General features: G+C 38.2%; 4 protein-coding genes across 7 annotated transcripts; 2 read left to right on the top strand and 2 right to left on the bottom strand.

The window, feature by feature from the left end:
* Positions 1–7,602: 7,602 nt before the first annotated feature.
* LOC133992795 (receptor activity-modifying protein 1-like) lies at positions 7,603–12,279 on the top strand. The gene is made up of 4 exons (XM_062431544.1): positions 7,603–7,794; positions 8,716–8,761; positions 9,422–9,560; positions 10,793–12,279. Exons 2-4 carry the CDS (start codon positions 8,716–8,718, stop codon positions 11,049–11,051), a joined length of 444 nt encoding a protein of 147 aa, XP_062287528.1. The 5' UTR covers positions 7,603–7,794; the 3' UTR covers positions 11,052–12,279.
* A 5,540-nt stretch (positions 12,280–17,819) lies between these two features.
* slc4a3 (solute carrier family 4 member 3) lies at positions 17,820–59,655 on the bottom strand. Its single transcript, XM_062431330.1, has 22 exons — positions 59,602–59,655; positions 50,385–50,553; positions 49,143–49,393; positions 48,788–48,966; positions 47,314–47,540; positions 36,147–36,292; positions 35,246–35,426; positions 34,845–34,980; positions 28,912–29,080; positions 28,010–28,115; positions 27,276–27,460; positions 26,547–26,769; positions 25,302–25,517; positions 25,061–25,209; positions 24,644–24,838; positions 24,343–24,522; positions 23,125–23,214; positions 22,844–23,010; positions 22,468–22,721; positions 21,475–21,644; positions 20,016–20,189; positions 17,820–17,897 (listed from the first exon to the last, which is right to left on the bottom strand). Exons 1-22 carry the CDS (start codon positions 59,653–59,655, stop codon positions 17,820–17,822), a joined length of 3,699 nt encoding a protein of 1,232 aa, XP_062287314.1.
* Positions 59,656–93,546: 33,891 nt separating this feature from the next.
* Positions 93,547–135,853, top strand: LOC133992930 (collagen alpha-2(V) chain-like). The gene is made up of 54 exons (XM_062431729.1): positions 93,547–93,781; positions 112,246–112,467; positions 112,952–112,974; positions 113,078–113,110; positions 113,221–113,253; positions 113,631–113,684; positions 114,716–114,808; positions 115,371–115,439; positions 116,958–117,002; positions 117,118–117,171; positions 117,336–117,389; positions 118,255–118,308; positions 118,442–118,495; positions 118,743–118,796; positions 118,952–118,996; positions 120,553–120,606; positions 120,801–120,845; positions 121,137–121,190; positions 121,446–121,544; positions 121,738–121,782; positions 121,868–121,966; positions 122,064–122,117; positions 122,240–122,347; positions 122,940–122,993; positions 123,166–123,264; positions 123,390–123,443; positions 123,573–123,671; positions 123,754–123,807; positions 124,023–124,076; positions 124,169–124,222; positions 124,385–124,438; positions 124,969–125,013; positions 125,100–125,198; positions 126,631–126,738; positions 127,021–127,074; positions 127,295–127,348; positions 127,652–127,705; positions 127,839–127,892; positions 128,047–128,154; positions 128,352–128,405; positions 128,604–128,657; positions 129,320–129,481; positions 129,949–130,056; positions 130,278–130,385; positions 130,481–130,534; positions 130,618–130,725; positions 131,039–131,092; positions 131,247–131,354; positions 131,773–131,826; positions 131,980–132,087; positions 132,369–132,678; positions 133,086–133,267; positions 133,566–133,808; positions 134,855–135,853. The coding sequence occupies exons 1-54, from the start codon at positions 93,691–93,693 to the stop codon at positions 134,999–135,001; spliced, it is 4,488 nt and encodes a 1,495-aa protein (XP_062287713.1). The 5' UTR covers positions 93,547–93,690; the 3' UTR covers positions 135,002–135,853.
* Positions 135,854–136,755: 902 nt separating this feature from the next.
* Positions 136,756–220,035, bottom strand: LOC133992905 (PTB domain-containing engulfment adapter protein 1). Of its 4 annotated transcripts, XM_062431700.1 has the most exons (13): positions 219,915–220,035; positions 185,755–185,839; positions 162,414–162,493; positions 151,333–151,394; positions 146,922–146,993; positions 143,662–143,760; positions 143,361–143,498; positions 143,044–143,160; positions 141,811–141,897; positions 140,855–141,085; positions 140,544–140,673; positions 140,261–140,355; positions 136,756–137,623 (listed from the first exon to the last, which is right to left on the bottom strand). In XM_062431700.1, the coding sequence occupies exons 3-13, from the start codon at positions 162,439–162,441 to the stop codon at positions 137,552–137,554; spliced, it is 1,131 nt and encodes a 376-aa protein (XP_062287684.1). In that variant the 5' UTR covers positions 162,442–162,493; positions 185,755–185,839; positions 219,915–220,035; the 3' UTR covers positions 136,756–137,551. The 4 variants fall into 4 exon arrangements, with proteins under 4 accessions (XP_062287684.1, XP_062287681.1, XP_062287682.1 ...); XM_062431697.1 differs by lacking the exon at positions 140,855–141,085; XM_062431698.1 differs by lacking the exons at positions 140,855–141,085; positions 185,755–185,839; positions 219,915–220,035 and adding an exon at positions 167,198–167,207.
* Positions 220,036–272,250: the final 52,215 nt, after the last annotated feature.

Below are 272,250 nucleotides of genomic sequence, written 5' to 3'. Positions count from 1 at the left end.
ATTACCATTAATGCATAATTACATTACATTCAATGTCCTGTGATTAACAGAGAGAAAGAAGGGGAACTGTACTTTTGTTATTCTTTCAGTGCGGTGCCAAGCTGAAATGAAATACACATATAGAACTGACTCAGCACCTTGCACACTCACTTATAACATAATGTTTTAAGTCAAAGCAAACCGTAGAAAACCAGATCTTTCCTGGGGAATATTAAAGTTAGTGCTGAGTGTCTGTGATGTGGCTCCTTTATTTGTTGCATGTCAGCTGGCACTCAATTAAAGGTGAAGCCAGGGGGGCCAACATCACGCTCTGTTTCTGTGTAGCTCTATTATATTACCTATAGTGGTGATAGTTGGCGTAATGTGCCGTGTTACCAAATGCACCTGGAGAACACAAGCCTGGTTGTCCTTCAGCACCAAACAAGTGACTGTTGACTTATCCCCCGTGGAGATAGGACAGTTATGACATGGAGCTGACCTCATTGTGGTGTCAGTTTTCCCCGCTTTAATGTTTCAGATCACCTTTGGCTTTCTTTGACTTTTTAATTCATTCCACAATAAGACTATTTTTCATTTTCAAAGAATATAGCTAAATGGTGTATTTACCTTGGATTATAGGAGGAATGTCATTGTTTCTTTGAACCATATAACCTTCCAAGCCAGCAAAACTTCTGGTTTGCCTCACAGCATGTTATCCTTCTGTGTTTTTAAATTTACACAAAAAATAAAGGATAAAAATGTGGTTGCTGGGTTGATTTACAAAGTGCTTCACACTAGAGAAATCCTCAAACCTCTGGATTGCCAACCATATCTCTGGTTTGTTCCACAGTTCAAAGACTTCTAGTACTGCACTCAATTATGTTTGGATGAACTATGGAGAGCTGTGTGGGCAGAATTAATAACAAAGGACATCATGTTCCTACATAGCTAACTAGCCACCTAGCTACATCCATGAAAAGTTGTGTCTGAAAAATGGCAACCAGCTAAGAGCAAAAATGATACAGAAACCAGGTTAATCTGAGAATTCTCATCAAATAGGAAGTGTTAAATTGTGTTCACTTGTGTTAGGCCTCTGCAGTGCATAATGTTGTACAAATATGTGGATTGTACAAAAAGTTAAAGTGTAGTTAAATAGTTAAAGTACGATACAACTTGTTTAGACTTCTAGAGAAACCCCCTATAACCAACTATGTACAGTAGTTACTTAATTGTTGCTGGAGATCTATCTAAACCAAAGATTCCTGGCACAACAAATCAACCTAAGCTTATACAACACTCTAGATGAGACTGTGTATAATTGGAAATAATTAGAAAATCACACGCAGCTACTGATAATGGTGCTAAGTCAGGGCCCTGGAGGTACTACCTTGTACTATTAACCTTGTGTTTTTAAAAGGTGTCATTCTTAATATAATTAATGTGTTAAACTGGTCGAAACAACCTCCGTTTGAAAGTTATTGTGCATGTGTTAGAGCCAGATGGCAGTGGTCCACAAGGTGATGCAATTTGAAAGAAAGAGTTGTCAAAACCTGAAGGAGGCTGTCAGGACACCAAGAACGTTTAATATCAAGAAGGAACGCTGCAGGTTTAGCTCACAGTTCAAACTCTGCTTTCCCCTCCTGGCATCTCCTGATGTTGCCAGATTTCCACAAAGGTTACCCATAGGGGCCCAAACTCCAGAGCACCCACAGAAAACAGGTTACTGCAGAAAGCTGACCATAACCACGTTATTAACTGCAAGTTAGGTAAATGTCTAGGCAAATGAACAAAGTGACACAACATTTTAATTCAGATTGGTTATAAGGCTGACAGAGCAGCTATTTTGGTCTTGAGTTCATTTTATAATGGAAATCATAATGTAATCAGTCATTTTGTTTTTGTATTCGTTCATACTGTGTGTCTCCGGGAATTTGCGAGGAAACACCGGATGATTACAAGTTATATTAATATTTAATATTTCACTTCGCCCCATTAATTTGAACATAAAAGTTAGGATTATAGGATTTTACTGTCATGCCTAATGAGGAACACAAGAGCATGAATGATGATTACGTAGTGGCAGATGATGTAATGATGGACTAACACGAAGTCATATGATAAAGCGCATGTTGCACCTCCTGGAAACTTCTCGCCCATTACGTGTGAAAGATATTTCCTCATCTTTGACTGATCTTAGGATGCATGCTAGGGTTTCCAGCCCTGCAGTGCAACTCCAGCGTGATGTCAGCGTGCCTCGCTGTATAACACGCTGCGACTTTGCTGGTCTGGAAGCATGAAGTAATGTCTGTCAGGGCCATCTATCCTCACTTGGCCTAATTCTGCCACTTGCATAAGGTTCCTGTTCTTTAAAAAAATGTTGCTACAAGACCAACGGGGAAAAAAGAAATGCTTGTGATGGTTTCAACTATTTTTGGAGTCAACTTTTTTTCACGAGATGAGTTCCTGACAAAATAAACTGAAGTTTGTCATTTCCTAGCATTAAAAAATGTAACATAAAATGCTAGCTGAAAAACACTTTTATGTTAGTGAATCATCACTGGAATAAAAATAAAGCACATTGTGAGCTTCATATAACAGTATGAATTCAGAGCTTTGGTTATTAAGTTTTGGTTTTGGTTAAAGTAACCAGCTGTAGAAATTTCAAGATTTCTTACTTTGGTATTATCAGAAAGACTTTGTGGCAGACAATAATGCACGCCATTACTTTGCACTGTGATTTCATTTCTTGCTTTCTGGCCCAAACTCCAATATGGACGAAAAATTCCAACTGACTGGCATTTAAAGGCACTTAAATTTTCCCTCCCACCCACTCATGTACGCAGCTGCACGGTGATTGAAGACACTCGTTCATGTGAACAACTGGAGCCCAAAAAGGCTGCTAAGGCATTCTCCTCATTACATGTACGTATAATAGATATTAGTTTGTTTAACTATTAAAAAATAATTAAAATGTTATCACCAGTTGAAATTGGTGAGAGTGGTTTGACCAAAATCAGCCAGTAATGTTGAACATCCTTCTGGTTTGCAGACGGCATGAATTACATAATGCGTTTTTAAGTGCCTTGCTCTCCACTTCTCTCTAGACTGGACTATGCAAGACAGACACAGATCTGATGGCGTGACTATAAAATCATTCAGTGATCAGCTTCAGTAATATACATATATTCCATCACCATTCTTTCACTAAGACTGCAAACTTCCTCCCTTAACTTTACAACTGATTACAGATCATCCATGCACTTGACTGGTGTTAAAATGATGATTATTATGCAGTGAAAGCAGGTAAGTTGTAGCTCGGTTACAGATCTGAATCCCACTTGTTCAGAGACTCAAATAGATGAGATATAGTTTGTTTTACTTCATTCATTCGTCTATTTAGTTTGATTTCATTATACATTTAAGCTACATTTTCAAATTATTTCAAAACATGCATTTAGCTTTTCTTCCCAAAACACACTCCTGTTTGTTGGACATCGCTAATGTGCAAATTACACACTCATTAAACTAACCACTGGCACAGACCAAGGATGCACCTGTAAACCCATATAATACTGTGTATAATTTATAAAGTATTCATTCTAAATAAAAAGAGTCTTTTATACATCATATTACGGTATATTTCTCTATGTTCTTGTCTAACCCACTGTCTGGGTGATCGTATCCCACCCATACTGTAGAATATGAAATGTCACATCTCCTCATGTACAACATGTAACAACTGTGTGGAAACAGACTGAAGTGTATATTCTAGACAATGATTTATGTGTTTTTTCCTCTTTCTCCTTTCTAAGACAAATATCACGTTTACAGCACATGTACTGTACACCTCATTCCTCTCCTGTTCCTACCTGAGGAAATCTTTTCCATTACTGTATATGAGAGACACTGTCCAAACAGCATGTGCATTCCCTTTCATGGGCTCAGAGCCTTTACCAAACCTATCTGCTGTGCACTCTGTTTGCTCTTTGGCTTGTACTATTATGCCTTCAATTTAGGGAAATGGAAATGTTTTCTTATGACCACTCCTCAACATTTCTCTGCTCATGAATGCATTATGATTATATTGTGGGTACGCGTTGCTCAGCAACTTCAAATGAATGGGCAATAGCTGAACAATGTTGGAGCGTTTAATTTTACACTTAAGCGGAACAAGCTGATAGTACAGTGCTGAGAGATATTTTAACTGGACTCCTGAAAGATTCATCTTTCAAAGAGTCATTTAGTCAAGACAAATGGAATACCACAGAAAGGTGGTCAAATTTTCCACACTCAGTCATTTTCCTCAGTCATCAGTATAGTCATGGGAGAGGAATGAAAAAGAGGCCTATATAATTGGAGGGATTCTGATATCCAGCACTTAACAAGAGACTTGCAAGGTTACAAGATTATTTTTTAAATGTCTTGGAATACTTGTCAATAAAGTAGCATTAGGATTAGCACAAAAGACTTTCACATGTTCTTACTGTAATTTTTTTGTTTGGATGAAAAGCAGTTGAAAGCCTTTTCGTTTGAATGTGTGTTTCGACAACCTTAAAGGACAGTGAAAGAAAAAGAAAAAAAACCTAAATGAATGGGATGTTTGTTCTTCAGAATACATTTGATGACACATATGTTTTAAGAAAAACAGTCTGCAGTGTTATTTGGGAGTTTGTGGAAGCAGGCTCAACAGCAGATGTATGGAAGCAGATTATCATGTAATTACTCCAGAGAGATAGCGAAAAGCAGAGGGGAGAGAAAACCAAACAGTGCTGCAGCAAGTCCAACAGCTCTGTCTGTCCTCATTCCTCTGAAACAGGGGCTGTACAAGCAGAGCATGGGGACTGCATTTGTATTCAATGGTTATTTTACCAATTATGTGGTTTAGCTTCACAGTCATGCATGTGAATACCTGGATATCCTCTGCGGTGCTATAATAATAGCAGATGATTTTACTTGTCTAACTTACTTTGTTTACACAAAGCTTCAAAAAATTGAAAATTCTTTAAATAAAAATATTTAGATTTAAAGATGTACTAATCAATATTTTAACTTAAATATATAATCAATGTGTAATCTGTGACAAACCCACAGAGAAATGCCAGTTCCTCAACTCTACAAAATGTTGCAGCCTTTTTTTGGCTCATTGTTTTAGTGTTACAGCTCAGATCTTTACTGTTGGGTTCAGTCTCAGCGTTCAGTCTCATTAACCTTGTTTCCAGCTGCAGTAGGCATCTGTTTTTAGGAAGAAAAAGGCTATTTCAAAAAGCTCACATTATCATACTTTCACCAAACAGAACTAGCTGGTGGACTTAGTGAAGCATTTGGCTGCTATAGATCAAGATTTTTCCACATAGGACTTGGTGGAGACCAAAAAAGAGGTAAAAGAGAGGTAATACTTGACTTATATATGTCATAAGGACAGAAACACAACTGCAAATTAGTGCTAATTTCACTTTGTGTTTTAAGTTTGCCATGTAAATGTTACTGTGTTCTGCAGAGTTGCCAGGATTGGGTGTTTTCTGAATAAAAGTGCACTATTATGATAAACAGTGAAGGAGTGGGATATGGGGGATACTCGCCCTGATGATCTGGCAACACTTTTATTGCATATGTGTCATTAAGACATGAACATTGGTTATATGTTAAATTAGCCACAGCTTGTCCAACTCATTTTTGACTGTCAGGCATCATTTATTTATGAAAATCCTGTCAGCTGCAGCCTGACACAGACAGGTGAGCTCTGATGTCACAGTGAAAGATCTAACCATATGTTCAGGAGTGAAAAATAATAAGAATATAAGTTTTTGAGATTGTTTGAAGACAGGTTTGCGCATCACTGTGCCTCTGTCATGAAACTCTTGAGTTGTGTCGCCCAAATCTTCAAACTGAAAGAAGGTCAGAATCTCAGGTGAGGTTTGAAATAGTTACAGAGCAGCAGGTTTCTATACAGTACATGTATTTTACTGTAAAGTCTATTGTGACAGTCAGGACTTTTCAGGACTTGTTTTTATTTAATCATTAGTTTCATACTCACTCTACTCGTAGCTCTTCTCTTCTGCGACTTCCTCATTTTCGTACATCTTTGTTTCACTTCAATATTTTATACAGACGGCCCAAAATGTGAAATTTACTACCATTATATTTTGTGAAAAGAGCCTTGAAATCACTTTTATTATCCAACCAATATTTTCCTTTTGGACTACCTATTTAGTCTGAGTCCAGTGAATGTATTTTCATATTCATATGGTGGCTAAGTAAATGGTAAATTGACTGTAATTATAGATAGTGCTTTTCTAGTCGTTAGGAGCACTCAAAGCGCTTTAACACCACATGTCACATTCACCCATTCATACACTGATGACAGGAGTTACCACGCAGAGTGCCAACCTGCTCATCAGGAAGAAACTAACTATTCACACACATTCATACACCGTTGGCACAGCAACGGGAGCAGTTTGGGGTTTAGTATCTTGCCCAAGGACACATCTACATGTGGACTGGAGGAGCCGGGAATCGAACCGCCAATCTTCCTCCTGAGCCACAGCTGCCCGTGTGGCTGCTATTTTTTGGTTTTTTTACTGTTTGTGTTTATCATTGTTTTTATTGGAGGGCTATACCTGCATGAATTCTTGTAATGTAATTGTGTGTTTGTGATCCTTGTTTGTTTGGACAATGCCATTCTGCAAGCCCCTTCAGGGTTTTTCGGCAATTCTCCTTCACATTATTCTGTACTCATCATTACTGTGTTTCTTTTTTTATGTGTGTAAATGAATAAACAAACAAACAAACAAACAAGCAGTCTTTAACACATCTCTTTTATATTCATTTTGGTCTCAGATTTATAGTTGAGTAGTCTCTCAGTAAAATAGGAAGTAAAAATCTTGATACAAGACCAGTTTCAGGCATGTCAGCAAACGGATATTCAGAAAAGATTTTGCAGAGTCAGGCTTTTTATGTGTACACGTGCTTATGAAAGTGAAAAAAAATGATAGAGAGCAAATGCACATGCACAATTATTTTGGCTGTCCAACAAAAAAAAGTCCCTAACAAAGTTCAAACCAGTAAAAATTATGAAATAATAACAAAAAAAAGTGTTATGTGTGTAGCTAGGCGATACCCATGAGATGCTTCCCACAGTCCGGGGGAGTTTCACTGCAGAAAGACAGATAAACACTCGAGAAGAAAGTGCTAAACGTGGACTGAAACATTCAAGTTTTGGTTTGTTTCCTCCAGGAGCTCTGCTTTTTCCTCACAGTCCACGGACAAAAAGCTCAGGTGAGGTGAGGTCAAACTGTGAATTGCTTCTCTGTGTGGATGTTTGTTTTTCTTTTTGGGTGTGATAACAGACTGACCAACTCTTAATAGTATTTTCCTGCTTTTTTCACTGTGAATGCTGGGATATCAGTCCACCCACTGATCTCTCAGGAATAAGATTCACCACATAGTATAACAAATGATTTAGATATATGTGTGAGATATTATCAAGCTGGCTCTTGTTGACATTGAGGCCTCTGGGTTCAAGTGTCTCTGAGGGGTTCTGTGTGTGGAACATATTTGGGTAGCATGGGAAAAGCCAGGCTCAGTCTGGGAAAGGAAGCAGGCTGTCCATTGCTGTTGCGCAATCCAATTAGCTCAGAGTTGCATCGATAAGAAACTGGACCAGATCACCACAGAGGCTATTTGTGACCAGTGGTGCATCTGTTAGTTGGCTGGTAAGCAATTTGAAGCATCAGCACAGGTTTTACTCCAGGGCTTTTACCAGGGATCTACAGGGAGGACAACATATTTTTTTTAAGCAACAACATACAAATTAAGGTACAGTATGTGCTTAATGAGCTTTTTTAAATATCTTCCCAACTGCATAGCATAACTGTTATATTTATGAAATCAATAACTGCGTCTTTGGTTTCATTAGGCAATTTAAATGTGTCTATTTCATTCATTTTAATCAGACGTTCAATATTTGACCTTCCATGTGAACAAACTTGTTAACGTCACTGCATTTGTGGAATATTTCTTTCATACAGTAAGAGATTATATGTGTTCAATTTTTTTTTTTTTAAAGCCTCTTCTTGTTACAGTACATTCCCTGGTAACATCTGTTTTCAGCGTATGCCTCCCATGAGATAAATTCAATAATTTGTGGGAATGTGCAGGAAGCAGATGGCCATCATGTCTGTGTCATACAGAGCTTATACTGTAGTTTCTTCTTTTCAAACTGTGTGATAATCGTACCTGAGTTCAAATTGTTAAAAAGTGATACTTTGGGAAATAACAGAGCTTTTATAAACTTGTATATCAGGAAATTCTTGTTAAAGAGATCATGCCTTGCTGTTGTGATTTGGTTTAATGCGTTTAATTAAAGTACTGTGTTGCATTATCAGTCAAGCGTGTGGGAGGAAGTGAAGAAAATTGGTTTAACCAGCTGGGCAAAGTGTAACTGTGTCAGATATCACAAACTGAGACAACAAATATTGTTGAGAAATAAGTTTACTTCCTCATAAGAAGCAGATCATTTACTTTACTTTGGAGATTTCTATGTAAAAAACACTCACATTGAATTCGTCTTCATTAGGGAAGTTAATGCTGAAAGATATTTGTATGTGTGAATCATTTAAAGATGTTAATAATTGAAGATGCAGTCATGCTTCACATTGATGGTAAGTTAAACAATATTTATAACAGTATAAAACAAAGAGCATTCATTAATTAGGACCGTGATTGTTTATGTCATAGATGGTGTCCACTTCATACTTGCTGGCATTTATCTTCTTCTGGACAGGTAAGCCAGAATCTTCACATTCAGCTCTCTAGCAGCAGATGTTCAGTGGTAACACACCGATTTAAAGATTCCCAAAGCTGACAGCAACATAGTTAATTAATGGGATAGGAGTGTATTTACCATACTAACTTGGAGAGGTAGTTGAGGGTAGGTAAACCCGTTATGCACGTTGAACTAATAACTGAAGTAAATGTAATAGTCAGACAGATTCTGAAGATTTCAGGTCAGATTTCTGGCAATTTCCAAATGACAGTAAAAGAGAAATAATAATAGGCAATCCTATACTTTCTTCCATTGAGATTGCTAATGTAGACACATAATTTTCTTACATTGTCAGATGTTTCCACTTAGTGTGAATGTGCTCTCATTCAGTCAGTAAGGGATCTTCACTCTCCTAGACCACACCGCCTCTGCAGTTTGGCTTTAAAGAACTTTCTCCATTCTCTTCTAAATTACAAAGCTGCGTAGCACATTATACTTATCCTTTGTTGTAAAATCCACAGAAACACTGAGCAATGATATAGTGTCTAATGGAGGTGAATTTGAGCTTTGTCATATTTGTTAAGGATTAATTTGTTCATTGGTAAAGTATTTACTACCTGTGTCTGTGATGTTAGGTGTGACTGTGACTCTCACTTACGCTAAGTGTTTGTTTTCCAGGGTTATCGGCACAATTTATTGTTCCACCATGTGACAAGGACAAGTTTGATAGCGATGTTCGCATTTGCCTGTCAGTCTTCAACAACAGCATGAAGACAAGTAACTATCACGACATATGCCCCTGGCCGACAGTTAAACGGTGGGTTTTAGTTTATTTTTGTCATCTTTAAGAGAATGTAGGGTTCTGTTACTAATACAATAGGAATTATTTGAGTGGACAACTGCTCAACATAAAGGTACATCCCCTGAATATTGAATTGTGTATGTGATTAGCAGACACGTATCAATTTAAATGCATATTCTCAAAGCCACCCATGAGTCTGTGTTATTAGTTGCTATCTGAGCCTTGGCATGCATGTGTTGCCAGAAGCTTCCCAATGAGCACAAAACTGCAGAGCTCAGTGAGTGAAAAAAACAAGAAGGCACTTTTTATAGCCTTTTCAAAAAAGATATATGACCTTTAGTCATGGGAAAGTCAGATCCTTCCCCGTTTCCTGGCTGCATTTGCTCAAGGTTTCATCTAATTAGTCATCTTTTAATGAAAAAACTTCTAGACTGTTGCTCGTGGGTTCATATTCCAGACAGCAGTTGTTTGTGGAGACTTTAGCTCATGGTACCTACTGTAGACTCCCTCTTTAATTATGGCTGTAATAATCCATATTTTACTGTTAACATGGTTTGGGGCTGTGCTCCCACAGAGCTCAAATGGTGTGTTAGGGTGGAGTATCCATCATCACAAGGAGCCCATCTTGTTGATCAGGCTTCCAGCTGTCAGGCTCAATTGACTCTCTGTGGATGTTTTCCACACTAAAAATCTTGTAGTGACAACTGCTGGTGAGATTTATGCTGGTTTAGTGAGGCTATGGTCGCTTCCCCGAATCAAAACAGTGAAATGTAAGCTGCCTCCCAAACATCAGCGGTGATTTCTCTATTTATAAAACACTCGGAGTCGCCAAAGTCAGATGTTTTTCGCAGATGTCACTTTGCATTATCTGAGAAGTGCCGAGTTTAAATGTGTCAGTTGCCTCTTCCTGAGTTGCCAAATGCACAGTTACCATGTGGGTCTTTAAAGGACCATGACGGCCTTTTTTTTTTTGTTTGTTTGGGTTTTTTTGCCAGTTCACTTCAAATAACACATACAATACAGTACATTGTTTATGCTTTTATTCTTTTTCCTTCTAGAAATTGTTTTCCATTAATTTTCTGTATGAAATTGGCTACAAGTGCAGATTAATGTCAAATGTTTGCTCTGCTTGAGTAAGGACTAATGTACAGTACACATTTGGCTCATACTACTTGATGCAGATTTAGTCAAACATAATTGCTAGACTTATTTAACTTTGTCCTCTGCCTTGCTTTCCTCCTCCGTAGCATCTACAATGATCTGAAGCATTGTGTGGATGACTCAGCAATAGCAACTTTGTGCAGGGGTTGCAAATTTCTGGTAGACGAAATCTTCCTGGAGGTCCATAAGGAATACTTTTTGCTCTGTGGACAGGTCCACGACCCCCCAATCACCACTCTTATTATGCTTATAGCACCTGGTATCATTGCCACATTCTTCTTGCCCCTACTGTGCCTTAAACTCACCACCTGGAACAAAGAGATGCCCTGCTCTGTGGGGCTCTGATGTGCTGCTGACAAAGGAAAATTGCAGTATTTTTTAATGGTATTTTTCTGTTTTATGCACGTGTAGGTCCCATGTGTTTTGGTGCTCAGAGCGTAACACACAATCACTGCGGTTATGTAGATAAAAGAAGAAAAACTGAAGAACAAAATAAGTACAATTTGGTTTCCCAGTGGAGGGCTGGGGGGACAACTGTTAACATTTTCACTTTGATTGGGCAACTATACTTATTTGAACCAGAGTGCAAAGACAATGAGCTAAATCAAGTTAGAGGAAAGAGGAAAATTAGCACATAGTTGGACCAAACTTATCCCAACATATAAAGAGCAACAGTGAGTATAATCCCTAAAGTCGAACAGAACATTTTTAAAATGATATTTATGTTTGAGTTGAATCATTATATACATGAAACTTAAGAACATGTTTAGGAAATAAGAAATGAGTCTGTTTAGCTGGCCCTTAAGTAGAATCCTATGCTATAGCTAATCCATGGGGCTGATCTCTGTTTTGACTTTAAGTAGAACCTAAAGACGAGCGTATGAAAGGATTTATGTGAAAGTGAAGTTTACACTGCTTGCTCTGATACAGTATATATGTTGTTTTGTTGTAGTCTGTTTCCAGAATCATCAGTAAGGTTGGCCTGATCCATATTTAGAACAATTATGAGGATAAGACCAAGGTTGAAAAACACTGCAACTGTCCTTGCTGTTGTTTTATACATCAGCATGCATTAAGCATATCATGTACCTACAAACATATCTTTGCTTGATTATGTCAAAGAAAGTAAGGGGGGAAATTCTCAATGGCATTTTCCCTGTGGGTTATATTATATTATATACGATTATATTTGTCACTGTTTCTGAACTTCACAAAAAGCTTAAATCTTCTTAATCTTATCTCTCGACAATTAAAATTGAAATATGTATGTATACTTTGCCGTACAGAAACAGCAGCTGCAGTCATTTTGAGTTTATTGAAGAGTACATTTTATTTGATTGTCTAAATACTTGGCTGTGAATGTCTGAACTTTATGGAACTCTTTGTTTTATGATATAGTAGATCTCACCCATCTGGCACCAAAATAGAGGAAAACAAAACCTTCACAATGATAAACCTCACTGTCTCACACTGACTTGTCATACTTGAATTATGTGTATTGTATTTTCAATGTTTGTAATCTGACAAAAATGGCGATTCTGTTTGTATTTGAAACACATAATAAATATTTATTTCAGACAAAAAATAATGCTTTACAGTTGTTTGAAAACCTCTTTACAGCAATAGCAAGACGAACCTGCTATTCAAGTATCCACACAACCTATGTGTCAGTCTGAAAAGTACTGCATTTCATCATTTATCATCAGTTTATTATACATAAAAGGATAGTTGTGCAGACCCTGTGAAGACCAGCTGTGTGTCATTAAAACAATGTAAAGTTTCCTCAGACAACATTTTCAATTTCAACATTGAATCCAGTGAATCCATATAAAGTGAAACTGATGCTAGTACTCAGTACACTGAGAATCGACACGGCAATCTGCAGTACTGTGATGTACTGATTGTGGCTTTCTCCACCTGTCCACCGAGGCAGAGAGTCAAAGTAAATGAGAGGGTGGTGAAGAGAGTCAAGCATCTAGAAATCTAAAGAAACCTCTCTAGATGCAGCTTTAACAGTGCTTTGCGATAAATACTGAAGCTTTATGGAAGCAGTGGCTTTAAATGAGTACTATGTATGTAGAAATCAGGTGTTTCTGTGATGATCATCACTGTCACACCACTGAAATAAAACCATTTTGTTAAGAGATCGTGTCCCTGATTATAAACACAATCCAGGCGGCATTATAATTCTGTCAAGAAAAAAAAAGAAAAAAGATAGTATTTTATTTACATCGTAGGAGATCATTGACAAGGTGTAACGATGAAGACCAAAATAAGGAAACTAATCCTACTGAGGAGCTAATCCTTTGGTATGCAGTGCAATTAAAGAAAAATTAATGGCATTCCTATAATATCCAAAAGATACTATCAACAAGGATCCTGTTGCTTTTGTAAGAACATATGCATGGGCAACCTCTGTTATAATAGGTACGTTTTATGATTGAATTGAAAATGTAATTGTTGAACATAATACATTATTCCATATGCTAGACTCCAAGACCGCTAGACGCCTTTACTAAAACCAATAATGTTGAATTAAAAGAGGTTCAAAAACAACAGAGCCACGTCTTAGATTTGGGTGGGTGGTCTGCCTTGCAACCATGGTGGTATAAGGCGACGAAGTGTGGTGAACTAAGATCATTGACATGGCAGAACTTTTTGAGGGTCAAAACAAAACAAAAACTATTTTTCTTTTCATCTTGCGTGTTTCAACATCTATCGTCCAGACAGGACAGAGTGGCAGCACCACACCTTTTATTATCTTAAATAATACCCATAATTCATTTTTTCCCCCTTGTGTAAATACTGAAAGGATGTTGTGCTAAGTATGCGTTCACCGGTTCTGTCTTGGCTATAGCCTACGCAGACACACACACACACACACACACACACACACACACACACACACACACACACACACACACACACGCACAGACACACACACACACACACACACACACACACATGCGCACGCACGCACACACACACCAGTTCTTGTCAAAACAAGAGCACGTGGACATGTTGAACAGTCTAACAGTCTTGTATTCTCAGACAACACAGTACATACACCCGTGTGCCTCTTTTACCACTACTGGTCAACCAGCACAAAAATACATAACTCCAATAGATTCAAATGGCAGATGCCTACTGACAGCTGCTTTGGCTAAGAGATATTTGTCCAAAAAAAAAAGAAAAGAATACTGACTTCAGTCCTTAAAGTTAGGCAATTTGTTCACAGCTTGATCTACATCATGACAAAATATTTTGGACCAGGCAAATAGTTTGTGTGCAGGCATGACTTTTTTATCTAATGTTTGTTTCTTACAGCATTGCCCTCTAAGTGTTGTGTGCATGATTAACTATTCACTTCAGCCGGTTAGGTATGGAAGTTAATTCATGACAAAACTATTCATCAATCACAAAACAAATTCAAGCTTTAATCAAGCTCATAATCAAAAAAAGAGAGCTTGCATGGATGTATATTTATATGCTTAGAAATAGATTTAAAATCTGCTCTTACCCATCTCAAGCCAATTTAACTAAATCTGAGATCTTAAGAACGTCCAACCACTTGCCAACATTCTTTTCTGTGACAGGCTTTGATAAAATGTGCTCCCATCCAGCAATTAAGATTATAATGTAAGTCTTTTAATTGGATTATGTTCCAGGTCAATTCCAATTCTGCTCTTCTTTCAATTGAAGTTTACATTATAAGGAATATAAACTGCCAAAACACAGAGCATGTGACTTTGAAGACAGTGAGCAGAGGAAGTCTTAGTGTTGGTGACATTTGACACACAAAGTAAATATTTGTAGATGGAAAAATGGGCCAAATGACTATGTGTCACATTAAAAAGGTCACTAGTAACATTATTAATGTAAAAATGATCACCCAACACTGCAGTTTTCTTCATTTATATGGACCATTTTAGCATCTTTTAGTGGACTGTTTTGGTTTAATTGTCCATAACTTTTTTTTGGTCAAATGTGAGATTAAAACTCAGCTTGTTGTGGAGTCTAAAAAAAAGTGTAATACTGCTTTAAATGTGTTAGTGGTTGCTCAGTAGCTTTGCAGGTAATGAACTTCCATAAATTATGATCAGCCCTGCTACCTCTGCCAAGAAAAATCATGACCCTGAAAACACAGGCAGCCAAACATTTACATTCAATAATGTCATGAACACGGTGTTCCTAATAAGCAAGCGCACTTATCAGCCATTTCAATCTAAGCTTAAAACCTGACAACAAACACCTGGTCGGAAAGGTCCATTAACAGTGAAGCCCATTTATAATTAAACTGCTATAGAGTGCTAATGTAAAGCACATTCAGTGACTCATTAACTTGGGAGACTGTAGAATTGAACATAGACTACAGCAGGTGAATGCTTCACATCAAAGTGTGGCTTTAAGTTGAGGCCAAAAGAAAATAACAGAGCAAAAAATGATTGATTTACAGTTAGAATTCCATGTCACCTCTCTAAACACACTGTTCTCTTCACTTGACCTCATTTACTCCATTGTACAACACAAAAAAGGGGACTGGACTGCAAGCCATATGCTTTTACATTGCAAGTGTTGGATTGCCTTGAACGCTTTATGTACACAAAAGTCTCAACAAACTAAAGGCTGGGAAGCAATATTTACAGATCGAAGGTCAGTTTCCCCTGAGACAGAATTCTTGCATGGCTTGTAATGTAGGACACAGTTATGTAAATTAGACACTCATTCTTATGGTTAACCTTTATGCACTTTGGAGTTTTTTTCAGTAGATTGCATGACTGCAGCTATAAAATTAAATGGTGAATACACGAACACATGAATTTTAACTCTAAAGTTATATTTGACAAGTATTTACAGAAACCTCTTGAGCCACACAGCGTCTCTGTACTGATTACACCATGAATGTATTATCATAGCAGGAAAGAAAGGTATAATAATAGAAGGTAGGATTTTAGACACTATTTCCTCTGAACATGTCATATTTATTGACTAAATATTGGATTTGGCAACAGTGACAGTGTGCATAAACTTTTATCCACTTTGAATGAGTTAATCCTTCATATCTACTGTAGCACCTTTCAGAGTATGGAGTTTGGAAATATCTTCCACACAAATACTCTTATCATCTTATTGTCCTCGAATGTGATCAGAGAGTTCAGTCCTTTGTGTACTGCAGAGATACCATTAGAACAACAGTGGACTATTACATGCATGTGAACAAGTTCAAGCACATCTGCTGATATCTGATCTTTGCTCGCCAGTTTTCAAAACATTATCTTGAAAAAAACACGTCACAGAACATCCCAGACATGTCAGGTGAACATTTCACTTTCTTGCCTTTTTTTCTCATTCCTTCACTACATCAGGCTGAAATCTGACATCCAGACAACACTCATTAAATTCTCTGTTTATCAGAGTGTGGCTGTCGTGAAATCACAGTGATTTCTTTATATTTACTGTAAATACGAGCTTCATACAGTTCTGTTTGTTTCTATTATCTTGGAATAATTGAATACCTGTGTAATTTCAGTGTACAGTAGCTCTAAAAACTGGTGTTTCTGTGTTGCAGAAGTAAGGTTCCTGAATGTGTCATTACTAAATGGTAATTAAAATTCTATAGTGGGCTCTCAATATAGGAGGTGAAAACTAAATCTCTTGGTATTTCAAAACAACTCTGAAAACAGATGGTACATTATAATTCCTAGCTCTGCAGTCTTACTGTACAATGCATCATTCATACATTCTGCCAACACTCAACTGCTCCCCAGCGTTTTCAGTGCTTGTGTGTTTGCTTAGTTTCAGTACTTGTGTGTTTGCTTAGTTTTTATGCTTTTCCAGTCAAGTGTGTTATTATTTTTTTCACGGCATCTGTGAAAAGTGCAACACGTTATAGAAATCTTGCAGAGAAGATGAAAAAAATAAATGGATAACTGAGAATTAGTCATTGTGTAGTTAGAGAGTGTGAAGTACCTAATACACATACAGTATATATATATTTTTTTCAATGTTAAACCAGCTGTTTATGCTATTTAGAGTCTTAACAACACTGATAATCAAGCATGGCAATAAGTCCAAAGGTCACATAATAAGTAGACAAAAGTTGAAAAATAAGGTTTAGACCTTGTTAGTTATTTCCTTACACATCCAAGTCACAATAATGGGGTCAGTGGACTGGTATGTTGGGTATATACACCTAACAAAACATGGTAACACCCCTTGAAGGGGCTCACACAGTCTCTAGATTTTGGCTTCAATGAGAGATTATATTTAGAGTGGAGGATTTGTGCCAGGGAGCTCAGTTGGCAGTGACAAAACTTCCCAGTCAAGGTGCTCATTACTAAAAGTCTGCATATAAAGGAAAACGACTACTTAACTCCTTGTTTGCACATCATTGCAATCTATAGGTAATGGCAGTAGTATAAAGGAAAAAGGCAGCCAAACTACATAGGCAGTTAAATCAATTTTGGTTGGCTATCCTGCACCACCACTTGGATTTAGGGTCAATTCACATGGCCATACAGTATAAAATGTGGTTCACATAAACAGGACACAACATAGTGATTTCTCTACAGAGGTAAGATCAATGAAGGGTGAAAAACATTATAATGAATTTTGATGAATTAACAGAAATTAAAGCAAATTGACCCTATTTCCTACATTCATCCCCCAAATCAGCCTGAATCAACAAGCCTGCTGTAGTCTCAGAGGTCACCATCATCATTGCACTTATGCCCCAAACCTGTAGAACAGTTAAAGGGATAGATAGGATAAAAAGTTGAATAAAGTGTTCATGTGAGTTTTGCTAGATTTGCATTGTCCATGTCACATATTATTTGCTGGCGTCTGACAGAATAACTTCTTCAGGGAGGTTAACACAACACCACCATCACACAGATCTAACATTAGGTGTGCTCTTTTAGAAAACTGGAATAAACAAAGGTAAGAAGTGATTATCCAGCTATAGCTTTTGTATATTTTACAAACAGCATTACTGTAGCTCCTCTTGCTTTGTCACTACTACTCAGAGACACTGAGGTTTCCAAAGAGGTTTGCTCTGAATGGTCAGAGCTAGAGGATGGAGAAAGTCTTATTGGCTGTGGGTCCGACGTGAATTTATACAAGCATGTGAATCTCGTTGTACTCGTCTCGTCCATCTTCATCAAAGTTGGGAGAATCTTCGTCGCAATCCAGCTGTGAATAGACACATCATCCTCAGTCATTCTCTTTCAAGGGTTGCTTAAAGGTTAAAACTGGATAGTTCCGGGTGCTTTCACACCTAACCTGGTTGGTACGGTTCAAACAAATGTGTGATATGTGATTATAATAGTGCAGTAATTGAACGTCGTTGATCCATAATCAACCCACACAGTTCAGCACATATGTGGCATGGGTTGACTGCTAATTATGTGTATCATTGGAGACAAAGTAAACAAACTACTGTAGCTACAAGTCATGGACAGACAGAATGTTCCTAACAGAGATTTTGAAGAGCCACAACCAAACCAGAAATTAACAGGTCCGAAGTGACATTTGCAGGTATGTTTATGTGCTGTTTAGCTATCTAACTGCTAACTGACATTAGTGGTGCACTTTTCCCCAGTGAATGTTTGTTTGGTGCTTCAAGTTTTGATGATGTGGCTTTTTTTCCACTCACTACCATATTTAAAGGAAGAAGGTATCTTGCCTCAAATTGCATATTCATTTAATAATTGACTATTAAATTTAGATTTAAATAGATTTTATTGAAAGATTGGACATTGTTAATGTCAGTTTTATTTTAAACCATGGGCAATAGTTCCTTGCTTTAAATGTTTTAATACAGAATAATGGAAACCTAAGTTATATTTGTTTCCCTTAAAAAAAGAGAGATCAGATCCGTGACTCAAAACCATGATACGATCTGAACTGTGAGTTTTGTGAACTGTTGCACCTCTAGATTGATAGATAGATTAATTCATAAGTTTACCAACAACTGAATCCAGCTGCTGATTGTGGGATATAAAGTGAGTGATCTCTTGATTTGCATATTGCATATTGTTATGAAACACAACAGGTTACAACAGCAACATGTATGCCCTTCATTACACAGTACAGGGCTTATAACATCAAAGAGGGAAAATACTTTAATCAAAGATGTGTTGAACGTGTGTCCTATTTCATTAATTTTAGCATTTCACCCATAATAAGGGGGTGATTGAAATATGGTGACCACATTGTAACTGTTCAACTGTAATATTACTGCACTCTTTCTAATTGTACATGTTTATCACTACTTGTGATATAGGAAGTTCATTTGCAGTCTTTACTAATAATAATCACAATTGTTTCTTTGTCAGATCTTTGTGACACCAGAGAAGCAAGAAATACATTAATATGAATGTCTAAAATAATAACATGCTGAATGACTTCATGTCAGTGTCTGGGTTCGTGTAGCACTGATAATGCAGGATGACATTATCAAAAGTGTCATTTGTAAAAAGTCAATACAAAACAAACCAGAACTAAAGGTCAACAATGAAGTATGTTATTCTTAGTCTGGACCAAATTAACCAAACTACAGGTATGAAAGCACCCTTTACTATAAAATAGTTTTGATTCCTATGAAAAATCATGTTTGGTATAAAAAAGAATAACAATTTTAAAAGTACATATATGATTCATATGGTTAATGCAGGGGTGAAGGTAGAGGGGAGAGGAATCTGGCATTGTAGAGGGATAACTACTTAATTTTGTTTGAGGCAATGCTACAATGCCTCGGGTTCATGAGACCTTAGGAACAAAGAACAAAGCTGTTTATCCAAGCTCCTGAAGAAGCTGACATTTTGCAAATGGAGTGTTTTAATCTGACAGTGATGACATGTATGGGTTTAGTATATCTAACCAAGAAAACAGGAGGTTGGGATGGGCTGTGAATCATTTTATGCCTACAGCACAGAGCAAAAATAAATATTTCTATACCAATTTTATGGGTTTAGGGTATCTAACCAAGAAAAAACATGAGGTTGGGTTGGGCTGTGTATAGTTTTCTGGCTAGAGCACAATGCAAAAATAAATATTTCTGTATCATTGGAAAATATTTGAATGAGAAAGCTGTCCACAATCACAGAGAGAAAATCATCAGGAATTTCAGAGGAGAAGTTAATTTGTAGGATTTCTTTAAGAGATGTTAGCATTAGGCAGAAACAAAAACATGCCAACATCCATCCAATGTTAAATTTGTTGTAAAATAAGTACCCCGAGGCTATGTGGGATCAGATGATTGTGGCACAGATTCAAACATGCCGGGATGGCCTCAGCTAGCAAACCTACCGCCTGGAGCTCACGCTCCTCAAAAATCCGGGAGAGTATGACTCGGCGCAGCGGCACGGTCATGATGAGAACGAAGGGGAATGCCAGGGAGGCCTCAGTAGACTTCACTACCCACAGAGCCACGATGCACCCCAGCTGGATGATGGTGAACATGTTCATACGCCAAGTCTTCACCTGAAGAAACACACATGTGGTGGGTCATGGGTAGAAGAACCAATAGAGCATAGACCACAGTACAGACAGACACAGATACTCAAAACAGGTAAAGACACATTATCCTGTTCACTCCCCTGCAGAAAGAATATCTTACATGTTTTTGGCTCCATCTAGTGGATAATTATTTGTGTCCAACATGCAATTGGGACTGTCCCTTTTTTCAACTCAATATTCTCAGTTGTAGGGACTTTTAGGGACTATTTTAGGTCTTAGTCCGCTTGATGAATAGCTACGCTGGATGTGTTTGGTGAATGTAGTGCTGAAGTATACAAAAAAAAGCTTTTTTCTCTTTTTGTCCATCTTTAGACACAAACATGTTGGTTGTTCAAGTCTAGTTTTGGTTGTGTTTGGGGCTGTTGCCAGTTTATTTTTTCATATTCCCATTTTTGAGTGCTCGGTTTTATTTATTACTTTGGCATCGGCCGCCCTTAAGACTCGCAGCTTGAAATTGCAGTCTATTTGCAACACAGAAACCCACTTTTTCCAATCTGTTTCTTCTGTTAATCCATTTTTTCCCATCAACTTTGCTGATTTCATGTTTCCACATTGTGACCCTGTGGTGGTCTGATAATAAAATTAGCCTTTTATCCAAGAAGTGTTGCTGGAAGTTTTGACCTTTTCAGACATTTTAACTTCTTTGTGCACCTTGAAAGCGGGTGAGGTTGTGCTGTAAATCCCTACTCGTCTACTCCACATTGCAACCCCAAACTCAACCTCAAGCAGTGGGTTGTAAATATTACGTTACTGAGTATGTTTATATGTAGTGTCCCAGTTGTTTATTCTAGTCCTATCCTGGTTTTCATCGTAATGGTGATATGATGTTTACATGGAACATTGACATGTAACCTGATTATTAATAACTATGCAGTGTTTACAACAGTGTTCTATATTGGGGGTGGGCCACTTTACTTGAAACTGAGACCATCTTTACTAACAACTTGTATTTCATACAGAAAATGCCATTTATTTAATGAGTGTGGTAGTTATACTGTCATCTGGAGAGACAAGAGGTGTCAGAATCTGGATGGCTTATCACCTTGCTCATTATATATATATCCCTTTCATTATTCAGGTTTCTAATAATTTGTGTCAGTGAAGGTAAATCTTCAACATCCCAGATACTCGGTCATTTCTGTATTGAGTGAAGTGACTCAATGACAAAGGATTGACCCAGTTTGGTTCCTCTCTGCTATGTTTTGTTTCTCCATCATACCATTAATAACTTCTTTTTGTGTTATGTTACCTTGGTGACATAGATGTGGTCAGGGTGGTGCTTAGCAGGCGTGACCATCAGTGTGATGCGCTCATATAGCTGGATGCCTGTTAAAGAGGTGACCCCCATGTACAAGAAGATGCCAAAGAGCACAGCCAGAGGGATGAGGCGGAGAACATCTGTCATCACTATGGACATACCTGATAGATAGAGATGGCATAAAGGTGTGATATAGTTATTTTTTTAGATTGAATTACTCTTCTAGTTACATTGCGCACATGCATAAGTATTTACAACTGTGGAGAGAATTATTGGTTAAACCAGGGAACATCATGCCATTGATTTGAAACACATTCGCTGTTGAGCTGCGTCGTTTGAAACACAATTTGGACTAATCCAAAAAGTCTTAATCCTACATCAAACAGGATTCCAATCAAACAAAAACTCAACAATCATGACTCATTATGGCTGTATAACCACACTGGATCAAACTGTATTTCACACTTCTTTGGGAACACTGATCCGGAGAACCGATTCATGCGTCATGAGTGTCTAGACATGCTGGACGTACAGTCTGCCACTCTGTACCTATGAGCTCAGGTTTCTTGTGCTTTTCAAGAAACTTATTTGCCTGGAAATTCCAGCACTGTAATGACGCTGCAGAAAAATATAACCCTAACTGCCCCAAAACGAAATAAGAAGAATCGTTCAGGGATTGATCGGTAGGTCAGATTCCGTTTTTCCAGCTCATTTCAGATGCCTGTTGAGTGTTCATGTGATTTATTTAATTTTGAGAAACATTAACTATAAATCAGACTGCAGACATGTGGTAGAATGCATACATTTTGCATTTGTACAGTACACACGACATAAATGTAGTATAATAATGAATCTTGATGTGGTTTTGAATGAGAAAACATGTCATGTGTCTAGATAGAACAACATTTCTCATGGACTTTAAAAGAAACATTCCTTCGAAAAGCCTCCAACACACCCAGCCAAATATTCCCTCTTTTTTCTTACCAACAAGCACAGCCACAAGAAGCCCGGTCAGCCTCTGCTCTTTCACCTCCTGGATCAATGGCTTTTCTCCAGGCGCTGTGGCTTTGCTCATGACAGTGAGGGCGTTGACATGAGTGACGGAGCGCACAGTCGCCGCAGTGAGCCACGGCAGGCCGAAAAGTGGACAGATGGCTCCCAGAATGACAATGAGCAGCAGATCCAAGTGGAAGCCTGAGCCTTTCACCAGGCGACGCTCCTTCTTACTGACAATCAATCTGAGAAATTGAAGGAAGAGAGGGAGATGTTGAAAAGCTGGAAATTCAGTGAAGTATGTTTAAATTTGTAAAATGGAAACTTTACAGAGCGTTACCACATTAGATGACCCCACTCTACTTACGAAGTGATCTGAGTTTCCATGAAAATCAGGATGAACACAAGAAGGGCGGGTACAATAGATGCTGCCATCATCCAGGGGGGAAAAGGCTGTTTGTCACCAAAGGGATTGATGAACCAACCTCTCTTGTCAGGGGATGTTACTGAAAAGCCTGACGGCACGTTGAGTTTCTGGAAGTAGATAAGGCAGGACATGAGCATGTTGAATGAGGAATGATTCTAATGTTGGAGCTGTAAACTGTACACAACTGTTGCTGTGACTGAAGTGATTAACACTCTAGTTACCTGTGTGTATGTGTCAGTAATGGAGTAATCCAACAACACTGAAACTAAGATTGAGATGGGGATGCCAAAGTCACCAATAATTCTTCTAGCCTGTAGGAGAAAAAAACATAAATCCAATTAAGTTGTCATTCAGCCAGCGATGAATCAATCTATGCTACCCAACACCACTCTCCTCTTCAATCAGGTCACAGGTGGATGGATCAATATTTTCCATTTCAATTCCATTTATTTCTGTTTATGTGAATGTGTGAATACAATATTGACATGCCCACTCAAAGTGTTTTTGCTATTTAGTGTCCCTGAATGGTTATTGACAGCCTTAAGAGAAGCAGCATGAACAAAACTAATTTTCAAGATATTCAGCAGAGTACTGTATGTCTTGTGTCTGCATGTCATCAGGGTTTATAGGTGCTACTGCTGGCATAAACATGGTACTACTACTTCTAGGGTGTTTTTGTTTTATTTTGGAGAAATGGTGCAGAATGGTCTATTAGTAAAAATAATATAAACAATAAGTAGACTTACAAAGCCTGTAGATAACTGGTATAGAAAGATATATGGTAGCAAACAGATAGATCATAGTGAACTTTATAATGCCAAATGGGAATTTGCAGTGGGATAAGTTTGAACCATGGAAACATTTCAGTTTATCTGTTTTTATTCCTGGACCATGCAGAAGGCTATACACACCAGAAAAAACCTGACATTTACTGTGAATGTTAGAAACGTGGAAATTCTGTCAAACTTTGGACCTTTGCTAAGCCACATCTTGAGATCATCTAAATATAGACAGCATCCACAGAGGGAGGGAAAATACACAACACTAACATAAAAAGAAAAGTATAAGGAGTATTGGCAATGCACAACAACTGTGTTGATTTTTGAAACTGAAATTGAATTTCAAGGCACCCTGTGTTGATTTTGACCACTCATATAACAATAGAGAAATGTATGTGCGTGTCCCCATTTTACAGCTCAACAATTGGTGGCAGGAGCACAGCCATGCTCCAGATAAGTAAGTGAAGAAGAAGACTGCTGGATTATGTAAGCATGGATGTAAGAAAATAGGTTTCATATAAAAATCAGCTTTGCAAGTGTTGAATGACAAATTAAATGTTATCAAGACAATTATTATGTAATACACCCCCACTCTCTACTGGGAACCTTTAAATGCCAACATGAGAACCTGACTTTTTGAATATATTTTGGAAAGATTACCTTGCCACCTAAAAATCGACTGTTTCGGAACTTCCTGAGGAAGAAGGCAACAAAGAATGTGCCCATCATGAGGACCAGAGACAGAAGAGCAGTGTTGGGCTGGTTGATGGCATCATGAGCCATAGGAGCTGGGGTATTGGAATCGTGGTATGTTGCCATCAGTGGATGTTCCTTAAACACCTGGAAACAAGAAGAGTCTCAATTCATTCTTCGTGGATTGGCTGTAGGGGCTTTCTGCATTTAGGGAAGGTCCACATTCTTGTGCAGCACAGTGTGTTGTGCGATATCTATGAATAGTTACCTTGATGAGCTTAGAGAAAGTCTCATAGATGAAGATTAGGGAGATCATGAAAGCAAAAATCTCCTGAGTGAAGGGCGAGATGTAGCGAACAAGGAAGCTGCCCTCTGCTGCCACAATTGCCAGGACTATGAAGATGAGCCAGAAACCAATCCACACTCGACCAGTGAGGTACTCAAAATTGTGGGCCTGACAAAACTGTATGAAAAGACACACAGACATTATAAAATCTAAATTGTAATCATATGACACTTTCATTTCTCATTATATTTAACTGAGGTGGTAAATATTTTCTGGCAATATTTAGTTTCACATTAACGTTTTTTAGGGATTATGTTATGTCTTCAAATATAAAACTGGGTTTATGTGTAGCAGCTGCTATATGTATATTACATGTATATGATTTATTTGCTTTACTACCTTGTAGAAGGCTTCTTCAAACACCAGTAAGGGTCCTGAGAAGCCTATAATGAGAAGAGGCTGACCAGCAAATAGCGAAAATATAACTCCAAGAGTTGCAGTTGAAATAATAAGCTCGGTCACTCCCATCATGCCCTCAGTTTTCTCTCCTGTATGCAAAAACACATGACAAAAATAAGAGAATAAGTATCAAATTGACAAGAATCCAAATGTCTCCATTTCTTTCACAATTTGAACCTACCAAGCAGGCCACCGAAGGTTATAGTGGGCGACAGTGCCGCAAAATAGATGAAGATGACGGCAGCGACGCACTGCATGTCCACCGAATCTTTCAAGTCGCTGACATAGTGTGGGTAACGGCGGCGGATGTCGTGGATCAGGCCTCCAAAGGGGATCCCAGAACGCGTTAATGGGTCCACCTCCTGGTCTCCTTCCTCCTCCTCTTCTGGACTCACATCTAAGAGGTTTATTACAGACTCCATTACATCGAAGAAACTTCAACTACTTATATTCAAAGTACTAAAAACAAAAATTCAACAATAGGCATTAAAGGCACAATCTGAGATTAAAATATAAAGTCATCACCAAAGTCTAAAATGTAAGATTACGACTCACTATCACCATTTAAATAAAAACAATGACAATATTGTCTAACAAGCATTTTCTGTGCACAGTCTTATATAGCTTATTAAACTGTGCAGCAGAGTTCCATTGTTGTCCTTAAATATTAAAACCACATCAATGAGCCTCATGGTTGCTCTGGGTGACATGTTCCTTCATTGACTCTATTTTGAGTCAAACCCACATTCACTATCTTGACTAGCAAATGAAATGTGTATTAAATACACAGAGAAGCCCAGCAGTCAAGCTGTGTTACATTACTATTGTATTGTTGGGTTCAGTCTTTCCATGAAGTTTGTTCATAATTGCCATCCTTAATCTTTAAGCCACTGCTGACTTTGGTGCCCCCTATTGGCAATGTGGCAGCCAGCAATGCACACCTTTCTAAAAAAAAATCAGACTTTTTAATTTATCATTGCAATATAATAATAATATCAAACTCTTTGTTATTCATGTGAATATACGTATATTGTAAAACATTATTGGATGGACCTTTAAACAGATTGATAACTTTTTAAAAGCAAGCATCTAATCAGTTGTTTTCTGTTCACTGAAAATGTTTTTATCATATATTTGAAAAAAAAGATTAAAACATTTTTTTCCCTAACACATAATCTAAAAAAATTCTAACAATCCAACCAACTCACCCCTTCTTGAACCAGTGTTTTGTTCACTGACAGTATTGTGTAACTTACTGAAAGGTGAAACAGTAATGTTTTTAACAGGGCAAATGCAAGTAATGGGCCATTGCCATCTAGCACTGCTCGACTAACGTCGGTTTGCTGACTCAGAAATGTGGCCTTCAAACCAAGTAACCGGAGATTTGGCTAAGAAAAAAAAAGCTCTTTAGGACTTGACTCAGTACCTTTGTTGTCCATGTGCTCCAACGCGAATACAGACTGGCGCTTTTTAAGATCTCTTTCCTTCCTCTTGCGCATCATCTGCTTCTGGAAGTCAGCCACTGTCTTCAGGAGGTCTTTGCCTTCTATATCTGAGGGTGGTATGACGATGCTGTAGTCCAAGAATTCATTGATACCATTCAGGAGGTCCTGTCTGTCGTCAGCAAAGTAGGCCACCTCGTGGAAGTTCTACAGCAAAATGCAACTGAATGTCAGCACCAGAATGTTGATGAAAGGCCAATCGAGCTAAACAGAAGTATATATATATATACAGTATATAGAAGAAGGGAGAGGTGCTATATTCTGAATGCCAGTGTTATTAGTGATTAGAACGTTCCTTCCAACAATTATTCAACTTCACAGGCCACCAGGCAGAGTCTAGATGATTACCTTGTAAAAAATATCAGTGGCAGAGCACAATTGAGATATATGACACTTTCCAATAATAATTTTCTGAGCTGTCCTCTTTGGAAGAACAAATCTCTTTTAAATCCAGGACTCAGTGAAAACTTGTAATAAAACTAACATGATGTTGGATGTCCATATACAATATGGCTGACAAGAATAAATTCCTTTTTTAAAGTGGACTTACTTTAAAAGGTTTTTGTAGAACATTACATAATTTGTTTGTTTTTTATTATTTGTTTTGTGACTAAAACCTTTGGTAATCTAATATGTGGAATATTCATATCTACCTTGTCAGACATGAGAGTGGAGAAGGACCGTCCGATCTCATGATAGTCCACATTGGACTGACTGGGACCGAGCAGGACGAAAAGAAAGCGAACAGGGACGGGGATCTCCAGCACTGACTCAAGAAGCACTGCCTCATTCAGCCTAACAAAGGCCATGGCTGGCTGCTCCAGGAACTCAACATTGCCTGATAGGAACAGACAAAAAAACACAACATGTCGATTTATTTGTGACTTCTCATATCTTCACATTAGGGATGACTTAAAAAAAAAAAATCTAACTGCCAATAGTGCATTTATTAAGTGTTTATTATCAAACATCTTAACAGAAATGAATCTACTGCTGTTTGAATTCTTCGGTTGTGTTAATCGGCTGTTAAGGCAAGTATCAAGACATCCTAAGGCTTTATGGTAAAAGTTTCAAGGTCCACAGGGAGCACAGCAAAGCAGCTGCAGAAGTGTTGACTTTACATTAACAACACCGTAACACTACATAATATAGCAAAGCCAAAAGCTGATCAGAATACACAGTAGTAGGTACCATTGTTGGTCAGTATAAAATGACTGTGATCTCATATTGATGTAATTCAATTATTTGATTTCTATGATTGAGGCCAAGCCAAGTGGATAACTTACAACAAGCAGATCGCTATCTTCTTTAGTACTTTATAAAAACTTAAAAGAAAAGAAAATAACTTATCTAAGTAATCTACTTTGTCAAAAATCCCATAGCTTACCAACTAAAACAATGACAGCTTCAGCATCTTTGGGAATCTTGGCGAGCAGTTTCATAGATCTGGCTGCAGCTGGATGGCTCTCAGGAGGCAAAGGGTGGAGAGATTTCTTGGAGGAAGAACAGTACACAGATTATCCACATTATTGTCCCGAATAACATGATGTGACACCATAATGTTGCATGGGGCCAATAATACAGAGCTATTGTGAGAATGGCAATGTATGTACTGTATGAACTATGAACTATAATGCTCTATGCAATTCATTTTAAATCGCACAGATGACTGGTTCTTTATGTTTGTACCGATTTTTTTTAATAGGCTGTTTTAAATTTGCCAACATTTTACGCTATGGGGAACATTAAGTTTTCACAGTTAATGCATCAAGAAGTTTTAACTAAAAGCACCTGTAAGTTGACTAAGAACATAATTTAACACATGTGGTACAGCGAGACTTGGTTTCTCCAACTTCAAGAACTACCTACATGACTTCTGACCTCATGGAGGAGCGTTTCAAAGAACAATGCAATAGCCACAAGCCTCACATCAGGAATTTAGTGTAATCATGATTAAATCTATGCTTACTGGTGATTCTTAGAACTTAATGCAAACCATAAACTAGAACAAGACAGCTCAACATTTCTTTTATCTCTGTCCATTTAGATAGCTGAGTTCAATTATCCTGGTGGATTTATGTCACAAGTGTTTAATCACTTCATCTGGCTTTGGTGAATTGTGCTGTCTGTCTGCACTGTTTCAACTATATAACAGTCTAGCATCACCCAGATCTCGTATCTCTTAGATCTCCACCTCTCAAAACTGACATAAAAAGTAAAGGGAATGTGTAAAAGAGAACTAGAAAGAGAAGAAAAATACAAGAAACTTACAAACAGGCTGACAAACACATCTTGTTTAGGGTCATAAACTGGCGGCCCTTTGTTATCATTGTGTTCATCTGGCTCTTCAGCTACCAGTGGCAGACTGGTGTCCTGGACGTGGTTGTGATTGAAGCTGCCATGCAGACTGCTAGATGAGTGGTGGCGATGAAAACGAGGTTTCAGATCACTTGGATGGCTGTGAAAGATAAGATAAACAAAACAAAAAATCAGTCTGATAAGTATCCATAGCCACGCTAGCTGCTTTGTGAGGATGTATGAGCTGGGGAAGTCATTACATTATGTTTACAGATTATAAACCAAAGAATTAGACAAATTGAAATTTAAACTGATGACAAAGCTACAGAAAATGTCAAGGATTCACTTTATGAATTTCTGTACCAGCTTTAATTGAATATTTTGAACTGTTTGTGACACTGGATGAAAAGTCAAGGGTTTATCAACTTCATTAGGATTCATCCTCTATGAATCCAAGTACCAAACTTCTAAGCAATCTCTCTAATAGTTACAGAGACATTTCAGTCTGGACCAAAGTGTTGGACCAACTGCCACTGCCAACCATCGAGCACTGGCAGTACCGGCAGGGTGGTCCTGTTATGTTCTAATAAATTCTACAATTCCAACATTCGGTCTCGCTTTGTCTGTACGGTATTTATGAAATAAATCAAAAAAACAGCTTTGCAGACCACACTTTAGCTTCAACCATTTAAGGAAAAACACAAACCATCCCAGCAGCATGGTGGAAAGTTTAATTCGGGTAGCTTCATGCAACATCACAACATTGTAGTTTGATTTTAGCTAATGTTGGAAATGGGTAAAATTAATCTGTAATGTGAATTGTTTTTCGTGGAATTGACTCAGTTGACCCAGTTCCCTTCAGCTGTTTACTATTTTGGTTTAGTCTCTCAGGCTAATGTTCCCAGCAAAAAGCTCTAAAAACCCACTCTACACTACTTGCCAAGCATCAACCAGCAACACAAAGCATTAGAGACAAATTGGTGAACACAGTGGAGCATTTAGCAGCAAAAGATCCATATATTGCTTCACAAGTTGTTGGAAACCAAAACAGAACTAAGAGACTTAAATAAATCAATGTAGCTTTAATTAAAGGTAATTAAAATCACATCTCATGCAAATGGAGTTTGCTCTGCTGTCATGGAGTTGGTTCATGTTCTCGTAAACGCTGAATTAATTTTCTCTAACTTCCTCAACAAGAACATATATCTGACCTGTTATCTCATATCCAGCCTGAGCATGATGGAAAGTATGATTATAGAATGATAATAGTGCAGTTTTCACTTCTAAAAAAATAAACAATTAAAATACTTCAATAAAGTGGGATGCCAGATGATTTAAAATTCTAGAAATGCAACACATAGCTGTGATAATTGCTTACCTAAGCCACCTTTCATTTGGCATGTTGGAGAGCTTTTCTTCATGCTGTGGCAATGCAGCTCATAAATTCAGAATATTTGTCAGCAAAATCACTCCAATTCTAAACCACTTTCCAGGTCGAGCTAATTAAAAAGCTGTAACGAGGAAATCTGGGTTGACACATTAACTTTTAAAAATGTGATGTACTAATGTGATAAGTACATCAACAAAACAGCCAGAGACTAAGCTGCGTAGCCTTATTATCAGTACTTTTGTGCACAGATGAGTTTAAGCACATTTCACTCCCTCTTAAAGTGAAGTATTTAGTATCTGACACCAGCCAAGTTTTTTAAAACAGCTTCATTACATCACTGCTTAGTACAATGGTGACATCACCTCACTCATTAGGCCCACATGGTCCAATAAGACGGCACACAAATTGGACACAACAGCACCCTGAGACAAAAGAAGGAGGTGTGACACTGAAGTGAATTGTACTCAAGATGTTTCCTGTGGATCTTTTAAGTGGTCTGAGAAAGCAATGAGCTAAATTCTAGCAGCATCTGAATGTGTTTCTTTTCACATCATAAATCTGATATCTCAGACTCGTGATGACTCTAATGACAGTGTTTTTGTCCCTGTGGAAGCAGCCAGTGACTTGCTGGGAATTTATGTGGAAAGGGTGTGAAAGACAGAGTGACCGCATAATAAGCTCAGCTGGCCGGCTTACTTTGTGTTTGTGCATACAAAATCCGTCCTGTCCGCATTACTTTTTTGTGAAACGCAGCAAATTTAGTCAACATAATGTAGTGATATCCAATTATTTGCTATGATTTACTGGCCTAACCCAAACGTTTGACAACATCAGCCATGAAACTATTACTGATCAAACCTAGGCTGTACCATAATGACTTGATAGAGGGGGGAGCTGGACACAGAAGGCTGGGTCGGTGGCTTAGGAGAGTACACAGAGACACAAGGAACAAGTGTGCAGATATGCAAAATTGGACATTGACTCCAAATTTATAAAAATCTGTAAGGAAGTTCCTCAAGGGTCTGTTTTAGGGCCACTGGTGTTGTCTCTATACACAATATTTGTTGCTCTATAAATAATCTAAATAACTAATTGTACATAGTTGTATGCAGGTAATGCAATTTGTAAACAGAAGATTCTTCTGAGTCATTGAAGATATCTAATGTACAAGCTGATTTTCCAGGCCTTACAATGTCTATGGTTCTAAATGCAAACAGCAAAAACAAAAACGTAGATGTGCACTTCCCAACATATATGGTCTATGGTGGATACTAAATGCTTTCAAATGACATGTTCAGAGATTTACAAAAAACTCAAACAAAAGGTAGACTACATTTGCAGACACAAAACAATATGTATCTTGTTCAGAAGACTCAAGACTTCATAATACTCAAATTAAAAACAGAGCTTGGTTAAAAAAAGAAGGTGTTAAATACTTTGCTTCACTCAGATGGAATAAACTGCAGCAGGACTTGGATCACCTAATTTCCTTAGCACAGTTTATGATATTGCCCCATTGACTATTCCTGTAATGGTTAGATCTGAGTCATGTGTAGATCTTTAAGGTTAACTAGGCCTTTACAATTTCAATTTCAACATTTTTATGTTTCAATGTTTGACAGGGCGCACATATAAAGGAGAGTGAACTGCTCTCATTGGACCAGCCTTTAAAAGTAAAGGTTAAATAAATGCATGCAACTCTTAGGGACAGCTGTGGCTCAGTAGGGTTGGTCCAATCCCCTCCTCCTGCCTGTATGTCAAAGTATCCTTGGGAAACATACTAAACATGAAATGTCTCCCAATGGTCAGGCCAGCAACCGTATGGTATCTTGCTGCCATCAGTGTGTGTGTGTGTGTGTGTGTGTGTGTGTGTGTGTGTGTGTGTGTGAAGCCATGACAAAAGTACTATATAAATGCAGCCATTTACCATTTGCCATTTATGGCAGCATACTTACATCTATAGCTGTGAGCATGATGGCATTTATTGTATTTTTGCATGGCTTATCCTTCCTCTGGTAATTCAATTTGACAGCCAACATGCAGTAATCATGTTTTGTTCATTATGTAACACCGAAAAATCTATAATGCACTATGCACTATGCCATTGGCTCTATGTGTTAGGTCAGTTTAGATGACATGTCAATGCAAGTGTTAATCAATAAGTGAGGGACATGTTAGGGGGCTAGAGATTGTATCAGGGTATCATCACATAAAATGATGTAACTATCCTTTGGTACTTTATGAGCACACCCAGCTTGGAGAAAGGGGCTCAGCATTAACTGAAGTTTTCTAGTGAGAATACCTTTTTAAATAGAGATAGTGACACCTAAAAGCAAGTTGTGGTGTCCGGTGATAAGCATCCGCTATTTAAACCTACTCACATACGCTTCCACTTCACACCCAATAATTTCCAACATCATCGACCTGGATAGAGACAGTCCATATCTGACAGACAAAGAATCACATTCTCGTCAGTTAACAGTGAGTCAAAAATACTGTATCCACATTAAAGGGAGATGTGCTTAAAGGATAAGGCTGGTAATATTGTATATTAGTGTTATTGTTGATAAATCCCATGGAAAAACTAAACAAACTCTTACTCAATCTTTCAACACTTTCCAGCTTCCATCAAATGTCTGGCACTCAGCTGCAAGCCTATTGGTTTCTACTGAACATGAAGGAACCCTTCCTGTTAGCCTGCTTAGATATACATAAACCACAAAGCACCACATTTCAGAGGGCAAAATAATATGTGACCCCATTAGAAACAGTGAACATCTGGCTTGAAGTTGGCCAAACAGTTCAAACAGTCATCTTTTTATGTGAAATGCCAGTTTTAAGCCTGTTTTTATATGAAACCCAACATTTAAGAAGCATACTGTCCTTTTTGTTCTCAGTGTGTTGCACTGAGCATTAGATTGAAACATCCACTCTTTTGTGTGTGAAATAGATGAAAGCCTGGCACGTGGTAGGATTGCGAAGGCAGAGGTCTTAAGAAGACATAAATCAAAGGACCACAATGGCTCACACAATGCAGCATCATTTTTTTATCTAATGGGTGAGGTTTTAAAACCCAGTGCAGCTACAGTGCAGTCTTGACATTTGCAGCTTAGTCAACCACGGGGAAGTACACCCAGTGATGAGCCAAGTGTTGTTAAATGTCACATTCTGGAAATTCCCTGCTCAGTTCCCTCGAGTTAGCCTTTTTGTAACAACTTTCAGTGCAATAGAAAGATTAATAAGGATGAAGAGGAGAGGGTTTTGGATTCTATTTTTCATGCTTATTATAATAAACATATTATACCTACAATTAATAATTCAAATATAGCTGCATGCCCACCAACAAACACTGATATATCTGTTTATACATGGATAAAGAAACAACTCCATTTAAAATAAGACTGTTGTTCATCAGGTCTCATGAAGTACTGTAGCAATAGTAAAGTTAGTCATCAACTTTGGGATTCATTGGGACTGGCATGTTTGAGCTCTGCTGCCTGGGTAACTAACACCACGGGCAAAGCAGACAGGTAGGAGTTTTTCTTCAAGCTTACAGATCAAATACATAAAAAGAATCACATTCTCGTCAGTTAACAGTGAGTCAAAAATACTGTATCCACATTAAAGGGACAGGTGCTTAAAGGATAAGGCTGGTAATATTGTATATTAGTGTTATTGTTGATAAATCCCATGGAAATACTAAACAAACTCTTACTCAATCTTTCAACACTTTCCAGCTTCCATCAAATGTCTGGCACTCAGCTGCAAGCTCATTGGTTTCTACTGAACATGAACATTTTTTAAAAAGAATCCTGATTGTGTGGTTTAATTGTTTTTTAATGCCTCAAACAGCTGGGCTCTCTTCAGTTTTTAGTAAACATTCAAAAAGGGCATTTATAACAGACTATTTTTAGCTGGATTTGGAGTATTTCCAACAGCATGGAAGTAAGTGGGATACCCAAAGCAATCTACAGTATGCATGTTCATGTTAATGAAGGCCCATGTATTCAGTGTGATGGTGTGACTTATTGATGTGTTTTAACTAGTTTTCAGACAACAATGGAGGTCTATGGCAGGGATAAATGAGATAAACAAGACTACGGCTGCACTGATAGTACTTCATGATCAATTCATTTTTGGTTTTGGTGTTTTCACCAGGATTAGCTGACAATAGGAAAAATATAACAAGCGCAGAGTTATATTTTTACAAACCAGTAGCAAGACTTTCCATGATAATATATTTTATCAGAAACGTAGTAAATCTTTCCAGTGTAACTAATTCTCCACTCTGCCTATAAAACAGGGTTTCTAATAAATACTGTAGCAGAGAGCTTGTTGCCAGTATTAGTGTATGTTGTACACAAGGGTCAAAATGTGTCAATATGCTGTTTTTTAATAATATTGACATAAATACACATTTGGTTGTTTTAGTAGGGAGTCAGAGTTGGTCAGTGTTGATCAGATGATACAGATGTTCTGTTTGAGGGTATAACATCAAATAAGATGTATTTGAAGTGTTTGCCTGGTTGCTGACCTGTGTTTTAGAAGCAGAGCCCGGAGTACACAGGGTCTGTCCTCAGCTCTTATCTGATCAGAGATGATCATCGTCTCCACCACTAGATGGGCAATGCCAGGCAGAGAGTTCTGCTCAAGGTCCAGAAGGATGGCACCTGAGAAATTAAGGTACAGAAAGACAAGGAGTGAAATGAAAGTTATGACTGGGCTATGTGAAAAGTATCCACATTCTGTGCTTGGCTGAATGTTAATCATGATAATTTTTTTCAAGCCAACATATTACTGGGAAATCATTGGAATATTGCCCAACCAGATTTGACCAACAAAGATGAAAAGTTTAGTTTCCTTTTAAATGTCATGTTTATCCTTGTGGTTTTTAATTCAGATGCAGATTGCTGTACACATGCAGGAGCCTTTTACCTTGTGTGATGGTGCGGCGAAGTTCCAGCAAGCTGCGGAAAGACAGTGATGCCACATGAGGTTTACCCCAGCGATCTGTTTCCTCCTCCACATCCTCCTCAAACTTGATCCAGCGAGCCCGCTCCTTCCAACGCATTTCATGGTCTTTCTCCACAATCAGCTCATTCAGCTCCACAAACAACTGTTGATGAAGTTAAGCAGATATGTAAGCTCAAAAACCCCAGATACATGGATTTACAAGATTGATGTGGAAGAAGTTTAACAACTAAGTATTGGTAACACATGGTGACTCAATGGGTATAAATCAGCATCTAGCAAAAAAAAAAAGTTGTTAATACTACATGATCAAGTTTCTGGAACATTTTGAAGGACCATATAATAATAATAAAGGGATCTCAGGACAACACATTATACCAGTTATGTTTTTGAGACATGATGTGAAACATAAAGCTAATGTTTGTAGTGTAGTCTGGTTTGGTCTGGTGAGTAGCCAATTCAGTAAAGAGGAATGTAATGAAGACTAGAGGTTTGAATTTTGAGAGATATGTTCTCACATTTAAAGCTAAACTATCAATCATGTTACATTCATAATGGATCAATTGTGCATAATGTCATGTGAAAGATGTCGCTTGGAGTGATAAATCCACAAAAAGTTATCTTCCAGCCCTGTGGGTACTATCAGCACTATGGAGTGCTTTAGTGTTGTTCAGCTCACAATTTTTGTTTAAATATTTGGTATACTACTGTGATACCTGCCCACAGAAAATGGCAAATAGACAAAGTAAGGAATTACCTGATGAACGTACAATAAAGTTCCTCTGTGTGTGCTTGATGTGTAAATGGAAACTATTCAGTGTAATGGATGTGGGAACAAAGTACTGTTGGTAGTTTTACTGCATACCTCATGAGTCTTCTTATCTGCTGCTCTCTTCTTCTTCTTCAGGCTGGATAGTGGTGTAGAACTGTTGCTGGCACGGGCCATCTGACATCGGGATGACTTCTTCACCAGGTGGCGTCTCACCCCGGGGTTGTCCTCAAATCTGTGACCTGAAGAGCCACACGTATTTTAAGTTAAAAATCAACAGGTCAACATTTCCAGGTCATGATGTCTAGATATTAGTAGGCCAATTTGATGAGTAATTTAGACACCAACATAACAAGGTGCATTTTGAAAGCAATAACAGTTTTTTAGGACTGTGAACAAGTAAAACATCCTCTCTGAGTCACAAAATGTGCTGCATTATGGCGAGTTTTGAAATCAAATGTATATTTCTGTTTACGTTTCCAGCTGACAGAAGCATATCCAGTAATAGTGGATTTGCCCACAGACTTTGGCAGAAGTGAGTATAATATTCATAATGTGTAATCACCTGAAAATAAGGATGAGCCCTTTAAGGAGCTGCTCCTCTTTCATGGAGCCTGCTATGTTTCCCTGTCATGTTTCTACGGTGGCCCAGATCTGACAAACCAAACACTGACTCTAGAGAAGGCTGGGGGTGTTTTTTTTTGCATGTTTCACAGCCACTGTAGTTTGTCTACATGCTTGGATGGGTTAGGGGAGAGGGTATTCAGTTGGTTGGTTGGTATTTAATCTGCAACCTCACCACTAGATGCCACTAGATCCTATTAACTGCACCTTTAATTTGGATAAAGGAACTAGTAAAAGCAAAGTAAAAAGTGTAACACCTGTGTAGAAATCATTAGTTGATGCAGCAAGGTGCTAACACAGAGTATTCTGGCAGAAAAACAACAACAAACAAACAACTGAAATAAATGGCAGCATTGTTTAGATCTAAGATAAAAATGATGGGTAGGCATTTAAGTTATACATGGATAAACTGGGCATGGTATGGTTAAGGTAAATATCTGTGGGCAGTTTAGAAACTGACATGTTTGGAAATGTTGACCAGTCAGACTGGCAAATAGCTGAGTAACAATTCTTCCTTATAATACATTGTCTTTTTGTCAATCTTCCACATGAGTAGTCTGAGGTCACGAAGGTGGAGGTGAGAGAGTGTGTGTGGGCACAAATGTGTGCATGTGTGCATACACTGCAGCTTATTCTGTTGCCTTCCTCAGGGAAACAGAGAAGTGGAAAGCAGAGAACATTTTAGGTAGTGTTTCATTTTTTAGATTCTCCCAAAGGAAAAGCTCTTAGAGTTGTACTTGTATGAACTGCTCCATTTGATTTGGACAAGATGGTTTTTCTCACTATTGAGCACAGCAAGGACAGGGCAAACTCTTGGTGAAAGGATAAGCGTTATGTAGGATTTTATTCCTCCTACTACTCTTCTTGTGATAGTGTGACTTTTTTAAGAAGCTTGTCTACACAGAAATCAAATTTTATCAGTCATCATTTTCACGGATATCTGATGAAATACTTTAATGTTGATGAGAAGGCACAACACAAAGCATTCGTGTTTGAAATACCAAAATACTTTACTTGAACCAAGTCTGTTGTGGTTCAGCGAGGAGTCCCCATAGAGCTCTGTACTTCTGTATTTCAGTTAATGGTAACCTTAATGTCTTGTCTGACTTAATACGATGAAACCTAACCTAAGTATGATGACTTTTATTGTTATAAACAAACAAAACTTCAAAAAACTTGAATATCTAAAGAGGTTTCTGAGGCAATAACTTTTTTTTAACTAATATCAGCATCTATAGTTAGCCAAAAGTAATTGTCATGCATAAACTGGGCAGTTGTCAGTTCTCCTTGGCTAACATGCCTGTACACTTACTGCAAAAGCCACATCTAAGTATTCTCAGATCATATCATGGATATAAGGAATACAGATCAATATATAATTAAATGTGGCACATTGAGATGGAAGACAAACCTCTTAGGGTCTTCTCTGTAATGAGAGTCGTTACTGGTCTTGATTGTTAATTTGGGTCAATGATAAGACACACATGCTCTTCAAAGGAAACATGTCAGCTCTAGGGCATCCACTTCTTATCTCATTTTGATAATACTGATGAATGTGCACTTTTGAAATGCCAAGAATGATTCACATAATTCCCTCAGTATCAAATATCCTAAGGCAACTTGCTTTCCTGTTACCATAGTGTCAACATGTCTGATTTTCAGTTTCTTTCTGCTCTTTGCTGGAGTGAAATGCAGTTGTACAAACCTGATTTGCAACATTTGTAACCAATAAATCTCAAATCTAGCTTCATTTTAGTCCAAAACAAAAGGGACTAAAGCATTTTTTAAACTATAGTGACATTTTCTTTGACCTATTCTGTTACTGAAATCCACACGAGCCTAAGCCCACAAATCATAATTTATGTCATTCTGTGAAATGTCTTACTGTGATAATAGGACTGGGCTTGTGTACAAAATGAGGTGGAATCTGGCTTTATTAGGAAGAAAAGACTGAGATACCCAATTTCGACATTATATGGAGCCTTAATGTTTGAGGCATAGACAAATTGAAAATCTTAATATAACCTATTATGCTAAATATATGCCTGCGTACGCAATATAGAAAAAGTAGTCACAATCTTTCTAAATATTAGTACTGAGGCAACATAATGTAATTATTAGTGGAAAATAAAGGACATTTTGTCAGTCCCATGTGCATCCGCCATTGAAAAGTCATTATGATTCAAAGCTTACTTACTGAATATTTCCACTGTTGGTTCTGTCATTATTCTATTATTGGTGTGACAAAGTCATGCGAAGATATAGCTAACAGACACCAAAAGCAGGCTTTACAGTTTCTAAAAATAACGTAAATGGAACTTACACAGATAAACACAGTCTTGTGGCTCTGTGTGGCAAAGTGCTACTTTGTGCTATATGCTAATATCAGCATGCTAACATGCTTAAAATGACAAAATTGATATGCTGATGTTAAGTGTGATATTCATATCTTAGTTTAGCTTGTAAGGATGCTTTACTTTGCACTATACAAAGCAACACTGAGGTTGATGGGAATGTCTGGCACTGCATGTCAGACAGGCATTACCTCAAGAAAAAATTTGACGTTTTGGAGCTGTGAGATCATGCCATTTGCTGCCCAAGTGCAAAAAAATATTTCAACTCATTCATTACAAAATGAATTTACAACATCTAGTAGATGTGGTACTGTTTGATACTGCATGCTGACCACCCTAATCTATCCTCTATGTACAGGAACCTAGCTTTATCACAGAACTACTGTGCCATGTTTAAAATCCAAATAGGGACAAAAATAGCAGAAACACACACACAGTTTGTCAATGAAATGTCTTTCCGCTCTAGCTGTGGCTGAGCCCAAAGCCAAATGGGTGCCACTGGATCAATACGAAAGCAGGAAATAACAGCAGTGGAGCACCGTGTCAATTCACTCAATACTGTCGACAACTTAGTTCTCTGTGTGGCCATGACTGTACCATATATTGCCATTAATCAAGCTAGCACCGAGCTACATAATCAATGGAAACAAGTAAACTCCCATCCATCAGTTCTCCATGTAAAAACAGAATAAAATGCTCTTCCATGTGAATATGCCTTTGTGTTGTTACGATTGAATCCGGACCTAAGATGCTTTGACGTAACTTTCACTACTCTCAAATGTGAATGATTTAAAACTCTTCAGTGAATGGACAGAAATGAACTTCTACCCAGTATGAGTACAGGTGAATCTCCATAGAAACACAACTACAAACTACTTACGAACAGGCTCGATTGGAGCCTCCAGTTGGGTGTGGATTGACTCGAGCAAGTCATAATCATCAAAGTCCAAGACAAACTCTTCAAAGTCCTCCAAGCCCTCCGCATTGGACACTGAGTGGTGATGCTCATGTTGGGGTTGTCTTGGGTTGCCAAAGCCTTTTTGGAAACTGCACCGACGATCTGGTCCAGGGTGGTCAATGCAATGCTTTTTATCAGAGGTCCCATGCCCCTGGTTCTCCTGTTCCTCTATATCTGTCATCTCCACAGTCGGTACCTCCTCCTATCCTCCTCTCTCCAAGCAAACTCACTGCTCATCCAGGGCTCCCGACTCTTGAACGCTGTGCTTGCCCTGGGTCACTGTTCAGAAGAGCCAGGGTCTTCACAGAGACCACCAGTCTACCTCTTTTCTGTTGGTGGTGAAAAAGGACCTATGCCCAAACTAAACCTGCTTGGTTTTTGGAAACCAGTTCCAAAGTGGCACCTGAAATCCAATGTCTTTGACAGACATGTGCATGAGGCAACCAAGAATAGAAATAATTTGTGGTCAGAGTCTAACTTCTGAATAAGAAACTACATGAAGCAAAAACCAAGCACAAAAAAGAAAAATCAAGGATATTTTCAGATAATTTGTCAGTCAAAATATTGTCCTTCCATCCCAAAAATGGGAACAAGATCCTCAATGTTACAAAAGCTTTTTTGCCTAAAATGTAAACAAAATGTAACTATGTCAACTACAGGCGGGTAGAAGCACCCCTGATGAATCCACAGTCAAAGAGGTGCAAAAATGAAGCAACATTCACTTAAGCCACAAATAAACAAAGAAATATTGACAACTGATGGTCTACTTTGTTGGATCTGTCTGTCAGCTGAATGAAAGTGCCGCCCTTTTTTAATGATGTCCACAGCTCATTGATCTTTGTGGTTGTTGGGAAAGCTAGATGTAGTGCATCAGAGAAGAGTTGATGCCTTTTGTTTCCACTGTGCCACCATCACTTTGCAACCTGCTGATGTGTAGGGTAAAGGTCAAGTTCCATAGGGTGATGCCTCCACTGAATTGCGTTAAACTAAAACTAGAAATACACTGTGTGGTTGTATGACTCTGCCTATCAGTCAAGTTGCTGTTCATCCATGTCTGTCCAGACAAGGGTATTTTCCTTGTCTTCACATGCTTGACCAATAAAGTTGATGCTGATAGAACACAACAATTGTAGCCATGGCAGTAGTCAAAGCTTCAGATATAAATGTTGCTGTAAAGAAGCTACAAATTCTAAAATGGGGATGTTTCACACACATCTTCAATCTGGCAGCACACAAAAACCGTACAATTACCACAGTTTCACCCAAGTTTAGTGTCACCAATTCAGTATCGGACCAAGTGTGAAATAAAGTCACAATTTCACCTTCTGTTCAAAAGTTTGGGCTTTGAATAACGGCCACCAAAGTGTTTTTGCAGAACATTATGACATCACAGAGAAGTTGACCTCTGACCTTTTGGACATAAAATGTCATCAGGACATCATTTTTTCCTATTAGATAATTGTATGAAACTTTGTCATTTTATGAGGTCACCTTGACCTTTGACCACCAAATTCTAATAAGTTCATCCTTGAGTCCAAACGGATGTTTGTGCCAGATGAAATTCCCTCCAGGTGATCCTGAGATATGTTCACAAGACTGATACAGACTCGTCCGGACAGACAGACACCTCTGGCCACAACTGTCGCCAGCACATAGGCATTAAAAACACTCTTATACTGCACAGAAATACTACTACTAAACCTGACTGATACAAACAATGGAATAACACCTAAGAATCAGCACTGGCTCTCTGTTTAGTGAGACATCAAGATGCTAATTATCAGAGTGAGCTGCTGTTGTTTCTGTCCCTGAGTCTCCATGGAAACCATGTGTCCCCTGAGGTGTTATGGTCTGACTCGTCTACAACAGATGCACCAATGTGAGCTAAACAGGACCCTCTCTAAAATGTGTTTGTCCGCATTTGTATGCATGCTTATTTGTGTCTGTACATATGCCATAAGCGTTTGTTGGAAAACAAGGAGGCCATTTTCATTATTGCTTAATGTCTTGTTAATATGAAAAGACAGTTTATTTGACCTCACATTGTAAATGACTCTACAGTGTAGCTGCTTAAACTAATGTTATACTGATTTCACACAGCAGATGCTTTTATGTCGCACAATGTTTGTTCGACCCGTGGTGGACCCATTGATATGAAAAAGCTGTTACAAATTAATTGCGTAGATTTGTACAGATTTATTGTTCTGAGCATTTTGTTCAATTTGTTTATTACCTTTGAACATACACTAGTAAAGCAATTTCTGATGCTCATGCATAGCACTAATTATTAACTAACTATTAAAGCATTTCAATAACAAGACCATACCATTTGTACAGTATACACAAAACAGTTTTTTTGGTTTGTCAGTTGAATGAGGGTCATGTATGGTCCCCTAAGGTTTGCTTCATATGATGAGGTGAAAGCAGGCTTTTTGGATGTCACTGAGGTGGCTTTGGATGTAGCTGTGGTAAGCTTGAGTTGACCATCGGTCAATAATTCTGTAAGCCCAGCCTGCAGACACAGGGATGAAAGAAATTAACAAAATGCATGAGGTAAACAAGATTGAGAGGGATCAGGCACTTGGGGAAATATAACTTCACCCTTAGCGAGGGCTGAATCGGCATGTGGTGTAAGGGTGGCATTGGGTGGTGAACCCTGAAAAGTGGGAGGGTTGGAACAGCTGACTGGAGGAGGGTTGTAGTAGAGTTGTAGTAGAGTTGTAAACGTTTGGCTTTATTATCATTTAAGAGGAATAAGATGTCCCTCTCTCTAAGGCTCTAGTGGTAAACAACTATTCAAATGGAGATTTTAATTGTATGAAGAGAAGCTGTGTCCAGGATCAGCATGTTAGTTATGGTGTGGACGTGTGTGGAGTGTCTGAATCCCGGAGTAGCTTTCCTCTGAGCAGCAGCAACGATAACATCCTCTGTGTGGGTGTGGTGGTGAAGTGGTATCTTATTGGTACTGCTGGATTGAGAGCTATAGAGAGTTCTTTGACAAATAAGTGTTGCAGACTACAGGTGGGATGGATGAGTGGCTAGTTGTAGGGATCGGAAGGAAACAACAGTTTAGGTAGACACAGGTGCTTGAATTAGGAAAAGAATTAAGTCTTGTTCCTGAAACTTAATTATATTTGCCGTACAATTACTAGTCACATTCAGAATCGGTACTAGTTCTGGCTTAAATGTAACCATGCAGACTTGTGTTGGGATCAAAACTTTAGTAGTAGTCTATAGAAATACTATTTTCAAAGCAGAGAATTCATCATGAGGGTTTTTGCACAGTTTTTCATTTTGAAAAAAATAAGGAAAATTAACAACTTTCAACTGGACTTTTAGTGCAATGTATGCACTTTGAAGTATTTGGTGTGATATGGCTATTGTAACTGGCATACGAAACACCAATAGACTGGGAAAAACATAATTTTTGCTTTATAGGTCACATCTCAAAGAGCTGACACATAACATTATAAACTGAATTTGATTTGATTTTGATTAAAAACAAAATGTCAGCCCCAGTTCATTATAAATACAAAAAACAAATTAAATGAAATTATGACTTATCACCTAATAAACAAAACTTGTATACTGCATCAGAAGATTAAGTAGAGAGAAATATGAGAGCAGAGTGATATACAGCAGTGATATACATGGCCTGTCAATGTCAAGCATCACTCTCTGCAAATCCAATAGCCTGTTTTGAGTGACTCTGGTGGCCCTGTTTTCTGTTTCTAAACAGTCAATGATTACTTTGCTCTGACAAAGCAGGAAAGGCCAGAGGCAGGGTTGCTGTTGAAGGGGAATCGACTGTAGCCTCCGTTAATTAATGCCCCTGGTTGCCGGGAGAGAAAGTTTTTCTCTTGCAACACAAGGTTTTGCATCCCCATCTTTCTCTCTTTCTCTCTCTCGCTTTCTCTCTCTCTCCCTATCTCTGTCTATATGTTTCTCTCTCTCTCTCTCTCTCTCTCTCTCTCTCTCTCTCTCTCTCTCTCTCTCTCTCTCTCTCTCTCTCTCTCTCTCTCTCTCTCTCTCTCTCTCTCTCTCTCTCTCTCTCTCTCTCTCTCTCTCTCTCCTTGTCTATCCTTTTATCAATTCTCTCTATTGTTGGCTCTTTTTTTCCTGTTCAGTCTCAACATTTAACTCAATATTTGTCCCTCTGTCAGGTCAACAGCTATGGTGCCTCCCCTGTGTAATACATGAGGCAGTCATTTGGTAAGCAAAACACATAAAGTCCAACCACATTGTGTCTGGCTGTTTTGTGAAGAGATGACGAAGTGAGCTCAGTGAGCCTGAAAGGTACTGCTCTTAATTGTGCTACAGATTAACATGCTCAACTGCAATGTTTCTCAAATTAAAATGGGTTGTAATGCACAGTATTGCGATGACGAACAGTGTCGGAATAATATCTAAATACTGAATATATACATCACAATAAAATCCAGGTTATCCAGAGTTTTCTCTTTTTTATATCAAGCAAGCTAAACGTGATTATCATTCAAACAAATTCCTAGTACATACTTTTAACTTCTCTATCCCATATACTTATATTTTTGGAGCTGTGAGGGCAGGTTTCATGAGAAATGTGGGATGTCAGTAGTGGAGCCAAGTCACAGGCAGCAGTAAGCTAACATGTTGATGGCAGCACTAGAGCAGCAAAAGAGTAAATAAATGTTGCAGCATACGTTTAAAACTAATTAAAAGAGGCAGAAATACCAATATTTTGTAGCCATGTTTATCAAAAATTACTGTTTCAGTCTTGACATAACATTTACAAGATAGCTAATTCAGGTAGATTGTCTTGATCTAATGAGTAGGTCATGGCATACTTCAGACGAAGGGCTTCTTCTACATAATTGGTCACCGTTATTCAGAATTGGTCATTTCAAGAAATACAAATTAAGATAACATAAAGTAAGCCTGCAGTTATATGAGTTTAAAGTCCTGATCGGTTTTATGAACTCATTTAACAGTTTCATTGTGTCTTTTTTGTTTGTCTGTTAGTTTTATGGTGGTATTATTTGCAGTTACAAATATATTGCATATTAACATGACAAAATAATGGATTTGTTCTGTAACAGTTAACAGTATGCACAAAAAAGCATAAGCCATTATACTTCCATCCTTCTGTCTTCATTTAATAGCTTTATTTTTTGAGACTAGCAAAAAGGAGATAAATGACCAGAGTTGCAGCAGCTGAGTCACAAAGGAAGATAAGTCGCACTTGGTTTGAAAAAAAATAAAGCAGTCAGAAAAACACAGAAGGAGGCTGAGATAATGTCATGAAAGCTAAAATGTTTAAATTAAATTATAACATTCAAGATAGCTGACAGCTGACCACTATTAATGTGCTTTATAGACAGACTTCACAAGTATGTAGCAGTACTTTGCATTACCAGTAGAGTGTGCTGTAGCTTTCATCTACACTGTAGATATAGAGTTTATTTATTTCCATTAAAACACATTACCCATCTAGCTCTAAATCAATATGAACATAAAAATAATACTAGACCAAATATAACAATACATTGGACCTACAGTATAACTAAGTATTTCAATCAAAGCAGCACAGGTCTTTCCGTCTTCCACAAGGGACTAAAATCCAGGTCTGTATCAGGGAGAATTGATGCTGACAGTGTCTTTCCTTTACTATTTGTTTAGAAAGGAGATGCATGGGGAAAAGAGTCTGAAGTCACAGCAATTTATATTCACACCAGAGTGCTGAAGTCAGTACAAGACCTACGGATTTGTTTAGTCAGATGAAATGTCCTAAGAGCATTTTTGACAAATCCACAGTCTTGCTCTTCTTCCACAGACTGTCTTCATCTCTCTGTCTCTCTCACCTACATATTTACTTATATGTAAATATCTTCTTACATGTCAGTTGCTAAGCATATAGCATTAAGGCAGAATTAAAATACTGGTGGAAATCTTAATTGAGAATCTCCAAACAATTGTGTAAATGAGCTAAACTAATTGTATGCAAGCCATTTCATCAAAATCATCAGTGTCCATAAACAAGCTGCACAATCCTTGAACATCAACACATTTCATACATGACTACTTGCACTGTTACAGAGACTCAGCAGTTATATCATAAATATCCTAGCAACCACATCAGGTGCAATCATGGAAGTCTGATAGAAAATTGTCATAGTTACTGACTGAAACACTATGTAACAACCACACTAAAAAAAGACACATAACAAAGATCCCCCCACAACATTGCTATGGTGTGGGTGAAAAGTAACACTGAGTCATCTCAGAAGGTAGTTTTTGCCACAGATGAAATCCCATTCCCCTGCCCCAAAGCCTTTTTTTCTCAATAACAATGAAAACATGAAGGTAATTCTTCAAGCTACTGAAAATCTTGAAATGACTCAGCCATACCATAACTTTGCAAGACAAAATGTGCCACAAACAAACATTTTATGTGCAAACGGAGAAAAAAACAAGAACCATCATCTCCAGATAATGTTTCTCAAAGGATTATGTAACAATTTTACTCTTTGATTCACCTGCTTTCTTATGGTGTCTTTTGATATATTTGTATACAAGCATTGTATTGAACGGTGTTAGGTGGTTGCTCAGAGTTCACAATGAGAATGTTAATATGCTTATTTTCTACAAATACCATTTATTCACTGTTTACCATGTTCGCCATTTTAGTTTAGAATGTTAGCATGCTAACATTTGCTAATTGGCACTAACACAAAGTGAGGCTGGGGTTGGTGGGAATGCCATTAGTTTTGCAAGAATTTGGCAATAAAACAAAGTATTGGACAAATAAAAATGTTTACCAGATGATGATGGTGGAGCTAAATGAAAACTATTGCAATTAATCCTGAAGGGGATATAATTATGTTTATAACATTTCTTGGCAATCCATCCAACAGTTCCAACATTTCAAGCAAAACCACAAATGTTAACTTCATGATGGCGCTGACAGAGGAAAAGTCAGTGGATCACAAAAGTCATTAGGATGTATTGTATGAGAACCATGAATGTTGAGAAAATTTGGTGTACTCAGTCCTGTAGTTGCTAGTTTACATTACAGCTTGAAAAGACTCTGCCTAGGAAAGCGATACAAATGAACTGTTACTTTGTTTATTAGCCATATTTTTAGTTCTGGTATGTTTACAACAAAACAGGGTATAGCTCATTTACAAGTCATTATTCAAATGAGATCAATAAGATGAATTATATAAGAAACACAGGAATAAACCATCTCTGACTGTTTTATCTTGCTTAAAACACAATCATTTCTTCCAAGAGCTCATATCTTCCAAAATGGTGGCAAGAAAAGAGACCTAAATTATATCTCCCTTACTTTTCATGTCATCCAGGTCCGCAGTGGCCAACATCTGTGCCTCAGCCTCATCAGTGGGCACCTGCTGATAGATGGCAGTCTCCATAGCAGTCATGCTGCCAATGCAGATCCGCTCCCGCAGGTCATAGTTGCTCCGTTGGGCACCGGCCAGACGATGGTGGACGGGCTTCCTGCGGAACCAGCCGCGGTTTGCAGACACACTTGAGGGATCCGATCCTAGGGAAACACTGACCAGGAAGACAGATGGTTACTGGTGACAATAATGAAAAAATGTTGCCATGGTGACCTTCACTTTTCATGACATTAGGAAATAACTTTTTTATTGTTTTCTCTATTCCTTTATAATGAGTTATTCATGTATTGTAATATTTCATTAAATTATAATTCCACTGTATTTAATGTGTTCTTTAAACCAAACAAGCATTGGTTTACTCGACATATACTCTGCTGTGCCTTTTGGTTGTATTGCTGTCTCTTCACCAACAGAGGGCTTCATAACACAGCAGCTGACATTGAGCTCCTCACACAGCAATACATGACACAGGCATGGTGGCGTTTCTGTCTTTTCCAAAGCTGGACTCAGCAGACACAAATATTTGAGTCACCATGGAGTCCCTGACCTCCCAGCGGCAAACTCCATACATTATTCAAACCACCACCAAATAATTTATATTCTGATGGTTATGCATGTTTGCCGGCCAGATGGGTCCTTTAATATCTATGAATCAGCTGGAGCCATTAGTAAATCATAATTGCTTTTAGACATGTACGCATGGGTTATCAGTATGAAATGAAACTGGGAACGCGTTCATTTTACAGATTCCTTTTTCGTATCTTCTAGGACACAATTTTGATTTTATGGCCCAAAACCTAACTTCAGTCATTTCCAGCCACAGTATGCAGCTCTTTTAAGTGGCAAAGCTCTGATAAGTCCACTGTGAGCTAAAGCTGCTAAAGTTAGCAACTACCTGAAGAATAAGCTGATGCGTTTAAAGCATAAAGTGGCTGAGCATAATACTATAGCAATCAATGTAGTCTATGGCAACAGGCCTTTCATAGCAGACTGAATAGTACAGTTGTTACAATAACAATAGCAATGGCTCTGATTTTCCCTGAAGCATGTTGCCATGGTATAAACATGATAATACACTCTGAGACATTGTGCTTGACTGCTTTTCTATAATGACATTTAATACTATATATTATCTATATATTCTCCCATTCTGACTTTTTGGGAATTCTACTGTATGGACAGTTTGAGTGCTATATATCATGAGTGCACAATTGTAGTCTGCACAGGTGGCTGTAATGTATTTAGGTCAACCATCCTATGCTTCAAAACCTTTTCATGGTAAATTAACTCAATTATGTAATCCTAAAATGTGTCCCAAATCCCCTATGAATACCTCTCTTAGGACATACCACAGGAGTCTTCAGTACAAACAGAATCATGTGAGGTGCTGTAAGAGCGTACCTGTTGCTAGCTGCTTCTTCTCCATTCAACTCATTATGGTGTCCAAGGACAGCAAGATGAACCTCCCTCTTTATCGGAGTTGGTGTGGATTTCCCCGACAACAGATGTTCTTCCTTTTCCGTGTGAAAGGTAGTGAGCGGAAGGGGTTCCTCCAAGTCCTCTTGGCTCCCCAAACTAAACTAAGAGGAAGAGGAAGATCAGTGAGAGGGGTGGAATATGGTGATGTGTGGTGTGAAAAACAAAGGATGCACAAAATAAATCAGGAAAAGAAAAGACCCTGAGTTAATTTTTTTATTGCATTTATTTTGCTGCTTTGACACTGTAGACATCCTGTGGCTCTTCAATCTTATTTTACCTGTGGTTGGATATCAGGTAGCTCTGTCGGCGTGGCAGCCACCTCATGTGCTTCTCTCTCGGACTCCGCTTCTTCCTCATCTACCTCGTGGATGGTAGGCGTAACCTCGGAGGGGGGCAGAGAGGTCTTTTTTTTCTTACGTTTCTTTTTGCGCTTTCTGTCTGTGCTGTGCACCCTCTTGCGTAAACGCTGTGGCAGGGGCAGGTGGGTGGACAGGGGGTGATGTGTGTGATGAAATGTGTGTCTGTGATCTGTGTTAAAAAGAAGAAAAAAAGTCGAAAACACAGCAATATATCAATTGTTGGATTTTTGTCTACTGAGTAAGTAGATACTTTTATCTACTACTATTTTAATTTCTAATACTATTTTGTCCCTCTGTACTGCATATGATGTCTTACTATGGAAGTAGTTGATATTTCAGATGACAAAGTAGGTGCTTTTGATATAAACCTAAATTGATGCTGAAAATGGTAAGTCATGAGCTGTCCTCGGGGATGGGCAGCATCATCAGGGGAGCTGATTTTGAGCTACTCTATATGCAATGCAGCCTGTCTGGAATATTGCTGGCCCCATTATCAACTGTTCACAAAACAGTGTCAAGACATTTCATCTATGCATCTATCATCTATCTGAGAGAAGACTAAGTAACATTGTTTAAAAAAAATCACCTGATCTGTATACCTGCAGCAAATGTATTTAAGTCTGTTTATTGTTTATAGTTAGCTTAAATTAAAAAAACTAGCTTTAGCTGATAAAATGTGCTAGATTTCAACCAGCAATCAGTGGTTGCCTGCTGTTTGCATAGCAACATTAAAAGGGGCAAGATGTAGATAGTGTCAAGTGTCAATATAAAAAAGAATAAAAGTATTAAACTGCACTATTTTGTACGACAGAGTAGCAACACTGTGGGAAAACAATTCTTAGATTTCAAGAATAAAGTCATAATAATTACAAGAATACAGAAAAAGTAGTAATATAACACGATAAAGTCGTAATGCTATGAGAACATTTGATTAGAAAAAGGCTTATTAGGAGAGTTGTTGAGTTATTACCTACGACACAGTATTTGGGTCACAATGAGGGGGGGGGGGAATCAGAAAATTTCACACTAAACTTCTTCTTCCTATTTGAGTAATTGACTTCCTGATAAAAATGTTAATCAATACTCATTACTAGTAATTAACAGTGTATAAGTGACACTTACTTCTTAATTGTATGATATAATGTGTAATCTGTGCTTACACTCAAAGTCTTTCTCCGTGTAGTGTCGGCCCATCCGGTCTCCACTGGTGGAAGCAGAGTCATTGAATATGTCTCCAAAGCGCTCCACAGACAGTGCTTTCTCCCAGTTCTCCTCTTCCTCCTCTCCTTCTCGTTCCTCCTCTGATCCTTCGTCATCTTCCACCTCCACCTTCACCCGGAGAAAGGTAAAGACAAAATAAAACACATCAGCATTTTTCGTTTTCTCGGATAAGACAGAGAATCAACAACGAATCAACAAAGTCAAGGATAGGATTGAATAAAATAACAATTACATGGCTGTAATTGTACAGGGAGAAATAATACTAGATATTGATTTCTTCTCTCGTGGCTAGTCATGTCACAACCTCTGAGCTGTTTCAGTTTGTTAAGAAATCTCTAACAAGCCTTGATGAATCACATTCGCTGTTGAATGGGAATATGAATGGGGCATCTGTTCATGCGGAAAGCAATCACCACTGCCATGAATTTAGGAACTTGACATGATTACATGAATTGTGCTACCCTGATTACTACATTGTACGTATAAGCGTATTAGTGGAAAATCCAATCCGACATTCCTTTCGAATAACACAACGCTTGGCTCTGATGTCAGAAATGGCAGACACACAGGGAACAGATTCATACTAAATGATGGTAGAAAATAATGCTAATTCGGGATGAATGACAAGAATTCTAACACCAATTCTATTGTGATACTGTCTCAACACAGTGCGTGCACATGGGAACGCATGTGAGGAAGCAACTAGTTGTAACTGTGAATCGTGGTTATCGACTCGATCTGTTGCTAACAAAGGTTTTAATTGTTCTCACCCACATTGAGGCCAAAACCCATGACAATCGCCCCCACGTGAATATAATATTACTCACTGTAAGACTTCAAACCACCTTAGCTTTGTATTTGTCGCAGGATAAATGTCAAAATGTATTTTAACACAATTCTGTGCCAGTAGAATGAGCACACTGTGTCTGTATATCCTCCACTTCATGTAGGGAGGACATCAAATCAATACAACAAAGTGCTAAGCAGCAAATAAGTAATGCACTAGGAAGCCTCTGGAGACAGTGTAGGTTGATGGGAGTGTCCCGCCACAGTCAATCGGTGCCTGTGATAGGTCAAATCACTGGGACAAGCCGCTTCCTCCACCCTCAGATTGGTGCTGGCATAGTAAGCACTCTGACTACTGCTCTGTGGCCTCAGATTTCGCTGTTCCAGGGCTCCATTACTTCCTAATTACCAGTGGGAAGCAGGGACAGGATACGTTTAATGATCTGAGCTACCTATTTACACAGGGCCAAGGCTGATGAAGCCAGGCAGAATATAAAAGGCAGAATTTTAAATTGAGTGAGCAGTAAAAGCTTTGTTTTCACTGGACCGGCAGCTCAATTTTACCTATTATTATTTAAGGTGTTTTATAATCCTGCAAACCAAACCAATTCGTAGTTTAATTCAACGTTATCCTCCTTGCCTTGCTCTGTTAAACACTGGTCATTAATGCAAGACCCTGAAATTAAAAGTCCTGATTTAATGCAAGAGGGAGAATACTCTTAGCTGAGCCCTACAGTAAAGGGACTCGTTCTAAACCTGGTTTCGCTATGCTCGAGCTTCACTGGTGCAAATGATTCAAAACCCTTTCATGTCAGCTTTAAAGTCAGGTGGGGTGGACAGTAGGAGGGCAAGTCCAGCCTGGGTGGTGGAGGCACTATGTGAATAGGAATAGTGTGAGAGACAATCGAGTACAATGATTTCAAATATGGTACTCACTATCAACAGATAGGCCAATATCAGAGTTTAACATGTAAATATATGACTCAATAATACAGTGTATGGATACTAAACCTTTGTATTCACACACACAGATCCACTATGTCTGGTGAGAAATTCTAGTTTTAGAAAAAAACAACAACAACAGGAAACTGCTTCTAACTTTCAGAAACCAGCAATCATGCCCAGGTGGGAAATTAGGCAGGGTTTGAACTTCTCTGGCAAGATCTTTCTTTCATTTTAACACAATAACTTGTGTAATTGTTCCTGCGTACAGCCAAAAGTGACACTCTGAAATCCTCCAGGGAAAGACTGTCCAAAAGTGCGTCTTTATTTCTGTTTGTATGATTCATCGTGTATCTCCTCTCGACTGCTGCAGGCTTTTTAATCCACGTCTTTTGGTGCAAAGCACAGACTTTTTGTAGGAACTAGTTTGTTTCAACCATAGTGACACCTTTAGATGATAAGACTATGAACAGACTAGTTACAGTCACTCTGAAAGAAACCTTGTTGGTTATGCGTTTGAAGAATTTCAAACAGTTTTTGGTTTTTTTTCTTCCCGAGCTCTTAAAACTTTATATTCCAATTTCAGTCAGCTATGTTGCCATTGCCAACATGGAGATTGAAATCTGCTAAAATTAATATTGTTATAATGAATATTGGATAAGGGCTCTCATCTCAGGCAGTTTACTGTGAGTGTTAGTACTGAGGGTCACCATCAACAACAGACACAATGACATTTGATGAACGATAATTCAACCCATCACACTGCAGCTGGTTTGACCACTTCTAATCAATTATGAGGAGAGAAGGCTTCAATTAAATTATCTTAACGATCTGCACCAAGCCGCACTTGAGTTAGAAACATGCTGTCTAACCTTTCCTCATTAACTGGCCAATTTCCACTACAACATTAATATTTCAGATTTAGTGGAATGCTGAGCCAAATGGATGCATTAAAATATGTATAAGCTGCTGACTAAGATGGAAAACTGTGTATCTGTTTGCCTTGTTTGTTTAGGATCAAATGATCTCATGTTAGCAATCAGGACAAAAGTAAAAGTGTGGCTTTATGTGTCACTTTGCAGCTACTTTTATGCCATTCATAAGGGGATTAGGGATAATGGTACAAGCTGGGTTTAATTTACATAGCGTTGATTATAACAGGGTTACAGTTTTAACCCTTTACATACTGTTCATATTCTGACTCATAATTAGTCTCTACACCAATTTACATTCATAAATTCCCCATCAGTCATTTATAAATGTTTGATTAATCCTTAATGAAGCTGTCAGAGAGTTAACAGAGTGTATTTTATTAATTTATGGGAAAAAATAAACTCATAAAGATGAATAATACAATGACTTGTTAAAGTTTTCATTAACGAACACAGGTCAAATTTGTACATTTGCAAGAAAAATATTCCCTGAAACAAAGGATATTATTTTCCATTTGTTGAGTTTTGAACCTGGATAGTTAAAAGCTGACCACATATGTAACATATACTCTTATCAACCTGCAGATCAAATGGCCCCGTAATTCATCTCCCCACTTCAATCCAACATTGAAACCACATGCTGCACAAGCATCCTGAAACCTTACTCGTTATTCTATATAAAATGATACCGAAAAATCATTCTTGAAATAGGGAAAGTGTATAAAATCATGTGCAACAAGACAACTGGAATATTTCCAGGTGATTTAATGCTGCAGCAGTAAAAACATACCTGAGATGTTGAGATATAGGATATCTTTTACCAAATGTAAGTCTTTTTGAAGTCTTTTTGAGATGAAAAACTCAATGTTCAACAAAAGAACTGGCCAATGACACAGCATAAAACTACTGTCACAACAAGATGAACAGCAGGCCTTTCTCACAGAGGACATTTTGACATGACTTTCATTGTGTTGAGCCAGTTTTCAGTGCTGATGCCGTCAATATGTCACAGTATGTTCTCCAGGCAGACATTGTAGATTTTAAAGTCTAATGCAAGTCAAAGAGGATCTTACAGTAAAGAGCAGAGATTCTTTGGTAGTAATTTAAAATCTGAAAAAAACTTTCTCTCCTTCACTGATTCTCTGTTCAGTTTGTTTTGCCTCTTGTTATTTAGCGGTGTTAAAAACCGCTTCCCACTCCCTTCATCTGGGGCTCTTTGATGAAAGTAGCTGGCACTCTTCCCAGAAAAACAAATATCGGTATCAGTGCTTCTTTTCATTCTGCAATTGATGTTTATGGGCAAATATTTCAAACATCTTTGCCTCTCAGAGATTGGTATTTTTAAATTTGAACTCTATCTTTACTATTAATGAAAGGTAAGCAAGTTTCTCTTGAATATGAGGCGATCATTACATGCATTCATAGATCTCAATAAAACATTTATTTCTGCTTCCTCCTCTTCATCTCTAATCCAGTCCTGTATCAAACAGCCACAGCAGCAATAATGAGCTCTTAGATTCAGCAGGCATCTGAAGCTGAAAACTTTAAGTGCAAAAAAATGTAACATTAAGTACACGATGATCGCATTGCATTTAATAAACTGGGAAACTGACTGAGAGTCATCAGGTCTGATTCTCCAAACTTTGTCTAACAGATGTTCATCTGCAAATTCAGACCATTTGCACGGCAATGGCAGCCAAAGTAGTGATGATTGTGTGCAGCCAATGTGTTTCTGGCAAGTACAGTAAATGAAGACGTGCAAAAGCTGTGACCTGATTTTAAAAACCTTTCTCCTTAGCTCTTAAAGTGATCAAAACAGCACAGGAAGCACAAGGAAATTAGAATGTCCTTTTAAAATGTTGCTCTCATTGATATCCTAAATATTCCCCTAGTCTACACAGACACACAAAAGTCTCCCTGATAATGTAACAGCATATTATGGCCGCCAGGTTTAATTATTTCAACTTATTTCAACACTACAGTACCCATGAGCCTCAGCTACCTACTATAAAGAGAGAAGCCAAAGCATTGACCATAGAATCCAAAAGTAAATTCATTTTTAGTGCAGACTATACTCCTGAGAACACTAAAAACGGACAAATACGTGTTAGCTTTCTAATAATAACTAGAGAGTTCCTCACATAAGTTGTTTTTCACATGTTTTATTATGACACATGCAATGTGGAAACATGGAGCCTCCAGTGCAAAGACACAGAGAATGGACTCAACAGGAGACTCTTCTTCGTGTTTAGCTGTTAAACTTCTGAAATGAAAAATATTTTCATATTCATAGATTCAGGATTTTTTTCAGTGAGGTTGAAGATGTCATTTTAAGAATTTCTAACAAGGTAACTGAACTTTTTTTTGTGTAAAAAACTATGGTATATCAGATGCAAAAAAGTATCTTAACACATGTGCAGAGAAGATCTTTAAGTCACGATGTATTAAGCCCTCCATGCCACCGTAGTTTACAGTCAAAATAAGACATATTGTTTCAATGAAAAAAATCGACATTGCTTACAGTATGTCATGACCAAAACCACCAACACCCACAATAGAATCTCCTTCAAAGAAACTGCAGCTCAAATGAGCTGTCAGCAGCTGGTGATATTTCTGTGGTGATGCAGACTCAACTGGGCCAGAGGGGTTTGATACCCACACATACCCTCACAACAGTGGGCTATAGTTCAGAGTAGCTTCCATCATCTATTGGCGATAACAGAGCAAGTACGCTGTTCTTTTTCTCTCCATAGCTGGTGTATGTGTGTGTATTTTAAGTATAGAGTGGACAACTAATTGAGGGTGGGAAATCGAAAGATCCACTTATGTTGCCAAGCAGTCAACCTATTATTTTCTTTACGCCAGTGTCACAATATGCTATGCATTCGGTGCATGACAAGGTTCCCGCTGCGCATAATGACACATCACCTGCTTGGCAGAGCCATTTCTCCCCGAGAACATAGGCTAATCTGTTCCACTTGAATAATAGCATTGCATCCTGCAAAGCAGGACATGAACATTTTCCACAGACTCATGTGTGACTCATCCCTGTGTCGAGACGTTGGAGAAAACATTTCAGTCTTGAAGGGATTTGAATGCTTTTTTTTTTTTTTTTTTTATAATTCCAGATGCTCATCGTGCTGTAATGTGAAGGAATTTTATCACTCCAAATCTTTGCAGGGATAAAACACATTATTTCAAAAGTGCATGTTGGCTGATTTGTTTCGTAATATCTGAGAAAACGGAATGCTTGTGGCATTATCACATTTGTGCTTACTTTTTTTTTTTTCTTTAACCTATTGAAAAATGCCATTTGAAACAACCTAAACAGGCCCTTTGATTTTGACATTAATGATACACAAGCAGTTGCAAAGAGCAGCACTGGCCCGAGGGTTTGAGAAAAAACACTAACAGCCAAATATGTCTTTTTAAAATATCAGATCCAGCTGGGGAGTTACACAATTTGGGAAACAGGAAATACCACATCAAACAATTTTTTTGTGTAGCTGCAATGATTAGTCATAAATCAATGGAGTCATTTTGATCATTAATTAATAATTTAAGTAGTACTTCAATCAGAAATGCCAATGTTTGAGAATAAACTGCTTTTCTTGGTCCTACATGATAGTTATGTGAATATTTTGGGTTTTGGACTGCTGCTCGTGTGAAATAATTTGTTGACGTCACTTTGTGCTCTGGGAGATAGTGGTTGGCAAATATCAGCCTACCACTATCCAAATCTGTCCCTACAACAAAAATGTTCTGCCCCAGAGTGAAAGCTTATAATTCACATCAAAAGTTTTCCATGCCTGTTCACAAATCCACAGCAGATAACAATGTCAGCACAAGGCTCATGTAAAATTTATGACCTAGTATCATGTTATAAGCTTATGAGATGTGCAGTATAAAACAGGTAAGTAACATAATTTGGTTATCTGACAATAACAAGTATACGTATGTGTCAATACCGGTCCTTCCACCATGAATTAAGCAGGCCACAGTTTATTGTGTGTTGAATAGAGATGTTCTTAGATACCTTTGTTTTCTTCTCAGTACTGTTACCAATGTCTAAACTTATATATGAGCCAATACAAAGTACCAATCCGATACCACTGTAAAGTTTGTTCAACAGCTGTATACTACTAACCCTGTACGGATGTGATATGATTGCTGTCTTTCATGTGATGCATCTTCAAATGCTTTAAAGGATTGTTGGTTTTAACATTGGCAACACTAGTGCCACTATTTTATAAGCAAATGAAGACTTCACGACCAAGATTAAGATGAATTAGTAATGAAAATAACTATTAGCAGCAGTTATTTTTATGATTTTCATCATATAGCAAACTCTGCCTGACTGACCCTTCATAACAAAGTAGGTGATTGGTGTGAAAGTGTAAACTAAGCACAAGGGTTTAGATAAAATGCTGCTTAAAACCAGTTAACACTGGCTCAAAGCATGTTCTCATAGCAAACTGTTGAACCTGCATTTGAAGGCTTCGTTTTTACAGTCTCAAGCTTCTAGCCACACTGCTACAAGGCCACTTACTGTAGCTCTAAAAGGCTCTTTTCCTGGTTCACTGAGCGTGACTTTATTGTACAAGTTGCAATACACCCCCTGCACAGATTTCTCTCTCAATTCAAGGATACTCTAATATAAAAATGTTCCTGCAAAGTCAAACTCGCCACTCAGTACTAGTCCACGTTTGCATAGCCCTTTCTCCACCCTTGAGCCCACAGTCACAATGCTTTCCAAAATGAACTCTTTCAGTTCCCATACTTCCATATGCCACAATGCAAACCAGCACTGCCAGTTGAAAAGGGAAAACCATATTATTTTCCATGCATTGGACCGCAAATTGACTTGCAGTACGAAATATGTTGGGCTCTCACAAAAGCATGTCCTGAAGACAGCATTTCCACATTATTCTTTTTTATTAGGCTTAAAAGTTTCCTTTTTGATAAAGCTCACAGTCAGGGCCAGCCTAGGCTTTTTCTTTGGATCAGTTATACTGCTGTAGGCCTTGACTGCGGGGGATTATGCACTGAGCTGCTCTCTCCTCCTTTCCCTCTCCATCTGTAGACATTAATGTACCATTAATGCATGTTACTAACTTGGCATCGTCCCCATAGTTTTGTGCTTTCGGCTGCGTCCCACCTGCTGTCACCGTGGTCCAGTTTGACACCCACCACTGCTACTGCAATTATTATTAGTCATATGTCCATTTCTTATGTTGTTGTTATTGTTATTATTGTCATTGTTGTGCTTCTCTGTGTCTCTCTCTCCTCTCCTCCTTGTTCTTTACTCTTGGAGCCCAGTTCTGCTCAAGGTTTTTTCCCGTCAAAGGGGAGTTTTTCCTTGCTGCTGTTGCCAAGTGCTTTTTCATGGACTGCAAACTATAAGTCAAGTCAAATTAGGTCTCTGTACTTCTGTGATTTGGTGCTATATAAATAAAACTGACTTGACTTCTATTTTTTGCAGTCTTGTAAAAGAAATATTTGAATAGTTTGGGAAATATTTGCTTTTAGCCAAGAGTGAGATGGGTAAATATATTCCTGTGTGTGTGTGTGTGCACTATATATGGAGCTGCAGGTGATTAGTTTAGCTTAGCATTAAGACTGGAAGCAGGGAGAAACAGTTAGCCTGGGCTTTCTCCAGAGTTCAATAATAGGCTTGTCAGCACTTCCAAAACGTACTAATTAACATGTTGTACACATGTTGTTCAGAAATGTAAAAATTATGGGTAATTCTGTGCTATTACTAAGTCGCTTCACCCAGCTATTGCACTCTTGCAACAAGTAAAAACACAAATTGATGTATTTATATTTCTGTTTGTGTGTGGATTAAATGAGCTTTAGAGGTGTTGATGAGCATAATTTAGAATTTTGGTTAACACTGTTTCTGCCTGTTTCTAGTCTTTATGCTAAGCTAAGCTAATTGCCTCCTGGCACACAACAAATTACCTTAAGTGTCAAACTAGTCTTTTAAATATGCACATATTCATGGTTTGAGGACTTAACGGTAATACACAACCAGCAAAGAATCCACTCCTGTATAAGCATAAAGAGCCTCTTGGAAATCAATGAATGAAATGAAAAGGACTGAATCATCTAAACCATACACTCACACATACACAAAGCACAACGGTAAGAGACTGTTACCATACTTGCCCCAGAGACTCTGCCACTGTTCATAATCACTCAGTTGCTTGGAAGAGCTCTCAGGTATAATTATGGAAGTTCAAATCAAACTAAATGCTAATGTTTTTTTACAAGGTTATTCTGCACCATCAAAGCACTGGGCTGGATAGTTAACCTCCTTAAAGGACTGACAGCCAAAAGGCAACACAATCTCCCCAACGTACAACAAGCAGACTTGCTCTGGATTAAATTGGAGTGCTTGTGGTTTTTCTTTGGTCTCATTTAATCAATTTGTACCACAAAGCAGTAAGATGATGTACATTTTTACTTCAAAGTAACTTACGAGACTGCTTACCTGTTGTAGGTTGATCAACACGTCTATCTCAGGGGCATGACCTCCTGTAGCCATGGGGCCTGGCGTGTGGCCAGGGGTAAAGAATAGATTCTGACAAGGACAGGGGACAGGGGGAAGACAGCTACTGTCGCTAAAATAAAACGGAGGGATTAGTTGGGGAGCGATGAGAGTGGCCAAACGTCCTATAGATAGAGTATGATAGGGGCGGAGGGGATCAGGTGTGACTGAGGGAGTAGGGTGGGGTTAGTGTGGTTGAGAGAGGGGAGTAGGTGGGAGAGGGCAAAAGGGAAAGATGGGGTGCAAAGCAGTAGGAACCTAGGGGGAGGACAGGGATCAGCCCTTCTCTTTCACGGCTGGGGGTCCAGGAAGCCTTTGGGGTGGCATAACCTGCAGGAGGAGGAACAGGAAAGACACAATTATTAGTCTCAGAGTCTAAAATTTAAGCACAACTTCTGGATGCTCAGCTAAGTAGAGTACACAAACTCCACACACTGCAAATGGTCTCATCTGTATGCTGAGAAAAACACACCCACACACACAGTTTGAAAGGCATTTTAAATGTTAAAGGCAAATATGCAAAGAAAATGACTGTCTCTATTGAAATGTGGAGCGTGTTTTCAGAACATTTCTGAAATGATATGAACATGAAATCAGTTCAGAATCAGTGCATAAACTAGCTTCTCCTAAATATATTTAAGAGATAAGATTACACAAACACTGGGACTAAAGAGACACAGTGACACATCATGACATTTAATGGCTCCATCACACTCCATCATTCATTTTTGACATTAATGATTTGATATCTTATGAGTAACATGTTCACTGCAGTGTTTTTATCAGTTACCATAGTGATAGGGAAGACGCTGACATGTAACAGTCAAGAACCCTGTCTGGACTTAAACCGAGGATGTTGTGCTTTATAGAATGGGCTCTCCTTTTAGTTGAGGACCCCTCAACTTCTAAAAGTACCTCTTAACTGTTTTTTGTGGCATAAACATAAACCCTCCTCTACACAATAAAGTAAAAACACAATAAAAGAAATCTGAAACAAAGGCATATTCACATACTCCCTAATGCAGTGCATCTTAAACAATATTCAATTTTTATGCAGAGAGAAGATCAATACCACTCCACGTTTTGCACTAAGCTAAGCTAAGCTGCTAGTGTAGCTTCATATTTACCACACATAACAAGTGAATAAGCGTATTTCCCAAAATGTTGATCTATTCCACTGAGACTTCTTTGGATATGCATGTCATAAAAACTCTTCCTGGATGTACTTAGTTGCATATTTTTCCATTAGTTGAGTATTTGAAATATACATTTAGCAAGCAACATTATATGTTATTTCTCCATATACAAAATGAGTATTGGTACAAACTTCATTTTATTCTACTTTGCTGTAAGAATATATTTGTCTACTGGGCACATGGGACCAACACAGAAATTCCCTTCTCAACAAAGGATGCTGTTTGTCTTTCTTGTCTTCGTCTGTCTGAAAATAAACCCATCTGATATTTATTATCCTTAAAAGCAGTTTGAAGCGTCCCATCACAAATTAACTTGACATGTTTGTTTTTTTCCCGCTCGGTGTGGGGCCACTTTCTAAGGGAACACTCCTCATAAGCTACATCAGTAATAATCTTTCTTATATAAGTAAATGTGCTTTAATCCAGTTCAAACTGGATGTTTGACACCAGTAAAGAAAGGTGTTTCAGATTCAGCACCTTACTACTTTGAGATTAACTGACTGATTGTTAAACATATTGTTACAGGTGGTGCCTTGAACATAACATGAATCTATACTTATATATTTACATAATTTACCTTAATTAGCACTTAATAATCTATTTATAATCCACACAAACACTTAAACAAAACAAACAAACAGCAGAAGGCACCTTTGGGCTGCTTAATGATGATGCCAAAATAAACACAGCTGATTATTTTGGTTTTAACATGAAGGAAAACAGGTGCCTCTCATCCCTGTAAACATGCCAAGGATTGCTGTGCACAAATTATTTTGGGCAGTGGAGGAGAGGGCAAGCTGCCTGAAACAATTGTCATTCACTTCTTCACCAACGATCTAGTTACTCACTTAAAATGTCCAGAAATTCTCTTAATCAGCAACATTTCCATTCAATACATTCACCCGGTTATGAGAACAGACTGAGGAGGAAATACCACGATTAGTTCCTCCTGTGATCCCTCGCTGTTTGTGGTCAAATGATAATTCTGCCAAGCATTTTTGGTCAAAATTGAGTTAGTATTAGATTGTGCAGATCCTGTTTTACTATGTAAAAATATCATGCTGTAAAAACATGTAATTACACAGTTCGGGTAAGATCAATCTTGCAGTTTTCTGTAGTTACTGTTCTCTACTGTTGGACAGTGTGTACGATGAGACAAAGAGTGGCTCTACTTCCTGGCAAGAAATTCAAATATCAATATATCTGCCCAATAATACAGAATGTACACATGAAGACACATGTTTTTTGCAATGATTGCTCACGTTTGATCAAACACTTGGGACAAAGATATGTAATGGAGGATATTTACAGTTTAACAATAAACATGATGGTATAAAATGACATCAGTGCAATGAGAATGTAATAATTATAAATAAAAAAAGGACAAAAAACATGTATATATCAAACTTGAATTGGGCAACACATACACTGATACTGATATATCTGTGATAGGCCAATATCAGCTGACAGTCAGGCTCTGTCGAGAAGGCAAAACAATAAATATGTTAGACTGAATTAAGCATATTATCTGAATAAAAGAAACATGAGGACACAAAAAGTCATTGATGGAATACAGCTAATGCATCCCAAGTGACACACTGTTTGGAGCTGTTGTTTTCCCACTGTCACAATAAGGCTCTACATCTGTCTCAGTTTTATTCGACTGACTCATTTGCTCCCCGTGAGACATTTACAGCTGGCTCATTGCTCACATTATGCACAAAGCACTGCACAAATAAAAGTATCCTGTTGAAATTAGTATGCAGAACGGTTTGATGTTACCTCTTCAGCACTCAGGCAATTAATGTGCACAATATGGCATTATTACACTGTGCTGCATCTCCGGGAACAAACTATGGTCAGTTATCTTAGTCATCACTACACTTCAAGATATTGTGAAGTCTCACATTTTTGCAAGCATTTAAACACAAAACTTCAGCATTTTACATTTAGAATAGTACATAAATAATGCATGTTACAGAACAAATGATCTGTGCTTTGACAGCTCAATAAACAACCTTTAAATGTAACAAACCCTGCATATCCAGACTAATCCATGCTGAGCGACTCCCACCATGTGTTGTTTAAATGTGGTACCAGAAACGATTTCCCTCCTTTTAGAGAACATGTTGTTGCAAATCTCGTTCCCTCCTACCTTCTATTGTGTCTGAAGCTCCAGGGTGTCATGCAGATTTTTCCACCAGTGGAGTGTACGCAGTCACCTTTGCTCAAGCTGACCCAGCACCTGCCCAGCCCACCACTCTGCTAACTACTAATATCAAATATCCCACCCACACCACGCCAGCTGTGAAATCAGAGAGGTATGAATGGCTCGCCCTTTGAATGTGTGAAGGGGACGGTGACATATGTAAGTGACAGACATTGATAGTGCTGTGGTGGAGGGATGGGGCAGCTGAGAAAATGCCAACAGAGAAAGAAAATAAAAGGAAAACAAAACCTCTGGTGAATGATGGGTCAACAATACAAATAATGAGGGTGATTTAGGGCAGGCTCATTACAAATAATCAACCGAAATATGTGCTACTCAGATTTCACTGCAGGGAGTTTTTGTCCAGCTGATCACTCAAAGAAACACTTAAAGCTAATGAGATGGGAAAGTTATGTCATGTAAATATCAGAAAAACGTACTTATGGACATTTAAACAAAAAAAAAGTGTATGAGTAAAATCAAAGAAACAATAACAATACAGTAATCACAACTGACAGTTTAAGATTGTAATTTTAATTTTAATGTACGACTGTGATGCATCTAGTTTGGTAGATAAGAGAACCAGAACAATGTATTTATAGACACCCATTTCATTTAATCAGTGAAGTGGAACACTTAACCATGCAATTGACCTCATAAATACTCTCATATAGGATTTTTCCTGCAATAAGAATATGAAGGTGGCTGCCTTGGCGGTGCCCGCAATGATAAAACCTATTTCAAGAGCTTTGCAATTAAATGCGTCATCACCAACAAAAAGTGTGAAGGTGCAATCACTCCAGGGTTGTGAGAGAAAACATCAACAACAAAGCAGAATGATGCACTTGAATTTATGCGTAAATGATGAATTAATGAATTGATTCGTCCTATGGGTGAAAAAGGAAGTATAATTAATCAAATAATGTACTCAAGTGCAACACTGTGATAGCTGTACTCCTAATTCTATCTGTAAAATGTCATAATGAAAACAACATTTCACTGATTTCACTAATTAATATGATTGCATTCAATTAGATTGTGTTTTGTTTACATGCTACATTAATTGCACTTATGTCAAAGGTGTAAATTAATGTTTCTTCCAGCCATTTATGTGATTATATTAACCTTCCTGTTGTCCTCCCGGGTCAAATTGACCCCATCTCTTTTGACTGTTCTTTCTTCCTTCCTTCCTTCCTTCCTTCCTTCCTTCCTTCCTTCCTTCCTTCCTTCCTTCCTCCTTTCCTTCCTCCCTCCCTCCTTACTCCTTTCCTTCCTTCCTTCCTTCCTTCTTACTCCTTTCCTTCCTTCCTTCTTTCCTTCCTTCCTACCTCCATCCTTACTCCTTTCCTTCCTCCCTCCATCCTTACTCCTTTCTTTCCTTCCTTCCTTCCTTCCTTCCTCCCTGCATCCTTACTCCTTTATTTCCTTCCTTCTTTCCTTCCATCTTTCCTTCCTTCCTTCCTTCCTTCTTTCCTTCCTTCCTTCCTCCTGTCCTTCCTTGACCAGATGACAACAGGAGGGTTAATGAACAAAGCTCCATAATTAGCATATTTACATCATTATTCAGAGAAAAGCAGGATTGTTTTTTAAAAGAAGGAAAACTTCACAACAGCAACATCACATCATATCACAAGTAAAAATGCATTTGACAGGTTAAAATGAAATGCCGCTTTTGAAAGGCAATTTGGAGAGAAAGGGGAGATGCATGCTGCAGCAGAGACAGAGAGAGAGAGAGAGTGAGAGTGGCTAGATAATTGGTGAAGGAGGATGAGAGGAGAGTGAACTTTTAATTGGCTCGCTGTTTTTGACTGCAAACTATGTGTTCAAAGATGACACCATCAAATCAGAGAGCTACTGAGTTATAACATTCAGAAGCCAGGTGTTTGTTATTTTTCAGCAGGCTGGTGTTTGGTGCAAGGTAACCACAGAGGATCGTTGTGTCTAATGGAACTGTGCTTTAGTGCGGCACTGATTGGGCTGCAGATGTCAAACTCCTATCTACTCATATATGTGGTCTCCAGATGGCTGAAGGGATTCAATCAACGGAAGGGGAGGGCTTACATACCCTCCCAAAGCAGCTATGAATCACAGAAACCGCTGAGTATTCATATTCAGCTGGATAAAGACTGTGATACTGACATTTTTGCTTTAATTGTAGGTTTTTTAATGTAGAATCCAATGCATTCTCTGGTTTTCAAAGTGTTTCTATAAAGCTGGAGTCTGGAGTGTCTCAGACTACCATAGTTATTTATAATACTTTAACTAATTGATGCATTAAAAATCATCTGAAAATGTTGGTAATAAGTAATACATGACCGTTAATTGTGCCAAATAGTAAATAGATTTCATATTCTGTCTTTAACTAGTAAATTATATCATCTGGGATTTATTATTTGCACTAAAGAAATCAGATTAACATTGATCAAAAAGTGAACTGAAGAATTAGTTTTGGCATCATGTTTGGTGACATCTTGAAGAGTTTCACAGTACATACTGACAAACATGGGTAAGACTTCACATACAGTACAGCGCAGAGGAAGAGTGTAAGACTGCAAGTCACAGTTAACCTGTTCAACCACACATTTCAGTCTGTAGCAACACTAATTACTCAGTGTCACTTAAGCACCAACGAATTTACTAAATGAGACTTCATGTAGTTTCACATATTTGCAAAGCTTTCTGTCAAAGCTGTCTGCTGTCTCCTGAAAACACAATTACAATATTCTGCTCTCCTGTTGGCCAGAGATTCAGAACAAAGACCTCCAGCAGAGTTATCATTTACTGATGGCCTGTAACAACCACTCCTGATAAAGCAGCAAACAATGTATTGATATATAGATCTGCATTTAGAGACAAGTGGGCAGTAAACTGAGAAACATGGTGGCTAATAGCTCTACAAAGCGACAAACTATAAAAGTACAATGCTAAAGACAAAAAGTTTCAAGGTACTATGCTATACTACATATATGATCAATTATGTATACATTCATACAGTAAGACATTTGAAGCAGGTGATGAAGGAGCAGACTTGATGGGATTATCATTTATCCACTCAGTCACATCTCTACGACGCTCACAAAACACTAAAAATAAAGAGAATACTGTAAGTTGTATCTGTGAGACTTCTGCAAAGTGAAAGGTATTTCATCAGTGATGCTCACACAGCATTGAAAAATATGATTCAATAATTCAACAGCAACCTGTATTGCCAAAAACAGAGTTCTCTGGAAAATCCACAAGCCTCGCTGTCAACAGTTTTCACTGCAGTATACTCTCTACAAAAGAAGTCTCTATAAAAACTATTAATAATGAATTATGTGCACCCTTTTTTTCTGGAGAGTCAAACATACTGTTGAATTTATAATGTTATAGTGAGACACACAAACAAACTTTATTTCACCTCTATGTGTTGAGTGGAGGCAGAAATCTGAAATATATATATATTTATTGATTTTTAAAAAACATCAACACTCAATTTGGTTAGATATAGAGCTGCAATGATTAGTCAATTAAATGATTAGTTAAACAACAGGAATCTATGCAACTCTTGATAGTGTTTTGATAAGCAAAAATGCCAAAAACAGCTTCTCAAATATGAAGATTTGAAGCTTTTCTGTGTCATACATGACTGTAAACTGACTATCTTTGGGTTTTGGATTGTTCATAAGACAAAACAAGATGAAGATGTTACCATATCCTCTAAGAAATTAAAACTGGCACTGTCTGACATTTAATTAACACAAAGGTTAATTGATAAAATAACCACCAGATGATAAAAAACGAGACTCATTAGTTGCAGCTCTAGTTAGATATCTGTTTAAATGCTACTGCAGGATGTGTGGTCAGTCATTTCATGTTCTATATTGCTTTAAAAGTAATTTCAGTTTGTGTTATTAATATTAAAAGCATAATATTGCTGGGGCCAGGATGCTGTAGCAATAAACTTTCATTACTTATACCTCATTAATTATGTAAAAGTATGATATATCCTATTCCTTCTACACAAACGCAGACCAGCCCCTGACTTCTAACTGAATTCACAATCAATTGTTATAATATAAAAACTACTGAACCTGATATAACAGCAGCATCTTTTACAGATGATGGGAACTCTTGGTTGTCTGCACTGCTCTTTGTTTTCACTTTATGACAGCACATGTTTGGGGTCAGCTCATTTACATTTGGTGTAACCTTCACTGGAGGTTTCATACAGTAGCTTACATGGCTCTTGAAATACACTCAGCAGCTCCTTCTTGTCCAGATATAAGTATGATCAATACATTCTGATATTCCTTATTTATAAAACACTAAGTCTGAGTGGTGTCACGTTACCAAATCCATTTGATTTCCACATCAGCCAAACATCCAGCAGCTTTAACCCTTCACTTTCTGCAAATCCTGTAGAGCACCATCATGCTGCTCTCCTGTAAATGATGCTGAGTCACTACTATCCGACCTTATCCGCCTCCAGCTTCTGTTTGAACTTGAATTTCAGACTATTTCACGCGGCTCAGGGATGACCTATGGAGCTTGTGATCTTTTGTGATCACTGTGAGGCAGAGCACTTTCTATTGTGCAAGCAAAGCACCGCAGCACAACAACGACTATATCAACATACTACGATCAGTAAGCCTCCTCCCCCTCCTCCAGAGCTGCTCTACCTGCTCACAACGAACACGCCTCTGCCTCACAGTGCAGCTCTGCTCCCCAACACCTTCAGAGACGCACTCTTTAACATAGGTTTACAAGGTTGCATATGTCAGTGTAAGCAAAAACCTCAATTTGGAAACGTTACACAGTCTTATAATTGGCTCAGGCGCGTGCACGTCTTTGTTGCATAGCAAGTGGCCACACAGAGACACGCATCATTTTAATGCCAGCGCGCGCTTGCCCACTCAAAAGTCAAGACGAAAACATTTTCATTTGCAAGCCACTGTATTCACCGACTTACCTGTGGTTTCAGAGAGCAGTCCAGCGGTAGAAAAAAACTAGAGGCAAGAGATGCTGCGACTATAGGAAGCAGCAGCAGCAGCAGCAGCGCTGGTCCATTCCTAGTGAAGACACGCCACGCAGCTTGCTGGATCTGCAAAGGATGCTAAGCATGACCACGTGACTCTAGAGGACAACCTGCCCATCTCAAGCCACTGATGGATGCGAGTACCAGAGGACATGCTGTCAGTTGTAGAATAGTGAGTTATATATTTCATCTTAAATGGGTATGTAGGCAGACAAAATACATTTGGGGATCATACTTATTGTTATTATTATAATTTTCCCTTGTTTTATTATTTTTAATATCAGCACTTTTTAAATATTATTTACTATTTTGAGCCATTGCTACGAAATTTCGTTTGGATGTGCACTGTATAGTGTATAATGACAAATAAAATATATCATATCATATATCTTGTCTCATCTTGTCTTATTATTATTATTTTTCTTTTTTATTATCATCATCATTATTATTATTATTATTATTAGTAGTAGTAGTAGTAGTAGTAGTAGTAGTAGTAGTAGTAGTAGTAGTAGTAGTATGCCTCCTAGTAATAGATGTAGTAGAAGTTAATAGTGGCAGTATCAGTGTATGAATGCTGATGTAGGTTAATATATGCACACTTACAGTAGCAGTAGCAGTACTTTAAAAGTGCATTATGCAGGATTCCCCAAAACTACAATGTATAGACTCATACAAAAGTAGGATAATTCCTCTCAAATATTCACTTAGAAGTTTGTGGAGGTGCATTTATCTGCAGAGGCTCTGCCCTCTGATTGTATTTTCTTAATATTATGCTGTGTCCAGGCACTGTTGGGCGTCAACCTTTGGGCAGTGGGTGTGTAGCCCCCAGGTCATGACTGGTAGGGCTGTAAACAGGTTACATCACTGTCTCTGTCTCTTTCCTCTGGTCCACTCAGCTGTCTGTCTCTGTGTCATGGATGTATGAAGAGCTGCAGGTCTGTGTGTGTGTTTGATCGAGGGCGGGGCCGAGCTTCACACACTCAGAGCAAACAGGATGCAGCCCTTTCACACAGGGTTGTGCAGAGGTGTGGGTGTGTTTAAATATCTACTATATTTGCTAATATTACTGTCAGAAAACAATTAGAAAATCATGTTTTATTTATCTGATTCCAGGCTTTGTTCACACCAGCTGCTCACTCTCCTCATTCACTCTCAGCTTGCTTGACCACCACTTTTAGTTCTCTCTCTCTCTCTCTCTCTCTCTCTCTCTCTCTCTCTCTCTCTCTCTCAGCGCGGACAAAAGGCCAGCTTTGAATGCTGCGTGTTTGCAAACACTAACTGACAAATCGTGCATATTAAGAAAATAAATAAATCATTACTGGATTGCAGAGTGACAGAGGACTGTTTGTCTTTGAAGTTGCAAAGAGGGAATGACTTAATCCCACGCAGGATTAACGCTACATTGCTGTTTCTTCAGGCAAATGAAATTACTGCGATTATGCAGCAATAATGCTTCAGATTTTCGGAAATGTAAACAGAGATAGATAGACAGGCACACGAGAGTGGATTATCAGCTGGGCAAAGCAGGTTACCACCCTGCAGCTACAAGATCTCCAGGACCCTTTAAAGCCTCAGATTCAATGTGTGTCATTTGGTTTGTGGTCATTTGTCAGGACATTTACACCTGTAAGAACTAATTTTGAGGCAGTTCTTTTCTTTTTGAGAAGATTTGTGTCAAACCAAGTTGATGAAATTCCCACAAGGTCATGGACACATTGTCAGGTAGCTTGTAGGTGTAGTGATACATATCTGTTCTGCAGGGAAAATATACTTAAGCTGTTGTGCGTCTGTTCACATAGATAGATAGATAGATAGATAGATAGATAGATAGATAGATAGATAGATAGATAGATAGATAGATAGATAGATAGATAGATAGATAGATAGATAGATAGATAGATAGATAGATATATATATAGATAGATAGATAGAAAGATAGACGTGCTGTCTTTAAAATACTCCCTGTCCTGAAACTGACATCTGTTTTTAAATGTTCAGCACACTCACTTATAAACCACCCTCTCCAAACCAAATAGCCATTTATTACAGTACAAACTGCCAATGTTGACACTACAGTGTGTGAGCTCAGTTCGGTGAAGAATAAATCCTTGCAGCTGCCACACTATTAATGATAGTGTAGCCTTTTAGTGGATTTCTCCCCAGAGCTATGTACTGTAGTTGTACACTTATGGGGACACTCAACATATAACAGCCTTTCACTGTGCTTGAAGCTTGTACCATAACTGTAACCTTCACACTTAATGCCTTCCTTGGATCACCTGCAAGAACACACTTGTTCTGTTCTGCTTTTCTCCTCATAAAGAAGAGTACTTTACAATTGGAAGAAAAACTGTAAAAATACAACACAAATAAAACCCTTATATACTGTCAGAGTTTCATAATAAGTAGTTATTAAATGATGCTGATAAATAATGCAATTATACAACATTCAGTAATAGTATGTTAGATATGAATACTGGAGAAGGTTAAAAGCATGCCTTGCCCTCTACTGGACTTAAGGGTGCAAAACACTTTCAAGCAGAGCAGAACAGAATCAGCACCAGTCAGCAGCCAAATGTAAAATATGCAGCTGGCTGGTAAATTTTCTTCACTTATCAGCCAAAAAACTAATCTGGTAATCTCTTGAGTTGCTTAAAAAATCTGAACATTCACTAGTATTTTGGCTGTATGTTTGTTCCATGTTCATGAGGACCAAACAGCTCAATCTAAGGAAAGAGAGAAATATCAAAAGTTAAAGTAATTAAGAGATAATTAATAAATGTGTGAAAGTGTAGCCATAAACATAAAGCTCATAATCACACTCATTACCAGACTTTATAATAATATTGTAATATGTGTAATATTCTGTGTAGATGTCTAGCCAGCCATTAGAGTATCAAATTGTTCTTTTGCAGGATATAAATCATTCCCTCACAATCATAGCATGAAAGAGCAACACTCAAAGTCAGTTTGAGCCACGTGAAACTTTGAACTGGTCTTGTTTTCTTTGGATGTCCCACCATTACTCATCAAACTCTTTTAGCGATGAAGTATACTGAATGTTAGTCTTACCTCTGTTTTTTTTGTTTCTTTTTTCCTACGGCATGTTTGCTTTAAATTTTGGTTTGCAGGTTCTTTCTTTCCAGACGGAACAGACACTGTCTTCAGCCAGCATACCCCTAACCATTGTAGTCACACTTACTTTATTAAAAATACAGCTGTCCACAGTCAATTTTTCCCAAATACATTTGAACACTCATCAGGTACTACTTCTCATTTAAGAAAACACAGTCTGAATGCATTAGCCTGAAACACTGCTTAGAATGACATCTTTGTTATTTTTTGGACCTGATGTATCGCTTGTGAAGTTTATAGAGAGGAGACGCAGGCGGTTATATTGAACTGTGCAGCTGCAGGCAAAGGTTATGTGTAAATTATACAGATACAGCTGGCGGCAGAGAGAACACTACAGCAGATCATCAGCTATGTGTCAGTTCACCGTCACTGTGAATGTGGTTTGTAATAGAAGGAAATGTGCATAATTCAAACAAACTTTTCACTGGTGCTGGATCTAAAACCTGATAGGAGGAAACAGAACATGGCATGAGTAGTCCTCAATGTTTTCATTTTACTGATGAATCTCAAATGTCGCCATCCTGCCAACAACAGAATGTTTTACTAAAAAATATGCACACAAATCTAAAACATCAAGCATTCCTTCTGTTTTACCAAAGCTCTGTAAAGCACATGAGGTCAAAGTGAACTGAAACAGAGGGGACTTGTTGCAGCTAAACATAGATGCCATTATGGTTTTACTCCAGTAGAGGGCGCCCTAACTTCAAATATAAAAAGACATTGCACACATTTTAAGAGTGACTTGAATATGAAGTACAGTTGCTGAAAGCTTATGATGTTGTGCAAATAAAAATGGGAAGCATAAAACCCTCCAGGTGTATAAAAGAAAGCATTGATGCATGATGTTCACTCAAGTTGCTGACAGATTGTTATTTTTATTTTGCAGTTTTATTTTACAGCTCTCTTGATTCACTTATGTCAAATCGTGACAGCAACAACTCCCTGTCTAGATAGGATAACAGATTACATGTCAGACTTTATAATTATGAGAGGAAACCCTGTTAATGTTATTAGTTTAAGGATGTTTCAAATCTTCAACGCAGACATTGCACATCTGGAAGATCTTCCAGATGGAACGGTTTCTACTGTCTTTGTTTGAAGAAGATGATGAAGAGAAAAAAAACATATAACCCTCTGTTCCCATGGTAGCAGGGTGGTACTCATTGTATTCAGGCTTACTGCTCTCAATTCTTCTCACTTTGATGATGATGATGATGGTTTTACTCTCCCTTTCATGTCACAACACCAGTTTAAGAAGATCAGTGGAATCTGAATATTATTACTGTGTCAAATATGAAACCTGTGAGCAGGATTTAAAGATGAAGAGGGAACGTAATCAAACGTGGAGATCAGTTCCTTAAGGGTTATGGGACTGAATCAGCTGTGCAAAATGCTGAATAAGGAAAAGAAACGGGTCCTTCTCACACATCGCACACTTGAATGAGCTTAAAGAGGGATGTAATCGCCTGCTTTTAGCTCATCTCCTAATGTGACCTCAGACAGACTTCCTCAGGTGACTTTACAGGATGTTTCATTTGGCTCTGTCAGTATGTGAGGCTCGCATCTCGCAGCCCAGGGGCAAGGCTATTTGTCAAGTGATTACAGGTCTCCCAAAGGGAAATAACACATCAAGACCACCAGTCATTCATTTGACTCTGTTCAAACACCTCTCTTCCTCAAACAAAGTCAATGACAATGCAATCCTACAGTATAGAGTGTTTTAGCGTCTTTCAGCTAGCTGGTTTTGTTTCTGGTCCTTAACTCTGCAGGCAGATGTTTGCTAACACTTTCATTATAACAAATTAAGACAGTGATAATATGAACGCTTGTTCCATTGCCTCTAAATGACAAAAAATGGGTTAGGGTTAGGGTTGATGAATGCAGCTTCTAATATAACGGCATTCAAGTAAACTAAAACAGTAAGGAAGCAATTGAATAACTGATACCCCAAGTCATTTTTTTCCACCAGGTATTTAAAAACATTATTCATTTAAAATGAGTTCAAGACAGAGCGAGACAAAGAGTCTAATAGCAGCTCTGTGAGGCTGGGTTTGGGGGCACAGTGGCGCTTTGAGCCAAAAGCTAATGTAAGCATGCTAACACGCTCATAATGATACTAACATGTTAAACAGGATTCATGTTAATCTTGGACACTGTTTTAGTTTAGCGTGGCAAAGAAAAAGAAAAAGCAGATTTTATTCATATCATTATATCATATTATTATATTAACCATCCATGAGAAGTTGCTAGCTATCCAAACAGCAATATTTCAAAATGGCTTCCCCAGTGGTTGTATTCTTATATAAAATCAGTTTGGCCCTTTCTCTCATGGTTTCCTGTTTCCATTGGAATTTGATGGAGGCTATTAATATGTTTTATGTACAGATTTCCTGTCTGATAAGCAAGTCACAGCTCGCTCCACCACTTCTCTTTGTGTCAAAACTACAACTGCATAGCACAACTGCATTGTTACTTGGTGCTGCAGCTCGTCTGGCATTGAGAAAAGCAGATGAAAAAAGATGAGAAGAGAGCCATTTAACTGTTGTACATTACAAAAGTGCCCAGTGTGTCTTTCCATCACCTAGAAAATGGCTTATTAGTGCCGTTAATGAGCTGTTTTCAATGTGAGTTTTTTTGAGTTGTGACAAAACACTCATTACACTAATTATTGACTATTGGCAGGATGGCTGGTGCAAGTGATTACGTTGAGGCGGGGAGCCAGGACATTTGGTACACTCCTTTAGAAAATAAACACATTTCTACTCATTAAATTATATCAGTCTTTTTATTTAGGATATTAACATTAACTGCATGAACTGTTCAAAACAAAGCCTTGCATATTTTCTTCAAGGTTACAAAGTTTGATCACTTCTATTTTGTAATGTAAATGTAGACATTTAATTGTAAATGATGATTTGCGTAGAGTAATGCCAGTACATGTGTCTGCTGGAAAATGGCGCACAGTGAAGCCAAAACAGACATTTTGAAGGGAAGTTGGCAGGATCTGGACCACAAATGTGCAAATGATGAAAAGCATGCCCCCCGGGAGCCCAGTAACAGAACTCAACATCTTAAAGGAACAGTTAAAATGGATTGTGATCTAGTACTGAGCCCGAAGTACCATGTAAAAAAGTTATCCAGTGTATTAGCCAGTGTATTAGACTCTGATCTTCATTTAGAAAAAGACACACAAGGCCTTTGTGAGTAAGAACAATATCATTAAATCAAACCAAGTCACTAGTAGAACCAACTGAAGAAGACGCTCTGTGACAATATGGACTTGACCCACAACATGCAGAGGATAGGCTCCCTCTGAGAAGTAAAGGGGAATGCTGTGGTGAGCCACACAATGCAGGGAGTAGAACAGTAGAGAGCCGTGACACGACTTCTGACTGAGCAAACAACATCTGTGTTGCCCCGGCTCACACAAAGACCCACAGGGTTTGAAAAGTCTAACAGGAGAACAACCGAGTGCTCTGTTGAATTAAGTCATTACAGAAGGAAATCCATGTTTCTTTCTGGAGATTTTCCAAGAGGCTATAAAACATAGTATATATGGGATTTTTATTGCCCTCATTTTGTTTTGTTTTCCTTTGGTGATGATAAGATGATAAGACACTGCCATGCTAAGCTAAAGCGTAAAAGACCAAAGTGGCTTAGAAAGATGTGTTAGTGCCAAAAATGACCCGACCACCAGAGCAAATACCAGAAATTCCCTGTGCAGCATTTATCCTGAATAATACAATCCAGAGTACAACACCACTGCTGAATATAAAACAGATACTTGCCACATGATTATTAAAGACTTCTGTATGCATTGAAGTCTTTCAATTTAGTTATTCGCAAGTTATTCGCAATTTCTTAATATATGGCCCCCAAACTGACTAAATATAATAAAAGGTTTAGACAACTCAGAAATAATAAAGTAACCTCATACATAAAAAAAGTGCCCTAATTAATTGTTGTAAAAAATGGAGTGTCAAAATAAATATAAAGCCTTACACTTTTCCTTTAATCTCCAATCAGCTGGTCAAAAAGTCAAAAAAGCAAAATACTTAACTAGTAAAAAAAAAAGTAAAAAAGTAAAAGTTAATTAATAATATATTATGTGTAATTTCTGATCAGTGGTAAAGGTACAAAATGTTTAAAAAACACCTTGTGTTTGTTTTATCGGCTGATTGGAGATTAAAGTACAATAAAGCACTTTTACACTCACAGCATTTAAAGAAAAAAATGATTTATTATTGTTACTGGTTATATCTCTAACTTGCTTTATAACCTTTAACCCCCTTGCCTTGGTTTAAGGTGTCCACAGTTTACAGTTAATAATGACATTTGACTAGTTTTTAAACATGTGGCAAACAATGAAAATACAAAATTGACATGGTCACTTAAACTGCTCACTGTAACTTTAAATTATCTGCTTAAGGCAGCTGAGGCCTAAAAGAAACATTTGTCAACCTCAGTGTATTTTATGAGTGAACCCAAATTGTAGAGGACATCGATGTCGAACTCTGAACACTACTTTAAAGTGTAATTGTTTCCCACATGTGAGCCATACATCATGGCGTCTGTTGCAACTTGACAGTTTTTACTGGGATTGCAATATAAAGCCCAAACTCCTGCGTAAACACAAACCCAGACGCATCTACATAGAGGCAAACATGGCCTGCTGCCAAAGAGGACCTGTGTAAACAGTGTCAAACTGCCCCCCCAGCCCCCATCCAAATGATCTTGTGCATAGTGTGGTACAGCCTCGTATATCTGCTCTGGTTAAACAAGGAATTGAATTACTAGCCTGTCTAGCTGCCACAAAGCGCTGGAAATCGTGGAGTCCTAAAATGACTTATGATGTCAATTCAATGTCATGTAAATCACTTAAAAAAGAACGAACAAGTGGCACCGATTTTACATTTTTTTGTCATTGTGCTGTTATGAGATCAGTTTGGGGGATAGAGGGGAAAGACGCACAAAGCTAGTCATAGGTTACATTCAAATCCAGAATACGCAGCTATGTACCGTTTCCTGTTAGGTCACCAGCATGCTACTAAAATGGACTTTATACTACATCCTACACATGCAGCACACACCCAACACTAACCCCAAACAGTCCAGCTGCACATGTTGTGTGGTACTGCCACATATTTGCCCCCTTATGCCTTTGTACCAACACCCACTCTCCAGGGAATGTGACTCAGCAGTTAAACCCAACTTTATAGGGGGTAAACTGATTCAACATTCAGCAGACTGGGGGGTGTGCGAGCTGCTACATCTCCAGGAAACTTGGATGATTAGCTCAGCCTTTCCAGTCGAATGTGGTGAACAGATCTGAGCAGAGTATTATTACTGGCAGACTGTAGAGACTAGTCCAACCCTGCTTCTGTATTTTAAAAGGGTGGAAACACAAAAGCATGCTTACCTGTAAAAGGATAACAGGAAACACTAAAATATTACACAGCCTGAAAACCATGCACGCCCGGCCTGGAGAAGAGATCGAATATTACGTATGAGTCTCATTTGCTTCTTGCTTTACTGCTGTCCAAGATAGAAAATCTGAAACAGGCAGATGCTCTCAGATTACTGCCTGTAGGGATTAGAGGAACAGTGGATATCTAAGAGACCTTCAGATATAAAGAGGTGTGAATATCAAACATGTATCAAGAATCTGACAGGATTTTTAATCGTGTAAACCCCAAGTCATGTGATCCTGAGTTGTGATTTTAATATCTATGTGAGTTAAAGTGCACCAATCTTAGAGTACCAGAATAAAAACAAGACAAACATGTTGTACTATGCAGTTTTTTTTATGTACTAATAGCTATATTTTTTTGTATTTACCTAATTTGTCCAATTAAAATTACCAAGATTACCAAGATGTAGTATCCTACTTATGATATGTCTTTGATATCCTAGTTGAGAGTGGGATTTTTGCACTTTTCTCAATACTTGACTGTATAGATGCTGTGACATTGTAGAGTAACTTAATACTGAAGATGCATGCAGACAGTCAACATGATGGGAACCAACTTTAGAGTTAAACCACTTCACTTAACAGTCACTTAAGTTAACAACATCCAGTTCTGTTTACTTTTCACTTGAAGTAGATTCAAAACACATCTCACACTATCTGACAGTGTAAGTATCATATACCTGGTTTATTCTTCATATTTTACCTGTTTACATGTTAAATTAACTCTACACTGTATGTTGTTTTTATGACTTTACCATTCTATCAAATTTTAGTATTATCATGTGTTGTTGTTGTGCCTAATTTTAAAATCGTTTCCACAAGATTTAGCCAGACATATTTGGCTTTAGGGTTTCGTTGAGGTTAAATAATGTTTGGCTGCACAACATAATCACTATCACTATCACGCACTATCACAATGAGACAGACTGATCTTTGTACTAGGCGCTTTCTGTTGTGTATCTGCACATGCATGTACATGTGGGTAGCTATGCTTATATTTGTGCACACACTGTAAATCTGCAGATGAATATCTATGCATGGTCATGTGGATATATTTTATTGGCGTATGGTGCATGCATATCTTCATGTATATATGTATTTTGGTAGATTTGTGTGAGAATAAAACTATAAATGTTTTTGGAGCTGTAAATGTCTGTGTGTTTATCATTATAATCTCTTGATAAGTGAGAGAGTTTTGGAGACTGATTATTAGATTTAATGGTGGATGATTTGAGCATGAGGTATATTCATGTTACTGCATGTACCTATTAATATACTCATGCAAAGGTTTTAATAAATAGAGGATAACACAGGCATGGTGGCTGAATCCCAACATGTCAGACTTGCAAAAATGAAGAGCGTGGCTTTATTCCAAACCCATCCTAGCAGAGCTCACATCACACTGGAACAACAATTCAAACATTGCATCATAAAATCAATCACAATGAAAGGAATTTTGCTAAAAAATAGATATTTAATTATGAGTTACATAATATCAAGCAATAATATTGAAACATAATGATTCTTTTTTTAAAGAAACTTTAAACTTATAAATAGCATTTGTCTGCACGCAAGATAAAATAACTTGTTCAGCTTCTCTCTTTTTTGTCTATCTTACAAGTTAGTACACGATACGGAAGGTGTACTCCATGAATTATTGGCCAGGGAACTCAGCTCATCATCAGTGCCTTTACAGTTGAAGAAAGGGATGACAGGACACACACACAAAGATCTCTGTGGGCAGGGTCGAGCAGCCCTGCGAACACTCCCTTACCTGTACCAACTACAACCCGACATGGTTGAATAAATAACTTTCTGAAGGGCTGTCATTACTCACCTATCAGCTATTTGTAACATTACCTGCCTAAGGTTAGGTTTTCTTCTCCATCACTCAGCTCTATAGCAAAGGCGAGCCATTCTGCTTTAAGGCGTCTTTATATGTACATTAGGGGTGTCTGCACAGGCATGCAGCAGGCATTTTGCAAAGACTATTTCAAGGCAGCAGATACTGTTGTTATAGGAGTCAAGGGAAGTTGAGGCGATAACTTTAGTCTATTTGAAATGACTTTATATCCTTTGCAAACCTACAATTTACTAGCATGCAGAGACTGAAAGTTAGTTTCAAGTTCCCATTTAAGTTTTTCCTGTTGATAAAGAAAATATATCGGGTGACTTTTTTTTCCAAGGCGATTTCTACAAAGGTATCTTTGTAACTTTCCATTGTGAAATGCTCCACATAGATTTCCAAAAACAAGGCTCTCTTTTCCTTAGGGAATTATACATCTTCTTTCCTTTTGACTCATAGACCTTAGAGTGATAAATTACTCTGGCACATTCCAGTATGGGCTAGAGGAGACCCCCACTCACCAGACACACAGGGGTGGTTTACCCATCTGTAGAAGCAACTGGATTATGAGGGCCATGGATTTTTTCCCCCCTCGGCTGTGGAAAGAAAGGGCTCACACACCATCCTAATAAAAGCGTGACATCACCGCAGTTCATGCATTTGTTTTATACCTAGTCATTATCTCGGTGTTGCGGACTGTAACTTTAGGCTCCAGCCTCTTTCCTCTGACGAGAACTTTTCTTTCTTGGTTTCAGTGAAAAATTGACAAATCAGAACTCTGGAAAATCTCATCTCATGGTTCAGATCTTATCTGTATTAAAATTCTGTCAGAGCTGCGCATTGTGTCAATAGATATTATGTCAAGGCATTGTACAGTACAATTTCTCTTTGTTCCATACATCAAGTTGAAGTGATGAAGGAGAGCCGTAGTTAGATTGTTGCCTGAGGTGTTTTTTTTATTACAGCTTTTTACAGAGTATTTGGCATATTCACATTCCCAAGTACTATGGAGTTCATTTGACCTCATCCACACTGCACTGTAAGGAGAGAGGCTTTTATTACTAAAGCTCCATGAATGCCTCGACATTTTCTGCCTCCGTTTGCAGAATTGCTCCCTTGCTTGTGGTCACATGGGCTTGGATGCATTCTGCTTTTGGTATTATACAAAATACCCCTAATTGGACCAGTGTTCTGTGCATAGTATGGTTTAAAATAGAAATGAAAGGTTCAAATAGCTCATATTGCTGAGATGAAATGGAATGTTTCGTCATGCAAAACCAGAACGGGTCCCATCATTTAATATGAATCAGTGATAGTTAGGCTCATACGTCAGTGGACTAATATAGATCTCTTGTTACAAATTGCAGAGGGCGACTTTAATGAGCATGCATATGAATTGCATGTCAGGATCAAAAGACATCATGCTGGCAATATTCTGTGTGCCAACTGAGAGGTCATATGGTTTTAACACCTTATGCAGATCTCCAGGATTCAACCAAGACCAGGCTTCTCTCAGGAGATGGATGGTAGTTTGGAAAGTGACAGAGTCAGAGTATATGATAATACGCTGTTTATAAAAGGAAGACGTGAACTTGGGGAATTGTGGTTCACTGTTGGCACCTTAAACCCCCTCGACCAACAGGGCCCCACTCGATGACTAACCCCGCGTAGAATTGCGAGGTGACTCTAAAAAGTTTGTAGCTTGCTTCTTTGCAGATGACGAGTGCATTATTCAGTCTGTTGGATTCAAAGTTACTATGTATTCAATTGGCAACCAAGGGTTTTATGAGTAATGATTTGTTCTGACAAATGCATTTTGAAGGAAACCTAATTACTGTCTGCATATTTGAAAGAAGGAACAGGACTGTGACACCAGAGACCTGGGTTTAATCTCTGAGAATCATGCTTTAGTTGCTATATGAGTGTTTTTTGAAAAGGGGTATTGTAGGAAATCAATTGAAATATGAACTCATGTAATGTGTTGCTCATACATTCTGCGACCTGGCAGATATGTTTATTTCAGTGTTGCTTAATTATGTTGAAAAAAACAATGTAGTTCGGACAGCATTACTTTTGTCTCTAAAAGTATTTGAGTCTGCTCTGAACTAGTAGGACATGAACGTAATTTATTGCTATTGCTCAGTCCTTCAAAGGAGTTACACTGGCATTTCACTGGCAACCCTAAATCATGAAATGTAAAGTACAAAAAATGTCCATAGAAACTTTTAATCCTCACCTGCATTACATTTCACTTTTTTATCCAAGTTTTGTATGCACATAAAACAATCCTTGCTTCACCAGTTAATGTTAAATACACACATTCTAGCAGAGATTTGATGTTATAAAGAGGTGATAACGTCAGTAGTGTATTTAGATATATTGTTTGGAACATAGTGAACATGTATTAGTGGTGGACAGGATATGCTGCAGAAGCAATTTGAAAAGTAACAAGCATGTGAGATGAGTTTCACAGGGCGTCTGGCCTCATCCTAAGGGACAGCGAGAGGAGCTGTGACGTCCAGAAGGAGCTTGGTGTAGAACTGCTGCTCCTTCACATTGAGAGAAGCCACTTGAGGTGATAACGGTATCTAATCGAATGCCCAGGGGATGCCTTTGTGCAGAGGTATTTCAACTGATTCCAACATATTTTACTGTGGCTGAAGAGTGCATACAAAGCTTATAAGCTAGAGGACATATTAAATAGCTTAAATAACACTGCTGAAAGGACAAGAGAACTGTCTTTCTTTGACATAAAAGAAAAATTGCCTTGTTGAGAGGTGAAGTCACAGACCTTCCCTGATCTATTGGTTCCTTCACGTCTAACATTGTTGAAACCTTCCCTGCATGGCTAAAGCCTTGTTGCCTGAGGGACACAGGGACAGTGTGTCAATTTAAGCTGAAAAGTATGAACTCAAATATTTTTTTCATCACTTCAAGTCAAGTCTAGGCCCCCATCAAACATCAGCAGACACAAGACATCTAAGTTTTCTGCAGTTTCCAAACAGTTTGACAGCCTCACTGCAAGCCCTGAAGACATACAAAGTGCTTTAAGCCTGTATAAAGTCTCTGCTACACTTACACACATTCAAGTTCAGTCCTGTTCCATGTGAAAGGCTTTTAGTATTTGGACAGGAAAAGTTAAAGCATTGCAATCTCTGACTAGTAGTTTCAGGGATACCTTATTACTGAGAAAGGTCAGAGAGTCATCTAAATCACTGGGAATCATACACCTACAATCGTTAGTTTCTGGCAGTTGTCAAAATGTGTTGTACCTGCTAACTAATGGAGAGAGTGACATCCATCACTAGCAGGACCAGAAGTGTTCATCCTTATGATTACCAAATACCATGACCTAGTGCCTTTAGCCATGCAGCTTTCACTGGAATGCTAGCACAAGCATGCTAACATGTTAACAGTGACTATACTATCATCAGGTTTTGTAGGCAATATTTACCCCGTTAACCATCTTCGATTAGCCCGCTAGCATGCTAAAATTAGCTAACTCCATACAGCATACAGCAAAGGTTGAATGTTGTTATTTTTGCAGGTATTTCGTTCATAAACCAAAGTATTGGACACATGACGCAAGTCAAGGGATCAACAAAATCATTAGGGACCTCAAATATTTGTAGTGAAATTCACAACAACCCATCCAATAGTTGTCACAATATTTACTGACAACCAAATAAAATCAACTTAATTTATAGAGCAAAAGTGTTGGTAACACCTACTGCTGCAATAGGAAAAATCGTAGTATCAAGAGAACTGAACCACAGTCATAAGGCTCCTTCCTAACATGAATGTCTCAACAAAGTTTCATGGCAGTCCATCCAATCCCTGCATCCCTACAGCCATGCCACAAGCGATGGATAAAAATGACAATGGCATTATTTGTGGTGAATAGAAAAGAAGCCATTTTCAAAACAAACAATTTGGAGCATAACCATCTATTAATCTTTTACTAATTGTTTAAAGAAAATCCCCATTTTTTTTCCATTACTTTCTGAAGGGAAGTTTCTACACACAGTCTCAGATTTCAGATGGAATCCAAATTTGGGCAAAGAAGGGAGGGCCTGGATGGAGTTGAGGTGGGACTTGGACGCAACAACCCACAGAGCTGATAGATAGGCTGAGATTCCTGTCTGTCAAACAAACAAACCACAAACTTCCAACTCATTCTCTTGCTGGATCAGACTGACCTCTGAACAAAAAACTCAATGCACGTGCTTGCTCAACATTCACCACAAGTGTTTACAAAATCCCCAAAATGTATCAGCCACTCTTTGGGATTAACGCTTTAAAAACACTATTTGAGTGTCTGGTAAGATGCATGGTCCTTCCAAAGTCCTCCAGAGGCTGTTCACAGTAAGCAGTCCACACACTTCATCAAAGAGTTGGATGAACTCCTGAGAAGTAGTCATGATTTCCCAGCCTGTTGTATCCTGTCTCTCTTTCAGACACTAAGATCGCCTGACTAGCCATGATCTCATGAGAACTCCATCCACAGGGGCAAACCACAAAAAAATTTGAATCATTTGAGACTTGTCCCACATCATAATCATTAAGTTAGAAATGAAAGTACATAAAAGGCTGTGTAAGCTTTTATATTTTTACAGTTGTGAAAATCTCTTTCAACTTTTGTTGAACCAGAAAATATTCAATTTACTTTATTTTTTACAAACGCTGTCTACATAACTCTGAGCTCCACTGGATGTTTAATTGTCAGCACTGAGAATCCATCATCATACCATTTTATGTTCGTGCCAAATACTTTTTCTTATGATTATGCTAATACAGTATTACCATGGAAAAGATGATTGATCTTCTTGGTAAGCTTTAATCTGATTGGAGGCATTTGAAAGTTCAACAGTGAATGAGGTTAAAGTTAAGATTATTTGTGATTAGAGTACTGTGGTAACTGTACACGGTTTTAGTGTCATCACACTTATCAAAGGAAAAGAAGGGCTCTCTCCAATGCAAAGAAATCCTGTGATTGATCACATGAAGACGGACTAGCTTGTATATTTTGGCTTCTTTTGATAAGCTCTGCAAGTTTAAAAGAAACCTTACGATGTCTCAATATCATCTCAATAAGTACCTCAAGTGTAAAAATACAGAAAATCAAATCCTATGCTTCGTAAACTACAGTTTCTTAAGTAATGTTTCTGCCCACCATTTTCCCCTTCTTGTGCCTCTCAACTCCTCTGTCTGGAAAGTAAACAAATGTCTGAGTCCGGCACTCAAAGGCAGGACTTCCATCCCCCTCAAAGATAACTAGCCAATGACTCATGCTCAGTGGTCTCAGTCCTCCTCACATTTTCCAAGAGGTGCAAATCATTTCCCCACAACCATGTAAAACCAAATGTACATGTGGCTAGGCATTAAGCCACTCTGAAAACCTTTATACCACTTATGTGCTCTGGTTATCCTGTTAGTTTAAAATAAAAAATGAAGAAGAATCTCTCAATAGATCATCCTGTTTGAAAATAGCTTAAGTTGAATAAAAAAGTATTCCATGACATTTTTAGGAATATGTATTGGTTTAAGAAATATAAGACCATAAAGTCACATTTGGATTGAAACAGTGATGTATGAGTCTGTCTCTTGTGTCAGACCGTACACGTTGGTAATCAGAGCCAACTAGAAACAACTCATCACCGTATTTTGACATTTACTTCGGTAGATTTTGTTGACAGCTAAAAGTAAAAGTAATCCATTTTGCAGATAGAAGGCAGGTTTCGTCATTATTGCTCAATCATAAATATGTGGTTGCAATTATGATCTAAAGCACATGGCTTGATATACATCCAGACAGACTGGACATCTTTTTCCCCTAATACCTCACTCTGCACTGAGGTGAATTTATTTCTTTTTGCCATAAATAAGATCTTTTCTTCTCAGTTTAGTCCTCCCACATCAGTGAGGAAATCCCTACCCCAGATTCTATGCTGTTCACCTGGAGGAGCTTGTTTGAGACTATGACTGATGACTATGGTGTTATGTCTTTGTTTCCTCATTTGTCACTCAACATTCCTATTGGTTGCTGTGTTTGAGAAGATTGTTGGGACTTGTTCCTCGACAATCTATTTAAGAGCATTCATCACCATTACAGAGTCAGCACTGCTGACAGAGAAAAGGGAATCGTGCAGGGAAATACAAAGTTAAAATACACACAAATACTTGGCTTTATTCAGTTTGAATGGGGAGCAGTTGCCTAAAACATAGTGAAGTATTTCGTAAGCTCACATAATTTATTACAATTCGATGGCGACCAAAACCGACCTAATGAGAAAGTGAGTAGCGGACTTTCATGAAGTGCCTTGAAACACGACTCCAAATAAATGCTGATGTAGCTTTGTGTCTGTTGGATGACTTAAGAAGTAACTATTTGCTACTAGGTTCACCATAACGACTTTATGAGGTAATTATATTTGCTTTCGGCTTGTTTTGCTGCCCCCAAAAGGCTAAAAAAATCAAGCTGATGCATCTTTAATGTCTTCATTGATTAGTTTCAACAGCTGAAAGATTCAACAGAAAAGAAATATTAAACATTCAAACAAAGCTAAATGTAGGAATTAAATGAAGTGAAGAAATAAATAAAACTATCTCTATCTCCAATTATTTCTGCCCATGTGCAAGAAACTGTAGAAGTTTACATAAGTCTAATTATAAAAAGTAAACTATAGCATGCTCTTTGAGAGTGATAACAGAGTACATTTATAGTACTTTATACTGATGATTCCCTTATTGCTAAGCATTTCTTTGGCTTGTTTCCTTTATGATCATATGCCCGTCCTTCAAAAGTTCACCAGGAAGCACTGAGGAAGCAATTCATTTCTCTTTGGGGCAAAGGAAGTCAACTGTCGGGTTCACTGCTGCATAAGGCGTTCATATGTGGGCACTGAGAAGGGCCGCTGGTGTAGGTAACAAAGTTCCTTTCACTCGTACCTAAAGGAAATGTGCTACATGCTAAAAACAACATGTTCCTGCAGTCCAGATTTCAGAGTTTTGGATTACATGGTCAAAGAAACAAATTAGTTGAGAACACAGTTTATTCCTCAATTACAGAAGAAAAGAAGAATTTAAGCACTAACAAAGTGCTGTTAATTCTTTTCACCCAGGGAGGTGTGAAAGATTACTTGCAGCCCATTTGAATAAGTTTCATGATTCAAGAAGACAGATCTTACCACAAAGATATTATATAATTTCAGCAGACAGGCAGAAGGCTGTAGTTTCAGCTAGACAGATTTACAACATATTTCTTAAATAAATAATACAAAAAAAAAAAAAAACGACAACCAGGGTTTATTATTGTGAATCTTTGTTTGTGTTGGACATTATGTACCTTGTGCATGTATTTCACTCTGTTAGGAAAATCAGATTTTTGTGTTTCAAGTTGTTATTGTCTCTATTTTACTGGCTTCAAATGTGTTCTGGGTTGAGGAAGGGGAGGAAGGGGGGAGGGTTGGGACTAGATTACTTTTGCAGATGAGCCAAGACCATGAAACTGCATGTTAAGAAAGAAGGGAAAGTCATCATAGCCTTGGCAGTCAGAAGCTCAGGCTTACGCTTGTGTGGAGGGAGGATTGTTGAAATACAAGAAGGAGATAGCACAAGGGATTTTTTTTTCCGCTGTAGGAAGTCCGCTCACAGCTTACATTGCCTTGGAGACTTCTGTCAAGGTTTTTTGCCTGTCCTCTTCCAGGAGTTTCACTTACAGCACACCAAAGCACAGGTTTTGTGTGACTTAATGTGAAAATGGCATCATGTGGATTCCATTTAAGAATAGATAACAACTTAAGGTAAAACAAACAAACAAACAGATCATATATCCCTGATAATACATCCAGAAGGAAAACTTTCCTATCTTGCCTAAACTACTCCAACCCTGTTAACTTGAAAACACTTTACAAATGGCCCAAAACAGCGGCTCTAAACAAATACCAAGAGCACACACTACAGTAACCCTACTTTATCTTCCTTGCAATGTAAAACAGTCACTGGCTCAGATCCAACCTACTGTGGAATTTACTCTTAGGTCTGCTGATAAGCTGTTCCTTAAACTTCACACACATTTGAAGGGTAATCATGCATTTGCGTTCAGTGCTTCCAAAGTTTGCAACAGTCAGTCTGAATCTATAATAATACCCAATTCAGCGTTTTACTGTTTTATATAATTTTAAGGGAATTTTATGCTGTTATTAGAGAGAATCCAGTAGAGAGATTACAGGAAAATAAATGGAGAATTACACAGAAAGTTCTACAGTCAGACACAAAATAAGGACATAGCACATATGTCCATAAAGGACACATTCACACCTCAAGATTTACATTGAGTGAATGCATAATATTCAGGATTTTATTCTATCTATACATTCCTGGACATCGTTTTCACTTTACTTTTTAAGATGCATCTTGGGCAATCAGATCACAAGTGGACAGAGCTAAATACAACTGTAAATGACCATTATGACACGTTGTGATACAAACACTCAAACCTATTTCTGAGGTGGTCTGGGACGCACTTGAGCACATAACTTTCATAGTGTAAATGCTAATATGCCCTGATGCATCCCCGACAAGGAATTAACAAGAAAATAGGTCATCAGTGCACAACATGGTGGTTGTTTTGGTGACAGTACGCCAACAGCAAATTACTTTGTCCTGCCAATCTCAACAGCTGGAATGGCCTGTAAATGTTTATTAGTTCTTGAAACAATTTTGTTTACTGAGTTAGCCATGTGAAAAGTCGTCTGGTGACAGCCTGGTATATTAACTGTGTGCAGGACCTTCTAGTGGAAGTGATGTGAAGCTGGATTCCTTCCTGGCTGTCCACGTGTCTCGGCTGTCCACTTCTGTTCAGATAATTGAAACATATTTTAAAACCAAATGTAAACAGCCTCAAAATGTTGCATTCATTTGTGTGCACGAAGACACAAGTTAACACGAAAGCCAGAAGTTTTATTTGATAGATTTTGTCATGGACCCCAATCGATTTAATGGATGTATAGAGATACAACCTAATAATTGGATAATAATTGAGAAGTGGAGCTCAGTGTGGTGACTAATACGTCTGGCCAATTGGTGTGTGATTGATGTGTGATTGTCAGTTTCAAAAAGTTACACCAAGTATTGGATGCTCCCCCAATTCAAGTGTGCAGGGAGACGGGGGTTCAGATGGTGTTCTACCATCAAACAGAAGTGTTGGTTTGATGGTGGAAAATTATCAATGTATTAGAGACAGATCATCTAGAAAAGTTATGTATACCTGAAGTTATTATTAATATTATCATTAAAGGAGAGCTGTCTGAAATATTTAGAAAAATGGCAATCATCTATGGGTTTCTTTATATCTGTTCAAGATCATTTGGCAGCATCGTATACTCTGATATACAACATGGACGTCTGCATTTTACAATAGGCTCCATGTGCCTCCCATCTGCTGCAGCATTCTTCCTGTCCAATCCAATAACTTAGTTTACAGGAAAGCACTGGGGGAGAGGAATTCTGTCTTGGATTAAAATGTGATCTTTCTAAAACCTTGGGTTGAAACAATGCTAGTTGTAGGTTATGGCGGATGGCTTCTTCATCAGAGGAATGGAAGACTTGCTGTTGGTGTTCAAACTGTGGCTGCTGAGTCTGTTTATTGCAGTATTTTTGCAGGCGTAGCCTTGGAGACTGAGACACTACTAATTATTTCCACTCTCTGTTTGAGACCAAAACCAACGTTATTTGGATCTATAGCGAAGAAGCCCCCCAACTCCCCAACGTCTGATCCAAGTGACCCAGATATTTGAAAAAGCAGCAAAAAATATTCACCCCTTGCACAGTTTGTATCTTTTGAATAGTCCAAAAATCTACAAGTTACAACTCCCATAAATGCCAACTTACAGTTTCGCTTCAACATTTAAACGTGTTTTCCAGGACAAACTGTCTGTATTTAACATCACTGTGTCAGTCATTTTGTGCTCCTGTTGTCAGCTTTGGCAAAAGAGACATTCCATCATATAAGAGAAGGACAACGTGTGAAATATGTTGTGACGCAGCTTAGTAACAACTTTGGTATTGGTTAGCAGTCATGGAATACCATTTCACTCTGCAGACAACCCTCCTCATTATATTGAAAAAAAAATGCCAAAAGGAGGAGTTTAAGACTGTGGAAGAAGAGGGAGGATTGAAATGAAGAATAATGACATAGATGAATTAAGAGAGCTGGGTACTGCTGCTGCAATCAGCTTTGCTCCCAACTTGCCCCAATTGGACAACTGTAGTACTGCAACAAAAACCCACTGTACCCCAAAGTGCATTTTCCCCACAGAGGACTATCAGTAAAGAGTAAAAAATATATTTCGAGGTAAGGCAAATCTGAGTAAAGTATATAACCTGAAATAGAAAATATCTACGTGTGTTCTATCAATAAGGCAGCCTCAGATCCCAACTAATTTGTCCCTAAAGTGTTATCTCTCTGTTGGATACAACATTGAGTAAAACCTAATGTCTTATTAATCTGTTTTTGAAAAAAAAAAAAAAAACTGTCTGAGTAGTGTGCCTGTTTTCTCACATAGAGCCGTGGTGAACTATGATCTGAGTGATGCTAATGTAAACCTGGGTTGAAGCTTAATCTTATTAGCATAAATTTTAGGTTAGAGCATCGAAGCATGCAGTCATGTTGATAATATCATTGCATCTGTCTTTACTTGTTCAGTCTAATCTCCTCCTTTTCTCTATCCCCAGTAACTGATACTTATCTCTTAGTGTCTTATCCCACCATCCCAGCCATGGTTTATGTTACCTTTAGGCTAGTGGAGATCCCCTTAACAGATTGTTGACTGAAATAATACATGGGGAGGTTGACCTGTAAGGGACAAACACCCAAGAAGGTGCTACTGTCAGACAAAATGCATTTTCTGCTGTGGTTAATGTGTGTTTTCTATTCGTTTGGCTTCATTGTAAGAATTATTATATTTTTTAGTCACCTAAAATGAATAGTAAGCGGTCACACAGCCATCATGCATTCCACATAAACTCATGAAAGGTTAACAATAATATTTAGGACTAGAGAGAGAGTGCAGGCAGATGCAGTTCATACAACACTGAACTTTGGAAAACTTGGAACATTGAAAACTATTGACAGACTTTCAAGAACTGCACTCAAGAAGTTGCATCAGTATGTTCCACCCAGGAGTCCTGCTCGTGGCAGCTCAGGGTGAACTCGCCCATGTGAACCCAGTGCATAGGTGGTTGCCATGGCAATTTGGGACCAGATTTTTATTTTATTGGAGAATGGGAGAAACATCAGCTGAATAAAGGAAATCAGACAGGATTTTTAAAATGTCATGAGGTACATTTCTTGGTGATGCTACATCGGGGCAGTTATAATTCTTGGGAAGTCAACTGTCCCATATAGCCAATCCCCACCCTGCCTAACTGGGACACTTCATGTTTGTTATATTAGTAACATCTGTGATTTTGCTACTATGACAAGCTGTGAAAAAAAGCTAATTTAGCCTGTTGCATTATAAGAGGAAACATCTGATTGGTGTATTTTATTTCATTTAACACCCTATGTAGTCATATAGCATTTATTTATAAAGTGTGTGTGTCATCATTCTGCCATAATGTTTTTGTAACAGGTTGACTCTGGTTGAAAAGGTGGGAATTTGGGGCAGAAAAAGAGAAAGGGAAGAGGTTGGTGTCAATGTAAATGTACATGAGAACTGTTGTCAGTAGTTAAATCTCAAACATTACTGTTGGAAGTGAAGTTTACAAACCTTAGTGTTAGCAATTAATCTTATCAGATGCTAACACAAGTTAGCTGTGAAAAACAGCCTCTGTAATCTTGGTAGCTAATGTTATTGCTGCCAACTGTGAAACACTATCAGCAATATAGTGCCCTAAAAAAATCCACAATACAACTAAACCATCTATGCTAACATTCCCACAATGCTCCACATTTTATCAATGTGAAAATCACCATTGTGCTGATGGCAATGACACAAAATGACAATGATTAGTGAGTGTCTAAAATGTCAATGTGCTGCTCACTACTGAGTAAACTGTTTACTATCTATTAAAGACTAGTGAATAAGAGAGTGATTTTAAATGACCTTAGTCTTGTTTTACCATGGCAATGTTCATGTGTTACAGAAAATGCAGATAAAGTACTAAAGAAATATATCTGACCAATGCTCAGTTTCCCATCTTTTGACCATATTCTATAATCTAATTTAGTCTAGAAAAAGAAGAGTTTTACTTTACATTCCAGTCAATGAAGGTCATGGCCGTTTGCAGTGTATCAAGACAGGAAGGAAGTTGGATAATTAACTCAGAAGCCCCTGAAATCTGAATCAAAGTAATTATGCAATTTTTTTTGTTTTCATTTTAGTGATGACAGCATAATGCTAGTAACAGACTTTTGGTCAGAACTCTGTGCCTTAATGTAAAAGGAAACCAAGGGTTGTAGATTGATTTGCGGCCTATCAGATAAAATAAGGGCTCACTCAAGCAGAAGGGGACACAATGTTCACAAAACCCTCATATAATAAACAATATTTGGTTTATTTTGTTTTTTGTTTTTTAAGGCAAATTCAGTTCTTTGCAGCAAGTTGTGGGTATATATGCGTTGATATAGCAACATCACTTTTACTGAAAACTTAAAACAAACACATTCAGCATGCATAATGACAGAGCTTAAATAGTCTATTTATTTGTCATGCTTTGTTTATTTCTCCAAGAATGCAATAACAGCTCCCAGCCTTCAGGTTGGATAGTGGCTGAATACCATTTTAGAAAATGCACACATGATCAAGACAGATCCTCCTCGAACTATGCAATCCTAAATATCATGGTTTTTTTTTTAATGCAATGGTGATACAGAAAGAATAAGGACTTGTATGTACAGTAGGTTAGTATTTTTTCACAGTCTGTGTTTTTTTCTTCTCACAGTTGTATCACATATGTACAGCATACAATTTTGGTATTTGCAGAGGCTAGTTAGTCTAATTAGACGCAGTGAATACCCTTAGTGTACGTCAACAGAGTTCAAATCTACATAAAAAATATTCCAGCCTGCAGGGTCAACTTTAAGAAATGTTAAACTCTACATACATATGAAGTTTCCAGATGGAAATACTGTTACTGTATGCAGGCAAAATAATGTTTACTCTGTGACCAATCAGTTGCAAAACTAGCTTGTACACAGACTGGCAAGGGACAAACCATAATTTAGACAAATGGATTTCCAGGGCACCTTCCCACTCTTTTTGGTAACGTTCTCTATAATGACAAAATCTCTGGCAAACAGGCTGCCATGATTTCCTTGATTCTCAGGAAATACAGCTGATGCTTCTTGGGAGTTTTGAAGCAAGGAGATTCTGCGTTGGTTTGCTGACTTTTGTGGGCGGGGCTAAGAAGAAAACAGCTGTCTTTCTCATTAGCTCTCCTCTAGTCTCTTGAACTCCCCTCACACACACACAAACACACACTTACACACACACATACACACACACATACACGCACACACCAACATTCACGCACACACCCTATGTAAGCAAAAGCCAATCACCTGATGCTTTCAGCACCTTGTGAACATGGCACACAGCTGTTTCCTGTCACTGGACTCAGTGTTAGCTGTGCGTGAAAAAGCCTGGACAAGAAAAATCTTGGTGTCATTTTAATTAGCTAAACATGAATTAATGTTATTGTGACTCAATTGCAAATTGATTTAAATATTTATTCAACGGCTTGTTGTCAGAAACGCCCCCTAATCAAGAGTGAACTGATGGTAACATATTTGTATCCAAAGCTTGTCTCTAAACAACACTTAAAATAACCAGTGAAAACTTGCTCTGCAGAGGATCCTTCCACAACCCCCCCTCTCTCCTCTATCTGTTCTTTTCCCAGAGATGAATCAATGGCTTCTTTACGAGCCCTTACAGTGCCTTACAGGACTCAACTACTTCCTCCTACTGTCTTGTGGGAGAAAAGAAAGAATTGGCTTATCACTCCAGGTAGTCTTATTTGATGGAAGCTGTGCTTTACGCACTTCAAGAACAGACTGTAAATGTCTATGGCTTTGTACATATCTTTATCCTCCACCATATTGGATATATAGCCAAAGCATATGATATGTACTGTGTCAATAATGACAAAGAAAAGTTAGATTGCCATAAAAGTTATATTACAATACTGTATGTGAGGGTTCAGATTAGAAATTTGAATGCATATTGTGTCAGTGTGCATCCCCAACGAGGTTTTAAAGTAATCTGACAAAGTTTATATAAAGTCTCATGTCAGTCAGATGTCAAACTGCCATTGCATGCAGATTCCATGTTCCTGCCATAAGTCAAGAGGTTTTGACCTCAGACTTTTCTCTAAATTTACACTCTGGATTCTCAATCATGACCACCTACACTGATGACCACCCACAGAGACTGTCACACACAGTTTCAGTTTGCTTTTTATCTCTCTTCCTTTACTTTTTTACTTAGGATAGTCCAACTGAATAATGGCACTGCAAAGAGCAAAAAAAACAATCAAACTTGACAGACAATCTCGTATGACTCCAATTTCTCATCAGAAGTGAATAATAAACTCTATTCTTGCTTTTAATTGTCCCGTAAAAAGGGACTTTCAGTTTAGTGAATATCTTTCTTGGTGCCTCAGAGACTGCAATAAAACAGCACTTTTATGATGTTGTATAGCAACCGCTTCTTAAGAGAGATAAAAAATCAGTGTCACCTCCAAACAAGCAAAGTAATTTTTCCTTATCTGTTCCCTGGCATCTTTTATCGTGAGTCAGATTTAAGACTAATGCGCTCCGAGGTGTCTAAACGGGCAGAAAGAATCATTGGAAAGTATGAGAACTTGTGAACATGGGTGTTGTTCTCCCACAGCCACAAAAGCCTGTGAGAGGATGGTTATGGGAGAGGGCTGACAAAAGGGGGAGGAAAATTAGGCTCGCCAGCATTCTTCTCATTTAAAGCTGTAACTACACAAAAAAGCACTCACGCAGTCTGGGCTGGGTCTGCTTGCTGCTTACAAGGAGAGGCACTCTTGTATTCATGGTGGTGCAGTGATAACCTGAGCACCTTTTTTTTCTTTTTCATCCCTTTTCCCCTTTCTCTGCACCCAAGGACAGCTCATGTCTTTTTTATAGACATGATGAGCTTTGTGCATTTAAGGACTTTCTTTTTTCTGGTGGTCTCCGTAGCTCAGGTTTTGATTGTTACATGTCAAGATGGGAACAGTGGTAAGTAAACTCTTCTGCTGTTTGTTTTAACACATAATTGCTGTTGGGAATAATGTGTGAAAGTAATGAAACATTGTCATTTGAACTGACTGAACATTAGTTTGGACTCTTTGCTTGTTTCTGTTGTTTTCTCTGAAACAGAAGTTGGGCGTAATTGCACAAAACCCTTTATTTGCAAGTAGATTTAAGCAATTAACTACAGCAAATCTGAAGTATGCTCTTGATTATGGGACATGTTTTTTTTTAAGATGAGCTAATCAGACAGTGCTTATTTCCCATATCCTGTGTTACATTTCTTGAGCCAAAAGTGATTCCTCCTTGTACACAACAACTTAATTGCTCATGTTTATTGTTGGATTGTATTCGAAAATGCTTTGACTGTATGGAACATGTAAGTCAGATATCTGGTGAGGATGATTGAGATAAACCTTACTTGGTCAATGAAAACTTTTCTCAGCTTAGAGAAGATTGAAAAGAGATGAGAGTAGCTTTAGTGTGGATTATCCGCAATTGGGAAACAAGCCCCGCATGTCAGGAAATAGTCCTGTGGACATCTGTCAGTGATTGCAAGTGATGTCACCCTCAGGCACTGAAAATGTGCAGAGGAGGGAAATGAGCACCTTTGCGGTTTTGCATTACTCCTATACCGCTCCGCCACTTTGGAACATTCATTAAGTGTTACCACAACCATTCTTTCCCCCCCTCTTGGACTACATTGTACATCTGCGAAAAGAATTTCAGCACCAGAGCTCACGCGCCTTTGAGGGAACACAGACTGCCTGTTAATTCAAGGCAGATGTGAGGAGACATGAGGAGGGGAGATGCTGTTGGATTCTCTGAGTCACTGAGAGGGGGGTGAACTGTGGGTCTGCTGATGTCTTCAGCTGGCAGCACCAAGAACTGGAACACCTGAGTATAGTGTTCCTGTTTTAGTTGAACTGTGCTTCCCCCATTTCTTATTTTTTTTCCAGCTGGAGTGTTTGATCTCATGTGTCGTCACAGGGACTGTGTTGTCTCTACTTATGATGTCATGGGCAACACTGAGCATTGGAAAGTTCATTTGATTTAAACAATGCAGCACAGACTCTATTGTTTATTTTTGTATATCATTTAAAGCTGTAATTCCCTCTGGTTCATTACATTTGTTCTTTCATTATATAATTAATTAAAATGAGTTAGCTTTTCTCTTCAGGTTCAGCTTCACATTAAGCAGACTTCTGAGTGACAGTGAGGGTATTAAATAGAGCGCCACCCTGTGGTGAATACAGCACAAGGCCCAAAACTGCTTGTGTGCACTGAACTGCACTGAAAAAATGATTTCACACTAATATGGAGGCCTCCATTTAACTTTGGCAGAATGAATTATATTCACACTGACCGTGCTTGAAATGGAAGCTGACTATGAAATAAAAAGCATATTTAGCTGGCTCCATAGCTCTCTGACATAAGAAGGTATAAAGGTTTTGAGTTCATTTTTGTTGTCTTTTTTCCCCGTTGCAGTGTAGGTCAAACACTCTGGAGTGTCTCTGTTTTAATCTGCTTCTGCACCCTTGAAACTGTCTCTGTCCATATTTGTTCATGTGAAACAGCGCAGTGATCTTGCGGCCTGCTTTTCATGGGATAGCGGTCAGTGAGGCAACTGCTTTTCATCCATATAACAAAAACAGTGGAAAGTTAACGGCCTTTTGTAGGCCAACAGAAAATGCGGTTCACTGGTGCTTTTGAGGCAAAATACTTATGTGTTTGAGTGGGTTGTTCCACACAGTGAGCGGTTAGTATTGTATGGAACAGTTTTTAATGTGCAGATTTGTTGGCATTTTCTGTCTTTTTGAAAACTAGTTTATGTAGCTGAGTGAAGAGAGAAGACATTTGAAAATTTCACATCACATTGTTCATATGTAAAGCAGTCCACAAAACCTAAAGCATTCACAATGTGTGAAACATTAAGTCACACTGAGTAGCATAGCATATGGCCATGGCTTCAATTACCAGTTACTCCCTTTCTTTTATATGGAAATGTGTACTTGTGTGGTTGAATATTGATGCAACATACAGGCAGACACATTCTCTCGGAAAACATTTGACACATTATTTAAAACTGTTCCATAAAATAAAAAAAGAAGTCAGCAAATGCTTGAGTTGAGGTTTTTGGAAAGATTTCTGAGGGACCAGACTTGGGTTGATTTCGAAAAGAAAATATGGTGCTTTGAAGAGTGAAACATGTTTAAAGCAAATGTTGAAATTTTTGAGTCCGTACAGTTACACAGCTCCAGATTAAACTCATATGTCTCCACATGTGCAGAAAGTTTGCTTGCAGAAGAACATAATTGGCGAATGAGATCAAGGAGCAGACTTTGAGCTCACAATTGGAAATAGTGACGCCAGCCTAGATTTCCAGATTAAAATTATAGTAGATATACATGCCATGTGCATGACATACAAATAAAGAACCTACAACTTCTATTAGAAGGAGCAGAAGTGTTCAAATGATAGTTGGAGTGAGGCTTAGGGATGTGAACATGGAAAAAGGAAGAAAAAAAATAGCAATAGATCACTGACTCCAATAACAGAAAACAGGAGTCTGCGCCCAGAGTTTTAGCCAGAGAGAGAAATCATGCCTCTGCTTGTGTGTGTGTGTGAGTTTGAACATAGCTCCTCCCAGACGCTGACATAGCTGTAAAACATCTTCAAAGATGCCACTTAGCGCCTTACATCAAAGAGACTAAACACTCGGTCTTCAGTTAAACTGTCCTCTGCTTCGGTTTGTGATTTGTCTCATCATCACCAGGTTTTTTGATTCTCATCACAGCCAGAATGTAAATCATCTCAAAACGTTTTTCCTTCTTTGAGCGAAACACAACCAAGTATCCAAGTATTCCAAATCAACAGAACCAACATGAGGTCACTCTGTCTCCCAAATTGGTTCCAGTTGTTGTTGCCACATCACTGACATTGCAACAAATGGGCTGTTTTCTACCAAAGCTAAAACGTCCAAACATGTGAATTCAACCAGGTCCACAGACGGCTTTGATTAGAAACACATGCTGCATTTTTGAGCTATGACTTGATTACACGCCTCTTTTCTTCCAGAGTTAAGGGGGTCGGCCTCACCAGATTTTACATTGTCTTGAGTTACACGTCGGAGGAGGACGTTTTACTGTTTATCTGATGTGTAGCATCTGGCAATGAACCTGGGATGACTTGGTGGCACAGACGACAGGGCTGATAGATTTTTAATGCAGCTTTTGTCTGTAGAGGACTGCTTCATGGGAACTACTTATAAACCAAATTATTGCAGTCAGCAAATGGAGGCTTGGGGTGGGGGGATGACTTCCAGATGTTAAAATAGTAGCTTTGGCAGTATGTGGAAAATATATTAAATTTTAAAAAAAACTTTGGACTTTGCCTTTGGAAGGGGAGGAAGTTCAATTGCTGATGTAAGACATATAGTTTCAACCTTTCCTAGAGGGGGGACAGATAGAGCTCACATGTGGGGGTGTCATTTCTCTGTAACTTGACATTGCAAACCACTGTGGGTTCAAGTTAAAGTATTTGTTCGAAGGACGTGCAATTATGGCTTCTCCTGACAGGTTTCCTGTTCCTAGATTGGTACGTACTCACCAATCTGCCCTGTGATCCACTCATCCCATCCATGTGGGAGGATAACAGGCCAGAACATAAACACACAGAGCAGCCTGGGTTTCCTAAGTGCTGCAATTGTCTTAAAGATGCAGTGTGTAGAATTTAGTAGCATCTAGCAGAACAGACTTGACAGAACTGGTATATAATAGTCATAAGTATGTTTGAATTAGTGTATAATCCCATGAAAATAACAATCGTTGTGTTTTCGTTACCTTAAATTGAGTCCTTTATGTCTACATAGGGAGTAGGTCCTTGGTTCCACAGAGGCCGCCATGTTGCACCGCCATGTTTCTACAGTAGCCCAGAATGGATAAACCAAACACTGGCTCTAGAGAGGGCCTTTCACAGTCTCACAGCCATTGTCCTACATGTTTGGAAGATGGGGAGGGAGAGGGGAGGTGTATTCATATGGTTTCAAACTGAAACCTAACCACTAGATGCCACTTAATCCTACACTCTGCACCTTTAATTATATTCTAATTAAAAGCTGTGCCAGCATTTCTATTGGTACCAGTCATAGAGCAGAGAGCTCTGTCACTACATTTAAATGTGACACGACACAACTGAACAAAAAAAAAAATTCAGTGGATAGTTGTGCTGGCACAATTATAAGAGTGTGTACTGTATCCTGCCAATATAGAAGAAAAGGATTTAATTAAACCAGCTAGGTTCCGTTTATGTATTAGGAGAAGTTCTACTCAGCCTGTGAAAACAGTTGTATTATGTGCTTTGTGGTTCTGGAGGGAGCTTTGAGCTTTGAGCTTTAAAACAATATAACCCAGATAAAGTCATAAGTTAAACTATTGTTTTTAATGAAAAGTCTATTTAACAACCTTGAGGTGTGGTTTGAAAGAAGTTGGCATTTATGAGGCAGGAAGGGCTTAAAGAAAGATGTTATTCAGTTGCATTATGGGAAATGGAGGATCAAGCATTTTTTTTAGGCTAGGATTACTCAGCCACTCCTACTTTAATTTTGAACTTTCTTTCTTTTCAGTCTCTTGTCAGTCCCCCAACTTTCTGGAAGTGCAATACTGATTTTTTGGGCTATCCCTTTAGTGGTTCATACATGTAATGATTGTTAGTTGTCATCTAATTTAGGCACACATTATCTGTCCCAGCAATTAAAAAGAGTAATATTGTCCATCCCCAAATACCCGGAAAACAAACATGACCATGCTAATGCTTTTGAGAAGGCCAGCCGTTGCCTGTGCTTCAGTGCAGTTGGCTTGTACAGTGATTGTTGATACAGCTGGTTGTAGTTTTTCCAAGAGATCAGGGGGACTTTTGCCCTCTGGAGCTTATCCTCTGTAGGTTGGCAGGTCTCACTGTAATATAGCACTCCCTCTGTACATGTTTTCTGTCTCTCCCCTGGTGACTATCTCAAAGGCTGCTGTAATTGTTTAAATCTTCCAATTTCATGAAATGTCATGTCCCATCTGGGAACTTTTCTCTTAATGGTAATGATTCGGCAAAATTAGATTACAGTTCCTGTTGAGTAAATTTGATAATTAAGCAAACAAGCATCTCATTGTAATAGCAGGAAATATGTGTTTGAGTACATTTGATGGCATTGTAATAAGCGTTAAAGCCCAAATTACTTGATGTGATCGTTTAGAAGCACAAAGTACTTGTTAGAAATGTGATGATATTCTATGTCAGATTCTCAAACACCAGGCTTACTTGTTTAAATGCCGCAAAATGGTAACTGTGAGCCATAATTGCAGGTTGTGGTCCAACCTAAATTCTAAGTTGTAGCTAGGTTGTATATAACATAACTGCAGAGGGTGAACAAGTGGAGCTACATGGGTGTTGGCGGGTGACAAGGGTTAGCAATGTGGCTCATATGTTTAGGCCCTTAACAACTTGTTGGACAGCTGATTGAGGTGAAGGTGAAATGCCTCATATAAGTGCGGTGAAGTGCCTTGAGGAGCTTCTGAATCCAGGTGGTCCTCTTCTAGCGGAGCCCAAACAGTACAGGACTTAAATTAGTGCTGACTAAAAATTGTATATGTGCAAAAATTATAAATCTTGTTAGTTTTGAGTAAAGTAAAAGCTAAGGGAGTTGCATTAAAATCAGGCGTGCTATATCCACTTTTTTCCGGAAACAGTGGATTTTACTTTGTGATGATGATGGATGCCTTGACTGAGTTGGACCACGTATTTTGGAATTCCCCAGTCCATTGTCAAGACTTGTTCGCCACATCTAATGTGTTTTATATTTCTTTACCAGAATGGAATAAAGTCTTAAAACTAAGCATATCCAAGGCAAAATTAATCATTATAATGGCTGCACTGTACTGTACAACTGTCAGTACAAACATGGATATTTTCCAAGAGGCTCATGTTCAGAAGCAGGAAAAAAAAAGGTTTTGTGGAAGTAAGTTCCAACACACATACTGTTGAAGTCTATGCAACACTGCCAGGTCTCAGAAGAGGGTATGATATTTCTCAAAATGTCATCTTCGATTAAACTCATATTGTGTGCAAAGCAGATTCATGTACAGTATTAGACTTGCGTCAAATCTGAAGTTCGGTGAAGCGCAAATAAATCAAATGATAATAAGTAAGTAAGTCTCGGTATTTAGAACCCATTTCACATTGGATCAAGGTCTGTCATATTGAAATAGGCATTGCACTTTCAGCTTTGTATGCGGAAGGCTCAAAGCAAGACCAGTTGGGAAGTGACTTATTCAGCAAAGAGAAGGGATGCATTCTTTTGATACAATGTGAGTCTATGCCGTCCCTTACCCACTGACCGCAATGTCCAGTCAGTGTTCTCGAACAAACACTTCTCACATTGAGCCAGACCAATGAGATGTGGAAATGTCTGCATGTAGTTGGTGACTCATGGCTACCATTTAACCTAGATGATTTCACCACATGTCAAAACGCTGCCGCAGAGAAATGGCTAAAAGAGATGGAGTTTTCTTAGAATGAGCTCAAATGTTAACGCTAGGATAAGATGTGAGATTATTTAGTTTGCATTCAAGTTGTCTGATAGCGCACGCATCAAATGTCCTTTTAATTATCACAGTACAGTGTGGAAAGCTAGAAAACATTTCAATCAGTAGAACAACACATCTGAATGTTTGCATGGTAAATTACAGTCCATCAGCTTCGAAATTATATCCACGTGAATGACATCAGATCCTAGTACTTTGTGTCTCTGTAAATATACTTCTGAATTAAAGCAAAGCCACATGAGTTTTTCCAAAGAAACAGTATCCTGTAGAATAGTCTTATAATTATATAGACAATACGTTTTCATTACTCACTCAGGCGTCTCTTAATCAGCCACACCAACAAATACCTCAGGTTTACACAGCTTGAACTTTGTTTTCGCATCATGCCAGTCTTTATTTACCTGGGCTGAATTAGAGCTCTAAGTATAGGCTTGATTTCTGTATAATCCCATACTCCTCATTTGTAAGCCTTTCACTGATGTGTCCCAGTATTTAAGGGGATAAGTTTAAATGTCGGATAAGACGAGAGAGAGAAGGACACTTCATTTCATCATAATTTCATATCTATTAGAGAGTGTGTGTGTGTGTGTGTGTGTGGGGGGGGGGGGGGGGGGGGGGGGGGTGAAGGAGGAAGAAAAGTACAGCACAGTTGCAGATCTGACTGGAAAGAACAGAGGGTTGAAGGAGAAAGGAGGAGGAGGAGGGCAGGGGGGAGTCAGAACAGGCGAAGAGGAGGAGAGCTGGAATCTATAATGACAGAGAAAAACTAAATAAAGAAGAAGAGTAGGACAGTGGCAGGGAGGGAAACCCAAAGGATTGTTGGGAATATGTCATCCATGGAAAATACTCCTCTGTAGTGTCATTCTCTACCCCTTGTACATCCCAACAGACTACAGCACAGGAAGTGCTGTCAAATTGGAATTTCCTCTGGAAAAGCACATGTTTCGGCTCTGGATTGTTTTGTTAATGTCCACTGTGATTCGCGGTTAAAAGATAAGACAAACATGAATCCAGAATTTTTACATTTTTGTGTTCCCTGATCAATTAAAATAATAAAATTGAAGTTAGTGAAAGGTGGTAAAGGAAATACGCAATGTTGATTTTTGAATGTGCTCAAAGGGTAGAAACCTTTTAATCTTTAATCCTCAAAAGGTCCTTTAATTTCTTTAACTAACGAAAATAGGTCAGCAGTCAATTTACTGACTCTCAAAAAGTAAGATTATTGCCTTCTTTTTGATTGGATTCTGCCTTTTGGGAAAACATTTTTGGGAGGCACACACAGCTGCTGATGACATGCTAGATAAAGTATGCAACTGTTAGTGATGGAAGGGAGGAGTTTCAGCAAACAAACTGCAGCAGGCTGCAAATTTTGCCAAGAAATAATCTTGTGCTTGGCACTGATGATATTGCAAGACCGCTCTTAAGATGCTAGTAAAGTAGAATTTCATTGGTCGTTGCAGTCCTGGTGTTTTGCCATGATGTCACAAGGCGATTAAACAAATACAGGTCACAGTGTGTGTGTGAGAGATAGAGGGATAAAGAGAGCTTTGACTACAATTAAATTATAACAGGAAAATTCAACTCACAAGAAACATTAAAGTGATAAACTGAACCTCAGCTAAGTGAAGAATATGTAACTTGCTCTTAACAGCATCTCCTGGATTGGTAACTGTGAGTGTATTAAGCACTGTACTGTATACTGAAACAATAAAATAAGAAAGAAAGTGCAGTTTGGTTTTTCGCACACTCAATCTTTGTTTTAGTTTTGGACAGCACTGTTATTGATTATGATAATACTGTTACTGGGATCTGATGACTCTTACACAACCTGGACTCAATTCAGTCCACAGTATGCTGGTGGAATTTTGTATCAGTACAGTGTAAAAGCACAGCTCTGTAGCTTAACATTATTGGCATGATGACTAAAACTATGAATTTGAGGAATCATTTTGTAAAGCAATGCCTTTAAGTACAAAAACGTGCTTCTCCTTTCTCGTAGCTGCCAATATGCAAATGTGCTTAATTGGATAAATAGTGAGTGAGACAAACACAGACATACTGTCTCTTAACTACATATTCAAAGGTTTTTATGTCCTGCAATTCAACATAAATGCCAATAACAATCTTTGATAAGCTAATCTTAGGCTCCAGTGAGTTTCACAAATGTAACTTTTTTCTAAGGGGATCCATGTGGTCACGACTTTACTGGGCCTCAGTAACCTCACAAAGATCACTACATCATAACAGCGCCCTTCTGACCTCATCACCTCTCTTTGTCTGTGTCCGTCTCCAGCATTTGCAAAAAATGCAGGCTGCAGTAAACTTCAAGGGCTCCATTTAGCAATGAAGAGAAAGTGATAAATTCTGTGTCCCCTGGGGCTTCAAGCAGAGTGATGTCATCACAAAGAAGGGGCCTCGCAGTGCCGACCCCCTCTCAGGATCTCCACTGGGTTCAGTTATCTGTTCAGTAATAACCAGAGCTAACACTGGCTACTGGTCAGCAGAGCCACTGTTTATCTTTCAATAAGAATGAGTCTTCTGCAAATAACGACATGTGGTTTGTATCTATACCTGTACAGTGGCAATCACTAGAAAATGCCCAAGCTGTTATCCCTCTACGCTTTAAGCTAAGCTCAGCATACTGCAGATGTTATTGTTAGAATAACAGTTGATGTGCCGACTACCCATGCAGAGAAATGATGATGGCTCCAAGAAGAAACACTTGATGTATTTCACCTGGAATTAAGTCATGGTTTCCATTTCAGAGGTGATTCTGGAGTAATGCCATGTCATGAATATCTCAAAATGTTTTGAGGAGATTTTGGCCCTAACATCTGCTCAGATACTGTTTTCTTTATAGATACCGTCTCTACTTAGAAAAAACCCTCTCCATAATATTGGCTCTATTTTGGAATTTAAAGGCTGTAATCCATTTGCAAAACGTCCGTATTGTAAATACATTCTCATCACATAACTTAACATAACAAGGATATTAAGGCAATATTTTGATGGATCATGGTGCAATTTGCTGCATTAGAAATGTGGCTTTAAGCCATGCATTCACTCCTGCTTACATTTACATATAAACCTAAAACCTTCATAATTATAAGAAGAATAGATTTTATTCCAAAAATGATTCCTCATGTGATTAAATGGGTGCTTAATTTAACTTTTTTTAAGGGGAGTACTGAGTTATCAGTCTTGAATTTTAACTCAACGTTTCAGACATTACAATGCTCTCTGTATAAGATATCTCCTAGTGAAGATAAATGATGTCAACTCTCTGACCCCACAAAATACATTTCGGTTTAAAATGTAAATATTTATGGAAAACACCATTTGCCTGAAGGGCTGCACATATGATATGGTATATTTCAGCATTGTAGCCTAGCAGCTGCATCATTGCTCTGAGCTCCAAGAATAACAATATGGAGGCTGAGCCAAAAGGAGCGAATGAGGAAGAATATGAACAGTGAGATACACACCGGTGATAGTAGGTACAGTAGAAAAGAAAAAGAAGAGTAAGGAAGAGTAAAAAAAAAAGTGTGGAAAGAAAGTCCAGAGGGAGACTGTGTGTTTACACAGGGATAAGGGGGAAAGAAAGAGATATTGAGAGCTTGACGGGGATATGAGAAAACACAGGCTAATGCAAAAGAAAAAGTGGGATTTAAAAAAGAGCCTGCGGCAGCCATTTGGTTTGAGGAGAGGATGCAGCATCTTTAAACTTCTGTAGCAGAGGTCAGACAAAATGTGTAGGCAATAAATCTCTCTTGCCTTTAGGGTTGCTCCTTACCACTAATATAGGACACCTCATAAAACAACCCTGGGTCCCTCCCCACCTGAAGAATGATAATGGTAAAGCATGTGTGTCCCTTTAATTGGCTTTTACAAGTTAGCCTTTCGTTTGTTAGAAGGTTAAGTTGCGACCAAATGGTGCATTTGTTGCTGAATTGCAGCTTTGTGCATTGTATCGCTGGCTTTTGAAATGAGTGTGATATCGCTGTTGTCTTATTTTAGACTGCTCAAAGGAAATAGTTTAAAAAAAAAGTTTTGTTAATGCAACCACAGACAGCAGAGACGAGAGAAAGAGAGAAAGATTTGCTGTCAGCACCTCGGTCTGCACTTGAAAAGCCAAACAGATGTGTTCAGCGCTGATGTGAGCTGCAGACAGTGTACTTGATAATGTACCGTAGAGCATGGATTAAAAAAAATTATAAGCGTTGTTTTACCCAAATCATTAAAAAAAACAACACATATTTCTCTTTGTGCCACTCCATGCATTGCATATTGCATTGCATTTGACAGCAGTTGTCGTGGTTACTCAGGGCAATCAACAGAAACATCTTTAACATCACCGACATGTATGAGCTTTTTTTTTTGCATTAAAATGTGAACCTAACAATCTGAATTCCCACAAACAGAAAGCCAGAATTGTTTGCCATTTTTATAATCAGATAATATGTGTATATATATATATATATATATATATATATATATATATATATATATATATATATATATATATATATATATATATTAGATTTGATTGTGAATACGTCTAGAAGCTGTAAGAGTTGTGGCAACCTCTCAGTATAAAAAAGCTAAGAATGCAGATCATGTATTGAGTAGACATATATAACCACAATCATAGTTGTCCAATTTCCATCCTTTCATACAATAGCGTTGTGTTGGAAACAGCTTTCCTCTGAGCTCCTCTGTGTACAGACTCCACAGTTTATTCTTTCACATCTGGCTGTGTGCTCAGTTGATATAAAACACCAGGGCGCACTGACCCCTTGTATATGTTAACGCTCTGCTCTGTAAACTGGAATGTTTGACGTCATCCATTTTCCTTTGCTACATACCTGTTTTCATATAGACAGGCCACATGTAAAAAATGTTCATTCATATTAACACATTTTCAAAAAGGTTTATTTTAACTTTAAATGTGTCAATGTACCTTTGGTGATGAGGGAATGATTCTGTATGTCAAACAGTATGTTTTGCTTGCACAGACGATGTACATTAAGTATATAGTATGGATAATATTTTGCTGCTTCAGTAACACATTTACAGGAAATTGTACAGTGTTTTATGTGTTTGATTTTAAGGTCAGACCGTCCACGTACTGTATATTTACATTAGTTTAATGCTCATTGTTATTCTATTTAGTTTAGTTAGGTACATTTCATAAAGTAAAGGTCAGAAAGATAGTGCAGCATATTGTTCATATTAGCTAAATGTGTCAGTGTGTTATATTTAGCTTGATCAATGTGCACTGGATCAAGTCTGAAAGGATATGAAAACCACATGTTTGACAGTTGACCAAGACTTTGTGTTAGATTTGATTTCATCAAACAGCTCGACTTGGTTAAGGTAAATAGTCATTTAAGCACTTTGTTCTGGATGCAGAGGTAATTTCACACTAACATATAAGCAAATAATGCTTCATATAGTTATAGGCTGCGTGAGTTGCAATTTTATTTTTATTTTTTAAGGCCATCTTTTCGGTTGAAACTTTGAATTGTAGTCCTGGTGTAACAGTACATGTCAGCTTCAGAGTGTTTTGAGAATGTCAGTTTGATAGTTTAGTCATCAGTGTTTACATTCCAGGTTTGTTATAATAAAATACTGTCTTCTCCAGTCAGATATCTGCGCCATAATTAAAGGGGCGAGTGTGAGGGATTTAGTGGCATCTAGTGGTGAGGTTGCAGATTGCAACCAACTGAATAACTCCAACCCACCATCAAAGCCTGTGGGAGAACCCATGGTGGCCACAAGACTTGGCCGCCATGAAAGGAAAGAAAAAAAACAACATGAAAGGTCCTCTTCAAAGCCAGTGTTTGGTTTGTCCGTTCTGGGCTACTGTAGAAACATGGCGGGCTCAGTGGAAGAGGACCCACTCCCTATGTAGATATAAAGGGCTCGTTCCACAGCAACGAAAAAACTGGGTGTTATTTTCAGGTAATTATACACTAATTAAAACATACTTATGAATAATTTATTCAATTTCTGCCAATAGATCCCCCTTAATCCCACACACTTTTTTTTGTAATGAATAAAAAGTGAAAAAACAAGGCAAACATTAAGCACCCATGTGGTCACAATAATCCAACAATAAGCCATAAGGGAGACCGGAGAAATAGTCTACATGAAAACGAGAGCATTTTTGAGTTTAGTTTATTTTCAGTGCATTCATGCCTGGACAGAAAAAGATTGCCCCTGTTTGAACTTTGACCCTGAACTTGCTGAGAGCCTAGGGGCAGGCCAAAGAGAGTTTGGTCTTAAGTATTTATAGTGAAAGACAGTCACTGTTCACTGTTTGCATTTTCATTATAACAGTTTGTGTTTTTCTAATTTCCTAATTACAGTATTCATTTTACATTCATTTTAAAACACGCCATCTGTTGTACAGCATGTTTAGTTCATAATGAATTCGCTCGCATGCTGTAAATTTAATTTTCCATATGGCATAAAGACACAGAACTTGTTTGATTGTTCTGTATCAACTGTAAGACGTAAGGAATGTGTTAAAAGATTTCTCTTTTGATGTTTGAGAATATATGCCCACAACCATAAGTGCTTGTTTTTGCTACGTTCCCACTATCACAGCTAATTTGATTTGCAGTTCAATTTGCATATTATTATACATTAACATGATTCACTTATGGATGCCCACATTGGTCTGTAATTTATAAAATGATGATGAATCAAATCCAAGGCAACAGAAAGTATGGAGTCAGTCAGCAGAATAGATAAAGAACAGAGGAGGGGAGGGGGTACAGTATGTAACCAAGGACGACCACAGTCCTCCCAGGGCTGAACAAGGGAGAGGAACAACTCATAACTGTGGTTGCCTCTTTAAGGAAGACCCGTTGGAGACGGGGCCTGTTGATGGAAAAGCCCAGACATGTAATCAGCCAGCTACTTATTCATTTCAACTTTCCTGGCCTGAGCTTCCTACCCCTCCCTCAAGATATAGATTTTTGTTTGTGAAAGCCAAGGTGAAAAGCGTGTTCAAACTAGAGCAGATTTCAAGGCTTGTCAAGATAATACAGCAAATCCTCAACGCCTCAGAATATTAAACAGACAGGGTGCTTTTTTTTCCAGGTATAAAAATCTTTGTGCCGATCATTAAAACAACCTGCTTAATGTGACGGATAATCACAGGGTGTTGACTTACTTTGAAGCGAAACACGGTGTTGACATGTTTGCCAAAAGGTTGGTGTCTTTGTTTTTGACCCATTATAACTCAGGCTTTGAGCTAATCTGGCAAAGGTTTTGACTGATGTTCGGGGAATGGCTGCTTTTATGGCCAGCTTTATCAGTGGACCAATCGCAGGTTGAGCAAAAAGTCCTCTACAGAGGGAAGATTTATGTTTGGCCATGACACCAAGGGTTTTAGAGCAGGAAAGCGCAGCTGCTGCAAAGCCACCCCTCAGCAGCTGTAACTCATCTGTATCTGGCCTAGGAATCAGGCTGTACTCCTAATGGTATTAACCAAGTCAGTTGGGGCAAGTTAGTCTCACTGCAATGGACAACTCATTCAGAGCAGGAATGAAAACATGTGGTTTGATTCCATAAACTTACTGTATCATCCAGCAGGCCGTATCTTTCTGAAAATTAAACGACAGTATGGCCGTGGGTTTTTGGGGCCTGCACTTGGACCCAGTCATCTTGTTTTGTTTTTTTGCTCAAGGAAATGGGAGATTTAGTTTAAAGTGACTCACTGTTTCCATAAGGTCATTTTCTAACCCGTTAAATTTTGGCTGCAATAGAGTCTCCCCGAACACAGTGTGTTATGAGTATTTCCATATTAGCCAAGGAAAATCCATAAACTATCTACCTTCTCTTTTTTTTGCCTCCTCACATCTGCCAGCTACATCACATTGGAAGCAATCATAGGTTTCCCAAGTTTTTCCTCACGGTTGGGTTTTTGTTATCTGGCTGGTGTCTGGTGAACTGTTAGAAATGATATCTAAGAGAGCAGACAGTTGAGTCATGACGAAGAACTCCAGACTCCATGTTTTGAACCAGGAGAAGAAACTGTCTGCCATCTTCGCTGACTAGTGGAAAATCCAGATCTAGTCGTCACCGTCGGATGGGAGCATGCCTTTTCACCATTGTCACTACTGAACTGTGCTTTTACGGCGTCTGTGGAAAAGTGTGGAACCTGCAATGAATTAGCCTAAAGGAGGGGAAAAAGTGAACGTCCCACTCCTCCTCCTCCTCTTCAAGGCTTGTGGTGGGGTGTTTAAGACTACTCTGAAAACCACACTTCTCTTCCAGTAAATTTCAAACTCTCCCAGAACCGAGTGTTTGGAATCTCTCAAAACCGAACAGGAAAAAATGCTTTCCAGCTACAGTATGTGGCTAGACATCCCTGCTGTGAGGTTTGAGTGTCTCAGAAATGAAAATGACTGAAGTTAGAGACAGTTTAAGATATTAACTATGTGTACCTGAATGAGATTCCAAAAAGAGATAATCCAGTGTGTTTGAGGCTAAAGAAACAATAATTGGACACCAACAACAATTCAAATCCACTTAGTTCAACTTGAGACATTTCAAAGTGAACAGCTAAGCTTGTTCTTAGGAAACAAAATACCAAATCATATAATTAACATTCATTGCTAAAACAATTCCAAGTCTCCCAAATGAAGACAAATGCACTCTTGGTTTCCAACGAATATTTCTATTGGTTTTCATTTTAAAAGGCCAAAACGTAGACAGTGGGATTTTAATAGCCATTAAAGGGCAGGGAATGTAAGTTAGGTTTTCGGTCCAATACTTTGCAGGTGACAGAACAAAGATGGCTGAGAAGGAACACCATGAGGTATACTGCTAGTCAGCGTTGTTATGTTCTCTTTTAAGGCTGTTGCCCTCAGCTAGCACAGCTGTTTGGGACAGTAATGAAGATAAAGAGACTATGTTAAAGTCTGACGGCTGTTGTATGTCAAGGGGTCATTTGCTGGACTTTTTATGGTTAGTCCTCTGTGTGTAGGTAAATTTGTGCTTGCATTTATGCTAATTTGAGTCAGATGAGGACCAAATGCTTTGTAATGCAGTATGTCTACTTTTCCAAGATGGAAACAATGTGTGGAAAATCAATACGTTGAAACAGATATTAGCAGTCTTTACTGTAATGCGATGTCTGTCTGCCATGTCATTGCCTGAGCTAGTACCAAAATCCTAGTTATACATAGTTGTGAGATTAGATGTAATGATCTTAAAGTGTCTGATTACATGGTGCATTTGTACAGCATCCAAGCCTCTGGTTTTCTTTAATTGGAGGAATTTAGAGAACTTCACGATGTTGTTGTGTTACGGCAAGTTTCAATGTAATTTACTTTACTTTAGCTTTGATTGATCCTGCACCAAGAGTTGTGACTTGATTTATAGATCCTTCACTTTATCACTGCATATTGGCTGCATGTTAGATGCATGAACGGTATTGAAGTTAACAGCCAAGAAAGCCTGGCTGATGATTGAAGAATGTCATGTTTGTCATAAAACTGAATTTCAAGTGATATCTACTCATAAAATTACTGATAATGATTATTGTCCCCACTACATATTAGATGTAATCATGAAAGTTTAGTGGATTTAATGTCATTTGTTTATGGGAAAACTGAATATTGGCCAATATATTGCTATGGTGCCATTAAAATTCTGACCCGATCATGCTTTAACCTACATTATGATGTATTGCGGTATGGGAGTATACAGGAGGCGTAGAACACTTTGACATTTACGTTCAATTATCATGCAGCATAGAGCAACTAAGAGCATCTCTTATCCTTATTTAGTTGTATGTATCTATAGTGTTTTTAATCTTCCTGTGCATTTGTCCTTTACATCTGTCTTTGGTGATATAAATAAGTATATTGAGAGCCACAGAAAACTGGAGTCAAATTCCTTGTATGGGTAAACATACTGGGTAATAAAAATCGGTTCATATTCTGATCATTGATGATACGTTTCCTCATTTCAGTTCCTTTCATTTGGCACTTACATGAAGTATAAACAACTGCCAAGTATTATTTGCAGCTCCTCTCTGTCCTAGGCCTGTCCAGCATAAATATAAGTCTGAAATTGAGCCATGCTGTTTGTTCCATATAAGGTCGCAGTATAAGCAGATCTGTGCTTTCATCTGATTGTATCAAATGTCTTGGGCAGACTGTATAGGGAGGTAGCATGATGGCGTCTCCACATGTTTGAGTCATATTTTCCCACTGTAGTCCTTAATGTTGCCTCTCTTGCAATATTCAAAATCATAGCTATCTGTAGCTAAGGATGTTCTCTGCTACTCCTGTCTGCAGTAGCTGGCCAACCTGATTTACCTGCTGTCTGAAGCTCAGAGCTGCCACCTGCTGTCTGTAACAGAAACCAGTAAAGTCTTCAGAGTCTCCCCTGGACAGATTTTGGCTCAGATTACGGACCCGTTACATACAGGATTCTGCTTAAACTAGGAACATCCCACAGCTGTTCCCTCTGGTGTTATCTTTTCTGTCACATTTTTTTCTTTACCTTTCACACATGGAATAAATGTATTCTTTGTGCACATGATGAGCCTCTTCTACTTTTTTTTTTGTCAGTGTGCAGGCAACATTTCTATTAAATGAAACCCAACAACAAGTTTTCATCCTGCCTCTGCATTCACTTTACTTGCTTCACAACCTAATTTTCCAGGATGTGGCAAAATAAAAGCATGCTGTGTGGTCACTGATTTCAGGGTTGTTGTGAACACAGCTGTATCTATAGCTGGAATTTACTGCAAGGCAAAGGTACAATGGGCAACTTTATTTTATGTTCAGTTATTTGTGAAATACGCATCGACTTAAGTAAACTCATTAAGTACATTTTCAAACCAAAGTGGATAATAAGACTTTTGGGAGAAACATTTGCTTCATAGGTGGCTGCAGGTTTTCTCTTTTGAACATGAGTCAAGATTTTGAGACGCTGCGTCTGGAGGAAATGATCTCATGTCTAATGGCTAGAGGCTTTGCTAAAAACAAAGGGTCACGTTTTCCAGACCTTTTTTTCTCCGAGTTTGTGCAGAACATAGTGAAATCCTTTTTTTTTTTTTTTTTTTAAATGTTACACTGTATAAGGCATGGCACACTTTCATAGAAAAAAGTGTATGTTGTAATTTGTGAGGAGTATACTTCATGCAACATTGTATTCTCTGCATGTTTTCATTTTTCCCACTATCTTTCAGTTATCTATTGGTGTGTATGGGGAAAAATAAACATGAGATTATTAGCCGTTAAAAATGTATCATTATTTTTTAATGATGTTATGAGGCCCTGCAGTGGTGTCAGATGGGATACAGTGAGTCAGCAAATACTCCCCCTGAGGCTGCTCCAAGGATGAATAAATTGTTCAATTTCAAGCAGCATGGTGGCTTAATGGGTAGCAGTATCAACTCACAGAAGGAAGGTCCTGAGATGAATACAATACTACAATACTTTCAGTGGTTCTGTTGGGTTTTCTAATAGTATTAAGAAGAATGAGCCTCACATCCTAACCTTGTGTGCAGTGCATGCTGCAGGGGTTTAAACACGAAAAAGCAGGTAGAGATTGGATGTTTTCCTGTTTGAGGGGTAAACACATATACTTTCATCCTTGTCACTGTGTATCTAAACTAGCTTAAAGCTTCTGCTTTGTTTAAAAATGCAGCTGAAATTCAGCAACAGTTTTATTGACATTTCCTCATACTGAGTATGAACACTCTAACAGAAGGTACATTTTGCTCTGTGTTCTCTTTAATGCACGTCCCAAAAAGATCGTAATAAAGAGCAGGTTTGGCAAACCATCACTGGATAATAAACACAAAGTTAATACCTCTGTGTGTTTCAGGAGATGATGTGAGCTGCTCGGCAGACGGCCAGGTGTACACTAACAGGGACATCTGGAAGCCAGAGCCATGCCGAATCTGTGTTTGTGACAACGGTCAGGTCCTCTGCGATGAAATCCAGTGCGATGATCTGACTAACTGTGAGAAGATGGTCATCCCCGAGGGCGAGTGCTGCCCTGTTTGTCAGACCGATTCATCCACTGATGTCGGGCAGGGAACTTTTGGTGAGCATCTGTGGTTATTTTTAAGTTTGAGAAGTGAAAAATAAGTCCGGGAAACAATTATTTTTAAAAAATGTGCTACTTGACATTGTAGACAAAGGGCAATTATTTGCTCTTAGGGCCTCACACACCGATATTTTAACACCCTACTGTATAATAATAATACCATGACCATTAAATATATTTTAGTTTTAACCGGACCTCCTGTGAAATGATTAATCTGTCAGACAACGACAGACTAAATACTGCCATAATCAGTCTGTTGTACCTCAACAGACTGGTGTTAAGTGTGTGTGACATCAGGGTGATTGTGTTAATTTATGATTATGCCTCTGTTTACCTTGACTGACCTGCATTATCATGATAAATCACTATAACCGCTTCGCTATGTGCTCAATGATTTGGATAAATCACATGATTTATTCAGGGTGCAATTTTAGAGGACTGATAACATAATGTCATCTTTTATGCTTTCTTCTCAATACAGGTGGTAGTGGCAGAATCTACAAGGTAGGCCACAGCTGTGTTACTACTCTATCATATGTTTGCTGAGGTTATCAGCATCACAGAGTGTGAATTTTAAAGGTCTTGTTGTTTCTGTCTGTTTATTCAGGGCCAGAAGGGAGAGCCGGGGGATGTCCCAAGGGTGAGTGTTCGATCATTATAAAACTTTTAAATAGTCCTACAATATTAGGTTAAAAAAAAGCACAGTCTAAATGCATGATCTAACTGATGTGCTGGATGATTTCCCTGCAGGTGACTGGTATCAGAGGCCGCCCTGGACCTATGGTGAGCATTTGGCATCTTCAAAACAGGATATACTGGTTGCTTAGAAGTTTTTGGAAGCTATTATTTTTAGTTTTGTAACACTGTAAAGCACATTGTGCATTGTGCTTGAAAACGTTTCCAAAAACAATATCACTATTTTGTTTTAAATGATATTTTCAACTACCTGAATTAACACTAGATGGCATAAGAGGACAGTCACCTACTGCATAACTTCACCTTAGAAGGACGTCTGCACAACTGGATAGTCCAAATCATTTTGAGCCACTGTGACATTTAAAGCACCGCAGTGACATATATTGAAAAACATGACACTGTTGAGATGTGACTGCGAGATTATTTCTCAGATTTTGATTGGTTCTCTCTGTTTATTACAACAGGGAGGTCCCGGTGCATCAGGAAGCAGAGGTCCCCGAGGACCCAAAGGAAGACCTGTAAGTCAAAATCACTCATGTCCTCTGACTAAAAGCACAACTTCGACAAGACACATTTCCAAATGAGGAGCCTACTTTTTGACCTTGTTTTTTCTTGAAATTAGCAGAAACTAACGTATTCTTTTAAAATCATTTTAAGTAGACAACTTGATATAGTATAGCGGTAATAAATGCATTTCCAAAACTAAAGTGTTATCACCTCAAACAGTGCAATGAAGATCTTACGTCATGCTCTACCCAGATCTCTCTATTTGATTTCAGTTCAGTTCGGTAAGATCCTTATAGAAATCGTATCCTATAGAAATAAAGTTTATTATCAGTTCATATGCAGACTAATATATTGATTTGATATTTTTTAACAGATAATGTCATTTTTGACATATTGTTTGTAAATGTATACTCTATTTGGAGCTCCCTTCATGCACTTAAAAATAGCATCATCATGCCAGTTGACTTGACTCTCTGATAGCTGGGGTCATGAGAATGACTTTGTACTGCTTCACATTTTGTCAGACTACCCCAAACGGTCAGGAAATAAATAAAAAAGGACCATAAAAATGTTGTTATCAGTTCAAGGCCAAGAGGCAGGAAACATGTCAAAATATAATGCAGGTTTGCAAGTTGATGTGCACGTAAAATGTGCTTTGTAAGCCAAAATGTAGCAGGTTGATGAATGGATGTGCCCTCCCCTTTGGTGGGGTTACAATCCAGTTGAGGGCAGCATTTTGAGGGTGATTTATTAATATGTAACCACTGCTTCTCCTACTGCACACACCTTACAGCTCATAGTTCATAATCAAACAAAAAATAAACTACAACATGTGTATTAAAGTGGAATGACACTTTCCACAGTACATATACTTCAAAGCAAAATGTCTTGTGTGCTAAACCAATCGATCTTTGTTTCAACCTCCACTGAAATTAAACAATAATAAAAACTGTCACATAATAACGACTAAATGTCAGTCTGAGTGCAAAGCTATAAAAATGGTTTTCAAACAAGTGAATCAGCATCTTTCACTGCTTTCTAGGGAAGTCGAGGCTCGGCAGGTTATGATGGGGAGCCTGGTGTTCCAGGTCAGCCCGGTGAAGCAGGACCTCCAGGACCTCCATCGCACCCAGGAGTGAGTTGTGCAGGGAGCCCTCTCACAGGCTGCAAATACACATACTTACACCTACTCACACAGAGTTATTGTTCACACATCTTAGAAACATGAAGAAAATGAAACTAACACAGCACTTTAAACTCTACTGTAATGTATTCATTCACCTTGCGCTGGTGCCAACAACCACCATTTACATTTTTTGGCTTCTAGGTCAATCATATTTAAGCAGAATTTTCTAGTTACATTTTGTGACAAGAGGGTAGACAGAGAGCAGACAATACACAGAAGGGCCACATTCACTGTCAAGAGGACCAGTGGTACCTGGTACCTTGAAATAACGAATCACCTTCTTGTACTTGTACTTGCACTCACATCATGTACTCACAATGGGGCGATTTTAATCAATTCCCCATTATTGCCCTTATCTTTAATGTGTTTCTTACATTGAACATAGAACGTGATTCCAGATTTGCTTCAGTTTATCTTTTGCAATCCTTATTCATTTGCACCTATAAACTACTATACAAATACTAACTTAACACACTTAACCTGCACTAAAGGGTATGTGCTTCACCTGCAGGGTCTGGGAGCCCATATGGCTGGGATTGATGGAAAACAAGGACCCCAAGGCATGCTAACTGGCTCAAGGGTAAGAGGATGTCAGCAAAATATAAGCAAAGCTAATCTGTCCCCGTTTCTTGAACCACTCGGCCAAAAAGCGGACCAGGGCTTTATTTTATCTTTTAAAATTCGGTTTGAATCTGTAATGGAAAATGTTTTTTTTTTTTTTTTTGCTTGCAGCCATGGCAGAAAATAGTGGCATGTTGGCAATTAAGAAAAGCCCAGAGAAACAGTGCTGTACATTTTTGCACTGGTTTCCAGACACTTATTTAATACTTCAGTGCTTATTTAATGGAAGGTCTAAGGACTGAGAGTGTCATTTATTAAAACAGATTGATTTTTTTCTTCAGCTGTCAAAATCGAACCAAGCAATTAGCGAACCACTATCCATCCATAAAGTCTACTATTTAAAGTCCCCTTCCACTTTAAAAATGTGTGTTTTGTTTGGCTCATTGTCATTTGGATTTTTTAGCTTCACTGTGCAGAACGATGTATGTGCTGAGCTTGACTCTAGAAGGTATTTTTCTCTTTTATCTGCTGAAAGTGGAAAGTTTCTCACATTAAATCTAAGATTAAGGCGTGTACCTATGCGCATGATTTCTGACAGTTTTGAAGTAGGAGACAGCATAGATTTAGGATTTAACAACACGGGAAATTGACTAGATATGATTTTTAAACTTAAAAAATTAAAATGTTTTGTGGAAAATGTTATCAAACAAGAAATATTCAAACGCAGACGTATGTGGATAATGGAATCTGCCCAGCAAGTTTCTTAGCTTCTCGTTATCACCACATTACTACTTACACATGATATGATGGTTGAGTGTTAAAGGTGTGCTCTGTCAGTTAGGTGTTATGCTATAAAATGGAGATCCATACAGCAGACACAGAGATATCATAACTTTAGCTACTGCTCCAAAAAACCCAGATCTACAAAAGACATTATACAACATTACATTATACACCTTTAACAGTCTTAACAGTAGTTCTTGTGACAAGTAAACTAAACTAATCAATATTCTGGATTTTGTGGAATATCTAACTTTTAAACAACAACACACACCTTTATTTCACAGTTTACCCTTTAGCTTGTACATTATAATGAGCAAGTACACTACTCTGGGAGCACGTCACACAAGGACAGATGAGATATGGTTTGACTTGTTAAACTGTTTGGTTCTCTTCACCTTTTAGAATGACATGGAAAGCATTTTGGTAAAACGTTTTATTCTAGTAAAATATCAGCAAAGTAACACCACATTACCTTGTATAGAATATCTCAGTATGAGTGGGGTTGGACCAGTAATTAAAGGACAGTTTTCTGTTCTTGGACAGCAATTTGCTCACTTTCTCCATAAAAATCAATCCCTCTAAACAAATCCATACTTACACCGAGTGTTTCAGAGACTGTAAATCAATCCAGCACTTCCCTGTATTGTTCTCATGTTGTTGCTAAAACGCCTGTGTGTTATTATTTTTTATGCCTTTTTATGTGGATTAGGTTAATTTCTGTTCATCATTTGATTAAGCATTGTTTTTGTTTCAGGGAGAATCTGGATCAAGAGGACCTCCTGGGCAAAATGGCGCACCGGTAAGTCTGCAACATGTTCAACATGTTTGATGCTGCTCAGTAAACACTGATGGTGTTTTAAGTCATCTGTTTTGCTCCCTGTTTATCTTTTTAATGTTTCTCTTGCCTTCCTAAGGGTCCATCTGGAGGACAGGGATCTCCTGGAGATGTTGGTGATCCTGGACATATGGTATAACATCATTCTTCTGTACATTATGTTAATTGCATTATTCTGTTGTTCATGTACTGCTGCTTAGAGAGAAGGATTGGCCTAAATATATTATTATATTACGGTGGGGGAGATTCAGAAGCACGAGTGATTGATGGATGTTTTAATCTGACCTTGTGTTTCAGGGTCACTCTGGCCAAAGAGGACCCGAGGGCCCTCCAGGGAAACCAGGTGAAGATGTAAGTCAGCTCTTGGCTCTTTGTATGTCATGATGTGTGCAACTCCTGAAAGACAAAAAAAACACAAATGCTTACTTTAAGTGAACATTTCTAGTTTAATCTGCATTCACTTTTCTGTTAAACACTTATTCTATTGTTTCATCTAATACTGTAATCAGTAGGAAAGTTAGAAAAAAAGGTCCAACTCAGAGCGTGCGAGTGTAAATCTGTCATCATGAATTAGTACTTCTCACAGTGCAGGCCTGGCTGATTTCTCACTGCTGTGAAGTGGAAAATACTGGAGCTGCTCGATGATTACATGGAACTGAACTGTCAAAGTTCAGAGTGTGGTTATAATTACCTGTCATCAGTGACTTTTAAACTCTCTTTTTTTTCAGGCCAAACTGACAAAAGGTTGATCATCCCTTTAATCCAATTTCTCGAACATGTTTTACAGCATTTTGTTGTTGTTTTCCTGCCATGGGTCTATAAGACACAATTGAGGACTATGAATAGGTGACAGCGCAGGTGTCAGGAGGAATTACAAAATGAAAGTAGTTGGTTCCTACAAGAATACAACATTATGTGTAATTAAGTTTGCATTAAAAAAAAATGGTAGAGAAAAAAACATGGAAAACATTAGACAACATGAACTTTTCATCAGGGATGGCGTACCTCTGATTGTATGTGAGAGTCAGTTCAGATTTTGCTTTAATTGAATAAAAAATCTCCTGCTGTATAACATGCTCCAGCTCTGTGCCTTTTCTAGAATACCAAGTATGTAGTTTGGAGCTTGTCATGTTACACAAGAACAAAAAGGAGAGATGATGTGTGTGATTGCATCCAGATATGTGTTTAATATGTAAATCTAATGTTCCTCACACAGGGTGAAGCAGGCAAAGCAGGAAATCCTGGAGAAGTGGGATTCCCTGGATCAGCGGTAAGCTTCTCCACCACTATACCTTCATTACATTCAAACCGATTATTAACTAAATCGAGCTGTAATCTTGTTGTAATCTCCATGCTGTTAGTTGTTAATGCATATAACTGACAGTGCTGTTTACATATTTCAGGGATCTAGAGGGTTTCCAGGTACACCTGGGCCTCCTGGACTGAAGGGTCACAGAGTGAGTAGAAATATTTATGGACATTCATGAACCAATATTCACATATCTCACAAGATTTGTTCTTTTTCTCTGATTTACCCTTTATCAAAGTGCACCACAATTACTTTAGAAATCTACTTCCATTTAACTATTTTTCTTTATTTTCCTGCATGAACCCTGAAGAAAAATATGTGATGTTACTCAGCTCTGCAAACAAAACAAAAAGGAAAGTAAGATGTGTAACTTTTTTTATTTATTTTTTAAACAGGGGCATGGTGGACCACTTGGACAAAAGGGTGAATTTGGAGCTGTTGGATCTAAGGTATAAACAAAAGTCAAATATAATTTTAAATTCCAATCTCCCACTCATTACATACAGTACTTGCCTTCCTATCAAGGCCAGTAAAACATCTTGTCATACATCATAACTCTCCTATTGCAACCAAACAACCAATCCGTTTTTCTTTGGTTTTCTAGGGTGCTAATGGCCCTCCTGGTCCAATGGGAGGTCCTGGACCAATGGTAAGTACTCTAATATTCTAAAAATAGAGTCATCTAATGTTGATGTAAAGTCTTCATAAAGCTAATGCTGAAGAAAGTCTGATGAAGGCTTGTGGGTATTTTTTCCATACCTTTCTGACATTTTACCGACAATACGGTAATATTGCGGTATTTGCGATAGGTGTCACTGTGTATGTATGATACCGTATTGTCTAGTAGTGATGCGCGGATCGAGATTTTTAATTTTGATACCTGCACCCTTATGAAAGCCAATCCACATCTCCTGACCCGCATACATATGTCAGTCAACCAGACCTGAACCACAAACCGCTTAGGTAGAGGTAAAGGCAAAACTCAAAATAAGAGAAAATAATGAGTGTCTTACCTGTTCATCAGGTACCACAGCGGAGAAACAGCTGAATAAATGTCAGGAACAAAGTTACTGAAGGCCACAAGATGGATAACCTCACAGACAAGGAATTGTCTGGCGAGTTTGATTCACAACAAACATAACAAGACACGAATAGTTCATATTTTGGCTAAACTTTCGCTCGAAGTTAAAAACTTTGAATCACTTATTCTGCAGTCTTCACTTCCTACGAGCAGAAATAAGGACAGCGCCACCCTGCAGTTGCGACCCACACTGTGGTCAGATGAGGAATTACATGATGCCTTTAAGTGCTCCTCGTAAACTCCAATTTTACTGTGAGTCTAGGTATTTTTGACAGTATTGAAAATCATACCAGGTATACCGTGATACCGCGATACCGCCTGGTCTAAAATCAATACAAGGGATACAAAAAAATATTATTATCCATACTACTACGACTACTACTACTAATAATAATAATAATAATAATAATAATAATAATAATAATAATAAAAGTTCACAAAATAAGTGAATAAAATAAAGTCACTAATGTCTACAAACTCTTATTGATTGAAAGCCAGACAGGAAAGAATTCAACCCTTCACTACACTTTGGAACAACTAACAGATTCATGCCAGAGGACCTGAGGGGTCAAACTGGTTCATATAGTTTACTGTTAGCATGTGAAGCATAAAGGCCAATGCAAGACCATGAAGACAATTTTTAAATCAATACAGACACTGACAGCCAACCAATGTAGGGATTTTAGAAAACAGGTGTATTGTTTTCTCTCCTTCTGGTCCTGGTTAGCTCTCCAGCTGCAGATAGCTCAGTATCACATGTGTGAATATAGTTTATGTCCTTTGACAGTACGTCCCACTACTGCGGTACTGGCATAGAAAGGACACCACATTTGTGTTTCCATGTATAAAAAAACTTGATTCCGACACCAATAGCTCTGATTACTCTGAAAATGTGTTATAGTTGCATAAATTAGTGAAATTAAACAGGTAGGCAGTTAAGGTGTTACTTAGTCAGCAGTGCCAGTATATTCCATCTCTGTAATGTTAAAATGTGGTGCCGACCACAGCCTATTCTCTTATCTTGAATGGCAAGGCTATATCCAGTGAACCCTCTTTAAATTCTGAAAGTTTAAACATTTGCATGGAGTAGACAGCTATAATGAATCACTTTCTGTTTACAACAGGGTCCTGCTGGGATGTCAGGGGAGAGAGGACGCTCTGGACCCAGCGGCACACCAGTAAGCATGAAATGATAATCCATCAGAAATTTTTGCTATCATGATTCTGCATTTTTCTTTCTAATGTTGCACGTTTTAGAAGTAATGGGTAGGTGTATGTTACTGATATGTGTATTATGTTTTCGTCAGTGCCATTTAAAACAAAACAAACAACCAATAACATCAAGTCTAAATGATGAGTTTTTGTCTCTCAGGGTAAGCGTGGTATGCCTGGCAACACCGGAAAAACAGGTCCAATGGTAAGTCAGCAATAATGCTTATAATGTGCTATCCTTTTTCATTTGTTTAATTTAGGTTTTCCTCATTCAGATAAATGTGAAGGCAAATGTTTTGTTGATGATTCTATTCATATCAATTCCACTAAATTGAAAATATGTATAACTTAACAAACATAGACTGATAGTGAGTAATGGCATGATGGCTGTACCCAACTATAACTGGGTGATCAGAATGTTTGTATAATTTGTCACATGAAGGCACATTTTCTGAGTTATATTAGTCTTATTGTTGTATTTGGTTTTGGATGACAGGGTCCCTTGGGTATCAGCGGCGCATCTGGATATCCAGGATCACCAGGAATGAAGGCAAGCACAGTAAAACACACAAAACACAAGACACTCCCTTTTATATGCTTAAAGTAATGGGCCCAGGTAATGATTTGTTTTATGGTAAATCATTTATCTTTTTGGTTGTATTACTATATTATAATTGTTGATATATTACCTATTGCCATGATCTGTTTCTGTTTTAGAGACATAATATAAACTATAAACAAACATTAAAATGTATGAGTGTCACATTTCTGTATGTCAATTGTACTTTGTGATTGTCTTCCACAGGGACAACCTGGTCCCACAGGAGTCCGGGGACCAGAGGGTCCTCAGGGACAAAGAGGAGAGACCGGTCACCTGGGGAGAGCTGGAGCAGTTGGCCAAAGGGTTAATTTCTTACCTTACTCATACTTCACACATGATACACATCCCACACTACACATCATGAGGAAGTTACTCATGAAACAGCTTTTGAACTTTCAGTTTTGCTGGAAAACTGTTACAAAAGATAACAAACCTAGGTTATTACCATACAACGTGTCGCTTCAATGATCTAATCGGTGATATTTCGTGTTCAAAGGGTCCCTTGGGTACAGATGGTGGCACCGGTACCAAAGGACCAGTGGTATGTTAATAGTTTTCAGTTTAAACATCATATTTATTTTTCATGCTTATGGTTACACTGAGGTTACATGGTTGACTCTCCATAGGGTAATCTTGGTCCACAAGGTCAAGGTGGCCATCTTGGACCCCATGGCCCACCAGGACCTCAGGGAAGCACCGGTCAGCCTGGTATCAAAGGACAACTGGTATACTGACTCTAGCTTTTCTGTGTATTATCAATTCTTGCTAAGTGATAGTTTGGATGTGTAGAAGATTCATATTTTTTGCATGTTTGCGTTATAGGGAGACGTTGGTGTACCAGGATTTAAAGGAGAGGCCGGACCAAAAGGAGAATTTGTAAGCAACTACATCTGCTTATATTTTGTTTATATTTCTAGACATGGACAAGTAAATAAAATAAGGGGACAGGTAAGACTTGCTCATACTTTGATTTTGTGGCTTGTGTGTCAATTTTGTAGGGTCCACAAGGCTCCCAGGGAGTGATTGGACCTCAGGGTGAGGAAGGAAAGCGTGGGCCTCGGGGAGACCCCGGCTCTGTTGGCCCTCTTGGTCCCGTCGGTGAAAGAGTGAGTCAACATTTTTCCTACTACTGTAATATTTATGTCAGAGGGCTGTGCTTTAAGGACAGAGGTCATCTCAAAATTAATTCAGTAGGAAAAAGTAATTACTTTGGGAGAGAAATCACTTTTGGTAAAGTAGTGTGTGAAATAGGAAATGCTCCCATTTATCTGTAAAATATTACTATACTATATTGCCTTGTGAATAATAGCAAACTATGGTTGGTTAGCACTGTCGTTTCACAGTAAGAGGTTCCTGTTTTTGAATCCACTGACCAGCTGTGGCCTTCACTTTGGCATGTTTTGCATGTTTTCCCCGTGTGTGTGAGCTTCCTCCTGGAGCTCTGGGTTCCTGCCACAATCCAAAACTTATCTGAACGGAAGAATCTAAATTTCCCCAACACTGGCAACTGCAACCCCATAACCCTGCACAACATAAACCTTTCATTAAGGTTGCTTGGACAGCCAACACAAGAATTTAAGAATTTGATCTTGGTTTGTTAACTCCACTGATCTGGTTACATGCAGATGTAACCCAGCTTTTCTGAGAGAATCAAAGTGTAAATGTGATAAAGTATCTAAATCATGATGTGTTTTTCAGGGCGCTCCTGGTAACAGAGGATTCCCTGGTGCTGATGGGCTGCCAGGACCTAAGGTATAACTATTACTTCTACAAATTAGTCTACTTCTGATGTTATGTCTAGATAAATGGGGCAAGATTCTGTATGTTAACATAATGGGAGAGTTTGTGCTGTGAATGTTTTCTTTGGAACTCACCTTTCAATCAGAAATTGAAATAATGATAATTTATATTATTCTTTCTGAAGGGTGCTCAAGGAGATCGTGGAATATCTGGCATTCTTGGACCTAAAGGTTCTCTTGGGGACCCTGGCCGTACAGGAGAACCTGGTCTACCAGGTGCAAGGGTAACACCGAAGACCTTGAAATTTCACTTTTGAGCTACCGTATCTGATAATTCTTTCATATATCCACATTGTTTATTTTGACATCCCCATTTCCAATACTTACATTTTTGATCTCCTTTCCAAAGGGTCTTACTGGTACCCCCGGAGTCCAAGGGGCAGAGGGCAAGCTAGGACCACTGGTAGGTTACATTTCTTAATCACAGACTAGATGTTGGGCATACAATGTGTTTTTGTTACAAGCATTACATGTAAGCTATGATGAAACACTGAGGATGCCTAATTCAAGGTATGGTTTACTTCTTGTTTAGGGTGCCCCAGGTGAAGATGGCCGTCCAGGTCCCGCTGGGTCCATTGGAAACAGAGGACCTGCAGGAACTATGGGAGTGCCAGGCCCCAAAGGCTTCACTGTAAGGCTGCACAGTCACTCAGACTTTGCACTAAAAGTCAGTCTGTTTCATTTCTAACTCAAAACATGTTTTACATTCAAAGGGTGACCCAGGAAAGACAGGTGAACAAGGATCTGCAGGAGTGGCAGGTCAAAGAGTGAGTACTTTTTATGAATGAAAAAATGTGTTTTTTTACTTTGTTTTGCAATCAACATGGAATACAAGGAACAGGATGTATAAGAATAATAAAGCGCACTGCATTTACTGATAGCATGATCTGTTAATAATCGCCATATACCTTTTGGAAATCGATTTTCCAGTCCTAAACAGATGTGGAATGGACAGGTTTGTTTATTGTCACTTTGTCTTTAGGGTCCTCCTGGCAAAGATGGAGAAGTCGGGCCTGCTGGACCCCCTGGCCCATCTGTAAGTACTTTTACACTCTTTTCTTATATTCATTTTAAACATATGTTTACTGTTATCACAACTAACACAAAAATGAATGTATCTTTTCCAAGGGTGTTGCAGGAGACAGAGGAGAGCAGGGTCCTCCCGGTGTAAATGGATTCCAGGTGTGTAACTGAACTTTGCTGGTCATAAAATGTGAGAAAGTTTGTGAACATAGATGTGGATAGATGTGAGAAGACGTGGCAGCTTTGAAAATTATTAGACCTCAATCTGTGCTACAAATATACCCTGATGGTTATATTCTGACTGTTCTCTTGTGTTGTTAGGGTTTGCCTGGAAATCAAGGCCCCCCTGGAGAATCTGGAAAACCAGGTGACCTAGTGAGTATGACAAAACCTTTAAATGATACTTTACACTTTACACTTGATTTAACCTTATTCCATCAAACTTACTATTTTAAATAGTTTTCACATTTGAAATATCATATCTGGAACTTAATAGGAGTCCGCATAGGAGGCATCTCCATAGCATTATTAAGAGGCAAGGGTAAGCTTAGCTTGCCCAAAATTATCACTGAAAAATTTTAACCTTCAACAAAGTCATGATTTTATTTGGGCAGTAAATACTCTCAAACAGGCTAAGCCTTCCCTAAATTTACTGCTGGCCATTGTGTACCCTGCACTGCACACTGCTAAAGCTACAATTAAGAAAACACTTTTGTCAGCAGTTCAGTGGTTGACAATGCAGCATCCTGTATGTTGACCCAAAGTAAGTGAAATATGACCAGGCTCACTTAAGGTGGAATGACCTTTAAGGTGGACCAGCTATTCTCATTTTAGTGACAATCTCAGCTCCTCCTTTGAGTTTTGCCCACCCCCCATCGTTGACCTTCATTGTGTGTTTCTTTCAGGGTATTCCTGGAGAGCTTGGTTCTGTGGGTCAAATTGGACCAAGGGTAGGTGAATGTCACCATGATAAATTGCATTCACTTTCATTTTTAGTGATTCTGACAACCTGAAACTGATAATATTTCCTCTGCAGGGTGAGCGTGGAATTCCTGGCGAGAGAGGAGAAATGGGTACAACTGGTCTGCAGGGACCTAAAGGAATCCCTGGTGCACCTGGTCCAGATGGGCCAAAGGTACGGTACAGCGCCATCACCTTTATGTGCAGTGAACGTTAAAGGAGAATACTGAGCGCCAAACCCTATTATCAGGAGTGAAAGGCATATTATGCAGGATGTTCCTAAAAAAAAATGTTCCTAAAAAAAAAAAATATTTGGACTCATTTACAATGATCCCTCTCAATCATCACTTATGACCTGCTAGAATGTATCTATGCATCTACAGCGACTCTGCCCTCTGCCTGTATTTTCTTTTTTTCTTATTAGTTTGCTGTGTTTGGGATGTTTCTGGGCGTCCGTCTTTGGGTAATGAGTGTGTAGCTGTTGCTTCAGTGTTTCCCCTACTTCTCCCTCTCTCGCCTTTGCTGTGTGCTGTGTGCTCCTCTGTTCTCTGTGTCTGTTTGACTGAGAGCAGGGCTGAGGTACACACACACACACACACACACACACACACACACACACAAACACACAAACGCAGAGAAGAGAGGCACAGCAAATGTGCTACATCTACATTCACACAACATCAGGCACATTCTCGCAGGGTTAAGCCGAGGTGTAGGCGTGTTTATTTGTACTTTAGAACATAACTGCAATGAAACAATCAGAAAATAATGTTTATGATTGGTTCTCTCTACTGCCACTCACTCTCCTCATTCTCTCTGTAGCTTGCTCCACCACTGCTGCTCTCTCTCACTCTGGTTTTGAGCCGGGGAGGAGGGGCCAACTTTGAATCTTGTGTTTACAAACAGCAACCAAAAAATCCTGCATAGTATGCCTTTAAAGACATTAGCAAGAGCTCAAAAATATGGTTCTGAAACTGATTAAATGATTAATTGATAGACAGATAATTAACAATAATATGAAAACAAATTCATCATGTAGTGCTACCCTATTGAGCAACTTTTCAATGAATGGATCCCCTTTTTATTAGTTTCATGGATACAGAGTCCTGCCAATGCCTTCACACTATGTCACAGATTTACAGGTGGTGGTAATGCACAATGGTGAAGGCTATAAGCTTGCAAACAACGATGTAAACATATAGATTTAAATATGTTCAATAAATTGACTTTGCATTCTTTCTATGACAAAGGAAATTAATTCAACAAGTTCATTAGACCTCAAGGATGGAAAGAGATACTGAACATAGACGTAACATTTGTTTGTTTAAGCGAAAACTCATCTAGTGACCTTTCAATAATCAAAACAAAAATGAGAAATATTTGCCAGTTCCTGCTTCACTGGCTGCAGTAAAGCAGGTATAGTATAGTATAGTATAGTATAGTATAGTATAGTATAGTATAGTATAGTATAGTATAGTATAGTATAGTAGTAGTTTGTGATGCTTCTAATTTTATTCAGAATATATGGTCTGATTGTATAAATTCCAAATATGCTCATCACCTGTAAGACATAAAAAGCCTGATAACGTTGGTGTTTCTCAATGAAGGGTAGCCCTGGTCCCCCTGGTGCACTTGGTGATGTGGGTCCTCCAGGTCTTCAGGGAATGCCAGGAGAGAGGGGCATCTCTGGTCCACCTGGACCTAAAGGTGACAGAGTAAGTTCATCACAGTTTTCTTTATAATGTCAGTAAGTCTTCCATGTGGTTTATTTACATGATACACTATTAATCAACTAAATATATCTCAGTGCACAAGGAGTGTATTCATGTTGACTTGTCTTGGTAATCTTTAGAAGATGCCAGTTCTCAAGTTCTCAGTCCTCAAATAACAATCAACACGTTTGTGACTCTGGTGCATGTTGCCAGCTGGAGTTCTGATCACTGTTATTACTGTAACAGTAAATAAATGACCCTTACATCTGCCTTTCTCTTGTATAGGGAAACATCGGTGAGAAAGGATCAGAGGGTACACCTGGAAATGATGGCGCAAGGGTGAGTAATGTATCTTTCACTCAATGCAAACAAATGTTGTGTTTCATCAATCAGGAATCAGGAAGTTCATTTTACACTTGGTAGAAAAGAAAGGCTAGAATGTGTTACGTATGGGTGCATGCTTGAGACTTGTCACAGCTTGCCCAAAGAATTGTGTCCACTGACTTGATTGCACAACTTAACAGTGAGATCTACAATCAGACTTCTTTACTGTCAACAGGGTGCTCCAGGTCCCGTTGGCCCGCTAGGACCTGCAGGACCCAGTGGTGAGAAGGTAGAGTATTTTTTTCTGACATAAATTAAGAGACTGCTTTTCAAATCACAGTGGATAAAGGTTATGGCTGCAGGAAGTTATGGGTACTTGGGGGGGAAGTGCTTGTTCCCATGATGCCTACTATATACCTAAATCCTTCTGCTCATTTATTTTCTTGGCTGCGTCTGACTGTATTTTCCAGCTTGTAAAGGACAGTTTTTGGCTTACATTGGTTTGGCAAACATAAATATACTGGATTCATGGGACAGCACTGTCTCATCGAACAGTCATATTACTGTCAGTGAACTTGTAACATCCTTGTAGGGAGAACCTGGACCCAAAGGACCACTTGGACCTGCAGGATCCAGAGGAGTTCCTGTAAGTAGACCTGGCCGGTCTTTTCAGACTGTGCATTAAGTTTGTTTACGTAATGTTAATTGCACTGCAGTTTTTGAAGTGTACATTATTACAGAGTACTTTGATGTAATAATTGATAATTATTCAACTGCAGGGAGCAAGAGGTGACCCTGGCCCAATTGGTGCAGTTGGCTTTGCTGGACCCCCTGTAAGTAGTCATTCATTGAATTGTCATATTTTACATTGATTGTATAACAATGCTCTTTGATTTATTTCCTAAAACATATTTGATATATATGATAAAACTTCAAGAGGCGACATAGAACTGATGTATTCTTTTTATTATTACCTACATTTTACAGGGTCCTGATGGTCAACCTGGAGTTAAGGGAGAGCCTGGAGAACCAGGCCAGAAAGGAGATGCTGGGTCTCCAGGACCTCAGGGCTTGGCCGGTGCTCATGGACCTCCTGTGAGTTGCAAACATAAAAACTACATGAAATAGTTGTTCTGGCACATTTTCACAATATTCTAAACAGTGTCATCAGGCAGCTTTGGACTTTTAATTGGTCCAGTTTGAAAGTTTTTGTATATGAATTCCTGCAAAACAGATTTTCTGCAAATATACTGTGTGATAAGTCATTTTATAATAACATGTTATTTTTGTAGGGGCCTAGTGGTGTTGCTGGACTGAAAGGAGGAAGAGGAACACAGGGTGCACCGGTAAGAGCATTTCATAATTATATAAGTGTTATGTTTAGGTGACATTAAATAAAAAATAAAATGACTCCATGAGCAAAGGATATGATATGTTTTATAAATAACATTAACCACCTAATCTCCTCATTTCTTTTTCAAATAGTGCATTTTCTAACTTTTAAACATCATCTAAAGCCTTAATATATATTTTTTTGCTTTCAGGGCCCCACTGGTTTCCCTGGATCTGCAGGAAGAGTTGGTCCACCAGGCCCATCTGTAAGTACTCTCCCTGGTGTGAATAAAAACATATTTAGGATATCTGGTGGAAATATTTGTCATATGAGCTTCGATTTTCATGAGTTAGCAATGTCTTAACATTACATAACATCAGAATTAGATGAAATCCAGACAGTGGAGACAACATAAACAATAACTGCTTCTGTTTTAATTCTTTAACTCTATTGAACTCTACTCAGTTAATGTACTATGTGTTTATAGTAAAATGTTAAATAACTGTTAACAGTAAGTAAAAGCAGTCTTCAGTACTGTAACGCACCGTAACTGTGCATCTGTGACCATTCATGCAACCACCCGCTGTCTACAGTTTGTACAAATATTTGTACTTTAAGGCTTCAGTGTCTTTTGGATCAAAGTGATTGTCTGGTTGTCTAATAGCATCTGAAACCCCCTTTCCCATGTGGTGGTGGTATGGGAGTGGCTGCATCCGATGATTTTTAATTTTCCAAAACAGACAATTAATTCACTATCACGCAAACTTTACGCAGTGATTGGCCAGCTGTGCAGAAGCATATAAACACGTTTGCTTTTATGGGAGGACAGCGTGTAGAACAAACTAGTTTGTTTGAAAAATACAAAGAACTTAATACTATTTGACTTCATGCAACATTGCATCTTATGAACACAACCATTCCTGACAGGGTCCAGTTGGAGAACCTGGACCCCTGGGACTCCCTGGGAAAGAGGGTCCTCGAGGACTCCGTGGAGATCATGGATCCCCAGGAAGACAAGGAGAGCGCGGACCAGCTGGACCATCAGGGAGCCTAGGAGACAAAGGAGACTCTGGAGAAGACGGACCCACGGTAAATTGATGTTACAGTTACTTTTATGTTTTGAAATAACATTCTAGTTGCCAGTTTAATCCTGACTGACTGACACCAAGACAGGAAATATCTAAATTAGCGGGGGGTGTAAACACTTGGCATCGGTTGCAATTAACTTCAGGTTTAAGTAAAAGATTTCATGTGTTTAACTATGTTTGAATTAATCAAACTCCACAAGTGTCTCAATAGGTTAAACATTGTAATCACAAAAGGACAAAGTGTTTAAATTCAACTTCAACATTTTATGAATTGAAACCAGCACTTTTTAATTGAAGTGCCAGTTTATCATTATAAAGTAAACATAAAATACAGTTTCTTCTCAAACTGAAAACATAATTGTTTTTTTATCAAATTGGGATACACAGAGGTTTCAAAGAATGACATTAAAAGTGGATTTCCTCAATACTATGTATTTCTTACATACTGTGTGGTGATCTTGGCTTTAGGGTCCTGATGGTCCTCCAGGCCCATCGGGAACTACAGGACAGAGAGGCATCGTGGGTCTTCCTGGTCAGAGAGGAGAGCGCGGGATGCCAGGTCTTCCAGGGCCAGCGGTGCGTATCACTTATATATTTAATATTTAATAAAAATCCTGACTTTTTTTATTGACTTTTTGATTTTCAACTTAAACATAAATCATATTTCACCTGTAACTTCCCCACCAGTCCATCTCTTGTATATTTAATGTCAGGGCCTCTACAGTATGAGGTTGGTAGTGATACAGTAGTGGTAGTGTGTTTTGCTGCATTGTTAGCTGCCTGTTTTCTTTTTTTAGGGTCCACCGGGAAAACAGGGATCCATAGGATCAGCTGGAGATAAAGGCCCCCCTGGTCTTGTTGGTGTTCCCGGTGCTAATGGACCTCGTGGAGATCCTGGTCCTGATGTAAGTATACATTTTCATTTGGTTGTGGTTCTACATCACCCCATTGGCATCTCTAATGTCTACAGATGTCTTGACGTTTTTTGTTTTTTTCTCAGGGTCCTGCTGGATCAGATGGCCCACCAGGCAAAGATGGTGTTCTTGGACAAAGGGTAAAAGACAAAGAGACTGAAACAATGACCTATGTTTTGCTTTGTATGTTATGTTATGTTACTGACAAATGATACTTTTCCAGGGAGACAGAGGAGATCATGGCCCAGAGGGTTTGGCTGGCTCTCAGGGACTTCCAGGCCCTCCAGGTCCTGTGGGTGCATCAGGTGGTGCTGGAAGGAGAGGAGATGCTGTAAGTAGATTTTTCACTTTCTTTTTCTGACTGCTATGCCCAGAAGAGTCTGTTCTGTCAGTTTATCTGTCTGCCTGTCAGCGCAATACAAGAACGTGTTAAGAGATTCACACATTTACTAACAAACAGATGATTACATTCTTGGAGCAGAGGCGATTAAAATCCTGAGGGCATGTCGAAGCGTGAATGAATTTAATACGAAGTGATAGGAATGATGTGTTTTGTATAACAAGTACAGTAGTTGGAGAGTTCTTCAGTGTTGGCAGAGGTCTGTGTTCCCTCAGGGCTTTCTCACAACTCTGTTCATTTGCAGGGCTCAAGAGGACCTGTTGGTCCTCCCGGCTCAGCTGGAAAGAGAGGATTAGTGGTGAGTCTCCAACTGTGAACATCTTGAGTTTATGTTATAATGCTAAGAGCCGACATACACTGAATGCTTTGCAGATTATTTGTCTAATGGTACAATAAAAGCAATCTTACCCATTTTAATACAACAATAAACACATGAAATGTGTGTATTTCAGGGACCCCAAGGACCAAGAGGAGATAAGGGTGACTTGGGTGATCACGGAGAGAGAGGGCAGAAGGGACACCGAGGCTTCACTGGTTTGCAGGGTCTTCCAGGGCCTCCAGTAAGTCTGAGTGATGCTCAATAATCTGATCAGAGCATGCTGAGTCATCTCTTCTTCTGATTTATCTCAAAATCTTTCCTAACACACATGGTGTAGATGCAGTTAGGTTTTTTATTTTTTATTTTTTGCCATTGTTCAGGTGCACTTGTGCCAACTGTATTTATAAACGGTAGTAATGAAATTATCAAAAGTTGAAATGCAGTCACTTAACTCTTAATGATTTCTGGATCCTTTAACTCTTTTGATCTCACACAACTGTCACATAGAATCTGTGGTTTCACACATATTTTCAACCATTAGGAACAGCCTAATGAGGAGAAATATGTTTATACTGTTGTAGTATGAAGTTACATGTAAAGTGACAGTTTATATTTTTCTGCAAATATGCTTATATATTAATAATTAATATTGCTTCTAGGGTACAACAGGTGAGCAGGGAGCTTCAGGAATCCTCGGACCAAGTGGCCCAAGGGTAAATGCAACATCTACATTTGTTTCAGGAGGAAAAACTGTTTTCTGAATGTCATCTGTTGCAAACACATTAGCATTTTTATTATGTGCTTCAATTTCATGCCACCATTCAATTTGGAATTAAACTAACAGTCTTTATTGAAATGTGATTCAGGGACCACCTGGGCCTGTCGGGCCTTCTGGAAAGGAAGGATACACTGGACAGACAGGGCCGATGGGACCACCTGGAACTCGTGGACTCAGTGGAGAAATTGGACCAGAGGTACTATCTCATTATACAGTGTAGTGAGGAAGTTCTTCCTTTTGCTGAACTAATAAAAGATTGTAACACATTTAATGCAAAAAAAGAGGCAGTAAGATTTTGTGTGAGTTAGAAACAGCTGTCAAAAACAGTCATTAAATCATTGAACATCTTTTAAACAGATGTTTAAGGCCCACAAGATTGTTTTGGTGTCTCATTATTGTATTCCTGAAAACACAAAAAAACAACGCAAAAACTCAAGTGAAACACAATAAAAATTGTTTCTATCCCGAAATCAACAGGGCCCACCAGGAGAGTCTGGACCCCCAGGCCCTCCAGGTCCACCAGGACCTCCCATTGCGGCTATGGATGACATGTTTGGAGGCCCTCATGATTACGACTTCGGCCCTCCTCCACCTCCAGAGTTCAGCGAGGACGAGGCTATGCCCAACAGCAACTCCTCCACCATAATGCCAGTCGACCCCAGCGTTCAGGCCACCCTGAAGGCCCTCACCAGCCAGATCGACAGCATGAAGAGCCCAGATGGCAGCAAGAAACATCCTGCCAGGACCTGTGACGACCTGAAGAGATGCTACCCCATGAAGAAGAGTGGTGAGTGTTTGGGGAGACTTGACTTGTTATTCAGTAAAACTGTGTCAATTCCCAAGTTTAAATGAATTGTTGCTTCGTTAGTTTTGCTAGAATAAAATATTGAACATTTAAGCAAACTTGTTTTCTACTCTTTAAATGTGCTGAACAGAGCTTCAATGCACAACTTAGGAGAGACTGTGTTGTGCTGTATGAATTTAAATCACATTCTTCTTCTCTATCTTGGTCTTCTACTTTATTATGGTCTTATCTCAGCTTTTATTTTTCCATTTCATTTCCCCAGTAATCTCTCAGATGATAAATCTAGAAATATATTGAGGCCATGATGTCTCTGAACTGTGAACTAACATGGCCTGCAGGTAATATCTCTGATTTATTTTCACATTCCTCCCGATCATTTTGTTATGTAGGTGAATTCTGGGTGGATCCAAACCAAGGTAGTGCTGAGGATGCCATCAAAGTGCACTGCAACATGGACACCGGAGAGACCTGCATCACTGCCAACCCCTCCAGCATACCTCGTAAAGTGTGGTGGAGCTCGTCCAGGAACAAACCTGTGTGGTTCGGCGCTGACATCAACCGTGGAACACATGTGAGTGGTTAGATTACAGTGATGGGAAAGAGAAATGCAGGGCTGTGTACGGCAAAGTTACAGTAAGGTAGTAACTCAGTACTCAGTAAAGTAGTAACAGTAATTGGTAATTGAAACGTTATTACAACTGAACTGAACAAGACTGAGCGAGAAAGTTGTGCTCAAAAAGTGCATTATATATCAGCACAACTCAAATTTGGGGAAAGAACTAACTACTATTAGTAGTGCATTATTAATTCCTAATGATTTGGCTGATCCGGTTAGGCCCTGTATTAAATAGCTGTATTTGTGTCTCTAGTTCTCTTATGGCAACAAAGAGCAGGCGGCAAACTCCATCACGGTCCAGATGACATTCATCCGCCTACTCTCCAAAGAGGCGTCCCAGACCATTACCTACCACTGCAAGAACTCTGTGGGCTACAAGGACGATAAGAACGGCAACTTGAAGAAGGCCGTGCTCCTCAAAGGTTCCAACGACCTGGAGCTCAAAGCAGAGGGAAACAACCGGTTCAGATACACAGTGTTGGAGGACTCCTGCACAGTAAGTTCTCACATCTCTTCACATATTTATAAAGTGTATCAAAGGACAAGGAAAGGCCTTATATATGCTCTATATTTTCTGTCAACAAATCCCATGAAAAAGTCTGAAACCAAAGTGTTTCTGTCTCTCAAAACTTTCTCATTGTGTGATCCTGCTTCTGTCTGTAGAACCCCAAAATAATTCATTCCTACACAAACTTTAAAAATGGCTAACAAGCAGAAAGTTTTCCTTTTTATTTAAAAGAGGTTCAGTCATCATCTGAAACCTTTGAGTAATATTTTAACTCATCTTAAAGCTGCGTCAATCAATAGTTTTATATGAGTGATAGGTCAAATGACTGTGTATGTGAAAGGTGTAGCTTTACACTCACATCACTCAGTCTAAAAGTCTCTGATTATTCTTTTTCTGTCCATCACCACACAGCAGACAAAGGTTGCGACTACCTGGGGAACTTACTGTTGCACCGCCATTTAGCAGCTTCGACATTTTTCCTCAGGAGACTAAAACAAGAGCTAAAGCGAGAGTGAATATTGGACTTACAGTTGGCAGGTGGCCAGAAACACAACTCCAAATGAATGCTAATGTTGCTCCGTGTCTGCTGGGTGTGTAAATAGCTGCTGATAATTCACATAATTCAGTGTATTAGTGAGCCTTTTGGCAGCAGGAAGATGCATGTGGGAATAAGTTAAAAAAAACAACTACGTTTGTTGTTTGTCATAATTATGTTGAAGAACAATGGAGGCCTGTGGCACAGAAGAATAATAGATATCACAGTTTGGCCTGACAGACAATACTTAGTAAAGTCCAATCAAGTGATTTGTTGACTAAAGGGAAAATATAAAACATATGTTAAGGGTCTGAGGTTGCTGTGAAAACAATAAAAAATCCAAGATGAGATTTATTTGTCTAATGCAATTATACCTCTGTGTGTGTGTGTGGAGCGAACTCATTAAAATACAATTCACTGCTTTATTGAGATGTAGCTCTCCTTATTATAGAGAACAATGAAGTTACTGACTGAACTTCTGTTGTTTTAACTTTTACAGCAAGCGACTGGCAACTGGGGCAAGACAGTGTTTGAGTACAGGACACAGAAAACAGCAAGACTTCCCATTGTGGATATTGCACCTGTGGACATTGGTGGCCCCAATCAAGAGTTTGGCATCGATATCGGGCCTGTGTGCTTCTTGTAAAATCGTCAGCAGGGATGCATCGAGGAGAATCCTGAGACTATTGAACTGACAGCTGACGCGATCAGCCACATTGTACATACGAGTACTGAGGACTATTCTGGCCCTGTGGCAAGATATTTATTGTGCATTTTTCGACCCAGTTCAAGACATCAAAGATTTGTAAGTTAGATGAATGTTTTGGAATTTACATAAACAATTGGTAAAAAAAAAAGAAAGAAAAAAAAAAAGAATCTGAATCATTCCTCTGTCTTATTGTGTATGTTTGACTCCAAGCTTCATGCGTTTTAAGCTCACTGTGGTCCAAAGATCTAACTTGTAATTTTACAAAACATATCCCAAAGAGTTACTAAAGATTTATGAATCTGAAAACTTCAAAATGTTAATTATAACTGCTGTTTCATAGCCCCAAAACCATTCCACTGAAGCTACATCCAATGCTTTGTCCTACCACTCCCTAATCTCATAGATTCTTTTTTTTTATTTTTAATGTTTGAATATAAAAAAATACATTGTGGTGCTATTGAGGAAATTAATATAGCCGCTGATGCGTTCACCAGCGTGTGTATTTTCTCCAGACAGTTTTGATGAACAAGTGTCTGTATCAAGTTACTTTAAACTCTGTACCGACCACGTAGAACATTAAAGAAATATCAAGGCTGTGGATTCCTCAGTGTTAGCTACCTCGTCACCGAAACTGAGAAACGATGACACTACATGTAAATCTTTTTTGTTCACAGGTGCTGTTTTGTAAGTAGTGTGAACCTTGTGCACTTCTCCCGGCTACGCGGTACAGGGCAGGGTTTGGGGATGCCAATAAAGATCTTTCTATCAATGATGGAGAGACGAATGAGGTGTCGTGTGAGTGGTGTGTGGTGATTTGTAACATTTTTTCCTTTTTTTTTGTCCTTCAACTGCAATATCGGACAGTTAAGGTAGTACAGAGTATTCTATTTTTATGCATGTCAGTTCCCCCCTTTCAATATCCTGGACTTATATGCTCTTGAAATCTTCTTTTTATACAATTTTTTATAGAATACGGTGGCTGTGAGTGCGTTTGCTTTGTATCTCTTGCTATGCAACAAATTAAACTAAATGCCTGTTAATACCCCAAGCTCCTGTTCTATTAATTCAGGTATAGCTAGGTAATTTTCCTTTCAGTTTGTCTTTTTGCACACAAAATCTAATTTTACATATTGTAAACCTATTTTGTAGATTAAACCAAAAAAAAGCATTTATGTACTTAAATTAGTTTCAGTTGTTTTTTTAACTTGAGCTGTTGAATGTGCCTTCAAGTAATTCTATTGTGACCATTTGGTTCTTATTTGAGTATATTTATTATAGATTTGTAACTTTTGTGAGGCATGACTGCCTGCTAACGCTCCAGAGGCAGAGAAGAGGAGATGAAAGGAGGAGGAGGAGGCTTTCCACACTGGAAGCAGATGAATTTCATCCTTTGAAATAAACATTGAAAATACTTCTTTCTGCCTGTTCTTGTTTGAGATGAATTCATTTGGTCCTTGATAAAAGTCCATACCATAACGGAATAATTTCAGCCTTAAGTGGGTGTAAAATTGTGTAGTAAAAGCAGATCAAATCAGTAGTAAAGGTAACAAAACGTGATGTCATATCACAAAATGAACATGGATTGATGTAGACACAGTGGCCAACTCCTGAAACAAATTACAAACTACATAAATCCTAATAATAATAATGATTAATAAATCATAATAATAAAGAGAGAAGTAAAGTTTTTGTAGTAACATTTTCTTTAATAACTGTAACAGCAAAGTCAATGCAACTGAAAGTAAAATAATGGAATAGTACTGTGTATGAAAGAGGTCCCCCCCATCCACTAACACACAAAAGTGCCTTCTGGTGCAAGAAAAGAGGAGACTAAATGATAAAGTAAAAATATGACAAGTAAATACTGAGATGGCAAGTCAAATTTGTGAAATGCAAAAACACATTTAAAATACAATTCAATAGCAAAAAACAAATTAAAACAAAAAACAATAGGTAGAAAGATCACTAAGCCAAAATAAAAAAAACATGTCATAATGGATTAATTAACAACATAATGTGTGAATTAATGTGTAATGAGTAAAATATGTGCTGTTATGGGCAGGCTGTAAGTTCATGTTAATGACACAGATATCATTTATTTTCTGGCCGGCTTGTGTTTGGCATACAAACAGGAATGTGTTAATACAGAAGTCAAATGGTGCATACACACAAACTGTCTCTTATGAAAATTCTGCCACTGAGTGTACCATTGGACATTTTCAACTATTTACATCTCTCATTACCTGTGCAAGCAAAGGTACTCAAAACTACTCCTTCCATAAGTTTTTTTTCCTCTTTTTTACAAAAATAGTTCTTTTCTATAATGGATCTGAGTTTACCTTGAAATATCGAAAAACCAATCTAAATGCAAATGCATATAAACCTCAAGATGAAAACTGTGACATCTCGACTCAACTGTGGAGTGGATTTTGGCACTTCTTCATACAAACGAGTTAAAAGTACGCGACAAAGAGCATCTTCTTGGCATCAGCAGCGGCTGTCTAGTGGATCCAGAGAGAAGACGGCGCCCTCTAAGGTTAGTCCCATTTTGAACCCCTCCTGAAAGACAAGAGAGACAACAGCTGTTACCTTCAGTAGCCACGCAAGCCAACATGGTTTCTGTTAGATTACAGACCCCGATTTACTTGATAAACAGAACGTTTGAATAATGTTTAGATGAGAGCCAATGGGAAAACAATCTATAAACATCTGAGGGCAAAAAAGAATGAAATACTAAACAAAACACAGATTACAACACTACTGCACCGTCATGCTTGGTTATTCTATCCAAGATCCTAAACTCAAGCAGGAACAACGAGGCATGCATCTCGATAGGGAAACACGCCATTTTTGATTTGGCAAATGGCAAAAACATATGTGGTAAAAAAAAAAATTGCACTTGCAGCTGTTTTAATTTGTTCTTTTATATGAGTTATTGATTTGATTACGGTCCCAATAGTAAAAAGCATTCTTGATAGAATACCACGAGAAGTATTTGCTCACATTTGTAGCCTGTTATTGCTCATAAAAGAAATGAAATAAGCTCTTCAACTAAAGAACAAGAGCTGAAATAACAAATGCAACGTGTCCAGTTCAAAGGATGATAACATCTCACAGGAGATGGAAGAAGCTGGTTTACGTGACACTGGTGGATGTTGGAGCTATGAGCGCATGCAGCAGCCTTTAGAGCATGCAAGACAAAAACACAACAGCACGAAGCAAAGAGTACAAACCATCTCTGCCGCTACAAGTGAAAAGCATAAGAGATGAATTCAGTTGTTAATAATTAAGAAGAGGAATAAGTTAAAGGAAATGTTTGACTACAGAGAGTGTGTCAATGCAACACTGCCTCCTACTGGTTATTGTTTATCAGTTATTTTGCAAACAGAGACACAAACGTGTGGGTTGGAGGGCTCAGCGGCAAACTGCATTTCAGCTCCAGAAGTCATTGTTTTGTAATCATGCTGTACCTCAGCACTTTGCAATTTCATGCTTTACACAGACCCACATGAATGACTGATTGTATTGATCTGACTTTAATAGCATTTGTAATAATTGTCTGACTGTATGCCAATGCTAAGCTGCAACAGCGGCTCTCTAACTTTGTTTTATTTTACGCTGTCTTTCAGGAGAAGAAAAACTGTCCTGCTTCACTAATCTACTGGAACCAATTTAAGGGCAGGTTCACAATATTTCAAGTCTGACTTAAAACAACAGTCAGGTGTTGATGTGAACAGTGAAATAGGTTTTTTTCTCTTTGTAATCATTCCTCCTGTTCGGACTGACTGTTAAAAGATCTCTTTCAAATGTGTTTTCAATGTAAAGTGATGGAGGCCAAAATACACAATGTGTCCACACAGTCATTTAAAAGTAGATGTGAAGCTTCTATTCAGCTTCATCAGTCTGAGTTAATCATATCAAGTGATATCTGACCCATTTACAGTCTTTTTAGCATCAAATTCCATCTTTGTGTTTCCCTGTTGAGCTGTTGTGGAAGTATAGTAACAAAAAGACTTTGGCACTAAAAAGAGTGTCATTTGAAAGATTTCTACTTGATTTGACTCATTTGGACGGCTGGAGCTTCATATTAGCTTCAGATCAACTTTTAAATTTGCACAGAAGGAGGACTGTGGATTTAGTCCTCCATCTCTTACATTGTAAGTTCATTATGAAGGGATTTTCTAATGGTCAGTATGAACAGGAGGAATCATTACAGCAAGAAAAACAGGTTTCAATGTTCATTTGGAGACCTGACTGTTGTTTTAAGACGGACTGAACCCGTCCTTTAACCATGAAAAACATGAACTTTAAAGTTTCATTCACCTTTAACTCAAACAAGTAAAGTTTTAAAGTAAGTAAAGTTAAAACATCGTCCGAGCTCCCACTGAAACCTTGTTGTTTGACCTTCTGTTTGTTCTTCCAGACAGCAGAGTTACAGTTGCTTCTGGTAAGCAACAACATAAATAAACCTTTGACAGTAATAGCTGACAGTTTTTCTTTTCATTTTGTTCTGGTTTCACAAATATAATTACAACTTCTCGTATAAGAACTGCAGTATAGAACGCTGAGAATATTTTAACTTCTAGTCTCTTCATTGGAATGCAAGAAGAGAACATAAACAATGCAACTGGGTGTTTTTATGAATGCAGTTCTAAATGCATGCCTGATAAATCTAAATGAAGAAATTAATCTCATTCACCGCTGAGTCAAGTGAGGATCTCATTTATCGACTGTGCTCAGCCTTTTTCAAAAGAGTCTGAACAGGAATACAGAATTAGGTAGTCCCTCACATCCGATAGTTTTGCCGCTCTACGGCACAAACACAATCTATTCTAACATTTATTTTCATAAAAAGAGATCTGGGGTTTTCATAGGGTTCATGAGAAGGCAATTAAGGACAAACTGTACTGACATTAAACTGCAGCGATGCCCACAGCTGTATAACTGTAGCTATACAGCTGTTCATTGTTAGGCTTGTTCATTGTTAGGCTTGTCTGAGGCATCATGAAGGAAGCAAAAAAACCTTTGTTTGTATAAGAGAGAGAAATGTTTTTATCTTCAAAGTGCTGATGCTGATAATAAGACAGACAGGAGGCCTGTGTTTCACAGTTCAACCAGCCTCCCTGCAGCTCTTAGTAAAAAAGATAAACAACAAAAAGATCTGTGTGGAGGAATCAGACGCAGGCAGACGCTCACCTGCATCTCATCCAGCTTTGACTGAATATCTGGAGGGAAGTCAGCTGCCCCACAGGTGAATGGATCAAATGGCTCAGCACCAAACAGGTCTTTCCCTACGACCACGGACAGCAGATTAACATTACACTGACAGAGAAAAACAAGAACGGTCTGAACAGCCACAATAACTCAATTCAAACTAAAACCTGAACTCTAAACCTTTATTTTACACATTGCTGCAACTATCCTATCACTTGTATCATACATAAATATATAATCAGAATGTGATGAAGCAAGTACTCACTTATATCTGGTGGCAATGTGGTTGGTGGTGGAGGTGGGCAGCCGTTGCTGGGCATCAGCGGTGTCACAGGTGAGAAGGGAACCATGTCAAAAACATCTGTAGACTGTAGTTTCATGGAGATGCTTCCTGCCTGTATTAAGTGGTAGAGATGGTTAAGGCAAGGTCAGGAGTTCTGTGTGCTTGCCCATGCACAAACTCCACACAGAAGCAAGAGAAAAACAGCACAAGACAAAAGAAGAACAAAGGCGGGAGATAATAAAGCTACAGGGACAGTGACAGAGCAGAAACAAAGAGAAGCGTAGAGTGTTTACGCGAGGCCGCGGGATGCTGCATCCCTCGGTCGGCTTAGGAGGAAGAAGAGCAGGTTTGGCAGGCGGAGGAGTTAGTAGGCCGGAGGACAGGTTGGACTCCGGCGAGCTCATAGGTGTGAGCGTGACAGAAGAGATCTCCAGACAGGAAAGCGACGTTATGCTGTGACACCAGAAGAGAGAGGAGGGCCTCTGCAGCATATACGCTTCATTAGCTGCGTTAATGTGCAGCTGCTGAGAAAAGATCGCAGACAGAAAATGACCAGAGAGGAACAACATTATTCAGTATCATGTTAGATGGAGAGGTGCGGGTAATTGCATTCGCAGGCTGGCACAAATACTGGCATTTGCCCCAATTAGACGGTGAATGTATCACAATCCTCATTAGACCAATCAGGTGTGTAATTGCTTTGCTTCAAACATGGCTTAGACTCCCACTTCCTCCCTGCAGGTAGACTTAGCCATTCAAAACCTGACTTTAATCTCACACAATACACATCAGTGAACCCAGCTGTCCTGAAATATGCTGAAAAAACTTTTGAATCAAAAAGTTGTGCTTGTCTACTTACATTACCTACATTATTTTAATTAAATTTAAGTTAAATTACATTGTTAAACTGTTTGTCTGCAGGCTTTGTCATTAAATCCAAACTACACTGTGTGACTTTTGAAATAATAAATTATCCAGTTTTTAATGAAATGAAAAGTTGAATCCATAAGCAGTGAAATGCATCAGTAGATATTGCTGTGTCACATACTGTATCAGTTGTATCCCTCTTCTCTACTCATGTTAGTGTTACCTTACATTTTAGCAAATAACACAATACCTTAAATATCACTTAATACTACAGTTGCTGCATTTTGGAAAAAGGTTACACAGGCTCGCTTTAATATGTAGCATCTAAACTGTGTTGAGTCTCTTAACTGAAGGAGTGTGTATCGGTGTGGTTTGTCCTTACTGGTGGCACGTGAGCTATCATCAGCTGTTCTTCAAGGTCTTGAAGTTGTTGCTTCAGCTCAGAGTTTTCTGTTTCCAGTTCTTGAATCTGCTTAAAAAATAAAATCAGCTCAGTGACTAAAATACAAACAGTCAGTATAGATTAACAACAGTATGGTGTCTCATACTGACACAATCTTCATAAAAAGACAGGAATGGTTAACATTTTTTTATGATAAAGTATATTGTGTATAGTCGCTGTCCTGTTTCCAAAATGTCATTTATCATCAGCTAATAAAAACAGGCCTACACTTTGACTCATTGCCTTTCTCAGATAATCCAGTGGCTTTTTACATGCTTTAAGGAAATCACATTTGGAGCTTCATTCTATATAAAAGTTTATAGTGTTGATAAAATCGCAGACTGTAATGCTTTTGATAGGATCATATAAATAAGAAAAATAAGGTACTTCTTCACATTGATCCAAAAATCCAGAAATATTAAAGATATATTGTGACATTAAACACATTTATATCATCTTATGCTATATTTATCTATCATCAGATCAACCAAATCTTTCCTATAAAACTTTAAATATCTAGTTTGATCATGACTGTTCATAACACCTGTTGAGTTTACATGTCAGAAGATCTGTCTCCATGACAACAGAGCAAAGTGCAAGATGATAGGTGGACCAGGAGTTGGGATCATTTCATCAAACTTAAATTTACAAGGGCAAGAAAGGTATTTGATGTTTAAATATGTAATGATTTTACCTTTTATTATCAATCTAAAGTTTTTGGTCATTTATAATTAAACAAAATGTTTAAGTTTAAGTTTCATAGTGTTTATGTGGAAAATGTGTTTTTTTAAAGCTCTTTCCCAGTAGCTAAACAAAAAATAGAAATAGTCTTTTCAGCTACTGTTTTAGAAAGCAAAGCAAATCTAAATATTCATTTAATTCTCTATTTAAACAAACCCATTGGGGATGGCTACACACATTTAGCAGGGTGTATAATAATTCAATTATAAGATTAGGTTTGTAACAACAGAGCTTACTGTCATTAATATTAATTACTGACATTTTTCATCAACACGGCTTAATTGTCCACACTGGATGATTTAAAACAATCAATAGAAACAGGCTCTGCATTAATTAATAAAAATGTCAACATGTCAGCATGATGGTACAAGTTTTCAAAGTAAATGAAACTGTGTGAGAGCAAACAAGCTGAATCAACGAGATGTGATGTACTCTTTTCTGTAGGGTGCCAATCTGTTTCCTTGTTTCCACGTCTTTGCCTCCAGACTCCAGGAACTTCTTATAGGCCAAGTCGAAGGCCTGTCCGATGGTTAGAGTGATCTCTTCTGCCTGCAACATGAGAGAAATAAAGACTTGCCTATGATATTTACCTAAATGTCACAGCAGCTATTATCTAACAGATATTGCCGCCATTGAATGTTGAAATGAAAAGATGTAAAGATGTCAACAGCAAGTGAAAGTGAAGGCGAACAAAGCTTGTTTGAGTCAAATATGTTGACACAGCAACTATCAAAGCAGAGGGCACTTACACACTTTTCACTGTCAAACACATAGCAGAGGTGTTTGTTGGACTCAGAGTCTTTGCAGATAAAAGTGAATATCCTTTTATCAGTTTTGTCATCTGCACAGAAGGATATTCTGTGTAACTGACAGTTATGCAGCACATCCTGCAAAACAAACACAATGCATTTATTATTTATCAAATGTACAAATACGTTCAACCCCCTCTTCATCTACACAGTGTGTATTATTCTCAATAGACCTTCAGGCATCAACATTACGAGTGAAACGTTGAAAAATCCACATGTTAAATATACTGTATGGACTCACTTTTGTCTTGGGATCAAGTATCTTCACACCATAAATGGAAATCTGCAATTCCACTTTAGGGGTCTTTTGCCCCTCTGACTTCTTGATATGCCTCTGAAACTGCCAATTGGAGAAATTAGGTTAGTCCACCCAATCAATGCCCACATGCAATAATACAATAACATCTGTTTAAAAATGACCTTTCATCATATCCAGAAAAAATTAAACAACATAAGCATTTATTTAGTCATTTCTATCAATATTCACATTCCTTTTAGCTCGGTTTTTGGTCTCCACCAGCTCAAGAAGGAAATATTTGGCTCTTCAGCTGCTGAAGGCTCCGTTATGTTCACCAACTAATCTCCAAACGTGTCTCTCTGCTATGTGATGTTGGGCATGTAGCTTACAGTGAAATGGGAAACAGCTGTTTGCTACAGTGAGGAATGATTGCTGATAAAAAATGTTAGGAATCAAAACTGTAAAGTTGCCATAAAACTAAAACATTGAACTAAAAGATGCTATGACAGTAGAGACAGGTGACAGTACTGGGTTCATCAACACAAGCAACCCTTTTCACATTACTGCTTTTGGATCAATTGTCATCATAGAAAATTGCAGCTTTCATGTTGCATAAGTTGAAGAAACAATGACTACAATAATGTGAAGAGAAGTGGTAAACAACCCAGTGATAATTTGTTTAGAAACATATAAGGTTAAGTGTTTTACAGAAAATGAATAGCAGAGGAAATCTGTGATCCATATGATGGGTCACTCTTTCAAGCACTGCCAAAACCAAATTTAAGTCTTTTACAGTTACAGTTACCGTGCCAACTGACATAAATACTAAAATGATTTGGCAGTGAGTTTAGGTCAATACTGAAAATGCCTGTTAAAAGGGGGAGTCCCTGTCAGCTGAGGAGATACGCTATCATTCGATGTAAGGACACTTGCATGTATAACAATGACTACATGTAAAGTGAATATGATGCTTCAACTTTTGCCTGATTTGACTTACCAACTTGAAAGCATGTGATGACAAAGAGAGTGTGTGTGCATTTGTGAAACTGCAGTATTTTTTACAGCCTCTCACATTTTGATATTTATCTCTCTGACTGATAAGACAGTACAGTATTTCACCCAAAGCATGAACACATGTCCCTGAAGGGGGCAACACTTTGTTTGAATTTTCACTTCACTCCATCTTTGTAAAGATAACTAAGCCTGTCCTGGCTGCCAGTGTATCTGGGAGTGTAACTATGGAGCCATGCTCCCCAAACAGACTTTCAAGATCAAATGTAATATAACAATGGAGGTACTGGTTTGGGAAAACAAGCCTCCCCTACAAGTGGCCTCACAGATTCAGCTCTTGGCAGGAGAAGACAGAGGAGAGGCCAGCAGGCAGCGAGCAGAGCCACATTACCAGGAAGCTGTTGCGGCTGTTCCCAAGGCTAGCACTGCTAGCTTGGGTACATTTCACTGATGTTGCGGCGTCCTCAGATTAAGAGCCGTTCAGTGGGAATGTTTACTGAAACTGGGCCACACATCAGAAAACCAAAACCCTAAATAACAAATAAGTGTGTTTATCAGTGCTTTCCAAAAATCCCCCATTAAGCAGATGCTGATGCCAGCCCTGACATATAGCAACTAAAGCTACTACTAAGATACAGAGATAAATATGTATCAATTAAAGAAAACCAATGTTGATTTGTGATGATGTAATAGGACTTGACCCCTTGTCTCTGGGGTCAAACTAAAACACACTGTATGTCTAGCTCAACCCATTCTAACTATATTCTTATACTAACAGTCAGGATAACATTAGTTACTGTTATAGCTAAGAGTTGCCCATTTACTCGTCACACAGGTGCAGAGCAACATTAGTATTCAATTGTGGATATATTAGTATTCAATCGGGTTACTGACCACCTGTCAACGTCTAATACTCTTTCTCCTTTTAGCTCTGCCAGATATTTCTCACAGAAATATCTAGCAAATGTTTTACCAGCTTGTCGCTAACCCTGTCTGTCTGCCTTTGGTGCAGGACAGGTTGTGTACAGTGGGTTTATCTGAACCTCTGGAAACGAAACAAGGCAGATGAAAATGGAATTTGTGAAGCCAAAAGGCAAAACAACGACCTACAAGAGAGTAAAAAAAGCCCCATGGAGCAGAGAGGAACTGCAGAGTTGGTCATTCTCTGAGGGTTAGTCAGTACAAGTTAGACCTTTCATGTAACACGAAACGATTCTTGATATATCCTCACTTTCCACTTTATTAGGTACACCTGTACAATCGAATGTAATCCAATACAACAGCTCTGCCATAAATTCTACTTTTACGAGGTGTATATATTTTCAGTTTTTTTGGCATTGTCAGAACGATGATAACTCTACTCTATGTTTATTATTGAGTTCATAGCGGGTGGTGGTGGTGTACTGGAGTGCATTATATTGAATTGTGTTCTTAATATTTTGTCAACCCCACTAACGTACATGAGGGGGCCAAATAATAGGAACACTTTTCAATATAATGCACTACAACCTCAATAAAGAAATACAGAGTAGAATTATCACCTTTCTGACAATGAAAAAACAAACAAATATATAAGCTTCATAAATGTAGTATTTATGGCAGAGCTATTGAATTGGATTACATTCCACTGCACAGGTGTTCCTAATGAAGTGGTCGCTGAGTGTGAGATAAAGCAGCTTTATTGTAATGTAATGCATTCATTTACAAATATTTCTGTGGCGCCAGTGTTTACATAAGTGGTGTTTACATTTAAATTGTAATTTATATCCCAATTAATATGCAAATGTAGGCTGCAGCATCTAATTAGATTATGTTACTCAGATGAAGCACCTGTGATGAGGAGGATGAAGTGCTGAGTTGTTTTGTTTTTTTTAAGTGTCACTTATTTCTGTCAGAAAACATGTGAAGTAAAACACATATGTTGCCATTTAACAAATATATGTTATAGTTGAAGGATTCAAGCACATGATCCTAAATAACAGGTTTCACGGCAGATGAATTTCATTTTTCTAATTAAATTGTACATGAGCTCAGAGAAGGTTGACTGAACAAACTGCTGTGCTGATCCAGCAGTTAAAGGCACTTGGGAGCTAAAAAAACTCCAAAGGCACCTTGCCAGTCGCTGATGAGGTAGGGGTGCATTTCTCACTCACTCCCACCCTACCTGCTCTGAGTCTCCTGTCTAATCTGGTCACTTAGGAACACACACTCTACCCTTTAGGCTGCAACTTAGTCTGGAGACTGGCTTTTACCTTTAGCTTTCTGACTGCATCCTTTACAACTTCTGTGCCTTTCGGGGCTTCGACTTCAGTGTTTCCAAGGAACTGGAAAGAGAACAAAAACACATAAATCTATGCTGCAACACATAATACATGCTGTACTGTATATAAGACAGAGTTTGGTGCATTAAATTGCATTAGAAAAGACATAAAAGACATAAAGCAGTGGAATAGAAATAAGCTGTGAAATACTCCTTGGTGGTGAAATGTAGGAGAGCAGATTTTTCTATCACATTAAATCTTAAATATGGATACAGATTCAACACTTTGCATTGGCTTGCATATCGCTGATACCTGAGCCATTGTCATCTAATATTTGTCATTTTAAGTTCAAATGAATGTCAATAGTGTTTGTATCAAATTATTCCGGCTCACATCCTTCAGAGACTTGAACACAATTTCCCTCACTAATGTACCAAAGCATATGCCTTATCCATGGGATAAATGCAAATGCACAACACACACACACACACACACACACACACACACACACACACACACACACACACACACACACACACACACACACACACACACACACACACACACACACAGGCAGACACACACACGCAGACCAACACACACATACGGGAGCAGCACTTCTGTCATCCTCCAACAGATGGAGCCATTAACCTTTGTGCAGCAACATGGTGCTTTCCATCTGGCAGGAGCAGCAGTAATTGTTCCAGTCACACACACTGCTCCAGTGCCTCCTGAGCTTAATGTGAGTAGCCTGTTCGAATATCAGACTTCATAAACACTGGTGTCAGCCCCTTAAAGGTTGAGAAAAACAAAATAACAATGTCTCCCACTGGAACGCAGCAAACGGCTCAGACAGACACGGATTGTGTACAACAAATCTGTGTGTAGCACAGTTTGCAGCTTAGCTTGCAAACTATTATCCCTGTATTTAAAACATAGTGATGCTTTAGCCAAGAAGTGTCTCTTGGCTCTATAAAATAAGCTGTTTGTCTTGTGTCACCCACACTAATGAACTCAGTAGTTAGTTATTATTCTGACAGTAATTTTGGGTTATTGACTGTGATCACTTTGCTGATGTCTTTCAGTAATACAAAGATATATACAGAAGAAAGAAAGCTCTCAAAATATGTACATAATTACACCTGTCATGTAGTCAATAGTATACAATGGAATTCTTCGTCTATGTAGAGTTATTAACTTTTTACATCTCTGAAAGCCGCGAGACAGAAGAAGCACCACCATCAGAATGGCACTTATCAATAGGGCCAGAAAACAGATTGAGGCTTCGTACAAAAAAATGTCAGCACAGTACACCGCTATGACAAATGTACTCTACACTCTTAAAGACATGTCTGAGAGCACTGCTGACGGATACCCAGAATAGAATGGAGAAGCACTTGTTCCTGACCAGTGCATTCTGGGCTTCGACCGAGGAGGTTTCACAAGACGAACCAAGCTCGGAGGCTCATCCATCAACCGGTGCATGCAACTGAAACACAAAACCCATCCCTGCTAATTCCCCACGGTGAGGATTCTCGCTTTAGCTGAAAGGGACTGTGCACTCTCAATACACAAATCAAACTACATATGCACACAGAGAACACACACACACACACACCTACACACACCTACACACACCTACACACACCTACACACACACACACACACACACACACACACACACACACACACACACACACACACACACAGGTTTCAGCCTTGTGATAGGTCTGTAAAGTTCATTGATATGACACAATACAAGAACTGAGAAGTGCATTCTTTGTGCAGCCTACTCCTCCTGATTGAAGGCTTTTCAGGCTTTTTCGTCAAAACAAATTTAGCAGGAGAGGAAGAGTGTAAAGGGCAACTTATGCAGTTTGTCAGTGTGCTCTGATTGTTGATGTCAGGCTCACCAACTGTGGTATAGAAATCTTGCCAGCTGTATTCCAGAGGTTAATAACACTTGTTGATTAGGGGTTAGCAAAAAAAAAAAAAAACCTGTTTGAATGAGTCCCAAAATACCAAAAGCAGCTTGATTCAAGAGTCAAATGCAGAAGGGCATCTCCGAACACCAAAATGTCAGAGCATTGAAACAGATTGGCTACAGAAGACACTTCACAACAAATGGCTTCTATGATGTTCATCAAAAGTTGGCTCAAAAGAAGAGCATGGCACCTGTTCTGACAAATCATGGCTGCTGTTGTGATTTGCTGATGACACTGGAAGCCTGGCACACAGTAAACATGAACAAATACAAATCTATCTTTCTTTGTTGTGGACTGAACACTGTAGGACTGAGCATCACTATAACACAACAGCAGACACATCTTTGTGAAACTACTCTAACAGGGCCAGTGGCAGGATTTTAGAAATACCGAGTTCATGTAGAAGTCTCCCTAAAACTCCCCTCTCTCCAAGAACTCGTGAAAAATGTTTCATATTTGCTTTATTCAGTTAGCTCTCCAATTTAATTTTCTATTAGTTTTAATCAAAGTGGAGGAGTTTGTTGAAGGATATTTCTCTGGAAATCAGCTTATAGACTCTTATAGTCTCACAGCTTGTTCTCTATTTTTTCCAATAATTACTACCAAATTACAGAGTTCCTTCCAGGACACATTCTAGGTCATTATAAAGGTCTGTAAAATGAAGCATTTAAGGCTGAAAAAAATAAGTAGACTAATCAACAGAAAATAAAATAAACTATTTTGATAACTGATGAATAATTTCAGCCATTGTTTGAGCAAGAATCTTTAGATTTTAAACAAATCAAGCAATGCCATCGCATCATCTTGGGTTCTGGGAAATGATAATAATCACTAATAATAATCAAAACACTCATCAGCAAATGAAAGACATGATTAATCGTTAACTGCAACTCTAAACGTATTACTGTTTCATTCCCCACCACTACGGTCTAAATGTTGTTTCAAAGCCCTTTTTACTGCTGCCACTAATAACATTGTGGTGACAGAAATTTGAATGATTTATTTCTTAATACTTTTTGCTGGTGTAAAAACAGACTAAGTTAAAACATTCAGGCTCCAAAAATAACCATCATGTATACATTTTCAACTGTCGAAAGTAAACTCACTAAAATGATGCTAATAACTCCAAATTACCAGGAAAGAAAGAGAGAGAGAGAAAGTCTCTACACTGAATTAACTAACTAGAAGATTTTATAAGAAAATTGCTAATTGAGCTCATATTCAGTGCTTTAGGAGGAGAATAGGCCAAACAAAGTCTCAGCACTTAGGCTATCTTATTCCCTCAGTTATCTGTGCTGCATTCAAATCGAGGCAAATTTAACCAAACAGTCAACTCATCACTGGAAACTGACAATATGCAGATACCATGGGAACTTAAAATATGCTTTGATTTTAGAGATATGTCTTCTGGCAATCCCCTCTGTGTCTTTGCTGCACACAGTGAGGGAGCTTCAGCAGTTTGGGGGGGGGGGGGTAGTTTTGAGTTCCATCTTGTTTCCAGCGTAACATTTCCGAAACACTGGGATGTGGGCTGACAGTTTCTGTGCCTCATAGGAGACAAACTCTTTGTCAAAGTGAAGCAGAAAACCACTTTGACAGGGAGCCGCTCCCCAAAGTGAGACAGCCCTCCTTCAAGATGTGTTTGTTGAATGTTTTGAAAAAGACTCCTGAAGAAGTGTTTTGTAACTAGCCATGTTTCCAGTCAAGACCAAATGTACCGAGTTATGCTTGTGTCAGGACCGATAGTTTTGGCTGATTTTGACAGGCGCATGAGTCACTTTACAAAAACACCCACTCACGAACACATTCCTTAAAAAATAAACCCAGAGATCCCTTTAAAATTAAAATTTGACGAGGAGGAGTTTCCCCTCACACAGTACTGAGGAAAACAGCAGCACTAGAAGATAAATAAGAAAAGTAAATAAAATATACCACCATCAGAAATCTAAATTATTATTGTCAAATATGTCAATGTTAAATGGGGCAACCTGTAATTTAAATAGGGTAAAGGGTGCTAGGGCTTTGCTGGTTGCTCCATGAAAATGTCAGCACCTGATGACAGCAAACACAGAGACAGCAAAGCTCATTTGTCGTCCATTGCCACAGACAGAGCTGCTACTGCCTTTAATGAAAGACATGGCTGTCTCAAGAGAAATGCCTCTTCTGACTGAGCAGTGTCGGTGTGACAGGACAAACAGAGAAGTCGAAGCCACAACAGGAGTTTTTTTTTGGTTTTGTTTCTGTGTGAAATCTGTTTGTTTGACTATAAAAGCTTCTTCGCACCATCTTCTAACAGCAAAATATATATATATATATATATATATATATATATATATATATATTTTTTTTTTTTTTTTTTTTTTGACTCTTTAACAGTCACACGGCTCTTTCAGTGCTCGGCAGATGGTGAAACATACCTTGGCATTGTAGGGTATGTAATGCTTGGCCAGTGCCTCCGGGGTATGCATCCAGGATTTATCTGAAATCAAACAAACAACAAAGTCATTGAAGTAGTTACAATCAATGGTCTCATTCAATATGGTATATGGCAAAAGTACAATTAACTACATAAGTGGGTAAATAAATACCACAACATTGAACATGTGAGGACTGAATATTACATAACAAAGTGCAAACACAAAACCTCGACATCACAGAAAAAGAAAAGAACTGAAGAACTGACTTATTCATCTGTATTTCATTTTTCACATCTTTATATAACCAGGAGAGGTTCAATGAGTGCAATGTTTCTTTTTCACCCTCCTTCACTCTCACACAGTCGCACACATCTACACCTGGAAGTCACTCAGAACAATCACAGTCTGATTTGCTGGTTACAGCTGGAGCAGCTGGGGGTTAAAGGCCCTGCCAGTGTGCGGCATCTCAGCAGTGGTACAGTAATTAGACAGGGACAAATGCTCTTTACACTCTCCAACCCCTGATTTCTTCTGCCAAACAGCTGACCAAACCCATGGACCTCTTTACAAGGTTATCCAACTGAACCCACAGCAATGTTTTAAAGGTGGAGGGATTGCATTTGACATAAAATGAAAGGTGCAAGTGGATGTGAACAAACATGAATGTGCTCTAGGATTGCACTGATTAATGTGAAGATGCATAGTTGCAGAGTTGAAAATGTTTCAGCTCGACTAAAATGTGTGCTTGTTACCGAGACTCCACTTCACAATGTATGAAGACAAGATAGTGAGATTTACACATTAAAAGGAAGGCTCTCTTTCCCTTCATTATGAACATACCTTGCATACATTGAGGACATCTATGTAGCAATGTGCTTTATATTGGGAGCCGGAGGTCACCGAGCAACTACTTCTGCAGGGATTCAACTGTTAATCAGCTGCTGCAATATCATATTTTACTGGGTAATTACAATTACCAATGAGCTACAAGCAGTTTGTGTTTTATGAGTATGCTTTTTGAAATATTATCACTCGGTACACACATTTAATGAATTGTTTAAAAATGACCATGACGACCGCCTTTGAAGATTACCCTAACACAAAATGAGCAGTGGATCAGAGATCATTATGGGTCACTGATAGCACGACCCAAAGCATCCCATTATACCGTCTCCCGCATTCTCTTTAATTATACACTGATTAAGGATCCTTTTCTCTCTCTTTCTTCATCTCCCATTCATACGGGGCTTATCACCCTGTTAATGAATCTTGTGACAAAAGATGCATGACTGTGACCTCGGTGCACTCTGCTCCTGTACGTTGATTGTGTTAATCAAGGCTTCTCAAGGTGAAAACGATGTGGATCAACTTTACCGCGCCCTCGGCATAAGTATGCTAATTATTTTGTGTACATGATGTTGTTGACTAAGTAGCTTGATTAATTCAAAGGTCTGTTCTAATAAGTGTTCATTTGGTGCTTCACATATGCTTAGTAATGATTGCTAATCTAACATATTGTGACCCAGTTTCACGTCAGAATATGTATAATAGCTACGTTGGTCAACAGCCACAACATGTTGGTTTCACAACAACGGCTTTAAAAGTGTGGGATGCCAATGTTTTCTTGGCATATTTGTTTCCATTGGCCTGTGTCCATGTCATGTGACCGTCAAATTCCTGAAAACAAACTAAATGGCTGACATTCCTTAACATTTCTTTTGCTAATATTTCTAGTGAGAAATGTTACGATGAAGATTGTATCCGGTCTCACTAGAAAATTGTTGGAATTCAACATTTTCTATCGTTGCTATGGCGGTTGCTAAGGAGATAGCTATCACTGAAAACACATAGCTTTCATATTGTTTGTACCTTTGTGTTGTTTTGCCATCTGAACTGTTATTTGTGTTATTTTATGTAACTGTTTGATGAGGTTCTTTCAGTAAAAAGCACAGATTTTATGACGCACCAGGATAACAACATTATTTTTCTTTCATGGATTTCTGACAGACCGCATCAGTCTGGTAGGCAGACTGGAGGAAATAGCCTATTTCCCTCACCAAGGATTTTGATGATATTCTCCATATTTATCAACATAAAAACATGAATAACTCTACAGTACAGCCACCGGCTGCACACAGAAGCGGTTAGGCTTGAATTAAAATCAGTAAGTAAAAGTACATAGTAAATAGTAGATAGAGTAGTAAATAAAGGTTTTTTCTAATGTAACACAAAGCATACTGACTTTGTCTCCATAGTAATGGTGGATGAGGTTCATGGGTAAGTAGCCACCTCGGCTATCAAAAACGAACATAAAAACATTGATTTCTTAGAATCAAAGGTGAAATAATAAAAACAGATGGCCTTAATATTAACCTGTCATATTGTTGAGATTATAAAAGAAAAAATGTACATTTCTCCCTAGGAAATGTTATCAAAACACATTTTACTGCCCAAACTATCTTAACATATTGTATTTTCCACTGAGACAGTCATGTGACATGAACGCAGGCCAATAGAAAAGAATAGGCCACAAAAAAGGAGGCATCTCAAAATCTTAGAGCCACAGTTGTGAAACTAATACCTTTTGCGCTATGGATCAACGTAACTCTTAAACACTTTAATGTGAGACAGGGTTACACATTATTTAAAAAGGGAACCAATGGGCAAACTTTTCACTTATGGCAGTTCATTTTGATGGCAGGAAATAAACAAACCTATAATGAAACAGTAAAATACAACAACTGTAGTCTTTGTAACTTTGGTAAAAGTGAGCCTTTTCCTCGACTTTCCTCGACCTTATAAGTTTACTTAACAGCTGTGCAATGAGATTACCCCAGCTTGCACCTTGCTGTCTCCTCCAAAGTGCAATCAAATTCCTAGTGGGACTCTTGAATGAAAGTTGATAGAGGGATGATGTAGCTCCTCCTTCCCTGTACCACTAAGAAGGCAGAGAAACTGTAAATTTCAAGTAAGAGAAAGGAAAGAAAAAGGGGGGAAGAATGGTGAAGGCTGACACAGCGGCAGGTAGGCCAGTATTTTTTTTTCTTTTTTTCCAGGCGTCAGCACACATTGTTCTGATTAAAGTGAGGGGAGGCATACTTCTTTCTTTCCTTTTTGCAGCATTAAATAGCGAATACGTGAGCACAACACAAGTGGCAAAAGTTGCAAGTGATGTCTGGGTCGCCCCAAAGCGATGATTAACTGCTGACGCGTGAGGATGAGCTGGCGTCTGAAGGTCACTCTATGTGGTTGAGTTGTCAAGTGCTGGATGAAGATGAGGAGAAAATTCAAGGGGTGACAGAATGAAAAGTGTCAATGCCTCTCTGTCAAACTGTAGTATGCTTCATACGGGTCTCCAGGGATGGGGAGTGCATTGCTTCTCAGTGCCCTCTGGTTTCCTGCAGAAGCAGTCAGGAAGTGTGAGAGCATAAATGTCACCAGTCCTTCATGCATGTTACACTCCAGCAAGTGCAGTTAGTAGCAATAGCTGTCGTCGTGTTTCTGCTGTCACATCTACAGGGTGGGTATTTTCTGAGAACAGTTATCTTTGAATTTTCCAGCCCTTTGAAACTGAAAGGAATGAAGGTCGCTGTGGGCAGTGACCATATAATATAAGACCCATTGTTAGATCATGTATATAAGGTATTATATAATATTATTATAATGTGAAGATGTTTGTATAACCCCTGACATCTTTTCATAATAATACAATACAAAAGTATGTTGCACAAATTTCTTCAAGTTTCAAGTAAAATAAACTAGAATTCTTTATGCAGTTATTTTTCTGACACTTAATCTGTCATCCACCCTGAAATCAAGTAACAATTTCAAAAGGCTTTAATAAACAGTATATGTGTTAAGGCAAATATTTTTTTAGGAAAAAGCATTTGCCTCATTCCAAAGCTTTAAAATCTACATATTCTATTATAATTCTGTTCACTGGTGCCGAAAAATACTGCCCATTGATACCTGCTCTAATTAAATAAAGCACACAGATAGGAAAGGCTGGAGTAGTGATAAATCTTATCTACATAAACCTTTTGAGAGTATAGCCGCACAGATGTTCCAAAAACTTGTATTTAAATGTTGTGTTAATTAGTTCACGCATCAAATTTCACTAAGTTATGACTCTAGCAATGTTTCAACGATATTCCTTTAGCAATCAATAATTCATTTTATATAGAAAAAAATTGCATTGCGGGCTTAATAGTAATTTTAATTGTGGTGTACTGGAGCAGAAGGGATTGACACCTTGCAAAGAAAAACCCAACACACATGGCAATTTGTGGAGGATGAGAGCGTTTGATCTATTAGACCTTTATCACTCATGATCTCTTCTTATCTCCGCACTAACAGCTGTATTTTGCTTTATCTCCCACTTCTTTATCTCGTACTCTACTGTGAATTCAGGAATTCAGGGGGATAAAAGGTGCTCTCAGCCTTTCATGTCAATGAGACAGGAATGCAGAGATAAGGAGTAGTCCTCCACTTAAAGAACTATTATATAGTATTACTTCAACTGCAACAAGACTCCAAGTTAGTTTCAAGCAGAAAATTCCACAGGTAAAAACAAAACCTATATAATCTGTACAAAAGATTTGCCTTAAATTGGCCAACATATGCTTTCAAAAGATAGAGTCCAGGAGAATAGGTAGCAGTGCTTTTGCAACTAATCTCCAAAAGGAAATGTGTTTAACATCCTGCAAATTTACTAAATTGAATCCACACTTGTTTGTCCATTTGTTCATCTGGTTGCTTTTACTGTGACACTTTGCAGTTTTCCACCTACCGTGTACATGTAATGACAAGTGGAATACAACCAGTTCTACTTCACCACTACCAACAATAATAACAATAGGAGTTAAATAAAGGGAAATGTTTTTACAAAGAGCTGCTATTATAGCTAAGTGTTGTGGTCACTCCTCTTTAAGATTCTCCACACTTAGCTCTTACCTTTCAGAGCTTGAGTGCTGCACTGTTAGAGCACTTTTTTTTTTTCTTTCTATAGGGCCACACGACGTGAGAAGGCAATAGCCTAATTCACTGCAGTGCTCAATCAATGACACACAATGCATTTGCTGGGTATGCACAGTTCTCCATCAAGCAGAAGACAACTTCAAATGGGCTCCAACTAGAAAGGACCTTTACTACACTTCCACTGAGACCCAGCAGAAGAGGCGGCCACTTTGAGATACAGCATTTCACTATTAATAGCGTACCATTGTTTGGGCACAAAAAAAACACAAAACAGACACATTATGAAGGCTGGGATTGATACTAAAAGAGGATATAAAATGTTGCAATGACATAGAAACAGTGATAGTTTGTCTCACTATAGTTTTGTCTCCACTGTGTACAGGTCAAATGAGGCAATCGACACAAATATCACAACCTCTCTGCAGCTTAATGCAATTCAATGCAACAACACTGCAATCCACATCCTTACAAATTGAACCATCACCTCTCTGACAGTGAAGACTGAACATCACAAGCTTCATGATATATTGTAATTCTTATTGCAGCGCTACGGTAGTGGACTAAACTGTATTATACCAGATTTCTTTCTTTTGTGTTAAACCCCTGATTTCATGTAACGCCACTTTTTAATTACACTGCAAAGCCCTTTGAAGGGTTCACTCAATATAAAGAGAAGAACAAATGCAGCAAACACTGCTGGTACGAAGAAATCCAATGCCCATTCAGGGCTAATACGGATTACACAGAGCCAGAAAAGGAAATGCTCATGATCCATAAGCATGGTCATATGCTTAAATAAACCAACATGGTCAGAGCAGATATTCAGTCAATGACACAGACTCTCCTTTTATATGTGTGTGTCCCGTTCAGTAAAAGGCAACCACACACATCAACACAGAAAAAGAAAAAAGAAAAAGCACTATTAACTTACTTGTGCTACAATCATATAAAAAAACTACTCATGATAGCTCATGTAATACATGCAGGGTACATTTCTGAATTGAACTACACTTAGTTATTTATAACGTCTGACAATTCATCTAACTTGGCCCCGAGGAAATTAAAAAGCTCATGTACCCTCTGCATCTAATTTTCTGTACGGCTGCATTTTGTTGATTTAATCATAAAGATGGATAGTGGACATCTTACCTCAATAATAAAAAAATAAAAAAAACATCCTAACAATTATGTGATTATCACAATTCAGATGAATAGGTACATAATGCGTGTCTGTGACCTTATGGTAACTTAGCTGGTTTAGTGTCATCAGCCACATATGGCGGCTGACAACGGTTCTCAAGTTTCTCGCTGTACTAGATAAATGAGTAAGAAAAAGGAAACTGACTAATCTTTCTGCTGTTTTGTTTCAGCAGTTGAGACACACAATTAGGATAGTTTTACTATGACTGTATGCATAATTATATGTAAACTTGAGGAAGCCTGTGTTGTCAAAATACCTAAGAAGCTCCAGTTCCCAGTGCTGCAAGAAAATCTAGGCCAAACGCTGCTCTGTCCTCGTCTACTGTGTAATCACCAGTATGTTGGACAATTATACTTCTATACTTCTTCTGCACTAACATGACTAACGTTAGGCATCTGTTGGTATGACAGTATTGCAATAGATTTATGACATTAATCCATCAAATCAGATGTGATGCAGCACATCGTAATGACCTGCAATGAAATTCAGTCCAGGTTCCACATTAGACTAAATAATAGAAACACATCTCAACACATTAACATTGAACAGACTCCAGCCTCTAAAGTGACCATAAAGTTGAATCAACATCTCTCTACTTCAACAAAAACTGTTCATTATAACCTTCAGTCACTCCTTTCAGGGCTGCTGTATTAGACGGCATTAGTTATGTAGGTGCAGAAGCGCTGTGGCCATTCAATTATTTGACATTGGGTGGTTCTATAAATTGTGAAAGTCTATTATTCAAAGAAAGCGTTTTAGTAAATATATATTTTATAAGAAAAACTAACTTTTTCTGTATGTTTTATTTGTTTTTACAATAGCTAAATGTTGACAGTAAAAAAGAGTAACTACATGTTTTTGGTTATCTTGATATAACTAATTCTGTGAATTCATGCGTGGGTGGGGTCTCATTGCTACTGCTGCGGCTGTAAAATGGTGGATAAGTTGTTTGGAACCTCACAACCCACGCAAAATGACTCATTTCCTTTATCAGAATTTGATCTATTCAGTCCGATAATATTTGGAAGGTCTAGGAGAGCTGGATGATTAAATATTTTTATCCCTCAAGTTACTGGAGGGCTAAAACGGAAATACTGTGAAACCACAGAGAGATTTACTTGGGGGTGATCAGCATTGTTTGAACTCATTTGGCAAAGGCTTGAATGTAAAGGACGATCATTTAGAAGTAAAAGAAACACATGTTCTTGTTCAATATTGCTGTTTAATGCAATATAGTGTTAATAAATGTCATTCAATTATAGTGTTTGATAATCACTAATAGGGTAGGGCGGGGGGGGGCTGATTATAAACAGACTAGTGCAATGCTTATTAATTCTAGAGAGCTTAACATATATGTATCATTTCATAAATAAAATGTTTTTAATCCAGAAAGAAACTTCACCAAGTGAAACTAAACTATAGGACCAGTTTAAAGCTTTCTATTGGTTGATTCTGCTGCCAATCGAACGTGGCTGTACTCCTATTTGCTAGCGTTACTGCCTCCACATGTGTTTATTTTCTTCCTGTGTGTGCTCGTTCTTCTCTCTCAGGCCTCATGTCTCTACACCAAGACGCCAGTTACAGCCCAGAAGCCCCACCCAGACACACACACTGTTTGCTTGTTTATTCAAAGTTTACTAAATGTGTCGCATGCCCAAAAAACTTGCTTGGGTCCTCAGCAGTACACCCGCCAAGTGTGAAGTCCACTGTGATGTGATGCTGTTTATATCAATCTGCCCCCGCTGTCTGATAAGCATCTTAAACTTTTTCCAAGACATTAACACTACAGATGTAATGATGTGACTCCATGGGCAGAAGAAGAAGCAGGAGCAATGTTGTTTATCGGGTATTTTTTATATATTTCTGGAGAATCGCTCATTCAAACAACTTCATACTTGACTCTGGACTTATTTGGGTCCTAAGAAATACTTCTGCTAGGTTTGTGGTCGATCAGATGATTATTTGTCGAGATACTCAAACGTACATTTGTGTTGTGAAACTGTGATCTACGAAAGATTGACCGCATGACACTGCTGCCAATGTAGGTGTATCAAATCAACTGTCAGAGACTTTAAAGACTAAACTGCACACACAAGCTCATCATAGGCTACCTTGATGGTACACAACCATGTCTTATAAACAGCTGCTGTGTGACTCTCCAAAAGGTTTGCATAAAATGCCTAGATTTCAGCTATTCAGTGCATGTCAGGTCTGGGAGAACAGGGCAATAAACATAGGACATAAAAATGATCAAGATCCCCCTTGGCATTACCTGCTAGACGTGATCATGTCCACAAAACACAGCCAGACGCTGAGATAAAGCTGGAGATAAATCAGTGGACTGGATCTGATGTCTGTGCCAACCTTCACTTTCTCAGCCAGCAGCAGCAGAGGCAGTCAGGACAGGTGCAGAAATTAATAAATAAATCAAAATCTGTTGAGCATTTATATACCTGCTGGATTGCGTGTGGCCTATTTAGACAGGTTTTTTAAGTTGTTAAAGAAAAGGTGTATCTTAAATGACAGAAAAGCTGTGAATTTCATGTATTATTATTTTGTTGTCTGGTGAATGAAATAAATATATTTTTAAACACTTAAAAATGACAATGTGAAAGCAAGTCATGTTAACAGCATCAACAACACAAGGCAATTATGTTCTTTAGACATATTACGAGTTCGTCAGAAACTGAATAATTCACCCTGATGTGAACTCATAGGCAAGGAAATCTTTGTTCAGTCTACGTGTGAAGTTGTCAGCTGCAAATGAAATGTCGCATATCAGATGATATTTCAAACTGATGCAAATGTTTCATCCACAATTGTAGACAAATATGATGAGGAACTGATAAAAGCACATTTTCAAAGGAATCAAATCATTGCATAATGAGACAATCTCAATTCTACCAGGCTAGTCTGAACCTGTTCTTGTTATGGTTTAAATTCCCCCCAGAGGAGCGATTGCACTATTCATCCTCTTATCTTCCTCATCTTCAAATTTCCATTAAAAACAGTTCAAGATACCCGCTGTTTCAAACATCATTTTAATCCTTGTAGAAATGCCTCCATTCAAATATCTGTATGAAATCTTCAGAGATCAACTTTAAAGTTATTCATCAACTTTCTTTTGCAACAAGAAACTTGGAATAGTTACAGAGGTCCAGAGAGCACACATGGAAGTAGAAAAATGCACTGTTCATACACATGAATAGCTCCAGATATTTTTAATATCATGGTTCATGCTCTTAAATGGAAACGTTTGATCTTCATGAGAGGAAAACCTTTTATTTTACTTATCTGCTGTGGACCTTTGGCACCATGTGCACAGAAAGCCTGTAACAAGTGTTGCAGAAATTAAATCTAGAAAGAAGTTGGAGAATGAGGCATTTGCTGGTGTGTAGATGTCACATAGCATGATGGAGGTGAAAATGCATTAATTCACATCTAATGGCTGATGGGAGACTGGATACAGTCTCTTCAGTGCCTCACAAAGAAATGGACAGTGCATGCTAGCCTGTCTGGAAGTATGTGTTGAGAGAACAGTTTACTATCTATTTTAAAGTCTTTCCATTTTGCAGGAGCCCTCATTATCTGCCAGCTAGCAAAGCTAACCTCCAGATTGTGTATTTTTCCACTATAATTTACTTTTTCCGACATACCATCACAATAAATGCACAGGCGTGCGCAAAACTACAGCCCACGTATCTGCTGATGTGCACAGAAACTATGTACCACTTAAAATGAAAGGGATGGAGCTGCATTTCCATATTACGCAATCTAAGGGGAGTCTAATATGAAGTGATGAGGGAGTATTTGCCCTCTCTGATTACCATCCTTAGCTCCTAAAATAGAAGACCTAATGGGAAAAAGTGAATTATAACACCCAAATATCATTAAAGCCCAGCGCACCACCTGGGCCCGGACACTTCCCTCAACACTGTCCAAGGCTTCTCCAGGTCTGCTGATTCACACCAGAAGAGAGGGACAGATGGTGGTAAACACGTCAAGCTGTTTTGTATACTGCAGTCCCAAACATCCCCTCCTCTGCATTTGGGGAGGGTCACCTTAACACCGGGAACATACAGAAGAGTGGCGAAAAAGCGGCCTGCTGCAACTTGCAATGCATTCTCTATGTAAACTTGCGGCGGCCGCACTTCGACGCACCGCCGCCGCGCTTCGGTGTGTTCTCGGTGTAAGACTCTGTACTGTTGCACAATTCCCTCCACTGTCTAGCACTTAAAGCAGATGCAGGATGAGTATGCTGTTATGCTTGTTGCACATGTAGTTTTAATGTTTGTTGTACTCTAGCTTTATGAATAATTTTATGCTTTGGCTGCTTTATTGCAGCTAATGTTAGTCAAACAGCCTTTGAAGTTGCACATTACACCTAAAAACATGAATCATACACATAACTCAGATTTGTTTTTTTTGTTTTTCACAAGGAGCTTTTAGTGTGCAGACTTTATAGTCCTGCCAAAATTATGATTTGCAACTGAAACTGAGAAGATTGTTCCAATCCTCCAATTCAGATGTGAAGGATCCACCGTACAGTTTTTGTACAAGATTTACACAATGAGTTTCTGGCATAAGAAATACAGACAGAACAAATAATAAACACTGTAAATCTTTGTGAACATAAAAACAAAAACAGTAACAGTGAGTTCTCCATCTTAATAAAAAAAAAAAAGCCTCTTCAGCTTCTGTTATCTCTTTGCCTTGGCTTGTTGAGAAATTCTTTACATTTTTCACAAGTCTGAGAACATTTAAAATGTGTTTCACAGGTATTCAGGTGGCACCACACTTACATTAGCAGAGTAGCAATAGTCAGTTAGTGTCATGATAGAAACAAGTCCCTCACTCACTCCGTGTAGTTTAAGCTAAATCAGCATTAGCTATTTTTGCTCACCTTTTTTCCTGTTGAAGGCGCGGTTCATAGTGGAAAATGTGTGTCTCCAGGTCTCTCCTGTGTATCTGCCAATATTCCACCTGGAAAAGCAGCAGGGAGAAGTCAGTTAAAAATGGCTTTGACCTCAAGCCTTCATTAAAAAGTAGAGAGACGAAAAAACAAACAGGCTGAAGTTTTTTTGTTGTTGTTTTTTCCTCCCTCTGAGAATGAGGCAATGTTTAGCTGTCAGAACATATTGCAATTAAAATGCCCCGTCCTTCTGTGTTACATTTGTTTACTATTGGACCTCATCATCTGCATTATCATCAACCTTTATTTCTAACCTTGTGATGTCCATAATAAAGTACCTCACTGTACTGCAGTCCATGCTGTACTGTGTTCTTATCTTTCCAAAAGAACAAGGGGAAGTGTTTTTTATCCGAGCACTACTTTAGTTGTATGCCAAAACACTAGACACAAACATTTACAAGACTTTGAAACTAAAACCTGATGAATACAGTTGAGTCATCATAGGAGATGCCAGCATTGAACTTTGTGTGTAATATAATTATCTAACATAAAACAACATTAGTATAATTGCACCACAGTCTGCATTAAATAAGAGATAATTGTGGGTTGTGGTCAAAGACTTCTTTTTTTTTTCTGTTTTCATTGAAACTTACTGTAGCAGTGTTTCTTGTATATGCCCTCACACATCCACCGGTGAAACACACAGGCATTGTGCCACATTACAAAATAGTAATTTATTCTGCAAATGTAAAACGTCCACCTCCACAGCGTCTCTAAAAGGTGACACTTCGCTTTGACTGCTTTCAGGCCTTTGCATCAATTCCCCAAGATAGCTCAGCAATCTAGAGGACTGCAAGGACAAAGTGTGCAGGACTAGGTAGCTGTCAGCCTGCTCCACAATCAATATTCTTAACTCTTTTACTGTGGGAGAATATGCAAAGCCTGCTGCATAACAACTTTCAATCCTTGCTTTTGCAAACAAATCAGCTTCTGCCCAAGCAGACATTAATTAAATATTTTCTAACTCTGGCATTTCACATGTATCAAGGGAAGCCTGAGCTATTAAAGGTTTTTAGTGAATGGAAAAACAAATCCTGTTCCTATCCAGGACTCAAACTACCAGCATATTATTGGACATTCTACTAAAGCCAATGGAGGGATGAAGGCAGTCACAAAGAAGAGTATTAAGTATAAAAGTGTGAGTAATATTTATAATTTACATATTTTGTCTTTAAAATCTTAAGTTTCACATGATCCACTGCACCAACCTTTAGTTAGTGTTATTAAGTTTTAAAGGACCATTGTGTAAGATTTAGTGGCTTCTAGCAGTGATGTTGTAGATGGCAACCATCTGAATACCCCTCACCTTACCCTCCTTCTAAGCATGTAGGACAATGCTTGGTTTGTCCGTTTGGGGCTACTGTAAAAACCTGGCGGGCTCATTAGAAGAGGACCCGCTCCCTATGTAGATATAAACGGCTCATTCTAAGGTAACAAAAACACAATGATTCTCTTTTTCAGGTGATTATACACTAATGAAATGTTGTATTCCATTTCAGCCCTCTAAATCGTACACACTGGTCCTTTAAACTTAATTATTTGCAAAATTGAGAAATGTAATTCTAGTATGCTGGTGGGGTTTAGTTGCAGATATAGAAATGTCAAATACAGATAGAGCACAACCCTTGATTGATGCTCCATCAATTAATGCAACGCAGTGTCCAAAAAGAATGAAAATGCGTCAGACTGCACTTCACAGTTCACATTCTGCCTCGCCCCAAAAAGTAATACATTTGTGTTTGTTTCATTACCTGTCCCTGCAAACAAACTCCTGGAACATTTATTCTGTGTATTGTAATCTATAATGCACAAAAACCAATTATGAGCTTGACATAAATGATGTCATTTAGAAAATAGGCTTTATCAACCAATACTCCTAGGAGCTGAGAAATTGGGTAAAAACTGATATCTGAATATTTGAAAACCATGTGAGCAATGTGACATGGGAGGTTAAAGGGTCATTAGCTATGGCTGAATATCAGTAAGGTGCCACTACAAAATTATGGAGTCAGGCTATTGACTCAAATATCTTTTTTATTGCAGGGAGGAACCAGTGGCAAACAAACCATCCTTGACAAAGATGCATCTATAAAATAGCTCCAATTATTTCTAAATTTGCATGTAAGAGGCTCAGCAATGATAAGGAACTGTCTCCTTAAACTGAAAAAATGAAAAGCCACTAGCTGAGCACTGTACATAATAAGAAAGATAATAATATACTGCATATAACAGAGGGAAGTGAGGTTTGCAGAAACAATGCAGCACAATATATGTGGGTTCTCACTGTAAGGGGATATTTTACTGAAATGGAGGCCCTGGAAAGGGCTGGAGAAAATTTAAATGGAACAAGCTTCAGGGTGGGGACTGGGACATTCCTAAGTCTGCCAAAACAGAAAATCCTTGCTGCTGAAAAAGACAACTAGTGTTCCTAATTTACAAGTCTAGGGCTGCTGTAAAAAGCAGAAAACGGGCAAAAGGGACAAGGACAAAACTACTGTTTACATTTCACTACAGGCAGACAGTGTGAATTCTGCATATGTGAGCACCAAACTACTCTGCAATATCTGAACTGCCAAATGAAGACCTTGGCAGTAGTGGCCTTGGTGCTTAGCCTTAGCATTTCAGAGAACCTGCTTTTTCCTTCATCTTCAAAGCTAGTTAGAAATGTGTTTCTGCATTAAGAGATTCAGCTTCTCTTTGATGGTTTCTGGTATTCTGTATGGCAGAATAATGTTTTTTTATATATACAATTTAGGGAGAGAGAGGCGTCAGAGTGGGTCTATTGTGGCAGGAAGTATGGAGGGGATCTGGGCAGCCTCCCTTCATCTCCATTATGAACAAAAATGTATTTTTTGAGCCAACAGCAGCACTGTAGGTGTGGTACAGTACACCTGAGAAATGTAACTAAAACAACACCAAGGAAAAATATTTAATAAAAATAAACTCAATTGGAGCTGTGTCCTGGTGTTTTTTATTTATTTATGAAAAGCACAGCAAATCATTTTTGACAGCTGGCATGCTCTGAGAAAAATGTGGGAAAGTCTGACTTCTTTAATTTTATACAGAATCATTAAAAATGCCCTAATTGGCTCTAATCCCAATCCTGTGGATTGGTTTAGGACATTGCCTAAAGTCACTTAAGTCACTATTAAGAGCTTTAAGTTCTTAAAGCAAAGACTGCTTTCATTTTCACAACCACATAGTGAAGGTCTAGTAGCAGAGGGAGAGCCTGACTACCTTCTCTGTTTGTTTGTGACATACTGCGGTGTAACGTATTGCTTCATCTGACACCTGACTGTGATGTCACTCAATTTGATTGACAGCTGCAGTGTTCGGCCTGTTTTAATAGCTTCCTGTCTGGTGATTCAACGGCAGCCCCTAGGGAGATCTGTCGACCCTGGCACACACATACACACACACACACACACACACACACAAACACATACACACAGACTTAACACTGAGCTGCAAACTTCCGCAGTCTCCCCTCGGTGTTTACCAGCTGCAGTGGAAGCACCGGGTCAGGTCTGTTCAATTCCCCACCAGAGGAGCGTGTGTATAGGTCCAGACATACCATTTAATAAACATTTGGGTGTCTACATGAAATGTCCTTACACTCAGAACCCATACGTAATATTATATATTCATGTGACTGATAATGTAAGCACACACTTTTGCTCCAGAAACACTGCACAAACATGAATGTGTCTAATAACAAAAGGAAAATGAGCACACAAACAAGAAGGGCAGCTCAAACAATGAAATTCTGTTGTACTAACATTAAAAAAAAGATCCGGAAATACAAGGGGTCTAATAAACAAAACAAAAAAAACTCCCCAAAAACCCATAACATTTAAGTGTATAACCCCTCAAGTATATAAACAGCATGTACGCTGAGTTGTTTTTGTGAAGTCCCAGTAAAAATATAATAACAAATATGAGCCAGCAGTTCACTTACTTATAGTATCATCCTCCCAGAACCACAGCAGAGAGATGCACAGTAAAAATCATGTCCAGTGTTTAACAATTCACCTTCAGTGAGTCAAACTGTTGGAATTTAGCTTGGGAAAGACTCTCTGGAAAGCGACCTACTTTGACCCTGTCAAGTCCTCTCTCTCTCAAGCCCAAACAACAATCCACAAGTGAAAATGAAAAGAAATGCAAAAGTTTGGTAAAAAGACTGTGTTTAAAAAAAGGCTTATATATGAAAAAAGAAAAGAAAACAAAAGAACATGTAACGTTCCATTTTGAAATGCCTCTCAGCCACTCACTAATCTGACCGATATGCAGTAAAAAGGCAGCGGGCTTTTAACATGGGAGAGAAGCATGCACTGTGGTCCCAACATAATGCCACAGCCGGAAAGAAAATCAACAAAGATCCTTTGTTTTCTTCACTTTGCTCTCACCCCGGCTCAGGAATCTTGCTGGCTAAGTGCAGCACATAAGACATCGCAACTACAATCTGTTTATGAATTTAGCCTCTGAATTCCTCCGTTGAATCAACCATAGTGTCTTGGTGTCTAATCTAAAAGCCAGACTTGCTCTCTCACACAGCCTGGCGCTTTTGCTGTTGTATATCAAACGCAGCACCCTGACCCATTCTTTATCAAGTAAATGCACCGCTGTCCTTTACAGAGAGCAGCACACACACACACACAAAGATCTATGGACAAAAACATGCAAACAACAACAGAGTTGAGATAAAAACTACTTACTTGCCTTCAAACTAGGGTGGAATAGTGGAAAGGAAGTTCCAACGGATCTTAATAGTTTTCAGCTGTGGGCCAGATGGTGGTACACTAAGGACTGCAGTAAAGAGAGATGATGGGGTTTGCAAACTCAACAAGAAGCGTTTGCCTAGACACATGATACTTGACATTCAAACCCAACTTCCTCCGCCCACAGTTTGTCCAGAAGGATTCTTTTTTACTTTTGAATGTGCAAAAAAGAGACCCCTTTCGACAGGAACTGTTCCATAGAGATGCACTGTGGCATACCAGACATGACCTATAAAACCCAACATGCCAGAGGTTTCAGTCTGACCCTTTGGCTGCAGTATGTGATTCATCATCACACTATGTGCACTGGCAACAGCCTTAGGTCAACATCTTGACATCAATCAGAACAGCAGTATGGCCAAAACATGATGAAGTAAAAAGTCACAAAAACCTCTCCAAACAAAAAAAACAAAAAAAAGCCCTAAAAGGCTCCCTGTGAAATTATGTCAATTTAATAATACCCTTTCCTTTTCCACCAAACCACAGAAACATTTAGGGTTCAAAAGTGCGTAACCCTGCAGCTCAAAGTTTGCTATACTGCCTTAAAATCTGTTACTTAATTGTCCTTTTTTTTCACATAGCGGTGAACTGCCTGAACTGCCTCAAAGTGAGAAGCAAAGGTCAGAAAACACACAGAAAACACATTGTTGGAACTGACATACACCCCAAAGTGAAGCCCAATTACTCTTCTGATTGCAGTTAGGACAAATCATTTCCACATCTAGAACTTCATGAAAATTGAGGACTAATCAGGACTCTATTTGTCTGACTTTAAATCCTTCACAGCAGCTTTCCGGATGTCTCAATAAAGAGCAGCCACTTAAGGAAGGGAGACTGACCACTTCTTGAAATAGCATGTGAATATTGTCGACTGAGATAAGACGTTACAAAGGAACAAAATCATAATAAACGTGAGACTTTATTAAGGAAGGATCAAAAGGGAATACATTAGGGGAGTAGTATAAAGGTGAATTTTAAATATTGGGCTTTTGGGGGAGATATTCTTCCATATATAATGACAGTACTTTTGACCTATATTAACATTGTGAATGTAAAGGTGCCAAATATGTTTTCAAAGAGCTGCTGTAAAAAATGTGTGTATGTAACTCAGAGAAAAACTAATTTGGAGAAGCTGTGTTTGGGAAATGATCCACATTTTAAAAAGAAGCATCACTAAAAAACTAATCAAAAAACACAAAAAAGGTCACACACATTTCCACCAGCCAATTTCCAAAGGTCACTCAATGCAATGGAAGGCATTTCTTGTGCTTGTAATGGAATCTGGTTAGAGATATCGCTTGGTCAGGGCCTTTGGTGAAGGTGTGTTATTACTGGCACACAGACCTCTGTTTTCTGCATGAGAGAGCATTTTAAAACTGGGAGGGTCTCAGAATTTGGGCTTTCTCTGTTCACACTTTATTTTTCTAGGGTTTTTCTCTGCTCTGCTCTATATCATTTCATGTTTGCGTCTTGTATGAACAGCTGTGGTGGGGTAAGGGAAGTGGCTGGCCCAGACACTTTCCGGGAAAGTCCAGCCAGCAACACACACACACACACACACACACACACATACACACACACACACACACATAAAAAGGGGAAGAAAAGTGTAGGTAAAAATACACAATTTTTGCAGATGGAGTGTAAAAATTTATGTTCCGTGACACTTTACCCTTTCCACTTATTTGTGTGTTTGTCTGTATACATTAAGTGTCATCACGGTCACAGCTTGTCATTTGTCATTTTTGATTGATTGCCAGGCTTCAAGAGGCCGTGTCTGATCTAATATGAGCCTGTCAGAGAGCAGACGCCAAGGAAAGAGAGAAAACATACGAACATATGAGAGTGGCATGCTGCTGAGGAACTCTTTTGTTGAAACTGTGATGGGCAGTTAACGATTACCTTCGGTTATAGAACATTTGGTTTAGTTTGTTAACCGAAATGATTTAAAACCTTTCAGTGCACTGTTGGCGAGTATCTACCATAAATGTACAGTTGCCTCTACAATGGTGCATGAGTGTCAGGGATTTCAAAGACAAGTAAAATGACAAAGAGATGCATATCATCATGATTTCAACTTTGCCACAAACAAGTTCTAAACAGCAGACAAGAAGCTCGACAGACATAGAAACTCAAATGGATCTAGGTCAACAGTTGAAAACAATACCAGTGAGTCATACTTTCAGACTTTGTTTAGAAACTAGGCTATAGCATCATACTTTTTTCCATATTAAATGTTTAGCTGCAATACGTACTTGGAGGAAAGTCGGATACTATAGTCGAGAATATCCCAAAATTTACATACAGAAGATTAAACCATCTTTTTCTTGCTACCGAGTTTTCCTATATGATTTACAGATTTACATAAGTTCAGAGTCCAAAACTTTCACTCCTCGCTCGGGATGTGCCTGTTAGCGGGAGTGGGGGAGTGGGTGGAGAGGCAGGGATGTACATCTCATTGAGAAACATCTTGGTGGATTTTCATTGAGATTTGCAGCCTCCATATGATTTGTGTTCCGTCTAAGCAGCGATGCAAAGTAGAAGTGCATGATACTGGTAATATATTTTCAGTTGGCATGGCTAGTGCTCGTCCCCGCACCACTCACTGCACCAAAAATGATGATGGCTATTGACTAAAGTGAGACCAATCCTTTCCACCCACTACTTCCGTTATCACACAACATCTCAACTAACAAAAGTAAATGTTGAGTTGAAATGATTGTTATCTAAAATGATCTTGATTTGAAGCCTAATACTGCAGGCAGGAAGCCACAGTAATCCCTGGATAAGTGTTGCTTATCCAGATCATCGGTGACACATGCAATGCACAGGTTGATGGCAAGTGCATCAAAACACACACTTGATTCCACAACTTGTGCAAACATGATATTGATCACCTGTCATACGAAGACATTGCTCCAAGTCAACTCAATGTTTTATTTCTACATGTAAAGGTGTGTGTTGCTACCCTGGAGCAACTGAGAAGGAGAGGAATGAGAATAGGTGGATGTCACTGATTTGTTGTTATCGACAAGAGCAAATTTGCCCATAAATGAAAGGTAGGCTGTGTATTTGTATGCAGCTGTGTGAGAACCTTCACATTTCAAACTTCACATCTATCAGTTTGCTAAGTAAAACATTTAGATGTTTGCTGTTTCCTTGTGTGCACAGTCATTAACGTACATAATATAACATAAACATCACTCACCATGTAATGTGCAAATGCTTGAGATTGTGATGAATAGTGTATTGTTCCCACTAGAGTAACCTGCAGGTTAAGTGTATAATGAGAGGTATGTTGGTTTTCTATAGTGCTAGCCACATTTCGGTCTACAGTGCAGGCTTGAATTAAAACCAAAAACAAACATACTTAGCCATGTAGCACAAAAACCTCTACCTGTTTTTTTTTTTTTACTATTAGGCTCCATAATTTATCAGGCTCCATTAGCAACTAATTGGGTAGGATCAAAAGCCCTACCATGCGAACTGTGCACTTATTAAGTGGAGTATCTGAAGCCAAAATAGTCTCTCACAACCCAAAGCTGTTAACTTTGCTGATGTTCCTGCAGAGAAGACATTAAAAAAATCATCTCTCTTCTGTGTTGAGATTGCAATGCAAAATATGTATTGCCGAAATATTATACATTAAGTGACCCACACGCACACACACACACACACACACACACAGTATAATCTTAACTTAATGGACATGATTACAGGCTAGTACAAATGAAGCCCACTTAGTGGTTGGAGACATGTGGGAGTGTTAATATGGAGAGAAATTGAATTGGATGGCAATGTTTAAATATAGTGCAGGCATTTTAGAGGGCTGTATAGGGTTAGGAAAAAAAAATCTGTTTAAAAACATAACAGATTAAGAAAAGAGTGTGCCCTTGATTTGTAATTCAACAATACCCTTAGTTAAGGCTGCATGGGAACTACAGGTTTCATACATAATACCTAATCAAAGTAGGATGGTATTGTGATATGACTATGTAATGCAGTATTTAAGAGTGTTGAAGGTATAATTTTCAATACTGTGATAATTGCTTTCTGTTAAAAAAAACAGTAAACGCAATTGATGTTGCACTACATGACATCTCATGCGCAGCAACAGTGGAAAGTAAAACAATATTTGTGCTAAGTAGACTGCAGCACACTGGAAGTCACATGGCATGACGTGACACTCTGGGAAAATGGAGAAATAGAAAAAGATGGCTAACGTAACATTAGTGTCTAGGATTTAGTGTCAAGGACAAATGCAAATGTGCCTGTTAGGTAACGCTTTGTTTTCAGAATAAGTCAGCCAATATTAACTATCCAATATGTAAGCTTTGCATTGCAGCCGCACAACCTTTGACATTTTCTTTTTTAAATACTGCCATAATACTGCAGTACATGTGGAAAGGTTACTCAGGTTAAAAAAACAAAATAATAATTGATACAGAACGACCATTATTAACGTATTTGACTTTTTCCTTCCCTTTTCAGCACCATTGTGGCTGATGCGGTAACACTTGGTGCCGTGAACACCATTGGGTCTTTGGTTTTCTGGAGGTTGATGTTAATTCCAGAAGACCCATTCTGAGAGTGGTCAGGGACCACTCAAGGAAAACCCTTACAGGCCAAATTCAACAACATATCAAACCCAGAACATCCATCTTCACCGACGAACGGCATGTCAACAAGAGTCTGTTTTGCCCAGCAGATATATAGCCAGTAATCTGTCAGCCATAAAATGAACTTTGTTGACCCAGAGACTGGTGCTCATACTCAGCATATTGAGTTAGCATGGCAGGCTTACAAGTTGGAAATATGGCATCATAGAGGTAATCACACTCCTGAGTCATGGACACATCACCTCAAAATGGTCCCCCATTATAAAGGCAGGTAAACAGCAAAGTGTAGGTGTTTAAAACATGATGGGTTTGGGTTTGTTGAAATAGGTAAAGTTGTTTTGCAGCCATTATGACCCATATTGTGTATTTTAATGTAACAGTAATGCAGTTTCAGCATTGCAAATACCTGAAGCCAGCATGTTTGGTGAAATGTAGAATGTATTGTAAAAAAGGGTTTTAGGTAGCAGAGACACAGTGCTGGTGGACTTGCTGAGAAGGGGTGTATGGGAGGTTGGTTCCAGGATGCTGGGATTCTTGAGGTTTTGTGGACTTAATGCTACCTTCTTGATAACTCAAGTGACATGTCAACTCTCTGCACAGCGCAACCACCCACCATACTGTTTTCAGTTTCAGTCCAGCTGCCTCAAAAGGTAAGATGGTGATAGATAGATGATTCATCCGATCACATGCCAAGTAACTTTCCCAAATAGTTCCTTTAGACTTCTTGGATAGTCCTGTGTAAAAAACCATCTGGTGCATTAGGTTACCAAAACACTTTTTATGAGGATATTACAACTGCAGCTGACACTGTTACAACATTTAAGGAAATCAATATGGCTGCATCCAAAACTCCATACTTATATGCTATTTAGTATGCTAAAACAGTATGTGAGATTTTTAGCATGTCTAACCTTAATATGAAACCAATATTTTGAGAAGCGTATAATATTACTAATAGTTAAGTTTAGCCAATAGAGGTGAGGTTGCCATGGGTTGCCATGGTTGCGGCAAGGATGCTCTAAGGAAGTGACATGATTATTACAGCTCAGTGTGCCTGAAAACATACATACTACTGTTTATTAACACAAACATTTTTTGAATGACAGTACACATATTGGGTATGTAGTGCATAGTATGTGATTTCAGCTTATGAAATGACAAAATTGTACCACTGTACTTGAGGTCCAGGGACACGTCCATGGCATTGTTAAAAACGCATTTGACAATGTAATAAAACTTAATGATATCTTTATGACAAGTCCAAATTGCACTACTGTAATTGAGGTCAAGGACACAATTCATGACACTGTTAGAAAAGCATTTGACAGTGTAATAACACTTAATGACAATTTAATGACTAGTCCAAATTCTACCACTGTAGTTGAAGTCAAGGGAAATATTTCATGACACAATTATAACAGTCTCATGACAGCCAATGTCAAAACCAACTACAACAGTTTAATGTAATGGTAATATTTTCTTTAAATGTAATAATAATGCCTGCTATGTCATGTTAATGATGGGTTCTGCTGTGTTGGTTCATGTCAAGCTGTCATAACAAAGACATTTCAAACAACTTTGCATTAAGAATGACATAATTGACCGAATGATATTTAGCGACAAGTCATAAAGAGGTAAAGAAGAGTCATAAAGGTCATGACAGTGTCATATCAGTATTAGCCACTGGGATATCTGTCCTAAATTGTATGACAGAAACTCCAATATTTGAGATAATTCAGTCTGGACCAAATACAACCATCTTTGGGGCCACATCTCCAGAATATATAAAAACATTGATGCCTGCAGTAAACTCGATTTTGATGTAAAAATAACAAGGGATAGATTAATGTGGGGACATACAAAAATAGAATATGTTGCCAAAAGTAGATTATTTAGTAGTATGTCAATGTCAAAGTATTGCTGTGAATGCCCAATGGCCAAGAAATCGTAAAAAAAGTAATGCTGTTGCGAGTCTAAAAAAAGTACAGGACATTAAGTAGCATAAACACTTATGGACTTATGACTGTCCAATCATTTGGGAAGACCGGGCATATTATCAAATGTTAACAACTGTGTCAACACTGCAGCTGGGATTTCTTATTCATTAAGTTCATCCCTTCCCCTGGGCAACAGTGATGGGAAAATATTGTGAGCGCAATCTACTGTCACAATTGCCCTCAGGCTCTATTAAAGTATAGAAGTGTACTAAATTTACAGCTGTGAATTACATCCATTGCAGTCAACTAACCGTAGCTGCCTGCTGTTAAAAGCTGTAAGGGGAAATGATGTAACTACGGGCATTACATCTCTATAATTACTTAATGTGACTTCTCCAATTGTTTTTAAATGGTATAAAACAATAACTGTAGAAAGAAACAACAGCTGTAAACATTGGGTTATCCTGAGTATTGTTAAAGCTGCAACTATTGATCATTTTCTTGATTAATTGATCATCTAAAATATAACAGTTTTTAGTAGAAAATGTAATAAAACTCATGATTATTCAATGATGAAAATGGTGGCCCTTTATTTTCAGTTTCAGTTGATTAATAATTTAATGATAAACTAATTATTTCAGCTATGGTTTCTTTCTTCTTCTCCTTCCACTTGTAAATTAAGCTGCAAGCAGTACGACGTTGTGTTGAAAGCACAGCGGGTCCTTTAAGCTATTTGATGACTCCAAAAAACTTTGATTATTGAGGTGACCCAGAGAACCTCCAAATTCTCTATTTAAATACAAAGTTAATAAACTGTTTCGACAAGCCATTAAGCTTTTAATTGCTACCTCAGCAACCAGAATGAAAGCCAGACTAATTTGCTAGTTCAATCAAGCTGGTTCAACCTACCCCAATGTCTACAATAGCCTGTGTATATTGCAGTCTTTTTTATAGAAGTGTGTAGCAGCACAGTAGAGCAGCAGCAGCAGCTTCTGTCCTCTGTCAGTGTCTACTTAAAATTCTTTCAGGCACAGTATTGATTTAAGGTAACCCCCGTTTTGACAACATTCAGAGCCCGAGAAGGTTCAGTGTTACGTGGAAGAAAATATACTTTTAGCATAAAAAATATACAGCATTTGTAATGATTAATACAGAAGCATAACCTTTCTAACAGACAAGACAAATGTGGCTGTAATGGCTTTTGTGTAGAAAAGCTTTAACACTGAAACCCTACAGTATCCAAAGTCTAGGTCACTTTTGTTGTCACATTAAATAAGAACATGTCCAAACAGGTTTAGGATAAAAAATGACCAAGCAAAATAGTACAAAAAACATTCACTCAATTCGAATCTACAAAGTTTAATGCAAAAAACAAACCAAAGCACACATAGCCTAGGAAATAAATTACAAACACGTGACTTTGCATGCTTACACAACAAGCACACAATCAGTGGAGAGCTGCATTTATCTGAGTGCCTTTCTGCCCTTCAGTTTATCCTCTATGTTATCCATTAATAAGTTTAACTGACAGAGGGATAAATGGATGTTTATAAAAACGGTGCTTATACAAAGAGACTCTCAACCTCCTTCCACAATACACAAGCACAGACTCAGAGTTCATGGCATGAAAGGGATCAGATAAAATTATAATGGCCTGACAAATAGTCGCTCCATTGTCAGCCAATAGGAAAGTCTGTCTTGAGCATTTAGATGTCGGCAGGCAAAGGCAAACCTCGTATTGCATTAACATTCGTTTAAAAAAAGGAACACATCACAGCAAAAATCAATTTGCCTTTAAACTGTACAACAGGAAAACTCAATAGGTCATGAACTGGCCTTTTTTTGCTGATTCTACACTAGGAAGCTAATTAAAACAGACAAGCCATGCAATATTATGATGTACAAGGTGAATGCAGGAGGGTGTCTACTGCTAATGTTCCTTCTGTCACTACAGAGCTACAGACTTGCTCCAGACAGCACAAAAGGTCATGCTATGTCTTCTGTTATGCTGTACCATTGATATGAGTAAACTAACTTTTTTTTTTTTCTTTCACTGTTTTCATATTTCTCTTTCTGTCTGTTTGCAGCAGGAATGGAAAATGAGATTCTTCTCCACAGAGGTACGAGGCACACTGGGACACAACAGCACTAAATTAGGGAACTGTAATACCTCTGGATCTGAACTGATGTACCCTTTGTCATTAGTTACATTAATCATATAGCAGATATACCCCGATTAACAGTGTTTTCTCAAAGAAGATGAATGTAATTTAATTTATTTTCTTTCTTTTTTTTAAACATATAAGATGTATCAGTTGGCAATGTGTAATGTGGAAGGTGTAGCTCTGCAGTTAATTAACATTTTTCAGGTCCGCAGAAGCTCTAATAAACCCACAGTACATGACCCTTCCAACACAAAACAGCAGACAAAAAAAGTTAGTGACTGTCGGTGAACGACACAACGACGAAAAGGAGAGTAAAGATTGGACTTGGAATCATCAGGTGGCCAGAACACGACATGAATGCTATGGGACAGCAGAGGGCAGCAGAGCGCTTATCGGAGCTGGGCTGTCTTGATAACTTGCTCTTGTAAGTTCGTCATTTTGGCAACACCATCTTGCTGTGAGTTAGGTGATGGCGGACATTATTTTTCTTTAGCATAGACTCCCGGTCCGTGAGTCTTATGTTTACAGCTCTCTGTGTATTCTATTTATAAAACGTGTGCTACTTGCATTTGAAGTCGTTCATATAAGTATTTTTTATTGATTGCTTTTTTAATGGAATCTGTTAATTTTTGATTAATGTGTTGATGAATGATGAATGGAAACAAAAAAAATACTTGGGATTAAGTGAATGTAAAACGCAAGATTGAACAAACAAATGGTAGCAAGTTTCCTCTGCTTCATTATATCTGCTTTTTTACAGGTCAGTTATCTATTCACATGTCACACATTGCAGGACCTGTTACACATAATAACGACACATTTTTATATTGAGGTTTCATTAGAATCCTTGTTGTGTTGTAACAGTTCTTAATGGAGTTATTTGGGCAGTTTTGTTTAACTGTGTATTGACATTGCTACCAAAAATGTAATCTTATTATTTCAAGCAGGAGTGTTGCATTTCAATACAAACAGTGAAGGCTTTTCTTGTAATAAAATTTTACTGCAGCCTTTGGGAAAAAATTCGACTGTGTCCAGGTTTCTGATGGATGGATGGATGGAAAGACAGAGGTAGATTGATCGATTGATGAATTTATGAATCCCCATAAGGAACTTAAATGATCATAGCAGCAAGATACATTAAATTACAGATGACAACAGTTATATAAACACAACAGCTATGATAAGTAAGCAGAAAGACGAAAGAATGGATAAGTAAGGATACTGATGAATAGTGTGGTTAAAAGTAAGGTACGAGATGAAGGCACAAAGTGCTAGAGATGAATAACATCTGGATACAGTCATATATTCCTCTTGGCATTTGTTATTATTTTTCCTACAAGAAAGACTACCCACGGGTTTTTGTAGTCAAAGAAACCTCAATACATGTTTTTTGTTTTCTTTTTCTTGGAATCTTAATCCAGCAGATAGGTCTTTCGAATTCACATCATCTTCTTTTCAGATCCTCCCACATTTCACCCAAGTCAATAGAACAGAAACTTGGAGGCATGTCAGATGGTTTAAGGTCTCTGCAGGTTGTGCTGAGCTTTAAGGTGGAAATGTGTTGTTATAACTGGCAGCATGGGTCTAAAATTCAAGAATTCGCTCAGGGGATAAGGGATCTACTCAGATTACATTTAACAAAATCAGACATCAACATTTTACTCAAGATAGAGATGTGCTGTATATGGATAGCCACAGTTTTGTCTTACAGTGTGTGTATATGGACTGAATGCAGACACATGCCTGGCATTCTCACACATATCCTTTGACATTTTCAAATACCTTTAAATATGTATAAAAGGATATTTTAGGAGTTAAGCTGTACCACACCTACGCCAGGAGGAGGAAAGGTGTCACTGGTGGTTCTGTTCTGTTTGCACTACAATAACAATGCCAGAAGGTCCCATCAGGGATCAGCAAAAGTCATAGAAAATTATATGGTAATTCATAATTTATGCTTTTCTGTGCAAGGAAGCTGTCGAGAGGTGAATGGATTGCATCAAACACCCCTTGTTCATCCCACTGCATTATCTAACTGTGTTAAGTTGATGGACTGAAAAGAGGTGGCAGACTGCACACAACATCAGGTAGCTTGTGTTGAAGAATTTGCAAATCTAGCCTGATATATAATTGCCAAATTACCATTATCATATATTCCTGTTATTCAGGTAAATGTCTTAAAATCTGCACAGACATGCACTAAAACCTAATGGACTAAAATCAGATTTATCAGTGTTATAGAAAAGAAAGGAGAACATTCTGCATAGGGATTGGTTGGCAAATTACCTGGACTCAGACACTACTTATCAGACTCAGCAAATGTCTTATTCATTATCACAGAGCAACAGACTCCAGGTATCAGGTTTCTCATTGTCAGGTGACATTCAGTGTCTCTTGTTAACGTCTGTAACAACTAAAATATAAAGTATGTTCTCTGGTTAATGTGTCTCAGTAGCCAGTGTCTATATTCATCCAAATCAGTCAATTTAAGATTCTCCCAGATACATTTTGGTTCCTATTGGGATGTCAGTGATGCATTGATTATTGGTTAATTCCCATTAATAACGTAGCTATTGAAAGTATATTAACCAATAATGCAGAAGGCGAGAGACATTTGGTTTAACTGTCAGAAAACATTTAGCTGTAGTTGGCTGTTGCGCCACTAGGTGGAGCCTCTTAGTGTTTTTTTTAAGGTTGGGTTACAGGTGTGTTTGGTGACCACCCTTAAGGGCTGCACTTTTTTGTAAATAAACAAACCTCCCTGCTGTCTAAGGAAGAAAAAAGTGGCAGCGTGCCTCGGTCTGTGTCGTGTTGATGAACAATGAAGTAGGTAATAAACTGAGGTTCATGCTAACGCTAAACTAGCATCTTGAACAAAAGCAACTGCAGTTAATGCAGCCTGAGAGCTGAGTGTCAGACAGCAGGACTCCGGTTGTATACGCTTCCAACAAAATCAACACAAAAGTGATGAACTTTATAAGTGACACTTCCCTGCTTTGAGTATAAATGCGTTTTAGCAGTGGCAGTAAATGGGTTGATGAAGTTGGAGCGACAGTATTGTTCGCCCCCGGGACATCCGTCCAACTGAGCAGCTGTTTCCAGCAGCTGCACTTACAGTGAATAACATACATCACTCCATCATATAGATCAGGTATGAAGATGATTTTATATTAAATCACTCAGACTGAAGTATACTGTGGGGAGATTTGGATAACGTTATATTTATTCAAAACGGTTACAGATAATGTACTATTGAAGCCTATAGCAATGTTGACTAATTGTTAATTAATTGTTTCATCTGCCCAACAAATGTAGTCTGATTTAATCAATGTCCTCCAATGAAGCCGGGAGAAACGAAGCTGTTTGCTCTGTTTAATACTTTGGATTTTGTCGGGCCAGTTGTTGAACAGCAGCAGACAGGAGCTCTGTAATTTTAAGTGAAGTCATTAGTTTGTTTTATTTAGTTTATCATTCACTTGGTGTTTATTTAATCTGTTCTTTTCCCTCTTATTGCTGCCTGCTCTGACTTTGCATTGAACATAGGTAACTTTTGGTTAAAAGGGTTCTATAATCAAAGAAATGTCCACTGTATCACATAAATTATTATTAATTAATCAATAATTGTTTGGCAGCCAACTATCGATTAAAAAAAATTGCATCACTAATTCATATCATATCAGCATTTTAATCTGACCAATTTAATAGTTTTGAATCCCAATAGACTATAGCTATTAATTAAATGTGTCAGGTACATATAATTAAAATTTATGCCCATCTCATTTTCAGGGTGCAGGTTACAGGTGGCAGGTGAACATTAAGTTATTAAGACTGCCACTACTAATTGTGTTTATGCTTTTCCACATGAGATGATTATGCATCTTTGAATTGAGTTATATTCACCTTTAGTTACTTGCAAATGTTGAAAAATTAAACCTATTGAGAATTTGAAAGATTCAGAGTCCATGAACAGATTCAAAACTGGATTCTAATTTGGTAAAATACAATTAAAACCTGCCTCTAATTCTGCCACATCATGATGAAAACAGTTGTTAATAAGTTTTGTGAGGATGGAAACTTACGGAGGGAGGAAACAGTGAGCAGTAAACACAATTATAATGAAACCAATTTAGCAGTTAGCAGCGGTTCAGGTGTGCAGCCCACACAGAAGGCACAAACAAGTGAAAGACTCCACTTTCAGACTGTCTTTAGGACATATTTAACACAACCTGGTGCCATTGAGATTGAGAATTCAAAAGTCATAAACACATTGCTTCAGATGTGCCTGTGGTATTCCATGGGGGGAACAAAAAGCTGTGACAAATATGTTTGTTGTTTGCAGATACAGTGCAGTAGGTTGCGGTAAGCTTAAGCATATATTGGCAGCAATATCACACCGTCGCCTGCAATGTTTGTGACTGTGGCTCCATGATATTCTCTCGTAAATGATAGATCTCTTCGGGATATATGATGCAAGTCTCCTGAATTTCAAAGATTGAGGCCCTTTAGTGTATCCCTCAGATAGTTCTCCAGATGAGAGGACCAGGATGGGTAAAAATAACTTTGAATGACATATATGAAATATGCTTCTGACATGTTTACCCCTTAAGATGTCTGTGTAACTAGTGACGGCACACCAACCTGTTTTACACATACTTTGCAGCATGCATTGGCAAGCATGTATCACACTGCAGGCTTATTTCATGGTGTCTACGAAATCCTACCTGCTAATTCTGTTCTCTTTCGCATTCATGGTGAAGGCCCCTAACAAAATCCGAATTATTGTTAGTATTATTTGTATTTCCTTTACTCATTATGCATATGAGTATAACCCCAAGATACTATGCTCAAAGTTGTGCAGTAAGGCTGAAAATAACCCTAGTTGGACCTGAGAGAGGAATTGTGGGAGAATGATGGTTTCTAAAATGTGTTGCACTCTGAGCTTCATCATTACATCTTTTAGTTCCTCTTGGTACAGCGGAAACCACTTACAGTGATCACATCTGTCCAGGTCAAATTGATTACTATAAACTAATGATAATTATAACCAATTCGTATTCTTTATTCCTCATGCAGATTACCATCCAACTGACATTTGTATATTTATTACATGAATATAAAGCAATGAAACGGACAGCTTTGCTATTAACTGAATTTTATTATCTGTTTTAAAATGCAGTACAGCTGTTTAAAGACTTTTTTGGCAGTTTGTCATGAGATTCAAGGAGATTACATTTTTCATCTAGAGGAAATTGACTTTCTTTTTCCCGTCATGATTTCAATGTGTGCATGCAGCACCAGCCGCAGGTAACCAGCCGGAAGCACACACACCACGAGGCAATAACGGGGCTGCAGATGCTAAAATACATGTCATACGTGTATCATGGGAGTAAAGTAAAAATATTATAATTTAAATAATAAAATTTGAATATAATTTAAATTGTCATGTAAAAACCCAAAATGAAGTAGACTACTTGATAATTATAAGCAAATCACTTAAACAGCATTTGCATAGGAATGATTCTGTCTCAAGCTTTGGTCCATATGAGCTGTTTATCACTGTAGCTGTGATCAATATAAGCAGTTTCCACTGTAGTATTAATAAAGGATTTCATCTATGACCAAGCTACATCAAGATAACCTGAAGGAAAAAGTAACCATAGGATAAAGAAACTATAACTAACATTGAAATAACCCCTCATGTCTTTAGTTAAGTTTATTTGCATTGCTCCTATTTTCATATTATAAGTAATGAAAAAATGTCCTCAGAAAAACAATACATCATTACTGCAATAAAGTACATACTCAAAACATAATCTGTCTAACAAGTAGAATCTTAACTATCTACTTGAAAACAAGTTGGACTTCTTCCCATTTTAACGATATATTCTCTAAGATATTACTACTGCAGATATAGTTTCACGCTTTTTCTAAATGATGCAGTGTGTGGAATGGGATTAAGTGTAGCTTCACAGTATTTGTGAAGCATAAAATAATCAACTTTGGAGAAGCTGCTGCATTTCTTGCAAACAACAGCTGGTCGCAGCATCACTGACGTTGCCAGGTTTGGTGCTATAATGTTTGAACGGAGACAAAACCAAAACTCTCACAAAAAATTATGCTTCACAAAAGTAGCAGTCAAAAATAGTTTCAACACATTTTTACATTTCTGTTTATGTACAGATTTATACAAATAAAATACACAACATAAGTAAGTCCTCTTCAGAGGAATTAGTAGGTTTGTTTTTGGACTTAAGACAGAGTCAAGCTGGCTGTTTCTGCCTGCATTCAGTCTTTATGCTAAGCTGACTAATCATGTAGGCTCAGTACTTAACTTGTAGACATGGGATTGATCTCAAGTTTGTCATCTAACTTTCAAAGAGGGAGCAAATCAATCAGCACACTCATGTTTTAAAGATTTGAACCCTTCTCTGTAACACCATGGATTTGAGTGTGGCTGTGTGTGTGTGTGTGTGTGTGTGTGTGTGTGTGTGTGTGTGTGTGTGTGTGTGTGTGTGTGTGTGTGTGTGTGTGTGTGTGTGTGTGTGTGTGTCTGCCCATGTGATGCTGTGGAATAAACACTCAGCATTACTGACAACTGAATGCCAGTACAGGAGGAGGCTGAAGAGGCGGAGGGAGCAGCAGTGTGACAGAAGAACTCAGTGTTGTTGTATACAGACTAATACAGACGGCCTATTGAAAGTGGCAGGCTGCGGACAACATGAGTGGAGAGTATAGTGAACATGTGAATAATCATGAAACTCCATTTAGCAAAATGTTGAACTGTTCCTTTAACTAGCACTACTAAGCAGGCAATACTGTGTATGAAAAAATATCCAAATGAATTCACTGCAAAATGAGTAACAATGTGTAATGTTTTCTTTTTTTTCATATATATTTATGGATTTGAGATGATTATGGACGTGTGTGTGTGTGTGTGTTTGTGTATTTATTACTGTGTATTTTCAGCAAATTTCATTCTATGTACATCTTGTGCAATGATAGTAAAGTCTATTCTATTCTATTTAGTAAAATTTCCTGAAACTGAAAAACTGCATGTCCCTATTTCACCAACAACTCACAACCTGCTCAACTTTCATGACAGCAGTCAACATGGGAAAGCATTATTTTGTATCATACAGCATTAATGTTTTGGGTACAGGACTCTTTATTGGTCTCACGGTAGTTATTCTAGTTTAGGATCTGATGGGAAAGTCTGCTTCACAACAGGGCTGAACAATTCTGAAAAAATATCTAACTGGGATCATTTTGACTTGAGATGATTTGAGATATTAGGGGGAATGATGGTGTGATTTTTGCAGGGGTCTGTAATAAACAAATGTTTTCTTAAGTCTGTAGAATATGATGTGTAATTTAAAAAGGTATTTTGACTCACATTTCTTTAACAAATATTGCACCTCCTGCAGTTTGACAACAGCAGTAGGCCATATTGTGATTTTGATACAATTTTGATTAATTGTTCCGCACCAGTTCTCAAATGGACTATTTGAATTTTTATGGGGAGGAAACAGCTGACAGAGCACGACATATTTGAAGGGGCACAGCCGCTTCTTCAAAATGTTTGGATAAAGATTATACAAATCTGTCAAAGTGCCATCATCTGGAGCCATGATGAATGAACCCTTCCGCTGCATCCCAGATGGCAACAAGTATACCCAGTGCCTGCTCAAAACCAGCAGAAAATGATTTCTTCCTTCGCTTGCTCAGCTCTCTGGAACATAACCTTCCTGAATCTGAAGAACTCTTTAAACAAAATGAGGTTTCAAGTTGTAAACAACCTCAATTCTAAGAAAAAAAAAGAAAAAGATGAAAATCTTCAGTGTCAGTAAGACAGAAACTCACACAGTGTAACAGTGCAAGATGTGTGATAGCAGGTCACCTCAGGATTGTGGACATGTTTCATAGAGAATAAAAATGCTACTTTAACGTGTGTGTGACACACTCATAAATCTTTAAGAAGAATTTAAATGGCCCATTCATGGCCCAAATCCACCTCAATTATTTACTTGTAATCTACACCCCTGTTTCTGCATGATAAGACATTCCCCATCTTTAATGTAAAATCTGCCCAAAGTCATTTATACAAGGCCATATTTTACTGTCAGCAACTGTTTTGAATGTACTGCCTTCTTTGCAGAGCCTGGGAAGCTCTATTTTCATGCATGTTTACTCTCGCTCATACTTGAAATGTACAAGAAGTGCATATGAGGTGGACCAGACCCTCAATACAAGCCAGAAAGTCCACGAACCTTGGATGGGACTTACATGATAAAAGGCCCACTGCAACCATACAAACTGTCCTCTTTTCCACAATGCTGTCATTCTAAGGGCAAGAAAACATCAAAGCTTCACATTTATGGCATGAAACCCTAATTTTGCCCGCCTCTTTATCACTCTCTGACCTGACTGTGCCTCTGAAATAACACCTCAAATTGGAGAAGACACAGTACCATGTAGTCTGGACATATTATAGGAAGAAAGCATGTGACTGTGAACTGGGCAACAGAGAGTATGGATGGTAGACTGTAAAAGAGTCCATAAGACGGTATGTGACATTTTCTTTTTCATCACTTAGTTTCTTGTGGATATTTATGGAGAAAGATGCCAATATGACAGACATGTTAAATACAACATGTTTTGACACAGCTAAAACTGATAAAAATGACTTATAGTTGCTGTCATTGGTTGTCATTGTAACGCAACAAACTTTCCAGCATTTTGAGTTTCACAGGTAAAATAGGGACAATCGCAGCAGGCATTGGAATGAAGCTCTCGTCCCTCTACGCTGCCTGAGGTGATGGGACCTGAGCTGACAGACGAATCCACTGTGCTTGCAGTTTTTTTAGCGAACAGGAGAACCGAGCTGTCCCACACTTGAACACCTCGTCTGCAGGGAAAAGCTATACAGTGCGGCAATAATGCCATTTCAGTTAGAGATACATCTCGAGGCAAAGATGTTAACCACTTAAAAACCATTAAGAGAGGTAAATGAAAAATCAATGCATGATGTCAAGTGTGAATATGTTGGTAAATAAATGTTTCTTTTCTACAGCGCAAATGAGACATATTTTAACACTTAGCACACTTAATTTTTTATATATATTGCTTATTTTTAGTTCATATTTATCTGCAAATCTTCACCGCAATATAAAACTCTTTACTGGAGTGAGAATGAGTCCTGATAATTAAATCCTGATATCAATTCATATATGTTATATAATATGACATGATGTGTGTGGGGTTCTGCATAATAAAACTTTATATGAAAGGGTGCAATGGTTTAAAAAAAAAAAGAACAAAACAATGCAAAATAAGGGTATATAACAAACACTATAACGCTGTCTGTTTTATATTTATAAGTACTGTATGAATTTGAATGTTGCTCTTAAAAGAAGAAAGTGGAACTGTCACTGACAAGCAACAGTTTCTAAGAGGATAAACAGTATTGCATCAAAATGTCATCCCACTCCCGTCTACACTCCATCAAAAAGCAAAAAGACCCTGACGAGAATACACAGAGCTGAATGTGGCGTCAGAGCGATGTGTGTGCTCCAGTGCTACCACATGTCATTACTGCAGCTGTCTTTTGTTCCTGCAATCACACAGAATCACTGATCAGAACAATAAGCAGGTGCTTGTGCATTGGCGGGGGGGGGGGGGGGGGGGGGGGGGGGGGGGGGGTAGAAGGTGGACTAATGATACCTTCATAGGCAGCCTTTGTAGTGTGGAAGATAGCAGATATTATGGAGCCTTACTGTTAATGTGGACTGTTGATGTTCAGGTTTCTTCGCTGGCCTCACTCATCGACAGGCTGATGGCTTCTCATTAGAGCTGCATTTTCTGTAGGCGGGAAGAGACAAGAACAAAAAACACTCAAGGATCGAGCTTTTAGCTGTGAGCGAGCACTCTGTAGTGATTACATTAAGCAATTTAATCAAATCTATGCAGTTATTTATCTGCCTAAAATTTATTCATTAATTTCATTTAGTGGAACAAATTTTAGTTCCAGACTGAAACAAATAACCAGTGTTTAGACTGAAGGTTGCGATAAATGATGAAGAGCTTCTTTTCTGTGTACTCTCAAGATCAAAGTGAAGATTTTTTTTTTTTTCACTAAATTATGTCGATCCCTCAGGCTGACAGGATGGAAAAGAAAGCCTAGCACTATAAAAGGTACACTGATACACATCACCTGTCAATCTTTTACTAAAGTATACCTATTAGACAACAGGGACTTCAAATGGACACTGAGGATACACACATAAGTTTATGTAAAAATACAAAGAAAATGAAATAAATAATAGAATATTACTTGATGAGCGAGATACTGACTCAGCTCTTTCCACTGGTAGCACAGGAAAAAATGTTTTCATTCAAGCACCATAAGCTTTTCCTTCTGTTCAATGCTATAAAGCATTTTTATTCACGTAAGCTGTTAAATTTATAGCGCTGTGTCAGATGTGGAGGTTTATGAGCTGTCAGTGTTTATGAATAGTTTAACGAAAGCGTTGATCAACTGCTCTCAAAAATGCGATGATAAAAAAATAATCTGTGAAAAAAATAATAATAATCACCACTCTGGCAAATCTGAAACCAAAAAAATGCAACATGACAACTGGCTCCGTTCACTAGACCGTTAACTGTGGTTTATCTTTACTAGACCTTCAAACCCCTCAACAGTCCTCTCACACAACTCTTGGCTTAGCATTTTAGGACTGTGGAGATTCTCCAACCTTCATCAGAAAGATTAAAAAATGTTAGTAACTCATGTCCAAGTTAAAATTAGTGCCTTTAAAAGGAACACTTTTTTCCCCTACAAGAACAGACTGGCCTGTCTGCTCACTTGATAAATTGGACCCAGAGTTTCCTATTATGCCTTATCCTGTAGTATTGCATAGTTATCAAAGAAGTGCCTTAGGAATTTGTTGCAAATGACATTCAGAGATAAATAGAAAGGGCAAAGAGTGTGCAGGAAAGTGGAAGGTCCTGCATTCATTTGCCTGACTATGAGCGAGATTCTGTAGATATACTGCTGGAGGTCATCCAGGTACACACAGGTTTTATGCATGCATGTAACTGTTTGTATGTATGTAGTTGTTAATGTATACTGTAGCATTCACTATGACCTTATATGTATTATATGTATTACTTAGCCTTGCAAGACTATTTCAATAACACCCAGGTCAGACACATGGGCAAAAATCTGAAATCCACATTAACAGCAAGAGAAAAGCTTTTCACCTCCAGTAATGAAAAGTGGCAATTGTCCAGTATTAGTCTAACAACTATGTAGATTAGGAAAAAAATGATTTAAAACAGGAAAACTCTGTTAAAGTGTTTCCAGTCTATATTAATATCCTGGGGCTCAACTGGAATGTTTTTGCATGATTCACAGTTTTAAAACTACTTATTTTTCTAATACTTGGACTTTGTTCAGCTCCTCGGCTCGGCTTCCATCTTGAAACAGACCGTTTTAGCTCTTGTCTCTTTAAGGCTCCCCCACCCCCTGCTAAGAGTCTACTCTGTTTTGATTAGCCAGTGTCCGGAAACTGCATCCCGGCCAACTTCTGGCAGCTTGAGAGATTACTAAAACAAACAGTGATAGTAGGATTTCACTTATTTTCCTCATTATTTTCTCTAAATTGAAACTTGTCTGAAAATGTTTAAACCTGGATCCAGTCTGAAATATGCAAGTATTGCAACAACCTTAGTAACTAAGGCTATATAATGGACAGCCATTTGTTGGCATGCATTAACAGTCTGAATGTATTATGGTATCATTGCAAACAAAGTCCTGGCTTTTGACATTCAGGGGGCATTTTTCTTACATTCACCTCAAGTTTTGGACCTTTCACCACAGACGTCCAACATCATAACAGTATGAAAATATTAAAAAATTACAAAAAGCATGATATGTCCCCTTTTAAATTAAATTTCGAGAAACGCTACCCGCTGTTTACTATTTCTTGAGAATAAATATCCTCCCAAACTCAAATCCATCTCAGCAAAAACAAAGCTGACATGATAAGAATGTCTCCAATCCATCTCCAGCTGAGGAATAATGTAAATTGGATTTTCTTCAGCATTTTTGTGTACAAGAGGGAGCCTTTTGGCATTGCATATATATTACACAGAAACATTCGGGAAGAATAAACAAACAACTGTCATTTGTATCCAGCATCCAGCCTCAAGCAATGAGTTCCTGTTTTTTGGGGTTTTTTATATGATGAATGTTAACAAGCAAACTGTTTAAGATTCAGAGCACACTGTGAAACTTAATGTTATGACAAGTTGTAACAATTCCATTATTTAAATTAAAAGTAGTATATTTGCTATGGGATGAATAGTTTGGTCTGTAATGTATCTAGTGTCAGACAAATGCCTTAAAGAATATACTTTCTCTGTAATAAGTACACATTGGAAAAACATGAAAGAAAATGGCAGGGGATCATAGCACTCTTTCATTGAAATTAATTTATCCTGTAACTCCTCATTAGTGGAAGCCACTCACCCAAAAATCATAATTAAGATATACTGGCAACGAGAAGCTTGAAGTCCCGAGGACAGGGGTTACTTGTTATGAGCGAGGGAGGTCTACTGGATTAATCCTCTTTGGCAGGTTTTGACAGCGAAGCAGAAAGTAGACTCCAAAAACAAAATCACATTAACAAGCCTTGATATAGAGTCTCAAGTGAAGTCAAGTCTGTGTGTATGGTCCAATATTAACACTAGAAACTCCACAGGGTTTTCAATTGTACGTTAATAAGTTTGAATAAGTATTCATGTCCTCCAGTCTTTGACTTTTCCTGAATAAATGCTGTGCAGCACCCCTGATGTTAAAAATAGAGAAGATGAATCCAGATTAAAAGCACAGCCATTAATACCTGTAAGCACCACCGGGTAAAATGTACTCGTATGCAATATGCATTTATTTCCGCGTTGTTTGTTTGAACTGTTTAAGTTGCTAGGCAACATGTGATCTGATAACTACTGTAAGTGGTAATTCAATTATAAAAAGAGCACAGGAGAATGACCTGCAGAACGTGCCTGAAGTGCAGGAAAGCACAGTGAAGCTGCTGAATGGCTCAGAGTGTGTTAAAGGGACATGTATGTGTTCAAATGAAGATAATTCATTTGTGTGTAAAACCTTATTTTTTGTTAACTGGTTATTTATTCATTTTTGTTTTGCCATGTTACCTTTTTTTTTTACATGCTATTTAGTTTAATTTTGCCTGTAGTTTTACTCAGTTTTCATGAATGAAACACCAAAAGAGAAATATGCATTATGATGTTATAAACTAAACAAAAAAATGTTAATGGTTACTTCAAGTTTATTAGTTCTTAGTTCTCTTACTCACACATTGTTACAATGTCTAAATTAATTTCATTGCAACATTAAATCACCCATAAGTGCAGTAGTTGTTTATTGTTATTAGCTTCCGTTATTGTCCATTAGGGGTATTTAGGCTACTTTGGTCATTTATATAACTTGGGTTATTTCACTATGTGATGAATGTTGTTTTCTAATAACATCACACAACCCAAATGTACAAATATTTTCTTCTAATAACCATTTACAGTGGCATTGTAGGCTGATACTGACAGCCATGCAAAGTGATTAGTGCTTTAAAGATACTAAGATTATAAAATAAATGTGATAATTAACAAAACTCCATTCCATTCCTCAATATAATGAAGTATTAGCAATGCAGCAGCCAAGCACACCTGTTGACAGTTTAAGATGAACTAGTGGTTGAAGTGTTAACTGTGACTCAAATGGATTTACAAGTCTGAAACATCAATCCTCCTCAAAGTCTGCAACAGTGTGTCTATGCAGCCTACAAAACAGCTGAAAGCAACATGTTAGCAGAGCAGCAACAGTAGCTTCAGTCCTCCATCTAAGACAATACCCAAGATGCATTCAGGCACAGTAGGTCAGCTACAATTTGGCAATTGGCATCATTCAAAGCCCACACAATACAGAATCGCTGCAGCTATGCATGTAAAACTGTGCAAAATATACTTAAAACATGCAACGAGTTAAGGTTGCATGCATAAAGCGAGTGATAAGCAGCCTGTGTAAATAGCTGTATAGATTTAAATAGGAGCATATCTATGTAGTGCACATCTCTTTGTACACAATGCTGTAACCTGCAACCTGACCAACACACAAAAAGCTCCCCAAAAAAACGTTAGCTCAAACTCTTTGGATGGCAAGTGCTGCAGTAGGCGAAGGAGGGGAAATAGCAACAAAGAAACAAGATAATTGTTACAGAATAAGTTGAATACTCATCCAGTGAAACTAATACAAAAAAATATACTAAAAGAAGTCAGAGAAGTGAGTAAAGTTCACTTTGATAGCGGCTCTTTACTTCTCGAGGTCCCAGAAGGAGGTGCAGGAATTAGGTGGAAGTGTCAGTTTTTGTAGTGCAGGTTGTCATAGTGGGCAGCATGGTTTAACAACCTCGCCTTGTACACTCTGATGTAATAATCCTCATTAAAATGAAAGTTTCCTGGAGATCTTGAACCTTCCCTGTGGGGTACCAAAGTGTGAGCTTCCTGATAGCAAAACACCATCATGTGGGCAGCAGCTCAGATCCAGTATGTAACATGCTGGTAGTGGTAGATAAGAGACGGGGGGGGGCATACAGATTGCACCAGCCTGGCTTCGGCCCCTCTTAAATCCTTAGGGGAAGAACACTGCCTGCATTGCAGATGTCACGTTCTGTATACAGAAGGTGCAAGCTGGCATTTTAAACCTGCAACCTGACCAACACACAGAAAGCACAGGCAAGTCCGGTTTTTTGAAACATTTTAGGAAATAGATTGCCCAAAAATAACCAGAGGAGACTTTATGACTCCTAGGCTTTCGAAATAGCTCATCCTTCATGGAACATTAACGCTCTCACAGCATTAAATGACAATGGGGAAAGATTATGTATGTGTGCTTTAAATAACACCATCCAGAAATACACAGGAGTTCATGTGCAGCTCTTGAGAAATCCTCCAATGGAGATTTCAACCAAATCATACTTTAAATAAGACTTTAGCTTCCAGGTCACTGATAATTCTGGTAATGGAAAAGTCATTTTTTACAGCTTGGATCTTATTTTTTATGAATTGAGCCATCATTCATGTTGTTTATGACAACATTTTATTCACCAGCTTTATTGCTGAGAACAGGGGACGAGGTGACTCGGCAATAAAGTCCAGAAAGCAAACAACGGAAGTAGCCAGACAATCAGATATAGTATTCACAATCTGTTTGTTTAAATGACATTTTATTACAATCCGTTTTCAGCAGTCATTTATATTGTGTACACAACTAGAAAAAAGTCATTAGATGAAATACTAATACAAAAAATGCAAAATAAACGAGGAACAACAACAGAAGTGAAGACGAAGAAGCAATTAATACACATGAGGTTCAAAATGATTATTATTTTTTTGGAACATCAATTAAAGGGGACCAATTATGCTCATTTCCTGCTCTATATTCTTAGTCTTGGACTCAACCAGAGTAGCTTTGCATGATTCACAATTCAAAACAACTTCTTTATCTTATAGTGGCCCTCTATGCAGCCGCTCTGTTAACCCTCAGGAACAATGTGATGTCATTAAGAGGAGGAAGTAGCGCTAACATTGCAAACAAAGCATTCAGAGCAGGCTGACGCACTGACTTTAGACTGTCAGGCAGCATTTTTTCCAAGCATTCAGCTCAATTTTTTTAATCTTTTGACATCAAAACAGTACGAAAGTATTTAGTTTTATAGAAGGCTAAATAATCCAGAAAATATTCACATTGGAGAAGCTGGAATCAGATAACTTTGATATCTTGATTCAAACCTGATCTATTGATTATTAAAAAAAACACTTTAAAAACATTTCTTTATGGAGGTTTGCACTCGTTTTTATTACTATTCTGTTTTAAAATGTTTGTGTTTGTTATTTCTCTGAATCCCAGATCTCAGCAAACAAATTGTAGAGTAAAACGTTCAGAAATGAGATCCAGGAGGTAAAAAAAATATATAAATATATATATTTTCATAACCTGGGTTGGAGCCAAGAGGCAGGTGTCATTCAATGAATAAAGCATATGAGGAAGAAAAAATTGTGTTTGATATCTAATGAATAAAATAAGGTCTGTGCATGAGTCTATTGAATTGAGTTGCTAACACTGTTTATGCTCGTGTCACATACTGCATCTCAGAAGACTAGAAAGCTTGCTGACACACACACACACACACACACACACACACACACACACACACACACACAAATGCTACAGAGAATTCTGATGCAGCAGAGGCCTCTTGCATGTCTTCTGGTGTGCATTAGAAGAAAGGAAGCCCACAGCAGCTTTAATGTACAACCTGACCCAGTTTAAACACTCACTGATACTCCATGTCAACTTCCATCAAGCTAGGTTGAACTGTAACTCCATGTGACCACACAAGAATTTATCAGGTTCTCCCTCGGCGAGCACACAGCAAGACCATCAGCTGACAAGCTAATGCAACAAGGGGATTTGTATTATTGATAAGAAAAACACATTATCAGCACAACTCCCCAATTCAGAATAAACATTTGCTAGAAGTCCTCCACATGAGTATAACTAACGACGGTAAACATGTTTACTTCAAAGCGTGTAAGTGAATTCTACTGTTTTCTCATGTGGTTTCAGGGTTTCAGCAGACAACAAATACCCCTGACTGAGCATTACACTCAAAGCCGAGAAGAGCTTTCTCTCTTTGTCACAGTGTTGACACTCGAGCAGCTACCTGAGAGAGCGACGCGAGCAGACAATGCTTTTTAGATACAGTAGTCGCCGTGTGCCAACATTCACTAGAAACAAATCGTTGTAAATGCTTCGACTGGCAGGTATTGTATCGCAAGACTTGTAAAGAAAAAAGGCCAGATGACCCACAAACACATTCTTTTTTTTCCCATGATGATGAAGGTTTCTGAATGTCAGTGACTCTTGCTGTTCCCCCTTGTCCCAGCTGGGGCTAATATGAGATCATCTATAGCTACAGGTAATGGAAGATGAAAAGAGGATTCTTAGCTTCAGTGGAGAAAAAAAAAAGAAATCTGCTAAAATGATCTAATAAAACTCATATTATGCAGCTATGACACTGCTAAGGATATCTACCCCGTCCATTTTCCACGCCAAATTTAATTCCCCTCATTTTGTGGTTGTTAGTCCTAGAAATAACCTTGTTTGTCATTTTCAGCCAGAGAAAATGTGTAAAAGAAATTATTGGAATATGGAAAAGCACTTTTTAGCCATACTGAAGAGGTTTTTGAGAGGTTTGACACACAAAAGGACACCTGGAGACACTGATTGCTGACTGCCCTGTAAAATCTTAGTGACATGACATTTGGTGTGTTGGAACCAGAAATGGTATAAATCAAACTAACATTATTTTTTTTAGAAATAAATGTGTATTCAATGTCCTATATTTTTAAGAGGATGAATACATTCACCATTTTATGCAGATGTATTTAATGGCATTAAGTGTTTTCTTTATTTAAACCCATTAAGCATGGTGCTGTGATGTTTGCATGAGTACTTATTGAGCATTTAATAGAGGTATGTTTTCTAATGGAGCCTGACCTTTCCCCACATTTTCTACAATGTTAACAGGATTATAAATGTTCTACTTGTGGATTTAAGAAAGGAAAATAGAATAAGCTGAAGTGCTACTAGTAATAGAAGTGAGAACTTAAGAGTTTTAGTGTGTCGGAGGTGTTGAAAAGGTGTCTTTCATACTGTATGCCATGTTCACCACTTCTCTTTAAGTGTGACTTTATTGCATTGGGAGCGTCTACAGGGGTTTTTCCTCTGATAACAGCAGCTTAAGTGAAAGTTAAATTACCTGTGGTGTCACTTTCTTATTAAAGCGGGAGGAAGAAGCGGCTCAAGTGATTTTAACACATGCGATTATAGAAAAAGTGAATCTGAAGATGTTGAAAAAGTCATTTAATTCAGTCTAGTTCAACCACTGTATGATCCGTTTGGGTGAGAAGCCAACGATCTGTGTTAGGGAGAGCTGTGTTTGCTGTTCCAAGCTCAAAAACACGATTCATCCATCTGTTTGTAGTTTCTGGATACTAGTTACTAAACTTCTAAAGCTTGATGTTCTGGTGTTTCTCCCGAGAGTTTAGTGGTTAAGATGCATGCCATGTAAACACAATGTGTGAGGTTTGATTACAGCAGCAGACCTTTGTTGCATGTCATTCCCCGTCTCTTTCTCTCTTCCTTCGTTTCCCGTCATAGCTCAGCTACTGCTGTCCAAAAAAAGCATAAAAATGTCCCAAAAGTTTTTTAAAAAAGTGATTTTCCTTCTTGGGTTTTTTGGCAGTTACCAAACAGCTTTAGGAGCATCATCATTACTCTCATTATCAATTCATCTGGGTATTTGTTTCCTCAGTTAATCATTTGAAAATGGTAAAAAAAAAAATGGAAAAACGGAAAAAGAGAAGGATGCCCAAATTTTCCAGTTTCTCAAATCCTAAATTGATGTCTTCAGATGACTTTTTTTGGCCTGACCAACACTCCAAAACTCCCAAATATATTGTTTCCTCTAATGTAAGATGAGCAAAAGCACCTAATTCTCAGACTGGAACAGCAATAATATTGGATTTTGCTTGCACGATTAATAGACTATGAAAATAGCTGCAGATTAGTATCTTAATTCTCACCTTAATTTTATCCGGATAAGAGACACTTGTGACAAAACAATTCAAGCTGGTGTGCTTTTAGTAAAGGTCACAGCCGCTTCTCCAGATGAAAACATTTAATTAAAGTAACCTAGAGCTGCAACTAATTCCCTTCCAAAAATATTTTCTTTATTACTTTTGGTTTATGAAATTATTATAAAAATGAAAATAAATCTTCAAATGTCATTATATATCCAAGCAACAGTCTAAAACTCAAATATATTCACTTTACTATCATTAATAGAAAAACACTGAAACCAGTACTTTTTAAACATGTCTACTTAAAAGAAAGATACTTGCATAATTCATTGATTATATAGTTAATGTTCTGTCAATTACCATAAGAATAAGAGCTTCAACAATAAGATTAACTGCTTAAAAATAGTGATTGACACAGCTATGCAGGTTATTGTATGCAGACTTACAGTAATAACAACTTAATTGTCATATATCTTCAACTGACATGAGAAACATTGATCCCTCTTATGATGTAAATCTCAGTTCAGTCTTATTATCAGGCTTACATCATCCATTCAACATCTAATAATGTACTTCTCCTTGTACTGTGGGTGCCAACAAGTAAAGACTTGGTTCAGTTGAGCTCCAGCAGGATTTTGTGAGACTCCAGCTGAGACGCGTCTGAGCCCAGAAAATTTATACAGTTCATCTCGTCTGATTCCCACTCAGGGGGACTGGCTGCGAGAATTTCAGGACATCAAACCTGGCCTCTGATCCCTGCATTGGCTGCCAGGTGATTTTAGAATTGATTGCAAAATTAGGCTTATTATCCAAAAAGCACTGTGTGTCCTCGCTCCACAATCATTCTGACAGGCTTATCTGCAATGAGTCAGACCTCTTAGATCATCTGGTGAAAAATATGTGGATGTTCAGTGGGATCGGTCTAAAGTTTGTGAAGCTACTTTAAAAAAAAAAAAAACTTTTCTCTTTGCACATTTGATGACTTAGGGATTTTTCATTTAAGTCTTTTAATTAGCAAAAAAAACACAAGCTCAGCATGTCTTTTAATTTGTTTTCAAGCTGTATTTCCTCTAAAATAAAAAGCATTATATAAACTCACTACTTTTCTTGGCTTCCTGCCGATCATGGTCACATACAACCTTCTGTACATTACATTCTTTTTTCTACTAAATGTGTTGCAAACTGTTACATTGAGGCTACTGTTAGACATTAGCTGCCTTTGAGTCAAAATCTCTCTATTTCCCTGCATGTCTCCCAGGGCCAGGTTGTCAATCCAGCACCACAGGGTTCTGCTCTGGTCATCTCTGCTTTTATATGCAGCTAGCACCTCACAAATCATCTCCTCTCAGCCCAGAACATTTCCTGTGCAACAGCCTCGTAACTGTGTAAAAGAACCAAGCAACACTGAAGAAACAACTGGTCAGTTGTTCAGTGTTGCTTACTAAATCATACTCAGACTGTGTAAATTCTGATCATTAGCATTAATGGATAAAAGTGGAACATTTGAATAGCCCCTAAAATATGACACGCAGTCAGACAAGTCAACTGCCTTATAGAAAGCGCTCAAAAGATTTTTTTAACACATAAAGTTAGTACTTAATATGATTTTCTTGAAGTGAAATTATATGTTATATATATATAATTTTTACTATTTTTGACTTTAATACTATAAACCTGTCTGAAAAGTGACATCTACATTTGCACTTCACAGTGAGTCGTGTCATGGAGAGGCTAAGCTGCATTTTTTACACCCTCGCATTATTCGCTCAGAAGTCTCACATCTACATTTGCTGGTTCTTCTCGAGGTTAAAGCTCAGCGGCGCCTTTTTACACCGAATGTTCCGAGTCTATTCTGGGAAAGGGTGACCTTTTCAATCTGTTGACCTTTATAAGCATCACAGCAGCTGTGATGTGTTGACAGCTGACTTCAGTTTTGATTTTGAATTTGATGGGAACATGTTAGACAACAGGTCTGAGCCTCTGTGAAGGAGGGATTCATTCATTCATTATCTTTATTGTTTTCTGTGTAGGAGAGAGAAGAGCAGTGTGAAATGTGACACTCTAAAGACCCACGATAAAGGGGAAATTATTGAGCAATTCCTACAGCACAAAACACAGAAGTGACTAAAAGAGTAAGGAAGCTCATAAGTGGAACAAAGGAAGACGTTAAGATGGATTACAGCATTGTTATTTTTAGTAAACCACTTACTGAATACACAGTTTTCAATGGTCACACTGCATGGATTAGACCTGGTCGATATCACCTGAAATCCATATCAACCTTAATTGCTTCGTTTAGCAACTATTTCTAAAGTCACCTGTGAACAAGTCCTTGCAGTGGACATCTCATTCATTCTTTATTCTGATCAATTAACAGAAAATCACTGATTTGAACTGAATGCATTGACTTGTTAACAGCCCTTTAGGCATGTGCATCTGCTGAAATTGGAAAAACGATAAGTAAAATCGACTCCTTCACATTTCTTGCACACATAAAATATATTATACATCACATTATTCAGAAAATAAAAAGAGATTTAAATAATATATTCCTGACTTTCATTATCTCATTCCATCTGGGAATTGTTTTAGATTAGATAGTCATTAGCTAATGCTAAAAGAGTGATTTTAGTGCAACTAGGAGATTATCTGTAATAACTGTGGGGATTGTTTTGTTTGTTTGTTTGACAGTGCCAGACAAAGGTCCCTGTATGCCAGATTTGCTCTGTTTAATTAAATTTGATGGGAGCAGGACAATGTGCTGATATTTTGTCTTGACTTTTGCTTTCAGATTGATTTTTTGTAGCACCTGTAGAAGATTTTTGGATGTGCTGTACACTCTGTCTTTACTTTGTTCTTGACTGTGCACTCATCATATTCTATGACATGATTGTGATTCATGTGATGGAACATTGCTGGTGTTTCCACTTGAAAAATACATGAATCTTTATATATTGAGCTTAATTCCGTTGTGTATCATGTCTCTAGGAGTAAAAGTGTGCTCAAACGACCGATTCTGTACAAGCTCATCCTTATCTGCACCCACAACGCTCTCTGAATTCATTTCTAGACTGGAGATATGCTGGCTGCGCACTAATAGTTGATTGTATTGAACTCCTTGCCGGAAAAATGGATACTCAAGTTCACTCTCTTTTCAAACTTCTTCTATGAATGAATCCACAAAGAGAAAGCAAAGTGCTGCACAGAAGACTCACTTCACAGTGTGCGAATCAAAGCAGCATGAACTGAACTTCACTGGAGTGGATTCCACTCACATGGTGAAAGACAGACCTTATGCCAACTTTAAAGCTCGATGCATGTATGGGCCAGTGGCCAAAACAATCTGCCAAGGGGCTATCCTTCTCTGTCAGTGTATGCTGCGGCTGACAGGAAATAGCCTTGAGGGTAACTAGGCAGGCGAAACACGTTTTCAGACTTCTTTCAGCTCATCTTGATTTAGTGGTTCAACTCAAAGGTCAGGATTCCTCGGCTCTTACCCGGACCTCGAACTCAAGACCTCAACCAAAAATGATTTCCCAATGGAGAGTGATTTATTAAGCTCACATTTAGATTTAAAAAAAAAAATAGTTATTGTCGTTGTTTTGTATTTCACGCACATGAGCAGTAAGCACATTAGAGCTGGTTCAAGTAATACTAAGTCAACTGCATTAATTCACTCTTGTATACTGTGTTTATCACACTCCAGATAACAATGCCACAGCCTGTAAAGAACAGCTGTCTGACTAATGGTGTATGTGTGATAAGAACACAGAAAAAACACAAGAACGGTTTATACTGTGCATCCTCCCCACAGGGCTTTACAGATGAGCAGCTATTTAAATGACATTATCCATATGTCAGCAGTGTCACAAATGTTTATGGCATAATGAGAAAAAATCATTTGACATTTGAGTTTGTTCACGTTATGATGATTTACCCTGTGTCTTCTAGTCTATTTTTAATGTATGACCCATTACAGCTTTAACACCAGTGTAGATCTATTACATTGAGGGTAGAACCTACGTCCACATTTTAATGCTGCATCCTGTAACAAATGAACGATGTCATGCTCTTTGACAGTCCTGCGATCCACACTCATCATTCGTCATTTGTAAGCCAAGATGAATAAGCCTTGAGAAAGAAAGAAAGAAAGACAAATAATGGTGGCACTTTTCCACAAAGATGGTGCCTACTGAATCAATGTAGAAAAATAGCTTTCAGGTCAATACACTTCAATGACTGGTAAACCTTGTTACCGTCAGGCTCAGTGAGATCCAAAAGAAAGACAAAATACTGTAGCTGTGTCCGAGTTCAAGGTCTGTTTCTTCCACATTTCTACATCAAATATGTCAGAACTGCAGCCACAGAATGTGGCATTTATTTGTTCAAATGTGAGGGACATATAACTTCTAACTAACACTTCTATAATCCACTGTAGGTAAGTATTCAAGGTGATATTAAAGAAACAGACAAACCAAATAATAAAGTTGAAGATGTCACCAAGGGTTTTAAGAAGTTGAAATTAAAAAAATAATGTGATTATTGTGTTCATTCTTCATTTGTCTGTTTTGGTTCAGAAGCCAAAAGAGAAAAAAAAAAGGTTAAAATGTCTAAGAACTCTTCATCACTCAGAGCTGTTTTAGCCTTCAAGACTGAGAAAGCAAATCACGCTGCTTTTGACTCGAATATCTGTACATCACTGACTCATTGAGTCACTACCTGTGGTTATATGCACAATTATTTTTCCATTTTGATTGAAATCATTCCGATTGAAGATTTCAGGTCAACCATTTGACACATGGGATATGATCTAATATGTTCTAGTGTTTGCAAAAGTAATGAATACATCAGGGTTTCCTACCAGGAGGTGGGGGTACTGAGCACTTGGAAGAGGCTCAGCAGACAGACATTTCTCTGCTCTCTGTTGAGGTGTGGCTGAGATAGTCACTCCTAGGAGAATAGCTTGTCCACCTTAAGTCAGTTAATCTTAGGCTGACCCATTGTTGCCAATTTCAAAGCTAAATCCCTTCGTTTTAAATCAGCAGGTGACAAGCAGAATACAGACATTTGGCTTGGGTCTGAGGAGTTGTTTTTGCATTTGCAGCTGCTAACACACACACACACAAACACACACACGCACACTCTTTACCGTCATGTCACCTAAATCTTGCCCACACGAGGCAAAAATGCGAATATATTTACTCTATCAGCCCTTTCAACCTGTTTGGTCTATTATTATGATAATTAGTGGAATATTAGCGTCCAAGTTCACGTAGCCACTGACTCACTGAGTGATGAAGTTACATTATTGGTCAACTAGCCCAGGGTTGGAGTATCCCTATTGGCTGTTAAGCTTTCAAAATGAATCAGCAAACAGTTTCTATTACCTCCTCAGGAGGTCTTTACAGCAGCATGTGTAGCTCACTCTCAGCAGGACTCCATGGATACAAAATGCATGGTGGTTAGCAGCTAGTTAGCATAGCCACACCATACTGTGTGTAGCCCATAGACTATATGAAATACTGTGTTTCTGGTTTAAAAGCACAGTGATGGGCAGGTGACAGATGTGTTTATGATGTTTGTGCGCTATGAAAGATGTCACAACGTAGATATAAAAATCACACAGCTGATGGACTGTTAGCCTAGCATTCTCATCCTTTGTAAACACATAGATGAGACCATATATTTACAGACATCCACGGATAGAAACAAATTAAATACCAACTACAAACAAATATTACTAGGATCACAACAGAAAATTATAAAAGAACACTTAATATCCAGCAGTTTTCACCCAGTCTTCTTTCCACCATGTTTCTGGAAGACCAAAGCAATCACTCAACACTTCCAGAGGACTGATGTTCTCCTTCAACTACTGCCATGTGAGCGATTTTCATCAATATTTAATTGCTTGAAATGTTTCCTGACAAAAGGAATTCAGCAGCTCATTATAGAAAATGGATTTCAGAATTCCAAACCAGGGCTGCAGGAAAGCACTCAAACTCAGTGCTTTGTTTTGAAGTGTAAAACACGCTTCCTTACTGTATATTCATGATTTCGCCAAAATGCATTATGAGCCAACCACAAAGCAATTGTTTTGTTATTTCAGTGATAAACAGAGAAAGAGATATTTTTTTTTACCAAAGTGTTTAAAAAGTCAAAAATCATATTCTTTAACCAAAGTTCATGTCACAAAAGGTGTTACGAACTGTCAGCCTTTCAACAACATGAATTTTAAACAGCTGCCCTGAAATAATTCATGCCATTATCATAAGCAACAAACCACCGCAATGAACACAACAAAGCCATCTGTGCAAACAAACACGACACCGAGCCTTGCCAACATCAAAGTGGTTATTTTCAGGTAGCTTTATCAAGAGACCTCTCCTAGCCAATACTTCATCTTACGCTAAGTAAATAAATGGTTCTGGGCCACAAAAAGATCAATACTGGACATATTTGACTTATCTCTAGCTCTGTAAAGTAATTTCCTGCACTTTATAAACAATTTATGAATAATAGAGTACACTACAGGTCTCACATGCCAGCAGAAGTTAGTTTTGTAATTCGCATTAGAGAGAGAAACGGCTACGGGAACAAGGTTTTTGATATGAATTTTTAATTGGATCGAAATGATTCATGAAAAATATCATTCCATGTTTTACATACAGTAGGATGTAAAAGTCGGAGCACTTCCACAAGTGTTGAACCCTTTTGGACCCTACTGTGTGTTTATTTCTATTTCATGCTTTGCCATTTATGTCTTAGATCAACTACAATGGGGTACAGGTACATTTCTAACTGTGACAATGGCTTTAGAAATGAGGACATCATCTCCTTTATTCATAGACTAAAAGGGGGAAGCCTGGGCTGAGCCTGTCGACTATAGACGGCGGGGTGGATGGGCACACAGGCAAAGTGATTAGCATCCATCACTGTCTGTTCCTCTCAGACAGCTGGGGGGACTGTGACAGATGAAGGGAACACAATCAGGGGTGAAACTGCAAAGCATGGCAGAGAGAGAGAAGACTGAGAGGGAAGAGGATGAGTCTGGGCTGCTGAACCCAATGACAAAGTCAGGACAACAGCTTTTAAAGGTCAAGATAAGGACAAAAAAATGTGCTTTGGGAAGGCGACAGGAGTGTGAATAGCCATCGCTTGTGTGTAGTAAAGCTAGAGATCCTCCATTTGTAAAACGTGTCACCTGAACACAAGTATAATTTAAATGCACATCTTTTATGAGACACCAGCAATGAGGATGAATATAAGTCTTGGAACATTTCCCACATATTGAAGCTTCACCCTACAATCCATCTTGAAGTGACAGAGGAACATCATGGTCAGAGGAGCTATCAAAAATATGCAAAAGCAAATGTAGGGTATTTGCACATGGAGCAGGGGTGCAGAGCGTGACCATTCACTCATATTCTGTTTCCCCCTCAAGAAGTGGCACTCTGTTGGTCACACCAGTGTGACTAAGGACCTCAACTAAGTGTCTGAAATTTCTAACTTTTAATTTTCCTCATGACATGGGAAGTTTCAAAGCAGTTCTTTGGGTTTTCTAAAGTGATTAGGAAACGGGCCGTTCCTAGCAAATGACAGTCCATTATAAAAAAGACAACGCTGTGAGAGCTCCATTTGTTACTGTTGGCGTTTTTCATTCCCTGAAACTGAAACTTCAGTCTTAGTAATAAAAAGTTTGAGGTTAAAATTATAGTCGTTTCCTCTATTTCTTGGGGGCCAATATGAAATGTTACAGTAAGCTACCTTAAGCAAAAAATATTCTCAGCATATATTATGTCAACAGCTACCAAGACTAAATGAAAAACTTCAAACATTATTAAATTATACTTTGGCTTCCATTATCTTACTCAGGTGTACTTTGAATTCATTCTTAAAGTTTTAATTTAGCATCAGCTTTGAAATATGAGTATCTTTACGCCTTGTGACATATTCTTTGATATGATAATCATTCTACTCTACTGTCCCATTTCTTTTCTTTCTCCGCCATCTGCCATGAGATAAGGTGTATTTATAGGCATGCCAAGTGTTCAACCAACAGTGAATTGTGAAGGATTCGATGTGTGAGGTAATATTCCCCAACCTCAACTGAATATCTAATGGCATTAGTTAACAGTAATAAACACAAAACACACTCAGGTTCTCAGCCAAAACCCAACAGAGTCTAGCAGCACCTGACAGATTCAGGTAGACATAGCCCACATTTTTTCTAAATTATCTTGGCTTTCATCAGGTCAGGTTTTGTTTATTTTATGGATGCAGGTTCATTAACATTTTATCAAAACAAATATTTTCTAATCCCTCATCAAATTGTATCAGGTTTACTTTTCAAGATCTGCAAGTACTAAAAGGTTAAATAACTACAGCTCAAAGATGTCTCATCACATTCCGTTAGCTAAGAAGAGAAAAAACACAGTAGCTTTTATTGGCAGGGTAATTAATGTTCAAAACCAGGATCTACAACCTAGAAATTAGATGAGCAGCATAATATGACTTCTAAGTAGCTATAGTCTGCTTTATTTCACCAGCTATTTAATTCAAATACTTAAAGTCCTGATTCAGAACTGTGAAGCTGATGACATTAAAATGCTGTTTATTCTTAAATTTATGTGAGGTGATCGGCTGATAATTTCTCTACAAGCTACTGAAAACAAAGTTCACTCACAGTCGTTCAGTGACTTTACCAACTGCAGAGAGCACATTGACCAGAGAACAAACTTTACTATAAAGAGAAACCTGCTACTTTAATTTTTTCTATTGTTCTTTGCTAATGAAAGAAAGTGAGGAAAGGCACAAGGTTTAATATGAGATTTGTCAGCATTGGAGTTTAACAAATCCAGTTATTTTGCAGACTAGAAACCAGATCCAAAACATAACTAGCTATGTTTACCCACCCCGAGTTTACTGTTTGGTTGTGTCTAGATGAATATAGTCAAACATTTGCCTTGTCAAACATTTCTATCTAATAGCACGACGTTTATGGTCTGTTTTTCAGACTTTCTGCGTTGAGCGATGGTGCTTTAGATTATCTCCACAAACTGGAGATGTTGGTGGTTTGTAGAGGTATAGGTGAGAATTGCAGATTGAACAATAAATAAGGGGTCTTAGACAAAAGGTTTGAACTTAAAATTACAATTACAAAAACTACTGTTGTGCAGATATTTGGTATATTATAATATTAGATCATGTGCGATAAGTCTGTAGTCTTTTTTTTTAACATAATTTGTCTCTGTTAACACACTATCAGCTACAGTGAGCCTGTATCACATACCAGTATGAAGAGGCCAGCCTGGGAGTTTGATCTGACATTTAAGAGACGGTTAATGGTTGAATGCAGAGTATGTAACACAATCCCCTCTCTCTTTGCTACATGCTGGCTAAAATGGGAAGAGAGCTACATAATCTAACTGTGGGGAAGTAATTATATTTCGTGTCGAGTGTGAAGAGAAAAGAGCATAATAATTGAGCTGAATTTTCAATTTATACGTCGTCCTGGAGAATGATGTTAGCTGGTGTGGTGGTGGTGGTGGTGGGCCGCAGAGACTTTATGCAGCCAACTTGCATCAACAATCTCTGAGGAGACCCCCCCCCCCCAGGTCTGTATCTCAGCTCCTGCACAAAGAGCTAACCCGTACTGCTGTTAGTGCCGCAATTACACACTAGATTTCCTCACTGGCCTCATTTTTGGCCATACTGCCAGACAAGCTTTCCAAGCAACCACCAACCAAGCTGGGGGAGTTGGATACAACACAGAAACAACTGAGAGACACTGAAAACAATTTCTATTTACGACAACTCTTTTCAACTGTTTTCTAAACATCTGGAGGTCTGTGGAGGACTGCCACAAAATATAAATCAAATTATCCAATATCCTAAAATACAGATTTATATGAAGTTGTCATACAAGTGTCAGAAAAGGGTTTATTGGTGGTTATGTTAATCTAGATGAAATCCTATTACTTTGCTCTATAATTCAACTGTCTGAAATGGATTTTTTGACTATAAACTGTGGTTTAATAGAGGGCTGACATGATTTTGGTTGAATAAACTTGAGGTTTGCATTGTGCTTGATGACACTGTTTCCAATGAAAATAATGTTTAATATTATAGTTTTTCATTCTGTGCTGTTATCTCCTTATATTTGATCGCATTTGTGATGTAGGAGTTAAATTGACACCAATTAAGAAATGACAGTTTGGGCTGTTTTGAATTGTTACAGGGGCAACACAAGGTATTTCAGTCCATTTTCATGCAGTTTTTATATTGATACAGTACATTATAGTATTGCTATCATTAAGTCCACCAATATTCAAAAATTGTAGTTTTCTATAACACAAAGATGTCAGAAATGTCCAAAACAGAATCAACAATTCTGCTCATATGGATACTGTTGAGTGTTGTTAATCATCAACCAGAGAAGAGTGGAAAATGTGAAACTGTAGGTTAAGAATTAAACAACGTGGAACACTGTGTGAGGAGAAACTTGGTTAGAAGGGTAATGATCAAACAGTCAAATCCAACTGTCACTTCTTTGAAGTTTGGAAAGAGATATCAGACTAACATCATCTCACTGTGAAAACCTGACACACATGACAACAGGCTTTTTTAAAGTTATTATTATTATTTTCTATTCTTGAGCTTGATGTCCTCCATTTGAATGCTGGTCTGTTCATTGGATAAAAGACAATTATGTACATCAGATGAGCACAGGAGTGTCTGACTAGAAAAAAAAAAGGATTTCACATCTTATAATCATTTCAGCACTAATAAGCACTGAGACTTCATTACACTCCAGCAAACAAGACTGAGTCTACAATCATGCTAGCAGCTGTGAGGCTGTACTGAGGCAGTGCTGCTTCAACTATACGCCAACATCAGCATACTAACATGCTCACAATGACAAGTTGTGTTGTTTTATGTATAATGTTTATCATGCTCAACATCCTTATCATCATTCATGTTCATTAATTCATTAAGAGTTCTATATACAAAGTGCAATCAAGGCTGATAAAAATAACTACAGGAAATAACTACAGGAAAAAACATTTAAATAAAAAAATCAATTTGATTATGGCGCTTGATGAAAAATTAAGGGATCACCAGTGTTACTAAATTCATCCTGAAGGGGACATGAAGGTCTGTACTTAATTTCACTGTAATCCGTCTGATAGTTGTTGAAACATTTCACACAATAGCACAAACGTCAACCTTATGGTTGCAGCAGAGGAGAAATCAGGGCACCATCAAAGTCAGCAGCATTCAGCCTCTGGCCAGTATTAATATCTGTATTGAATTTCATGAGATATTTCAGTCTAAACCAACGCAGTGGACTGACAGGTTGACAATGCAATTTTTGAAACAACGCTGTAAGATGGAAACAGGTTATTAATAAAGCCCAGGCAACATTGGATTTTCAAGGCAGCTATCCATATTATAATATTCATATTTGGGGGTTTAAAATATTCAAGTTTATTCATTTTGGATTTAAAGTTTATATCACCAGATCAACCAGATGGCAGCTACCATATATCAGCTGATAAAGACCCATTAAATTTGGTTTATTATATCCTCTGTGGACAAACTGCATAATGGTGACACAGCTTCTAAATGGCCTTATTTTGAACTGCAATTTTTTATTGCTAAGTGGGTTTAAATTGATTCAAATTCTGTTGATTGAAAATGAACAGTCAATATTTCCCAAACTTTTCTAGGAGCTGGTTATGCTATTGCAATTAAAACAAATTGTACATGAACACGATCAATTATTTTGTGCATTTTTGTGATGTCATCATGGTTTCTGTGAACAAAACACGATGATGTTGGAAAGCGACTTAACTGGGATAGCCAAGTATATGTCAGAGTGATAGAGAAGAGGTAATGTTGTAGTAAACTCGGAGCACAAACAACACCAGTAGAACAACACTGAAATTCCTGACTGTGTTTTGCACAGGGAAGCAGCATTGTAATGAGCCCAAATAAATCTAATTAGTTTTAATGTGAATGATCTTTATGGAGGAAGCTTGCGGGCTGATAATGTAGAAGAAAATAAATAATGTACTTGAGAGGGATAAGTATTCACTCCAGACTGCAGCCTCGGAAAAAAACATCTCCAACACATAAATAGCTAGTCAGGCCTGCAAGTATGAGATATGCTGTCTACTCAAGACGCTGAACAGAAAAAAAATCTGCTTTCTAAGTAAAGTGCTGAACAATACCAATAAAACACACATAACTCCTGCCAATTCATTACCAGAAGGCTAATGCAGTCATGTTGTCTCAAGCGGATAAAAAAAAGCCAGCTGCTAAAGCACTGAGGCCTGCCCGTTGAAATTAATGGTACTCATCAAGAAATAAAGGAGCCATAAAAAGCGGTCTGTTTCGCCCACAATGAGATGACTTTTTAAATAAATTGGGGACGCCTTAGACTGGGCTGTGCCAGTGATTTCTTTGGAGGTGTTGGATCATGAAGACGTCTTAGATAGCCAAATTGGAACACTTACTCCAATACTTTCGCTAACAGTGTTAGTCTGTCTCCCTGTCTGATTTGCTCAGAGCCATCAGCGCTAAATGTTGTTTGTCAGCTGCACAAAATGTTAAACCGAATCTGCGACGGTTTGATGAAATGCAGATATCTTAATGGCTTTATCGACCCTGTACTGTGTTCCTCAGTAGTGTGACTAAACAGGAGATGCAGGGCAACACATGGAGGGACCTGTTGTGCTAAATCTCTACATTGGTGGGATGCCCAGGTCACATGCACATAAAACAGAAATGTCACAGTATAATGTTTGCACAAAATACATTATGGGCCTGTCACCTGCGTTGTTTATTGTGTTCCTACTTTGCAACATTTGACATAAAAAGTGCAGAAATTGAATCAATCAAGAGTTAGCAGCTGGTCTTGAACCTTTTCGATGAAAGCTCCCCTTAAAGTACTATTAATGCTTCAATTTAGGGGCACTTTCACACCTACCTTGTTTTGTTCAGGCTTTCGAACTTTTCAGTTTGATCTGACCCAAACTGACAGGTGTGAAACCTCCCCCAGATCACTGTCCAGACCAAACTGCTGAACTTTGGTCTGACGAAAAGAGGTGGTCTCAGTCCAGATCAAACTGACTCATGGTTCAGTTCGTTTCTAGTATCAAAACACTTTTGGGATGGTTCTGACTTTTGGTCCAGTTATAGGAAGTTCCAGTGTGCTATCATCAGAACAGAAAAAGGAAAAATGAGCCACAGTAGCACATGGGGAGAGGAGGAGACCAAGATTTCAATTGAAATATGATCTGAAGATATTATAAAAAGTCAACTGGGGAAAGAAGAAACTAATAAAAATGCAAACACTTTCCAGGTATTTTAAGACAGAATGAGAGAGAGAAGATATGAGAGGACATGAGATCAATGCCAGCTGAAGATAAAGAAACTACAGCAGCAGTATACAAAGGCACTGTTGGTAGTAATGCCATAATAATATTGTAGTGGCAACAAAATTGAGCTGTTCATTCATTTTTATCCATTCATTCAAATGGCAATAGAAGACAACCTGTTGAATTGAAAACACGCCAACGTCAGACACACACCCATCTAAAAAACAATTCATTTCAAATATAGGGAGCCGATGTACGTAATGACAGGGTATATGTATGTCATGTAAAGTTCTTCAGTGCACAGGATGATAACAATGTGAAACCAAAGCTATCCAAATCAAGTGTAGTTAAATGAACCTTGATTCAAACTTTCCGGTGTGAAAAGGTGCTTAAAGCCTTCAAAGGTTTTCCTGGATATTGGATTTTTGAAAAAAACATTTTTAAGGATGTTTATAAAAATATTGTGTATTGGTGTATTGAAGTGTTTTCTTCCAATATACAGTATATACTGAGTGGTACTTTTTACATCTGTAGAATAAACCTGTCAGAGCTGGTGGACAGCTGGTGACAGTTTAAGTTTCTGACACAGGTTTATAATTAACTGTTGTTTCTGTATTGCAACTACTTGTTACTTAACAGCTGACACATACACCAATACCAAGACACCTGAGGTAAGATAACCTTGGCTAATAATATCAGCCATCCCCATGTATCTGTCAAGGTCTACTTTTCATTTGAAAATCAGTAGGAAGTGTTAGGCATATATTACAGCTCAAACTGGTTCCAACCAGTAACACAAAGCAGTGAAGCTGTTGTCTGTAAGGTCAAGGTGAGAACAGAAACATAACTTGAAAAACTTCTGAAAACTGAACGTAGTCAGCAGTCTAGTCGCCTGCATTAACATACATGTTGAGCCAATCAGATAAAAGTGAGGGCACGACTAAGGTAAGGATGGTGATTGGCTTGGCTCCATGCAGGACTATAGTCTTGCTGTTCAGAGGTAATTGACTGCAGCAAGGTTGTAATACAGTATCTAATAGACCTACTTTTTCTACCTCAAATTAAATAGTAATGGGATATGATGAATAGTATTTAATAGTGATTTCCCAAGCTGATCTGAAGGACTCTATCAGGGCCAATTCCCAGCCTATTTCAAAGAATAAAATACAGCTTATCAAATGCTATTCCATTCACTACTGTGTTTTGTGCTGTCTTTTACAACAACTTACAATGTAAGTATTTCATTTATACATGCCAGTGACAATCAGAGTGTGTGATTGTGAAAAATGATTCAGGAACACTGAGGCCAGCGACTCTGATTCTGACTTTCTGTTTGGAATAATAGACGGACTCGCTAAACCCTGACGCTTAACTCTCCCTCACTGGCAAAGAGAAGCAGTGTACAAAACATTCAGGTAGCAGCTTCTTACTCAGAATATTAAAAGGACTCAGATCAGGATGTGGGCCAGAAACACTTGGTCAGGACATCCCCGGTATTTATAGAGAGTGATTTTATTCCTATGCAAGTAATATTTACATATTTAAGACATGTAACAGTACTTTTACTTGAGGATGATTAGAGTTGTCTCTCCAGCTCTGGTTTCGAGCAAATTAAACAGATGGGAGACTAGTTTATTTTCTATGTTTTGTATGCATAAAACGCTTTATTCCTATGCTGAAGTGGCAGCTTGTCTTGTGTGTCTCTCACATAGGACACATATTATGGAAAACATGATAAAACAAGGAAGTAAAAGATCACTTTCTAATTAGAGTTGCAACTACTGATTATTTTCATTCATTCATTCAATCATTCATGAATGAATAAGTGATCACTTTCTAATTAGAGCTGCAACTAATGATTATTTTCATGACCAATGAATCTGTCCATTTCTTTTCTGAACTAATTCATTAGTTGTTTGGTCCAGAAAATGGTGAAAAATCATGATCACTATACACAAATATTCACATATGAGAAAGTGAGTCAGAGAATTTGGAAACGTTTTCTCATACAATAGCTCTAAATGATCCAAAATCCCAAACGGTTGGCAATTAAATCAGTAGTCAGCAACTAATTGACTAATCGTTGCAGCTGTATTCTAATTAAACTTCAGCTATTGTTTTTACGAATCTTTATTTCTCAATGGATTTCCAACAGCTCCTTTGTTTTTAATGTGTTTATCAATGACTTATTTGGCAGTGGCAGTTTTTTTTAGCCAGTAAATGGTTTCATTGAATGCTTGAGCAAAGTGAAAGAATAATGTGAGGCTTTTATGTCTGAGTGGATGGTTTATTACACTACATTATGTGTAAGCCATGAGTCAAATAAGCTGCCACAGGGTTCTTGATCATGAACAGAGCTGTAAGAATAGAATTGTACTCCAAAAATATCCATCAACCTGGGTTTTTAAACATTTCGACCACTAACAGGCAGAAAAAAGGCAATTCGACAACTTTGCTTTCCACTGCATATTAAAGGTCGTCTCCTGTGAATATGTCTAGAAGCAAGCTGTCATGATAAGGACAAAAGGTTTGAGGGACGGTGCAGAACGTCAAAACTGGCAAACCGATTAAGCATTCAGTCCACATGTCTGCTGTGTCTATTTATAGTTACAATCACTATGAAATTTTTGATAGCTATGAGCGTAAATTGTGAGAAGCCATGTTTACCATCCCATTAGCCTATCTCTTACAAAGGCAGGAGCACATTCATCAGGAAATTACATTGCAGAGCGACTTTCATTAATCAAAATGTATAACCTTATCCATGCCTAAGCTATGACAGGCAATCCTCATTAACATTCAGCTATGACCCACCCTTCAATGACACAAAAACATGTACGAGTCAAAGGTTCCTCTCACTCACTTTAATATTACACTGTGTTAATACAGAAGCTCATTCTTTGAAATTAACAATGAAATGACACACTTAAACAATAACGCAAGCAAACAGCCAAACATCTGAAAGTGTGTGACTAATTTCCGATTTTCACAGCATTTTAGTTTTATAAAAGCCGGGCACAACTGGGACAAAAAAAAGGCAAAAAGAGTTCAACACACACGGAGAGAGAAAAAGCACACAGGGCCAAATATGTAGAACACATTAAATCAAATCTGTAATTAGGATTTGCCTCAAATCAGAGGAAGGCTAAAGTCACTGTTTGAAAGCAATAATGTAATGAGGCTGAGGGGAGCTTTCTCATCAGCTTGACTGCTCATTTTCCTCCGTCATCGGCCTCCCTTGTCTCAGTTGTGATTTACTAACAAGATCAATCCGACCTACCCAGGAGACAGTGACAGACATTTCCTCCAAGTAACAATGAGCAACAGATGGTTATGAATACTAAAGCGCCTTAGGTATTTACCATCCGACTTTCAAAGGGGAACTTTAATGCCTTTCCTTATTTTCAGTCATAAATATAATGTCACAATGTCGGATGTTTATATTAAATGTAGCCAAGGCGTCAAATAGTGAGTTTAACCTATGTAAAAGTAATAATCCCATGTGACCAAAAAGCTCTGACTGGCTTCAGACTGCTCTGAAATGCTCAGTTTCCAATATTTCTTTCTGTTTTCAGTCCAAAGTGACGTGAACTTGTGACAGATTTCTTTATGTGGTCATGTGCTCCACGAACAGCGTAGTTCAGTGCTCTGCTCATCTAATATAATGGTGTTTTTCCATTGTTTTTGGAAAAACGCAGAGCCATAACTTGAATTGAGCTGGCATGCTGTGAGTGTTATTCCATTACACAGCAGGGTAAAGTAAAGTAAAGTAAGTTGTTTACCTATTAAAGGTGTGCTGGTTGTCTGCAGCTCATCCTCGTCATCACTGTGGCTGTTTCTGCTTATGATATTCCTCTCTGCAGTATTTCTAACTGATCTGCTCAACAAATGGCTCCAAATAGCTCCATATGATGTTGTTGTTTGGACCAAGTTTTAGCACCACTAATGAAGATCTCTTAATTCGGTGAGAAACATGTTTCAATTCCCAACAAATTCTTCACTGTAAAACTATACTGTTATTGAATCATGTAAAAGCTTTTAATGGGAAGCACTGAAGCAGGAAATGTTAGGTTTGCATCAGGAGTAACTCAACACCACTCTGATACGGCTGCCCCACTGCAGGCGTCCTGAAAGCTGGCCAATCAGTAAGTACTTTTTGGACTGTGATCATGTCAAGCTCTGCTAGTCCAAGAATAAAAATATAGAGCTGGAAATGAGCGTAATAGGTCCCCTTAAAAGGTCTATGATAAGAGATTATAGATGCTGACTCAATTCAAATGTACACAAATATTGCTGAAATTACTTTCAAGTGACATGTTTAAAAGATTTAGAGTTGAAACAAATTTCATCAAAAAATAAAGCTGCAACACTTTGGATTATGGCTTAATCATTTATGTAATTTTTCAAACAAAAAGTTTCACGGACAAACTAACCATTTGATCATTGTGACCAACAAAAATCATGTAATTATTCAGTTGTTTTTTATTTATCCGGTTAAATTATAATCTTTATCAACATCTACTGAAGTCATTAAGGAAGGATGATGCTGTCAATTTGACAAAAACATCTTGGCACATATGGAGATGGTTCAGTTGTTGAATGACAAAATGATTAATCGGTTTTCACAATCGTTGGGGGTTAATTTAACAGCTGGCAACTATGACAAATGGTTGCTGCTCTAGACTCCATAAACATGTAGGAGTGCTATAGAAGCAACTTGCCTGTTGTTCTACCACAAAATGATTTATTTCTTGTTGCGTAACTGTTCATTTGACATTTATGTTGCAACTTGTGTACATGGCGGTTGACATGACTGAACCAAAGACTGAGCTGAAAACGGCTTTGGATGTTTTTTCTGGTTAATCTTGTGAGGCTTCAACATGATGATGTTTACCAGCCTTTTTCCTCCACTGGTAGAAAACAACAACGCAGTTTATAAAAGCTCTACAACATCATTGGGAATTACACAAAAATCCCATGGGTTTGGCAACAGGCCAACCTTACCCAGACAATGTTTGAACATTTTACAAATGAAATAACTATTATTTAAAAATTACTGTAAGGTTACAACATGCAGTGTGTTAAATAAGCATTCATAGATTACCTTTCAAATTTAAATTACTTGTTTCTTTTGTTGTTTGAGCGGAAAGGTGCTACACATATAAGGTTACTATTATTATTACAACTTTGCATCAGTCTGTGATTAGCAGAGTAGGCTGATAGGATTACAAAAGTTCAGAATGTGTTAATTTACAGCTTTGTTAAATATAATGGAAATAAAAGTCGCCCCAAATCCACACAGAAAAAGGTATAATTCATCAAGCATATGTGAATGTTCTAACACGTTATCAGTGGCAAAACAGACCTGCACTGGCTGAGCTACTGTTGTGCTGCCTACTTTGGTGTCAGCACTACTTTTTACAATCCAGTTTGCCACCCAGCATATTTCAACTTTCACCACATCTGCAGCTGACATTTCAAAGTACTACCAATGAAACTGAAGCTTCATATTGCATTAGAGGGCACTGAGTAGGGAGAAAAAAAAAATCAATACTGTCTGTTTCGGAACTTCACCAGATCATAACGCTGAAAAGTTTCCATGATCTTGGGAGAGAGAAAGTATTGCAAGGCAAGTTGTTAAGACTGCACTGTCTGAGTGCTGATCATGTAGAGATACCTCAAGGCACAACTATGGGATTTTTTTTCTTTTTTTTTTCTTCTTTTAAACAGAAAAGCCATTTCCATTCTGCTCTGTAATGTGGTATCCAAGGAGCAAGGCCAATAAGATGGTTCATTTATCAAGCTGAAAGTTTCATTAAGACCAGCACCTCGTTTCGTTCACATAGTTGGCAGATTTATTTACCCTTGACTCATATGGCTTTTTGAGGGAGCAGGTCCAAGTGCTGTAAACAGTCTGCCTGGACATGTAAATGTCCATGATAAAGGGTCTTTTACTGTTGTTTTTTGGTTTGAGGTATTTTATGTAGACCCACTTTCTGTTATTGGACATCATTCTATAACATTATGACCTCTGCACAACTCTTTAAAAATCTCCTCCAGGCATGTTTTATAACATATTAAAATGCTCAAATATGCTATGAATAATAAGTTGTGCCTGGTGTGTGTGTGTGTGTGTGTGTGTGTGTGTGTGTGTGTGTGTGTGTGTGTGTGTGTGTGTGTGTGTGTGTGTGTGTGTGTGTGTGTGTGTGTGTGTGTGTGTTGTGTTTTCCTTCACAAAAATCTCCATTATTCAAATTACCTAGATAAAAACTGTATCTACACTTTCTCCTCCTTTACAAAACCAACACATTAAACTCAGACTTAAGGTGAGCAAAGACTAATTTTCCGCCTTCAGGAGATGAATGTTAAAACAGCCTTCTAGCTTTAAACTTCTCCATCATTTTGCACAGTGAAGCTAAAACTCCCCACTCAAGGAATAATACACAAAACACACTTCTGAGTGGAGTGGGACTTTAAATAGTTAAAAAGCTGTGATTTCAATCATTTATCCTGAACAAGTACTGAGAAAGCCAAGCCAGTGTTGAATTGAAAAAAAGAAAACTAAACACTATACTTAACTGTACTTTACAGGCTTTTAACAGGCTGCTCACATTTTCCTTTTTTTTCGTTAAATATGCAATTGCACTTGTAGGGGGCAGAGGTACAACGTTGGTACGGGTTGGGTGGATGGCTTGATAGATAGAGGACTTTGCTACAGGAGACCAATATTGGCGGGGACAATCTAGTAGTTTTTTTCAAATAGGACATTGTGGTGTTTGCTTTTGACCTGACGACGAAGGATGTGTAGCTTCGAAGAAGTATAAACCACATTTTAAGTGATCATTTTAACCTAAACCATGATGACCAAGTGGTGTTTTTGTGTCTAAACCTAACCACGATGTTGTCATACCATAAAACAACATTATTGTTTAACATTGATTTGTAAAGGTTTTGGAAAGCCGGAGTATATAACTACGGCCACTAGATAGCATTAACATAGCTATAGGTTGTTTTTGCTGGCCGGAATTTTAACCTTATACTGTTCTTTATACAGTGCCGGCCCAGCATAAAACTCAGATTCTTCAAAGCATGTTATATTTACTTGTATTGTTAGTTGGTTCTTTTTTTTTAAATCTAGTATTAAAGAGAAACAATTACAGTCTTCTTTCTGTGAAATATGTGATTTTAAATAGAAAACGGGATACTGGGTACACCACCTCCACCCAGCCGAGGAGATGCAGTAGTCTGGCCTTTAGTGGTGTGTCACTATTTTGATCGATCTCAATTACCCCTGTAAAACATTCACATTTGAATAATTTAAATTCAACAAAAATATTTAAATGGATTTACACAGCTATAACTGTACAATGTATTGCACATTTTACTAAGCCAAATTCATAAAAGTCCTCATCATACATTACCAACTCAATGATCTACGTGGGTGTATTAAAATGATTTATGCTGGAAAAAGTAGCACAAAAGTATTATTTTCAGCTCATACATCAAAGACCTGAATCCAAAACATACCTTTTCAAGTGCCTGACTTTGGCTGTATTAATTTATTTCTTTTTTTCTTCCTGTGAGTCTTAATATTCTTCCAGAATGACACATAATATGAACAAAGAAGCTCCATTAGCCTCAATTTAATGGAACAATGCCAGTCTCATCCTAGAAAAAGTAAGACAAAAGAGATAGGAGTATAGAAAACAAGTAGTGACATGTATAGACCCGCAATATCCCCCAAATGTGTAAATGTCTTTGATTAATTGAGAAGTATAATAAGTACAGAGAAGATTACTTTAATCATGGGAATGGTGGCTTTGACATTTGTGAGAGTCAACACCTTGGCCAAGCAGGCAACAATGTGAATTATCTTGACTCCGGCAAGTCACCGGTGTGGTTTTAACCTATAAGAAGGATTTTGTTTTGACATTATGGCAATTTGAGAATAGAGTCAGTCATAAGAAGCCCTGTAATCTCCCTGCTCAATTTTCATTCCAGAGGTAACAGCTACAATAGTCATAGAGAACAAAAATCTGTCTGATGTTTCCGACTGTCTATGAGGCTGAAGTCACTTTCAGCAATCTGACAGCAAACAGCCCTAGGTGGAAAAGATGAACTTGATATAATAGAGTTTCTGGTGACAGTGAGGAATGGGGAGCATGGGCTCATGGTAATGATGATATCAGTCACTGTGTGATCTTGCACTGATGGATGAATCGTTTGCCGAACCTTCTGAGTCCACGCAGCGAGTGGTATACTCCAGTGTTGTCAACATTACAGTGGCAATATGTTGATTTTCTTAACTATGTACCTAATGTGCCGAGATAGTCATTTCTCAGATGTGATCAATCAATGTCTGCACATCATCACTGTATTCAGAATCACTGTATTATATTATAATCATGGCTGTCTACGGGTGTTTGCAAACCAGCTTTGTTTAGTTCAGTGGAATCAGACACTAGTTTGTTTTCCCCCCTTGGTGTGAATGGTGTGGGTGTTTGGGTAGATCTGAACACAGCAAAACAACCATAGATCAACTAAGATCCTTTGAGGAAACTTCTGATAATGAATGAATTCTGGAGCAGTCCATTTGTGGTGGTATTGTGATCCGAGCTCAAAAGTTTGGCCTAAATGGCTTCTGTAGCCTGGTGTGCTTTGCATGCTGGGATGCCAATGAACAAAATCAACCGTTGCTAGCAGCTAGCTGGAAAGTCAATCAAGGTCCAACACTAAACACCTCGCGCACTGAAGAAAGTTGCATTTGGCTAGAGGAACTTATTAAAAGGTCCTTCTTCCTATGTTCACGTTTTTGTTCCCGCCCCTGACAAAACTACTCAATGAGTGGAGTGAATGTTTTCAGGTGACATTTAATGATGCATTTGTTTGATTATTTTTCAATAAGAAAAGAAACTGAACGAAAGGGGTAAATGCAAGTTTACGTATTCATTCACTGATTTGGACCAGAGCAAACAAACTATAGGTTTGAAAACTATCTTAGAGACATACTGACACATAGAGGCGGGGATCAGTGCAACCTGACTGTACCCCTAAGTCTCTACATTCATAACATATCAATACAACTTGTGCAGCCACACACATATGCTCTAAAAATCAAATATGCATAACAGATATTTCTGTTAGGCCACTTCTAAGCAAAACATTTGAATCATGTGAACTTCCATAACTTCCAATAACCTTGCAAACCAAACATCAAGCAAAAATTAATAACATAACACAATTGAAAAGTCCAATTTAACTACACTGCCTTATAGAAACACCTGGAATAAAAAAGCACATATGCTAGCATCAAGTAATTATTAAACGTTTATGAATTATATGATGAGTCTATTGGAAAAACAAGCAGGGCCGCTCAATCACACAGCAATTTAATGAATGACATCAATATTTAATGAACAAGGTGACTGTTTTAATCATCTCAGTAGTAAGTACTTTGATATTGAGAAGTGTCACGATAACTTAAACTGCTTGGGTGTGTGTGATGAGTGCAGTGATATAACTGACCCCCTTAAACCTGTTGCTTGTTATTTGTGTAAAACCCACACATCCCATCTTCTCAGAGTCATAATTTGGTCCAATCTCAACACACATACTACTGGAATCACGACTAACTCTCTTACTCTCACTCTTTTAAGTGCTAGCTCTAATTTCCACTGATGCATAAATCTTCTCATAAATCCTAAGACAAGATGTTCCTCATAACTGATCTGATCTTGTTTCATAATAAGCTCATTTAGACCGCTCTTGATTGTACATTCATAATTACAATACAAAGAGGTGCTGCTAGCAGCAAATGCATCACAGCATTTTCATACCAATATTCACCATATGCTGGCCAACTTTCTGAAAATAGCAATGTACAACAACATGCCTAAGACATGTAGTGACGATGCTAAACATACACTACGTGTCTCGAGGGAAACCCAAGGAAAAAACGAGTTTTTTTAGGTTAACAATCAATTGACACTAGAGGGACCAGAAATGGATTAAAAATGTGTTCTTATCCACCTGTCTGTGTATTTCAACAAAGGATGTTTTATTTCACTTAGATCTGTATCATTTGTGTTCATCATATCATCAAACAAGTGAAATGCAGGGATTTAGCAGGAGATGTTTTACTGCTTGTCCATCGCTTTGCAACAACATCTCAGTTTTTGAATCTGTGGCTTTATCAGATGCGACAGAGAACCAGAAAGTAATTTTGAAAATGCAGCTGTGGTGATGGCATCTGAACACAAATGACAGCAAACCTGTTTACAAAAGACAATATCGCACTGCTGATATATTCCAACAGCACTCTTTACAGAGGTGAGCAAAAGGCTCACACAGCACAATACAACACAGGGTTGCAACACACTATGTGCCAAAGACTGTTCAAGCTGAATAAGACTTTGTCATTTAATTCATATGACCTTTATTTAACTCTGTTCGAAATCAGATCTGCGTGGCCACTTTGTTCCGGTCCTGTCAGAACAGTAGGAACCTGCAAAGCTGCTGTTCTGAATTGCAATGTGTTGAAGCCTTGAGGCTAATTCATGGTGATTTTAATAGCATATAATAAAGCAGTATAAAGCAGTTAATCAATTCCTGCTACCAGTGGCTGAAAAACAAAGGATTTATCACCACCAACCTGTTTAAAAAGCAGACATGAGGAACCAATGTAGATGTGTCACCCAATGGTTACTGCTGACTTCAACAAGTCTTCCAAAAACCTCTATTTCACAACCACAGAAAATGGTGACTCTTCAGCCATGAAATGAGAACTGTGAAACTACACCGACGGATCCATGCTCAAGTACTGGGTGTATTCATTATTGAAGTTATTAATATCTCACAGCACACAATGGCAGAGTATTTACAAAGCTGTCGTCACGTCCAGTAGCAATAAGTTCTCTGTGGAAAACAATGTGGGCAAAATATCTGACAAGTGAGGATGAAAGTGTCATTACATATATCCTTGTTCATTGTGAAGATTGAGAGTCACTCGTGTCAACATCACTCTCATCTCTGTGAAAATGATTCAAGCGAAGCAACATCCCAAGTCCACCTCTATTACATACAGACAGCCTCCATATCTACACACACTCTCTGCAAAAATGAGCTAAACTCTGAAATATTAGCTCAGAATATATTTTATATATTTGGTCACCGTCAAGAAAAATATGTTTTTGAACTACAGCAGCAATTGAGACGTGCATTGTCGCTCATATTTAGCTACAGAGCGTCTAAGAAGTAGAAATATCTTACTGTATCTAAATCCAATATTACAATAACAAGAAAAATGTCTAACGTCGCCGCACAAATGCAAATGACAGCGTGAGTTGTTGGTTTGCCGTGAAAAGCGAACTGACAACAAGGATTAAAAGGGTCCGAATGAGGAGATGACACGCCAGAAAACTCACTGTGTGTTTTAATTCAAAGTGACAACAAGCGTAAAGTAAAACATTGTCGAGAAAGAAGCTCGACGTGACCGCGGAGTGTGAGTCCACCTTGCACCGACTTGCGCAACAAAGTTTCCCCGTTATGTCTGGAGGAGTGACTGGGATTCAGACAGCTGGAGCTTGTCCCCTGACATATTTTTTTAAAGAAAAAAGTGGGGAATTAAAACATGAGCAACAATGTCAACTTCCAGATTAAATGACAGGCGACATCCAAGAGTCGAAAGTGCTCACCAACAAACAAAAAGATTGTTTAAAGCAGCCGGGGGGGAAAAAAAACTCAACCGGGTTTACTCCGAGCAAGCGGGAAGAAAATCTCAGCTGTGCATGAGAGAGAGAGGAAAAACAGGAGAACCGCCTTTTACTTACACTTCAGCATGAAGAAGAAGTCCGAGCAGTCCCGTAAAGAGAGAGAGAGTGAGAGGTGGGGGGGTAAAAAGCCCAAGGACGGTCCTCTCTCTGCACTCCACAGTCCGAGCTCCACATCCAGTAGTGTTGTGTGTGTCTGTCTCCCTCTCCTCCTCCTCCTCCTCCTCCTCCTCCTCTTCCTCCGCTCGGCTGTACAGCTGCTCAGTAAGTTTGCTGACGTCAACAAGCACTCAGTCTCAACCGGCAAAGCTCTTTGGTCGCAACTTGAATAATACATGGAAAAGGAGGGGATAGACGCGACCGGAAAGAATCGGGGAGGCACGTTAGGGAGGCTCCCCCCCCTTTTCAAGACAATAGCCATATTTAAGAAAAAGAAAGAAAGAAAAAGTTAGGAACCGGCTTTGTGAAGAAGTAGAAGAAGACGCAGGTGGTTGGTTGGAGTTTCTGCACTAATATTTGGAGGCAAAGATAGAGACACAAGTGCAAAAAGAGCTGAAATGAAAGCAGTTTAAATATTTTTTATTTATTTATTTTATTAGTTTAGTTTACACCAGGGGCGATTTTTAGGATCAGACCTTTAAGGGGGCTCAGCTCCTAATGAGAATTCTACATTCAACGCCCTGCAAGTGTTCAAACCCCCTAAATGACTCATTTCAGTGGATAACGTAAATTACAACAAGAAATATTGATACATAGTAGAGTGGTCTACTATAATGTATAATAATAATAATAATAATAATAACAATAATAATAATAATAATAATAATAATAATAGTTCAGAATAAACAATCACATATTTGTACAGAGAGGACCCTAACATAGTTAATGAACCCTGAAGGGGAAAGACAATATTAATGACAGAACTATCCAAAGTACATTAGACCTGTTAAAATAAAACCATTTGAACCTGTAGCATAAGTGTTTATATTTTATTTTAGGGGGGCTGAGATCAAATTTAGTGTTGCTTAAGCTCCCCTAACAAGGGTCTAAAATCGCCACTGGTTTACATACAAATGATACAGATTATACACATATAGGCAAATATAGTCAAAAGAGAGATTATAATTCACAAGAGGTACACATAACACATTTACATACACTTTGCCATTGACATAAATATGTCAATGGCAAAGTGTATTATGACATCAGCTTCTTGTTAAGATTTACTTTTCTGCTATATTTTAACTTGCACTGAAAGCATGTAATACATAAATCACTGATTCAGTCAGTATTGTCACATGTTCATCCAACTGCAAAAAAAAAAAGAGAGAATGAAAAGGAAACGCAACCTATAATCTATAGTTCCTTAACTGTTGAGAAGTAAGAAACAATGTTGTATATAGTTGCACGCTGTAGTAGAGACTAGTACCACAGTAGGCAAATTATCTAGCCTTGTAATTGTCAATAATGTGACCTACTTAGATAAGTAATTATGCAATGAATTATCTATGCTATTATCTAAGCATTTTAAGTGATTATCAAACAAAGCCTCTTCAAGTAATTAATTAAATATATGAAAAAAAGTAGGTTAATTATTCAAATAAATAATATATAAGATAAAAAAATAGAAAAGTCTGTTGGGGGTAGAGGGGGTTTCCAAGATGTATGGACTATTTTATTGTTACAAACAGCCTAATGTTTTAAACCTTGATACAGTTCAGTTGGCTCTTACTTAAATCCAACCTTCACATTTAAGTAAGGCATATTTCCATTTCAGAATAATGAAACTATAATAGAGTAAATTTGACAGAATGATTATATTCATAGAGGGATTCTCAAACTTCAAGGACCTTAAACTGACACAAGTTAGACCACGGACCTCCATTTGATAAGAAGTTTGCACTTAGATTTTTTTTGTTACGGAAAGTTCATGAAACCCTTGACCAAAATATTCATACATTCTGTCATTGTGTTACTTATGGATGGAATAAGAGTGAAAATAAATGATACCCCTTTTTGCTGGGAACCCTCCAGAGCTCCCTTAAGGAATGACCCAATGCCAAAATCATTGTAAATGGGTTTCAAATAATTTTGTTAAAATTAGTTATTCTGTTTAAGCAATTTGCAACATTTCTACATTGTGCAATACATTTCAAATCAAATTTTATGTTGAATAAAACCATTTTGTGCTCATAGAAGAGTGCTCTTAGTGGACCGTTTGCTCCCATTTACAATTTGCACTTTTGGTGCCTATTTATTTTTCCACATAAAACTTAAATGAAATGGACCAAATCAACAGAGTTTTAAAAAATGTTGCATATAATGGAAATAATACGTCTCTGTTATGTGTTGTCCTTCAGCAGGTCCTCTAAGGGGAGGTTGAGGGACAATTAGGGATTAATTAAGAATGAATGGGTTGCTTTTGGACAGTGTCCAATCTGAGAAAAAAAAAGTAAAACAAAACAAGTCTGCTTCAGGGCACAAAACTGATAAAATATGAAAGTATGTCCTCACTGTATGGGTCATTTGGACTGTTAACCAACACAGTGGAAACACAGGGTGATATATTTTGTTTATATTTTATGTTTCCAATTAGTAAGTGAGGGCAAACAGGTTATTTTAATTCTCATTTGGCTGAAAGTGATTTATACATGAATATATCTTCTGTGTTGCACTTGGAGACTCAAGATTGACTTTATTGGTTATCCACACGATAAACATCAGCCTGCTTCTAGAAAGTTGCTGGAAAGTTCTGTTTTTTGTTGCCTTACAAAATGAAAAAGAAAAGACATCAGCATACCATTTCTGTTCGACTGCCAGTTGTTTGTGTTTGTGAATAACTAATCTGTCATGCCTCAATAGGCTAAAGTTGTGGAATTCAAACATTGTTAGAATTTGCACATTAAAGGACCACTGTGTAAAATTTAAGAGGATCTATTGGCAGAATTGGAATACAATATTCATTAGTCTTAATTAGTACATAATCGCCGGAAAATAATAAATATGTTTTCATTACCATAGAATGACCCTTTATATCTACATATACAAGCCTCTGTTACTACAGCAGCCCAGAGGGGACAAACAAAATGCTGGCTCTAGAGAGGGTCTTTCTTGTTTTTCATGAGTTTCACAGCCACTGTGGGTTCTCCTACATACTTGGAAGGGGAGGAAGAGGGTGAAGAGTATTCAGGTGATTGTAATCTTCCACCTGACCACTAGATGCTACTAAAAAATACACACTGGTCCTTTAAACAGGGCCACCTATTTGTGCAGGGCCACTATTTGTCCATTGATTTATGGAATTTACCTCTTTTGCAGCCCACATTGTAGGGTTGGTCAGTGAAGATGCAAATAAGTTGGCAACCACATTTTGAGAAACTGGAGAACTACAGTGATTGTACTAATGTTGGTAGCCAGGCAACGATCAGACTACAGGGAAAAACACTTAGATTTACCGTTCCAAAATTGTAATTTTCTAGTGATGGAAGTCCTGTCAATTAGATCATCACAACAGCAGCTGTGGCTCAGGAGGTAGCGTGCATCATGTACTAATCGGAAGATCATTTGTTTGATTCCCGGCTCCTCCGGTCCATATGTCGTAGTGTCCTTGGGATAGATACTAAACCCCAAATTGCTCCTGAAGGCACTGCCATCAGTGTGTGAATGTGTGTGTGAAAAAATAGATCCTCCTGATGAGCAGGTTGGCACTTTGCATGGCAGCCTCTGCCGTCAGTGTATGAATGTTTGTGTGAATGTGGCTGGTAGTGTAAAAGCTCTTGGAAGACTAGAAAGGCGCTATACAAATGTAGCCCATTTACTATTCATAACCAACATTGAAAAACTGTCTTGCTCTAATGTAGTTTCAAAAGACACGTCCAAGCATTTCCTGCATTTTAAATCATTACTATGTGAAGACAGAAGTATATCCTGCCAGTCTAGGTTGAGGTTGGTAGTGGGGAGCAAATGTTGCCTCAACCACAACCTTACATGACATCTGCATAGTTAGAAACATAGCTAGCATGTCTCACTGAGGGGCTGTAAGAGACATCTTGCATAATTTGCTAATATTTTTTATTTATTTAAACTTAAAAGTTTCTGTCAGAGGTATCAAAAAAGACATTGGAGCAGACAACTATGCAATCTACTTTAAGCTGCTCTAAAGTAGCCATGGCCTCTCATGGCTTAGTCTATTGATTTACTTTGTAGAAATTTCAGTGCAGTGTTTTGATGCTATATCATCTGGCAGGGATGAACGTCTAAAATTGATGAAACGTCTGAAATTGTGCACTTTGTTTTAAGAATGCAGTTGCTAACTTTAAAGACAAAATAAATGACTATGCAGTCTGTGATAAAATTAGATATAGTTATATGCTATAAATATACACACAAAAACAGCAATGTACCCACTCAGACAATCTCAGTTTTTGGTGTCTGTGGACCAACATTCAGAATAAAAGTTTTATGAATTTATTGGCTCAATGTATACATACTTGAGTTTGTGAAACTGGAACTCTCAGCACATGACAGTACTAATATTTAAGCAACTGGTAATGATCAATATCAGTAAATCTATCAGCGCCCTGCAGCTAAATAATGTTTATTTAGTGCTGGGTATTTTGATTTATGGTGTAGATTAATATTTATGATGCAATGTTTTACAGGAAGCAGACTCAGGGCTATGTCATTTTCACCGCATCTCATTTCATTCCTTAAGCACTCAAAACAGATTAATTCTCAAAACAAAATCCAAATAGGTCAGACAGACGCTGTATCCACGGTTACAGAGAGATTGGCTTTGCACAGTCAAATAGGCTCTTGTTTAAATCATTTACAAGAAAATTAACTTTATGTCACAGCAGCCAAAGTCTGGCTTAGATATTTCACACAGGATTATAGAGCCTGGTCCCTAAAGAGCAGGCAGACAGTCAGCTTCAAATGATTTCCCCTCGTCTACAGTTTGCTAAAAACGTATCAATATCACAGGACTGTTGCCTCAGGTGCTGTCACTGTATTTACAGACTCTCCCTCTCTGACCAACTTCAGAGACTCTTTTGATGACATTGCAGGTACAGTATACACATTGGTTTCCAAATTTCAGGGTAGCATAGAGATGCTGTTTTGCAGAGTGATGGATCAAACTGTCCATGATGATAAATAATATGATGACTAAATTCTGTTTTATGGATTATCTTCTTTTTTTAGCATTCATATCTTGTCTGCATTTTTTTTTTAAAGTTAGCAGGACTGCTTTCAACTGCACAGTCAGAGTTTAATAGCCTGTGAACAAGCTCCAGTCCTATGTTAGTGAATGTTCTGCTCAATTCATGGTTTTGTTACCATAAGAAGGTTGTAGGATATGTTTTTCTTTCTTTGAACATGAAGATTATCACTAAACAACTACAAAACTACTAGATGATCGTGTTTAGCCATGGTAGCCACGTTTTTTTTTTTTTTTAGTTAAGGGTTTCAGCAACTATTGGTTGGATTGCCGTAACATTTGGTACATTCATTTACCCCACATGATGAATTGTTGATGTCATACTTTTGGTGAACTCTTAACTTTTTCTTTAGTTTCATATCAGATTTAAAATTCAAATATCCCAATACTTGGTTTATGACCAAATGATCAGCATCAACTGGTTTGTGTTTACTGCTAATTTAACATGATAACACACTAAATTAAGATGGTCCATCCATCCATCCATCCATCCATCCATCCATCCATCAATCCATTTTCTGTCGCTTATCCGGGGCTGGGTTGTTGTGGCATTAGGCTGAGCAATGACGTCCAGACACCATCATCAGCTCCTCCTGGGGGATCCCAAGGCATTGCCAGGCCAAATTAAGATGATGACCATGGTAAATATTACTTGCTTAACACCAGCATATTACAAATGTGTTAGCACGCTTATATTAATATTTAGCTCAAAGCACTGCTGTGTCTAATCAGAGCTGCTATAAACTCTTATTCTTGTTTATATGATTTGTGACACTTTATCAACATGGTAAAATGTTTTTCTGAGTGTAAGATTGACTGGTAATGTTTGTCCTGCAGTTAGAAAAAATAAATGTTTGTGTTGGATCATACACTGGTAGGAGGTGAATATCTACTGCATATTGTACAAATTATCACCATCATCACCAACATCATCCACTTTCTCCCAATTTTCGTCAGCAAGCGTCCCTGTTTCATTATGCATGTTTTCATTAAAAATATGCATTCTCTGTAAAGTGTCAAAGCCTGCTAGTTTTAACTGAACCCTACCAGTTGATTGTTTTTGGCATATTTTAGTTTATAATCAGAATCGCAGCTATTTCCAGGAAAATATTTGGAATTCACAGTTTCTTGTTGAAATCAAGGTCATGCCAGCTAGGCGGCTCTATGAATGGCAATGCTGGTTTGTTGGTCCGTTAGCTCCAAAGTGAAATATCTCAGCAACTATGAGATAGCTTGCTGTAAAATATTGTACATTCATGGTCTCCAGAGGATGAAATGTCCACTTTACAGATTTATGCTTATAGAGAAACTCATGAAACAGCAGCTTGTTTGAGCTACCTCTATTTCAATCTGGTATTTGCATTCCTGTATCTCTATTTCATATTGTTACTGGTAATTCCACTACCTCTATTTCATATTGTTATTTGCAATTCTCCTCTCAGTCTATAACAGGAGTCTCTTTTCGGGAAATAGTCGTCATCAATACACCTAATCTGTCCATTTCCATCTGGTGAGACGAAACTGCACATTAAGAGCAGGGCAAAAAGACAGATCGCATATCCATCATCGTTGCAGCTCATCAGCGCAGCCATCAGGAGAGATCACCGTTGAAATGATTAATTTAGAAAAGTGCCCAGGCAGTGCAGCTTTCCTTTCAGTTCTCCTTCGGCATGGGTGATAAGGAAATAGCTCCGTTTGTGGAATTAAACTGGGAAAACGAGAGCTAGAATTGCCAGTATATACTATTTGTTAGTAGAACTTCAGTGGCACAGCACAATAACGGTTTAAGTTTTACGGCTTTAATTCCATCTAGTGTATAGGTTTTATTTCTGCCTTGCATTTCTGCCTCATTGCAGAGGGAGGGCATGCTTTGTTTACAATGTTTCTGCATTGCTTAGACCCTTACGCTTATGTGCTTTGTTAACAGACACTTTCTCTAGGTTCGAAGTACAACTTTTACTTACTTTGGACTTTTTCTTTGTTAGTTATTCTGTTGTGAGGGCGGCTTTTCATACACAACTTTGCTCCACAGATGAATAGACACACATAGAGTACACACAAGCACTTAAATGCAGCATAGAAATGTGTGATAATTACCCACTAAAAGGAACTAAACAAACACTTTGAAGAAGTCAAGAAATACTAGCTATTGTGCTGCATATCTTCTTTATAGTGTGCATTATACCAGAAGTGTGTCAAACCAACTTTTTTACACAGGATAGTTCAGATTCTGCAGTCCTGTGATCCGCTGCTGCAATAATTGAATTTGAAATCTGTGCAGCAGCATCGTGAGCTAGGGGTTGTTTCAAAAGTAGAGCATTATACCCTGTATTTCCAATCTCATGAAAAGATGAGAGTATTGATGCCATTTAAAGCAGCCATTAGGGAAGTGTGCTTCAGCAGTCTTTTTCCGCTTTGTCTGATGTTATTGGCTAAAAATTTCACCATGATTGCATGCATTGTCATGCCTCATTCACATCAATTACTCCTTTCTCTCTTTCCCTGCAATAGGTGTTCAGGATCTAGACAGGAAGGTGAGTTTGCAAGCAGAAATGAGCTCCATTTATGCTGTGCAGTTCAAAATTGTCACAGCACGATAATTGTAAAGAGTTTCCACTAAATATTAATGGATATTACCGCTAAAATTGAATCCTGCCATGATTGGAATTTACATCATGCTGTCTTCCAAAGATACCTTCGCTGTCTGGCAAGGCTGCAGTTTGTGCTTCAGCCGAAGTTTTTAAAGTTGCTGATCGCAGTTATTAAAATTAGAACTGGTAATAATATTCTCTTTATAGAGAGCAAGACAAGTGCAGAGCTACATGCCCAGCCTGGTGGCAATATCCTAATAGCTTCACGAGGCGAAGAAACGGTCTCTCATGAATCATTGAAGAATGAAGAGTTACAACAGAGTGGCAGCAAAACAGAATACTTAGGAAATTTGATGGAAGGAAGAAAATATGTGTCTGTGTTACTATAAAACCTACTCCAAGAGCAACATTATAAACCTTTATATCCAGCCAGCAGGATTTTTAAATGTGTGCCATAATTTTGTTGTATGAACATGTAGTTTTGTTGCAATGTCATTATGTGGTTCATTGTCATCATCAGCTGTTTCAGTTCTGTTTTTCCATAAGGTTGTTACTCAATCTAACTGAAACAGTCATGTTTAAAAGCAAGACAGTTTCATCATAAAGACATCCAATGATAAAATACAGTTTTCTATTTCCCTGTAGAACGAGACATATAAGAGAAATCTGATCTGACGCCCCATCGGAAGGACGGCATGATTTGTCAGTGCCTTTGGTACCTTTTAAAATTACTGTTGTTTTTTTTATCTGACACTGCTATGAGTTTATCAAGCTTTGGTTAACTTGAGTCACAAATAGGTCTTGCTGAGAATTAGGGAAAGATCATGATATAGGCTAAAATAGCTACTTGGTTAAGGGTTGAAAAGCATAGTCATGGTTAAAAAGGAACCAACTTTGACAGTTGATAGGAAATGGGAAGCAGCCACATTTTTTCCCCCTCTGTGGACTTTGTAGCTCATAACAACATTACATTATGTTCTACTTTGCTCCTGAACAACAACAGTCATAATACTTACAGACACTATACAGCTGGATTTTACCACTTAAACTTTAAGTGGTAAAATCCAGCTGAGAGAGGATTGGAGCTGTGGCATCCACATCAGGGGCTATACAAAAAAATGCAGTCAATACTGCAGTATGTACAGTATATGTAATACACCTACCAAACTTGGCTGTTAGTATTTTATTATCTTCTGTTCCAAACATGACATTTGGACTCGCAGACGGTTGGATTTTTCTATGGAACTCCCTGAGTGGTTTTCAGGTGTCCCTGAATCAAAATAAGCAAAATAAGGCAAAAGTCCACAAAAGTTTTCATTTTAATTTCAATGACCAGTGCAGCCACTGTGTGATACTGTGATTTAAGTTCTTTATTGTGACATAGATACATGTGTTACTGTGCTCACTGTAGAGTTGTGAAGGTTTTGCAGAGCAGGGCTGTACTGTCATTGCACTGCATTTTTGTGAACAGTGATGGACTGATAATCGACTCATCCTACTGTTTATCTCTCTCTCTTTGTTTCAGTAGCACAGTTTTTCAGTCACTGTGTCTCTCTTCTTGATCGTTTGCCATTTTCTGTCAGTGATCTGTATAATTAGTGCGGTTTCTTTGAAAAACAGTATGCATTCTCGTTTTCAGCTTACTTGCTTAGTGATGAACTGTGTAAAATGGGAATTATAACAGTTGTTTATTTATAAAGGATCCTAATCATTTGTAATATTCTGCCACATTGATTCAAACTCATATTGTGAGTTTCTCTTACACTCCAACTGTGATTGCCTGCAGTGTCCTTGATGATGTTTACTCTGCAGCTAAAAGTTTATTAAGTTTTTACCTTGGCACTTGGGACCGATGTTATAGACTAGTCAGTCTGAACAGTTGCAGACAGAGTCATATATTTGCAATTCTGATCTGAGGCTCATCTCATCAAATTTGCAACATGCAAGCTGATATCTTAAAAGTGATCTAGTTTTCCCTTACTGTTATTGACAGATTTCATAAATAAATAATATCTGAGTTCCCCTGTGCAATTATGTTTGAAAATTGGCCTCACTTTATGTATTATATACATGTCATATCAACAAAGAGCCATTTATAGCCCTCCAAAAACAGTAAAACACAAAAAGAGACACGATAAGCTATTTGGAACTGAGCATAAAAGCTTTGGGCATGATCAAGCCTCAGGCATCTCAGACCCAGAGGGCAGATACAAGTAAATCAAATCTCCATTACCACACTGTAGAGTCAATGTGTTGCAGATGTTATTACCCTCATTATTGCTCTCCTTGGTGGAGCACAAAAGGAGGAGCTGAAGCCTGTGAGCCTGATATTAAACTATTTGTACATAGGGCCACTTCAATTACAGCAATTCTGCAAATGTGCAATATGCTGCAGTGCTATTCATTTAAAAAAGAAAAAAAGAAACAATATATGATTTTAAATGAATCCTATTCTATTCTATTCTCTTAGGCAATAGCCAATGGCTGTGTCCGAAATCACTCCATATAAACTATATAGTGCACTACATTTACTGTCCACCATTGTATTTGAGTAGTGTCTATGGTGGATGATACAAAATAACAATGATTAGTTTGTGGGTGAAGTCTTGATTTGCTGCTATTTAGTATATCATATTCAACATTAGCATTAGTATTTAATGTGTATTATATAGGGAGCAGTGAATAAGTGAATAAGTGAATAAGTGAATAAGTGAATAAGGGAATGATTTCGGACATAGCCTATGACAGGGCATTAGATGAGGTAAACCTGTTTAAATGAGTTGGTGAAAACTGTCATCATTAGACTATCCTGCACTCAAAATAGACAAAGGCAAATTACTCTGTAGACTTCCATTTCATTTGTGGAGATTTGATTTCCACTGTTCTATTTTAACCTTTAATATCCCACAGGCACACAGGGTTGTGCTTATCTACTCTCTTATTCTTCTTTGTATCTACTGCTTTTTAGGATTATTGATGAAAAAGAATCCAAATCATATTTTCCTGCTCTTTTTTTTTGTAAGAATATACTTTGTTATCCTTAATGACATATTAGGTCCACACAATTGAGTCCTCATCATTACAGACTCAGCAAAAGCCATCAATCAAAATACAAACCATCCCTCCCAGTGACTGATTTAGAACATCCATCCCTTTAATTTTAATTGACTCTCTTTAAAGACATTGCCAATTTGTGTTCTTTGTTATCAGAGACCTGCAGGCGAGAATTAATTCGGCCAAGTAAAACCATTCTCATTCAGTAATGCATGATAATCCTGGAAATAAAAACCTCTCTGTAATGTAATGTAAATGTAAGATCATGCTATATATGCAATACATTTAGAGAAGATATTGTGTCACTGTATGCATTGAAAACAGATTGAATCCCCCTTGTGTGATGTAATGTCAGGTGGGACAAGAAAAAATCACTTAGACATGTGTTTTATTAGTTTATTCATTAATATACATACATAACATCCATTTGTGATGTGTACATTATTGCATTGCAAGCCTTATTCACATTAAAATGCCACTACCATGGAGAAATTCCATAGAAAATATCAGAAATATTACTGCCGCCATTAATGGCCCACAAAGCTCTCACTGACTGCGGTGTGTGCCGGCAAATTCCTGGAACCGGTTTCTGGATTCTATTATCACATTATGATAATAGGATGTTCTTCCAATTGTATACTGTAGACTGTGCACGCTGAATCAGGTGCTCTCTGGCGAGTGATGTACTGTACCTTTTCTAAAAGCAGGCGAGTTGCCTTTAGTAGAGGTGGATTAGAGCAGAGGATTAGAGGAGCTCACTGTCATTTTGGTTCAGTGCATGTACCGGGCTCTGTTCTTGATCCCAACAGTCACTCTGAGTCCTTGCAGCTCTGTGGGACCACGTGAATCCACTCTAGCGTAAAACTGAAGCATCCAGCTGTGACTATAACCTTTAAGGCTGTGTTGAGTAAACTTTTAGTAAGGGCTTTTCTTTGGTACAATGTGGTGGAAAAATAAGCTAATTGCCCCTTTGCCCGGGTCAGGGATTAAAAAAATAAAATAAAAGCCAGTAATTCTGCTCTGTTGTTGTTTTGCAGGGAAAAAGTGTGTTTTGCTCCAGTGTTTTTTTATGTCAGAAACCAAACTGTTGTTGCTCTTCTTGATCTTTAGATGTCTGACATGCTTTTGATATTGTCACATAAAGTTAAGGCAGCGTTCCTAATTATTTGACTTCCCCAACAATACCCATTTTCTATGACGAACTTGATCAATCCAAGAAGCTGTGAGTTCCTGTACAATTACAGTATATTTTTAACCTGCCAGTTTGGTATGGTTCACAATATGAGTGCTCATTTTACCTCTGATTAACAGTAAATGTTATAATTATTAATATGGCTTCAAAGGAGCATTTTGAGGGACATGTGCTTACTTTCTTTCCGAGAAATTGATGAAAGGAGCAATGCCCCCCCCTTGTGTCTCTGTGTTAAGTATGGTCTTGAAACCTGGAGGTAATTAGTTTAGCTTAGCATATGAATGCAGGAAGAAAGGGGGAAACAGCAAGCCACCCTGTCTCAAAGTTCAACTGAAATCACTTTTAGTTATCCCTTTTCTTTAATATACGAAAAAAGGTCTTTGAGGAAATGTTGAGTGCTATTGTTGCACATCAGGGGGTATTCACACCAATATTAGCTCTTTATGAAAAAACAAAGCCTTTTCGTTAATTTAAATGGAGGTAGTGTGTGGAAGCAGCGGGGGTGCCACCACCAAGGGCTCAGCAAAAAACTACTGCGGTCATCTGGCAAAAAAAACAACTTTTGCTGCAATGCAATGCCACATCATCCAGCAAAGTGCATTGGCCAATCACAGACATGTATGTGCACATTCCTGATGGATTTCTGTATACATCTGCTTATAATAGAAGGCCGATATTACTGCTTTATGCTATGAGTGTTTACTAATTTACTAATACTACTGACATGAGAGTGGTATTGATTTTTAAAAAGTGAACAATAAAAGCTAATATTTCTACTTTCCAAACTATTATATTATTATATAATTAATGCAGCTTAGGAAAAATGGTAGAAAAAACTTTATACTGAAAAGCTGTGTATGTATGTATGTAAAGGGGGATTTAGTAATTTAAAGGTATTTATTTTATTTTCATAGGAGACTGGTTTCCTCTTTTTTTACAGCCTGTCTCTTGAGACATTCAGCACCCATCTGTGTTATTTCCTTAGACTCTAAGTGCTGGATAATAATTGTTGTGACCACTCTCTGAGACATCAAAATCACATTTTGCTCCGGAGCTTGCAGAGGTTCAAGGTAGCTTTAACCACAACAAAGACCAGACTCGGTTTACAATGGACAGACCTTTAACCGCTTGGAGAGCACATTGTATGAATCTCTGTGCTGTTTTTACATTTATTCTTTCTCATAAACATCACGCTCAAAGGTCTGATTGCAAAGCCAAAATGCCTTGAAGGGACTATTGTAGCAATTCCAATATAGCCTTTTCTTGCTCTGCTCTGGAAAATGCAAAGGATGAAAAAATATTTCTCTACATGTCTTACACCTTCATATACTTGGCTACTTTCCTGTGGTGTACTGGCCATTCAAGAGAATAAAGAAGTCTACTGGGATCTCCCTGAAGGGCATCACGGTTCGCTGCCTTATGACATCCTATGAGCTACCACAGTGCTGCTCAGTTTTCCAGTGTCCACTTTATGTCGTCTATAGCATCAATATATAATGTACACAGCTATTTTAGCACTGCAGTGACCATGACTTTCTCAGTAAATTGAATTATCTCAACCGTAATGTATAAAATTTGTTCTGCATGGCTTGATTCCACTAACAAGGTCATATGTGGTGCCCAGTAATGACTTTGAAGCTGATTTATACGCACATACAATCACAGATCCATCGGTCGAACCGTCAAGTCTGGCTTGTTTCAGCTTAGCTCGTTGCTTATATGACAAATCCAAGATGTTGCTTTGAAATAAAGTGATTGAATCCAGAGATATGTTATGCAGACGGGTTGTCCCTGATTCATTATCCAGCTCTGTACATCAACAGCATGTAGAGAAACAGAAGATCAAAAGCCACAGAGAGATGACTTTTCATCTTGGTAATAATGAGTAGGTGCTACTCGTTCATTGAGTGCATGTGTATGCCTGCATGTTTTATTTTTACCCCGGAAAGCGTTGAATAAAATATAAGCGTATGGAATTTATAGATGTAGGTAACTGTAGATGTAGAATCAATGATTTAAGATGAAACATTTAGTGCTCAGTTTAAGTGTACATCAAAAAGGAGAGGTTAACATATACTGTATGTGTGTGTATGTGTGTTTGTGTGTAAGTATGGTGCATTTCTTTGTTAATTTAAGTCCCATTTAAGTGGAAACATGCTATTAAATATATACAATTAGTAATGAAAGTTAGTATCCTGACAGATAATAGAGAACATTCTCAATCAGTGTTACAACAGAGGCATACATTAAACACTCACAGATTACAATGAGTCAACTATTAATTCAGATGATGAAATGCAAATAGTAAATCAGTTCCTTAAAATGTAGATATTGGTGTATTGGTGGAGACCAAATGAGTGGAAAAGTGACAGAAATCCTTCAGTATGATGACAGACTTTTGTTGAGCTTATCGCAGTGCAGAGATCTTTGAGATTGCCACTTTAGGTGTCATCTTTTAATTTGGGATTAAACATCAAGCAGCTTTGGTTGTTTTTGTTTTAGTCTAATAAAAAAAGAAGTGCATAAGTTGCAGTGCATATGCAGGGATAAAAACACTACACATGACCATAACTTTTTTCTACTGTCTACCTCCCCAGAGTGCAAAACTAGACTTTAATGATAAGCTGGTATTGTATGACCATTTCATTTTTAATAAAAAACTATTAACAATTCATTAAAGTGCTGAACATACCTTGCACTGGGTGCCATAGTCTTCAGTGTATCTTGTATCCCCTGGAGAGTATTGTAGCTGTGTCATGCATACATTGCTGAGGATGCTCAGGAATGCATTTCCTTATTTGTCCCTAATCCTGTAAAAGTTGTAACATGCAAATTTTGATTACCACAAGCATTCATATTGAATGTTCTACGATTTAAATATGAATTACATTATATCATCTCAAATCTAATCGATGCAATAAATACAACATTTTCACAAATACTTTAGAAACATTAAATGCATTAATACAAGGGGGGTGGATTCGATATGTAAATAAGTGAGAGTGTGTGTTTGCACAACCTTGTGTTTCATTTGCATAAATTGCTGAATTTACTCATCCATCAGATTATTGCAGATTTTGCTAAAGGCATATTTATGCATTTGCATTTAAATGTGTGCTGACTGTTGAAGGGATTGTTAAATATTTGTTTGCATCTATCTATCTATGTGTGTGTGTGTGTGTGTGTTGGTGTTTGAGCTCATTGTGGGTGTACACATGGATACTATGTAAGAATAAGTGAATGTATATGTGTGGATGGGAGGCTGTTGTAAGCCTTAAATCTCTCTCAGTGGGTGATGACCAAATTTGTTCGCCACACAAGATGGCACCCACAAGCACAGGACACATGGAACTGGAAATCCCATTAAAAATGGGTCAGCTGTTAAGAGAGACAGAGAGATAGTACATAGCGCTCCGAGTGATTCCCAATTTCACACCTCACCATTTCTTACTTTTAGGGAAAGGAAGGGGGTGCACTTGGACAGTAAAGAGAACTGCATAATGCAATGGCAAAATCCCACCAAAACAAAACATTGCCAATATTCAACCTCCTACATCCTAGTTGCTCTTTCAGGTCCATAGTCTGCAGAGAGGGAGCAGATAGCAGATGGTTTGTCCCTCCATCATCATTGTTCTCAACAAACTGTCCCAACCTACTAACAAAGCCAAGACATATGCAGCCATAAATTGTTCCTCGCTGGGCTGCGGGTGATGCTGCCCGCTGTTTTGGCTTTGTGCTGTGGATGAGCTGTGTGCTGGTGATTATTTATTTCCACTGGTTTTCCCACTCTGTTCAGACTTCTTTATGCAAAACTATAGATTACATAATTAAAGCAGCATTAATCTTTCCTTGTTTTGTTTTTGCTTTGTGGCCACTTGAGGGCAGAACTCGGCAGCAGAGCAACATTTGCATTAATTTTGAGAGATGTTTTTGGCGACCTGACAAATGCAAGCTCAATATTCATTTTCCCTCTAGTTCTGCTTTTGTCTCCATTAACTCCCAAGAAGATTTCGCTGTTAAATGTCCCACTGAGTTCTAGCAAGTTTCTAGCTGGTGAACATAGTTGAGCATATCTACTGTTCAGTTCTAGGTAGGTAGCATACAATGACTTTATCAACTTTTTTGCTGAAAAAAAGCTGCCTGTGTGGCTGCAAAAGGGGTTTATGAGGGTGGAGAGAGTGAAACAAAACGATTACGATTAGATATTGTAATCCTAGTTCTACAAGCACAGGCTCTGCCCTCTACTGGTCTCTATGGGTACGGTAGATGGAGCCCAATCAATGCTCGCCTTGCCACGACATATCATCAGACTGCCACTGAGCCCAACCAGCTGTAGGCTAGTTGCTGCGGCCAACCCACACTACTTTATAATCCAAGCCGTTTCAGCAGAGCAGATAGGCAGAGATACCAGCCCTGTAACATGAACATGAAACTGGGTGTAACCATGGCCTAACGTTGCAAGGGTCAAACATCATACAACAGTCAGCAGCTCCCAAGAGTCACAGGGATGCCTGACACACGCTGCAAGCCCAGCCAGAAAATGATCTTGAAATATTCCAGCGTGTCCCTATCCTGCACCAGTGGAGGCTCTCTGCTTGCTGACCAGCCAGCTGGGTGACGAATCAGGAGGGGAGGGCTTCTTTCAGAGAGGGCACATCCCTGTCACCATGTCTCTGTGTGGCCCTGCACTCTCAGAAAGGAAATCAGTCCCACAACTGGCGACTTTGTTTTCAGCAGCTCCTTCCCTGACACTTCGACACACTGCCAACTGTCTGGGAGAGGAGGTGAAACAAAGGCTGGTTGAGCTGGATGACCCTGTGTTCCGTGTTCATGTGTCCGGTTAACCGAATTAGGTGGGCAGTTCGAACCCTGCACACTCCACACTATGGCCATAATCTCTCGGAAATCCCAGCAAACTAAAGTTGGGGTTGTATTTCCGAAGGTCAGCAATATTGCAGACACAGACAAGAGGATGATGTCATTTTCTGTCTGCAAAGCTACTGTGACAGTCTCATCTGAGGCGGTCGGCGGCAGGGGGGCACTATGGTGACAAAGCAGGGGACTCATCATTGATGCAAAGAGCTATCTTGATCCCCAGGTTGCTTTTGTTGCAGCAGAGCGAGACATCACACAGTCAAAAATTGTGTTTGGCAGTAAATGCAGGGCAGTAGCTGAATCTTGCCGCTCTCTGCGTGGTTCTGACCAAGCAGAAGAAAAGGTTAGGCCATGGTTCCACCCAGTTTCACGTTCATGTTACAGGGCTGGTTTGTCACCCCTTCTGCTCTGCTGAAGCAGTTTAGATTATAAAGTAGTGGGTGGAGGGAAACCTACCCTAACCTTAACCCTAAACTAAAGCCAGTTGGGCTCAGTGAGGTAGTCTGATGACATGTTGTACCCATAGAGTCCAGTAGAGAGCAGATCTTGTATGAGATAGAACGGAGGTTACGACATTGTAACCCTAGTAAGCACAGGTGGAGCCCTCTACCTAGGGACCCTGCCTCTCCTAAACGGTTCACTGAAGTGATGAAAGTGGGACGAATGTGCTACCATAAATACTTTGTGAGACACATGTAATCAGTAGGCGTGTCCTGATTTGTTGGCTATGTACGTGCAAATTTCAGTAGGGGATTATGTGCGCGTGATTGGAGCTATAGAACTACAAAGCCACGTAATAATTATCTGTGGATTTGAAACATTGTTCATGGAGTACTTTTGATGAGTGAAGCTGTTCAACATCTACAGCACACAAAGGTAAAGAAAAGTTCATGTCTTTATGGGTGAAAACCTCAAGTGACTAATTCAACTACAGAACAATTCTCGTAAGTAAAGGAGGTGGGAGGACGCTAGAGTAAACTTGCAAAAAGTTAGTCTGACATCATCGCAGCCAGCTTGGGAGTATCAGTTATATCATAATGCACTGTGAAAAGTTTAATCTGTGTCAAAGGAAATGAATAAGAAAGGAAGAAATGAGATGTTAAGAAAGAAAAGTATAAAAGATGCATATGAACAACCAAGTCTGTATTGTGGGCAAGAGAAGAAATATTTCAAGAGCTAAATTGAAAATCCAGACTTGTGAAGTTGAGAGATTGCCCACTGCTGTGATTAAATGTGATTGCTCAGGGCTGAAGGTTTCTGTTCCAGGGCTGTCGTGTGCCTGAATAAGAGTAAGACCTGGCTGCTTGTTCTGTTGGCTCTCCACTAAATCCCAGTTATGCACAAAAAATGCTTGGGTACCAAATTCACTTCAACACTTTCTTGTTTTGCATATACCTCTTTAAATATTTCACACAGTCAGCCAAAGTAAACAAGGCAGCTGAATGGGGCAGTTTATATTTTAGAGAGGGATGTGTTCCTGTTGTCAGTTATGAAACTTTCTCCTCCCAACTGCAGAGGGAATGATGAATTGCTCTGTGAGAGAAAAAAAAAACAAATTTGGCTTGAGCCAAATCAGGAACCAGAGGCCAGGGGGAGCATGCTATATTGATAAGTATGTTTTGGTTAGAGTGGTTTGTAAAGGATAAATTATGGCTCAACCATGAGAACTAAAATGGTTTTCCAGCATTTTCACTTCTCATTATTCGGAGTCTCTATATGGAGAGCCTGAATATCGCAGCTGGTAGTGCCAGTGTGCTCGTTGCTGCAGGCCAATAGGAAAGCATTACTTAGCTCAGCCATTGATTTTCCTTGTGCCTAGAAAGATGTGCCAGGGAAAATATGAGCAGCTTTCAAGATAAATTGCCAGCATTCAGAGTGAACTTGAAGGACATTTTATCATGACAATACATTGTGTTCAGAGGCAAATGGAGTTGGCTGTTTACAAACTGTTCTGGCCTTAATATACTGTACTTATGGTCAATTTTTATTTGCTGAAAATAAATGTTGACTTTTTTTTCAAGTTAACAGTATTCACATACAGTCTTAACTGTAAAATTCAATATGTAATGTAATCAAAATATATTATAGCATTATGAAACAAAACCAGAGCAGTTGTGTCATCAGTCATATCGTATCAAGGCTTTAGTAGGAGCTCTTATATTTTAGTGTGGTCTCAAACTAGGTGACAGATCCATGTGGTCCACATTAGTGTGCATTTACACTATCATGAGCAAGATTGTACAGCAGGGTGCCAGCAGATTGGCTCATTAAGTGTAATCACGCCATATAAGACTTCATCAAAAATATATTTGCACCCTGACCATTAAGATTCCCTCTGGGGGAAAGTGCATAAAAAACACAAAGCGGATTTTCAATGAACACTGTTTACAGTCAGATCTGTTCATCGTGCCCGCTGCCATTAGACGTGCTTGATAGAAAATGAAATGAGCATAATAAAATCACATTATATTTCCCACCTGTCACCCAGTTTATGAAGTGTGATGGAGCAGCCAAAATGTTTATTTGCTGCATATTAATTCAGGTCAATGAACATGTGACGTATGCTCTGGTTGTGTTGTGTGTGGAAATTAATTGAGCACATTTAAAGCACTCTCAGAAGAGAGAAGAAGGCCGTGGTGGAAAATTGAATATTGTCTTTGCCAAAATATTGTTTGAAATATGAGCGCTTTGAAGTATGGACAAAGAATAACTGCTTTGTAGGCTTCACAACATACTGGTCAGTTTAAGCTCTATTATAGTGACAACTCCATGACAGTCCTTCAGCCTGCTGGAAAGCCAATCTGAGCCGTTTATTGTGTGTGGGAATGGCCTGCAGCAATATCACAGTAGCCAGTGTGAACTCATCTTCTGGGAAATGACACGACAATGCAGCAGATGAAGAATGTGTCTACAAATATTTTTCAACGTATTTCCTCACTGAGGGTTTTTCACCCTACAGCTATGTTCTTTCTAAATACCAGCCAAAAAACTGAAGAATTGGTGAACAAACAAACAAACAAACAAACAAACACAAAAGCCACCTATCACAGCTGCCATTCAAGTTTTTTTAGAGTCCTTCTGGATTTGGCTCTCTACTTACTCCCTAATATGCCCTGAGTCCTAATGCATTTTGATATTATATCAGGAGGCAAGGGCTGAGGCAACTGTGGTGCCCAAAGGGGAATGGTCGATACCTGCCCAGTGTGGCAAGCTGCTAAATAGAGCCTCTCTGGCTGCTATGGAGGTATATCACCATGGCTATCTAATTTCCCAGCCTCACTTAAGGGACCAACAAGGGCAATTTTCTGCTTTATCAACACTTCCTTCACTTTTTCGATGAGCTGAGACCACTTCGCTTGGCTGAGGTGCAACAGAGCATGTTAGCTGCAAAGAGAGACAGAGGAAGAAGGAGCCTGAGAAAGCTCAGGAGAGGGTGAAGATAAAAGAGAGGGAAAAAACAAATGTGCAAAACAACACAACAAAGCTGCTAATGTCCAAAAAAAATATGCAAGAATGTGGAGCGGAGTGTTAATGAATCTTGGCAATCCACCAGCCAAGCATGTCCCCAGTGGAATGACCCACTAATGAAACAAAAGAGTGGCGATTTGTCCATTTTCTTCTTTCCAAAGCCAAATGGTCTAGTGTAGACCTAGATTTGAAGCCAACATGGTTCGGGTGAATGAAGCATTCAAGATTTAGCATGGGCCAGCAATCGCCCTCTCTCCACGCCTCAAGTGAAAAGCACAGTGCTTATTATCATTGTGCACTGCTGGAAATGATACACAGAGCAAGCATTCACTGCAAGGCCACAGTGGCAAATTAGAAGCTCTACGTGATGAGATGCATCTCATCGCTTTGGAGGACATGATTAATCTGATTCGAAATGCACATCCGATAATCCTTTTAGTGTTACACTGCTTGATTTAATCTAAGATTGCTCTTCGTCTCCATCAAATAAGACATCTCAATATAGTTTGAATTAAATTTGGATAAAATGTCACGTAAAAGGATTCAGAAAGCCAGCTGATATTCTTCAGTTTTCTTCTAACAAATCCCATTTAAATACCAAAATGCCAACAACGAACTGACCCGATTAACACGCGTTTGCTTCCTATTCCTCTGTGTCATAGACCTTTGTTGTACAAAAATTATTAAAAGTCAGTGATCCACACTGTTGCACTGGGGGACATATTCACTGTTGCAAGGGGGGGACATATTCCTTCATTTGTTTGGACATGGGCACTGTACAGTAGTTTATTTTGAATCAGTCCCACACACACAGTTGTACTGCTGTAAATACTTATAGTAACTGAAAATAGTCTGCAACAACAATACTATTCATTCCTGCGAGAAATGTCAATGCCCAGCTGTTATAGAAAATAATACTTATACTTATTTTAAAAGGAAAGCGTATAGTGGTAAAGACTCAGTGCCACCGACAGGCTGGGAAAGTGGAAAAGTATTGAGTGATGGACTTACAAACTCTAAGAATATCATCAACCTTTCCTTTAAAGAGGAACTCCACAAGTATTTTTTTTATTGCACTGTGCACATAATCAGAGAGATCCTAAGAGATCGGGGTGTGATATGTTACCACTTGGGATCAAAACACATATTGCAAAAAAATGTGCAAAGAACAGTGGCTGCTCAAAACAACTTTGTATGCATCTCCTTGGAGTAGAAAGGTAACGATATTCGAATGCCTGTCCTCAAAGGACAGTAGGTCAAAAATTTGAAATTTGACTTAAAAAACAACCTATATTTACGTTGGAGTGACAGATGCCATCTAGTGGTTGTATTAATAATAACCCAGAACAGTACAGTTCAGATGGCTTCATTATGAGGGGAAATATTTCCATAATTGAACATGGCAGGTTGGTTTGATGTCTAGATAGATGGCAAAAAGTGGACTTAGCTGCATGAGACCGCTGTTCGCTTAACAGTTTCCAACCTCATGTTTCCAATAGTTTCTTAAAAAGTATAACTACACTTGCTGTGGTGTTTAATGTCGCCATGATGACAAAGATTGCCTAAATTTATGGAGATAGTAACTTCTCCACACACCACATTTCTTAACTCTAACCAAGTGTTTTTTTTAGCCTAGACCTAACTAGACCTAACTTAACAGCATATTAGAAAACACTCCTATGGGTCAATCTGGAGTGCATGATACAATCCACCTAAGTGGTCATTTAATTATGAAGATGTGTTGAACTGTGATGTAATAGCCAAGACTCTGAGGTATATTTTAGACTAAACACCAACATGGCCAGCTGCAGCCAGGCGCAACCAGAGGTTCAAACTGGTAAGACTTGGGACCTCATGATGGGAGAGGCTGGGAGATTTGCTTTTTTCTGTTGAATGTTCCCCACCTCATGTGCTCATTCCAAAGTGAAAGTGCCTGAGTGTTGGCACATTGCGAAAACCTAGCCAACAACCATGCACTGTAGTGTCTAGATATTCTGGATATGGAGATTGAGCTTGTACATACAACTGCAATGCTTAAACAGGTAGTTTATGAAACTTTTATTTCCATGTTGTTTTAATGATCTTTACAATGTGAAATAATATATTTGAGTTATCATCTTGTGTGATTTGTAGATTACTTTGGGTTAGATTCAGTGTACCATATGTATCTTGAATATTTGCAAAATGTTACATATTCTGCCGTATTTATGGGGTAGTTCAGCACTGAAACTAAATCCAGCTAAACCCATGGGTAATGGTACTGTATAGACTGCAATTCAAAGTACCTATGGTGTTCATAAATAAACATAGATGAAAGCAATACCTCCCTGTTGACAGACACTGTGCATCTGGCAAGATTTTCTTGCCAAGCCTGGTTTTGTGTCTTGCTAGGGGCATCAGGTATGTTGGCATATTGTAGTAAACAAAGAGACTGTATGCTGTGACATCCTCTTTTGTTCATCTTGGTGACAAGAGTGCATTGTATCCTGAGCTGGTGTGCAGGCATTGAAATAGTTCTGGGGAACCACTCGGGGCAAACCCTGGTTCCAAACAGATTCTTCTGAGGGAATGAAGTCAACAACAGCAAAGTCAGTGCAATATTTCTACTTCTTTTATAATGAATAAATGAAAGCTGAAGTCACATAGCAAGTAAACATATTTGAGGGAAACATTCAAAGACAGACACATCTGCATTGGTCACTTCGCTGAATGCAACGGCAAATAGTTTAAAAATCAGATCTTGTGACTCAAGTTTGGATTTCAAATCAACATTCAGTGAAACTGACAGTGAAGCTAAATGACACAAACTGCAGAGGAACTGAGCCGAATGCGTGGGCTGGCTGGACCCATCAGGATTTAATAATTGAACTAATAGACTCTGCTGGCTGCATGAAGGGACTGGTGATGGTCTCTGTGGTGCTGTCATTCCTCTTTTCTTTCCAACACAAAAACACCACCACTGGCACGCCAACATCAATCAGAAAACATAACAAAATCCACCCTGAGTTGTTTGTTTCTTTACAATGTGAGTGGCAAGCTTAAAACCTAGCAAAATGTTTAATCTGGTAAATGATAAAGATATACGCATTGTATTGTATGCAGGAATATATGTTGACTTTGTGGTATCAAAAAAAAAATCATTAAAAATGCTGTAATTACAGAAAATACAGACTATGGCTGTAGGTAAATTATACAGTTGCACTGAAACCTTTTTTTTTAACTGTTAACAACTTCACAAATATGACACTAGACTTTCGATCATATTGTTGTAGTCTGAATAGGATTGAAGTTGTGAATTGCAAAATATAAAGGCGCCAGATAAGGATAAGAAACAGATCAGAAGCACACAGGAAATGTGTTTATGATTATGGAAATAATGGTGAGAGTGGTAGCAGCAGGGAGGAAGTAGATTATTGAAGGCACGACAGCCGAAGACAGACATGGCAGCTGAGACATAATGTACCATTTTAGTAGTTATTAAATGGTTGAGTTTAGACAAGTAACTCTTTGGGTGGAATTCTTTGGTCATGGTTAAATGAGAAAAAAATCCCCTGCCTGAAAATGAAATGACCTTACTAGCAGTAATAAACCTTTGAAGTAAATTCACCTCTGTGATCATCTTCCATCTCATTTTAAACTTAAACCTGAGCCTGCTGCACTCCTTTTCACTCCATGGGCCATGTTATTTATATTTACACACGTCTACAGTATATACATATTTTTTTTTAAATTGTATGACACCACAGTGGCCAAAAAAGCTGTTGCACATATATCACACAATATTGTGAATGCTATGCTTTGTTTAAGGATCTCTTGGCCTATTTTTGATATATAGAATTTTTAAGGGATAATCTTTATTACTAAGACAATATGTTACTTACTGTATTAATGAGTCAGTGTGTTATTAAGTTACAGTTACTAAGACTATGTGCAACTAAGTTACTGTATTACTAGATTAAAGTGTTATTAAGTTATTATATTATGAAGATAAAGTGTTATAAACGTTATAGTGTTACTAAGTTATTGTATTACTAAATCCAAGAATTACTATGTTACTGTATTAGTGAGCTAAAATGTTATTAGCTTACTGTATGACTAAATAAATCTGTTACTTAATGACTGTATTACCAAATAATGATTTACTGCCCAACAATATTATATTTTAGTTGACAGTAAGTACAGTACATTGCTGCCTCTTCCTCATGAGTCACCTGCGTTTGAGCAGTTGTTGCTACATCTGTGTCACTGTCCCTGCTGAGCAGAGAGGACAATGTCTAATTATTCACGCTGCTTCTCCACTGAGCACCGAAATGATTGGTTGAAATTACTGATTGTATCCCTCTTTGTGAAACATTGCTGCGAGGGATACTTAGCTCGCCGGGCTATTTTGAACATGCCCACCATGTCAGCATAATCCATCAGTTGGAAATCATCTCCAGTAGAAAGCCCTCACTTTAGCACGTTGTTGTTGCAGGCTGATGCAAATTTGACCTTTTTTCATGTGTTCTGTAATTGTGCAAACAGGCATTCCATGTCCTTTATCTTGACCTTAGTCTGCTATCACATGTGTCGTTTTTGAAGGTCAATTTGTATGGTAGAGAAGGAGGGAGGTGGAGAGGAAGAGTGAGGGGCGCACTTGTTCCACCAATTAAGCTTCAAATCATGCATCCTGCCTCTTTTAAAATGGAACTGTATATTACATCGGCACTGTCAAGCTGTTACTGTGGAGCTATGGCTATTGCTCCCCTGCTGCTCTAAATAAGACATATGAGAAAACATTGTTTTTAAATATAATACAAGGCAACAGTCAGTATAACTCTTATATGGAGGGATGAAAGACAAGCAGAGGCACTTGTGGAATTTCAAATTAAATACATTTTATCTCATCTGACGTGTGATATGTTTACATTCACTGCAACCACTGTAAGAATACTTCAGTCCATCCAGGATTTTGTTCAGTTTTTTGTGATTACACATTAGCACCAAATTAAATTAGTAAATAATGGCTTTAAAACAAATCCTTTAACATAAACATATTGTTTCATTTCCAGACTGCCCATTGTTTAATGTTTGAGCTAGATTATGTCCATATTAGCTGTTTGAACAATGTATCAACTTGTATTCTTCTGACTAAATGAATGTAAACCTCATTTAGGAATTGTTTTGCACTATCTATAGCAATAAGATTTGTTGGCAGTTGTGATTTGTCTCTCTTCCACTTGAATGCAGGCCTGAATCCTTCCTGTTACCACTACATGAAATGTTACAATGGCTCCAAATCACACGGCATCATCTGTTGGTTTGGCCTTTACATGCAGAAACATTGCAGTCATTTACCAAAAATTATTAAATACTGCAGATATTTCTTGAATTTGTGTAAATTATTGCAACTGCATAATCATTATTTCCTGGAAGGATTGATATTTCATCTGTATACAGTCACCATCAACACTTTGACAAATCTATTCTGGGTGCAAAGTGAATGATTCAGAAAGTCAGAGCACTTGACAGCATACATTCACTTTATTCACATCGGTGTTGAGGAGCTCGAGAGAAGCAATTTAGACTAAGTCTCGGATGTGTTACACAACAGAAAGTGACACACAGGTTTGGGAAGGTGATTGAGGAGACCAGTTCAGAGGTGTGAGCACATGTGGGACAGCCCCATGAGATATTGTTAGTACCAGCCTACAGTAAGACCCGACCTGGGGTTTAACACTCAGCAGACCCTGTAAAGCTCACTGTACCATAGTAGCATGTGGAGTGTATAGAGTATATAATTGGAAAAAGCTGAACTAGCAGCTCAGGCTGAGTGGTCAGACTGGAAATTAAGAACTTGCGCAGTGGAAATTGGCTGCTGTAGATTTATGTTCACATCCTTTACCAGGTCATTCAATAAAGAAGAATTAGTCCTGTAGGAGGTAAAAGGATATTTAAAAAAAATGTTGAAAATTAATAACAGCATTTTCAGATAATTCTGACAAGCACTCATCGTTTTCCTTGAAGCTGAATCATCAGTTTTCCACATGATACACACTCAGTTAAGTTGAAAACAGATATGTGCAGAAAAAAAAGATGGAATGAACAGGAGCGGTTAATATCTAATATACAGGGGCTGATTTTGGCTTGTGGATGATGCTGTTAAAGCTACCATGGATCAAAATGTGTTCCTGAGAATCTTCAACTCCGTCCCATATTTTCACTTTACTTTAATCATGTTTTATGGAGCTCTTGATGTAGTGAAGCATAAAGAAAGCGTTTTAGTTGCCTAACCTTAACCACACCTTTATAGTATTTTATTTGCCATAACTACAATCTTTACCCAGCATTAAGCATACCATTATGCATGTGCAGATAGTGTGGAAATAAATCATTTTAATGGGGTACTCCAGCAATTTAGTGGTGCTCTTTCCTTAAGGGATTGAAAAGAGACGCACTGAATGTTCAAAATCGAAGCAGCAGAGTCCAAGAGGTCCTGACTTTTAGTCCTCAGTATAGGTCAACACTCCCCATGATGTGTCTCACTAGCATTTTTCAATAGTCCACTTTTTTAAACTCCAGACCTCCAGTTTGTAACACACTCCTGTGCATTTCTGTCTAAAGCTCAAACTGAACTAACCCTGATAACATCCACTGGGTTATTTTATTCAAACTTTGACAAGCTTTCTCTTTAGAGTCGCAGAGGAAATTAAACAACTGTGTCCACAGAGGCTGAGTAGTCCTCCTCATGTCAATTTAACCGGGCTTTGTGTGCAAAGTTGTTGAAGTAGCCCTTAAAAAATGTTGGCATTGAGAATTTAAAAAAAGAATATCAACATTATGTCTAGCAAAAAGGTTGAGAGACTCTAACAGTTGCATTTCAGTGAAATAGGTATATTGCAAATTATATTTAAGTAGAATTATGAGGTACTTAGCTACTTGAGAATTTCCATTTTATGCTACTTTAGACATCTCCTCCGTCTTATTGTATTAACCACACTCTACTGCATTGTTTCAATACATGCATTCAAATTGTTAATATAAGTAATTTACAAAAATATCACACTTAACAGCCTTAGACATAAGAAACTGACACACTTAACAGCCTTAGACATAAGAAACTGACACACTTAACAGCCTTAGACATAAGAAACTGACAAGAAATAGAATATATGAATAGAAGTGTAGTGTTTTTTTCTTGGAAATTCATGTGACAATGACACCAAGATGGAAACAACAGAAGAGGTCCTTCGCTCTGCTTTGAAATCATTATTTATAGTGGCTGAAAAACACTGTTCATTTTCTTCCATATTTACACTGAGATGAAAAACTTGCATCAAAAAATGATAAAGGGGCTCAGTTCTCAAATGACATGTTTACTGTGTCTGTGACAATAAATAAGTACAGGGGATTGCATGAAATCAATCAAAACAAAGCAGTTTAAAGCCTCATCGAGCATTTGATATTTGATTAAATGATATCATGTCAAGTTTTAATCTGTAAACGCACCAATTATGTGACCACAACTACACTATTCTTTTATAAGTGTGTCTATCCGTGCCAATTGAGTCCAATGTGTTGATGCAGCCTCACAGATCAAGAGACTGGTTCTATTATATCAGCAGCGTACTGACATTTGAATGTGCTCTCATTCAATTTTTTTGGTTGAAGAGCACGATCGAGGTGGGGAGCAAAATCAAAGAGTTGGGGCTTGGCACTGTCAGGGGCAATAATGTTGATATCACTGTTGTGGTGCTGAAGGGAATCTTGGGGGGGGGGGGGGGGGGGGTTGGCACCCCGGTGTTCATCGAAATATGGGGGTTTCAGGGAGATTGGAAACATCAATCTAGAAGACGGAAAGTGTGTTTTGACTGCTCACTGTTGGTGTTTCACTTATTCCCAGAATACAAAGGCAACCTGTGCCCCCTGGAAGGGAGTGTTCCGTTAAAGAATGAAGTGTCTTATAATACATTCATTTGGGCAAGTCATAGAATAATTCTGTTCATTCATTATTTAAAATGATAGTTTGAAGCTCTTAATATATATTTAGGTGGTTAACATATCTTTTATTCACTTTTCAGCAGTGTATCACATTGTTGCTGAGGTATTATGGACTCACTGCAGCTACTGAATATATTTATATACTCATACTAGATGTTGTACCATCACTAATTTTGTTATACAGCAACATTTGGCAACTTTTCCACCAGATGGGAGCTGCTTGTACATTATCATTATTATCATTAAGGCTCTTGTGGTGCAATCATCAAATCCATTCTGCCAACAAAAAATAAATGAAAAAGTGTCAAACAACAGCTCTCGACGTGCACAGATCAATTTATCTCCTATATTTGCCAGATGAGAACAACGCTGAGGGTGAGAAAGAGACCGAGACCCAAATTTGTGTGATGTTTCAGCCCCACAGGGAACCTGGACATGATATGGTTCAGGCGCTCCTCTTTTTTTCTGCTCCCAAGGATAACAAGCTTAAATCAAAGTTAGAGCTCAAAGAAGCAGTTTTTATTTTTCAACTCAGAATTTAGCTTCAGGGTGAGATATGTCAAAAACCAGAAAATCTAAACAAAAATGGCTTCTCACCCTTAATAAAGTGCTACTATACAAAAAATATACAGAGAAAAATGACAGGGGCATCCTGGTGGCCACTGGGTTTTTGTGAATGACCCTATAATTAACAGCAAAATGCTCAAAAGATATTTCACCAAATAAATGTAAATAAATAGTGACACATTCATGTTTCATGATATACAAATAGGCTCCAATAAGATTTATTATTGTATTTAATTTGCGACTAGATTTTGGTGATCACAAACAGGGGTGCAAAGAGCCACAGTGTTGCAATGCATGTGAATGTCCGTTACATTTAAGTACTTGCCAGTCAAGTTCACACATTGCTGATTAAGCCTTTCACTGAAAGATAAATCTCTCTGTATTTCACAGTATACCGATTTTTAATCTGATGTCAGTTTTGGATTTCCTGTGCTGGCCAGATGAATGCAGACAGTAATGGGCAGAGCAAAGCAGTCAAACTAGTGGAAACACTGTTTTTTATTTATGTTTACATGCTAATAAATTGTAAACAGTGTTAAACATAAATATTACCATTTTATGCACTGTACCAAAGTCAGCTTACAGCTATTTTTCATCTGCAATGTCTTCAATAGGTTCAATATTAACCCTTACATACTGTTCATATGCTGATTCATAATTAGTCTCTATACCCATTCAAACTTATAAACTCCCCATCAGCCATAAATACATGTTTGATTAATCTAATGTAAGAAAAAAAGACATTCACAATCAGTGTTTTATGGTCCAGGAAAATATTTTATAGAATATGATGAATTCAAGATATTTAAATGGTTTAAAAAATAAATAAATAAATAAACAAGCACCAGTTACATTTGAATATATAAAAATGTGTTTTAGCTGCACAAACATTTTAAAAATGATGATTTTATTTCCATTTTTGTATACTGTATGTCATTCGGCAAGTTTGGCTAAAATAAATGTGTATATGGTGTTTTTACAGCTCTGTAATGTAAAATTGGGACAAATTTGATCCTGAACAGTATGTAAGGGTTAAAACATATAACAGCACAATAGCAAGCCATACAAAGCAAAAAACACACAGGACACAAAATACAAAGCTACACACAATAGCACTTCACATACAATGCAGAGTCCCTCATGCCATCAGGTAAGGTTTTCCACTGAGTTGTGGCTTTCACAGAGAGAGCTCAAAGCCCAAATGTAGTGCGACAAATTGGTATGGTGCAATCTCTTCTGGAGAGTCTGATAGAACCTACTGGTCACATAGTTGTATTGAATCTGTGTGCATAAATCATGGATTGTGGATTGGGTTACATTTGTGTTTGCTACTTACTTCAGTGCACTGTATTTATTGTCTGTTATTTTGTGAGTATTTGCATGATTAGTGTGAAATATGTGTTCTATATTGCCACAAAAACACTAGCGTCCATGATATGACTGAGGCAGCCAAGGGAGTAATTTCTGATCCACAAATTCATGCTGCATTTAGTTGCAGGTAGAAAACTCTTAACATTTGGCTTTTGAGTGCATTCATGTGGATTGAATCTGATGTTTCACTCTTGACCTTAAAAACAGCAGCTCAACCATAAACAATTTGTGTGTTCCTGAAACTTTCAACCATGTCGGGGCCTTTTTCAGCTGGTTGAGTCACTCTGACCTCTCTTTATTGACAAGATGTTCTGCTCTGCGATAGAGAAAATGACAAAATCACACTGACATCACACTACAGCTGAAACACAAAGTCAGTGGAGTTTGCATACTATTATTTTTAAAGATACCCTTTCATTATTGCTTTGATAACCACTGCCTGGATGGAGACTACCTTTGTCCAAATGTCAGCTCAATATAAAGCAATAAGACTGTTTTAGCATTGCAATAGCTATGTGGATTTTCATACTTGATTGAGTTTATGTCTGGTGTTATTTTAGTGCTTTATCAACCTCTGTTAATTAATCAAAAATGAGTGGTGTGATGAGGGTTTAATATAACTCAAATATAACCTTAGTTAGCCTACTACTGTCATTATAACTAACATTAGTTAGCTAGGTTCACTAGCTTTATTGCAGATTTGCAGCTGTGCAGATATTTGACTTGTCACAGAGGGAGAAGCCCAAGTGTAACTAATGGCATTAACAGCTGATGTGTTTTGGTATTATTTGCATTTTCAGTTTGCACATAAAAAAGCCCTGAATGGAAACCGCCTCAAAAGTAAAAAACAAACCAAAAAGAAACATTGAGGTTTAACCACACACACTGGCTGACAAACTGACAAACCACACACTGGCTCTGAAGAGGGGCTTTTGTGTGTTTCATGGCCACCACAGGTTCTCCTACACACTTGGAAGGGGAGGGGGAGGAAGAGGGGTATTCAGTTTGTTGCAATCCGCAACCTCAGATGCCACTAAATCCTACCCACTGCACCTTTAACTGGCACTCTTTTATGTACATTATCTTGCTGCTCCCCTTTGCTTCTGTAAATTATTTGCTAGCCCCTGACTGGTAAATTAGCGCCACCCCCCAACTCCAAATATTTGCATAACAGCAGTGGATGGAAACGCGGATGAATTCAAAATTTCTGGAAAATCAATCAACCCAAGATCCACATGTGGTCAAAAAACTAACTAATGTCTCTGTTTCATTTAGGTGTTAAATCCATATCAGTGAGCCAGCACAACAGGGCCCTGTTAATAAAGCACACCTGGTATTAACATTATTAGTTACGCCTGTGTTTCAGTCAAATTAAATCAAAATATTCACAAATATACACGTTTCAAAACTGCAGGATTAAGCTCCTTAATTCCGATCCACAAAATGCTATTTTTACAGGTGCGGCTTCAAGCTGTCAGTCATCTACACACTTGTGAAAGACTTGCTGTCAGACCGGATCATACCGAATATGACGAGCCGCAGGTATGTTCCCTGATGAATGGAATTAGAAAGCAAAGCTGAGGTTACCTGTGGTAAGAGTTGCCAATCGAAACACCTCTTCAAGCACTTGAGACAGTCAATCACACAGAACTGCCTGTAAATCATCAGCTACATACATCTAGAGTGAGATGGGAACAAAGCACTAGCATCAATCCCATAAACTGCCAAATGAGCAAACACATAACCTAAAGTTATAAATACTTCAAATACACAAAACAACTACAACTTTAAGTTTATATGTATATTGCAACAAAAAAGGGCGTTGACTTCACATTGTCCCAAGTGGAGTCATACATATGGAACAGTATTTCTATGCATACAGATGGTGTTCAGCACTCCAGGGACCGAATGAGTTCGGGGTAGTGTTGTAGATATAGGAAATCAATACAAGTAAGACATTGTGTCATGCTGATGCATTCAAATGGTTTCTTTTTCCATACTGTACCCTGATGCACAGTTCTCAATAAGCACATTTCACCCTGTGACTGCTCATTAGATTTTTTAATAACTAAATAAATATATTTTCCATCCTGGCTCTGAAATATAGAACATGAAAATAACCAATAAATACCAGCTATTTGATCTGTTTTAAATGTACACTATCCATCAGATTGACCAGTCTTCATTCTTTCTATTCCTTAACAAGGTGTCTTGTGATTCATTTCAGCAACAAAGCTTTTCCTCACATATAATTTAACAAACTTCTGATGTGAGTCCAGCTCGGGCTCTGTATGAAAGACCAGTGCAAATATGCTGTGACCCAAGAGATTTACATAATGATGAGAAAAGTCCTTTAAACCAATGCCATCAACAATCACACCGTATGTATGACAGGATGCGAGCATGTTCGTGTTATTCAAAGGAAGTAGTCTATTGGATACAGATGTGAAACAGTCCAGCATCTGCCGGCCAAATCCAACACTCTGCATGACACTAAAAGCAACAAAGGGGTTTTATTTTATTTACAAAGTGCCATATGGTGTTTCAGCATGCACTGTGATGTAAAGAAGGACATGACTGGACTTTCTCATGATAGTAATTCAAAGCTAATATAATACTCATGAGGAATCTGTTGTTGGTTAAAGAAATACAATAAGATTTTTTTTTTATTTGAAAGAAGAAGTTCCTCATTAGTAATTCAAAGATAACAATACAATAACAATAGAGAAACATAGAGGGAGCACATAAATACGTGCATATGTATGTCAACTTGTGTGTGACTTCAATAAATGTGTTTCTTCAAAGTATTTTGTGTTTGTTTGAACTAGAATGTTAAATCTGGATTCAGCTTGAGATCATTAATACTGTTTTATGTCTGAGAGACAGTGTTTCAAACTTAATTTACAAGCTGGGCAAGTACACACTGTTTGTGTTACTGTACCAAAGGCTGAAGCTGTGAAAGATGGTGAGCACTTTAGCATACTGCTTTCAGTCAAATAGCTTCACGCTGGAAGCATGCAGCGATATTTATTGAGACAGCAAAAGAGAACTATCTTGATCATTTGACTCTATTAATTGTGCAACATCTTCATTAAACATATTGACATGAAAAAGTGGACCCTAGTAGTGGTGGACAGAAGCCAGTATGTGGAAGGTTTCACTTTTTGGTGGTGGTGGTGGTAATGGCAGACGTGGTGGCCTAGGTCTAACAATGGTCTTCAAAATGACAATATCAGAATAAAAATAAGAATTCAACAGCTGAATGGCACGTTGAATGTAGGCAGAATTATAAATGAGGATCTCAGCTCAGGAAAATGAAAGTGAATCAATCCAGAAATCTAAGTAGTAGCAGGCCACATTCAGGTTGCTTTACCTTACTGGTGAAGTTCGTTGGGATAGTATGCAGGCTGTAAGAAGTACCTGCAGACACTATAATCAAGGCTGAGTAAAGGTACTGCCGACTGTGTGTTTCAGGTAATAAAATAAACTGTTAATAAATGTGTAAAAAGATGCTGCAATTGCACATCAGTCAAACATTTTTTCCCTGATATATATCCAAAGTCATTGCTGTCAGAACAGTTAGATTGGAATTCATGTGGGGGATTTTTTAACGTCTCACTTCTCTGCACATGAGCATATTGCCTATCATTGTCATTCAGTGTTGGCACCTCAAAGCCCAGGAAAGTCAAACATGGAAGAGACAAACACCAGTCTCAGGGATCAATGGAGAGACGTAGAAGTTTCAATTTGTTGGAGATTTATGGAAAAGCTTCAAGCCAAACTGGAAGGAATTAATCAGTATCCATGTTTATGATTTGAATGTCACTCACAAATATGAATGTAAAACACAAAAACATCTGATCTGGCTAGAAAAGGGTCTGTAATGCCTTTAAAGTCATTTAGCAATGTCCACTGCATAAAATGGATGGGAATTGTACTTTTACCAGAGCCCTGGATTCCCAAAACTGCTTCTCCAATTATGTTTTATCTCAAGAATATTATTAAAATGTTTTAAGAAGAAACTATAAAGGATATTATTACATATCAGCCCTTAAAATAAATAAGCAAAATACTTAAAAATCAATTATTCTTTAAACTTTCTTGGCAGCACAGATGTTCAGATGAATATATATTTCCGTATGTTTTGCAGACGACTTTGTTCTATTTCAGTTTTTTATTTTAGGTTTTGAAGTCATTTAATTGTGTATAAAGTGTGTAATGTTGGTTATTTACTGCACAGTGTAAAAATGTGTTGATTACCCTAGATCAGGATATTAACAATGAATCTTTGTTCAAGATAGCTTCTAATAAAAAGTAGTAAAAAGTAAGTTTTAATACATAAGACAACTCCAATGATTCTCCTCTGACTGGAGCTTATTTTCCAATTATCAAATCAGGGATAAAGATATATTTCAGGTCTTTCTGCACCTGTGTTAATCACATTCATTATTTCAGACATTGCTGAGCAGACTGATGAAACCCATTACACATGGTAGAGGTGCTACTTTAATCTTTAGTTTCGTCATGTGTCATCTGCATTCAGTCCAACACCCCTGATTGAATTTCAAATCTGAACAATCTGACGTCATCATGAGGAAGAAGTAGAGGTAACTTTGCAACAGGCTGATACACTGGCTTTTGACTTTCATTTTATAGACATTCACCTCAAGTTTTGGAACTTTGGCCATGTTTAACATACTGATCCAACATCATAACAGAATAAAAGTGACAGAAAATCACAATGGCGTGGTGAATGGTACCCAATGGTGCCTGTTGTAAACATCTACGCAGTCTGTACACAAACCTCCTGGATCTACTTATTTTCAACAAGCGCACTCAAAAAAGAAAAAAGGTATAATCTGGGTATATTTTTTACAATTTGTCTGACCACTCTTGTTTCTTACCCTGCTGGAGTTCATGCTGGGTAATGTGTGCCACCCTGTTCCCCTAGCAATATTTTTGTGAGTACAATGCTATCATATCCAGAGGGAATGATGGCTGTACCCACAGTGAGACTCATTTTCAGCGTTTCAGAGTTTCATGCCTCAGACAACCTATGATACTGGAGATTTATATTATTATTCACAGTTTATTTTTCTAGAGCATCATCATTAGTTGAAGGACCACACACAGACTTGTTCATTTAATCTATTTCTTTATTTCAACAGCATTGTGCTGAATCAAAAGGCCAAAGAAGAATATTGGCTTGAAAACCACATTTTATACTTTTCTTTTTCAAACAAAAAAAGGCTTTTTATAGGATAATCATATCATTCATCAAGCCATCATCATACTAATTTTAGTATACTAATTTTTTTTTACTAATTTTTAAGTACTTCTGATTCAAATTTGTGTCACCTGCATTGACACAGGTGTTTGGTTTACACATTATGGCACCATCTTGTGGTTAAATTAATCAACAATCCAGCCAAAAGAACAAACCAAAAATCTAATTCCAATATAATTTCAAACAAATTGTATCAAAACTAAACAATAAAAGTTAAACTTAGCTTGTAATTAAACACCTGAAGTCTAGTTCTTCACACATTGTAAAGGTACACACACATTATTTTTCAGTGTAAATGACCAAACAACTAAAGACATACACCGCTTAAACATGACTAATACAAAATTAATTAAACTAAAATAAAAGTGTTGCACTATTTTCTACAACTTTATTCACATTATAACTTTCTAAGGACATAATAGTCTATTTTTGAGTGTAGCCTCAAGGAGACATGGGCGAGCCTAAAACATTAATGAATGCCTGAGCAGTGCAGTGGTCTCTGCAACTGTGTTTATTACATCATTGTCCAAAGATATGAGAATTTCTTTCTCAGTGCACATGAGCATGAATGCCTCCAGGTGCTTCTCAGTTAATGTGCTCCTGAGTCAGTTTTTCATCAAATTTCACTGTTTTGGAGCTTTTCTCACAGGCTACTTGTGTGATGGACAGTGTTACTAGTAACCTGTTGGCCAGTCCAATTACACGGCAGGGTATCAGTTAGGAGACTGTACTTAGAAAGGATGAGATGAACACAAATGACACAGTTTTTTGAAGGACGAACAAGTTTTGCTCTCCAGTTCCTGCTATTCCACTGACAGATCCTCCTTATTTCTTTGTGGCATTTTACTGGCTGTCCTGTCAATGTAAACCTCCAGACGGGACATTTTTAGTCTGTCCCACTGGGATGCAAGGCTGAACAGCTCACCATATAATGTGCCAACCACAGCTCTAAAGTCAAAGCTAAGCAGACATTTACTTATTTCTCTGAGAGATGGGCTTGGGAACCCATTTTCCCGTACTTGAGCAAAGTGTCTAAGGTCCAGACAGGCACAGCCTGAGTAAAGTCTGGCATTAGGAGAAACCTCTGAATACTGTCAGTCACAGTATCTACAAGGACGCTGTGTACTTTGACTTTGGAGTCAGTATCAGGTGATGCTTTTGGCTCATCTGTCCAAGCTCTCTTGACATTTTCTTTTCTTTTCAATAAAGACATTCTGCATTACTAGCTCACAGTCTTCCTTCTCCTGCAGCTTTCCATTGGCCCACTTCACAAACTCATCAGCTGCTCTCTTAACTTAACTTCAAAGTTCCTAGCACACTTCTTAAGGCTGTCCTCTGTCCCTTCAACCAAACGTTGAGCTGTGAGAATATCCATTTCCCTTGTCGATATGTGTTTTGAAAGAAGAGATGTATGCCCAAAAATGCAAAGGAAGATTTGAGCAGTGAGGACTGTTTCATACTTCAAAAGGGTTTCTATGAATCCCTTAGCGTTGGCCCTCACAGTTGGCTTTAATTTACAGTCTTCTACAATGGTGTCTCAAGTCATAAGCATGTTGAAAAAACAAGGCTTCCTGAGGTTTCTTGAAACACTTTACAGTACTTAGAGCCCGATCCCTTAGTCCACCACCTAGTTTCCACTTGTCCTGACTCATCTCTTTTGGAATATGCTTTTATAACTCTCTTATGAACACTGGTGTATGATTACCCCCAACACCAAATATGAATCTGAGTAGGAGACTGCTCATACAGAAGTGTAGACAACCCTGATACTGTCCTCTTATATTAGCTGGACCAGCTGTTGAGTTGCCAGCACACGTACCAATGTATTAAGCTTCAGTAATACTTCTTTCAGCAGCTCTGCAAAATGTTGCTCGAGATGATTCACAGCCCATCCAATCAATCTTTCATGAATGACATCTGGGTTATATCTCAGTATGAGGGAACACTGGTCCTTTGAGCTGATCTTGGGTTGTATCTACTCTGCCTAACTTCCTCCTATAGTGGTTTTTATCAGTTGTTTGATGACATCCTTAACTTTGTTGTTTGTGTCATTTGACAACAGGGTAACAAGAGATCATCTGCCCTTTGTTCCAGTTTCATGCTGCTTCTAACTTTTCTCTAAGCAACTGTTTACATGCTGTCGGAGGCAAATGTTGTGTTTGCTCAAGAGCAGAATCAACTCAAGTAGCCCCTGCTTTATCTCCCCAGTGGGCCACATTTTCCTAAAACTTTAATGACATCCAGTATGCACTCCATCATCTGATGTTTCTCCTTCACTTGCTCAATATGAAATGACATTTGGTTGCCAGTCAACCGGCTTTTCACATCTGACTTTTTTCCCATTTGGAAAGTAAGCATCTGCACTACCTTTATGGATTTTATTTTTTTCATGTCCCACAATCCTTTGGCAAATATGTCTCCAGGCTTTAATGCCTCCCTGTATGAAAAGGCTTTCACTATCCAAAGGTGCAAATGCCAAACCGACAGTCGAGGACAGAGGTTTGTTTTCACCACTTGTGGTTGGTTCCATCTTTGCTGTTGAAAACTTTTGGTATAGGAAGTTTTGGTGTTTGTAAAGGATGATAAGAAGAAAAATATCTATATCCTATGATTGAGGGCAAGCAAAGTAATCAAAGCAATCAACAGCCTCATTGTCATGTGTCTTTTTTCTGAGCTTGTGGTTCAGGGGTCTGCTGCTGAGCTGTTCTTGCCCATGTGATCAGTCTCTGAGTAGACTCTGCTCTTTCTCTCTTTAACATTTCCTTCAGTTGGCCTATGAGACTCATCTCTACCTGCATTAAATTACAATGAAAAGTGACGTGTAAATCTTTAGTTGATTTAAGGTGAAACATGTTTTGACTGGAACAACGTAGACTTTTTTCCCCCATACTAAATTGTGTTCTTTTCATCATATTCCTTTTCAACTGTGGTCTCCATATGTCTACTATTCTACTATTAATGATAAAAGCCAGCTGGTAAATGTTTTATTTTTTATTTTATTTTCCAGCTTTCCCCTCTCTCTTTCTACTCTTCATCTTGTCTTTTTTATGTCTTTTCCATGCTTCTAACCACATACTTCTACCAGTTACCAATGTGTAATTATGTCATCACTTAAGGGATCAATCTTAACTTCCTGAGCTGGGATTGACCAGTTGAGTAGGAGCCACTCTCATCCTCCCGATCAGCATCAAGTGTTTGGATTTTTGTGTTAAGCTGACCTCTGGTGTGTGTTTACAGGAAACAACTAACAAGTGTATCAGTAGCAGTGTGTGCAAGCGTACAACACAGAGCAGCCCACGCCTCTCCGAGTGTAGCCTACATGATCTATTTATACAATTATTGTGTTTACTGACCCTGTCACCGGCCCAACAACCAGCCTGGCACAACGGAAAATCTTCCTGTTTCTCCTGATTAGCACTGTTGAAAGACTGTTCCTGGCCGTATCTACCAAAGTACATACAACAAAAGACTTGAAGTGTAATTATCCTGGAATTATATTTCAAATATGCAGTCTGTAAATTGACTATTCATCCAGAAATACAGTTAGTGCTTTCATTACACATTTTCTGTTGTTTCTGTCTGAGCTGATGGCTGAAACAAGCTTGTTCCCTTTTAATTTTGCTGATCACAATGGGCTGATTATTGCTTAATGAGATTACATGCTGGCCTTTTCACTTTGTACCTTTTTAGTATTAAGTATTATGTAAGAATTAGAAGCAAATGTCATACAAAAAAACCCCTGAAGTAAGTTGCAGCTGTTGAGAACACAATACATTTGTGCTGAAACCAGCATGACTGCCCTTGGCAGGTGATGTAGCATTGTGCCACCAAGATGATCACATGCATGTATTCCTCAGAGAGCTGTTACACTCTTTAAGTGGCCTAGATTTAATGTGCTGTCAAATTCATTAATTACACATTGCCCACAAAATGTCCCAGTCCTTCTAGCCTCAGCATCTGGCTAGTAATATCAGGGCAAGGCAGCAGCTGAATGGAGATTGTGTCAGAGGTGTGAGGAGGTTAACACAGAGGCACTGGCCCTGCATTAATCACTGAAAGGTCAGGCAGGGAAAGGCCACATAGAGCAAATTACTCCTGGCTGGACTTCAGGTGATGTGAATATCCATGAACTGAGCAACCACAGGAGCAGCAAAATGAAATCAATGTGATGAACAATGTGATGCTATGCATTCATTAAATTGCTCATGCACTGATTTAATGATCGGGCGAGTCTGTTTAATTTATAGGTTCCCGTGTCTACAGCAGACTCCTCACCAGGAGAACAGCAGTGTTTATTTAAATTTTGGGGGAAAAAACGACTGTCTGCCCTCATTGAATTAACGTAAATGCTCTTATATCACTTTAAAAACTTGCAGGCAACACACACCAGCAGTGTATGATGCAAGAAAGAAAGCGGTAAAGGTTATCCCCAGTCAAGTAATAAGTTTGGCTGAGGTGGCTGGAGTGGAAACTTCTCCAAATCGAGTGATGCCTATAAAGCATCCAATCACACACTGTGGATGTGCTAGTTATGAACTGAGTTTTATCTTCAAGAAACCTGAAACTCCACAAGAAAATTGTATTTAGCTAGTAGGTGCTATGTAAGATAGCAGGACAGTTACATCATATGCTGTTTAATCCATCCCTGACACTTTTGCTGTTGTGTTTTTTATTTTAGAAAAAGGTAAAAAAAAAAAAAAAAAATCTTAAATACAGACACTTGTTCACGATGTGTCAAAATTCAAAGTTTGACAGTGTGCCATGTTACGATTGCTCAACTAGGATTGCACAATTGCTGTCCTGGGGAGGGGTTAAGCAAGCGGTCAGTTAACACATATCAAATGATGCAACGCTACAGGACACAGCCGACATGTGTTGCACTTTAGGAAAGGTCAGACTCGATGGTCCGGCACACGAAGCAGATTACTTTGTCATGAAGAGTACAGTTTGTATCTCGTCTCCTACCAGTCGTCGATCTTTTCATTTTAACTGTGAAACATGATCTTTTCCTTACCTTGACCCAGTGGTATAATATATTTGGATTCCACTGATGGGCACCGCACTCCAGCAATGTGTTTGAATCCATTTCAGAAGCAGTCAGTGGCACACAAGGTTAAAGTTTATATCAATCAATTCACCTCCCACAGAGGAAACTTGTCAGTCTCAAGAAATGGGGAGCATGTGTAGAAGAAAAAAATGTTAAGATTACTGAAATATGTTGCAGAAACTTTTGGTAAAGCCACAATATTGTGTGTGTGTGTGTGTGTGTGTGTGTGTGTGTGTGTGTGTGTGTGTGTGTGTGTGTGTGTGTGTGTGTGTGTGTGTGTGTGTGTGTGTGTGTGTGGAAAGGGTGAGCATAGAAACATCATGGGGCACTTTGGATAAGAAGCGTTCTATTGATTCTGATGTGCAGAGTGGCACCTTGCATGTCAGTGTCTGCCATCAGTGTATGAATGTGTGTGTGTGAACGGGCACTTTGAGAGATCGATAGGACTACAAAGGCGCTATACAAATGCAGTCCATTTACCACTTTACATTTACCATGTCCTCAGAGCCATTCAAAGCTCGGTGGCCCAGTTTGGAAAGAAAGTTTCAGTTTAAAGTTTAAACCAAAAAGTGAAACAACAACAAAAAACACCTGCTGTTATATAGAAAAACAATAACGTATTGACATGGGAAATGATTAATGTGGGAGACTACGCAGATGTGCTGATTAGGTTCCTAAATAAGAAACTTGAAACTACTTCTCTGTCTGGAAATAAACTTTTCAATTTTGGCATTATTGAAAAACAACTGTGAGGTAGAGCAGTGTGAAGGCTGCATAAAAATAAAATACAGCTCATCATTTACATTTTCTTCCACTCAACCATCATTGTAGATATCTTCATTCAAATAAGAAACCTCAATATCTGGGGCACATCTGTTTATGGCAACTCGTATATTTTTATATTTCAAAGTCAGAAAATGATGAAAAACTGCAAGATAACGGAGGATATTGCTGTACGACTAAAAAAAGGGAACGTTTAACAAAAGACATGTTTAAAATTTAAAAGATCTTTCAGATGTTTCTGTTTCAAACTTGTATTTTGAGTTCATATCATTTCCATTTTGTTCTCTTATGCTGTATGTTGAGCTTTTTCTGTGAAGATTACAAAACCATCTTTGAACTAGAGAGTGAGAACAAGTTGGGGTGCATCCAGATTTTTTTTTTGCCACTGTCTAAAAGGCCTAAGTGCACATTTATCTTAATATGTGGTTAACAGAGAAGTTTCACCTGAATTCATTCCATGTCGATGCATGTTAGAGGCATTGCTAATCACTTTGGACGGATACTATCTCTCTAACTGCCTTTCTGTCTTTTTGTGTCTCTTTATCTTGTTTTTTATCTTTACCTCAGTGTTTATGTTTCAGACGGTGTCTCTTGTGTTTATCTTGCTGTCTGAGCCTTGTGTTTTTGTGTTTTTTTAGGTCAGGGTTTAAAATGGCCATCTAACACTAAAGAAGACATTAAACAGGAGGCTCGGGTGACAGATGAGACATCTCATTCAGGGAGATACATGGATTCCTTCCACATAGAAGTTTTGCCCTGTGTGCTCTGATCACGAAATCTTTGATTGGCTCAAGGACAAATCATGAACAAAGACTGAGCTAACAAGGTGCTGAATCACATCAGAAAATTACTCTTTCGTTTGACCCCGAGGCGACTGCAGTTCAACTCAAGTTCCCTGTGCTTCATTTGTTAGCTTTGCAGCATTCTCTTTGACAATAAGACTATTTTCCCCCTTTTTATATGCTTGATTGCAGAGTATGTATGTACTGTTTTTAAGACTTTTGGTGTAAATTTAGCCCATGAGCCAGATAAGAGTTGGTCAGTGTTCCTGTGGCCATTGAAACAATTCTACACGTGGGCTCATAAAAGAAGGTTTATAGTTGTTTGTTAAAGTGTTTACAGCACAGCAACTGAGCCTACACATATAGTCCCTGTACGCCATAGGCTACACAGCCCACTATTCCCAGGAATTATAGTTGTATTGGATAATTCTGCAGAGCATGATTAATGTTCAGTGGCGATGCAGGAGGTAACATGCGATTAATGTAGCGAAGCAGAAAGTACAGGTGTGGGGGAGGTGCCACATTACAGACCAATAATTAATTGTCATTTATTAGTAAGTATAACCACAATCTTTTCCTGCCTGACCTGATCACATGACATTTAATGAGTATTGCGGTGGTGCTATCAACAGGTGAAATCAAAACCTATGTCATAGACCTGATTGACGTAACCACTGCATCAAGTTTAAAGTCTTTCAGATCCTGCAGTGTCTACATCCATGTTTACTAACTGGCAGTCTTCTTCTTTTTCTGCCTTTTCTGGTGCATTGCAGCATTTCTTGGCACATTACAGCCACCTGTGATCTATAATCATTGGTACTGTATAGTGTGAAACCCTTGACAGGTCTGCTTATTTCCTCACCCGCGGGTATGTGTGTGTGTGTGCATGTGCGTCCTTGTGCACATGCATGAGACAAACAACGTGGGGACACTAATGAAAAACAACTGCTCCATAGTGCTTCTAGAGGTCAGAAACACTACAGGTCCAGTTAAAGTAATAAAGCATGGCTGGATTCCTGGATATCCACCATAACACATTTTTCCTGAGGTAATCCTATTTCAAAAACAGAATATTTGATAAAAAAAAAAAAGATGTGTGATAGGTTTTTTTTTTTTAGATTTGTTTGTGAACATTTAAAAAGCTGAATGCTGTTTCACCTGAGAAATATACATCATATATTAAATAACAATCTTTTTTTATTATTGTAAATAAAATAAAAAAAATATTACAAAATATTAAACTCTCTGTTCTAAAGGTTGCACCCTTGAGCAGTTTAACAATGACCTTTTGCTCTCATGTGTTTTTAATGATGCAGTCATAAATAGGGGGGGGGAGCCGGGAGACACAACAAGCACTATTTAAAGGAGCCATCTTCCACAGGCTGCCGTGCAAAGAACATTTATGAACATAATCCCCCAGCTCCCTTCATGCTATTTACTGCTGCTGATGTGTATGAGAGACAGAGCACTGAGAATCTCATTACATTCGCTGTCACTTCCCCCAGGTGTTGTGAGTAACGGCGACACCTCGCCCACTGACACTGCAGAATCCATTGCATGCCGCCGATTAAAAACTAGGGTGAAGTTAGAAATTGATTCCTCAGCTCAATTTTGCAGCTGATCTAGCTTTAATTGAGTTACGGGGACGACACATGAGTATCCTGCCTCGTGGCGTCACTGATACATGAACTCGTCGGCTCACTGAAGTTGAAACTTTCCTCTTTCTTTAGAGGCAGAGGGGGAACTGTCTGCCAGAGAGAGACAAGGTGAGGTAGTTAATAATGTGAAGACATGGTTGATATATGAAGTTCTCACAACTTCATTAGATTGAAATGATTGTCTTATACTGTGACCCCCAAAACTCACATGGTAAACAGGTTTTTTACTATATTAACACTGAAGAATGACGAGATATTTTTGTGGGTTAAAGATAATACACCTTGACAAATTTACATCCCTTAAAACACATTTTTGATATATATTTTTTAAATTTGATAATATTTGAATTCATTCATTAGCTCATTCACACAGCAACACCATGGGTTTCTAACTGGCTCTGCGCTGCCGAAACTTCCTCATTGCTATACAGATAAAGTACACCTTGACTTTTGACTCCCTTAGATATTGTCGCTATGGCAACCCTCATCAACCTTTCTGATTCACCACTCAAATTTTTTAAGGGGGAACTTCACTGATTTGAAACATCAAAGTGTTGGTGTATCAGATGAAGCTGTGTCAAGAATAATAAATTGCCACGTTGAGTAAAATGTAAAATCACACTATGTCATTTTGACATAAGCCTGTCTGGATGCTCAGGAAAACATTAATTGGAGAACCCTGTCTCCTTGAAATTACATTTATATACGACTAAATAGTTTTTCCCAATTATGTTGCGTCTGCAAATACATAAAGACATAAGCAACAATCACTGCCTGCATTATGTTCACAGGCAGCGTTGCTTTCACACTGAAGTTGCTTGGTAGAGGTCGAGGTGGATGGCGAGCATACAAGACACCACAGTCAAATAAAAACAGGTCTGTTAATTGCCCAAAAAGTGCTATTTATTCTGTAGCCTTTGTTGCTAAGGTTGTTGCTATGGTTGTTTCATGTTCATATGCATTCTCAACTTGGATATTTTGGATTGGATTTGAGCTCAAACGATATGATAAAAAGAAGGGAGGTCTGACTCCTATTGTTTTTTACTTAGAAGTATGCCAATGGGAAGCATCTGAAAGCTAACCAATCAGAGAGTGAACTCATCAGGAGGGGAACCTTAAAGAGGCTAGTGCTAAATTGGCATGAGGCTATAAGATAGGTGTTTTGAAATGTAAATCATGCTCAAATATTCCAGCAGAGCCACAGAACTGTGTATTATATGTCCTCTTTAACAAAAAGTTATCTTCGCAGCATGCCTTGAATATGAATTCATGTTGTTGACTGAAGTTTGTGAACTATAGTTTTCAATCACCTGGTATCAACCTGGTTTTGTTTGTCTAGTTTTTTTCTGGACAGCAGCTTGGCTAGGGGAAAGTAATGGCAGAGCAGAAGGGCTCAGGTTAATCCTCAGTGCCACTGGGAGAGTGTGAAGTGGGCGTGAGCCAACTGCAGGTCTGCTGCATCTCATACTGGATGCCAGTGACTGGCCCCTGAGCAGCATTTCAACTCTTAGCTCCAGCCCATGCACACCCAAAGACCCCAGTCACTGATCCCACGTGTGTTTTTGTGTGCGAATGTGTGTTGGTGTGTGAGAAACAAAGAGAGAGAATGGAAAGTATGGAGTATTATGTGAGCTCTCTTTAGGGATATCACTGTTAATGAGATTTTCAAACGTGCAAATGGGCAAATGCTTTATAGTTAAACATGTTTGCACAATCTGACCGACAGAAAAAAATGTTAATAATTCAAATGGTATGTTGCATCATATTCTCAAGTTGCTTAGAAATGTGAATAACTGTGATAATGCAGGGAAAGCCAGGCAGCTAATTAGCAAGAACAAAAAAGGGCTTTGGCAAATGCAACAATTCAATCAACCTCACATTTTCAACAGCTCTTTGAAGTCAATACTTGACAGGCCTGGTGTGCCTCTCACGTCGTACTCCTCAGAAGAACAAACCTATCAGGAGCGGAACTGTGCCTTTCATTTTGAATGCAATTTGCTTAATGTCTAAATCTTAAGTATATGCAAATACAAACAAAGGGATCAGCTACATCCCAAGTGTATAAAGCCAAAGTCAAATATTCTTAAAAATTAAAGTGGGTTTTTCTTCTTACCTCTTGTTGTATTCCTATAACTTATCCAATTGTAAGTGTTTATTTTTCACCGATTAAACCATTGAACAGGATTATGGAGATTTTCAGACTTCAGTGATATTTATTAACAATGAGTCAAAACAAAATGAGACACTGACAAAGTTTGAAATATTATCTGTTGTATATATAAAGCAACTATTAGAAACTGATTAGTACACAACTGACTTGGATAAGTTTTGTGATAACCTCTGTTTAAATAACACAGCTGGAGAAGACGTTGCACCCATGCAGAGCGCCCAGGAGAAGACTTCCTGTCTCCCACCGCAGAGACCCAGAGTTCAGCTCCTGGTAGTGATGCTGACAGCTCGATGTGAAGGTTCTCGTCTTGACCTTGTTGCTTGACAAGTGAGTAATGCTGGCATCTCCCAGTGAAGCTCACTGTTGGCAAATAATCAGAGGTGACTGTTAAAACTGAATACATTCCAACTGGAAGATATCGGAAATACCTGAAAATATGAATAAACATTTTTCTTTTTTTTTTAAGATGAGCAAATGTAGCATAGAAGTGTGCATTTAGTGGTGTGTATGGACTTTGATCTGTAGCTACACAGTCTAAGTGATAGATTAGGATTTGATGAATTTACTTTTAATGATATGTGATCAATGATAACAGTGTGACTAAAATAAACAATTGATTTCATTGTTTGTCTCAACTCAATGTAAACATGGGCAATTTGATGTAATACTGCTGAACAATGAATAACTTAACCTTAACCCAGCCAGCAGATACACATGTGGCGCCCCACCAGCCACAACGTTGTAAAGTTGTACAAAATCAGCTGTATAAATGAATCTATTTTGTATTCTCTTCCCCGGCCATGCAATACACTTGATTCTACACTACCTTTTCTCATCACGCCTCTATCTAATACAAGTAAATGGGTGTACAATGGCCCTAAAACCAATGAAACAATGCATGAGTGACTGGATGAGCCCACATGAGGCAAGCTGCTCTCGTTTGTATTTCTCAAAAATTAAAGATTGTAGCTTACTGTCTACTCTTTTTTAAGAAATAACGTATTAACTTACGTCTAATATTAGCCATTTGACAGTTCCACTTATCCAGTCCCGTATATGGAGGACACATGACAATAAAAGAAAGGATGACACTGTAAACTAAACTGTAGGATTTTTATGGAGGCTGATTATGAAAAAACACAAATTCAGCATTAATGTTGATTTTAAATGTCTTTATTCAAATAAACAGAGAAAAGAGACATGTTAGATTTAAGCTGTGCTGTTAAATGGACCGTGTTTTCTTTCTCTAAATGTTACAGTCGTCTATACACCCACATATACGATTACATGGTTAGTGTGTAAGCAGAAGCTCTCATTGCCTCCAGACCCAACCAGGTAAATAATGACCATCTGCCACTGCTGCTGACTGGGCATTACTCACCTCAGTTCTGGGGGTCAATGCCATCCTTCTAATTTTGGTAGGATATTCCTGTATGGGCTCATGTCCCTGTAATAAAACAGCACATAGCGTCAATAAACAGAGGTATAACTGCTTTAGCTAGTTGCTTTTTTTAAAACTTATCTTGGTAACTTTACGATCAGCGCTCATGTTGCTTTCTTATACCAGTGGAGAGGTTTGAGGTGCCACCTACATATTTAGCAACAAATTTTTTGGAGACTGTTGATTGCCAGTTATTTTTTCTTTAAATCATTTTTGAGCATCTATTGATCTACAGTAGCTGAATCTCTGACCCTCAATATGTACAACCATACAATTCAATAAGCAACAGTGCAGTAAAGCTACTTGATGATGAGCAAACAACAAAAGGTAATACAATTCTCCATGTGTATACGAAAGCATCATAAATGTGGCAATAAAATAGGCTATAATATTTTGCAATACACCTTCTTGCATTCAGTCTTTATTAAGTTTAATCACATAAGTGGCAAAGTGACTCCTCCACCAGCCTCCTTCCTTCATCACAGTCAAGTTAAAATCAAGTAAAGGTCTACTTCAGATCTGTATCTCATTTGTCTTTCACATAGTATTTGAATGAATTCTAAAAGTTTACCAAGTACTAGGTCTGTATATGTATTTATTTATTTATTTATTTGTGCTTTCTCCTCATTTTAAGCCAATTTTTTTCAAGCATGTTATTGACTTGAGTCTTTTCTGGTGGTGTATCTGGGAAGATTTAATAAATGAGATGATGTCTTTGGCTCTATTTCATAATTCTCTGATGAAAATTGATTTTGTAAAAATTCTGCAGCCATTGTCAAAGTCACTGTGTCTTCTTGTCCTTGGTGTAAAAATACATTGTTCACCTTCAGGCCATTCAGATGCTATCTACTTTCATAAAGTTGTCAATTTGAACATGTTCCTTATTTGCACCTTAACAGGAACACTCCATCAAATATGTTAATGAAGACCAGGAACACTAATGTCTTCTGCCCGGTGGCAGTGTGGTTTCCATACACACAAAAGGTTTCTGTATAAATCAGCAGCACAGTGTTTTGTGTCTTCTTCTCTTTTTGTGCTAAATATAAATAACCCTCAGGTGTATATATAAAAAAAACGGATGGTTTGTGACAATATGCACATTGGTCAAAAAGGAAAAACATCAGATATCAGTGATGAAAGAAGTTTTCAGATTCTTAAATAAAAGTGCTGATACAACAATGTAAAAAACCTCTATTACAAGTGAAAACCAACTCAGAATCCTTAAATCCAATCTAAATGTATCAAATGTTTTAAAGGAAAAACTTTTTGGCTTGTGAGTGATACTGTTTATTATCATATATTTTATTATTTGATTATTATTGCTAATGCATTTATGTGTGAGTCGCATTATACTGTTGTAGCTGATAAGGTGGAGCTAATCTTGACTACTTTCTATGCCATTATATAGCTTTGTTTTGTTTTTTAAAATGTGAATCCATAATCTGAAAAGTATCCAGTAAGTATACATTTAGGGAAGTAAAACATTTTTTGGGAATCAGCACTCAACTGTGGTAACCACAGATTTCTCAATTCACCAACTGGTCTCCACCCCAATGTTGAAATCGTGATTTTTCTGACCAGGGACCGGAAGCAACAAACATGATGCAATTATGTGTCAAATGTTCCATACTCTCCATACTTCTTACTGAAGTTATAACATTTTTATCATGAGGGATTTGAGGCAAATGTGTCAGTTTATTGTATAATTGTTTCGTGAGCAGTCACAATTCCTCTCACTGCAACACCTGATCAAGACATTTTCTGAACAATATGTCAGCTATGAGCAGGTGACAAATTCCACGTTAGGTTTGAGCAATATTTAGTTTGTGAATTATTAGTAAGCAAATATAGCATGTGAAAGGAAAGAGTTGGCTTCCTCGTGCTGCTCCTGTGGCCTCCCACAGTCTATGTCGTTTGGATTGGCAGCTCCAAATCGCCTGAATGTGAAAGTCTGTGCATCTGTATCAGCCCTGTGACAGACTGGTGGCTTGTTCAGGATGATCTGTCTCAGTGTGAGCAAGGATAGACTCCAGCCCCCCCCCCCCCCCCCCCCCCCACCCCCCCCCCCCCCCCCCCCCCACAACCCACAACCAAAGGGGGTAAGGAAATTGAATGGATGGAGGAAAATAGATGAAAATATCAATTACAAAATATGATCTATGATACACAGTTAGTGGTCACTACATAAGTCATTATAAGATGCTTCACAATGTGTTATGATTACTTCTATAGAGAAGTATTAATATTTATGAGTGCTTATAATTATAGAGAGCTATAAGCAGATTATAAAACTTCAAAAGCATGTTTATAATGTTTTATAGACCGTGATATCAAATGTTTCTTCCAGACCAGTTCTGTCTGGATCCTGTTAGCTATTACAGATGTATTAATGCTCAGACACAGTTCAACTCAAAAGTGAGATGTACATTGCATACGCTGCATTGATTATGACAGAAGTTATCTCTCCTCCTCTCCAGCGCTGCATGCTATTTCGTGCTAATGCTTCTTGATGAGGCTTGGCAGATGCATTAAGGAAGTGTAACCTCAAAATAGATCTCACAGCGGCTGAGCAGCTTTTCATCTAGCTGAAAGGACAGGGGAGGAGGAAGGGGGGAACAGAAGGAGTTTAAAAGAGAAGGGAGGGAGATTTATTTTTTTACTTCATTAATCATGTTGTTGAAGCCTGAGACAGGTAGCAAATGAGAGATCGAGCAGGGTATTGACAGCATGGATACATGAAGACCCAGCAGGATTCTTTTAGAGTACATACAAGAAACATGTCAAATCAAAACTAGGACACAGCCCCAGACCAATATGCATGATTTGTAGTGATTACTTAACAATCTACAGTATAGCTACAGGCATTTTCAGCTATAAGTAATAATTTAGAATTACTACATTACACTACACACTAAAAGATTTTCTTGTCTTGTTGTCAGCTTTTCTCCGTTTTTATGATGTCCGTTTCTGCTCTTTCCATGCACCGTCTCATCTTTTGAAATGGTTTCCTCCTCACACTTTCTGTGGGTTTATTTGTTTTATTCTCCCCACTGGTATGAACTGTACCCTGATGTTGGCAGCAGGGAGCGACGGTTATTATTTGTAGTTTACCAAGAGATAAGTCTGTGTAGCAGCGGCAGATCTGACAACAGGATGTCTTGTCTGATTAAATAAAAGACAGCCCTTACAGGCAAAATCCACACCACTGAACCAAGTAATGTTTCTTCCTGACAACTGGCACCCTCTAGAAAAAAGGCATTACTGATATACAACCAGGTCTGCATATAGGTGCTCTCCATGCAATGTAAGGAATTGTTTTCAGTAAGGTCACCTGTGATGCTGCAGATATAAAATGTGCTTGATTGATTTGCTTCATCTGTAGTACATTTATCATAAGAGAGGAGTATTGATCAAACAGGGTGACCTGACAGGTTAAAAAATGCATTGAAACATCAACTGTCTCTCCAAAACACTATTTGTCTGTTTTGGGAAAAACAACAATGAAAGAAACACTGAATGAAATTCATCATTCAAAGTCTTGAAATCCACAGCATTCATTAATGTTATCGTTTAGTCATTTTGACAACTAAAGGCTTATAAATACCTGTTCTAATGTTATAAATCAGTTTAATGTATGTTATAAAGGTGCACTAATCAATATTTTTATATTAACAATGGATCATATTTACTATGTGTAATGTGAAAGGAGTCTCTTGTAGTGTTGAACCAAAATAGGTTTATTGTCCTTCAACATAGAGCATTTTGGTGTCTTTTATCTTGTTGTTTTGTTTTTTTTGGCAAACCTTGCTTCACAACTGGCAGCTGCTTTCTGCTGAAAAGCTTTTTAAAAATTACTGCATATGACCTGCCAAGCTCCAAACAGCTGACAAACAAAGTTAGCACCTATAGTACCACTCAGACATTTGGACACACCTTCAATTTCCCTTGAATGAGAAAGTGTGTCCAAGCTTTTGACTGGTGCTGCAGATGGTGACAGTAGTGGAGCATTTAGCAGATGAACAGATAGATACATCTATTTTTTTCCCCCTTGGGAGCTGATTTAAACCCATATCAGAGCTAAAAGAAGAGTGAGTATTGATTCACCAGGTAGACAGAAACATGACTCTAAATGGATGCTAACTGTGCTCTACATCTGTTGGATGTATTATCAGGCAATTGTTAGGCTGATTAGGTTTTTTCCTTTTTTAGGGCCCACTAAATTGTCACCTGGTTGGATTTAGTGAATCAGCTATGCCCTGATTTTTGGACAGTGTGCTCAGTGATAGATGTAAGCAGGTGACTGTTCCTTGTTCCTGCCTGTTTTTGGAGCCTGGCATGTGCACAGTTTGGCATTACTGGCATATCTGCTCTGTTTCCTCGGTATCTGGTCTCCCAGTAATTGTAAGATGTGAATTTTCCTGTGCTACATCATGTGTTATTGTCATTATATTTGCTTCTGCTCCTTTATTTCACAGCGTCGTCTGCTCATCTCCTGGCTGCAGACCTGGAGTAATATTTCCTCGCTTTGAGCCCTTGTTTAATGCAGCTTCATCTTTGTCAAGGTAGGCCGGCTCAAAGTTATATCACTAAGCTCAGGGCGCTTCGATCTGGCCTCCAGCTAAACGTAACTCTTTCTTTTTGGTCTCTGATCTGCTGTGATAGTGATTGAGCTGCAGCTTTGTGGCTCCATCCTCCTGTGACTGGGTATCTGTACCTTCCTTCTCTTGGTATGTTTACGTGAGTTTGCATCATATTAAATTCAGGAGTTGTTGGTAATTTGTGTGTCTTGTGCATTTTGTAGGTATTTTTGAAACCATGCTGTGCACCTCGGTGGGCGGCCCTTTCCAAACCTTTCGGCCCCCCACTGCCTGAACAACTGCTGTTCTGTCTCTATATATATATACAATTCTAC

The sequence above is a fragment of the Scomber scombrus genome, chromosome 13 (genome assembly GCF_963691925.1).
Source record: "Scomber scombrus chromosome 13, fScoSco1.1, whole genome shotgun sequence".
NCBI classification, from domain to species: domain Eukaryota; kingdom Metazoa; phylum Chordata; class Actinopteri; order Scombriformes; family Scombridae; genus Scomber; species Scomber scombrus.
The sequence above is the reverse complement of the archived record's forward strand: the minus strand, read 5'-3'. Positions and strand labels throughout refer to the sequence as shown.

Excerpts from the sequence above, each read along its gene's own strand:
- LOC133992795 (XM_062431544.1), top strand. The coding sequence starts at position 8,716 with ATGGTGTCCACTTCATACTTGCTGGCATTTATCTTCTTCTGGACAG. Across the intron at positions 8,762-9,421 it reads ATTTATCTTCTTCTGGACAG|GGTTATCGGCACAATTTATT; the intron begins GTAAGCCAGAAT and ends TTTGTTTTCCAG. Across the intron at positions 9,561-10,792 it reads CCCTGGCCGACAGTTAAACG|CATCTACAATGATCTGAAGC; the intron begins GTGGGTTTTAGT and ends CCTCCTCCGTAG.
- slc4a3 (XM_062431330.1), bottom strand. The coding sequence starts at position 59,655 with ATGGCTACAGGAGGTCATGCCCCTGAGATAGACGTGTTGATCAACCTA. Across the intron at positions 35,427-36,146 it reads CAGATAAGAAGACTCATGAG|TTGTTTGTGGAGCTGAATGA; the intron begins GTATGCAGTAAA and ends CTTCATCAACAG. Across the intron at positions 23,011-23,124 it reads TTACTGACACATACACACAG|AAACTCAACGTGCCGTCAGG; the intron begins GTAACTAGAGTG and ends ATCTACTTCCAG.
- LOC133992930 (XM_062431729.1), top strand. The coding sequence starts at position 93,691 with ATGATGAGCTTTGTGCATTTAAGGACTTTCTTTTTTCTGGTGGTCTCC. Across the intron at positions 114,809-115,370 it reads GACCTCCATCGCACCCAGGA|GGTCTGGGAGCCCATATGGC; the intron begins GTGAGTTGTGCA and ends CTTCACCTGCAG. Across the intron at positions 124,439-124,968 it reads CTGGAAAACCAGGTGACCTA|GGTATTCCTGGAGAGCTTGG; the intron begins GTGAGTATGACA and ends TGTTTCTTTCAG.
- LOC133992905 (XM_062431700.1), bottom strand. The coding sequence starts at position 162,441 with ATGAACCGCGCCTTCAACAGGAAAAAAG. Across the intron at positions 140,674-140,854 it reads GCAGCATCCCGCGGCCTCGC|GCAGGAAGCATCTCCATGAA; the intron begins GTAAACACTCTA and ends CACTTAATACAG. Across the intron at positions 140,356-140,543 it reads CACATTGCCACCAGATATAA|GGAAAGACCTGTTTGGTGCT; the intron begins GTGAGTACTTGC and ends CCGTGGTCGTAG.